Source organism: Notechis scutatus, chromosome 9 (genome assembly GCF_049901735.1).
Source record: "Notechis scutatus isolate UNSWTSFEM ecotype Mainland chromosome 9, rNotScu1.2, whole genome shotgun sequence".
NCBI classification, from domain to species: Eukaryota; Metazoa; Chordata; class Lepidosauria; order Squamata; family Elapidae; genus Notechis; species Notechis scutatus.
Genome location: NC_142017.1, coordinates 465363 through 723894, shown reverse-complemented (window position 1 = coordinate 723894; position 258532 = coordinate 465363). Strand labels below are relative to the sequence as shown.

The following is a 258532-nucleotide window of genomic DNA, read 5'->3' as shown; positions in this document are numbered from 1 at the left end:
CCCAGCGCTACCACCACTTCCTCTGAATTTTGCAACTGCTGTTTAAGCACAATGACATGAGCCACTCCGTGTTGGCAAGCAGTGATGTATATACATTGACTTAAAACACACGATGGCTGTGCTCTTAGGGGGGAAACAAACGGCAAGATCCTTCAGCCCTTCCACCTACCGGTGCCAGCCATGAAATCATGAAGGAAGCCTTCGAAGGAGGATGGTTCAGGGAAGAACTTGGCCATTCTCTGGAAATGGTAGTAGGACACCACAACATCTTTTGGGTTCCTGACCACATAGATCACCTGCAGCAGCAAAGAATGGACAAGTTGACCCCCCCCCCCATAGGCCTTCCTGTTTTGACCACCTGCCATCCCAACCTTGGGTCTCCTCTTGCTGCAGGTTCCTTGACTAGCTTCACAAGAGGCACCATGACATGCTAAGCTGAATATGACACATTATGTCCCTCTGAAAGCCCCCTGAGGGGCCCAGGGTAGCCCCACCTGAAGATGTTGCCATCATTCTTGTGAACGCTGGCTCTCAAATGGACCCCCGGAGACGCACCTTGGGCTTAGCTTTCTTCAGGGCAGGTGCCAGTACTGGCTGAGGCAGGTGGGTGGTGAGGAGGCGAGGACACCGGATGTGCTGAAGTTGCTCTCGGAAATAGATGTGCTCTAACCAGGGGGCTCGAGCCCAGTTGGGAAGAGTCTTTACGGGCTCGAGGTTGCCATTGCTGCGGATCAAGGTCAAGATTTCTTGCATCCAAGTGGTGCCTGAAGGGCGGGAGGGGAAGACTGGCATGATCACGAAGACCTGTGGAACTGCAGACTATTTGACTGCAAGAACTACACAGATTCTCCTTGGGGAAAAAGGGCACCTGTGCAGAAGAGAAAGTGGTGTGGCACCTGCATCCACTCATTCAGAAGACTATCCAGAGAACAGGAGCAGAAATGCGCCCTTGGGGTTCAATGGACAGGTGACCGAGCGTCTCTACTGACCTGGGCAACTTAAAAGGTACTTGGAGCAAAGGTGCACCCCAACATTTCCCCAAGCCCACTCTGCCACAAGTAAGGAAATGGAGGTGCTGTTTTCCCTGCCAGCTGACACCAGTGGGAGAGAAAACCAAGCAGACAGAGAGAGCTCTACCAACCTTTCAGCTACCTTCAGTACAGCACTCAGTTGATGGTCTGATTTACTGATAGTCCACTGAACACAAACAATGGATAGAAATGCATGCAGATTAGAGCTCACCTCTTGGGCAGAACCAGTTGTGCCAGCATATTTGTCTGCTGACTCACATTCATGCAACTACAAGACAGACCCCTGCATGAAGACAAACCTTCTCTCCTTCCCCCCTCCAGAATTACCAACAAAGGAGACAAGGGCGCTCAGTCCAGCTCGGCTGGGCTGCGTTTTCTCTTTGCCCACCTCCTCTTTCTTCACAATGCCCCAAAGGCCTCCAGCCTGGGACCAAAAAGGGGTTGGGTGGGATTCAGGGATTCTATGGTATAAACTACCTGGAAGGACAGAGGGGGCCTCACACAGATTCTCTGGGTTGGTGGGGCGGGGATGTAGGCCAAGATCTGGTTGATGAGTCAGGGCCCTTGGCAGCTTCTTGGGAAGGGTCTTGCTGGGAGGAGAGGGCTGAAACTGGGCAGTAGTTCAGGGGTCAGTCAGTGATTAACTCTCCCACTACCTCTGAATATTTCAAAGACCATCATTTCCCTTTGAGTCAAGACTGAACACTTATTGTTTCAGAGGCCAAATAAGATAATCCTACCATTCTCTGTCTTTATTGTTCCCCTTTCAAGCTGCAGCCCACTATCTTATCAAAACAGTTGATGGGTTTCCACACTCAAACTGCTCAGGCAGCCACAAAGTTCTTGTTCAGGGTTACTTGAAATGCCACGTCGCCTGTTGCAAGACTGGTGTGCTGTGCACAAATATGAAAAGGCCGTGAAACGGAGGAAAGGCTGGTGAAGATGACAGAAGTAGCAGAGTTGGCAACATTAACTTGCTTGGTTAGAGAAGGATCACTGACCAGCGACTACAAACCCTGATGGATCTTTTGCTGACAAAAGAGACCATGGTCAAGAAGATTCGAAACTGATTCTCTGTCAACTTTCTTTTCCTTTTCTATTTTTTTTCCTGTTTTCTTTCTTCCCTATTTATTATTTTTATTTGTTTTCTTCTCCAGTTATTACTTTGTTAAAAAATTATAATAAAGCTCAGGAAAGAAATGCCACTGTAACTAGAATGCCTTGGTTCAAAGGTGCTTTGCCTTAGCCGCAGCCTTTCAATTCTTTTAAGAGAAGTTTGCGTTTCCTCCGAAGGCACCAAATAATAAGCCCTCGGAGCAACAACAAAGACAGCAGCTTCTGTAGAGAGGAGGAGAGGAGGGGAGCCGTTTCTTTCATGAATGAGCTATTCCACGCCTCCCCCAAGAGGAAAAACATCTCTCCAGACCCACCAAGGGAGGAATAAGAGCCCAGCTGGAGAGGCCTGGAGCAGAAGGAACTGTCCGGTCTGAGCCATCCCAGGCTTCCAATATCTTTAGAAGAGGCTCCCTTTTGTACTCTGAGTAAACACTCGCTGCTACTTAATCTCACAACTGGGTTTGGTTTTGCACAGAGTTTGCCTGGCAAACAGAGAACTTCTTCCATCCTCCTCTCCCAGCACGGGTCCACCACACCCTTTACCTGACTTGGGGTAAGTGACGAGGAGGACATCTGTGTCCTGGAACTCAAAGTTGCTGGCAAAGTGGAGGGAGCTCTGGGTGTGGAGGTGTCCCGGCAGGCGTATGTTGGCAAAAACCTCGGTCACGTTCAGCCGAGCCATAGCGCTGAGGCCTCTCTGCTCTCCGGCAGCCAAAGAACCTCCCTCCCCGCCTGCTCAGCCCAGTGGTGGGAGGTATCCTCCCAAAACCTCTAAGCTTCTCTAACCAAAACCCTCATTGGCCGCAGGTGGATCAGCTTTCTTTATCTCTGGAAACAGAAGAGATTCTTCCCTACTGATGGAAATAAAATCAGGACAAATTAATCAATGATTTCATAACGCTGGTTGGGTCTTTCCAACTGTTCTTGATCTTTCAGCCAAACTGGATGATTTGCAATATGTTGTCCTTCTGTTTTCCTGGCTAATTGTTTTATTTCAAATCCTTTTTATTATTTTTTAAAATCTAAATGGCAGGACAAAGAATAGAATAGGAGATGCCAGCAATTTGACAGAGCAATTATGCACATCTGGTCTGTTTTTATGAATGTGAATACAAGTAGCAAATCTTAACCTTAATTTTAAAAATAAATCAAAGTGTGTACAACACTATTGACTTGTGAGCAGAGAAACTGGGCCAGAAAAAAAAAAGGGGGTTGCACATTATAGTCACAACCATACTTGGGGGAGAAAGCACAACACAATGGTATAATGTGTGGGTTCTGCTTTGTTTTTCTGAGCTACTTTGTTATTGATGCCAGAATGGAAAAACCTGATTGGTTTGTTGACCTGCTTAAGAAGTTGTTAGGAACATATAAAGAGAGAGAATAATTGAACGTGTGACTATGTGCAAGGTAACTTAAAAAGCACAACGGAATTAGGAGAATGTGATATCCCTGTCCTTTTCTATCTGGTGTTGAAGTCCGTCCTTCAGGAACTCTGCACGCTCCCAAGTGCCAACGTGTGTCTTCTTCATTTCCAGATTAGCCATCAGAGTCTGCCTGGAGAGGAACAACAAGGCTCATGTTTATGCAGCCACAACTTCAAGTTTCACAAATAAGCGGGGGGGGGCAGGAAAAAATGCACCGAAGTAAGCCAAGGCTCCCTTCCTTTCAAGGTAGGTTCCTTTTATGCGGTTCTTACAAAGCACATCCCCACTTAGGTAAGTTTTGCATGGAAATCAACTTAAAAGCAAACAAAGTCATAATTTATTAGGTCACTAATCATAGTTAGATGGACATACTGCCCCCACCTCGCCTAACAGGAGCTTAGAAAGCCCTTATAATTAACTTGATCCCTGCTTATCTCTTTCCTAAGCCTCTTGTCTGTTGGTTTCTAATTATCTTACTCAGTAACAGGAAGAATTGATCAGGGACCTGTCACGGCTGTCTCTACGCCCTCAAATTCCAGCTACACACGGAACAGCATCGCCTTCCCATGGAGGCTGGATCACATCGCCATAACTCCACACCACGAGGCCTCTCCTTACCCTCGCTCTCCCCGCAATGAGTTGGGCTGAGCTGCTGAATCAAATCTGGGGCATAGCAGGGCTGAAGCCCAGCGAGACCCCTTGTGCCCACCAGTGCCAAAGGGGGGAGGAGAATCTCCTTCCAGCATTGGGGGAGGGGGCGCTCACCCTTGCAAGGCTTCCAAAGGAAACACAGCTCAGGCCCAGCAGCCCCGTGGTTGGAACAGCTGCAATTTCCCCATGTGTGACTGACAACCTTGGCACGACCAGGTGGAGCTCCGTAGACCTGGTGATGCCATGAACCACGACCAGTCCTGAACCAAAGGACCACCCTTTCCCCCTGACTGAGAGCAAGGTTGGATAAAAGCAGAACTGGATCTAGAGAGACCCAGTCTCTGCACGAGGCTGATTTTCACCCTGGGATCTGCTGCTCCTTTGCTTATGTGAAAGCAAAGAAGAAAGTGGCCCAGCGAGGACTGGGCTCTTTCCATCACAAATGAACCCCCGCAGCCCCTGGTTTTCATGTTCAGCCCGAAAGAGGGGGCTCCCGGAAGAACCCCCTGGCCTACTTGGTCCCCACCCAGAGGCTGCCTCGTTTGGATGTTCCCAAGGGATCCCTTCCAAGGGAGGAGGCTCCCCAGAACTGAGCCTGGAGGAGAAAGAGAGTTCCGGGGCAGAAGGTCTCTTGGACAGGAGACCTGCTCTGCGCTGCAGGGGAGGCCTTTCCCCTGGGGCCAAAGGGGCCTGGGGGCTCCAGGAAAGGAAGTGGAAGGGAGTGGCAGCTGCCCAGACCCTCCGCAGGTTGTCCCTCCCAGAGGGACCCTCCTTGGGTCTCCCTTGCTCAGCTCCAAGGGGCAGGATGAGCTCAGCTGCCTGAAGGCCTCCCTGGCTCCTCCCAAGCCCTACTCACCCTCAGGAGTTGCCACATGATGGGTGGATCCCACTCAGCCACTCCTTACAGCTCCATTTGCCTCTGAGGATCCCTTGGAGGAAACGCTTCAGGAGGTCTCAACTGCCGGCCCAGCTTCGCCCCAGGATGCCGCTGCTGGTGCCTTACCTCGTGCTTGCTTGGTTCTCCACCTGCTTGGCAGATGTCCATCAGCTGGAGGCAGACAAAATAATGAATGCCACACCTGTGGTGGACGGGTAAGAGGACAGCCTTCCTTTCCCTGCGGTGGGTTGGTGGAGCAAAGCCCTGTCTTGCAAGAGGTGGGGATCGTCCTTGGTCCTCCAGGGCCTCCTGCTGGCACCCAGCTTTCCACTGGGCTGGCTTGTTGGCACAAGGCCACATGACTTGAGACGCCTTTAAAATGTACGTGCGACACGACTGGGCTGCTTTGTTCCAGGGGACAAAATCTGCAGGGCAGGCTAGGAGGAAGTTTCCCATCAAGGCTTCCTGAGAAAAAACCCCTTTAGGAGCTGATGAATGATGATGGGCTGCAGTGGAGAAAGCGATGGAGGACCCCTTGCAGGGAGGGCTAAAACAAAAGCTGGCGATGAAGAATTGCACAAGAGTCTCCACAAAGCAGGGAACAAACATTTAAATGTCATTCTCTGGAAATAAAACAATGGATTTGGGAGCAAAACCCCCGATGTAGTATAAACAGATGGCCAACAGGGAGGGAGAACCTGAGGCTGAGATCTGTCCTTGGCCAGGTGGGTGGCGAATGTGTCACCTGTAAGAAGGCAGGTTTTTTTGTAAGGTTCGTGTGCAGCAGAACCAGAGAGAAAAGTCCCGCTGTCATAGTGTGCAAGGTGTGACCTTCCTGAAGCAGCTTCAGAAGGGATTCGTGGAGGAGGACGTGGCAGGAGAGGCAGCCAAATTGTGCTGGGCCAGCATCGTGGGAAGGGAGTTTCCATGCTAAGGGCTATTCGGAGTAAGGGAAAAGGAGCTGCGTAAGTGTGCATTCCGTTAAGCCAAGGGTGCAGAAAGCCTGTGAGAGTTTTCTTTCCCAGAACTCAAGAAGGATTCAGAGCAATGCAGGGGAAGAGGCTACAGCCCCCCCCACCCCCCTGGCCTTGATCAAGGAGCTGTTTGCTCAGTGAATAATCAACTACCAGGTGATTGCCCTCAGGGTTGGCCAAACTTGACACCTCTCCCTGGAGGGTTCTGGAGTTGAGGTGGAAGTACAATGGTCAGATGGCCTTGGAGGTGCTGGGAAATCCAGAGGTGGAGAAACATACAGGCTCTTTCTTACAAACCAGCCTGACTTCCAGTAGAAGATAGAAGCAGGTCCCTCTTTGGGCACCAGGAAGCCTGGGATTCCTCCTGAATGTGGAAACAGCTGGGGGTGGAGAGGCACATTTGAGGCAATCTTGGGAACTCCAGGTGGATTCCAGCTGTTTTGTGTCAACAAATATAGCTGAGCAGTGGCTGGAAGTTCTGGGAATTAGGAAGGAACATCAGTTTAAATTCAGTACACAATAACATTCAAGATCAAAGCAACTTTTAAATAATAACAGACCCGGTCCTATCTCCTTTTTTAAAGAGAATTTGCTTTGATCTTGAATGCTATTTGTTTATTTATAGCTGAACTTATTTCCTACAGATAGTGGGAAAAGAGGCACTTTGTGGATTGGTTGCTCTGCCATTTCCAGCTAAATGCAAGTGAATAACTGAATTTCTTAGTTAGAAGGCAAGCCATTAATGGACAAAGTAGGCTTTCATCACCTGTCAAGTATAGTTGTCAGGAGCGCAGGATCTTCTGCAAATCCAGCAAGGCTGCTGGCTGTTAGTTATTAACCGTGACAGGGAGTGTAACCAGGGAGAAAGCTGGGTGTGGTTGGCATCTTAATCCCCTTCCCCCAGCCTTTTAAGTTTTAACTTGTTTTATTCTTTTTTACACCTGGCTCTTTTATTGGTTTATTGTATAGTTTTTATGTTTTAATTCTACACCATCCAGAGCCACAAGTGAGATTTTGACAAATAAATAATAAATGTATGGATTTTTGTTGTTCTATGAATTGCTTTCTCTGATCAAAGCAAGCCAGAGTCTTCTTCGTGTTATGAATAATCCATAATTTACAACAGTTCAGCCCATCCTTTAATCTGATGTAAGGAAGATTGTTATCATCTCAACCTTTGACCTCCAAGGGCAATTGCTGTATCCTTTCATCTGCTTCAATCAGCCTCTTGAATCATAACCCAGCATCTACTCAAGATGATAAGATGTTGTCTTTTGCCTTTGTAGTCACAACGATCTGCCCTGGCAGCTGCTGACAAAATTCAACAACCAGCTGTCTTTGAAGGAAGCCAATTTGCACGAGCTGCAAGACACTCATACCAATATCCAGAAGCTGCATCTCGGACATGTAGGAGCCCAGGTAAGAGATGAGCAGAGGACTCCCTGGCAATAAAATAAGAGAGATTAATTTAACATCTGATCATCCAGATTTTTGCGAATTGCAAAACCTTATAAGTTTGCTTACTTTCAGGTAAAGATTTTCAGCCCAGCTTATTTGTTAGGCCTTTCGGTTGTGTTCCCAATCTATGTGTGTTTTAAGAACCCTTCAATGGGTCCAACCTCTGCTGCCTGCCCACTTCCTTCCTGTCCTTTCCACTTGCACCCCAACCTTAGCTCATCTAAGGTTAGATGATAAAGCTCACACAGGAAGCGGGAACAAAGCAGCTTGAATACACATTTGCCTTCCTTCCTTCCTTCCTTCTGCAGTTCTGGGCAGCCTATGTGCCCTGCGACACCCAAAACAAAGACGCAGTGAGGCGAACTCTGGAGCAGATCGATGTTGTCCATCGGATGTGCCACCGATATCCAGATGTCTTTAAGTGTGTTACTGACAGTGCAGGTAAGCGCAGAGATGGGGCCTCCGACTGTTGCTTCCTGGCTGGCCAAGGAGGGGCCCAACTGTTGAGGTAATTCCACGTTAGGAGAATGAGCGCATACAGGGAGACGTAGTGAGAGTAATGTTGAATAATACACACACAGCACACAGATACACTGTACAGTAAATGTAGGTTTTTACTTCCCATAAGCGTTTAAGCACAGTCCAAGATAAGCAGTCCAAGTCATTCACAGGTAAATCAGTCAGTGTTCAGTTCAGGGATAATCCAAATATCAAAGTCCAGTATCAAAAACAGTTCAGTAACAGACTTACATCAACGATCAGCAACAGTCATTAGAAGGAACAGCAATACTCTCCAACAGAAGGAAACAGAGACTCACTCACACTCTCTTCTGAGACTAAACAACCCAGGTTTCTGGCTCCATCCTATGGCTGTTTGAGAAAACACACCCAATTACAGTTTAGCATTCTCTTAAAGACATAGTATTAAAATGTCTATCCTAGTTTATATATTTCCAACCCAAATAACTGTTAGGTGACTTACATTCCTAACACCAACCACGTGACCCTTAGCACAGGGCACACGACAAGTCAGGAGGGCACCAGGTGAGGTGGGGGGGCTGTTCCAGGTGATGGAATCCAGCAAGTGGCCCTTGGTGATAAGCTGCTTCCAGGGAAAAGCAGGAGGACTTCTTGGCTCTGTCCGTTAGCAACAGCTCAGGAATCAGGGCCAAAACCCAGTGCAAGTTTTAGCCTTGTCCACTTTTCCACCCAAAATCTTAAGTCCCTGATGTGGCAGGAGAAACTGTCTGGAGCTGGGTTTACATCTAGTGGATGCAACCATTTTTTAAAACTACGATTCATTGACTAAACCAGAAAATATGACATGTAACCCAAGGATTACAAAGCATCATGCCTGGGTTCACACAATGACAACATCATCCTGGCTTGCCACACTGAGTGAACTCAGGTGACTGCAGTTTATTCAACAAGCTGACAGACGAGCAAGCCACAGCTTAGTTGATGTGTGAACCAGGCCAACATTCTTTGAGTATTGAAACAAATCCTTAGCTGGTTTATTGCAACACACAAACTCAGTTTCTGCCAGAATTCTCCATTATTCGATGCAGAAAAGAGCATGGATCAGGTGGGGGGAGGGTAAGCTAGCCTTAATTGTGAAAATCTGGTGGAGGCTTCAAACCCCCTCATAGTCCCAGCTGGCCACCCTGTACAATGAGCACCTGGCCCTGGAAACCGGATGGAGTTCCTTTTCTTGCAGGTATCCAGAAGGCTTTTGACACTCACCACGTGGCCAGCCTAATCGGTGTGGAGGGCGGCCATTCCATTGACAGCAGCTTGGCTGTCCTGCGCACCTTCTACCTGCTGGGCGTGCGCTACATGACTCTCACCCACAGTTGCAACACTCCCTGGTGAGCGGGGAGGCCCTGAAGCCTGCTTTCGAATGTGGGCATGGCAACCGAGGTGCCCTTGAGTGGGGCAGAGTGACAGCGCAGGGCTGTTGTGTAGCCTTGCAGGCCTTTGTGTAGGGAAGGGCTGAAGAGGGTCACGGGGCAATTCATTCCAACAGCAGAGTTCCATTCTGGGGGGGGAGGTCTGCCTAAAGGGGAGGTTGGAGAGAAGGAAGGGTCAGGATTCTATGCTCCTTCATCTGGTGTCCACTTTCCTTGGCAGGGCTGACAACTGGCTGGTAGATACAGCTGAAGAGAAGCCTGTTCACAATGGCTTGACGGAATTTGGGAAGGTCAGCAAAGGCCCTGCGGACGGATTTGAAGGGGGGGAGGGAGCTGTAGGCAGCTACCCAAGCTGCGCATCTCATCCGCCAAAGGGAGAAGAGGCTTTGTCATTGGCCCGAAGCAGAGCAGGTTAACAGGAGCTCCCATTGCAACGGGGGTTGCAAAAGTCACCACCACGAAGGAGCAAAGCTTGCAGCTCAATAGGAAGGCCTCAGTGGGGGCAACTGATGTGAGATGACAGCTTGTGCAACGGGGTTTGGGGAAGGCCCCAATGCTTTCGGGGCTTTTCCTCTCGAACCCAGAGTCTCCTGAGCATCTTCTCTCACCTTCACAAGGCCAAGGTGGAACCAGAAGCTCTCCTGTCTCTCCAGGCCAAACGATCCCCCGTTTCTTTGCTCCACAGCGTGTGGTCCTGGAGATGAACCGGTTGGGCATGATGGTGGATTTGTCCCATGTCTCTGTGGAGACGATGAAGGCTGCCCTCAAGGTCTCCAGGGCCCCCGTGATATTCAGCCACTCCTCGGCCTATGCCGTTTGCCCAAGCAGGCGGAATGTACCAGACGAGGTGCTCCGCCAAGTGGTGAGCAGGGCTGGGCTGGTGTGGGGGTGAATGCCACGGCACAGGCTTCCAAGAGCATCGATTCAGGTTGGGCAGGGAGCTTTTCCTTGGTGTTCTTCCTTGGCTCCTCAGGTGACTGACTGGCCCACCGCCTACCAGGCACACACGTGGTTGGGTGCCGCAGGGTCAAGGGGTGGTGGAGAAACGGAGGCGCTTCCTGTTTCTGGGTAGCCCCTTTGATGATGCCCTCTTCTCCCCTTGCAGAATGAGACACGCAGCCTTGTCATGGTCAACTTCTACAATGACTACATCTCCTGCAGCAGCCATGCCACTCTGGCCCAGGTAGCAGGTAATCCCAGCAGAGCAGGAACAGCACATAAGGAGACACGGGAGGGGGAACTGAGGCACACAGGAAGGGCTCAACCTCTCATCCTTCTCACCTGCAGATCACATGGACTACATAAAGCGCGTTGCTGGAGCAAAGGCTGTTGGCATTGGAGGAGACTATGACGGGGTGCCCAGGTATCAGCAGGAGAGGCAGGGGGGTGAGGGTAGGCTTGAAAGAAGCCCAGCCTGCAGTGGGACAAACGTAAGCCCCAAGGCTAGAGTGGCCCATTGCTCGAAGATTGTAGGCATCTGCCAAGAATGCTACTGGCAGTTTAGTGCAGGGCTGCAGGAACCATGTCCCAGCTCTGGCCTGTATGTGTGGTGGCCTTGAGTGAACAGGCACCCTGAGAGGGAAGGCGCTCCTGGCCCTTAGACCTCTTGCCCTCTGACCAAGACATGGCCAATTAAGGAGCAGGGGGGTGCAGATGGGCTCCTGGAGGGGGTGCAGCACCAGACCTCAGCCCTGGCATGAGAAGAGAGCATGCAAGGATGGGGGCGAGAGACGTGGAACCCTGCACTAAATTCCTTGCAATTTCCCTGGTCTTTTTTTGGCTCTCAGAGTCCCTCAAGGCTTAGAGGATGTCTCCAAATACCCAGACTTAATTGCTGAACTGCTGAGGAGGAAATGGACAGAAGAGGAAGTGAAGGATGCCCTGGCCAACAATCTGTTGCGGGTCCTACGGGAAGTAGAGCAGGTAAGACCCCTCAGACCAGAAGAGGAGCTGGAGGTGGCTGGTAGAGACTTGGGCATGGGAGAACCTCAGCTCTATCAACTGGCAACGTCTAAGCCCTCAGCAGCTCTCGTCTTCATCTTGGGCTCGTTTTCCTGTTCTATTTGAACTGCCTGCCTTTGAAGAACCTCTTCCCACCCAAGAGAACCATTGGGACTCAAAAAATCTAGATGGAAGTGTATTATTATTAAGTGCCTTAAAGGTTAAGGTGTTAAATCAGGACCATGAAGATCTAGAATCTGGCTCACTTCCACCCATGGAAGCTCAGTGGGCATCTTGGAACCCCCGTTTTCTTCCCCAGTCCAGTCTACCTGAGAGGACTGCTGTGGGGAAGGGAGGAATGTAACCCAATCTAAATCTAATGAACTAATCTGAGCAAGCTCTTCTCCTTCCTTAGGTGCGGAACAGGATGAGTTCCAATGGAGTTGCTCCCGACGACACACCCATTGCCTTCCAGGACCTGGGAAGAGGATGTCGAACACACTATGGGTACTCCAACCAAGGGCACCACCCGAGAGCTTTGCCTGCTGTGCTCCTAGCACTATTATTGCTCTCCACGTTGATGCAATAGAAGCCCCGGGATCTCCTTCCTCGTAGACTATGAGGATCCTGCGAGGTTAGGAAAGAAGCAGCACTTCTACGTCCAATTCCTATCACTTCAAATTCTGTCCAAATCTTGGACTATTCTCTTATTACCTCCATTAACTTATATGGCAGTTATCACAATACCATTTGTGCGTCTGTCACGGCTCCTCTTTCCCTAATGGGAGGAGCAAGCCAAATTCTGCTTTGAACTTTCCGAAGTATTTGCTAGTCGCCTTCTTTGCTCTGCATAATGCCAGACCTGCAGGGTGGGGAGTACAGGGAGCGACACCTTAGGTCCTTCTGGGCTCTTTTTCCCCACCTTGTGAAGGACAGAGATTGTAACGGAAGGGATGACAAGAGAGTAAGCAGGTATACAATGGGGAATGCAAATCAAAAGCAATGCCCTGAATGTATTCCCCATCGCCTGTTTACTTCCTTGTAATTCTCCCCTCCAGTGAATGTAAATACCAGCATTATTTCCTCTCTCGTGAATCACGCAGCTGGGGTGGAGTGCTTAGGGGGTGAACAAAGCGAAGGAGTGAAACCGATTAGTCTTGTATTGGTTTTGAACAGACTGTGCCAGCGCTGGGGGCAGGTGGGTGGTGTGTGTGTGAGCATTCAAAGGGCGGGGAGTGGCAAAAAAAGGGTGCAGTTGGGTTCTCATCATTTCCTGCTTAGCAATTGCTTTCCTTAATTATAACGAGTTGCTGATCCCAACTGTGGTCGCTAAATGAGGACTACCTGCATCACATTGTAACAATAATGAGAAACAAGGGGTTGGCCTAGAACCAAGGGAGACGGTGAGTTCTAGTCCCACTGTTGGCTAACTGGGTGACTTTGGGCCCGTCCCTCTCAGCCTAACCCGCCACACATAATTATCCTTGGAAAAGGAGAAGGAATATTAGGGATGCTTGCCACTGTGAGTTGTACATGGACAAAGATATTGGGATACAAATCTTTTTAAAAAACCCCACCTTGACAGAAATATGCAGGATCCATTGTCTAGGTAAGGAGGGCTGGTGTTTTTTTAAGCCCCGAGAAAAGAAGATCAGATCCAGAAAGGGCCCCTTCCGGACTGACTGGGGTATCGGGAAACGCCAAGCAACCAGACTGGCAGGAGTCTCTGACTAAAGCCAACACCAATAAAAAGTCATCTTTATCCAACTTCCTGTAGAGTTGATTTCCTGAGCTGGCCCACCGTGCTACCTACGTGCGCCCCAGAACAGCTGTCCACAGCAGCTCCTCTTCCCCAGGAAGCAATCCCTGTGAAGATGGAGCCGGACCCTCTTCCGCAGGAAAGCCCCCCCCCCCCGGTCCCCCCTCCCCCGTGGCGACTGCATTCCCTATCCCTCTCCCCGTCTCCCCACCCCACCCCGAGAAAGCCAGCCTGGGCTCCCTTTTGGCCTCTCAAACAACTGAGCTGCTTTGGTGAACCGTTTGAGAGTCCCAGGCGACACAAACTACCACCCAGCTTTGCAAATCTTGACGCAGCTCCTGCTTCCCAGAGAGAGTTTATTTAAGCCAGCATTAAAACAACTGACAACATTCACTTTTCATTTACAAAAAGAAAAAGGCAAAGACAATATTTCCTAGTGTTGGAGAATTCACTGCTGTGTAAAAAATAAAGGTTCCAGGGAAGAGGATTACAATCTCCCGCCCTCCCCAGCCCAGAGGAGCAGGGCAGCCGAAGGACCCCAAGGGATGGAGGAGCGGGGAGAGGGACTGAAATGCTTGCTTGCCACCCCAGGGAAACTGAATTCTCCAGGGGGGGGGGGAGGAGGAGGGGGGGGGGCCTTGGCTCCCATTTACTCCCGCCCTGTCTACACAAGGACGCCCCCAATGGGGGGAGCTCAAACACCAGGTCGGCAAAAGGCCCCTCTCTGCCCAGGAGGGTCCTCTCCTGAAGCCGGTCCTCTCCAGACCCAGGAAGGCGTTCCCCTCCCCCCTATGGGACAGGCAGTGGGGAGGGGAGGGGAGGGTGAGGCACATGCATGAAGGCCGAGGGCCAGCAGGGCCGCTTCTCTCAAAGGTCACTTTGTGGTCTGTGAATCCAAGGCCGGTTCCAGAGCTGCCAGAAAAAGGGGCGTCTCCGTCTTCCTGGCAGCGTCTTCCCAACTTCCAGGTGGCCAGCTCCCCACGTACACGGAACAAGGAAGAGGGAGCAGGGCAGGAACCGGCATCAGGAGGAGCCGTCAGCAGGCCGGAATCTATGCCTGCAGCCCCAGGCTTGTCCCTGGCCCTCTTAGGAGCCCTCACCCCCGCAAGGGCCCTGCTCCGAGAGGCAAGCACTGCATGCTCAGGTTCCTCTCATCAGGCCGGAGGGGAGGGAGGGGGAAGCGCAGGCTGGGAGGAGAAGCTCTCGGGGAGGCAGGGCATCCATTGCAGGAGAGCCCCTGGCCAAGGACCAGGCACGCCCACACAGAGTCTTGCGGTCACCACAGCTTCTTTAGGCAGGAGCTATGCATTGCTGGAGGAGGAGGAGGAGGAGGTCCACGCTGGGCAGGGCAGGCCCGCAGAGGTGGACAGGGCTGTCTTCTCCCTGCCCCTTGAGGAGAATGGCCAGAGGGCTGGAAGGCCAGGGCTCCAGGCAGAAAACCCCACAAATCACAGGGGGACAAGGCAGGAGCAACTGTCTGCGAGGGGGCGGGAGAATTAATTCCGCAGGGCAGCCAACCTGAAATTGCGAGAGGAAGATCGTTAATGCAGGGAAATCACATCTCAGCCGAGCTATTCAGGTCTCAGCCCTGCCAGATTTTCCGGCTATGGCATTTCTAAATGTCGAATTGTATCCACACACAGAGCCTCCCATGGCGTTGAGCTCTTCCCCCCTTTCAACTTCAGCCTTTTCTCCACATAAAGGTTCCCAACACTTCTGATCTGCCTCCCTCTTGTGAACACACAATGTAATTTCAGCTAATTAAGGAGGAACTCAAATTCAGGCTGTGGATGTGCGTAACGCTCAACCAGAGATTTCTTTCAACTCTGGTTTCCCGGCCAAGTCACAATGGCCGGGTTCACATCTAACGCAAACCACAATGGACCAGTTCCCAAAGCCCTTTTTCTAGAAGGCCCCACTAGCAAGTCAGCCCACGACTGGCGTCACTGAGCGAGGCAGGATGAACCCTGGCAAGAAGCAGGGAAGCTGACCACACAGCCCCAGAGCAGCAACAGACCTGGGGGGAGGAGAGAGAGGCAGGAGCCCCCAGCAGCCCAGCTTTCCTTCTTCAGTGCGATTCTTTCGTGCAATGTGGGCTACGCACGTTAAACCACCCTCCGCTTTCCTTTCTGGAAAGCTCCACCTGCCCAGCGGGCTGGCTCTAGATTGACGGGCTGACGAGAGCTTCTGGCCAGAGTGCAGCCCTGTGGGCAGGCGGAGGGAAGCAGACCAACCTCCGTGACAGCTGATCCTCCTGCGAACGCGTCGAGCTCTCTCCCATGGCCGAGGCCCCTTCGGGCAGCTGGTTCAGCTGGTCCATGACCTCCAGGCCGTTCTCCTCCGCAATCTGCACGATCAGACTGTCCACTTGCTCCTGGGGCGTCGTCAAAGTGGTGGCTGAGCTCATGGAGTCCTCCATCACCTGCAGGGACCCCAGGCAGAAGTGTTGTGACAAAGGCAAGGAGCAGCAGCAGCCAAGGTGGGGACAACAGACAGACACCCTGAACAAACCGCATCCCAGGGAGTCAAGCCATCCACCCGCCTCTTGCTAGGGACACCCGACCTCTTACTAAGCTAAACCACCATCCCACCATCTTCCTTCAGCTTCGCTCTAAGAAATCAAGCATGATCGTCTCCAGCTACTTTGTTCAAGCAACTTGGGAGTGGAAAATGAGGGGGCCTCTTCTTGCTCAACATCTGGCACAAGGCAGAATATGGAGCTGCGTGATCCACTGACCTGAAATGCGACAGGGGCTGGCAGTGACAAAGCAAAGCATGAGCCAGCAGATTCAGTGCTGGACTCCTTTCAGCCCCGTTTCAAAGCCTGCTTGATCACAATCTGTTTGATTTGGAGTAGACTAAATGGGGAATTCCCACAGATACCCAAACACTTTCACAAGCACGCAGAGAAGGCAGCAGAAGCTAGAGAAGAACGGGAGTAGGAGACTGTGAAAGCTCAGCATCCCTGCAGCACTTACTGAAGTGTGGACATCCAAATTCTGGACCTGCTGTTCAAACTTGTCCATCACAGCCGAAACCTTCTGAAGATCCATGGAGCCGAGAGCTTTGTCCAAGGCCTTGGTCACCTGGGCCATATTCTTGGTTACCTGCAAGAGTCAGGAATCGTATTCACTTGGAGGAACCACACCAAGCCAGGGCCAATCCTGAAGAGGGGGTTTCTCATGTGGCGCTGGAAACAGCAGCCCAGATCAAGACCAGCAGAAAAGCGTGCAGTGGCCAGTCAGTGCGGATTTTTCGAGGCGTCCTATCCACACGGTGTTGCCCTCTTTTAGTCGTGGAAGCCCTGAGGCAGGAAGAGACTCGTGGCCTCCAAGTGAGGTTCAGGCTGAATCTGGGATGCTGGAATCTCGTGAGCTGCTGGTGGATAAAGGCTGAGTGGCAAAGGGGGAAGGGAGCAAGAGGAAGCCAAGTGGCCTAATAGGAAATGTCCAGTGGGTAATTTCTACATATCAACGTAGTATCACACCCCCACCCCCCAAGTAGTTTAGTTGGCTGGGAATGACGGAAACTGTCCGGACCTAGAAAGCGCCAGTTTAGTGTAGATCAGGGGTCCCCAACCACCGGTCCGCGGACCGGTACCGTCCGATGGAACAAGTCCTACCGGGCCTGGTTTGCTGGCGCCGCCATCTTTTTGATGAAAAAGTGCTTCTGGTGAGCTTTTCCGGGTAGAAAGCTCACCGGAAGCACTTCTTCATCAAAAAGATGGCGGCGCCCAGCTATGCCGTACCGGGCCGCGCCATAAAAAAGGTTGGGGATACCGGGCCGCGGCATAAGAAAGGTTGGGGATCACTGGTGTAGATGATCTTTTGTAGCCTCAGAGAGAGACAACTTCAACCTGTTCAAAGGGAGCAAGGAAGGTCACGTAGTATTGAAATAAAGTTCCTTACTCCCTTCATGGTCACAGCTGTCTGGACCTTGGAGGCCACAGCATCTACACGGGAAGCCATCCGCAGCCAGTTCAGACCTTCGTTCTTCTTCCGGATGGCGTTCTCTGCGTAAACCCGAGCACATTCCACATTCTTCTGCTGAAGGGCCTGGAATTCAAGACGAGGAGCTTCCCTCAGCATCATAGTTGCTCCAAACAAAATCAAGAGTGGAAGGAAAGGGATCAGATCCCAAGAGGCTGAAGGGAAGACATTCCAGAAGTTCATCTGCTTCACAAATGAGGAAGAGATGTGGGGGGTGGAAGGGAAAGAAAGAGGAAAGCTCCTCCAGCTGAGAAAGGCATGGGAGATGCAGGGCAGGACCAGAAGGGCAGAAACGCTCAAGCTAAGGAGAGAGAGGAAAGGCCTGCAGACAGCCTTTAATGCCACAAGGACTCAAAAGATTGGAAGCTCGGCGGGTAACAAAAGAGGGGCAGACCAAAGGCTTGAAGGCAGCAGAGGTGGAAGCCCAGCCTTCCCGACTCATTTCTCAAGAGTTATCCCCGCCCATTACTCCTAGCCTTGGCATTCAGGCCCCTCACCTTCTTGACTTTGGCTTGTTCTGTTTTGGAGTCCTTTTCTGCCTTCTTGGCAAGCTTCTCCAGCTGCTTGGCTGTAAACTAGAGAGAGGCAGATGTTCAACAGGCCTGTAGGCAAGAGCAGGCACCCACCCCAGTCCTTGCTTCCTCTGGATAGAGTAGAGGAAGATCACAGTCCCATAGAAGGACAACCAAGTTTTAAAAGTCAGAGATGGAGGGATATGTATTGAAGGAACGATGGACAGAGTGGAGGCCGTTTACTATCTCAGCTAAACCTGCCTCAGCTCCAAGTGGCATCAGAGGAGCAGCCATTCCTGGATTTCTTGACAAAAGTGGACTAGGAATTGTTCTGCTACAAAAACAGACATTCACTGTCCAAGGAGAAGAGTGATTCCAAATCAGAGTGTTTATTGTGAAAAGGGTTAATTGTCGGTTCATTTTGCTACAAGAATTTTGATTCTTAAGCCCTAAGGAAAGCACTTTTCATAGCACTCACCTTTAACTGAAAGAGTGTATCTGTGAAAAGAAAAATGAGAGCAGTTGGAAGGTTTAAGGATAAAAGGAATCTTCAGTAGGAAGGGCAGCTTTTTGGATTCACAGCATTCCTTCTGCCCAAATTAGTGCATTCCACAAAATGTTTCCATAGATTTGAAAAATCCAGACACAAAACTTATTAGAGGCTAAGAAATTAAATAATTAGTTCCTCGTGTTTTTTATGTCTGTTACCATTTCTCAGTTCTGCACCCCCTTGGGGCTGATCCCTTTGGCCGCTTAGGAGTCCTGAGGACGGTTCCAGACTAAACACTCGGGCTTCCACTTAGAATATGACAAGGTGAATCCGGGGGCCCCGAGGAGCCCCTCCTGCCCAATTCCAACCTTGTTTTCCGTCTCTGCCTGCTTGCTCCCTTTTCTCCCGGGGCTCCAGGTGGGCCGCCCCTCCTCTGCCTGCCAGCGCTGGGTCCTCCCAGGGGCTTCCGGAGCGGAGTCTCCCCGGTGCCAGCCCCGACCACCGGGCCCCCCGCCCGCCCTCTTTCTCCTCCTCCCCCGGCCACTTCCTGGCTTCTCCTTGGCGGGACGAAGGAGGGAACGCCGCGCCTGGAGCCTCCCGGAGAGGACCCCCTCCCGCCCTCCTTGGGAGGCCCCCCCGCCCACCTCCCACGGCTCCCGAAGGGCCGGACTCGACTCCAGCCAGCCGCAGCTGAGATGATGGGACCCGGCGTCCCCAACCCGACTCCCCTGCTCCAGCCCCTCACCGTCCATCCCGGCTGAAGTCCCCGCTCGCCTTTTCCTGCCAGGACTTCCGGGTTCCGGAGACGCTCACTTCCGGCTTCCTTCCGCTCTGGAGGCGGGGCCTCGGGAGGCGCATGCGTCATCCTGCCTAGACGGAGACGGAAACAAAAGGCTCACGTGCCTCTTCACAAGGCGGCCACGGTTGCCGCGGCAACAAAGAGCCCGGATGTTGCTGCGCTCAGAGCCCACCTTCATCCCGATTTTATTTTATTAATTATTAATTAAAGAGGCGCTCCTTTAAATTCTCGGGCCGTAAAAAATATTAATTAAGCATCTTCCCCTGGGATTAAGGCTGCAACTATACAATGCCCAGGCAGCGCTATTGGCTGATTGGAGATGATGGGTTTTGCAGTCCGGTCCTCTCAGACTGGTTGCCACACCTGCTTTCCGCACCCCAATGCGAGTATCTACACTCCCCAGACACGCATCTGGGGTCTCGTCTGAGCGCATGGCTCAGGGCAACAATGGTGCCTTGCGGGCATCCAGGGCCTCAGCAACGATGGTTGCTTTGCATCTGCAAAGGGAGTGGAGGAGCTGTATGGAATTTAAAAACTGCCTTTAAAATCGGCCTGTAACTTTGGAGGAGAGAAACAAAGATCCTAATCCGATACTGTGCCTTTCGCATTTGGCTGAAATGAGAGGCCTCCATCCAATGGTGAATTTTATGCAGTTATTAAAGTCTCTGCTGATAAAGAAGATAACATAATATTTCCCCTAACTATAATAATTATTTCCTGCTTTCTTGTGGTTATAAAAACATATTTCTCTCACACCAAGGGCTAAAAAATGTATATAAACCTTGCTGATGTGCCAGTCTGTCGTCAGCTGTCCTAGAAACAAGGTTTGTACAATTCAGACCCAAATAAAATAGAGAAACTTCTTCCCAAGCAGCTGTTTGCATTTTCTTTCCTTGGAACCCAGGAAATTCTCCCACAGAATGTGAGGTGTCCATGCAGCTTTTAGCACCTCCCTCTTAAGGTTAGGGTTATCGGAAGAGCAAAGGCCAGTCAATGCTGCCCACTGTGCTTGGCATGAGAGAGTCGGTCGGGAGACTGGCAGCTGGATCCTGCCCGCCCCTATAACCACTTTCATGGCCACACTTGGAGGTGGGGGAAGAGAAGGAGGAATGGCAACGCAGAGGTAAATGAGGGAGCTGTAACATCTCTTCCAAATAAATGTGTTCGTTAAATGACTGAGTCAATAACAGATCTGTACTTGCACAGATAAATCAACGTTGGCAATATAATTTCCGTGCAGTCCTACTTGTAGTATTTCTTCACTTCCTAAAGGGAGTAAGGGGCTTCTTAGCGTTCCCACCCGAGGGCTGCGCTGGGACGGGGGAATGAACTGGGATCAAGAGGTGGTCCCTGCTGCTGAGGAGAGAAGGGACAGGCCCACTGCCTTGGGGTGGGGGGTGGGGATGCCTGCCTCTGAAAGAGAAGCCATCTCCGCCCATCTGCCCAGGCTAAGGGGCTGCCCAGGTGCCAACCAATCGCCCCTTTTGGGAGAAGAAGGGGGAGTCTCAGCGGCAGGGAACGGAGCGACCCCTCCAGGCGGGGCCGGGCAAGGGCGACCCAGCAGCCTTTCTCGGCCCGCCCCTTCCAGCTGGCCTGTGCGGAAGCGGGGGGGAGGCGGCAGAGAGAAGAGCATGGCGGAGCAAGAGCCCGAGCCTCTGCGCCTGAAGCGGCTGCACGGCGGCTTCTTCGCGGTGCCGGCTGCACACCGGGTGAGCGGAGTCTCACTGCCAGGGCGCCCTTCGCGCTCCCCGGCTCAGCCCTCCTGCCCAGCGCCCGCCCGGGCTGCGCTACGTAGTCCGCGCTCACCTGCCGGGCGGCCGCTTGGTCGGTGCTGCAGCTGGGCTGGAGCGCCCCCCCTCCCGCCCCGGGGCAGCGAAAGAGGCTTCTCACCAGCTCTCCTTTCAGCTGGGAAGATGCCGGAGCGTCAAGGAGTTTGAGAAGCTCAACCGGATCGGAGAAGGCACCTATGGCATCGTGTGTGAGTCCCGCCTGGGGAATCTGCCCGCCGGGCTGGGTAGTGTTTGGGGAGGGCCCGCCCTGGGTGACCCGGCTGAGCCTGGACAGGCTTCAGAATCCACCCCCCCAAATGCCTCCAGCTCTTCCGGGCTTGGGATGTTACCTGGGAGCCCAAATCTCTGTGAAGGAGGGCAACTCCAAGTGGCAACACAACCGAGGGATGAGGCAGACAGAGCCACCTAAATAATAGGCAGCTTCAGGGGGGAGGGTGTGTGCGTGTGTGTGTGTTACAGTCGTTCCTTTGTGAAATTGCCTGGTGGGACCAGGAGGAGAGAGAGGGTTGCGGCTTTGGTTGCTCTGCTGTTTCAGATCGTGCCCGAGATACGCAGACAGGTGAGATTGTGGCTCTGAAGAAAGTACGGATGGACAAAGAAAAAGACGGTGAGAAGAGCGGGCTCCTTGCAGGCCCGGCTTGGGGAGCAGCCCGGCGGCACCCCTCTTAGCTGGGTCCTCTCCCCCCCAGGAATCCCCATCAGCAGCCTGCGAGAAATCACCCTGCTGCTGAAGCTCCAGCACCCTAACATCGTGGAGCTGAAGGAGGTGGTGGTGGGCAACCACCTGGAGAGGTAATTCCCTGGGCAGGTGGACAAGAGCCTGCCCTCTTAGCCTAGCCAGGAGAAAGCGCGCTCTGCCCTGAGCTGGGAGGGCAGCAGGTGAGGGGGGGAAAGCATTAGCAGAAAGTGGGGTGTGAAAGGGTGGGGATTCTCCTTCCCTCTCTGGGCAGAAGAAACAGAAGTGTTCAGGATTCCTTTCCTGGCTGCAGCAAGAACCAGGCCTGCCTCCGATTCCCCCCCACAGCATTTTCCTGGTGATGGGCTACTGCGAGCAGGACCTGGCCAGCCTCCTGGAGAACATGCAGGCTCCCTTCTCCGAAGCCCAGGTGTGTCTGCAGGGCAGGTACAGCGGTTGCGCTTTGCTTGTGGTGGTCTCCATGCCACCCTGGAGGAGAGGCCAGAGGGTCTGGGGGAAGAACTTTCACCCCAAATAACTATCCCAAAACCGGGGCTAAAGGGCAAGGAGGTGTGTGCTCCAGCATAAGCAAGGTACACTGGCAAGGGCCTGAGCTTTCAAAGGGGAGATAAAATACAAAAACAATTGGATCTGAAAAGCCCTTTTTAAAAATTCACTTGATGCCCCAAGGACTACAATGCAGGGCAGCCTCTGGGGAGGGAGGGGGGTTAAGGCCCAGCCTGGTACATTGACATGGGACTTGCTTTGTCCGAATGGGCCTAACTTGTTCACACATTCCAAAACATGGTTTGCTTTGTGCTGGACAGGGTGACTGGCACAATGTGTGTGATGTGTACACAGTTTTAAACGAAGGAACCATCATTTTAGCATCTCCTTCTGGATCTTGAGTCCAGAATTGCATCCAGCACAGGACAGGGAGGTGGGAGGCCCTCTAGTGATGCTCCCGTTTGCCCGCCTCCCTGCAGGTGAAGTGCATCGTTCTCCAGGTTCTCCATGGTCTTCAATACCTGCACAACAACTTCATCATCCATAGGTGAGAAGGGCAGGGATGGGTCAAGCAGGAGTGGGCACTGGCACTGCCCAGCCCCCCAGCCTTCTACATACCTGTTTTGTCAACTACAGGGACCTCAAGGTGTCCAACTTGCTCATGACTGACAAAGGTTGCGTGAAGACAGGTGAGTCTTTGGCTATAGCATCTCAGGTGCCACGTGCTCAACTCAGCTACTGGAGATTTAAAACAGCAAGTCACCTGACCTCTCTGGGCATCTTCTCTTGCAGCGGACTTTGGGCTGGCTCGTGCCTACAGGGTCCCCCTGAATCCCATGACTCCAAAAGTGGTGACGCTGTGGTGAGTTGGCTGGAAACGCCCCCTCCCTGGAGAGCACTGCTGACCCCCTTCCGATACAAGCCGGCTGGGCGTTGTCGGGTGACCCTGAGCACCGTCACTCTTTCCTTCCCCTTTCAGGTACCGGGCCCCCGAGCTCCTCCTAGGCACAACCACGCAGACCACGGCCATCGACATGTGGTGAGGAGAAAGGGACTCCAACCTCGAGCGCTGGGTGGGCTCCAGCTTGTGGGGTGGGGAGGTGGGCAAAGGCTTTTCTGCGGGGCTGCATTGCAAGAATCTGAAGGAGCAAAGCAGTGTGTGCCCGTGTGTGTGTTGCTGGCTGGTGGTCTCACCACTAACTCTGCGTCTGCCCTGCAGGGCGGTGGGCTGCATCTTGGCGGAATTGCTGGCCCATAAGCCTCTGCTGCCTGGGAGCTCTGAGATACAACAGGTTGACCTGATTGTGCAGCTGCTGGGCACTCCAAACGAGACCATCTGGCCCGTGAGTCCTTTCCGTCCACTGCTCCTCATCCCTTTGCTCCGCTGTGCACAATGAAAACCACAATTCCCACCTCGGCGGGTTTGGCTTTGCTTTAGCATGCTGGCTGGGGAATTCTGGGAGTGAAGCTGCAGGAGGCAGCCAAATATTTGCTTCCCCCTTTTCCAGGGTTTCTCCAAGCTGCCCCTGGTGAGCCAATACACCCTCCGCAAGCAGCCCTACAACAACCTGAAGCACAAGTTCGCCTGGCTGTCCGAGGCCGGCCTTCGCCTCCTGAACTTGCTCTTCATGTACGATCCGAATAAAAGGTAGGCGGCCTTCACCTGCCCCGGATCCTTCTGGGGGGCGCAACTCTGCCTCCTCCCTCCCAGCCCTCAGCTTCTTTCACAGGAGCAGCTGCCCCACAGGGAAGTCCTGGCTGGCTTCTCAGAACGGGGCTGCGGCTTAGGCTTGGCAAGGGGACGACAAGAAGGGACGGCTCCTTCACTGCCACGTCTCCTCCACAGAGCAACGGCCGGAGACTGCTTGGAGAGCTCTTACTTCAAGGAAAAGCCATGGCGTAAGTGCCCCCCGGGCCCCTTTCCTGCAGGCGGGACCACCTCCCCCTCCTCCTCCTCCTGGGCCTGATCCCTTTTCCCTCCTTCCTTCCAGCCTGCGAACCGGAGCTGATGCCAACTTTCCCCCATCATCGCAACAAGAGGGCCGCCCCGAGCACGGGAGGAGAGTGCCTGGGCAAACGTAGCCGGCCCTGAGGTGGCAGCTTCTCAGGGCACCCCAAAGGTAGGGCAGGCTCATGAAAAACGGGCGCCTGGCAGGTTTCTGCACCCGTGATATTTTCAGGGATATTTGCGCCAACACAGACAGCAAAAGTAGGTCAAATCAGGTTGGTTGTTCCATTAAAAAAGCCCTAGATGAAAAAGTGCCTTTTTGTAAGCTGTTCTGTGGGTTAAATCTGCATATAATTCTGCATTTCCTTCAACGGCTCATTCTGTTTCCTCGCTTTTCAAAAGACCAAATGTGGAATGTCTTTTTGAAGAAGGGGGGGGGGAATATGTGTCATCTCCCCCACCACAACCAGTCCTCCCTTTTCCTGTCTCTGCCTCCTTTCACCCCTGCCAGCTTTCTGCCAAGTGCTTCTCCTGAGGCGGCGCAGGGGCTGGAGGGAAACGGCTGCATGTCCAGGACCCTCTTGCTCCCCAGGGAGACTCACGTGGGGAGCAAAGCACCACCCGCCTCCGCCTCCTCTCTGCACTGGAGAGGATCCTCGGTCCTTGCCTGGACCTCCCAGAACCAGCCCGCCCGGATTCTGCTGCCAGCCTGGGCTTTTCCGCTCTCCTCAGCTCTGTCCAAAGCAAGCAGGTGCTCCGGATGCTGGAAGAACAAGCAGAGCTTTCCTGCTGGAGCAGCCAAGAAAGGAGCAAACTTCAGGGCCTGCAACACTTTCAAAACAGCCGCAACTTAAAGGCAGGTGGGAAGCACCCGCCGCCCCCCGTCCCCCGGCAGAGGCCTCTGAGGCTTGGAGCCTTCCAAGGAGCTGCTTCTCCCCCGGCTGTTATGTGGCACGAGCTGGGCAGCTGACCGCTTTGGAAGGAGGGGCTGGGTTTCAATAAAGACTTTTCTTCCAGCCTGAGGATTGCTGGGCACCTTGTCAGTAGTGGGATAAGCGATGCCCAGGCCCCAAGTGGCACCTGTGGGAGATGGGGGCGTTTGATGCTGCTTTGCCCTCACCACCCTCTGTACTCCCGCTGCGTAGGGTGCAGCTCCAGCTGCCTGTCTGCTCCTAGGCTGTAAATACATTATTTGGGGGTGGAAGAGATTCCCTGTTCCAGCTATGCTCCTCCTGCGCAAAGACACATGTACATGCACCACCCACTGCCTCAAGGCCTTTCTGCTTCCGAGGATGAAACTCTGGCAGCTGCGCGACTTACAAGCGGAAGCCCCCACCTCCCATGCCCACAGGTAGGAGCAAGGAGCTCTCCCTCCCTGAGCCCGTCTGCCAGAGGGCATTGCTTGCCACGGCCACCAAAAGTGGCACCCGAGCTCATTCTGGAAACGGGAGGTGACCCTGCAGCTGCCACCAGAGAACCTGGGCAGCCGTTCCTGCTCTAGGCAGCTCCAAGTGAGCCTCCTTCAGCCCTTTAATGGGAGGTGCTGAGAGCCAAGAAGGGCAGACAGTGGGAGGGTGTCCAGAGACCCAGAAAACCAGGTAGCTTTCAGGTATGTTTATTACAACTGCATCTTTCATGAGAAACATCAGCAAAGTGACTGCTATCACGGGGTCCCTTCCGGCTTTGTAAATGCTGCCCGCGGTTCCTCCCCGACTGGTGGCTTGAGCAGGAGGCTCTTCTCTGGCCCTGCTAGAGCAGCCTCGGGACAGGCAAAGGAGGCCTTCCCTGACGAGACGGGCACCCAGAAACCCACAATCCCAACCCTAGAAATCAGGGTTCCTGGCAGGTCTGCTCCCCACCTGCCACCCCCAGACTTCACGGGCGTTGGACTCGGCCCTTCATTGAAGCCGGGCAAAGCCACCCCCATCTCCTTCCCTCCAGTCCTCTGTCCAGCTCCGTTCTGTTAGAAGGGGGTGGGGGGCTTGGCCGCTTTGGACTCTGCCCCCCCCCGGCCAGAGGGGGAAGCAGGTTTGGTGACCTCGCAGGGCGTCCCATCCTATTGCCAGGGCCCTCCCCCCTCCTGCAGCAGCCTGTCCACCTCTGTTCGTTGCAGCCACAGGCGCTGCTGCTTCTCGCTCTGCAGCTCTTCCACGAGGTGGTGGCGGTTCCGGCAGACTTGGGCCCCATCGCAGCTGCTGACATGCAGCAGCCGGCAGGTGTTGCAGCAGGAGCCGGGCAGGGCCCCCGGGAGCAGGCAGGAGTGCATCTGGTAGTGGGCTGGCTCGGGGCTCAGTCCCTGAGTGCTGCTGTGCAGGCTGGCCGGGCTGAGGTGGAGGCTCCTGGGGTGCCTGGACAGAGGAGAGGCCGGGCTGCTCGTCGCCTGCGAGGGGGGGTCGGAACTCTCATAGCCCCCCAGACCAGAGAAGAGGAACGGACTCCCCAGCTGAGCAGGAAAGTCCGTCTCAGAAGTCCTGCTGAGCTCCCGCCTCAAGGAGATGAAGGAGAAGGAGGTGGCCAGGTCGGGCGCGTCTGAGCCCAGGAGTCCATTGCCACAGGAAGACTCCCGGCTCCAGGGGGGCTCGCTCCGGCACTCTGCCAGTGGCTGGGGGCTCCGCCTTAGGAGCCGGGGGCTGCCGCACTCGCTGAGGGAGGAGGTTTCCTGGCCCCAGAGCCGACTGCCCGCAGGCTCCCTGTAGAAGCCGTGCCCCTCGGTGCTCTCCCGGTAGAGATCGAGCCCGCCGGCCAGGTCTGAGCGAACCTCGCGGCTCCGTGGCCACCGTGTCAGGCTCTGCAGCTTGGCCACGCACCGCTCCAGGCTGCCCCTGGCCTCCTTCCGGGCCCTCAGCAGCTCATCGGGCGGCACCACCCGTGGCTCCAATTCCTCCACAATTTTCGCCAGGATCTGGCACTCCACCCTGGCCGCAAAGAAGCAGCAGGCTGCACAGAGCAGGTTGGCGCTCGGCGGCAGTCGAGAATTCACCAGGTGGAGGCGGTCTTGCTGTACGTAGCCCAGTCGGCGGAAACTCCGGGCAAGGTCGGCCTCTGGCAGGACCCCCTGAAGGACGTGGACGTAGACCCCGGAGAAGGTCTGCAAAGAAAGCCGCCCGTCAGCTCCCGAGGCTTCCCGGGCCCCCCTTCCCCCCCCAGCCTCAACCAGGGCTCACCTTGATGGTGGCAAACTCTTTGCGCCAGGGGAAGAAGTACAGGTTGACGGCCGCCAGCTCCAGCACTTCGAAGGCCCTGGCCAGGTCTCGCAGGGCCCCTTTGGCGTCCAGGTGTCCCCGCAGGGCGGTGGCCAGCGTGCCCAGGGTGTCCTCCCCGTCCAGGCGGCAGTGCAGCTCCGGGTCCTCCAGCAGGTGATGCCACAGCAGCTCCTTCAGGGAGGCGTCGCTGCAGGGCCCCACGTGGCCCCTGCGGAAGTCCCTCTCCAGGCACCGGCGGTACTCCTCCTGCAGGCCCGGCCCGGCCTCCATCCTGCCGCCGGGAAGAGGCAGCCGCTGCAACTCCAGGCCGGGAGACCCGCCGGGCGCCCAAGGGGCCGGAGCCGGGGGAGCGCCGCTGTCCCGGCAGCCGCCGCCGCCTCGTCCCCGCTCGGCCTCGCTGGGGGCGCCGGGGAGCCTGGGCCGGGCCGGGGGCCGTCGGGCGCAACTGGGCCGCTTCGGGCGCGGAGGGGCCGCCGAGCAGGCCAGAGGCGAAGCAGCCCCCGCAACAAAGGGGGTTGCCGGGGCCGCTGCCAGGCGCCGACGGGCGGTGGGACCCGGCGGCTCGTTGGAGGGCAGCCCCCGCCCGGCACGAGACCCCGCCAGCCCCGCCGCGACCCCGAGGCGGCCTGGAGCCCTGCGGGAGGGGCGGGGCTCGGGTTGGGGGAAGCGCCGCCGCGGCGGGTCCGCCGGTTGGGATTCGAACTCGCGCCCCGCCGCTCACCTGCCGGCGCCCTCGGCGCTCCGCCGCTCCCGCTCCGGCGCCCCGCCGCTTCCGGCCCCGCCCACGCGGGAGGGGCGTCACAGGGAGGGGCGGGGACTCCGCTGCTGCCGGGGCGGGGCTGGCGGCGCGAGCGCCTCGGGGTGGCTTCGCTCGGAGACCCCCCCGCCCCGCCGGCCGAGGAGCAACAGCGGAGGGTCCCTAAGCGGCGAAAGGGGCCTCCCGTCGGAAGTGAGGGCCCCCCACCTTTCGGAAGACGCGTGTCGGCTCCTTCACACGCTGCCGCCGAGCTCCTCTCCCTGCCGGGGTCGCCCTGCGTCGTGGTCCGCCCGGAGCCTCGTGCCTGGTTGCAAAGGGGGCACCGCTTCTCCTCCGCCCCCGAACGCCGCCCCCCCTTCAGCCCTCGTCTCTGCGGGAGCCTGCGAGCTTCCGGGCGGCCTCCACATCCAGAAGAGCCCCGCAGGGAAGCCTCCTCCAGGGCTGGCTGGGCTACTGGCGCAGTGGGGGGCCCAGCCGTCCAAACGACCCCCCCGCCCCTCCCAAAGTAACCCTGGCTGGCTGCATGCGACCCCCCCGACCCCCCAAATAAGCACAACCGGCTGAGCGGGCAGAAGGAGCTTTATTCCAAAGAGCTGCCAGGAGGGAAGCTGGAAGTCCGTGGAAGGTCAGGCAGGGACGCGAAGGGGCCCCACCCAGGAGGAGACGGACGCTGGGGGGCCTGAATTTCAAGGGAGTCCCTACTTCCTATGACGCCTCCCAGGACCCCCAGAAGCCCACCCCCACCCCCACCCGCCCAGCTGCCCAGCTGCCCTCTTCCTTTGCCCCACAGCTCAAGAGGCTTGTGCAGATTCTGCCAACCCCTCCCTCCCTCCTCTGCATCAATAGAGGATGCGCACAATCCGGCTTCCCCTTCCTGAAGACCCAACTAATGCAAGGAAGAACCAGCCAGGCCCACCCCTCTCCTCCCCTTTACCCAATGAAAGCCCCGGCGGAGGCAAGGGCACCATGGCCCCAGGGTGGGCCACAGCCACAGGTTGAGCAGCGGCTGCCAGAGAGGAGGGGGCCATGCAGGGCAGGGGGAGAGCGCATGGCGGGCCAGCAGGCTCCCATCCCTGCCTCTGGCCACCCCGGCCAAGGAAGAGGCTGCCAGGGTCCAGGATGGCTGGCTTGTCTTGCAGCTGAGAGAAGGGGGTGGGGGGGCTACTGCAACTCTTAGTGTTAATGTTCCCTCTTTTTCCATGCTCAAGGCAGAGAAGCAAAGCCAGGCTCAGCCATTAGGATGTGGGGACAGCTAGACACCTTGCAACACACCAGGACAGAAGCCAGAGGGCCAGAAGGCCTTCAGGGCGGGGGGGGGGGCAGAGGCTGGTCAATGCTGGGTTAACACCAAAGTTTGCCTGCACACACACACACACACACCACACACACGCCAAGTATTGTGCAATAGTAGCCCTGGGAGGGGCGCCTGGTGCGGCTGCTCGGTTTCCCTTTGGCAGTCCTCCAGAAAGCATCCCTGGGGAGCAGCCAGCCGGGAGGGATCCTAAGTGAGGCGGGGGGGGGGTCAGCCCCCCCCCAGCAGCTCTGCTACTTCCGGAACACGGGGGCCCCCTGCAGGCTCTGGACGTAGGAGAGGGCGCTCTGCAGGGAGGTCAGGCAGTAGCCCTCTTCCCCAATCAGGGACCTGGGAGAAAGGAGGGATCCGGTCAGCCCGAAGGGAGGGAAGCAATGTTGCCCCTCCCCTCCCCTGGAAAGCCCCTCCCACCCCATCCTCTCTCGCATGCAGAGGAGCAGCAACAACAACGGCCACTTGGGGGCGGAGTCGGGTGCCTGGCAAGGGGGCAGCCCCACTGAAATGCGAGCAGGCGGAGGGCACAGCCAGCGCACACACACACACCCCCGCCGCCCTGGGGACTGAGCGCTTGCCATGCCTACCCTTCATGGATGAACTCTTCCAGGGCGGCACACTCGGAGACCAGCTGAGGCGAGCGGCTCTGGAGGACCACGAAGGACAGGATGGGCAAGAGGTCGTCGGCCCCGCTGCAAGGGGAGGGGAGGGGGAGCGGGTCAAGCCTGGCTCCTCAGCTCAGCAGCCGGCAGTGCTGGGAGAGGCCGGAGCCTTCGGGCAGGGCCTGCCCGGAGCGCCCCAGGAAGTGGCAGAGGGGGCTTCAGAGCCAGGCATCCCGTCGGGATAGGCGCTGTGGTCAAGTACTCACATAGCGGCGGATGCCGGTTGGAGTCGGCTCCCACAGTATTCCTCCGCACATTCACAGATGACGCGCAAGGTCCTCACTGGGGGAGGGGGAAGACAGGCACTCAGGGCCACAAATTCCAGGGCCCTTGCAACCCCCGCTAAGCTGGGACCTCTGGCCCCTCCCTCCCTCCCAATCAGGAGGAAGTCGAGGGATCCCTCCCCCAAGCGCTGCCCGGAGCCAAGTGTGGCGTTTCTAAAGCTCCCCCCTGCCCTCCCAGTGCGGCCTCCTTGGGCTGCAGCTGCCAGCCAGGCCTCACCGATGCACTCCAGCTTCTTCTGCGGGCAGCTGCTGAGAGGGAGGAGGAGCAGCTCCTGCACGGCCGCGGCGTAGGGGGCAGCCCCTCCTGCCTTGGGCAGCAGCTTGGAAGGGATGCCCATCTCCGTGGGAGAGGCCTTCTGGCGCAGCTCCATGCTCCTGGACAGAGCCTCTTCCTGGGCCCGGTAGACAGTCCTGGAGGGAAGGCAGGCAGGCAGGCGAGGGGGCTCAGCAGGCTCCCCCCCTTCCCACAGCCCCCTCCCATCCAGAGGGCAGGGATCGCCTGTGTGTGTCCCCAGTCTCACCTGTAGACCGTCAAGAGGGGCCCCCAGAGTGGGCCAAAGAAGGCTTCCTCCAGCTGCGCCAGGCACTGATCCTTGGCAGCCACCGTGTTGAGGCCTTCGAAAGCCAGCAGCGCCAGGGACAGCAGTCGGTCTGCGGAAGGGAAGCAGCCCAGCTCCATCAACGCAAAAGCCTAGGGAGGAGAAGCGCGGCCCTCCCCCACTCCCACGGATTGGCCTGCAGCAGCCACAAGCCCGATTCCTGCCCCCTGCCCGCCCGCCAGCAGGGCAGCCCCGGTGGGAGCCCACCGATGGCGTTGTGGATGTCCTTCACGACTGCCTTGAGGGCCTCCTGCCGGGAGCCCTTCTTCCCAGCCAGGGGGCTTCGCAGGGGCCCTTCTGGCCAGGCCTCAGCAGCTGACAGAAACTGCTCCAGGTCCTCGAAGGAGCTCTCCCGGTCAGCCAGCGGGAGGGACCCACATCCTTCTGGGGGGGGAGGCGACAGGCTCTGGTCCTCGATGAAGGGAGTGCCAGAGATGCTGTGACGGAGGTTCAGCTTATTGTGTTCCTGGACAGAAAACATGGAGTGCAGGCTTTGGGACGAGCGCAGCCTCCGTCCCTCGGGGGCTGATGGCAGGAAGGCCTCGGCGTCCAGCGAGGAGGAGAGGGACCAACCGCGCGAGGCGCCTGTCCTGCTTTGGCTGAGGAGAGGATAAAGGCGGTTGTAGGCCGAGCACTGCAGCTTCTTCAGCAACTGACAGATGGGGTGATCCGCAAAGCTGGAATCAAGGAAGGGGCCGTCACCGAACCTGCCTGGGCTCCGCTCCCACGGGAAACTGGGCAGCAGGAACCCCCCCAGCCCTCCCCCCGCCTCCCGGCTCCCTCTGCAGGGACTGGTCCGCCCCTCCAGGCCAACTCAAGTCCGCTAAGGGAGAAGGGACCCCCTGGGGTTCTTGACCTGATGGCTGCCCCCACCCCGGTTTCATCCCCACTGGGCGACTGCGCCTTTTGCCTGAAGGCCCCTTGCAGATGAAAGCAAAGCCCTCCACACTCCCCACCTCCCTACCTGAGCAGGTGCGAGAGAAGCTTTGGCACCAAGGACAGATCGCCAGGGTGCTCTTTCAGCTGGGCCTTCCACAACCTGGGCCAGTCCTAGCGGAGGGGAGAGCAGAGAATACTGAGCTACAGTGTGTCCCCCCCTCCTTCGTCTCTCTCATTCCCTCCCTGCCTGCTTCTTGGGGACTTTTGCACGCTCCATCTTTGACGTGGTCAAGCCCGGAGCCTGCTTACATACGTGGTCCTGCTCATACTCCAGGATGGCCGCGTAGATGGCGCGCTGCTCCTGCTCTTCCGGGGTCAGCACCGCATTGCTGGAGAACCTCCTAGGAGGTGGAGGAACACGGGCTCAGAGGAGCCGCTGGGCCCCCTCCCTCCCCACCCATGGATGGAGAAAAGCGGGGCGGCAAAGCATCCCAGACCCAGCTGACTTGCCTGTTGGCAGCTTCCTGCAGCCGCAGCCGATGCTCCTCCATCTTTCTCTGGAGCTGGAGGGGGCCAGAGTCAAGGTCCCCCCCAGCAAGGCTTCAAATTCCCCCAGACAGCCCCCACCCTGGCTCCTCTGGCCAGACAGCAAAGAAACAGGGGCCGAAGTGACAAAGGACCAGCTGGCTGCAGGGACAGCCAAAGAGAAATTGGGGGTGGAGTCCCGCCCCCCCCCAGGGTGAAGCAGGATGGGGATCTGGGACGGGAGACCACCAGGGAATCCCAGGACTGAACTCCTGTGGGTTTGCCAGCAGAAGAGCCAGAAAGGATACGGCCTCTTCCCGGGCTTTTGCAATCACCAAATTCTCCATCATCTGACGCTGCAGAGAAAGTGTCTGTGGAGGCAAAATTAGCAGTAAAGCCCAGTAAACCCCAGGACTGGACGGAGGACGAGGGAAAGGGCCACCCACCCACCCACCCACCCAATCTTTCTTTGAAAGGGGAAGCACAGCTTCACCTCAGCTCTTGGGCAAAGAGGGCTCCCGTCCCTCGTCCCCTCAAATGTGTGGGCCATATTGCCTGGCTCACGTGGGAGCCCAGGGGCCCGTCCTCTTCCCAGTCAGCCCCACTTGCCAGAGAGGTCTTCTGCACCGCCTGGCTGGGGTTCAGCCGGGCCAGCCGGGCCTCGTAGGTAGCTCTCAGCTTCTGGTTTTGCAGGGACGCCTCTTCCAGGGGGCTCAGCTCTCTGCTGCAGAAGAAGAAGCAGAAGCAGCAGCAGCTCCTTGGAGGGCTGTGTCACCTGGACCAGCTCCAGGCAGCAGGCTCGGGGGTCCAGCCCCCCAGCGCCCAAAGGCCCCCTGCAGCTCCCTCTTACTTCCTGGGGCTCTGCACTTGGGTGATCTGCAGCTTTTGGAACATCTCAGGAGGCAGGAAAGGGGACAGCTTCCTGCCTTCATCGGAGGAGACTCTGCGGTGCCGAGAAACCGGAGCAGGGCCCACCTTCTTCCCCACCAGCTTGGCCTTGGCCTTGGCCTTTCCTGGAATTGCGGGACGAAGAACAACACAGACGAAGCCCCGTTACAGTCAAAGCGAACATCTCCAGACTCACAGAGAGGCAAAACGGGCCAAAGTTGTGGGCCAGAGAGCAGAGTCCAAGGACGAGGACTGTGAACCAGGCAGCCAGGAAGACAAACATCACGGCCAGTGGCCAAACCGAGCTCCCAACCTTGGCGTGAAAGCCCAGAGCACATTCCACTGATGAGGCAGCACATGGGCTTCAGCCTCACACGCATCAGGCACCTGCCTATCAACGCTGGGTGCCTTCCAAGCCAGTTGGGGCCAGTCTTGGGAAGCTGAGTAGGGTCAGACCTGGTTAGCAATTAGACAGGAGATCAAGAGGACACTCAAAGGACATAAGGCTAGTCTGGAAAATGGAAAAACCTCCCTGGAGGAAAGCAATCAAACACCATTGCCAAGAAAATGACAGGAAGGGCTCAGGGGAGGCACCAGGAGGGCATATGGTGACTTAAAGCAACGGTCTCCAAACTTGGCAAATTTCAGACGTGGAAACTTCAATTCCAGAATTCCACATCTTAAAGTTGCCAGGTTTGGAGACCCCTGACCTAACAGAAAGTTCAGTCTAAAATCACCACTTAGAGAGGAAGCCCCTTCTAAGCTGTGAGGCCAATGGTCACTTTTCTGCCTGGACTCAACTTTTGACGGGGTCCCATTGAAACGAGGAAGACCTCCTCCTTTTATTCTGCTTGGTGAAGGGGGTGGGGGTGGGGGCGCCGCTTATAAAAACAGTCCTCACCTATTTTAGAAACGCTGCTCTTGGCTCTCTCCAGGCACTGTTCTGCTACCTTGAGCATCTTGGGAGTGTCGGGCGCCAGGTCATTTTCATCCCCTTCAGGACAAGGAATGTGTGATTGTGTCTGTCCAATTACAAGGGGATGCAAAGCCCACCTCAAAAAGACTTCCACGAGAGCTCGGTGCCAACCACTTTTCCCCTCCATCTGTCAGGATTTAGCCCCTCTAGGTCCCTTCCCCCGGTGGGATCACCCAGCTCCAGGAAAAGCGGTTTTTGCCCATCATTCCTTCCCCAAGAACAGCAGACGCAGCATTTCTCAACTTGAAGGACTTTAAGACATGTAGACTTCATCTGCCAGGATTCCCCGCTCTGGATGGACGGGGAATTCTGGGAATTGAAGTCCAATATCTTTAAGCTGCCAAGGGTGAGAAAGACAGGGTCTAATGGGCTGTCCTGTCATCCTGACCTGCACAACATCCTTTCTTGGAGCAGCTTCATCGCCTAGGAGAGCGTGGGTGGGTGGGTGTGGGTGGGTGTCAGAGAGAGAGAGAGAGAGACTTGAGAAGGGACGGGCCAGGCACTGCAGCTCCAAAGGAAATGATTTGGGCATTATTTCACCTCGTCAGAACGCCCCACTCAGAAGGGCGGTTTACATGCCTTTGTTGTATTACTCCAAAGACACCAAAGCTTCTCTTCCCCAAAGGAAACTCTGCTGCAAAGGAGCCCGTCTCTTCCTGGGCAGGGGGGGGGGGGGGGAATCAGGGGTTACCAGTCGTGGCTGCCGCCTCTTCCAGCAGAACCTGGGCGATGTGGCTGATGCTCCTCAGGTATTCCACGTAGGCTTCCTGCCAAGAGACCAGTTCAGCCAGGTGAAAAGGCAGCGCCTCCTTCGGACCAGGCCAGCTCCTGGCTGCAGGAGGCTCGCTCCGGTGCCCTCCCCCCAACCCGGACCGGCCAGCGCAGGGAACCGGGCCCTTCCTGGGAGGGCAGCCCAAGCCAGCAGGCTCTGCGGGCAAGGGGGGTTGCCCGGCTCTTCGGCTGTCCCGCGACCTTCCAGATCGGATGCACCCGGGAAGCGGGGCGGGGGCTTCGGAATCTCAATGCGGACCTGCCGGCTCTCCAGGCAACGCGGCCAAAACACCGGCGGCACCTGAGATGGCCGGGGGAGGGCAGCGGCAGAGGGGCTGGAAGACCCCCTGGCCTCCCCGCCGCCTCCCGGGAAAGGAGGGGAGCGGGAGTCGCCCCACGGGCCCCAGCGCAGACCAGCCCGCTCCGGCGCGCGTCCCCGCGGCGCTCCCAGAAGGAAGGGCGGGGCCCTCGGCGCCCCTCACCCGCGGCCGGTCTCCGGCGTCCAGCTCCAGGGCGGCCTTGGCCAGCTTCATGGCGCCCTGCAGCGGCTTCGCCGGCGGCTCTGCGGCGGCGGAGGGCGCGGCCGCCATGGCTGGGCCGGAACTTCGCCGCCGAGAAGCGGCGGCCGCTCGGACGGGGCCGGACGGACCGGCGCAGGTGAGGTCAGAAGGGGCGCGGCTCCCGCCGGTCCGGCTCCGTCATTGCTCCGCAAGCGCCCGGAGGCAGGCCGCCCGGGGAGGAGCCCCCTCGCTCGTGACCGGCCGCGGCTCGGCGGCCCCGTCTCTGAGCGGGGCGGGGTCGCTCCGCGCATGGCAGGAAAGGCCGCCTGGGCTCCGCGGCGCCCCCAGCTCGGCGCCTGCAGAGGGTGGCGCCCCGAGGCCCGGCCCCGCGACCCCCGCCCCGCCCTCCAGCTCGGCCGTTTGTGCGCACTGACCGGCCGGCTGGTCCCCAAACCCCGCCTGCCCAAACACGCGGGATGGGCTCCGGCCAGGAGTCCCAGGTCCAGCAGCCCGGAGGCCCCCGGGACACCCACCCAGGCTTCCCCACTTGGGGCGGGGAGGGGCAGCCGGGCGGGGAGCCCAGTCTCCGGGCCCGCGGGGGCCGCTCTAGGACGGGAGGAGTCGGAGCGGGCCGCTCTTCCAGGCACCGCCTTGGGGGAGCGGCCGGACTGCCCGGCGGGGCTCGGGGACGCGGCTCAGGGTGGAGGCCGCGGGCGGCGCCGTTGCTGGCGCGGGCGGGCGGCCGGGCTCCTCCGTCCGCCAGGGGCGCTGCGGGCCGGGCCAGCCACGGGGGAGGGGGACCGGCGCCGGAGCTCCGAGCAGCGGCCGGTGCGGCCTCCGTCTGCGCGGCCATGAAGCGGGATCGGCGGGGCCGGTTCTTGCCCGCAGCGTTGGCGGCCAGGATCGGGTCGGAGTCGCCGCCGCCGCCGCCGGCCGAGATCAGCAGGCCAGTCTCGGCGAGCCGGACGCGCCGCGGACGCGCCGCCGCCGCCGCCCGGGAGGAGAAGAGCGCGCCGGAGCCCAAGAGCTGGGCCTCGCCGCCCTCGGAAGCCGCAGCCGCGCCGGGTGAGCAGAGCCCGGGCCTTCGCCTGCGGAAGGCGGCCCCGAGCAGCGCCGGGGCTGGGGAGGCCACCGGGGAGACCCGCCTGCTTCCGGCTTCGGCGGCGGGGCGGCGGGCGCTGGAAGGGCGCTGTCCTCGGCCGGTCACTCCCGAGCGCCGTCCCGAAGCCTCCCTGCCTGCCGCTCGGTTGGGGGCGGACGGTGCCCGGCAGGCCCGGGCGCGGCGGGCGGAGCGCCTCGGCGGCGCGCTGGAGTTACGAACCGGCCGGGGATTTGGGCGGCCTTTCCGTGGCCGGGATGCCTGCAGGATCCCTAAGGCGCTTCTGGACGCGGGGCCCGCGGGTGGGTGCCGCCCGCTTCCCCCGCCGAGCTGGGCAAGGCCGAGAGGCCGCTGCTGCTCGGATGAAAGTCCGGAAATGAAAGGCGGCGGGCCCGGTTCTGCCCCAGAGGCCGCGGGGGCGCTTTGGGATCGGGCGAGCTCCGATTTCGGCTTCTGGCCAAACCGGTTCCCGCTTGGGGTGGCGGCAGGGCGAGCGGTGGGGAAACGGCCGTCCGGGGACTCAAGCCGGCAACTCCTCCTTCCCTTCGCCCGCTGAGCGCCGGACCTTTGTTCCCCGCGAAAGGGGCCTTTTGCGTGCGGGAAATGGGGGGAGGGGGTCGGCAACGTGGAAAGGCCCGGGCGGAGGGGAGGTCCCCGGTGCAGGGAGCCCAGACCAACTCCTCCTCGCAACCCCCTGCAGGACTGCCCCGGGGCTTGAGCACGGGCTTCTGCCGGCTGTGCCACGGGAAGTTCTCCTCGCGGAGCCTGCGAAACGCCTTCGCGAAGGTGCCCGTGCTGAGCGAGGACGCGGAGAAGCAGCGGCGCTTGGACCAAGTCTTCTTCACAGACTTCCAGCGGCTGGTGGGGGTGGCCGTCCAGCAAGACCCGTCTCTTCCCCCGTTTGTTTGCAAGAAGTGCCACGCCCAGTTCTACAAGTGCCGCAGCATCCTGAAGGCCTTCATCCAGAAGGTGAACGTCTCGCCCGCAGGACACCCCAAGCCGCGAGGAAAGTAGGTTGAGCTGCCTTCCCTTCCCTTCCGGGTCTCCGTGTTGCCCGGCTCTGCCTGAGGAGGGCACCTTTGATCCAGCGCTTCCTGCTCTGATGTGTCTCTTCTCTGTGCAGGAACAGTCTTGCCCAGCCTTCACTGCCCGTGGCTTCAGCTGGAGAAGGAGAGGCGCCTTGCCTGGGTAGGTGAGAGGCTGAATTCCTGTGGATGCTTTTGCCTGCTGCTTCTCCTTGGCAGGCCCTTGTGGCTGGATGGTCAGCAGCACCGGCCTTGTGCCCCAGGCGGACGCCAACGCTGAATCTGCATGGCCGTCCTTTGTCTAGCGAGGACACCCTTCTGATCGGAGGATCTTTTCTCCACAATTCGAGCCTTAAGGCAGCTAATAACCCCCCTGGGGATTTTCCTTGGTGGGCTACCTTACAGGCATCTGCACTGGCCTTTAGGATTTCCCAAATGACGCCTTTTGGACCGGCTTTCAAAGATGTTGTTCATAGGAGACATTTTGAAGGGACTGAGGAGGAAAGTCAGAAATGGAACTCATCATAAATTCTTACCTGGCGCCCTTCACGTCAGATGTGGCTAACTCTAGAAAACGCCCCTTCCATTAAAAGGAGGCACAAGGGGCATGAATGACAGTGCAGGGATTTCAGCCCCCCTGCCTGCCCCAAGGCGGATTCTTGCAGGACTCTAACCATCAGACTGCAAACTTCCACCCCCTGGTCTGATGCAGCCTTCTGCCTCTTTTAAATTAAAGGTGAGCCTCCCACCACACCTGCGAAATATGCAGGTGTGAAATAGACCGTGCTCAGCTGCTTCCTCCTGGAAAACCCACAGGCGCCATTTTCGGTGTTATTTGAGCAGAAGTGTGGCTGAGAGTTCTGGAAGAGATCCAGCGCCTTCCTAGCAGGGACTGCACATCCCTGGGGAGGAAGCGGTTGGCCGGTCCTCCGGCTGCAGCAGTCCCAGTCCAAACATGGCAGGTTATCCTTAAGCTTAGATGGGAAGCCGGACCACCCCATGAGCTCTTGCAGCCGTAACTGGAACGGGCTGGTCTTGACCGGAGGCTGTTTTTCTCCCTGCAGACCTGATCACCTCCAGCCCACAGTGCCTTCACCAGCTGGTAAGGTGGAGCCATGGCCACGCAGGGAACTGCCCGATGGCACCAAGTCTGCAGAGTGTCTTGTCCTCCAAGTACTGTGGGATCATCAGAGCCGTGTGGGGCTGCACAGAGGGCCACAATTACATCATGAGCACTGACTCGGACTGCAGCACCTTGCTGGTAGACAGTGCCCTGGCTGTCCAGTGCGAACTGAAGGACGCCCCCCAGCATGTCATTGGCAACGGGGTGGCATCCGACAACTCCGGGACGGCCATTCCGTCGCTGCAGCCCCAGCACAGCACCGCTAGAGCAGTGGCCAGCCAGCAGCCTGCAGACAGCGGGACCGCTTTGCCGGCATCCAGTGCAGAAAACCTGGTTCCTGAGAGCCAAGGTTTGCCTTCCTTGCAAGACCCCTTGCAGGAGCACCTGCTCCAAGCGACCTGTCCCCAGTCGGGTAGCCCAGGTAAGAGGGTCGCTCCTGGCAGCGATGGAGTCTCCCACCTGGGGTGCCGGTGCTGAGGCTGCCTCTCTGGGGCTCTTGTCCTTTCTGGGTTCCCCTGCTGGCAACGGATTCTTCTGAGTCTGGTGGGGAGGAGGCGGTAGCCGTTTAAACCCTAGGAGACAAATGCTGCCGTCTCCGCTTTATGGAGCACTCTCCTTGCGTGCTTTTGTTTCGCATTGTTTTTAATTTCTGCCCTGTTAATTGGTTCTCCACCCCTTTTGGTCCAGAGACCCCCCTCCCTTCTCAGAAGGAAGCAGGTTGTGGGCAGAGAAGGCTCAGGCCTTGATGGCTGAGGACCTCTGCATGGGTCTCTCCTCCACCCTTCTGGGTAACCCATGTCTTTTCTGTTCCTTCCCTAGGGCGGCCGAGTGAGAAGCTGGCTCTCTCTGCAGCATCAGATGAGCGGGTAAAAGACGCGTTCAGTGACCTTTCTGAGGGGTGAGAGAAGAGGGGCTTTGAAACGTCATCTTTGTGCGCATGAAAGCGATGGTGTTGCAGGGAGACATTTGTCATGCCCCACTGAAAGGATTTGGTTGCTGGAGGCTGTTTGCAGGGAGGGAAGGTGGCAATTGGCAGTGACCAAAGAACAGCGTTGGTTATAAGCTTCTGTTGCCTTCTTTGGATAGTTTGACACCCTCAACACACTTTGAGCAAGTTCCACCTTAAATCCGGCCTATTGTTTATAGGAGTGAGAAAAGACAGCTTCCTTTTGGAGGAGGAGTTTCCAAGCCCAAGTTGAAGCTTTAAAAAAACTACCTCGGGGGCTGAGCCCTCACTGAAGTCCCACATCTGACCACGTTGGTTGGCTGCTGGACGCTGTTGCGTCTGAGATCCTAGAAAATTTTTGGGAGTTGCTGAGACCGGGATTCTGCATGTTGCTCCTGAATCTTCCTTGGCTCAATGGGGGTGAGCCTCCCCATTCCCCAGGGTCCTTTTCAGGAGAGCCTGCAGCCCCACCAGCCTTTAAAAGTCACCCTTTGTTCAGCTCCCATCTTCTGGACAGAGTTGCCTCCAGTTCCGGAGCACTGATGATCCCAGAGAAGTCAGGATGGAATTGGGTGACTTACTACAAACTCTATTACGTGGGGATCCCTTGGTGAATACTCCACTCAAGCCAGGTGCTGTCATGGGCATAATCGCTGTTCTTCAAAGAGCAGCTGCTCCTTCTGTGGCTTTCAGAAAAGCCTCGTCTGGGAGTGCAGAACAAAATGGTTGAGCAACTGGCTTACAAGGCCCGGTTTGGCAATCGACTCTCAGCTCTCCAGCTCAGAAGGACCGGCCAGCTGGGGATGGGGAAGTTAGAGCTGCTAAGCCTGGGATAAGTGGCTGGCCGGTGGTTGCATTCGAAGCTGGGAAGCCCCTAAGAATACTTAGAGGTTGGGGGGAGTTAATCGATTATAGATTGGGACAAAACTGAGCAACCATTGCTGGTGGCTCTACCCATGAAAGTGTCGTCTTGAGATACAGCTAATTGCAGGAAGTGACTGGCATCTAGAAGCCTTTCTTCTCGGTCCCAGAATTCTCTCAGGAACGCCTCCAGGCATTTAGAAGGCTGAATCCTTTCCTTTCCATGAAAGTTCTGGATGCCAGCATCTGGCTACACGAGAGACCAAGTTCTCGCAGCTGCTTTTGGGCAGCTGTTTTTCTTCCTTGCTCTTTGGTGGCCTGGTGGCCTTTGCAGCAGCCCTTCATCAACCGGTTCTAAGCCACCTCCTTTCAGAGACATGAGATTTGTTGATTGGGAGCTGCTGGCTAAGGAAAGGTCACTTGGCTACCAGAAGTATGGAGATTCCCCGTCATCCAGGTGCTTTTTTCAAGAGGCCATTGGACTTTCTGTTTTTTCTTTGAAGATGTTTCGCTTCTAACCCAAGGAGCTGATTCTTCAGCTCTGACTGGATGGTGGGGAATGGATTTATATTCCTTGCAGACAGCTGGTCATTTGCATCCTTTCAGAGGGTCATTGAGGCCACTTGGAGGTTTGTCTGTGTTGTCTGGGTCACCTGAGTAGTGCCAATGGGTCTGGAGCCTTCTTGGAACGGCTGAAAGGACAGTGTTGTGGACTGGAGATAGTTGATGTTGTATCCCTCCTCCTCCTCTGCTAAGAAAGGGTTCTGTTTTGACATAGATGGTCTCTGTTTTGGCTACCAAATTGTATTTTTATTTTATGTGTTAAATTTTTGTTTTGCGTGTTCACTGGCAACTGTCTGAAGTACATTGCAATTAAGTAGTGTTCCGTTCTATTTTAACCCGCGAAATGTTTAAAAGCTTCTCTCCTTTCTCAGAGAGTCTTCAAATGAGGATGAGAACCACAAGGCAGCCCAGTCTTCGGATGACTCCTTTGAGCCTTATCCAGAGAAGAGGTAGGTCTCCGCTCCAGACCGCTGCACCTCCTGGGGGGTGGAGACGCCTCCACGAACCTCTCCCTTCTCCCTACTCCCAAATCCAGAAGGGCAGCAGGTCTGGCGGCCCTGGGAGCCTCCCTGGTAAGAGGACGCCAGCCACCTTCTCCTGCTTTCCTCCTCTCCTCCCAGGGTGTCCAACAACAGAAAAGCTGAAAGCAAAGACACAAACGTGGAGGAGCAGAAAACAAGGAAGAAGCCAGGACCCAAACCTGGCTGGAAGAAGAAGATCAAGTGCGAAAGGTACTGGAGGCTGCCCTGGTTAAGGGCCTCGAGGGGAGCCGGCCGGAGCTCTGACCCAGCTGCCCTCCTTTGCTTCTCCAGGGAGGAGCTGCCAAACATTTACAAGTGTCCTTATCAGGGCTGCACAGCCGTGTACAGAGGGGCGGATGGCATGAAGGTAAGCCAGGTCACCCTGCAAGAGAAGCCAGGTCACGGCCCGGGTGTGTGTGTGTGTGTGTGTGTGTGTGTCCCGGGAGAGGACAGAGTGTGTGTGTGTGGGGGGGGAATTCCTTCCAGTGGCCTTTGCCAGGGCAAGAAGAGATCTAGAGCAAGAAACCCAGTTCCTGCGGGGGGTTGCGGTCTCGTCGTTAGCTATGCTGGGGAGGGGGAGCCCTTTTCAGGCCCTGGAGAGAGAAACCTCTGGCCGTATGATCAAAGCAGCGCATTCTGCACAGCCCGGGTTTGGCTGCACGCTGGACTGAGAGCAGGGAGCTGGTGGGTCAGAAGGCACGATGGCTCCTGCCCACTCAAAAGGCCACGGCATTGAAAGGGGGGGGGTGATGCTGGCAGTGAAGTGGGCCAGAGGAGAGCCCACCCAAAGCCCCCTCTCCGCTTGGGTCTAGAAGCACATCAAAGAGCATCACGAAGAAGTCCGGGAGAGGCCCTGTCCCCACCCAGGCTGCAACAAGGTCTTCATGATCGACCGCTACCTTCAGCGCCACGTGAAGCTCATTCATACCGGTAGGCCTGGGACGTCAGCCATCGCTTGGCAGGCCACTCTGGCCACCCTGGGTGGGGGGGGGTCCACGGTTGGGGTTTAGCCTGGCAAAGCTTCAAAGGGAGGCAGCCTCGTTGCCCCCCTCCCCACGCAGGGCCAAGGACTGTCCTTTCCCTGCAAGGATCCCTGTAAGATGAGCAGAGAAGAGACCACCACTCCTAAGGAGGCAGCCCCCCTCCCCTCCTCTGGCTCCTCATCTCACAAGTCTCAATAGATCGGGACCTCCCTAACCAAGCTCCCCCCCCGCCCCCGCCCCCCGGTTTACCTGGTCTCACAGGTGAGGGCACCTGCCCGCAGCCAGTTCTAGAATACAGCCCAGAAAATATGGAGAGTTCACATACAAGGCTCAGAGACGGAATAACGGTTTGCTTTCTTCTCCAACCAGAGGTACGCAACTATATCTGTGATGAATGTGGCCAGACATTCAAGCAGCGCAAACACCTGTCTGTCCACCAGATGCGCCACTCCGGAGCAAAGCCACTTCAGTAAGTGCTGGTGCTGGTCCAGGAGTCTGCCTGTGGCTGCGTTTGGGGGCTTTCAGGCACAGGGCGACCTTTGGCTGCGCGCACCCTGTCAGACGAGAGCTCTCCCTCCCTCTCCCGCTCCTCCTCTCTCTCAGCCCTAAGAAGATTGTTCTCATGCTTTGCACGTCCCCTAGTAGGAATATGCTGCTTCTAGGGATGAGGTTTCCAACTAACTTGGCCAGAAGGGCCTCCTGTCTGCCAAAGAAAAGCAGCTGCCAGGTTTCCCTTAGCGCAAGTAGGACTGTCCCACAGGTGATCTCTGCCCCCAAAGGAGCTTTTTGAATGTTTGATATGGCTCCATTTATGGCTCCAAGACCAGCTAGAATGTAAAGATCTGAGGCCATTTCTGCTCACCTCTGCAAAGCTGCCTAAAAGCCGCCCCGCCCCGTCCTTCCGCTCTGCTTCCCTTCTCCAGGTGTGAGATCTGTGGCTTCCAGTGCCGACAGCGAGCCTCCCTCAAGTACCACATGACCAAACACAAAGCAGAGGCGGAGCTGGAGTTTGCCTGTGACCAATGTGGGAAGCGCTTCGAGAAGGCCCACAACCTCAATGTCCACATGTCCATGGTGCACCCCCTGACCCAGACGCAGGAGAAAGCCAAGGGGGCGGAGCCGGAGCCCAGGGCGCTGCTGGACACCGTGGAAGGCCAGCCTATCAAGGTAGAGCGGAGTGCGCAGCAGGAACCCACCTGAAAACGCCCCGACATGGCTTGGCCTCAGTCACGCAGGGCAGGAGGTGGTGTCTGTTTTGGCGGGTCCTTCTCAGAAAAGGCCCTGGGAAATAACGCCTGCTTGCTTGCGAAGAGCTTCCCCTTGCGGTGACCGTCACTCTTTCTGTGCTTATGCCAACGACGGCTGCGGCATCCTACGGAGAAGCCCCTCCCTGGCCAAAAGGCAGGTCCACCCGGCCCCTCCCGCTGACGAAGATGAAAGGGCATCACGGTGCCTGTTGTGAAGGTGCGCATCGCTCACAAGACACCCACAAATTCCCTGTGACGGATCTCGAGAATGATGGAGACTTGAATCCAGATGTTTTACCTTCAATTCCAAAGCCAAGCTCAAAACGAAGAACAGGACATTTGTAAGCTGATTTTTATTGTTCAGAGTCACAATTATGCTTGTAATAAATTATTTACACAGTACGCTGGAGAGGTATCCAGATTCCAAGCACATCCTTCATTTGTCCATCTTTGGCTGGGGTGGGGTGGGGGTGGGGGCGTTGGAGAAACTCGCCTGGGGGGTGGGGGCTTCGGCCTTCAGCAAAGCAGGAGTCCTTCCTCTAGCGAATCCCCGCCCCCCGTGCTGCTGAGGGCTGCCTGGAGCTCTGGGTCCAGGTCCCCACAGAGGTCCAGCACCTGGGAAGGGAAAGAGGCACTGAGGGTGCGCCAGAATGGCAAAACGGACCATCTTCCCCCAGTGGGGCGGATGAAAAGCCCGGGGAAAAGAAGCTACAGGTCCAGCTAGCCCTTAGGGTCCCTCCTGACGGACGGGCGGGCGGGCGGCAGCTCTGCAACCGGCTTCCTTCTAACTAGAGAAGGCCAAGAGTAAACTGAGACCGCCACATGCAGAGTGGAAGCTGCGCCCTCCCTCAACCGACGCCTCTCCCCCCCCCCCCACCCCCCCACCCCCCCGAGAGGATGAGCAGAGCGAGGGAGGAAGAGGCGAGAGGTCAGCAGGACGTGCAAAAGAGGTGGGGGGGCGTTCAGGTGGGATTCCCGTCTCCTGGGTTGGAAAGAGCTGAGAGGACGGGAAGTCCTTCCTGGTCCTTCGGTGTGCTGGAGCCGACTGAGGCCTGCTGTCTCCTCCATGTTTCAGTGAAGGCCGGTTTGAAATCCGTGCAGCCCCAGGGAAACGTAGGAGGAGAACCCTGTAAATGTGTGTGGTCAAGTCGGAGGTGCTGCGCTTTGCACTCAGAAAGGCTGAGCGGAACCAGGAGCAGCTTCTAGGCCGCTGTGTGTTTCGGGTGTTTGGAGCAGGCACTCACCTCTCGGAGGCTGGAGAAGCTCCCTGGAGGGCACCGGGGGATGGCCCCGAGGAGGAGTTGCCGCGCTTGCTGGATCAGCATTAATGAATCTCCCTGGAGAAGACAAACCAAGTTCAAACCAGCTTTGTAAGAGATTCAGGGTAAGAACTGGAGGGGGTGGCAGCTGGGTAATGGGTTCCTTCCCTGGCCTCTCGAGTCCCTCCCTCAGGGAGGGGGAGCAATTGCATCCCAGGTTTAAAGGGACCGGATGATATTATTCTTGTTCAGGGCATCACTTTGGCTGGCTTCCTGCAGTTGCTTTTTTCATCCGCCTGCGTGTTTGCACTGCCCTCCCCAGAATTCTCAGCCTGTGGCCACACCGGATAGGAATTCTGGGAGTAGCAATTCCAGCCCATCCTTCCCGTGAGGGAGGGGTGCTTTCTACGTTTTACACTTTCTATGTTTTAGTTAACACAGAAATGCAACATTATTTGCAGCCGCTGCATTCCCTTGGGACGCAGCAGCCCCCTCTCCTCTCGTGATGTGTGCAAATGCGCAGCAGCACCACTCAAGCCCAGTTTGGGCTGCTGCCTGGGTGAGCCAGGTGCTTCCCAGTTAGCGGATCATGGCAACCCACCCGTGCAACAGACCAGCCACGGGTGCCAAGGAAAAGGAAGGGCCTGGGGTGGGGGGATGCTGGAGGGCAGACCCAGCCACTCAAAGAACCGGTGTGCTCACGAGGTTGCAGGTGTGCAGGCTTTGCTCGCTCCGGCTTGGTCCAACCACCGTGGCCCCTTCCGTGAAGAGCTGGAGCAGCTGTGCGTACATGTTGACAGCCACAGGCAGGAAGGTCGGCTCTCTGGTAAGCTCTTCCACATCGAAGGCGAAGAGCAGGCTGGGGGGATATAGTGGCAGACACTGAGCAGGCAGAGAAAAGATGCGGGCAGAGATCCAGCTGGCCTGGGGACGATGGAACCCTTGGGAGGAGCAAAAGAGCCCCCCCCCCCGGGGCCCAGAATCTTGGGGGAACATTTGAGCCGCTGCCGTAGCACCTCAGCCAAGGGAAGCTGGCTAGTCCCAAAGGTTAAGTTGCTGTCAAAGGAAAAGTGAGCGAGGCAAAGGCTTCAGCCGCCCCCAGAAAGCCCCCCTCTGCCAGCCTCAGGGAGGCAATCCCCCCCCCCCGGTCAGAGGGAGGGGCGCTTTTGTGAGCGAGGCCCATGGTTTTGAAGCAAATCGCCTTGCCCGGCTCCTCCTGCCCCACTGTCCCCCGAAGTTCGCCTTCCTGTATGCAAAGAGCCCTCCTGGGGTTTACCTGTAGAAGGCAACCGGCAGCATCTTCAAGTGCTGATCGGACACGGCCCCACGCAGGGTCTCGTAAAGCTCGCGGCCTGCAAACCAAACGGGACAGGAGCGCCAGGGCTCGTTCTTCAGAGCAACCTTATCAGTCCCGCTCTGACGCTGCAGCGGAGGACGGTTTCCGCACCTTTTCCTGCCGGACAGAAGACAGCCAGCCAGCCAGGCCCTTCTTCCATCAAGCGCTGAAGCACGCGGGAACTCCATTCCAGAACTCTGGGGGCATCTGTTCCTTCCTGGGGGGGAAAGGGGACGTCGTTTCTATTTCTTGCCAGAGTTTCCCCACCTACAAAAACCCTCTTCACAAGTGACCCCCTGCACTCTGCGGCCCCCTCCCACGAGTGGCCTCCAGGCAGTGTTCACAGATGCTGCCTGTTGAAAGGGGTCTGTGCGGGGCCTGAGATGCAAGTCCAGGGGAGCCTTCGGAGCATGAACCTGCAGCCCTTAAAGGCAGGTCAGCCGATGTCACCGGCTTCCCTGTCCCTTGGCCCGCCTTCATTTCCCCATGTGTGGAAACAGAACTCGCCTGTGGTGCCACTTTTGCCGAGATGAAATCCATGATGGAAAAGAAGAGGACGTACACCAGCAACTGCCAGTTTGAGAACCGCAAATAAAAACAGCCACAACAGTTACCGACCAGACACAAAGTCATGGCTCCCCTTCTCCCTCCCACGGGCAGCACTTGGATCACTTCTGCATCTGGCCAGAACTCTCCCATGCCTCCTGGAAGTGGAAGCGGAAGGAACTCACCCGCTCTGCTTTGGGCCCCAACCTTCTCAGCACTTCTCCCTTTTCTTCACGCTCCGCTTGCCGCTGGACGGTGAAGTGGAGGAAAGCAGCAGGGAGCCAGGCGGTGTTGGAGGGCAGGGAGGTTGCTTCCGACGCGAGGCAGCTAGGAGGCGAAGGCAGAGAGTCAGTGGGGGATTCTGCAGGGTTTCTGCTCTCCAAATGCCACAGGAAGGAACCTCTCGGGGGGCACCTGGGAGAGAAAGCATCCTGGCCACCAGAGCAGGCAGGGAGGAGAAGGCCACTGCTGGAACAATCGCTTGCTTCTGCTGCTGCTGCAGCCCTGACACCTGCACCCCCACCAAAGGGGAGCCCCTTGAGGAGGCCCATTGGAATAAGGGCCTGTGGGAGGCCAGGGCCCCACGAGGGCAGGGGGGGCTCATTGGATCAAGGGAAGAGCCAACAGGAGCCGGAATATAACACACACGTGCACACACACCCCGCATCTACTCTGCGCTGCAATCTCCCCAGGTCTTTGCTGGGACAGCCGACTGAGCCGCTCAGAGAAGCCCCCCCGCTGCACCGACACGGCTCCTTGGACTCACCTCTGCAGAGAAGACTGTAAATCCTTGAGGCTTTGCAGCCCCTGAGCCAAAGGAGCACCGAAGAGTCTCTTCCACTGTGAGCAGAGGACACACTCCAGCCTCGGCCACCATCGCTGGAGGAAGGCAAACGGCAGGCAGTCACCGAATACAGAAACGCGCCACTTCGTGCTGGAGCTTCCTGGAGGCCCCCTGTCCAGGGACTCAACGGATCCTCACCCTCCCTCTCCTCACGATGCAGGGCAACCGTGGCCCCCCCCTCTCCCAGCCTCACAACCAGCCCCTTTTCAAGCCTTCTGGGGCAGCCGCTGTTCGTGCAGCCAAAGGGGAGGCTGGGAAAGAAAGCCAAACATTGCTGGAGTGTTTTATGTGCCTGTTTATTAAAACAGGCTCTGCATCAATGAAGCATCTTTGAGAAAAAATAGAACAATGCATTCATCGTTCTCTTCAAGCAACAGAGAAGGTGAGTATTGGGGTTCGTCCCCCCAGGGCTGCCCCTTCTTTTTCTGAAAAGTCGCCCTCCAAATCCACAAACGGAGCCTGGCTTACGAATTCCTCTGAAGGGGAAAGGCCTCTTACCGCAGCAGAGCAGAGGAGGAGGGGACACCTGGCCTGGCAGGAGGAGAGCACGGCTGTCACCGCTTGGGCAGGACGGCTGCACTCCAAACTGGTGCTCAGGAGGCCCTGGAGAACAGCAGAGCCCTCAGCAGGCAGGGACCCCACGGAGCCCCCTGACACGAAGGGGCCCCAGGGAAGCATCCTCACCCCCACCATCTCAAAGAAGTCGCTGCCCGACTCCCAAGGACTTTAAAGCACATCCAACCCACAGGCCAGCCCCCAGCCCCCCCCCCCTTGCTGGAGCCACGGGGAAAGGGAGCAGGGGAGCCAGGCGGCCTTGGGAGCGGCCTCCAGCCCCTTCCCTTCCTTCGGGCGGTTTCCCATTCGGACAGGTCCAGGAGAGCCTCAGCCCCCACCGCTCACTTCCGGCGACTCCTCTTCCATCACCTCATGGCAAGTTTCCACAGAGCAGGACAACAAGGCTCAACTTTCTTTTCTTTTCTTTTTTTTTTGGGGGGGGGGAGGGTTGCAGGCCAAGGACCCCTCCATGGCTGGGCAGTCCCTCTCACGGACCCCCATGGGGTGAAATATCCAGCCCTCTTTGGTCTCCTTTACCCTGAAGAAGTGTGCGGTGATGTCGTAAGGCAGAGCGCATCCTCCGGAGCAGCCGTTCCTCTGTAACAGCACCAGGTGGAGGCAATGAGGGGTGAGGAAAGCATCCCCAAGAAAGCGACTTCCTACCTGGGCCGGTATAAAGGGGCCCTCAGCCAGTCAAAGTCACGATGGACAAAGTCACCTGTGACTTGTCCTCAAAGTTGGCTGCCACACAGACCCCCTGCGGTCATGGGATCGCATCTCCAGCACCTGGCAACCGCCAAAGCTCTGGGCACAAGTTGAAGAGCCCTTCAGCTGCCTCTGCTCCTTAATGAAGGAGGGAGCAGTTGATGGGCCAGCCTGCGCTGCATTTTGCTCCTCCAGACAAAGCGAGCCAGAAGAGAAATCCCTAATAACGCCCCCCCCGCCAGGCCTGCAGTGCCAGTTTGTCCCCCTTTTTAGCAGGCGCCGTGTGTCCGGAGGGAGCAGCCCAGGGGGCCTGAAACTCCCTCCCAGACTGCCTGGGGCACCGCCAAGAACCCTGCTGGGGCCCAGGAAGCGATACCCACCAGCTCCGTGTTTACAAAGGAGAAAAAGCCCTCACAGGCCACCACGGTTTCCCCTCCTTCCTTCTGCGTCACCACAAGCACAGACGGAGGCAGGCTCAAGAGGATCCTGAGGGGGGGACAGCAGGGTGCCGTGAGGCGGAGCCAGCCCAACTCCCCGCCCCCATCCGCCCCCGGAGAGAGTTGCGGGGTGGGGGGCGGCAGGTGTGTCCTCCTCCTCCCCCCTCTGTGTTCACCTGGTTTGGGAGAGCAGCTCCTGCTGCCGGAGCAGCCGGTCCCCCAAAGCAGCCCCGGTCCCCAGAGCCCCCAGCCTCTCCCGGAACACCTGGAAGAGGAAGGGCTCTTTCGTGCCGCAGCCGCCCGGCAGGCCTCTCCTGCGCTCCAGCTCCAGCTCCAGCACCAGCTCCTGAAACCAAGGCCAGCCTCTGAAGCCAGTCCCTGCCCACAGCACATCCAGGCGCCTCCTGGACCAGCCTAGTGGGCTGAAGGACCATCACCCAGAAAACAAGGCCGGGAAAAGAAGAACACCCTGACAGCCACTGCTATGCAGGGGGCTCTGCTCCCTCTGGAAGAGGAACAGGTGGGTAGAGGAGGAGGAGGAGGAGGAGGAGGAGGAGGAGGAAGGAGGCCTGTGGAGCCGCTTGGCAGCCAGATGGGAGTCCCAGCATTGGGCCAGCCTGACGGGAGTTGGACATCCCCACGTCTGGAGGGCCCTGCCTGGAAGAGGCTGTTCCAGTCAGTCAGCCCCGCCGTGGAGTGTTTCTTCACCCTTCCAACGTTATTCCATGGGACAGGTGTTGCCCTCCCATCGCCCAGCCGCTGCCCGTTTCAATGCAGTGGCGCACCTGGGCATCTTTCTCATGCACTCTTAGCAAAACGGTGGCCACAGCCAGGTCGGACGAGCAGCCACGGCCCACCTGCCACGTAACTGGGCCACGATGCTTGTGTGCTAGGAAGCCCCTCGGCCACAGCATTTGCTGAGGAGACCCACCCAAAGCTCATGGAAAACAACCGCAGGGAAAGGACATGAGACGAAAGGTAGCAATCACAGCTACCCCACCTGAAATCTGCAGTAGAGCTCAGGGTTTCCCCTCGCAGGGCTCAGGGCAGAGTTCCTCTGGAGACTGCAGGCCTCCGAGTCAGTCCTAAAAGTCAGAGCAATAGAAAGACAACTGGAAATGCATAAGACAAATCAGAACATTTCCTAGAAAAAAAAGTAAAGAATGGGGTGTATACATTTTAATATGCATTGGGCTGGATCTAGATAAAGTCAGACAACGATGCCTTCCTTCCGGACCACTCACTGAATCCAATCCAGGAAAAATGTATTAGTAATGAACTAAACCACTGGAGTTGAGTAAAAGATCAACCAGAAAGAAGATTTGCATCAGATCTGGCTTAGATACGGCATCATTTTTGTCTCAGAGAACTAATCGTAGGCGGTTGCAGAAGGAGCCCTTATGTCAGAAGCCCCCCCCTGCCCGAGCAAGCAGGTGCCGCAGAAAAGCCGCTCACCTGGGAAGGAAGTCCAGCACGGCGTGGGTAAAAAGAGCCCCCATCTCTCTCAGGTTCCCACCGCAGCCTCCAGCTGCCACAGACCTCGGCAGGTAGTGCTGATGCAAAGACCAGGAGTGGAACTCCTGCCTGCCGAGAGACCAAAAGCCCAGTTGGGGGGGGGGAGAGCGGGGGCACGGAGTGAAAGAAACCAAGGGAGGAGATCAGGAGAACAGAAGCGCGACCACGTTTGCTGCTCTCTCCAGCCATAGCAGAGGCTACACTGAGACCAGAGTAGCGACTCTTAAGCTGTTTGGCACAAAGAAGCCGGCCTTGAGTAAGGTCACCATGTTCCCCTCCCCAAATAAAACACACACTGTTCTTTCACACAGCCGTCTCAGGGGTGGCAAACTAGGCCCCTGACTCACAAACCAGCACTGATGAATGGCCCAAATTATCTCCTTGGTGCATTAAGGCTGCTTGTTCTCACCTCTCGCTGGCAGAAAGCAGGTCTTGGTCAGGGAGGACCTGCAGCTCCATCTTCAGCCACTCGCGGAGGGTCAGCTGGGAGAAGGACAGAAATACTCAGGGCCCCCTTCCAAGGGCAGCAGGGAGGGGGCATCAGACTCAGCCCAAGAGCCCTGCAAAGCCGCCCCCCGCCCCCAGTTGACGCTCAAGGCTGCGGTGCCCTTTACCTGGAAGGCTTCCTCCCGCAGGAGGCCCTGGAAACGGGCCTGCTTCCACAGGCTGAGGGCCGCCTTCTGGTGGCAGACGGGGGGGCAGGACAACTCTTCCCAAGGAAACGCAGCCGACTCCCCTTCGTGGCCAGTTTCTCGCGCTTCCAAGCAAAGCCGTGGCACGACATACTGGAGCTGCGAAGCAGAAGAGGTCGCTCGCGGTGTTGCCCGGACATTCCACAGGGCTGAGTTAAAATGAAGACGCCTCCCTGAATTCTGCCGCCTTGAAGGGTGTTGCTGAGAAAACCCTCAGGCACAAATGGAACTGGATGCTGCCACCTCCAGGACCCTCCCCCGCCACACACAGAGCCATAGGCTTCCTTTGCCCCCAGTTTCTCTTCTCCAGCCAGTCAGGCTGGTACAGAAACCGCCTTGGTTACCTATTCATGCCTCGCTTAGTTATTAGGCCAGACAAGCACCTGTGAGACGCTGGGATACAAAAACTCCTTGAATGAGGAACAAGCAGCGCGACTTCGGGGAGGCTGAGCTAATAAGGCTGCAGCCACCACCAAATTCTGAGCTGTTGTCAGTCAGGCAGAACTGTGGACAATCCGGGCAGGTCCCTGCCCAGGAATCTCAGCAGGGGGAAATGGAGATGGGCGGGACTGAATTTAGGATGGGGGAGAGTTACCTTTTTCACGAACCCTGGGTGAAGTACAGAACAAAGGCGCTCGTGGGAAAGGGAAGGGAACTTGCACAGAAAGTATGAAACTGCTGCAGTGCAGAACCTGCAGAAAAAGGGGTGGGGGAAGAACCGCTTGTGGGAGCAGCTTTTCAGACGTTCACCCCCCTCTTCATTTGAGGAACAATATTTAGGCAGCTAGATTTGATCCAGCGATGCTGAGAAAGAGGCCAGCTCAAGAAACGCACCAGGGAGAGTCCGCTATTCCATTCGGGCCCTCCATTTTCATAACATGCACTTGAGCCTCTCTGACGGCCGGCCAGGGGCTTGGCCCCAAAGGGTGGCACCATCTCCCGCTATGAAAGGGAAGATTTGTGGCCCAGAGGGAGAGAGGGCCTTACTTACCGCAAGCAGAAGAGGGCCGAGTCTCCAGACCTGGGTGCCAAGAAATAGTCCCACAGTCCAGCAAGGGGAAGGTCCGTGTGAAGAGCCACACGAGGAACTGAGGGGAAGCAGAGGTCCACGGGGGGAAGCAAGGACTCGGCCTCCGTGAAATGGACCACGAAGGCAGCCAGGCCCAGGACGTGAGCGTCACTCAGAGACGGTCCCTGCAGTCAGCAAAGGGGGAGACGGCCAGGTCAAGGCCTGCAAGCACACCAGGTCGAGTGCAACGGCGCCAAGAAACCTCTGGAGAGGGGAAGGCCGCGAGATCTTCTCTGATCCACCAACCTGGTGGTAGAGGAGTTGACAGAGCCGGCTCAGCAAGGAGGACAAGAGCGAGCGGTGCCCACAGACCATTTTCACGAAGAGGGAAGGCCAGGGCCCTTGCCTGCGGGGGACAGAAAGAGCGCCCTGTGGCGTCACTGTGAGGATGAAGGTGGGGGTGCTGCATAAACGTTTCAGCGTAGGCGCTGCAAATAAGCCAGAATCTGTCTCACCTATCAGGAGGCAGGAAGAAAGAGGCAGCCAGGACATCCTGACAGAAGGACGCCAGCAGAAGGTCAACAGCCTGGAACAGAGACCCAGCCGGCTCACTTCCACCCCTTCCGGCTGATGGACTTCCGGGCCCAGCTAAGCTACAGCTCCGAAGGAGAGAGAGGGAGCAGCCCTTCCGGCCCCCCAGCTCCCCTGCCCACCCCAGCCACGCGCTCCCCTCCGCACCCCTTGATCCGCTGCACCAACTTCAGGAGCCGAAAGGTCCAGCCTGACCCTCAAGGTCAGGGAAGCTGCTTCATCGTCATCTGTCAGGGGTCCCAAAACCTCCAGCAGCCTCCCAGAGACGAGTGCCACCTGGGCTGGAATGGCTGCAACACACGGGGGTGTCCTGTGAGCCACCCAGGAGCAGCAGGAGAAAAGGCTGTTTCTGCTGAGCTGCTGAGCTCCTTCCGTGACCAACACGGCCTCCTGTCGGGGAGCAGCAGCCACAGGCTTTGGACGGGCGGGGCTCAAGGGACGCCTTCCGAAACCCAAGTGCTGCTTGAGGGGCCTCAATGGATCTGGGCTAGACCTCCCTTCAATCAATATACCAGAAATGGAGCAGAGGTTTCCGCTGAGACCAGCCGAGCTGCCCCAGGGGATTTCTGAGAGCCGCGTCTCGCAGGGTCCTCCAAGGACGCTCAGGGACCTTAGAGCCACTTCAAGATGGCCGGACTTCAGCCCTCAGAATTCCCCAGCCAGCCTGAGAGGCTGCCCTTGTCCTTTCCCAGGGATCCAGCCCCCTTGACCTACCACCGTGCTTGTTGGCGTCTGGGACGAGCAGCCTCAGCGCTTCGAGTTCAGCCTTCAGTCGCTCCAGGGGTCCCTTAGGGCTCCCCGCCTCTCGTTCAGCTGATCCCCCTGAGGGGCAGAGAAAGAAGCCCCTCAGACATGGGCAGGGGAGGGGGAGGGAGGGAGGTTGGAAGAAGCTGGCAGCCATGGCCACCTGAAGCCGCCTCGTGCAGAAAGGAAGGGGCCTCACACCCCGTCCTGGAAGTTCAAGGCTCACAATCGGAGGTTTCCGTCGTTGGACCAAGTAACCTCAATCCAGCCAAGGCTACTATGGGGTGCTGGACTGACCTATGGGACCTGTTGCTGCCTGTCAGTCTCTCTCTCCCTGGCTACGGCTGCTCATCCTAAATACCTGCTAATCACAGTTTGTGTGCCTGACAATCGCATCCCTTGTCAGGTAACCAAACTGAAGTATTTCAGTTCCTTGCAAATTGCCTGAAGAATTCAAGGGTTCCGGGCTTTAATCCTACCTGGCAACTACAGTGCCAGCAGCTGTTGGAGTTTAACTGGCAATGCCATTCTATCTGCATCAATCTGGTAGGGTGAAGGGACACAAGGCAGCCAAACTGGCTGGTCCAGTGGTACCTCCAGAAGCCAGGAGATGCCTCCTGCAGCCACTAGAGGTCGCCTCCCACCAAACCAGCTTCCAGAGATCTCCAGCCATGGTTGAGCCCCTGCAAATCTTTCCTGGACCAATTCCTGACTGACTGCAGCATCTCAGCTTCTGCAACTCTTAAGAATGGCATCTCCTTGTGCTGCATTTGTCCCAGTAACTGCAGAGAAGCTCTGCAGCTCACCCAACTCACAGCCCCAGAATTCTCCCTGCCCTGAAGGTCTTTGGTGACTCAGTGCCAGATGCCCAATGAGGCTACGGATTCCCCTGGCAGGCCTTGCCCTGCTTTTCTGCAAAAAAAAAAAAAAAAATGCATGCCAGGGCCTCAACTCCCCCAACTATTCCCCTTTCTTGTCACCGAAGCAGGCCAGCCTGCGCAGCAGAACAAAAAGGGGTTTTCATGCACACAGAACCGAGGAACCGCGTTCGGGAGGCTCACCTCGCAAGGGCTCCCTTTTAGCAGCTTCGCATTCTTCCAAGTAAGTGGCGAATGCGTTCGGAGGGATTTTTTCAGCCCTAGTTTAGGAGACACAATTGTTTTTCTTCGGTGAGCCCCCACCCCAAAAGCTTTTAATTAGCATTAGAAAGGGCTCCTCTTGAAAGAAATTTACTCCTATGATGCTGGGTTATATGGCCAAGGGAAAGGAAAATTGCTAACTAATGTATTGCTAAAAGAAAGTAGTAATCTCTTTTTAGCTATTTTGTGAAAAAGCAACGCCCACGGTTTTTCTAACTAGGGAAGTAACAAAATCACAATAACCACGGGCAGAATATTTATATCATATGCTCTATTAGCAGAACCCCTTGCTGACTGCAATGAATGGCAGTCGCTCTAAGTAAAAATCAGACTGAAATCCAGAATAATATTACTAGAATTGATTAGACATCCGTATGCACTTCACAAAGCAGAACAGATCACAGTACAAGCAAGCCAAAGTTAGGTCCAATGACACAATGCTCCCCATTAAAGAGCTGGGGGAAGCGGCCTTTTATCTCAAATGTTGCCTTCCTACCTCTTGAGGGCTTCTATCAAAACCATGCGGGTGTCAGGGGTTTCAGGAAGCTACAGAGGTAATCATAAAAGAAGTCAGCATGAATCTCCCATTGCAAAGTTAACATGTAGGCATTTCTATCCTGCAGATTATTTGAGAGAGTTTTCTGTTAACAGAGCATCATTCTGAACAAAAGATCAAAACCAAAATATTTAAAGATTCCACTGGACACGAACAATGGAAAAAAGAAAACTCACCACTCGTGGTACAAGCAAAGCAGGAAGAAAACGGGAGACGTAATAGGACCGCCTGAAAATACTGAGACAGAAGCAGGCAGATGAACCACAGAAAGCCGCCCCGTCACCCATGATTAAGAACAAACACATTTAGAAGTAAAATGCAAATGATAAGTGTAAACATGACACTCTGAGTTCCTTCGATTAAACAGGGTCTTCCAGCAGGACCCTGTAAGTGAGCCTCCCCTGTAAAAGAGCTTGCCCCCTGGGTTGAGATGCCCCCACCCCAAGATCTGCCGCTCCCCACCCTGCAGCTGGGAAGACCTGGCCCTTCTAGAAGGAGACCCCCCTTTTTTTCATTCCACCCAGCCGGTTGCGCTGGCCATGTTTTCAAATCTTTATTCATTTGGTTGTAATTTGATTGTTGTCAGTCACTCAGAGGAGTTGGGCAGCATAGGAGCTTAATAAATTATTATCTATAAATATGCGAAGTGGAAATTGTTGGCCTTGCAAATTTGCTCTTGAAAGTATATCTTTTTACGTGAGAACCTGACATTTTTGTATTTGGGTTTTTCCCCCCCTCCCTTGAGGTCTCTCTGCAAACAGCTGCCCCTCCCTTTGCAGTGGTCTTTTCTCCCACCCTCAAAAGGGGAGACCCTACCTGGCTTCCATCACGCTTGCTGGGATCTTGCCAGTATTCCGGAATATCTGGACAGCCTTTTCAACATCCTGAAGAGCTTGACAGCATGCCTACATCACACACACACACGCACACACAAAGAAGAAGAACATCTGTTGCGCACCACTGTCCAGGCCAAGGAAGACTGTCTCACGATGGCAGAGAAGAGTTTGGGTGCAGGGCAAGCGAGGACACCAAAACCACAGAAGAGACTAAGACGGCCAAAGCACCAAGGAGAGGAGACGCTGCTAAGCACGAAGGGAAACCAGGCGGCTTCTGGCCTCCAGGCTCCAGCAGAGTTTCGGGGAGGGCAACTGGAGTGCTCAGAATGGCCATGAGCTGCCCTCACATGCCACAGCTCGGAAGACAAGAAGCGTCTCTCATCAGACGGCCCTTCAACGGCCAGCTGCACATTCCAAGATTGGAAGCTTTGGGGAAGAGCTGGAACCACAAATCCTCCAGCTGTTCTAAGCCCCAAGCCTCACTCAGGGCGCACGTCATCTCAGCCGCCTGCATTATCTGAGCACATCACAGCTGGCTAAACAGTTTGCGGTGGAATTCATAACCTCCCATGGGCGGTTTGGAGGTAGGGAGGCGAAATCTACCATTACAAGTGGCAGCGTTTATTGAGCCGGGATCGGAGCCCGTACCTGGGAGGCTTCCTTGCTGGAAGAGAGGTTCTCATAGAGGCCCATGTCTTCTAGCGACGCCTGGGGAGACAGGCAGAAAGAGCTGGAGGGGCAGCACAGGCGGCCATGGGCACACGGAAGGGGGCCCCTTCTACCACCCTCCTCCATTTGTCCCCCAGCGAGCGGGGGTACCTTGAGATCTGCCAGGCGAGTTTTGGCCAGCGTGATGTATTCCAGCAGGAGGGTCCGGTACTTGCTGGGCACAAATGGGGGGTGCAGGAGGTGGACCTGGAGAGTTGCCAACAAGGTGAGGCACAAAGCAGAAATGCTCCCCCCCCCCTCACAATTCCAGGTGCATCGTTGAAGGAGCAGGTCTCTGAGCTGCGCATCCGAGACTCCAGGGAAATTGGTGGGGGGTCATTTCTTTCCCCCCACCCCACCCCCCCAGGGGCCAGGAGTCGCTGAGGATGGGAAGTGAGGCCGCACACTCAATATACTCTTTTGCACCCTCACCCTCTGCAAAGCCTCTTGGACAGAAATGGGTTTGCGTTGCTTCGACAGCACCCTCCAAGGTAGCCCCTGCTTGGTTTCAATTCCCATAATCCCCAGCCAGCCTGAGCTCTGGGCAACAGTGCGATATGCCGGGAGGTAGCCAGCCCTAGCGAACCTCGAAGCCCACCCACCCAGGAGCAAAGGCAGCACCCACCTTCAGGTACTGGGGAGCTTCGAAGGGCACCAGCTGCGACAGGAACTTAAAGAGGAAGAGGAGGGCCTTCTTGCTGCTGCCCTGGAGGCTGGTGCTGCTGCTCCCGAAAGTGAGCTGGAAGCAGAGAGCGTTGCCTGGAGCCCTCTTGGCCAGCACCCCACCCTCCCTGGCCCTGATGTCCGGCACAGCCCCGTGACCCAAGCAGCCTTGATCAGCTGGGTACGTGGCACGTGGCCTTTCCACCCACCTCCCACCGGGTGTACCTGGGCCGAGGCCTCAGGGTGCCTGGAGGCAGGCAGGGCCACGAGGCTGCAGCTCAGCTCCCCTTGGGCAGCCTTCTTCCGCTTGCCTCCTCCAAAGCCTGCAGGCCAGGACACTCCTCCCCAGGAATCCCCCGCCCCCGTCCTTGGAAGGGACTCCCCTCGCGGCTCTCACCTTAAACCACTCCGCGTAAGGGGGGAAGAAGGCAGGGCCTTCCAAGGCTGCTTGGCGGACGAGTAAGAACGCTGTGATCAAGCTCTCCAAGTCGTAATTCGCAAAGGCCTTTCTCAAGAGGCCATCCAGGAGGCCTAGGGGAGACACAGGACAGTCTCGAACTCGCTCCCCAGCTGCCGTTAGAGGCCCGGAGTTCGAGGCCAAATCACCCCCCCAGCAGAGTCTTCGGGGTCTCCCAATTCCCAGCCGCTGCCGGTACCTTTAATCAGCCGCTCTGCTTGGGAGTGACAGACTAGAAGGGTCGAGACGCACGAGAGGACGTGACGCCAGTTCACTTCGCTCGTCTCCAGGACCTGCTGCAAGCGCCCGGTCAGCTCCTCTGGTTGGAACACCACGAAGACCTGGCACGGGGTGGAAGGGCTTTTGGAACCGTGGGAGCCGCTTTCCGAATGCTGAGCCCTTCTGCTCAGGGGTCCAGCAGTCAGGGGCTCTTGAGACCACGGATATCGGCCGTCTTTCATATTCCCCAAGGGAAACTCCGGCTCTTCCTCCCTCCCTGCCCTGCCTCGAATTGAAGAGAGGAAACACCCTTCCTGTCCCTTCCCCCTTCCACTGTGGAGAGCCTCCATCTGCTCTGCCAGCTCCCTGGCACTTCCTGGCTTTCCTGCCCTTCTGGGCCAGAGAACCAGTTCCATAATAACTGAGTGTGCCAGTGCTGCCTGGGTCACGTGGCGGCCACCGTAAAATGAAAACTGGTAAAGCACAGCCTGACTTATTAAGCAGCGTTCACTGGAAAGGAGCACCTACTTTGCGGTACAAGGTAGCAAGCAGCGAGCTGGTCCTGGCAAAGCTCCATTCCCTCTGCAGATGGATGGCATCCGAGACTGCTCAGAGAGAGGGAGGGAGGGAGGGAGGGAGGGAGGGGAGGAAATGCTGGTTTCGCAGAACAATAAGAGCCAGACTGCAGGAGGAGCCTCTTCACGGGCTTGGGCCTGGCAAAATAGGCAGGCCGTCCTTCCTTCCTTCCTTCCGAGGCTCTTCCGAACAGCCACCCCACATCCCTTGTCCTTCCCTCCCTCCTCCCACTGATCCCTGCAGAAGCCAGAACCCCACAGACTGAGAGCAGCCAGAAGAGCAAAATGCCGGAGCAATGGAAAAGGAGATCTCGGATCAGATCTACCCATTCTTTAAGTTTTCAGTTGGTTGCTCGAGTCCCATCACCAAATTCCAGGGGAGCCTGGAGTCGTATCCTGCCCTGCCTCACTCCACCCCAATAGCTGCTGAATGGAGAGACATTTCCATAGCTGGAGAGTCGCATGAACTATGAACCACTCAGGAGAAAAACGTGCATTCTGGCTTTGTCCTCGAAGAATTTATTTGACCAAGCACTGAATTTATCCCTCAAAATAAATGGCAGTTAAAAGGAGAAACGAGAGTCCGCAGGCAGCCGTGTTCAAACCACACAGTTGGATCCTGTCGACTCACCAGCTCAGCCTTCAAAGGCACCCCAGGCAGAGGTGCTGGCAGCAGCCTGGGGTCTTATGGGGAGCTGGTCCAGAGCCTGCTGGGCGATTTCCAGGAGTGGCAGAGGGCCCTGCAGAAGACCTCCCTCGTCCCTCCCTCCGCAGTTCTGAGCACACCTGGCCCCCTTCTAGGGATCCTACCTGTCAGATGGGGATTGTAGGTAAGCACACGGGTGAAGATGTGCCCAAAGAGCAGCTGCGGAGTCTCGGGGGGAGCCGTGCCTTGGAAAACCATCAAGCTGTATACATGGAGCCTGTGCACAAAAGGGGGAAATGTCTCAATAGACAAGAACAATGAGTCAGCAGGCTTGAGAATTACTGCTAATTGCTCCCATTTTTTCAGTAAGTGGGCATTTACTAGGAGGCCTGTAAATAAATGATAAATATTTATTTTCTGATTATTGCCCAAGTGCTTGGCAAAAAACACAAAAGCATGCTATTATTAGTAAATAAAACAAGACAATTCAGTGGGCCAAACTTTGGCCCGACAGAGAAGTGCCGCTGGAAAGGGGGGTTTCCATTTTAAGCAGAGAGCACCCCTGCTGTGTATTCAGGGAAGGAAGCCCCTTGGGAAACACACAACAAGGGATCCCTTGCAGGGCTCAGAAACGCTGCTCCCCCAGTCGGCGGCTCTCCCAGCCCCAACCTCGGGGAGAAGTCGATCCTTACCAGCACCTCACCGCCTTCCCTGTGGGGGAGGCTCTGCCCTGCTTCTCCATAACTACAGCATCCAGCACCCCTAAAGGAAAGACAAGGGAGAGCCTTCACTAGGGGAAGCAAGCAGAGGGCAGAACTAGCAGAGAGCCACGTCCGGAGAAGAGGGCAAGGGAAGAGCCACGAGGAACGGATCTCTCAAGGGAGGAACCTCGGGCTTAATCATGACAGAGGCCTGGGAGGGTTTTCCCTTCTTTCTGAAAACTTGTCCTGTCATTGCAACATATCTACTACACACGTGTCCCTGGAGGGAACAAGAGCATAGATGGGAATGAAAAAGAAACAAATCTGAAGGAACAAAAAATCTGTATTTTGGAACAAAGCGATCTGGAGACCAAAGATCTTCAAAGCCCAAGTTGGGATTGCCGTCCTTCCCTGGGAGAATTAACCCCCAACGTTCTCAGTGATGCAGTGCAAAGTGTGTGTGGGGGGAGGGGGGATGCACAATTCACAGCTGGACAGTCTGAACATTTCAGGGTGGTTTGACACGCACACCTAAAAAGATGCCCGAAGAGTTCAAGCTATTTGTGTGGTAGCAATGTCCTGTTGAGTGATTCTCAAAAGCCTCCCTCTAAAGTGGGATGACACTCCTGATCCCATGTGATCCACTCCTACAGCCATCACTTACATGCCAACATTCTCTCCAGCACAGCACAACAAATCTGCAAAAAAAAAAAAGTGGGGGGGGGGCAAAGTCAACAACTTTTCTGGAGACATTTTTAGCCATTGTATTTCATTTATGTTTTCCCTCCTCTGAGATTTCAAAGCAGCAGACAAGAGCTTTTCCTCCCCTGGATTTTCTTTTTAATTGACACACACACACACACACACAAGCTGGAGAGGAAGTCAGAATGAACTTCCATGGCTGAGGAGATCCGAATTTGGACTGCACTCATCTTAACCTCCCCCTCAACATCCCACAGGCTTCTCCCAACAACCAAGGGGGCCTTGGCTGCTCCAGCCGGCTGCATGAGCTCAGCCCAACCACGGCCCATTAAGGGGGGCTGCTGCAAGGCACAAACCCAGTTGCTCAGGGACAGGAGAGAAAGAACCACCCAGGATGTTAGGCGCGGGGGTGGTGGTGGTGGAGTTTCCCAGCCCCAACCCCCCCAAGATGGTGGTGAATGGAACGCTAGGGAGCAAGTCTGCTCCAGCCTTACTTCGCACACTTTCTTCCTTTCCAGCTTCTTTTCGGACTCAGATGTTTTTGGAAATCCATTTTGAAGGAGCACCAGAGCCAAGTCTAGGGAGGGAGAAGGTCAGGGTCAAGGATCTCCTACGCCAGCTGAACGAGGCCAAAAAAGACGCAGAAAATACGGAAAAGGGACTCTAGCAAAAACCGGTGAAATACTCTTTGGAGGGGCCCCCTTTGCCCTTCATAAGTCTTAACCGGTGAAGCCCAATGAAAGGGCGCAGCAGCCACAGACACGAAAACTCCCGCCTGTCTTCTTCAGCAATTGAACATTTCTCATCTTTTCCTGCCCTGGTTTGTACTTGGCTTTTGCTATCATTATTCTAAACATAAAGCATTCTATTTTATTTGTATCCTTTTAATTAAGAAAAAAGAGAGAAAAGGAGCAAAACACAAATAGGGGACTCGGTTTATACAGAATCTAGTAGGCTAAAAAAGTTGTATAAATGTATTAGAAATGAAAGATACATTTGAATATTTGCGTTAGATAAGTAAACATACAACTGTAACTGTATTGTTACAATATTTCATGTTTGTTTTTCCTTTGCCATATTTCTCTCATCCTTTTGCTAGAACACTTTTCATGTGTGTGCTTTTTTCCCCTTTTCTTTGAAAACTCTTACGTCTTTTCAGCATATTCTAAAGTCTGCCAGAAGCCAAAATATGTGAAAACTGCACGGCGTAATGGTTGTGTGTCTGGCTGTTTGTTAAACAAGATTAAGTCACCCCCGTATTTAATAGTACAAACTGAGGTAACATGAAACCAGGCCTCATGTTACAGAAGAGGCCTTCAGGTCAACTAGCCGCCTCCTCCTTCGAGGGGACAGAGAGAGCAGGGCCAGAGCCAACAATTCACAGGCCTGGACCTTTTCCTAGCCACCCGCCCCCACATCCCAGGCTTTGGCCCTGCCTTGCCTGTGAGAATGTTCTGGCCAACCTCAGTGTCCATTTCTTCCACCTGGTGACACAGGAGGCAAAGGCTACCGGACAACCAATCCACAACTGCAGGTACCTCCGGATTCCTGAGAAGAGAGAAGAGCCGGCATCATTTACCTTTTACAAAGAGAGTTTCTCCCCTCCAAACCGTCCACTAAAACAGGAGTCTCCAACCTGTGGACTTCAGCTCCCAGAAAGCCTCAGCCAGCACACATCTTCAGTTCTGGCAGTTGAAGTCCACAGGTCTTAAAGTTGCCAAATTTGGAGAGCCCTGCACTAAAAGGACAACATGCCCCATTTACTCCCAAGTTTGAAATAGTTAACTTCAGAACAGAGAAAGTTACTTTGCATCAGGCCTCCACTTGGCTTAGGGTGGCCTGTCAACGCAGCTATGGTCTGCACCAGGATGTGGAAGCTCATCTAAACCAACTGGCAGCTGTTCCCCACAAACCAACACAAATCTTGCTCAGTGCACATCTCTCCTCAAGGGGAGGATCCGGGCTTCCACAAACAAGTCTAAATGCCGACAGAGCCAAAGCCACAGGCAAACGTTCACGCTCTACCTACTTCTCCAGTAATCCTTCCAGACGAACAATGTTCTCTCTGTGCAAGTGCCATGCGACTTCCAAAATAGGGGGGCGCTGGGGGAAATAGCGCTAAGGTCAGGTCATTTGGAACGCAGAGATGCCAGCAGCCCAACAACTTGCCTCCACCCAAAAACCACCCCCAAGTAACTGACTCTGAAACTAGGAGCAGGTTTCTAAGGCTGCCTTTCCCTTCCATCCATGGGGGAACACTCCCTCCTTCCTCATCCTTAAGAGGAGAGCAACTCAAACTGTAAGGCCCCCAGAATGGCCTTAGGGCAGCAGTCATTTAAGCATGCAGATTCACTGCTTCCATCTCCCCCTCAGCTCCAATGACCTTACCTGCATTTTCCACATCTCTTGAGCAAAAACAGAATGACAGAAAGCATTATAAGTTAATAATTCCTTCAAGGACTGGAACAAACAAAACAACTTCTCCTGCAAATAGAAAAAATAAAATACAATGGAGTGACTTGAACAGATTTTTAATCAGTTGCCGACCACAATAAACCTGTCTATAGGTAAGTCTTAGTAACATTTTTTAAATTTGTTGAACAAGACATAGGGGTCTACTTTACAGTGTAGGCAATGTATATGGCTTGGCATTATTTTTGAACAACTAATGAGCCAATTTTTTGTATATTCTTCAAATCCTGAATGACAATGCTATTTTGGAAAATTAACTATCCTTTTAAAACAGGTACTTAAAATACTTTTTAGGTTGCCTTTCTGTAAAACTATTTTCATCATATAAATCAACCTTCTTTTAATAGCCTGCAATTCTCAGAATTCCCTGTGGGTGTTTCAGGACCATTAACCATTTCCTCTTTAGCAAGGCCTGAACAACTTGAACATGCTTCCTGCCATACATGAAACAGGCATATCTCTCCTTACTCTGTGTTCTGCATTCAGTAGTGTAGTCTGATCAGATTCCATAGAGATCTTCTCAATGAGGTTGGCTGCCATTCTGGCTGATAAGATTCCTGCTGGCATGCCCAGCAATGAGGCCTCATCCTTCAAGGCTGTGACTACAACAGAAGAGAAGAAACTCCACCCGGACCTTAAATATACCACCCCAAATTGCAATTGGAAATAGCACAACATGATGGGGCTGAAAAGGTAACGAAGAAAAACCCAATTGTTGGTAAACACATGGAAAAGGCTCAGTCGCAGGCAAGGAATGGTAAATCCCGGAAAGCTACACCTGCCAATAACTACTGACAATCCTGAATCAGACAGCCTCAATATTCTTATTTTACTGAACATTTAGTCACTCCCTCCAGCAAAATAAATTCTATTTCACCCACCTATAAATTGTTCTGGAATTGACATTTTACTTCCACCACTGCCCAAGTTACTGGAAAGTATGGACTTGCCACGTTCTGAACTTCCATTCTGTTAAAAGAAAGAAAGAGAAAAGGGCAACTGTCTTGACTGTAGGGAGTATCAAATCCTTTGGTCTTTAATGGCCTTTTCCAGACACAACACTCATTAGTAACTCATCAAATATGTCACAGTCCCTCAAGGAACCCAGCATTTTCTGAAATGGAGACAGCCTCCCAGTATGCTTAAAAGGAACAGGGCGATATCTCATAGACAGAAAATACACATTTTTTAAAATGTGCAGCCATGTATATTAGCATTCTGCAGCTTCATAAATAAGATCACCACGAAAGCTAAAGATGGCTAAAATATCTGGTGGTCAGTCTAGATTTCTTCCTTGCCAAAGGACCTCTTCAGCAGAATAATCATTTAAAAATCACAAAGCACTATTAATCCACTATGAAATCAAGGTTACCATCCTAAAAAGAGCAGTAAGCACTACTGAAATGTAACCCAATATTGTCTTGGCTACATTTTTATCCAAACCCTGCAGCGTTGTATTTTTAACTGTTTTACAGTTTCAAATATTCTACCCAGCGTTGTCCTTATTATCAATACCACCGCTGCTAAAAAGCTTCAAATGACGGCCAGTTACTGCCCCCACCCCACTTTTTTAACCATGAACAAGCCCATCTCAGTCTCAGAGCCTCTTGGACCGGGGTCTCCCACCTTGGCAACTTTGAGGCTTGTGGACCTTAAAGCTTTGCTGGCTGAGGAACTCTGGGAGCGGAAGCCCACCAGTCTTGAAAGTTGCCAAGCTTGGAGGCCCCTGTTTCAGACGCCGGGCTTCCACTCCCGGAGCTGCCAATCCACACGGCTGGCTGGGGAACCCCGGGAGAGGGAGAAAACGCGCCAGGCGCTGCTGCTCACCTCCAGCAAGAGCTGGTCCAGCCTCTGGTGCCGACTCCAGATGTGCAGGGCCGCTTCCCGCAGCTCCTGCTGGGTTTTGGGTTCCCGCTTTTGCTCCTGGCATCTTCCCGCTGAGGACACAGAGAGGGTCCGTTAGAATTCTCCCCCCCCACCTTCTTCTTTTGTGTTTCCAATTGAGGGAGCCCTGCCTGGAGACGCCCAGAGAGCAGCAGTTCCCTCCCTATTTCATAACCCTCACAGCGATGCTGGCCCCTTGAGCATATGCAGAGTGCAATTCCCACCCTCGGGGCAGCCCAAGGCTATCGCGGAGAGTCTCTGGGCATGTACAGAGCGCTTGTCGCTCCCCCCGCCCCCCGTACCCAGAAGGGCGGAAAGTGCTCGACCGGCCATTCTCCCAGAGCGGCGCCTCCCACCAGCCAACTAGCGCGCCTAAAGTTCTGATTGGCCGCCGTTTGAACGCCTCCTCCAATAGGAAGGTGACAAAAGAGTTTTTCTATTTGCTAATGCGGCCATTTGAGGAGTGGAGGGAGGGGGGAAGGGAGGGAGCCGAGCGCCATTTTTGGTGTGGCGAGAAAATCGGCGCTCGTGTGTATTTCTGGGAATCTAGTTCGGGGAGATCATTGCACAGACGGGCTACTTTCCCGGCTAATTGGCAACCATTCGCCCGCGCAATAAGCTGGCGAGCGGAATCTCCGGCTTCCCTTCCAGCCGTTGCCTCCAACCCGAGATTGGCGGGGAGCAGAAAGAGGCTGCTTTGCCCACCGGAAAATACTGCACGAATCTTCAAATAATCCAAGCAAAGCAAGCGGCATTTTTAAAGGCGGGATTGGTCTGTTCATAGGCACAGAAACAAATGGCGTGTCTGTTTGGTATATATGTGTGATGCTCAGCAAGTGATGGAAACATAAAAGACGTCGATTACATGTGAAACTTGAAGAAAAGGAAACGCTGATTCTGAACCACGTTCCGCAAGTGGCAAATGTATGCGTTGCATGGTCTTTCCCAGTTGGGTGTGTACGTATCTTGAAGGCTGCAAGCCCTATTCAAGGACATTCAGAATGCAGTATTCCTGAATAGTGCTGAGAAGACAAGTTCTCATATTTTAAGAGAACTTGTTAAAAGTGCTAATATCACCTTTTAAATGCTACTGATGAAGCTTAAAATGAAGTCTGACTGCCACATGTATGTGCAGGGTGGAACTTCTGCCTTTTTGTACATTATAGGGTGCTATCTAGGGCAGGTGGTTGGGGCGGGTTGCTAATGGGGCAAATCTGTTTCTTGCCATCTCAGGTTAACAGCGAGAGGAGCAAAAACAAAAAAGGAAATGGCCTTGCAAGGGAGTGCCCCTTGGTTGCTACAGCAATACTATCAAGAGGAGGAGATAAGGATATTTGGCTACTGTAAATAATGATGGAGCAGGGAAAGAATACCTCAGCTGGGCAAATAATAGGCCAGGAGACAAGGCTGCCTCACTAGGGGAAGGTAAGCTGGACTAGGTTAGGTTGACCCAATTCACACAAAGGAGGAAAGAGCTGCTCCAGGTAATCCCCATTCTCTCTCTCTCTCTCTCTCTCTCACACACACACACACTTCTGGCCACAGGATTTGGCTCATAACAAGAGGCCCTGGCAGTGTGAGAAGTGAGCATCCTGCAGCCAAGGGGTCATTGCTCTGACTTGGCCTACAGGATACGTCCAAGCCTGGTCTATAGCAGAAACCTTGACCTGGGGTGGGAACAGGGTGGCTGCCTGCAGGAGGAGAGGACTCGTAAGGAAAACTAGCAATAGTGCATTGGTCTTCTGAGAGAGATTTGGGGAATTTATTCAGACGTATCAAGCCATTATTCCTTTAACCATAATTTATTTAATAAACTGCAATTGGCTGGCTTCCCAGAACACCTTACAAGGAAGGAAAACACACAATGGCTTGGCATTACTCAAACTCATTCTTACCCAGGGAACTCAGCCATTTCTACACTTACTCTGAGATAAGGCAGTGAAGCCCACAACCCATCTGCTGACTTTAACAGACCGTCCTGGGAACATCTCTGCTCCCCAAGCAGCAGCTGGTAACCACCCTTAACTGGTAACCACCAGGAATTGCTGGCTCTAGCTTGGAAGACTGTGTGAGGCCAGCAGAACACATCAAAGTCTGTGCTAAAAATAATCCCTTAGTGGATTTGCTGTGATACCACCTTGGAGACCCAGGCCTACATGTGGCACTTGCTGCTTGTTTTAATTGTCAAAAAGCCTAAGCATTCTGTTTCTCCAGATGCTGATAAAAACACCAAAGCATTACTTCCCCCTCCAGTGCTGTGGTTAAAGGCAGAATAAACACAGACCTCAAAAGATGTTTTCCTCTTGTGCATTTTTAGAAAATATGGCACTAACAGGTCATTCAATTATTGCAGTTCTCAGTTTTCTGCCAATCTAAGACTCCAAGCTGCTTACAACAACATCCAAACCCCCCTCCTGTAAAATACAAAACAGGATGGCAACATTAAAACATCTAAATATATTCTATGTGTGCAGTATGCAACATTTAATATTGTAAGCCACCCAGAGTTATGGATAGCCAATGCATTTAATAAATTAAAGAAATAGATAAATTATTCAAGCTTTCTCTATCCTAGAAGCCTTTCTTTTCTGGGAGCAATGCATTTGTAGCTCAACAATTGTGGGGTGTCCCATTGCTACCAGTAACAGAGGCAAAGAACTGGGGGGGGGGGGTGAGTCCTCCATGGACCACCTGATTTTGCCTCTATACCAACTGACGGAGGGGCTCCCAGGATAACTAAGGATGAAGGCTGAGTGTTCCTACTTCCCCTCCTCCCATGCAGCCGACATCACTTGCCTGTTTCTTTAACGTTGTGATTACGCCCCCATTTTCCACCTCTCCCACTAATCCATAGGAGGACTTTGTTTATTAACATCCTCCTCCTCCTCACTTAAGAAAAACTCTTAGTAAAAGCAGCTGAGGACCCTTGGGTTGGCCTTTGTGGGAAAGACTTGATGGAACCATGTTTAGGTATGTGGTGTTGAGAGTTTGGTTCTGGGATCTTGAAAACCAGCCTTTTTTTAAAGTTTGCACTGAAAAAGATGTCTGTAATTTTCAAATATCTTGAGCACATAACTAGAAGAAGTGTGTAGTAGAGAAGCTGGGGGGATTTGAAAGGCTACCTCAATTCTTCTGGCCTTGAGTTTAAAAATAATCTCTTAACTGGTGTGGCTGCTGTGTTTGTGTGTACACACTACCGTTGCTGTTAACAGACGTTGCACCTTCCTAGCAACAAAATGTAAATTTTGGAAAAGCAAGAGAGTGAAAATGGGAGGGGACAACTCTGAACAAATTATTTGTTTTTTTATAAGGGGGACAAACTCATTTATGACTCCTCTTCTTGTTATTACTGGGAGCAGCCAGGCGGGAGTTGAGTTTCTGAAGTGTTAGTCCATTTCCTTGCGGGTGTAGAAAAGGTGGTTTAAAGTGAGTTTTTCCTGGAATGTGTTTTAAGGGATTAATTGGATTGGTCCAAGATAGCTGCTCCTTCCCTCCCTGGACTCTGTATGAAAACAGCCCCCCTCCAATTATTTGAGAAGGAAGGGGGGGCAGGTCTTGGTTGCTGGGGAAAACAGGGGCCCAAGGCAGTAAATCCCTGGGCCTCCCTGCAGGCTTTCAAATATTGTGTCTACCTTCCCTCCAGGCTCCCAGGTGGAGTTTGAAATCTAACCTGATGAGCCCCACCCTGGAAGAAGAGTTCTTCTCCCTCCTAGTCTGAGCTGGAAGGCACCGCGGTTTGGCCCCAGAACCTGTTTTACAAGCAGGCTGGGGCTGCGGAGCGCATACAGACCGCTTTCCCCCTTCTAACCTTTCCAGGCCAACATGTTTTATTAAAAGGCTTCGCCTTTCGTGAACTGGAGCTGCACTTCACAAAAATTTCTTCCTTTTAATAGAACGTGACAGTCTGCAAAGGTGGCACCAGAGATTAAAGCAGCTCCCTCTTTCTACTAAGCCCCGGTAGCTTGTTCAGTTTTGGTTTAGGGTCCAGTGCAAATCCTTCCAAGGGGAACTGTGTGTGAATCTGGCCAGTTGTCTCCTAGTGGGTAAAAGGGTGGAAGCAAAGGGGCAACTCAGCTGCAGCCAGCCATGGCCCCCCAAGACCAAGAGTTAGACTTCCCTCCCCTCCCCCCTTAGATATTGCTGTGCTGTTGGGGGTGTGGCAATGCTGGTGATTTCACTCCCCGGGCTATGAATGCTTTCCAGTTGCTTCCCACTCCAAAACCAGGCTTACTCAGGAGCAGGTGCTTACCCATGATGCTTACTCCAGAGTAAGTCCGGATGGGAGTGCCAGGGGCAGGCTGCTTGGTGAGCGGCTAGCAGGGGCAGCGCCGCTTCTGTCCCGGAGGCTCTACCCGGCAGGGACCGCCCAGTTTCTTTCGCCATCCGCCCGGGGTGCGGGGCCGTCCGGAAACGGCCGGCGCGCTCCCCGAGGCCGGGTCTCGCTCCCTCCGGCGGGCGGTGCGAGAGGCGGCTGGCTCAGCCCTCCTCTCCTCCCCTCCCCAGGTCGTCCGCCGACGACGGCAGCAGGAGCAGCGAGGCCGCCGCCGCCGCCACCGCCGCGATGGAGCCCGGCGCCGGGAGCCGCTGATGGAGCCGGGGCCATGGCGCGCGCCGGAGCAGCAGGGACCGGGCCGGGGGCCGCGGCGGGCGGGGGCGGGGGCGGCGCGGCGGGGGAGCTGTCCCTGGAGGAGGTGCTGAAGGCCTACGAGCAGCCCGTCAACGAGGAGCAGGCGTGGGCCGTCTGCTTCCAGTGCTGCCGCGGGCTGCTCCAGCCCGACCCGCCGGCCGCCGAGGAAGGGCGGCGGCGCGGCTGGGGACCGGCCGGACGCCTCCGCGACACCGCCGATCTCCGCCTGCACAAGGACGGCGCCGTCTCCGCCCGCGGCGAGTTCGGCGAGGCCGGTGAGTGGGGAGGGGGCGCGCGGGCAAGGGGGCCCGGCATCGAGAGAGAGCCCGGGGAGCCGGCGGTCGGGGAAAGTCCGGCCTCGTCCGCGGAAGGACGCCGACGGGGCCGGCGCCGGGGCATCGCTCCTTGGGCTGAGCGGGTTCAGCCCCTCCCCCAGCGGGGTCCCCCACGCGGCCCCAAGCCAGAGGGTGGCCTGAATGCAGGGACCCCGAAATCCTGCTCCGACCGCAGGATGGTCTGGAGCACCTACGACGCTTTGCTCCTCTTTAGTGCTCCCCCACCCGCAGAATTCTCAACACGGGGCAGGAAATCGTCCCGGTCCGGGTCCTTCAGGCGCTCCAAAGCAATTCCAGGAGCAACTGCAGGGAGGCCGAAAGTCCCCAGCTAGGAAAGGACTACCAGGGGGGCTGATAGTTTCCCAGCAGGCGGGAAGCAGCCCGCGGATCTCTGGGTGGTGTGACATCCCAGCGGTGCAGATCAAGGAGCCCTTCCTTAATCCGTGTCTCGGATCTCTCGGGGAGCTTCCGGTTTTCCGGAAAGCCACCTTTTTCTTTCTCCTCAGCAATAGGTACATTTATCTGCCCCTTTGCCCCACTAAAGTGGGTGGGGTTTAGTTTGCCGTGAGTCATTTATATATTGTGTGAGAGCACAGAGGTCAGAAGAGGCTCTTTCATCTCCTTGCCACGTGTGTCTGATGTGTGTAATTACACCAACTGCCCGTGCCAAAGCAGAAGGTTCTTGGTGGCTGTCTGGGGGGCTGAAGCACCTGCAGTCTAGTAGGGCCTCAACCCTGAGGGCTTGCAAGAGACAAGAGGGGCCTTGAGGGGGGGGGTCTGCTCCAGAGGAGTAAAGCGCTATAATCCCAGAGGAAGAAGTGTGGACAGGTGGCAAGCCTGGGTCTTGGGTGGCATCCCAGAGGAGGAGGTGACCAAGCTTGGATACCCACAGCTGCATGGTCGGGCAGACAGTAGGTGAGGAGAGCCTGTGCCAAAGCCACATCCATGGTGGGGTCTTCCCAGCCTCCCTGAAAGGCAGCAGGGAAGCATCCTCAACAGCCATGGTCGTGCCTGGGGATCACCATCTTCTCTTAGGGCTTGGGACAGGAAGGAAGAACTGCTGAGAACATCCCACGGTGATTGATGAGGCCATAACATTACAGAGTGTTTTAATTGCAAAACTGTTCGGAGCACTTTTTAGAGGGGCAGGGGAGGGAGAAAAGCTGTACAGAAATGTGAAATGCCCAGGCAATCTACTTCGAGAAAGGGCCACCCGAGGGGTTGTGCCATCAATCAGCAGGACCCCTGCAGGCAGGCCGCCACATTCCATTGTCAGAAGAACAAGCACAGGTGGACATATGTCCTCCTCTTGATGGCATCAACTCAATGGGAGAGTTATGACTCTTGCCTGAACAGGCCTGGCTTTTCATAGAAGAGACTTCTGGGGCTGGAAGGGACCGTGGCGGCCTTCTAGTCCAACTCCCACCTCAGGCAGGAGGAGTCCAGAGTTTTCCGTTCATGCAGTCAAGGAACAAGTGTCTCTTCCTTCACTCGTGTATCCTCTTTCCTCTTCCACGACTGCTACCTGCTTTTCTTCCTGTCACTGAATTGGGTTTTGCTGCTTGCTTGCCTCCCTGATTCCTTCCTCTGGGGCTTAGTCCTAGTTTAGCCAGTCTAGTCCTGCCTCTGCCTCTCAGGGCCTCCCTGCTTTCATTCCCTGATTTCATTTCAGTTGAAGTTAAAAAGCAGCGAGATCCAGGAGAGTTCATGGCGGCTTGTCCCTGTTCTAAATTGCTTATGAACAGCTCAGAGTCAAAGGGAGTTGCAGGGACAGGCCCACAGCTGGGGTGGCAGAGAGGCCAGCAGCCTTGCTCCTTGGGCAGCTCTTCGCTTCTGCCCTGGCCCTGGCAGCTTTTGTTGTTGGGGAAGCTGCAGCTGCTTCTGATAATATTGACTTAGAAGCGCAGCCCGGCCTGCCATCAGAACTGGTCCGGCCAGTTCTCCACTCTACCAAAGCCCAGCTGATGAGTTATGGCCATGGCTGGTGTTGAGGGTCACTGACCTGGTGGCTTCCTGGCTGCACATTTGACTCATCCCAGCCCAGAACTCCCTGCCTGCAGGCAGCCTGGAGGGGAGGAGCCCAACGGCCTCAGTCTGAGGTTCCCCCAGCAGCAGCGAGGGGGGATTTTTGGCCTGTTCCAGGCAAGGCTGCTCCTGGATCCCCAGCCCGATATCAGGTGTATTCACGGATCAAAACACAGACGGCACATCAGCAGCGGTGGGCAAAGGCACTCAAGGGTTTTGCAAATACTGCTTCGTTGCTTGAGGCTTTTTTCTTAAATCTGCACAAAAATGTATCAATTTTCTCCAAAGATGTGTGCTTCTCTTTCAGTTTTGCTTAATGCATCCTTTTTGAAAAGCAAATTCTCCCAATTTAAGGCACATGTGCAGTTTGCACAGCTTTCCTCTTCAGATACTTTTTAGGTAAAGTGAATGGTAAGATTCCAGGAACCAGCCATGAAGAGGAAGTCCAGGGTGCAAAAGCCCCCTCCTGTCCCTGTGAAGGGCATTTCTCCCGGGTTCTCCCGAGCTGTGCAAGATCTTGCTGATGCCAGCTGCTTCCCATCTGAGGGCTGGGGAAACAAACCGAAAGGGGACTGCGCTGGAAGTGCCAAGTGTGCCACAACAGTTCAGCAGAGTCACCTTCCAGCGTGGGCAGCTTTAGGGTAGGGAGTCCCACTGCTTCCCATTGGCCTCCATGGCAGGAAGGAAGGAACCAGGACAGAGGCTGCCGCAGAAGAGTGGCCCACAAAGCTGCAAGAACTGCACTGCCCCCCCGCAGCCTTGGCTCTGTGTGATGCCAGGCAGTGGAAGGGGAGGTCTTGGCTCTGCTTACGGTGCTGCTGCATTAAGTGGTTCTCTGCTTTCTCCTAATGGCCTAATTCTCATTTTTCCTTTTCTTTCTTTTGCCAAACTTCATTTTATTGATCCCAGTTCGTGTAATTCTCTCTGGAGAAGGGTGACCCCTAGAATCTTCTTCCGTCTCCCAGCCCCAGAAACGAGACAGCAGTTAGAGAGAAGAGCTGGCTGGTTTCTTTGGAGAGAGAGGCGGCAAGAGAGGCCTCCATAGGCACAAACACATCTGTCCATTTTGCACTTTTGTGTCCCCAAAGAGAAAGCACAGCTGTGCAATGGGGCCATTGGGCGTCTTGTCATCTCCCTAGAGACGTTTGGGACTTTAAATGGATGATTGATTGGGAAATGGCAGGAAATGGGGGTTCGCACTGGCCGTGTGTACATGCGTGTCCTAAGATGGCTTCCAGGCTCGCCTTAAATGCGCCAGGAAAGTTGCTTTTACAAGTTCTGTTTTTAGAAATCCTTTAAGACAAGGAGATTTTCTTTTTTAGTATTTGCCACAATCTGACTGTTCTTTTCTTCTTCCATTTGTAAATTCTGGCCGTCTGCATTTTTCCATTCCGCTCTGAGCTCCCATCGCCCCCACCCCCAATATTTTACACTTGTGGACAAACCACCCAAAGTAGACTCTACCCACTTGGCATCTCTGCCCTCTTGTCAAAAGAAGAGACATCAGTGTGGAACCTGCTTGGTTCTGGCTGGGCTCTCAGGTATAGGATGGGCTCAGACGTGTAGGTGGGTACATAAATCTGCCCGGAGTTGGCAGAGCCTGGAGCTCTCGGTCTCTCTGGGACTGGCATCTTCTAACAGTGTCACCTTCCCTTTGCAGAGCTTCCACTGACCTTGGCCCCTGCAGCAGAAGCCCAGGTAGGTGGCCGATGGAAAGCTCACCTTCTCTTCTTGCAGGCGTTGGGAACTGGGCAAATCTGCTCACTGCTCAACAGTCTCTTAAAAAGCTAATTATTGAACCTTCCTCGTGTCACTTTCACTAGCAAAGCATTGGCAAGTATGGGAAACTTCAGCTTGCGCAGGTCAGGTGGCCTATTTTGCCACCTTCCCAAAGCTGCCAAGGTCTGAGCACCCTGGCACCTCCTGGCTTCAGCGCAGCTACTTGGCATTGCTGGTGTGCCCACCCATCCTCCGAAGACACCACACTGGCAGTTCCTCCCTGGCACTGATCTCTGGGAAGAGGGTCTAAGTTTGCCCTGGGCAGATGTAGATGGGAGAGTTGTTTCATCAGCACGCAAAAAACAAAAACACCAGGGTATCAACCAAGCCGTGTCTTTCACTCTTCTGCCACTCTGCCGCTTCTCTTTCCTCCCCTGCAGATGGTGCAGTCCCTGGGCTTTGTCATCTACCGAGCCCTCGACTGGGGCCTGGAGGAGAACGAGGAACGTGAGCTCAGCCCTGAACTGGAGCGGCTGATCGACCTGATGACCAACGGCGACTCTGAGGACGGCGGCAATGGCGGCAGCAGCACCGCAGACGAAGGCTACAGTGGGCAGGAGGAAGAGGAGGAGGCGGTGGCCAAGGGGACCCTGAGCGCCGTCCGCACGTTCAGCCAAGTGATGCGGCTCTGTGCTGCCCGCCTCTCCCAGCCACAGGAGGCTCACGCCCACTACCAGGCGGTGTGCCGGGCACTGTTCCTCGAGACGGTGGAGCTGAAGGCTTTTCTGGCCAAGATCCGAGACACCAAGGAAGTGAGTGGGGCTTCCTGGGTTGTGAGCCTTCTGCAGATGCCAATCCTGAAATGCTGCCCTCGGGGGGGGTGGGCAAGTGGGCATTAGGATCCCTGAGCCTCTGTTGGCGGCTGCCTCCCAGGCCATCTGGGAAGACGCCCTTTGGAGGCGGGGAGGATGGTCCAACCTTGCGTCTCTCGGTGGCTGCCCAGAAGCTACCCAATTCCCCTGGAAAGGGAGACCCTCGGCACCCCTACAGCAGCTGCCCAGCTGTCAGAAAGGCTCTTTTGTGTCCCAGATAGTTGCTTGGGTGAGGCCCATGTGCCAGGCTACTCGGCTTCTGGAGATAACTGCAAATTGGAGTCATCTTATTTAGCGGCACTTACTTAGCCCTCCCGGTCCCACAGGACTCTGGACGGAGTAGCCAGGAAGGGATATAAAATAACCCAGAGGGCTAAAAGAGTTGGCCGAGGACTGGGGGGAGGAATGCTGTCTTTCGCTGGGTACCAACGAGCAGAGGGAAGAGGCTGCCCATGCCTCTTGGGGGACAGCATTTCAGAAAAAGGGGGTGTCACAGAGGAGGCCCATCTCGGCTCCTTCCTCTTGCTGGGAAGAATTCTCCATCACACACACACACACACACACACACACACACGGAATTAGATCCAGATGGGCAGATCCAGTCCCTTGGATTCTTTGGCCTGGGGGGTCTGCTGCCAGCGCCAGGGAGGTGGGCAGCTCTTGACCTGCCTTCTCTGCTGGCTGCTGCCCAGCTGAGCCATGGCAATGTGCCATTCAGGATCTGTGGGTGCTGCAGGAACTCCACCTTCCTGTGGCAACTGAGCAGCAACATGCCCCGTCCTGGTGAGCCCCCGGCCCTCTTGTTCCTGCCCTCTCACCTGTAACGCAGCTGGGGAGGGGTTTGCTGTCTCCCTGCAGTTCTCGCCTCTAGAACCGTGCCCCCCCCCATCAGGGTCCTCCCCTGCACAGCTGGTGCAACTAAGAGCCAGGAGTGGGGAGGGGAGGCACCAGCCCATTTCTTTGCCAGGATGTCTCCGTGGCTCAGAGGAGGCTCAGAGGAGGCCCTTCCTATTCTTTCAGAGAGAGACCTCTTGGGATGGAGGTGGGCTGGGCTGCGCCTGAGGAAGCTGCCCCCTTGGTGGGCTTGGGCTTTGCATCTCTTGGGAGGAACCCTGAGTAGCTAATGAGAGCTGATAATTAGGGACTCTCCAGCCCAGCCCTCTCCAGGGGAAAGCGCTGTTTTCCTGTGGAAAAGAGTTCAAGGAGAAGTCATTTCCACACACACCCCTCCTGAAACAGTCACTCGGGGAACAAATTCTACCCCAAAACCTCGTCGTGGAAGTGAGAAAGGCTGAGGGACAGAGAGGGAGGCAGAAATTAGAGACGGGGTGTAGCACAGGCGCCCTCAGCTTCACTTCTCTTTGCAAGGAGACCCTGAAGGGAGCTCCAGAAGGGCGTCAGCCAGACACGTCCTGGTGAGGAATGGAATCCATCCACACAGACCTTTCCTGGCTTGAACTGGAAGACCAGCAGGCAGGGATTCAAGGGTGCAGCTACACTAAGCAACTAGAAGCTGTTCAGGGAGGGAAGATGAGGGTCGGTCCACCTGCCCCCACCTTCTCGGGGCATCCTGGGGGCTGAGAGCCACACGTGTTTTGATGGCTGTGGGTGGTTCTTCAAAGAAGCTGCTCTGCTTCTCATCCCTGGGATGGAGTATTACAACTCCCAGTCAGGCTCCCACTTGGGAGGAGTTGTGCCCCGCCTCCCCCAACCGTGCCAAAGTTGGCTCTTGTCCCAGTCCCTTGTTTGCCCAGAAGATCCAGCGGCCCAGAGTAGCCTTTGGGTGCCCCGTCCCTGGCCTTGGGGGGCTGCCCTTTCAAGTCCCTCCCAGACCAATCGATAACTTAGATGACAGGCTAACCTGTCTCTGGCTCTTGGGATGTGCAGATGCTGGTCAAGCTGAAGGACGAGGAGCTGAGGGACCGATCGGCAGCAGAGCTGGACAACCTGAAGAACACGGACTGGGTACGGAGCGGGCTGGGAAAAGGAGACTTTGATGAAGTTCCCCGGAATCTCTCTGGGTGGGGCTGAGTATAAATATTCTGGATAGAGGACTACTTCCCCTCAAGAAGCAAGGAGAATGGAGGGGAATCCTCTCCCCTCGCTGCTCGAGGCGCGCCTGACGTGAACTTTACGCTCAATAACTGTATTTTCCCCCCTCAAATACACGCATGCAGTCCCAGGTTCTCCCCACACACCCGTTTGCCAAAAAGGGCCAGGCGAGGTTGAGTAATGCCACGCCCTCGTGGCTGCGGTTTGGCCTTGAAAACAGTCTCCCCGGGCCGCCCATAGCCCGACCTTCCCAGCAGGTGGGAGAAACCGTCCGCTTTGTCCCAGGGCCGAGGCACTGCTTGCCCCGGAGGAAGCTCGGAAGGGGGCTTGGCTTCTCAGAGCAGGAGCCCCCAGCACCTCTCCTGGCTCAAGCCGTTTGGGGGAAACGGGTCCCGGTGGCATTGTTGGTTTGTGGCTTGCAGGCTCGGCTCTGGGTCCAGCTCATGCGAGAACTGCGGAACGGCGTGAAGCTGAAGAAGGTCCAGCAGAAACAGTTTGACCCTTTGCCCACCGAATATCAGCTGACGCCCTTTGAGATGCTGATGCAGGACATCCGAGCCCGCAACTATAAGCTCCGCAAGGTCATGGTGAGAGGAACAGAGGCTGCCCCCTCCTGCTCTGGGGCCACCAGGCAACCTCTGTGCAGCTCGGCCACCCTCTGGGGTCGTCCTGCTTGCGTGGGCCTGGGGCCTGGGGCAGAGAGGGAGGTTTCACTGAAAGGGGGGCGCCTAGCAACTCTTCCCCCTGAACCTTATAGAAGTCGCCCCAAAGGCAGACAAGATGGACAGCAGCAGACCTTGCCCCCTGGAGGCTCCTGGAGAACAGGAGCAGCTGTGGCTAATTCTTCTGTATGGCTCCCCGCCAGGTGGACGGAGACATCCTGCCCAGGGTGAAGAAGGACGCCCACGAACTCATTTTGGATTTCATAAGATCCCGTCCGCCTCTGAGACAGGTCAGCCCAGGTTCTGCTTTGCTGGGGTGGGGGCGGAAAGGGCCTTCAGTCTCGGACTTTGGGGGCTGCACCAACAATCGCCTTCATTGCTTTTGCCACTTCTAATATTCCATCGTTGATTTGAGATGGTCACTTGCCCAATAGGAAATTATTTTGGGAGGGGAAGCTGCCGGGGCTGCTTCCTGGATTGGACGAGGGCTGTTCTAGCCAGGCAGAGCAGCGGCATTTGCAACCTCAAGGGCGGCAGCCGGCCAGGGTGCTTTGCTCTGCTTCCCAACAAGTGAACGGGATGAATGGCGCAGTCCAGTATACCTGCTGGCTTGGTTTGCCGTCGCTCGGCAACCTCTTGGAAGCGGCAGATTAGGGACCGATTTTGGAGGCCTTGAGGTGCCCTTTCAGCCCCGGAGTTGGAAGAGCAGCCGCCAGTGGAACGTGGCTCTCTGGCTTCCCCACCCTACTGCAGGCCTCAGAGCGCAGGCTGCGCCCCCCGCCCCAGCAGCTGAGGAGCCTCCATGAGAAGATCTTGGAGGAGATCAAGCAGGAACGGAGCTCCGGCCGGTGGAATTGCAGCACCAGGACCAGAGAGGTGGGTCTGTCCTTAAAAAGAAAAAAGAAAAGAAGAAGGGGGGGGGCGGGAGGTCCTGGAAGAAGATCCCTCTTCTCCCTGCTGGGATGAGGCAGCCAAGGCAGGAGGGAACCCGCTGGGTCTCGGGGGAAACGCCCCAATCTCGGTCTAGTCCCGCAGGCACCTCAAGACGCTCCAGACGGAGGGTAGAGCTGGGACTCTTGCCTATCATTCCCCCTCAGCAATGGAAAGAGGGGGAGCCTGGAGCGACTCGGGGCTCTCTTGGAGGGAAGGCAGTTCGGGTGTCCCGACCTTCAGCCCTGCAGCTTTCACCCGCGTTGACATTTGGATGGGCGCCATGAAGTCCGGTGCCAGGCTGGGGGAAGCTGGCCTATGCTAAAGGCCACTTGTTAGAAGGGAGGCCAGGCTGGCATTTCCCCCGGGCCCAGCCCAGAAGAGAGCTGCTGCCACACCGTGCCCTCTCCTCTTGTCCTGCCAGGGTTTGGTTCCTTGCCCTGCCTGGTGAATGCCTGCTCCGGCGACATGAAATCGACCTCTTGCATCAACCTCTCCGTTTCAGAGTCCGGTGCCCCACCTCCGCGCCAGAGGCCCAGGGTCCTGCTGAAGGCACCCACGCTGGCAGAGATGGAGGAGATGTTTGTTTCGGAAGTAAGAGCCGGCCCTCAGAGCTCCTCGGCCTGCAGAAATGGGCACAGGCCACAAACGGACCTGGCAGCCCAGTCCCGCGGGCCTCCTCCCCTTCTCCTTCCTTTGCCCCAAACCTCCTGCTCTGGCAACCTCTGCCACCCACTAGGGCCACTGGCACCATGCTGCGCAAGGCCCCCTGCGTGTGCGTGCCCCAGCTCCAGTGCTCCTTCTCCTGCTGTGCCTGGGGGAGCGGGGTGGGCAGTGCCGGCATTTCCGCAGCCAGGCTGAGGGTTCCCTTTCCTGCAGGAAGACGACTCTCCCTGCTCGGAGGTGGCTCAGCAGCCGGGCCCCCTGATGCCCCTGAAGCGGGACCGCTCTTTCTCCGAACAAGACTTGGCCCATTTTCGGGATGAAAGGGAGAGCAGCGAGCCTCACCTGGAGTACTTACGGTCCAACCTGTCGGACTCGAGGCCTCGCTCAGGTACCGTGCCCTCTGCAGGGGCCAGCATGGAAAACATGGGCCAAGGGAAGCCCTTTTAGGACCTAGCCCCACTTTGGGACTCCATTCGCTGTGCCTGCCCCGCTTTCCCAGCCTTGCAGCCCAACTGTCTGAGGACCACTGCGGATCCAGTGAGAAAGAGCTTCGGAAGATGGAGCAAGACGGGGGGGCAGACTTTTGACTAGCTCAGCCTGGGGGTGAGTGGGTTCCTCTCCTGCACACAGCAGCTGGGAGGGCCTCGGGGGCTGCTGGAGCTTCCGTTGGTGAACCCTGGCTGGGTGTGGCTGCTATTGATTTTCTGGTTTGCCTCTTGCTTCAGCTACACACCCCTTGCGTTTTCATGGGAAGCAGGAGGGCCTGTTCTCCCTGCTGGGCGGATACTGACTTGCCTGTTCCCTTCTGTCCTCCTTCAGGTTCGGTTCCGGCTCGCTACCACCCTCGGGTCGGTTCCTGCCCCCGTAAACAAGACATCCTCGGTTCTGTGGAGGAGAATTTGGAGGCTAGCTCTGTTCCGATCACAGACGCCAGTTTGAAGTATTTGTGGCTGGTAAGCATCTTCGGGGGTGGGGTCTTTCACACACGCTCTGCGGCACGACCTCCGGTGCGTGAGGCTGCCCCAAGTCAAGTCCTTGTCCCAGGAAGGAAGGAAGGGAGTCAGGAAATGGCCTCAACACGGAAGAACTTCAGTGGGAGGATGGCAAGGCCAATGGCTCCAACTTCACCGTCTTTCGTGTGGAACGTCTTCCTTGGGGCAATTGGACGTTTTACTATTGGGGGCCAATTCTGCGTGGCTCTCTGTGCTTTGTTTCTCCCCCAAACGGGAGCCAGCCTTTCTCCGCATCTCATGAGGTAGGGAATAGCCAGCCTTCCCTGGCAGTTGAAACCCGACCACCTAAGGAGGAGGGGGGTGTCTTGGTAAGGGCTGGTGGTTTCTCCTGGAGTCCTAACTGCAGTAGACCCTGGACTGCCCACCCTGCCTGGGCAGCTGGCCTGGCTGAGGGCCGTTCTGATTCCCACACCCTGCCCCCCACAGCAGGAGTTCAGCCACCCCGTAGAAAGCCTGGCGCTGACGGTGGAGGAAATGATCAACGTGCGCCGAGTGCTGGTGAAGGCAGAGATGGAGAAGTTTCTTCAGAGCAAGGAGCTCTACGCCAGCCTGAAGAAAGGGAAGGTGAGGCCGAGGGGCTCCGGGGGCTGCAGCGGGGAGGGGGTGCTCCCCGGGTGAGCCGTTGTTGATGGCCTCTCCTCTGGCTCAGAGCTGCTGCTGCTGCCGAACCAAGTTTGCGCTCTTCTCCTGGCCCCCAACCTGCCTCTTCTGCAAGAGGTGAGTAAGCAAGCGCCCGGCTGGGGGGGAGGCCGTGGGAGGAATGGGGCTCCCGGCTGAGCCTTTGCCTTCCTCTGTTGCTTTTAGGTCTGTCTGCGGTTCCTGCAGCCTGAAGGTAAGCGCTTTCCGAGGCCAAGTCCCTGGGGAAGCCTTCTGGGGAGCTGGGTGGAGCAGCCCAGCCCTCCGCTGAGTCCCTCCTGCTTGGCCCTTCTAGATCAAGATGCCCTCGAAGAAGCTCGCCCACATCCCTGTCTACGCCCTGGGCTTCGAGACGCTGCACGGCTCTCTGGGGGCCAAGGCCCCCCCAGCCCGCCGGCAGGAGACTTTCCAGTAGGTCCTTTGCCTTCTTCCTGTCTCCTCCTCCGCTGTTTAGGGTGTGCAGATCAGAGCAAGAGAGTCCCACAGCTGAGATTGGCAGATTGGGGCTTTTTCTGCTCCAGACAGGATGAGAGGTCAGCTAGCAGAATGTCAAACCAATCAAGTCGACTGAAGGGGAATTCTGGGGGCTGCAGTCCCAGCACAGGGTTACGGGAGGCGCTTGCAGGCACAGGGGCTCAACTCTCGGCAGTCTGAACCCCAGCCAGATAGGTCCGCAAACTACAATCCTTGCATTTGCCCAGACATATCAAGACGCTAACCAACGATAGTTTTAATGTGGCCTCAGCTGAAGATCTGCCCCCATTCTCCTTTTCATTCACGGATAAGAGATTATTTGGCTTGAGAGATGGAAGGGATCCAAAGTCCATGAACGGCCACCTGGCTCATGGGTGTAGCGCTTGCAACCCCTTCAAGTCGCTGAAGGATTGAGAGGGCCAGGGATGGTAGCTTAACAACTGTGCGACGCGTAACCCTGATCTCCTTCAAGATTCAGACCTAACAGTAAGGCAGGACATTCTAAAGCATGGCTTAAGGCTATCCCCTCATGCAAGCTATGTATCTCAGGGTGCTTGTCAGCAGGTTACCCAAGGTGCTTCCTGATACTGGAGCCACAGACCTTTGAACCAAGCCAAGCCTGTCAGCTGAGGTTGCTCTGGCCCTGGGGGCCCCAGTCAAGAACACCCCGTGTTTGCCTTCCAGCTCCCTGCAGGGCACCCACTGGCGCAGCGTGGAGGAAGAGTTCCCCTGCATCTATGCCCACGGGTCGGTGCTCAAGGACGTTTGCCGCGACTGCTCTGGCTTCGTCACAGATGTTGTCAGCTCCAGCCGCAAAAGCATGGACATTCTCAACACCAAGCCGGGCAGGAGCCGCAAAACCCAGTCCCTGTACATCTCGTCCAGCTAGAGGTGCCTGAGACGTCCCCTCAACGCTCCCCCCTCTCCAGCTCCGGCATCCAACCTTCGAAGGCCAGGCAGCCACGACTCTCTGGCAGAGGAAATGCAACCCTGGAGGGTCTGCTGGCTCCCACCTTCCTTATCCAGCCCAACCCATTTTCCAAGGACATCTGCCTGCTGCTTATGTACACACACACACACACACACACACACGCACGGCCTTGTAGATACTCTCTATTTATACAGCAGAGAAGTTGCTTTAGCTGGCCAGCATGGCAACCGCCTTCGTTGGCAAACGAGAACTTTGCTGAAACCACCCTAGCCTGCAGGTCAGCAAGAGGGAGCCTGGGCACCAGGGGTCCAGCTGCGCCGGTGGGCAGTAGGGCCGCCTGCCAGGCAAGGCCAGCTTCTTCCCTGCTGCTTTCCCCACAGGGCCTCCTTGGGAGACGCTCTGCACCCCTCGCTGATGCCGCTGAAGGAAAGGTCCGTCCAGCCTTGGGCTTTCTTGCCAAGTGGGCTCTCTCACAGCCAGGTGTGCCTGCTGCTGAACGCACCTTCCGGAGCTGCCGGCTGCTCCCTCTCTTTTCTGTGGCTCTGGCTTGCCGTCTTTCTCTAGGAACGAGGCGGGGCTCCTGCTGAGACTATGAAAAAGGGCGATATTTTCCTCTCCTCCTCCCTCTACAGATTCAGGAGTGTGACTTATTTGTACAGCCAATAATAAAATACCTAATTTTGCAATAATTTAGAGAGAGAGAGAGAGCACCTGTTCCCGGCTGCATAGGGAGGGAGGACAGCCGACTGCATGGAGGGTGCCAGGATCTTTGTGGAGGTGGCGTGGACTGTCCGGGTGTCTGTATAGGAAGAAGTCCTGGTTCCTGCATAAATGGGGCCATATTTACACATTGCACTAAGCTGTGTAAACTCTGTAAACCGCAAACTAAACTGGCCACTTGGGTAGCGGCTTAGCATGTGGTGGATACTTTACAGCTTATTTAACACCCCAACGTGGTTGTCCAGCATGAACTTGCCGAGAAGGTTGGTTTCTGCCCTCTTTCCACTGACTTGAAATAAAGACTAGAAGCCTGGAGGGGGCCCCTCTGTCAAAGACCCCTCCCCCTGGGAGTGGAGCCAGTTCCAGTTGGAGCCACCACCTCTGCCAGGCCAAATCCCAGCATCTTGGGGAAGGCTGGGCCCATGCCAGGGAGTGGGGGGTTCTGCAGCGGCTGGAGAAGGAGCAGCCACACTTAGGGCAGCTGCAGGCGGGCCTGCTTAACCTGACTTAGTGGCTCTTTCTGGAAACCTGCCAGAAGAATTTAAAGATTGGTAAGGATCCCAAACGCTGTACTGGCATGATGCAAGGGCGGGCGGGGGGAGGCATAATCCACCATTAGGGAAAAGACCCACCCTCTTCCCTCCAGGTATTTATTCCACCTCCCTCTGAATCCCTCTCTCCTGCCTCATGTGCTGCCCACTTTATCCAACCCTGCCTTCAGTATTCACGGAAGCTCACTTTGGTCCGAGAGGACAAGCGAGACTCCGCAACCTCCATCCCTCCTTTTTGCGCTTCCCAGCTGCACAAGAGTAAGATCCGAGTCCTGCTCTTCCTTCGGTGACTTATGCAATCCTGACAGGGCCTTTGCTGCAGGAAAGCCTATGCCACGGCCCCTCGGCCATGGATGGTCTTGGAGCACAACAAAGAGCGCCTCAATGTCACTCTGTTCAGGCCTTAGGCTCTTCTGCTTATTTTCTCAAAGGAGAGAGACTCGGCAGTGCCCTTTGGGTTTTGCCAGGAGCCTACAAACCTGTTTCTGCATGCCACCGTCCCCTCCCTTGCTCCCCGGTCACCTGTTTTGGAAGAAGTCTCCATCTTGTGCCCGTTTTGTGCCTAGCATCACAGGCCTCAACTAAGTTGAGAGCCACTCTGGTCTCGTTAAGGTGCTGATCTAGAATCCGGGATCTGAGTTCTTCATGCCTTAGTCATGGAAGTCAGCCCAACCCACCTCACAGGGTTGTGATGAAAAGGGGAGGTAGGAGTATTAAGTTCTGTTCGCTGCCTTGCGTTATATATAAAAAAGATGGACTAGAAATCTAGCAATTCAGCATGCCAAACTTTGCAAACCACACATGCCTATGGCTACCATGGCATGGGGTACTTCATGCCAGAAATGCACACCTGCGCACAGCTGGTGCACAAATAACTTGCATATAACCTATCAGTGGCTATATGCAGTGTACATAGACGATACTCCAGAAGTTGGTCAGAATTAAGAACGTGGTTAGAAAGCAAAGTTCAAATGTGGAAGGGAGGTTTTGGAAGAAGTTTGTAGATCAGACGTTTGTAGACCGAGAGGGAGGTTTCAAGAACAGAAGAGGAAGGTCAGGACTTTGCTGGCGTTTTAGGGGTCCCCTCTCCTCTTGTTCTCTGGGCCAATCTGCTTGCTTGACATTCATGGCCGCATTGATCCACTCACTCTTCTTTGCAGTAATTACTTGCTGTGTCAAAGCGGGCTTCCCCTCCCCTCATCAGTCCTGCGTGCACTCGTCCTCCTCTGCCAATGTTTTATATGAAGCGTGTACTTTAAAAGAAATGTAAATAAAATTTAAAGTGAAGCAGACCTAGTAATGTTCTTCTGTAAATCCTGCTCCTCCTGAGGCAGTAACAATTTCTCTGGGGAATTTGAGGCTGATGAAAATGCTTCCTAAAACTCCAAATGGAAGAGCTTGTCGGTATCTGTTTAGGGAAGAGCTCCAGTTTTTGCCCTCTGCCCACTTTTTTTACTCTCCCAGCACAGATACGATGTAGGCGGTTAATCCAAAGAGATGGTTAAAGGAGCTTTGGAAGGTGTGCTTGCTTATTCCAGGGCTCCCCAGTTTGGCATTCCAGAGATCAGGAATCACACAGAGCCTTTGATCTGTGACAGCTCTTATTCTCTTTCCAGAAGAACAATGGGCAGAAGTTTCTCAACTTGAATAGATCCACAAGGATTGTTTAATAGGACTGCAACAAAATTATTTCCTAAATTCTACTGTTATAAAGAAGGGTTGGAGATGTTTGGGAGTATTGAAGTTCTGGTTTATTAAGTTCTTAGTGGAGAGTTACACAGCAGCCTGAAATCTGCCAACTCGACTCTTGAATATAAGATTATGTAGAATATTATTTAATTCAGCCTTATTTATTCCAGTTCCACCCATCTCACATATAAGAGGCTTACCAAAAGCTACATATAACACCTAAAAATGCAATTTAAAAACAAATAAATAATATAAAACCATCATGAGAGGCCTAAAAGCCACGGCTGAGATAACCACACCCACCAAAATAGAACAGCCACTTAACGGGTCCTCCTACCGCGCGCCTGGGATCCTCAAGCCCACCGGCAAAAGCCAGCCGAGTCAGGACCGAGCTGATCCCCAGGAGGATGTTCCACGGTGGGGCTGGCCGGGCCCACTGCACGACCCCACCGCCGCCTAAGGCCTGGTGGGCGGGATCCAAGTGCTTAGGCACGAAAGCCGGCTGGGCGACTCTGGTGGGTCCCCCTCTTGCAGCCAGACCCACCTCACAGGGTTGTTGTTGGGGGCACCTTCCTCGCCTGTTAACCGACGGAGTCACTGAGAGCAGCCGGGGCGGGACCCGCTCTTCAAGGGGGGAAGAGCTGCCTTCAGGCTTACGGTCAAAGGGAAGGAAGCGCCTGCCCGCAGCCATCCCCTTCGCCCGCTCCGGACGGCCAGGCGCGGCTCCGGCGGCGACACCCTCGCTCCACGAGCCACAGCCGGCCGGGCACGACGAGCCGCGCATGCGTGAGCAGCGCAGCGGAAGTGCGACGGGCCGGTGCCTAGACGGGCCCCAGCTCTCCTTCGGGTTGTCCCAACAGCTTCCGGACCGACGGCGTTCCCGGAGCGGCTGCTGCGGGGGCGATGTCTCACCGGGCTCTGCGGCGGCTGCGGGGCGAGTGGCGCGGCCAGGGGCTGCTAGGCGAGGAGCCGGAGGCGCGAGGCAGCGACGAGGACGAGGACGAGGAGGTCGCGGGGGACCAGCTGCCGCCCCTGTGCGGCGGCGGGAGGCGGCGGCGGCGGCGGGGCCCGCGGAGGGAGCCCTTGGAGCGGGTGGCGAACCCCTTTGAGCTGGTGAGGCACTGCCCCGGCCGGAGACCCTCAGCAGCCGGGCGGCGTCCCCCCGGTCTTCCCAGCAGGGCTTATACGATCCGAAGGGCGAGAACCGCCCCCGGAGAGGCTGGCTTGGCCCCGGAATCGCGCCTGTCCCCAGGCCGGGGGGGCTCTGTAGAGTGTTTGAAGCCTCCCGGTGCCTTTCAAGGGGTTGGGTAGCAGCTTCAGCCCATTGCGGGTGTCTCCCCACCTGCTGGTGGAAAAGAAACGGCGCTCTTGTGTGCTCTCTGATCCTGCTACTGGCCTCCCTTCTTAAGGGGTTCTTCTTTGTAACGTTAAGAGAGAGAAAGCAAAACCAAATGATGGTTATGCCATATACTTGCTTGTGGACTGGGAAACTTTTAACCTGTGCAGATAAACACCGAAGGACTGGATGAGGACCTGGTATCTAAAGAGGAGACTGATGACTCCCGATTGCAGGAAGGAGGCAACCCTACAACTGAAGAGGCTGAACCTGAACTGCCGGAGAGTGACAAGAGGGGGGAGGGGGGAGAGGTGGAACAGCTGGACCAAATGGCAAGTATAATGTAGAAAACAATGGTGCCCATTTTTGTTTAAAACTAATTTTATATCATCAACAAAAAACAAAGCAACGTAGAACAGGTTATGAAAACCAACTTTGGAAAACAACAGCTTCATGACAATAAAAGTAACAAACTGCAATCAGTAATTTGGCAAATGTAACACCTTTGCTTTGGGGGCCAGATTGGTAGCCAGGTGCAATTCAAGATGCTGTTTGTCACCATTAAAGTCCTTTGTGGTTTGGTTATCTGAAGGATTGTCTATTCCCAGTTGTTTATACCCATCTGGTCCAGTCTGGCAGGATGGGTAAACTCCTGGTCCTGCCGGCTAAGGAATGGTGGGGAGCAGGAGGCCTGCCTTTTCTTCCATAGTGCCTCCTGAGTTTACAATAGCCCCAACCCCAATAGCCTTTCAAAGGGTCTTGCTGTGCCCCTGGGTCTGGGGTCCTGGGTGTGTGAAGGGCTCTATTTCTGCTGTGTTGACCCTGATGGATTATAATATTGTTTGGCTACTATTTGTATTTTTATCTGCTGGCACATCTTTTGTGAGTATAGCTCCTAAAAGAAACTTAGACATTTTCTTGGGTTAGATAACTTGTTTGAGATTCATACTTTTCATGTCATGCTTCATTATATTCATCTTTCAACCTTTTATTTTTATTTTTAAAAGTCTACTGCAAACAACAAATCACGAAAGAAAAAGAAGAAAAGAAAGAATAAGAAGAATCCTTCAGGCGAGGCTCTGGTAAATCGAATTAGATTTGGGGATTAAGCACTTGTATGGAAGTGCTGAATGAATTAAACCAGTTGAGGCATGTGAAAAAAGTCATGGTTATTTCCTTTGCTGCCAGGAATTTGAGACTTCATGTGGGATTAAAACATTAAAATATGATGCTTCCCTTACAAAATTGTAACTACAGCTCTACAGAATCTTGACTAGTCACTAGAAAGAGCTTGCAGTTCAAGGAACAAAGATGGCTAAAAGCTGTGCAAGACCAGAATCCAAGGGATGAAAGGGGCCCTGGAGGCCTTCGACCCCCCTCTGGGGCAGATTCTCAGACAATCCTGGAGAAATAAATGGCCGTCCTATGTTCAGTGATGGGGCCTCTATGATTGCAGAAGGTGTTGATTGTATTAAAGGACCACTATGAGGCTGCCTGCGAGAGAGCATTAAGACTTCCCATTACATGGATTTTATCTGAGAAGGGAGAAGCCCTTTTGCTCATGTTGTTGCTTTTCAACAGTTCCTTGGAGATGATGACCAGGTGGAAAATATTGAAAGCATTTTGCTGAGCATTGAGAGTTCCAGTGGGCCCCCATGCCAGAGCCAGAGCAGGCTGGCGACCGATAATCGGCCTCTCCTTTACATCGAACACAGGTAAGAGACCAAATGTCCGTCAGTGGTGGGAGAGCCCTGTAGATAAACGATCGATTTTAGGTTATACATCAGTGCTGAGGCTCTAGACAGCTTAAATTAAGGGAGAGTTCAAGAGGAACAGCTGATAGATGATATTTTCTTATATTTGCTATCAAACCTATGAGATGCCCCTTGCACATAGGAACTTCTTAAAGTGGCTCTGTGAGAAAACATTTAAAGGAAGCTGAATTGAGCCTGAGTGGTGATAAGGAAAAGAATCAGTCCGGAATCTGTGGCCTGGTAAACTAAATTTCCTCTATTCTCCGGCTATATCTCAGAGACAGTATGGCTGGCACGCTGACCTACCAGGAAGAATGAATACTAATGCGATCCAGGCGGCTTTATCTTAACATATTCCAACATCGGGCTGTAATTTCTGCTGTGTTTACCTTTTTCCTCTGCCTTGTCTTTGCAATGTAGGGGGCCAAGGGGGTAGAAGCTCTGGTTCTGCTTTTGCTCATGGCCGTCCAGCACAGGACAAAACTTGGCTGAGAAGCCAGTAAACAATTGTTGCTTACATGCAAATAAAAGCACATTGTATCTCGATGGCTTTAAGTGAGAAAGATTTTGGACGCCACAGTGTGTTCTCTGCATCAGATAGGATGTAGGCATTAAATGACAGGCAAGATTTGTGTTCCCAACTTTCCAGGAGCCTGAATCCAGAGATGGAGCTGAAGAGATACTTCGGAGCCCGGGCGGTTCTGGGAGATCAGAGGTGAGATCCAGTGTTGTGAGATAGAAACCTCCGGTTTGTGTGGGAAAGCAAAACACCTGGCCACACCAGTCACAATCTGGGGAAACATTGTGGTGAGAAGGCCTTTCCTAGACTCTGCCTGGGGCTAGGATTCCCCCACCCTGCCTGGGAGTCTTTGCGGGCGGAAGGAAGGGAAATGGTAGATTCTAGGTCCATAAGCCTCCTCCAGGGACGGATCAGTTTGGGACCTCTCTGAGCCCTCCCAGGACCATGGTCCTTCTGGGTGGAGAGTTTTGACTGGCCCTCCAGGAGGGGCTTTGATCCATTCTTGGGCCACCCTTTACCACTGCAGGCGGCTGACTGCTTGTCCCGAGGAAGGGCCGGCACACAGCCCTGCCCCAGGAGGCAGGCGCCCCGCTATGGGTTCCCCGGGGTTTTGCTGGGGAGAAGTCAGTTGGTCCCAGTTCCTTTGATGGACCCAGACAGAGACTTGAATCTGCCTTTCTCACAGGCGTTGCGTGCATGTGAGGACAAGCACATGCCTTGACGTTAGATGTGGTTATTCCCTCTTCTGCTGCGTCTGTTTAATCTTTGCGCTCATCGGGAGGTGGGGTTGTAACGATGCTCACTTCACCACTGGAGAACAGAGGCAGTTGCATTTTCCCAGTAAGGAAGCCCACATTCTCTCATTCCGAAACAAGGCCCTGCTTATTTTAACGACCGATGATCGCCTGGAGGGGGTGGAGAGGGCAGGATACATCAATAGGGCTTTGAACACAACCGTACCACCCATGTGGGCTTTGTTGCAGCTGCTTGGCAACCAGAACATAGACAGAGGCTCCGATGTATGAATTCACGCCTTAAAGTGTGCTCCTCCTTTCCAGGCCAAGGCAGAGGCAGCGCCAGTATGTACGCAGCACATGGTTGACAGCACCCAAGGACACCTGGCCCCGTCATAGCAAAACAGGTGAGAGGCCTCCCCAAAGCCTCTCCCCCCAGAGACGCCTCGGCTGACTTTGGGACGGGGAAAAGGCTCCTGTCTATTCTGATGGCATGTTGGGCACTGAGTGGCGGAGCTGAGCAGCAGGCAAATATATTGTGGCTGCGTTACAAGCCATCAACTTCTCTTCCGATGCCAGTGAAAGGAGAGGCCTGGTAGGGCACCAGTTGTTGTCTCACAACTTCCTTACCTGCCCGCCTTCTGGGCTCTTCATACTGATCTTCTCCAACTTTGCACAGGAGAATTCCAGATTTGTTTTAAGGCTGAAGAAAGGAAGAGGGCTTGCTTTACCCTGAAACAATAGGTGGAAACGTTCACATCACCGCCCAGATTCCTCTAGCTTGGAGGTGTCCATGCCTTGCGTGATGAGAACTCCCAGGCTTGGGAACCTGGGTAAGGGCTGCAGTGGAACTTCCGGCCTGGAACTTTGTGCATTTGGAGTGAGGGGAATCAAGGCCATCCAACTCGAAGCGGGGTGAAAAAAATCCAAGCTTAGCAGAGTTTAGCTTCCCTCCAAACGATAGGCCAGCGTTTCTCAGCCGTGGCCACTTTAAGACATGTAGAGTGTCTTCTCCGTTCTGGCTGGAGAATCCTGGGACTTGAAGTCCACGTACCTTAAAGTAGCCAAGGTTGAGAAACTGAGACAGACGCTTCACTAGCTTCTGGATTATCATTCCACTGAGGCTGACCCCCCATAAATCTCTCCAGGTATATCCATGGTGCTTTTAGAAACAAGGCATGGGGAGCAACACTTTGCCTTTGAGCACAACCGGGAGTACCAGCTGGTGCAGTTCAAATTCTTGGATGCCGTGGAGTCGATGGACCCAAACAATCTTGTGGTAAGTTTTCCATCAGGGCCGCCCAAAGTCACGAATTCAGCTGCAGGAATTTGTTCCATCCCAGCTTTGACTTCTGGACTTGCCCAGGATTTTGTATTGTCCAGCCATGCCCAGCTGATGCCCCCTCCAAAGGTCCATTCCCCTTGGGCCGCCCCTCTAGGCTGTAGGTATCGACTGACCCCCTTGGGCCGCAGCTGCGTCCAGCCCACTCTGCATGGAGACCACCCGCAGAGTGCCAAAGCCCCTCAGCCACACAAAGGTCCCTTGATTCTGATTTCGAGGAGAGGCAAGAGCCAGAACGCTCTGAGCTGCGTCCTCTGAGAGAGCGTTATACTTAAGAGGGATGTGGCCTTCTGGCTAAACCTTCCTCCCGGGGCGTGCCTGTGCCTGTGATTCTAACCAGTGTGGAGTTATGTTGTGTCCTTATAAAAGGATCTTGAAGCCTGGTTCTGCCTGCTATGGTGGTTCTTTTTTTTATTGTGGGGGCTTTGGATGCCGAAACGGTTTTCCTCCTGCTGTTCCTGTCGCTTCCGAGCGCCATCTCCCCATTCGGGGCATCCCTGTGCACCCCTGTGACGGGCACCTGGCCCCTCCCTCTGAAAAGGCCGGACCTCTGCTGATGCCCAGAGCAGAGCAGAGTCACCGCTTGCGTAGGGCAGAGAAGAGGCTCCCCTGGTCCTCATGCATTTGCAGCCTCCCCCCACCCCTCCTGCCTGGGCTTCCAAGCACCGAAGAGAGACAAAGGCTGCAGACGGGGCTGAAGGGAGTCCAGCGCAGCGAGAGCTAAGCCAACACTTGGGCTATATTTAAACCTTGCCATCTTTGAGGAAAGGAGCGTCTCTCGTTGCCCCAGGGCCTCAGAGAACAGGCTCTGCTTTGAGACTTCTATGGAACCGGTCCAGCTGGGTTAACTGGTGAACAGTTTGATGGTAAATACAAAGTGTGGAAAGGCCAAACTTGTTCTTAGCCTAATATTAGCCAGATAATCAAGACATTGAGTTTGGAGTGCTCCCCGCTTCCTTCCTTCCTCCCAGCCAGGATAAATATGTCTCTTTGAAATTGGAGGGCTGGGGAGATAAAAGGCCTTTTGTCCAGGAATGACTCCTGACTCTTCCCCCCGCTTCACTTGCTCCCCAAGGGGGAATTCAAGGGGGAATTCAGCACAGTTGAGGAACCTTTGGGTTCTCTGACAAACAGGAATGTAAGTTCTTGGAAAACGGGAAGGAGCGTGGCTGCCTTTATACAACAGCTGCTTTTCAGCCACAGTCCGTTGAGGCAATGAGCTGGCTTTTCCTGGATCAACGATAGGTGACGCACAGGAAGCTGTACACAGGGTGCTTTGCATAACTGATGGCAGCAGCGAAAAACACCATCTCAGTGGCAAGTGGACACGAGGTGCCACTGAAAATCAGTCCCGTGTCTGAATGGTGAATATTTGACTTCTGAAGAATGGTTCCTATTTCATTAAATTTACTGAATGTGGACGTCGTAAATCTGAGCCTGGAGCGGAGGTTGCAGCAAGAGAAGGGAAGAGGAAGAGAGGGAAGGTGGCTCTGAAGCCCAAGGGAATAGCCCAGGTGGCCTGATGGGGGGGGGGGCAGGTAGGGGCCAGGGATGCAGGCAAGCAACCGGTTTCCCCTCCTTCTGGAGCCTGTTGAATTTGGGAGCCCTCCCCAGTGCTGCTTTGGGCTCGGTGGGTGGTGCGACGGGGCCCGTTTTTCCCCATTCCCTCCCAGCAACCCCCCCCCCGGTTAGCTTCTTTGCCCTTCTCTGCTCTTCGGCTTTGTTCTCAGCTGCTGCTCCAGATGAATCCTTACCACGTGGACTCACTCCTGCAGCTCAGCGACGTGTGCCGGATGCAGGAAGACCACGAGATGGCCAGAGACCTGATTGGTGAGAACCGGGCAAGGGTGGCCCATGGAAAGAGAGGGTTTGGGGTGCGGGGTCGGGAGGAACGGCCCTGGGCCACCGTGCCTCTTTTGCAGAGAGAGCCCTCTACACCCTGGAGTGCGCCTTCCACCCCGTCTTCAGCCTCACCAGCGGCACCTGCAGGCTGGACTACCGCCACCCGGAGAACAGGTGGGTGCCCACCCTGGGGACTTGGAGGGAGGCGTCTGCTTCTTGACCGGTGACCGCTGGGTGCCAGGGCCCCCTTGAGGCCCTGCTGGATCCCCCCTCCTGTGCCTGGAATCACGCCCCTTCCCTTCCGCCTTCCGTCGCAGAGCCTTCCAGCTGGCCCTCTTCAAGCACCTGCTCTTCCTGGAGAGGAGGGGCTGTCCCCGGACTGCCCTGGAGGTCTGCAAACTCCTCTTGAGGTGAGGGCTGCCGGGGGGGGGGGGCCCTCTTCCGGTTCCCCCAAACCAGGTGGAGAAGGGCTAGTGGCCTGCGGGGGAGGGGTTGCTGTTCCCAGGGATGCCAGCTGGTCCTCCCTCTGCCAAAGGCCAGCGAAGCTTCCCTTGGGACAGCGGACCTGAAAGTCGTGTTCCCTTTATCTGCCCCCCTCCCCCGGAAAGCCTCGATCCGGAGAATGACCCGCTCTGCATGCTGCTCCTGGTGGATTTGCTGTCGCTGCGAGCAAGGGAGTACACCTTCCTCACACGCCTGTTCCAGGAATGGGAGGTGAGCAGAGCCCTCAAAGGAGTGGGGCAGTGCCCCCCCTTGCCCCCCCTTGATCCCCTTTCGGCCATCTGATGCCCTCGGGCGCCCCTCTCTTCTTCTGCCCTGCTTCCTGTCAGTTGTCCCTTTAATTAGAGAGCTTCAAAACAATGAAGCCAGAAAAGGCTGGAACAGCTCCGGTGCCTCTCCGGTTTCTAACCCTGCCAGGTCACTTTAACGCCAGCCTGCCCTCTTTGGAAATGTTCCGGGGGGGGGAGGCAAGAAGCTCCAGCCACGTGGGGGCTCCCAGGTCTGCCTGGACAGGATCCGAGCTGCTCCCCCAGCAGCGGTGGCCCCCCTGCAGAGTCCCTGGGAGATGGGAACTGCTGCTGTCCTCCTGCTGCCCCTTCAAGACAGCCGCTGCTGCCCTCCTTCTGGGGGTTCGCCAGGCAGGCGCTTGGAGGCTTCCCCGGTGTTTGGGGGGGCTTTCCTGAAGACCCACGTCCTGCTTCCAGCCCCCCACCCACCCACCCACTTCTTCTCCGTCTCTCTTCTACAACGCTGGAGTTGCCTCTGCAAACAGGTCACACCTGTGTCTCCTCTTCCCCACCTCCCCCCCAATCTTAGGGTCATCGGAATCTGAGCCAGCTCCCCAATTTTGCCTTCTCCGTCCCTCTGGCTTATTTCCTTCTGAGCCAGCAGGACGAGCTCTCAGAAGCAGAGCAAAGCCGAGCCCGGGAGCAAGCGGACGGCCTCATCCAGCAGGCCCTGATCATGTTCCCCAGTGGTGAGTGAGACCCCGAGGCCCGGCCAGCCCAGCTCACGGGCAGTGGAGAGGAAGAGGGGCCCCTGGGGGGGGGAGGGGAGACAAGGGGGGGAGTTGCAATTAGGGAAAGCTGCCAAATGTCACATCTTAGACATGAGCAAAGGTCAATCCCTCTTTACACACAAACACACACACACCCTGAACCAAGGGACTGGGGCAGCCTCTTCCTCCCCCCAACCTTGGAGAAGGAGGCCTGAGCTCTTTTGCCCTCCAAGGAAGGCCCTGACTCTCCCCTCCCCCCCACTTCCAGCCCTGATGCCCCTCCTGGACCGGTGCAGCGTGCAGCCTGACCCCGTGGTGGCCTCCCATCCCTTCTTTGGACTGGAAGCCCAGCTGAGGTAAAGGGGAGGGTGGCCCTTTGCAGGACCACAGGGGTGTCTGTGTCGGGGGGCGATGGGGGGCAGGAGCTCCCGAGTGGGGGTGGCCACAAAGCCATTTAAGCCAGAGGTGGAGAAGGAGAGGGGGATCAATGAAATCTTGCCGGTGGGGCAGGCGGAAAGCAAAAGCGGCTCCTAATATCTGCAGCAAATTTAGGCAACTTCCTTGACGGTCGCTGAGGATGACGGTGGTGAGGTTGGGGGTTCAAGACGGTGGAACCTCCTCCTCCCAGGGGAGGGATTCAAATTTTGTAACAACCGGTTCTGTGGGCGTGGCCAGATGGGTGTGGGCGTGGCTTCTCTTTTTGCAGCAAGCCCCCCTCGTATTTTTGGGCCTCCTGGGCCTCAGGGAAGCCTCCTTGGGGGGGCGTTTTTGCTCCCAGAAGGCTTCCGTGGGGCCCTGGAAGGAAAAAAATGGAGCCTGGAGCAGACGCACGGAGCCCCCGCCTCCCCCCTTGGCCTCGAGAGGAATCTGCAAGGGAATCGCCTGAAAAGCAGAGTGGAAAGGTTCCAGGAACGGCTGCCCCAAAGCATCTCATCCCCCAGACCCCAGGATGCGACTGGCGGCTTCCTTAAAGGCCCCCTCCCCCCGCCCCAGTGTGCCTGCAGCGCTCAGCCAGCTGGTCTCCCTCTACCTGGGGAGGAGCCACGCCCTCTGGAAGGATCCCGCCGTCATGGCCTGGCTGGAGACCAACGTCCACCAGGTGCTGCGGGTGGTGGATGCCAAGGAGCCCGTCCTGGAGGAGGCAGAACAAAAGTGAGTTGGGCGATGGCCGCTGCCTCCCCCGCCCCCTGCTCAGTGCGTGCAGCGCTGCCCCTTCCCCCGCCCTCGGCTGCGTTCGTGACCCACGGCCGGCGCAGAAAAAGGGTGGAGAACTCCGGGGTGTTTTGCTTCTGTGTCCCTGGGAGAGCAAGCGGTGGGTGAGAGGAAGCCGTTGGCATCCTCCCTCCCTCCCTCTCTCTCTCTTCCGCTCTCTGTCTCTGTAGGCGAAAGGCAAGATACCAAAACGCGCCCCGGAACGTCTACCGCCACGTGATCCTCTCGGAGATCAGGGAAGCCACGGCCGCCTTGCCTCCGGTGAGGGACCCAGGGCTGCAACTGCTCCTCCTCTGGCCTGTCTCTCTCTCTTCCCTGGAAGCCGGCCACCCCGTCCGCGTGGCTGGCGTGGCTGGCTCCCCTTTGGTCTTCCCCTTCGCACCGTAAGCCCAAAGTCTCCCTCGGGGGCGGAAGAGATGCTTCATTCAGCCACTCAGCAGCCGAGGGCTGGACAATGGTGGCCACGTTGACCGCTGACCTCTTCTCTTCCTCTCTCAAGGAAGTGACCGCCCAGCCCATCATGGGGTTCGACCCTCTGCCACCCCTGGACTCGATGGCTTCCTACTCGAGGCCCGAAAGGTATTTCCCCACTCTCGGCCGTGTGGTGCGTGTGGCCGTCCCAGCCAGCCTGAGCTGAAGCCGAGAGGCTCCCCGAGGCCCCCAGGGAAGAGCCCCCCTCCTCCCCCCCCCCCAGCCACTCAGGCACCTGCACCCTCTTGTCTTCCCAGGGCGGCTCATCCAGCCAACGAAAGCACTTTATCCCTCTTCTTTCGCTCCCTGCTGCCAAACTTCAACCTGCAGGTAAGGGGCCCTGTTTGAGGCGGCGGCAGGTGTGTCCAGAGCATGGCTGCGGGGGGCGGGGGGGGGCAGGGTGTGGGGTGAAGGGCAGCAAAGGCGGGGAGGTCGGGATGGGTCTAGAGCAGCTGCGGTGCTCTGGCCGGGTATTTGGGCCAGGGGTTGGGTGAGCCATGCCGCCTGGGGGTTCCTTTCTGGGCCCAGATGGTCTGCTCTGGTTCTGCTTCTGGTCCCCCGTGGGATGAGCGGCCACGGAAGCCACTTGGATAAGCCCAAGGCAGCCATCGGGGGCGGGGAGAGGGGCTTCCGGAGGACTGACCTGCCTGGGTGTCTCCCTCTCCTCTGCCCCATCCCAGGGGGACATTCGCGCCGGAGGAGAAGCCGAGCCGGGTGCCGGGCAGAACCTCAACCAGGGAGTGAACCGGCTGATGGCGGCCATGCGGGACATGCTGGCCAACATCCAGTTCCAAGAACCCCCCCAAGATGACAACCCCGAGGGCGATGGGGGAGACTGGGACTGAATCCTGGCGCCCCTCCCTCCCCCCCCCACACACACAATAAGCAGGTAGAAGCACCTGGAGCAGCCTCTGTTCTTCACCTCTGCACGCACCTCTCCGTCTTCCCCATCAGGAAGGGGGCACTAGCACGGGACAGCATTTTGGAAGGGAAACTTCACTTTTTAATTAATAAAAGTTAGGAAAATGTTTTTTTTTTTTTAAAATACTCTTGACGCAACTATGGTTGAACCTCTCAGTCTTGATATTTGGCAGAGACCCTTTGCGAGAGGGAGGGAGGGAGGGCTGGGCTCCTCGGCATGCTGTGGTTCTGCACTGGGGGGGGGGGTGTCCTGGAAGAGCCCCTCCCCCTTTTTTTCAAATGCTTGAGATCTGTTCAGCCTCCAGTGTGGCCCCACAATATGTACGCAGGCATGTTTCCATCCTTCACACACACACACACACACACACACACACACGCATACATCAGGCGCCCATCTGCAGCGTTGTTTATAAACCGGGCAGCCCAGACAGCCTGCGACGCGGGGAAGGCAGCTGCCAGGATAGGAAGGTGGCAGCTGCTCCTGAGCTGGGCACAGGCCCATTTCCTGGAGCTCCCGGGCCAGCGCAACCCACGGACCCCGGGGGCTCTGCTTAACTTGCCTGCCCCTCTGACGGCCAAGCCAGGCCCTGTTCTGCCGCAGAGCCAGAGAAATGGAGCAGGCCAGGGAGGACGAGGCGGCCTCTGGTTGTGCTCGGAAGCCAATTTTTTGTTTTTGTTTTTTTTAAAAAAACATTTATTTAAAAAGTGGGGGGGGGGGAGCCAAATTGCCACTTCCACTGTAAAGTGACGGAGGGTTTTTCCTCTTCAGTTGCTCCAGGAAGGGTTGCCTTTGGCCCAAACGCAGCGCTTCAGAGCTCTTTTGGTGCCTTCCCTTTCGAAGGCCAGCTGCCCACTGCTGAGCTCAGGCCAAAGACCACTACCTGGAGCAACTGACCTTTAGCCTGCTGCTCCTTCCCTGCTCCGCCTGTCATATGTTAAGTGCAAGGAAGGCCACGCGTGCTCCTTGGTCCATCCATGAATCTCTCCCCGACTTTCCGTAGCCCCGGCCCAGGGATGCGGTTTTTGTGATTCTGCCGCTTCCGGATTGTGTTTCTTGGTCTCAATGAAGAGGGTGGTCTTGTTAAGCCTGACCCCTCCCCCTCCCTTCCCCCAGTGGGCTAGGCAGTCTGCCCCTGTGCAGGTGTCCCCACCAGAGGCCTCCCTTTGGACCGATCGGGGCCCTAGGGATCCAGGCCAGCTGGCATGATCTGAGATGATGGTGCCTATGTCCATGTGGGCAGTCAGAAAGATGGTCCCGATGCGTCTCTGCAGACCCCACCTCAGAAAAACATGAGCTGCCAATAGAGGGACTTGTCATAATAATAAGCTCAGCAACTTGGGCCTGGAAGTAGATTGCAGAAGAGTATGGCCGTTATTTCGGAGGGCAGAGAGCCTTGGCCACAACCACGGGAAGCTTTTAACAAAGGCCAAGCTCTCGACAGACGGTGTGTTATGTAGACAGCGCAAGAAGTTCTGCAGGAGAAGATGCTGAAGTGGTGGAGGAGGAGGAGGAGGAGGGCGCAGTCTGCTACTTAAGGGTATCCTGGCCGTAACGGGAACCTCGCTGAAAGAAATCTAGCTGAGGGTCATTCAAAGAACAGCAGGTCAGATATGGCTGGCCCTGATGCCGTAGCAGTCTGGCCAAGCTGCCCCTCTCTGCGGCCATCTGTGACCCAGGCTCCTCCGCTCCCCCTTGCAAGCCCAGGGGACCACCCTCTCCTTCCTGGTTTTCTGGAGCTTCCCCTTCGAGAACGGCTGCCCCTCATCGGTGTTTATGAAGGCCGCGGTTCATCCGGACCGTTTCATAATATCTCCCTACCGCTCAAAGGGCTCGCCCGCCTGACTTGTTATCATGTGGGTCACCCCCCACCCCCACCCTTCTGCTAAAGGAGGAGCCGTGTCTGTTCCTCTAAAAGGAGGGAAAGAAAGAGTTCTTTCTTTGCCCTTAAGTTTTGCTAATCAATTTTGGAGGCAGGGACAAATTCAGCCATTATAGCATTAGGAAGGGAAGCAGGGGGACTTTGACATGCACACAACACTTCCCAAGAAAGAAGCTGGAGGGATCCTGAGCTGCGCAGGCTGAACAACAAAGGCGACCTGCAGAAGCCAACGAGAAGAACCGCCAAGAGGCCGGTGCTTTGGGATCCCTGGAATCCAGTCGCAGCCGAGTCCTCCTGGGAGCTGGGGGAGCCTTGCTGCCTTTGCCATCTCCGCTGCTTTGTGGGAGAGCTGATCGCGCAGAGCCAAGACTTTCTGGAAGGGAAGCTGCTGACGGAGGAACCTGCGGCCACAGGTGAGTGTTTGGGGCAACCAAAGATACTGGCACTCACCCGAAAGCGCTTCTGAAGAAGAAAAGCTCTTCCAAAATTGGTGCTCCCTCCTATTTTTCACAAGCGGCCCTCCAAGCGCCCAGGATGCCTGAGGCGTCCCCCATGAGGGTGCCCCTGGATTTCCCCAACGGCACCACTGATCCTCTGGTCAACTGGACCAACGAGACCTTCTGTGCCAGCGAGCAGCAAGTGGTGATCCCCAGTGAACTCTTCCTGACTCTGGGAGCGATGAGCTTTGTGGAGAACCTGCTGGTGGTGGCTGCCATTGTCAAAAACCGGAACCTCCATTCCCCCATGTATTACTTCATCTGCTGCCTGGCCGTTTCCGACATGCTGGTGAGTGTCAGCAACCTGGTGGAGACCCTCTTCATGCTGTTGATAGAGCACGGGATGCTGGTCATCGAGGCCAGCCTGGTCAAGCAGGTGGACAACGTCATGGACATGCTGATCTGCAGCTCCTTGATGTCCTCGCTCTCCTTCCTGGGGGTCATCGCCATGGACCGCTACATCACCATCTTCTACGCCTTGCGCTACCACAGCATCATGACCATCCAGCGGGCCGCCATCCTTATGGTGGCTGTCTGGCTGGTCAGCATCGTCTCCAGCATCCTCTTCATCGCTTACGACAGCACAGCCGTCCTCATGTGCCTGGTGGCCTTCTTCCTCTCGGTGCTGACCCTCATTGCAGGGCTGTACATCCACATGTTCGTGCTGGCGCACCGGCACGCCAGGCAGATTTCGACCATGTATGGCAAGCAGCATGCGCCCCAATTTACCAGCATGAAGGGGGCCATCACCCTCACCATCTTGCTGGGGGTCTTCTTGATTTGTTGGGGACCCTTCTTCCTCCACCTCATCCTTCTCCTCATCTGCCCCAGCCGTCCTGCCTGCAAGTGCTACTTCCGCTACTTTAGCCTCTACCTCATCCTCATCATCTGCAATTCTGTGGTGGACCCCATAATTTACGCTTTCCGGAGCCAGGAGCTCAGGAAAACATTGAAAGAGGTGGCCCTGTGTCTCTGGTGACAGAGAAGGAGAGGCTGGCTCCCTAGGACCCGGTGCAAGGCAGTCACCCTCACCCCAAAGAGGGGCTCGGTGCGCTGTTGAGGGCCAGCAGGCGACTCTTCGTGACTCAGCAGCGGAAATTGTGGAGAAGAGGTTTCTGGCCGTTGGAAAAGCCCAGCACCCTGCCTCTTCTCTCCGCCTTGTAGCCAGCTGGGCACTTATTGGATGGCCACAGGCTGGAGTTGGAAAGAGTCACATTGCCGAAATCTGCCCTAAGGGGCGTCTTGTGTCAGCAGCTGCCTCCTATCGTTGTTCCCAGCAAACACTCTCTTGCGATTCCCACTGGTTCTGTTTAGTCCCAACTGGCAGAGGACAAAGGGCTACACCCCGCCCCCCATCTCCCGCTCAAATCCTGCTGTAAAACTGGTGGCTCAGAACCAGGGCTGGGGGCCAGAGAAGGCAGTCCCAGACATTTCTCACCCTGGACTGTGGGATCGTTTGCTGGAGAGCCGGATTCATGCCTGCGTCTCTTCTGCAATGTGAGGTGAGCAAGGCTGCAATAGACAACTTGGAGAACAAGAAAATTATCCAGCAGCTAAATAATTATCCAGCAGCCACTCAGTTCCACTTTTCTCTTGGGCAGAATTTATGCTTTACACTAGCAGTTTGAATGCAAACACCATTTTGTACAGGATAGTTGTTGCTTTGTACTAAAAACTAAAGTTTGACATTTTTTGACCGATCAGTGCGCTTCCTTCCTTCGGGTTTTGCAGGCGCCTCTCCTTCCTCATCTGCGGCAGCTGCCCACCCTTTAAGGATGAAAGGGGTCTGAATTAAATTGGGTGGCATGAAGGGTGTCGGGGGAGGGGAGGCCAATGCCAATGAGGCATGACGGTCACAGGAGTTTGGGATCAAAGGGAGAATTGGGACTTCTGATCTGCATCACTCTTTGCAATATTAGCCCATTTGTGCCAGTTGAGCGGGATTTCAGTGTGAGTTCCTTGCAAGCCCCTTATAGAGGTACCCATCTTCTTTTACATGATGTTTCCAAAGGTCGTATTTAAAATCCTACTTCGATCATTGACAAGGCTGGTCTTAGGGACGACGTGAATCCACTCCGGAAATTAGCTTGATAGGTCACCTGGGACTGAAGTCCCTCCTTGTGAAGGGGGGGCAAGCAGGCTGCTCTCCAAGGGACAACCAAAGAAGCAGCTGGCCTGCCTGTGGCATGCCATGGATGGACTCAACCACTGGATCCCGGCTGAAGGGGGGGAAGGAATCTAAGGGGTGGGTTTCATCTGCCATTCTGTAGAAGGAACAAGGCCATTGGCTTGGCTGGGTGGGTCAGATGGACGGATGGATCCAGGGAATGAGGTCCATCTTCTACGCGCCCATCGGGTTCTATTTCTCCTACCTGAAATATAATCCTTGCAGGTTGTTCCTGTGTAGACATAGGAGATAAAAGGGCTTGCAATTGTTGACTTAAGGGTTTTGGGTGGGATGGAATCTGCCTCCAGCCTGGGTCCAAGAAAGGGCTGCCTTGCGGTTGCATGGAGGGTTTAGGAGGAACTGGGTGGTTGCTCCAGCGGAAGACATCTGCATCAGGAGGGTGACAATAAAGAAGAACATCAAATGGCTCCACCCAGCATGGTGACAAAAATCAAGAAGGCGGCCACAAGAGAATGGCACACCTAAAGAGGCTGGAGTCCCAATGACTCCGCTGAGTCTTGACTTTTAAAACATGCCCCCTGGACACCCATTCCTTGCCATCTGATGCCAGTGGGTGTGTGCCACTCGCACTTCCAACTTTGTTCAGCATTCCCTTCTTCCAGTCCTTTCCACTCTTCTTTCTTTTCCTTCCTTCCTTCCTTTCTCTCCCCTGGGCCACCACCTTCTAAGTCACCTCTGCCTCCCATCTTACTAGGAAGCGGGGGAGGGGGAGAACGGGGGGGGGCGGGGGGACTGAAGGGGAGAGGAGATCCCACCCGCGTTTCTCCGCCAGCCAGCGAGCGCGTCCTTGTCCGGCTGGGCGGCCAGGCTGGCTCGGGAGCAGGTACAGAGCGAGCCTCGGCCCCTCCTCGCTGCCGGTCAGAGCTAATCAAGGTGCCGAGGAGGGAACCGCGGGGTTCACGCCGGGCCTCGGCGCTTGAGCGGCGGAGCTCGCCGGCGAGAGGCGTGAGAGGAGCAGCGCGGAAAGGCCGGCCTTCCCGACGCCTCCGGCTGGAATCGCGCCCGTTAGCAGCCGCGCCAGGACCGGCCGCCGGGGCAAAGGAGGGCAAGGGCGGCTCCCCCGGCCTCGCCGATCCTCCGCAGCGGCAAGGAGGAGGGGAGCGCAGCTCGCGCGGACCGCCTTCGCCCCTCCGGCCCAGCCCAAGCGCCGGCTCGGCCGCCTCCTGCGCCGGGGCCAGAGTCGGCACGCGCGGCTTTGTTCCCCTCCCGCAGGGGAGCCGCGGCGCAGACACAAAGGCGAGGGGGGACGTGTCCCCTCCCTCTGCCCCCTCCGGAAAAGCGGGCGGGGCCCGGGCTTCCTTGGGGATGCGGGCGCCGGAACAAAGGGCCTGCGAGCCGCCCAAGGTGGGCTGCGGCAGCTCGCTTCTCCTGTCCCCCCGCCTTACAGGCAAGCGGGCCTTTGTCCCCCGCCTCTCCGGACCTGCCCGCGGCGCTCCGCCTCCTCCCCTTTTAAAGGCTGCTGCTCTTAGGCCCAAAGCCCCCGTCGCCCAATCCTCCCTGGCCCGGGGCTGGGAAATGGTCGGCCGCGGCCCAAACGCGCCGCCGGGAGGCAGCCTGTCGGCTCGCGTGCAGCTCACAAAAAGTGCGTAACAAGAGCGAGTTGAGAACGAAAGAAAGCGACCCTCCCAGCCACAGGACGGGACCGACGAGCAGGACCGAAGTTCCCTTGCAATCCCGGCTTGTTCTGGCACCGGGGAGGGGGAGGGGCGGGCCGGAGAGGAGGAAGCCCTCCGCACACGCTCAGAGGCACTCTTCTCCAGCAGAGCGCCAGAGTCGGAGCCTGGAGCGAGCCTCGCTGCGTAACGCATGCAGGAGGCGATGCGCCCGATCCCAAGGGGCCAAACCCAGCGCCGCCTTCTCGCCTCGTGCAAGGGCGCCTGGTCCTGATGCTGCAGCCGGTGCAGTATTTTGCAGCGGCGCCTCCGGATTGGCCGAGCCGTCCGCCGTGACGTCAGCGCCCAGCCCGGGTGCAGCAGGCGCCCCCGATAAAACCCGCCGGCAGAGCCCGGCCGCCTCCTCCAATCGCTCCGCGCCCACCGCTCCTGCCGCTGCCTGCCGCCCTCCAGCCCTATCCGCCGCCGTCGCAGCATGAGAGAGATCGTGCACATCCAGGCGGGCCAGTGCGGCAACCAGATCGGAGCCAAGGTAAAGGGAGCGGGACGCGGGGGGGATGCTCAGCTGCGCAAGAGGCGCCTGCACCGCTCTCTGGCCCGGACCCGTTTGTGCGTGAGGGCGGCGGGTAGCCGGCTTGGCAAGACGCGGGTGCTTGTGGCCTGGCTTCCTGGGGGCGATGCCCGGGGGGGGGGCTGAAGGGTGGCCGAAGCGGGACTCCCCCTCCCCCTGCCTCTCTAAGACAAAGCGGGGAGTGGTCTCCTTCGGCAGCTGAAAGACCCCCGGATCTCCAGAACAAAGACCGTGCTGGACACCGTGACCTTGGTAAGGCCAGAAGCTGAGGGGCACCTTGGTCCATTGGCTCCCGTCTCCCTGCCATCAATTTTCCAGCAGCCTCTCTCTCTCTCTCTCTCTCTCTCTCTCTCTCTTTCGCCCCTCCGATCTTCCTCTTCGTGGAGGGGCGTCTCCCTTTCTCTCCTTCGCCAGAATGAAGGCTGTTGGCCGCTTTGTTTTGCGTCTCAGTCCCCGGAGCTGCAAAATGGGGAAGGAGGGTCCTTAAAGGATGTTCCCAGCTTGGCAGGCAGCGCTAATTGGAGGCAGGGGCTCTCTGTCCCCTGAAGCCCCTTCCCACTCCCAAGACCTCAGGGCAGCAGGTGTCTGGACGGCAGACAAAGAGCTGGGCAGACCAATGAGAACCTCCTGCTTGAAAGGACAGACTTGGGGGAGTAGGGTGGGCTGGTGGGAGGAAGGGGCTTCTTCCTCCAAGCAGAGAGTGAATGGATCCCAAGAAGGCTGTGGCAGGAAGGAGAGACTCCAGCTGCCTCCGTGACTCAGTGCCACAAAGCTGGCTAATCATCCCTCCAGTCCCCTTCTCCCGCCCCACCCCACCCGTGCCTGCTCTGAATAAAAAGGAGGCCAACTCCCTGCAGTGAGCCCTGCTCTGCCGACCCCATCCCCGGGGGTGGAGGAGCCCAGCAGCCTCCGGAGCACTTTGGCAGCTGAGCCTGGGGTCCGCCCTCCCTCCTCTGGGAAGGACAGCCTGCCTTTCTCCTGGTGGGCCCGCCCCACACAGCCCACAGCCCCCCCCCAATGAATAATGAGCTCCCCCTCCCCCCCTAGGTTTGGTTTCTGACAAAGCAGTTCAGCCCTCCAACGGGCTGTTCTGGGATATGGGGTCTTTGTCCAGGAAATGTTGCTCCACAACAAAGGAACTTTTCTTCAAAGAAGCGTTATGATACTTATGTACACCTTATTATTATTTCATATCACCAGTGAAAGAGAAATAGCTCTTGGAATACCAGCCTTCAATCTTACTGAATTCTGAATTAAGCTTCACTGCAAACAAATCACGAGGGACGCCCTTGGTTGCATAACCTTTATACCCCCCCCCCCCCGAGATGCACCAGGGAGACAACTAGCCTGCCATGAAAAGTAACACTGGGGGAGGCAGGTTTCCTCCCCACGGGCTATATAAGCAGCCTTATGCGTATGCTAGTTATGAGGAACAATCCATGGGAACCCACGGACCCTGTAACTGGATCCATGCCCAACTGAGGTTGGCCTTTCCGTGTCCGCAGTCCCCAGGGAGGAGATTTAAGAGGAGTTTTTGAGGGTCAGTTTTGGCCAGAGTCCCACATCAGTGCAGTCCCAGGTCAGGCGTTTTGTTGCATGACACAGAAGAGGATTTGATTTCCTCAACTATTTCCTTCCTATCATGCGACTGGCTCTTCATTTAACATACCTTACAACTCTGTGAACGCCACCCAGGTACGCCAGGTTGAGGTTGCCTACGAAGCTGCCATCCGTTGGCCATCTCGGCCTACGTCCTCGCTTGGGCCTCCCTCTGGGATATCTCAGCCTGTGATCCACTGGGCTGAGCCGGGTGTTCAGCTGGGCTTCCTCGGCCCAGATCAGGCCTAGGGCAGCAGGCCGGTTCCCCAAAAGACTGGTCCCCAAATCTAGCTGAAGTGCTCAGCTCCCTGGCTAAAGGCTAAAGACCGTTTAGAGTCAGTTCTGTCCCTTTTAAAAACCCCGCCAGACTCTTTGTGGACCTCCAGTCTCCCGTTCGTGTACAACACTAGGCAGGCCTGTCGTGTGGCCGCTCCCTGCACTCTGGACCTCGCCGGTGAGGAAGGGCCCTTTCACGGTGGCAGCTCCATCTGCTAGGGATGCCTTGTGTCCCTGACCTGCAAACCACTGGAAGACGGTGCCGCCGCCTCCACTTCCACCGTCCTCATTCCATGAGGAAAGAGCAGAATCTTTAAACCCATGAAAATCCCATCCAAGGAAGCTGCGCTGTCCCCTGTGGGAACGCTGCTGCTGCTGCTGCTGCGTAGTAGTAGTAGCCCTTGTTTACGAGACTGAGCGTTTGCTCCAAGCGCTAGAAAACCATATCTTGATGAGCTGTTGCCCTTCAAGGCTCTCTGGGGAGCGTGTGAGGCTCTTGCTGCAGTCCGCATCTGACTATTGATCCCAGTGCATTTGCACCCCTGCCCAGAAGTCGGGTGCTTTATCTCCCAATGGGATTAGTCTACAGAAATGGATCTGCTCTCCTGGATCAGATTTCAAGGGCAAAATGTCTTGTTCCTTTTTTGGCTTGTTCTTGTAGCCTAATTGGCTTTCGGAGTGGGGCCAGATGTGCCTTTACAGCTAAGCACACTGGGAGCTAAGAGAAGCCCTATGGAAATTAAGCTTCCTTCCCTGGGAAGGTGGCTGCAATGTGACAACAACCCTCCCCCCCCCCCCACGTATGCCATGAGCTGGGAATGCCTTCAAGGGAGGAGAAGGGGTGGTTTCAGCACCATGGTCAGGTCCCTTGACTAGCATACCTGTGGTCTCCTAGGGAAGAGGTCATTGACTTGGCTGACTGGCAAAATCTGAGGGTTTTTTTTGGGGGGGGGGGTTGTGGAGGAAAGATAGCCAGTTGAGTTTTTTGGCAAAAGGAGGGCAGAACAGAAGCAACTCGGAATTGTTTTTTTCAAAGTATAACAACAGAATAAATCTTCTAGTACTGCTCTGATTCCAATTCTTATTTGTTGAAGATATCCGAACCATGTGTCTCATTTTTTTCTAATCTCTTGTTCTTTTCTCAGTTCTGGGAGGTGATCAGTGATGAGCATGGGATAGATCCCAGTGGAAACTATGTCGGGGACTCTGATCTGCAGCTGGAAAGGATCAGTGTGTACTACAATGAAGCCTCCTGTAAGCTCTGCTCCCTACCTAACCAGTGTCTTCTGACACCAAGAATTTCCCTCCGGCCCTTTCCTGGAAATTACACAGGCCGACCATCCCATTTGACCTACAGGTCTTTCCCTCAGGCACTTTCAATGCTTCCAGTGCTACCAGGGAGAAAATGAAGTCTACACAAAGATGGCCTCACACTAATTTTTACCCAGCAGCCCACCTGGTGCTGGCATTGAGAACAAGGATGGGGCTCCTGGGTTCCCAAAGCCAGGAGGGAGGTCATTTGGCCATGCACCTTTTGAGCATAGCACTGCCAGTAGAAGGAAGCATAAAGGGGTGGTAAGGAGCATGAGATGCTTTGAGCCCTCATGTGCAGGTTTTTTGGTGTAACTCTTGGCAAAGGAACTCATGCTGGTTGTCTTCCAGCAGGAAGCACATGTGGAGGGACCAAGCTCTGTATTTTATAGATCACTCAAGGAGTGGAGGGAAGAACCGTGTTGAATAAATGCAAGGGCCCGTTTGGTCGATGAACCATCCAGGTTTGTCCATTCAAGGGGAAAACCTTCTTTGTCTTTCCAGCTCACAAATATGTCCCCAGAGCCATCCTGGTGGACCTGGAACCTGGCACCATGGACAGTGTTCGCTCAGGTGCTTTTGGACACCTCTTCAGGCCAGACAACTTCATCTTTGGTATTGTCCCTCTTTGTGCTCCTCTTGCCCAGGTCTCCCTCCCTCCCTCCCTCCCTCCCTCCCTCCCTCCCTCCTCAATGTAGCACCCAGTTCTACACCTGGAGATGGCACTGCTTCTCCTTCGGATTGGTGGAATTGCATCTGTGGGTTGGGAGGGATGGAAAGGCCCTGGTGGGGTTGGTCATTCTGACGGGGGGAACCAGCTAGGCCAAAGGCAACGAGGGGCACAGAAGCTCCTTCCAGGCCAGGATTGTTTTTCAAGGCCTTCTTGGCTTCTGAGGCAGAATCAGGTGTTTTTAGGCAAGGAAAAATGCAGGCTGGTTTACCCATCAAACAGGTGTCTCAATTCTTCCCGCACAGGTCAAAGTGGTGCAGGGAACAACTGGGCTAAGGGGCACTACACAGAAGGGGCCGAGTTGGTGGATTCTGTCCTGGACGTGGTGAGAAAGGAATGTGAAAACTGCGACTGCCTGCAAGGCTTCCAGCTCACTCACTCCCTCGGTGGGGGCACAGGATCTGGCATGGGGACCCTCCTTATTAGCAAAGTCCGTGAAGAATACCCAGACCGGATCATGAACACTTTCAGCGTGGTGCCTTCCCCCAAAGTATCTGACACTGTGGTAGAGCCTTACAACGCCACCCTCTCCATCCACCAGCTGGTGGAAAACACAGATGAGACCTACTGTATCGACAATGAAGCCCTCTACGACATCTGCTTCCGGACCCTCAAGTTGGCCACCCCGACTTATGGAGACCTCAACCACCTGGTTTCTGCCACCATGAGTGGGGTGACCACCTCTCTGAGATTCCCAGGGCAGCTCAATGCGGATCTGCGCAAACTGGCGGTCAACATGGTTCCCTTCCCTCGCCTCCACTTCTTCATGCCCGGCTTTGCTCCCCTGACAGCCCGCGGGAGCCAACAGTACCGAGCCCTAACTGTGCCTGAGCTCACACAACAGATGTTTGATGCCAAGAACATGATGGCTGCCTGCGATCCCCGCCACGGCCGCTACCTCACAGTGGCCACAGTCTTCAGGGGACGCATGTCCATGAAGGAGGTGGACGAGCAGATGCTGGCCATCCAGAGCAAGAACAGCAGCTACTTTGTGGAGTGGATTCCCAACAACGTCAAGGTGGCCGTCTGTGACATCCCGCCCCGTGGCCTGAAGATGTCTTCCACCTTCATTGGCAACAGCACCGCCATCCAGGAGCTCTTCAAGCGCATCTCAGAGCAGTTCACGGCCATGTTCCGGCGCAAAGCCTTCCTCCACTGGTACACAGGGGAGGGCATGGATGAGATGGAGTTCACAGAGGCCGAGAGCAACATGAACGACCTGGTCTCCGAGTATCAGCAGTACCAGGATGCCACTGCTGAAGAGGAAGGGGAGATGTACGAAGATGACGAGGAAGAGTCTGAAGCCCAGGGTGCCAAGTGAGGACCTGGCTGGGAGCCACACGCCGCCCTCCTCCCTGGGAAGAAGCCGCCCTTAGCACCACCCCGTGGCTCACCTTCATCTGCCAGCTCTCCCAGCTGATGAGCTCTAGACAACCAGCTTCTAGTTACTTCTGATCCAAGCGTTCCAAAACTTAAAAATTCAGTATTTGACCATCTTTTCTTCCAGCTCCCCAATCTCCATTTTTTTTTTTTTTTTTTTGAGTTAGTGCAAATCCCTCTGTTAGTCACTTTGATAAATTCAAGGATTCTGTTCTTTACTTTTTACTGGTCTGTGTCTGTTTTTATGTTTTGGAATACTTAATAAATTTATTGCTGTCCAGCTTGTGAGCTGCCTGCTTTCTGCCACTTGGAGGTTGGGTGGCTGAGTCGGCCAAGGTGGAAGTATGTGGTGCCCATTCCTCTGGTGCCCCCTTGGGAGGCCTTTCCTTGTGGCCACGAGCAAGAAGGGGCAGGACTGTTGCAGGCCATTCCCTGCAGGGCCACCCTGGGTTTGCTGGTGGAGCTGTGACAGATCCTGGAGTCAAGCCAGAGGAATCAGGTGGCCACGGCCAGATGGATCTGCGTGAAGGGCAAAGGGATGAGAGTCTGCCTCTGCTGGGCCGGCCAAAGCACAATGGCGGGGGGGGGGGGTCAGAAGGGTCAGAAGGCAGCATCCTTGGCTGAGAGGCGTGCATGGGTGCCCCCCTCCCAGCCCCTCTTCGGAGCCTCCTTCGGGTTTGCTGCCAGGGAGAAGGCAGCTCCTCCCGGGCTCAGCTGGAGGGGGCCAAAAGCCATTCTCTGCCTCCCCTGGCCGCAGCCTGTGAGCTTGCTGGGCGCCTGCGCTGGCCCTTCCCCCCTTCCACTCTCAGAGGCAGGAGGAGGTGCCTTTCCCTGGTCCACTAAGCCCAGGAAGGTTGGCAGCCAACCAGCAGCAGCTCTTCACAGGAGCCACTCCCAGAAAGGATAAAGAGCCCCTTCTGCTCTGGCCGCAGAGGAACTATTCCTCAGGGCTGTCCTTAAAGAAAACACGGAGGCGCTTTCCGCCTTGGGCCGTGGGAGTCTCAAGACAACACGGAGAAGTTTCTGGGTTCAAGTCTTTCCTTCTGGCCTCCCTTAATTTAGGGAGGCAGGAAGGGGGCGAGTGAGCATCAGAACACCTCCGAGTGAGCACCACCGGGGCTCTGGCAAAGTGCCCAGCAGGCCCCTCCCTCCGTCCCTCTGGCCAGGTCGAGCTGATGGCCCACTTCTTCCCAGGGGACCCTAAGGCACCCCGCTAACAATGGCATCCAGCTATTTTCCTTGTGGTTCGGCCTGGTTTGGGGTGGGGGGTGGGGGCACAACTGCAGCATGAGTTCCTTGGAGTGGGGTCACAAGGGTGAAGATGGCACTTGCAAGTGATGCACATATGTAAAAAAAAGAGGTGGGGCTTAAGTTGTGTGGTCATAACTACCATCATCATTGGCCTGAATGAAAACAAAGGGAAAGTCATTTAGCTATATCAGAGGGACTCCTTGCTGAAGCCCTAACCGTAACACTGCCACACCTCCTCCCTCCCCTGGCTGGATGAGCCAACTCAGCGTTTGAACCGATAGCAAAGGGTGTGTGTGTGTGTGTGTGTGTGTGTGTGTGTGTGCGCAGAGGAGGCCCTTGTTTCTTGGCACTTGCAATGCCCACTCATGCCTGTTCTCAAAGAGGCAGCTGTACCCACCTCAAGGGTACAGGAATTACCAGGAACCATATTATATTATATGCATATTAACCAGGAACCAAGGAAATGCTTGGAAAGTCCCCGCCAAGAAGGCGATTCCACCTCATTTCGTCTTTGAGCTGCACCCCCCTAGGAGGAAGATGGTTCTCACAGTTGTGATGAAATGAACGGATGGATGATGGTCGTGCTTTAACTGGGACATTTTCCTGAGAAAACAAACTCATGGCTGCCTAAATGGAGCTTTTCCTTCATTCCAGACCACAGACTAAGCAGGGGTGGGCCGAGGAGGCTGTCAGTCCCTGGGGGACCCAACCTCATGGCAAGCAAGCACTGAAGTCTTGGCGGAGGAGTGAAAGGCGGCCACCTGCTTGGCCACCAGGACACCACAGCTACGAGATCCACACCTCAGGCGCAGCCATTGTTGGCTTACTGGGTCTGGTGTGCCATTCAGGGCCATTGCGGCACCTGGCACCTCTGGTGCAGGGAAAGTGGTGGGGTTCCCCTTCATCGGGGGTGGGGGGTCCCTTGGGGCCCTGCCTCTCTCTCAGCTGTGGGACCTGGATAAGGAACCAGGGTGGGGATTCCCTCCCAGCCCCTCCCACCAGTGAGGCATTAGAGGCCGCTGGGCTGCTGCCCACCCTCTCGAAGGGGCCCGGAGGGCGGCCAAAGCGGGCAGCAGCCGTGTATTTCCAGTAACCGTGAAGCAGACTAAACACCTGCTTCGGGCTCCAGGCCCAAAGGCGGCACCACAAAAGCTTGTCTAAGCCTGGCTTCGTTTGTACAGTGTGGACAAGGGGGGGGGACCAAGATTTGCCCGCGCTGAGGGCACCGGTGGGGGCGGGGAGGGCGGGGGCAGCGCGCTCTTCGGGGGCTCTGCCGCCCGGCTTCTCCCGTTGTTCGAAGCCGCCTCGGGCGTTCTAATAACCAGAAAGGCGGCCGGAGATGAAGCCGAGCGGGGAAGCAGAGGCGGCCGCGCTCCTCCGGCCGCGCGGGGGCAGCATCGGGCGGCGCGGGCGCTCCGGGCGCGCTGGGCTGAGCGGGCGGCGGGCTACAATGTAGCGAGCGGAGGAAGCGGCGCGTCCGGGCCAGCCGACCGGGCCGGGCCGGGCCCTCCCCTCCCTCCATGGGCGCGCAGGTAAGGGCAGCCCCGACCCTCCCCTCTGCGCGGGGCGGCGCGGGCACGGAGGCGGCGCGGGCGGCGGCGGCCCGTCCCCCGCCCGTGGCCGGCAAGGGCTGCCTTCGCGCCGGGCGGCCTCCGGGCGGGCCCAGCTCGGCGCCCCGCCGGACAACCGCCGGCCTCCGGTTGGGCGCAGTCGCTCTGGCCGCTCGGCTGCCTCCGCTCCGGCGGCTGCTCCGAGGCAGCTTCGCCCGGCGGCCTGTGGCTCGGCGGGCCCGTCCAAGTGGCGAAGCCGCCGCAAGCAACGAGGAGCGAAGCGATCCGGTGAAATGCAGGCGGGCATCGGGCGCTTCCCCGCCCTCCGTGGCCGTGCAAAGCCCCCTCGGTCCCCTTGACTCGGGCTCCCCGGCCCGTTGCCTGCTTGCGCTGCCCTCCGTGGGGTCTGGGAGCGGCCTCTTTGGGGGAGCAGAATCGGGGTCCCTTTGGGCCGTTCGGGCTGTAGCGGGAGGAGGCTGACTTATTGCCCCCCCCGGTCCACAGGCCGGGACGAGGCGGGGCTTCTCCCGGGGCGGGGCACAGACCCCCTGGCCCTGCGCTGAGCTGTGGCTGGCCGAGGTCCAACAGGTGAGCCTTTCGAGGGTCTGCTTGGCTTTGCCTTTGTGTGATCGGCGAACCCAGCGGTGGGCTTCTGGCTTATCCTGATGGCCCCTGAGACCACCAGCCACGGCTCAAAGATCCGCATTTATTCAGGAGCGATTCAGGCTTAGCCTGGTTATCTTTACTGGGTTTAAGTCCAGGGCTCCCCAAGTGGTGATTTGATACCAAATTCAAGTTTCAGCAAAACATTTTTCCATGTTTAATTCTACTTCTTCTTTATGGCCTTCTTGGAACTCAGGTTCTTGCTTCTCTGAAAAGTTATTCCACAGACACTCAGTGGAAACAGCAGGGCCTTCGGAGTGAGTGTGTGTGTGTGTGTGTGTGTGTGTGTGTGTTTCTGCCAGAGGATCCACCCAGCTGATAGGCTCAGCAAAGCAGGGATGGTGTCATTTTAAAACTTCCTTGAGGAAATGAGGCAGAACGAAAGAGTCACACACTGAGAATTAGGAAATGCGTGGTGGGCTTGGAGTCCTTTCTCAGCCCCCCTCCCCCAAGAGAGAGTGATGGGGTGAGCGCCTCAGGAGCACCGTGCCTCCCCCCTTTTCCCCTAACTCTTGTGCTGTTTAGGGATGCCAAGCGGGGGGGGGGCTTCGTGCTGCCTTGGCTTCAGGCTCATTCAGCTCCCCTCCCTTTATTGGCTGCTCTCGGCCTGGAGCTGCCTAAATCCTCCCTCAGAATTCTTTGCCTGGAGGGAGGCTGTGACTTTGCGCCGCCAGAGTTCCCAAAGTCGAAGGTCACCGCACCCTGAAACTGGGATTCGGAGACCCTGTACCCCAAACTGCCAATAGCTCTGAGCTGCAGAAGTGATCCTGGTAAATCAGGATGTGGGGGGGAGGATTTGGCAGTGTGGAGTCCTTGGGACTCTCCGCGCTTGGTGGTTTTCTGGCGGGGTTTCTTTCTGGAAGTCCTGGGTCATGACTGGCAGCAACCGTGTTGCTCCATAAAGTGCCCTCAGCTGTCCCTCCAGATGTGTCCGTGACTCTGAACAGCACACGGGGACCGTCTGAGCTGGCAGAACCGGCTTTTCTGCCTCCCAGGATGTCAACAAGGTTTGAGAGGCTGGGAGGAGCTTGAAGTTGAAACTGTGTGGGAGGCACTCCGGTAGCTTCTGGCAGGCTGGGACCCTGACCCCCGGGCGAGGCGTGCTTTGAGGGGGGCTCAGGCTCTTCCCCCTGACCTCGGCTTCCAGCAGGTTGGACGGCTATGGAATATGATGAGAAGTTGGCCCGTTTCCGGCAGGGCCACCTCAACCCGTTTGACCAGGCCCCGCGGCAGAGTCGCCAGGAGCAGAAGACAGCCGGGGCCGGAGAGGGCTTCCCCCAGAAAGGTGAGCTGTCCCCCTCCTCGCCTCCTCCCTGCGAAGGCCTCGGCAGCACTGGATCCAGACTGGATCTAGGAGGATTGTCCGTCCTTCTCCCTAAGGCTGGATCGATACCCTTTGGGAACCTGAGGGCAGGATTTCCCTGGCCAAGGGCTCCCCATCAACATCAGCCTTGGGGGTGGCTCCCGTCCCTATCCAGCTGCTGGGATGGGAGAGCGGCTCTGCCTGAAAATCCCAAAGCTGCTGTGGCAGCCTCAATTTCTGAAGCGGAGCCCCAGGTGGCTGCTCTCCTGCTTGCTCGCCGGGCGAGGCCTTGGCCGCGGGCTGAGTAGAGAAACGGGCCCTGCTGTTTCCCAACATGGCCCCTGTGGCCTCTTCTTGCCCTGGAATTGGTTCTGTCCATTGGGACTGGCCTTGGGATGGGGGAGCCGGTCAGAAGTAGATGCCGCTGGTTTTGCCAAGGCTGCGGGGCTTCAGGCTACCGAAAGAAGGAAGCGGTGACCTTCGGCTCTGGCAGACCAGGCACACGGAGATTGCGGGGCTTTCCGTTCTTCCGCCTCGTCCGAGGCAGAGTGGGCTTGTCTGATGGCGAGGCTGCTCTTCTCCCCCTCCCCCCATGTAGATGTGAATCTGGGATTGTCTCCGGAGGAGCCGGGGTTCCCTTGTTCAGAGCGCGCCATGGACCTAGGCTTGGCCGAGGACCACTTCTCGCGCCCAGTGGTAAGAAGGCAGCCTTTGGGGGTGGCAGGATATAACGGGAAACATCTGCAGGCCCGGAGCTCTAAGCTGGGCGCTGGCTCTCCTCCTGCAGGGCCTCTTCCTGGCCTCGGACGTGGAGCAGCTGCGGCAGGCCATCGAAGAGTGGAAGCAGCGGATCCTGGAGCTGCCAGAGAACTCCGAGAAGCAGAAGGATGCCGTGGTGCGGCTCATCCACCTGCGGCTGCGGCTCCAGGAGCTGAAGGTGTGGAACAGGCCGGAGAGGGTGGTCCATTGCTCCATTGGAGCTTCCGGAACACCTGGATTCTCGGGAGGCCTTGCAGCCCTCCAAGGGGAGGGGAGGGCATCCTCTCCCTCAGCTGAAGGCACCCTGCCACCATTCCGGGGGTTGGGGCGGGGGCTTTGGGCTCAGAGGGCAAAGGATTGTAAACCCCCTGCCCCCCCATGCAGGACCCCAGTGAGGATGAGCCCAATATCCGGGTGATCCTGGAGCATCGCTTCTACAAGGAGAAGAGCAAGGGAGTAAAGCAGACCTGCGACAAGTGCAGCACCATCATCTGGGGGCTGCTCCAGACCTGGTACACCTGCACAGGTGAGTTTTTTCCCCTCCCGCCTGCCCCCCCCACTACAGAGCCTGGTTCTGGCAAGGACGCGAGCCCCGGTCTTTCTGCCCACGGATGGGGCTCGGGGCTCGGGTCAGCCTGCTGCTTCCTCCTCCCTCCTCCCAGGCTGCTCCTATCGCTGCCACAGCAAGTGCCTGGACCTCATCACCAAGCCATGCGTGCGCTCCAAGGTCAGCCACCAGGCCGAGTACGAGCTGAGCATTTGCCCGGAGACGGGCCTGGACAGCCAGGACTACCGTTGTGCCGAGTGCCGGGCACCCATCTCCCTCCGTAAGCTCCAGCAGGGAGGAGCGGGGACTGAATCGGAGGCTGCCCTGGGTGCAGCTCCTCCTGCTTTCCTTGCCCGGAGGCCTCGCTTCAATCCAGGCGCTTCTGCGGCAGAAGGCAAAAGGGAAGGGCCGTTTCCGGCCATTGAGGTCTTGCCAGCGGATGTGACTTTTGGGCTCCCCTCTCTCGCTCCAGCCATCCGGAGGGCACTCATGGGGGGGGGGGGGAGAAGACCCCATAAGAAGATGGCCCTTCGTTGTCCCAGCGACTGGGACCTGGGTCTCCCTGCCTCACTGCTCTCCTGACTTCTGCTCTTCCTGCCACAGGTGGGATCCCAGGGGAGGCTCGGCAGTGTGACTACACAGGCCTCTATTACTGCAGCAGCTGCCACTGGAACGACCAAGCTGTCATCCCCGCCAGGGTCATCCACAACTGGGACTTCGAGCCACGCAAGGTCAGTGGAGCTTTTGGAGGAGGCAAGGAGAGCAGTCGCTCCCTTTAGGAAGGATCAAAGAGCTGAAGTTGAGGAGCCCTTCCACACAGCCTGGTTGCGGGAAGGAAATGTGCCCGTGCCATGGCTGTGGGCCACAAAAGAACCAGTCTGAAGGACACACTGCTGGCCTGGAGGGCACCTGGTTGGAGAAAGCGAGCTGCCTAACTGGATGCAGGAGTGATGGGACGGCTTCCTTGGACTGGAGGCTTACCCCCTGCCTCGCTGTGTCTCTATGGGGCCCCATTATCCAGGGGAGGCAGAGAGGAAGCACCTTGCCCAGATCACATCCCCCCGAGCTCTCTGTTCATCCTGGAGTGGGGCAGGGCGGATCCCTCTGATGCCCTGCGGGGCTATTTGGTCGCAGGCCTTCCCTGCAGTCGGGGCTACTCTGTGCTTCAGGAGGCCAATGCGATTTTCAGGTCTCTCGGTGTAGCATGCGCTACTTGGTGCTGATGGTGTCCCGGCCAGTCCTCAAATTGCGGGAGACCAACCCTCTTCTCTTCAATTACGTTGAGGAGCTGGTGGAGATCCGGGTGAGTGTTTGAAGGGCGGGAAGTGGCCCTAGAAGGCCTCCGTGGAGCCCAAAGCCCGGTGTGCTGACCTGGAGCCCGAGCGTGGGTCCAGCAACCCCTTCTCGGTCGGGTTCTCCCCCTTCAGAAGCTGCGTCAGGACATCCTGCTCATGAAGCCCTACTTCATCACCTGCAAGGAGGCTATGGAAGCCCGGCTGCTGCTCCAGGTCAGAGAAGGCGGCTGTCCGGCCGGGGCCGACGCACCTCTTCAGAGCAGGGGGTGGGCAGGCGGTTGGAGTGGGGGTGCTTTACGTTCCTAGGTGGGGGAGGGTGTGAAGAGACCGCCTGGCCAAGGCTGTGAACCCCTCCCCCTCCCCACCTCTTGTGCCTCCCTCCAGCTGCAGGACCGGCAGCACTTTGTGGAGAACGATGAAATGTACTCCCTGCAAGACCTGATGGATATCAACGCCGGGCGGCTCAGCTGCTCCCTGACGGAGATTCACACGCTCTTTGCCAAGCACATCAAACTGGACTGCGAGGTAAGGCTGGCTGGCTGGGGAACAGCAGCCCAAGCAGAGGCTTTGGCAGAGAGGGGCAAGGAGGCCCTTGGGGGCCTTGTCTTCGCTGCCAGGTGCTGCAGGGGTAGAGTAGAAATAAGGACAAGCCGGTCTAGAAAGGTGATCAGCAGATCTTGCCTAGCAAAAGGGTTCAAAACGTGTTTTTAAGTCTCGAACTGTAAGGTAACACCGAGAAGAAGCTCAGCTGGAGCCTCCCAGATCCAGTAGCACATAAGAAGAGGAGGTGCCATACAAAGACACTTGCAAGATTGTGGCCTTGCTGGTTTTTGGTTTTCAAGAAACGCTTAAAAATATCTCTGTCATGTTGAACTCTTACTATTTTTTTCTTTTTCCTTTTCTCTAAAATACGTTGTACTGTAAAATTCTCCCCCCACCCCACTTCTATGTCTGCCCATATGAAGGTTGCAGGTATTTGTAGCACAAGGTTGGTAATCGTGTGAAGGGCACATCCATGGAGGGGCTTGGATTGGCACAGTGGCTCACCAGCTTCCCTTTTTCCTTCTCACAGCGGTGCCAAGCAAAGGGCTTTGTGTGTGAGCTCTGCAAGGAGGGAGATGTACTCTTCCCCTTTGACAGCCACACCTCAATGTGCACGGACTGTTCAGCCGTCTTCCACAGGTGAGTGCAGGCCTTTGCAACCACCTGCTTCTTGCCACTTCTAGTGCCAAACAACAGAAGCCTGTGGAAGCCAGCTGGCTGGTGGCTCTTCCAGGAGAAGGAAGCTCACAGGCCCTTTGTCTTTCCTCTCCCAGGGACTGCTTCTACGACAACTCCACAACATGCCCCAAATGCGCTCGACTCAGTCTCAGAAAAGAGTCCTTGCTCAGGGAGCACAATATGGAGCTGCAAGCCTAAGTGTGGCTTCTCTGAAATGGAGGGGACCAGAGCAAAACCATGGAGTTCCCAGCTTGCCTGTGATTTCCTTGTCCTTCTTGAAGGGAAGCAGCTCAGACTGGTGAGGAAAGAAGCCTGCCAGAGGAGGGTGAGATGGGAATACCATGCCCAAGCTGGAGAAGGATGCTGCCCCTCCACCTATGGACGGTTGTTGAGGTTCTCCTTGAGTTTCTGAGTCTGAGGCTCTCCCTGAGGGAGTTTCATCCTGTCTGCAACTGGCGGAGCTGGAGAAGTGGCTGCCAGAGGAGTTGATGGAAAATGGTGGCCACCTCTCCTCAGTTACTGGGTAATATCAACCCTGCTTGGCTGGCACAGAGTCCAGCTATTCTGGCTTCCTTACAGACTATGATAGTTCAGCAAAGACAATGGTTGCAGCTGGGCAGGCATTTGAAAAGTTGTTCCTTTGACCTGGAGGCATTTGTCTTGGAGATGGAGAGAAGGAGGCTTGGTCTTCTTTTCCTATCCCCTTAGCCAAGATAATGACAATTGCCAGGACTGGATGAATTATATAATAGTCTCTGCCAGCCATGAAAAGAGACTATGGGACTCTTTATACCACAGTAATTTATCACAAGCACTAAAATCACTTTAAATAAAGCTAAGCATAAATATTGAAGTCTGATGTGGTTGAAGACAGTTTTTGATGTTGTTTCTCTGCTCTCCAAAAATATTTTTATATTTCATCCTCTAAAAGTAGTTAACTGGAAAAAAATCCAGTTTTGGGTACAGTCCCAACTCTTGTGTCATATAGTTACCAAGTTGACAGTCAGAAGGGAGGATGGCAGCATCTTCCATTGAAGTCTCCTGGTCTGTATGTATCCTTGGTTGTGTGCCTTCTCACTGAGGGTCTACTCCTTCAAGAAAGACATGGCTGGTGGCTGTCATGGTGTGAAGCACCTCTTCCCTTGCATAATTTGGATCGTTTGGGGTTCTGACATTGACAAGTTATAGGAAGTCATCCTGATTCAGGGCTGCATTTAGCCGTCCAGGTTTTGAAGACATTCCTGGAGACACTGGGAGGTTCAGAAGAAAGAGGAAATTTGTAGACACTTGGTCCATGATGTCTCCTGGAAAAAAAAAGAATGTATCTTGGAGACAATACGTATATTCCACTAAAAAAGAAGAAAGGTGGAGGAACAAGCTTGTCTTGATTTTGCACCCTCACCCCCAAGGAAAACGGCCCCTGGAAAAGAATGAAGCCTATGATCCTCTTTCATCCTCTCAGCAGCTGGGAGAATTCAGGGAAAGGGGAGCAGAGTTAGGTGGGGAGCAGTTGCTTAGCCGGTTAAAAGCATTTTTAAACTTGGAAAATTGAATAGTTTATTTTTTAAAATGAAATAAATAAAAGCTAACGCTCACGAAGGGCGCCAGGTTGGAGCCGCTCCAGTGCGGGAGGAAATTTAGAGGGGGAACCGAAGGCCACGAGCTCGGCTGACCCGCCGGGCTGCTTTTCCAGTGACACGGAGGCGGCTAACCTCGGTCGGGGAAGGGCTGCTCCGACGCCTGCGCGGTTCGTCCCCTCGCGGGCCGCATATCACGGCTTGGCCGCCGGCGGACGAACTGCTGTCCCGGCCGTTGCCCCGCAGGAGGACCGGCCGCAGCCGGGAGGGTGGCGGATGCTCTCAGCTGGCCGTGCCGGGCAGAATGGCGGGGGGCCGCGGGGGCCCTTTGGAGGCCGGAGCGGGTCGGTCGGTGGGATGAGGAGCGAGAGGCCGGGCGAGGGTCCCCATCAAGACCCCCTGAAGCTGAAGTGCCCCCCCGGGAGAGCCGGGGTTGCGGCCTCGGTTTCCACCTGCGTCCCTCCCTCCCTCCCCCGGGTCTCCTGCGGAGGGGCCCCTCTCTGAAACGCGGGAGGGGGCAAGACATTCCCCCCGCCCGGCAGCTGGACGTTGTGGAGGGGCGGGTGGCATCGCAAGGACTCTGGGCCCGAGGCCGCAACAGCCAGCCGGCTGGCTTCCTTCTTGCGGCTTCTCTGCGTCCTTTCCAGGCGGCCTCGGTTTTGCTCTGGCCAAACTCCAGTGTATAGCTGGCCGTTTCTATTCAGGCTCCAGATACCCCGCAGGGCTCCCCTCAGCCGGTCCCATGCAGACGTGGTACCTTGGGCCCAAACGGGGCAGCTTGTCCCCTGCCTTTTCTGTGCTGCTGCCACCTTATCACCACCCCCACCTCCCTGCTGCAGAAGGCAAGGTCTGCCTCTGCCTTCCAGTCTCTGGGAGTTCTCTTTTCAACATGCCTTGAACTGACTGTGATCTAGCCGGACTGACAAACTTTAAGCTTCCACCCCCCCCTCCGCCATGTTTTCCCACCAGGTCTGCCTGGAAAATGCAGGGATTCCCCAGCCCTGAAGCTTTCTGCCTGCAATGCCTGGGTGGGTCCGAGCTTGGAATAAAAGCAGCTGCCTTAAACCAGGATCATTTTCCTGGCTCTGTCTACTTAGAAACTAGCAGAGGTCGCATTGATCAGTAGCAGAAATTGCTTCCCTGCTATGGCTTTCTTGGTGTACGCACTGACCCACTGCCTGAAAAGAATCGGGAGGAGCAGAAACCCTACAGAGACCATTTGCAACAACTTTAATCACCAGAACATTGGAGGTAGCAGAGGGGCGCTGTACAAGTACAGACAGAATTTAATCCAAAGATGGGAGGGGAGGGTTAAAATAGGAATGCAGAGCACAGAAGGAACACAAAAAAGACGGAGGTTCCAAGTTCTGAGGACACCAGACTGGTTGGGTGGAGTATTGTGGAGATCCCAGGTGGACCTTGCTTTGCAAAAAGCAGGAGTTGTGAAGGTCTTGCGTTCTCCTGGGAGGTTAGCCAGTGTTTCCTTGATGCTGGGACACAAGAAAGTGCTCCTCGGTGCTTAGGATGCAAATAGGCACCCCTTGTGCGCTTGGGCTTGCTTCCTTGGCGCCCTACCATCAGACCAACATCAAATCTGTCTTCCATGGCACAGCTGTACGCAATCGGGAGAGGGTAGCCGTATCATCTTGTAAGGGGCTCACTGCATTGCCCCACAGGATGCCAACGCTGCCTGGTTGAGGAAAAGCCAACAACGGATAACCTCTGGGCTTGACCCCAACATGCAGCCTGGAATGTCGAGAAGACGGGTGCCCAGCCCCAGCGCAGGATGTGGCCAGGATTCAGCAGAGCCTGCAAGGCCAACCCGGAGGGGGAGGGGCGTGTTGTGCTGCTCCTCGAGGGGGGGGGGCTCCACACAGGATGCCCTTCTGGGCCATGGGGCTTCAAGGGCTGCTGATCAGACCTTGGCCGTCCCTCCGCAGATCAGCCTCTCTCCAGCAGCTGTGCCCAGAGGCCGGAGAGCAAGCAGGGAATGGGGGCTCGGGATCTCCTGTTGCCCCTCACAAAAGGAGCAGCTTGGCCCTTTTGTGCCAGGGGGATCCCTGCCTGGATGCCTATCAGGAGTCCACATAAAATCATTCCTGGGGGGGGCACCGCCCCACCCCCCTTGTGGCGTTGGCATTGAAAAAGTTCGCTTCAGTCCCTCTGGGTAGTCCTGACGGAGGTGGAGAGCTGAAGGCCACTCTTGCTAGCAGCCAGGGAGAATTTTATTTTTCTGGTTTGGAACCCCCACCCCCCCACCCCCGAACAAGTCTGAGCAGACTTCCTGGGATTTTGTCTCCATGTTGGAAATAACACAGGTGGCCTCGGGAGATGTGAGCCAGGTGGGTCCCGCCAAGCCCAAGTAACCGTGAGCCTCTCCCCTTTCTTGGCCCTGGACAGCAAGCCTTGCAGACACCTTGGCTGCCCACACCGAGGACGTCTCTTGTCTGGCAGCTTCGGATGGCCGCCTGTCCCTTGTGGCATCGAGAAGGAAGCCAGCCTGGCTCTGCTGCTTTACTCGGGGTGCCTTCTCCTGGGCTGTTATGCTGAAGAAGAGACCGTGGACCGTCTGAACGAACAAGGACTGGTCCGACAGTTGGGGGGAAGGTTGGGAGGGGGCAGCAGAGCAGCGCTGTCCACCAGCCAGGCCCCTTGCTGATGGCCCCAGGACAGTCGCCACCTCCTAACGCTGAGATCCCTGGCAGGTGGAGTTTAATAGCAGCCAAGATCAGATTGTATGGTGTTTTCTTAAAAGGTTGAAGTAAATTACGACTTGAGTTGGCAATGCAAACTGTGACACAGGTGGGCATCGGCTCCAGGGAGGGTCCCTGAGCCTGGCTGAAGTTGGGCCAGCTGCGTTGGTGCTGAGGAGCGGTGGGTGAGCGTTAAGGCCATTGGACAGGATGTGTGTGCTTCAGAGCGGAGAAAATTCCAGAATTCACGCTGTTTCAGTGCCCCAGAAATGGTGCCACGTCTACCCCTCGGTTCCTTTGGCATAATGGGCAGCTTGTCTTGGCCGAGGAGCTCCCTGGCTCAGCCCAGCAGCACTCAAGGCACACGGCTGGAGAGGGCGCCCCCCCCCGTCCTTCAGGCTTCGGCAGCCCCCCACCCCCATGAGGTTGGGGGAGCACCTGTCACTCCGTCTGCCTTCTCCAACCCAAGAGAGCATGGAAGGTTCAAAGTGCCTGCAGGAAATAGGCAGCCCAGCCGGGGGGGGGCTGGGGCCTGAAAGGAGGTTGGCAAATTAAATGGTGGGCAAGGAGGAGGGGGGCTCTTGGCACAAGGCGCAGTTTGCCAACGTCCCGTAGGAGGAATTCCAAATGACAGTGCAAGAGTGAAGGTTGGCTCCTGGGAGGGGCTCCTGCCCCCCCGCCTACTCCTCCTTTGGCTTTTCTACAGCCAGGAAAGGGTCTGCTTGGAGCTCAGGATCGCTGAGGTGCTTCTTCTCATGCCCCGGTTCAGCTTTTGTCCTCGTCCAGGAGGGCGAGCGGAGGTAGCCAGCTCTGGGGGTCGAGTGGGGATGCAGTCCTGTGCAGGAATAGGAGAGGGGGGGTCCCCTTTAGCTCTTTTCCTCTGTGGGCCAGACCCCAGCAGCTCCAGCTCCCCATTCAGCCCCGTCTTCAGAGAGAGGCTCCTGTGGGGGCTGCAGAGCTCCCCAGTTCTACTTTTGTGCTCACCGCATTTCTGAGTGTCTTCTCCACAGGAAGCTCCTCCCCCCCCCTCAAGCTTCTCCATCCTCCCTCCCTTGCTGGCTGATTCCAACTAGGGAGCTCTTCCTTACTGCTTGGCCTCTTCCCACCTCAAGGGAGGGAGACTCCCATCTCTGGCCCTGGGAAGTGGCGGCAGCAGCTGCCACCCCCCACCCCCCCCCCCACCTCCAACCCAGCATATTAGCTGCAGCATCAGCAGCACATTGCACTGCCTTGGGGGAGGTGGCAGAAGAGACAGTAAGGTGGGGCGCAGGGCCATCGAGGCAGCTGCTGAGCTCCCGCCTGCTGGCCCTGGCCCAGTCCAGTTGTTCCTTGGTCTCTTGTGGCCTGAATCAGGGGCCCCCTTGGCAAGCTGGAGTTAACGATGCAACTTGCGTGCCTGGCTGTGTCTGTGTAAGAGACACAATGTGCGCATAGCTGTGCACGCTGGATTAAGCAGGTTTCATGCAGCACTGGCTGCCATGCACACCTTGCTACCACCCCATGGCCAGGTGGCCTCTCTGAGCCAGCATCCAACCGAAGTGTGTGGAGCCTGTTGGATTATGCCCACCTGGACAGGGGAGGGTGCTCCAGATGAGCCGTGGCCGTGGCCCACTGGTGGGCCATGAGAAAATTTTGGTGGGCCGCAGAGAAATCTCACCCCCAGAGCACCCCCACAAAGCAATTAATCCAAGCTGCACAAAAACACAAGGCTGCACTGCCCACATGGCCCGCAGGAACCCTCCCTGCCCTCTCACTCCTTACCTGGCAAACATGCCTGCTAAATTGCTATTTTTCCTTTTTCCGACCATCATCTGTTCTGCTGTGCCGGGAGATTTAGATTAGCTAGGAAGCAGGAAATGGTTGAATTTCTTGCTTTCTAGCCAGTCTTTAGATCTTCGGCTCAGCACAGCCGAACCTCCCTTAGGACTGAAGGTTTGCTTGCAAGCAAATTCAGTGCAGACTCACGGCAAGCAAATTTGAGAGACTGAGCTAGCCGATGGCAGATAAATCACTGAATGATTCTGTGAGCAACTCAATCAGCCTGCTTTGCCTGATTTTGGGTAAAAGTTGCTCTTTTTAATAAAAAAATTCAATATTTACATGCATGGTGTGTTGTGAGTTAATTTTATGAGTTTGCTTGCAAGCAAATTTTATGCGACAGACTGAGCTAGCCAATGGCAGATAGATAGATTTCTAAATGAATCTGTGATTCTGTGAGCAACTCAAATCTGCCTGCTTTGCCTGATTTTGGGTAAAAGTTGCTCTTTTTAATAAAAAATTCAATATTTATATAAATACTTATATTTACATACACGCCATGTCCAGCCAGTCACATGACCACAAGCCACACCCACAAATTAGGCCAGGCCCACAGAACCGGTTAGTGGTCCCTGGGATCTAAAATTACGAGTTTGGTGGTCCCTGAGGTCCAAAAGGTTGGCGACCTCTGCTCCAGATCATGGGGCTCACCCAGCTGCCTAAACTGAGGAGAATTGCATTGGTTGCCATCTTTCAGAGGCCCTGCTTAGCTCCCCCCCAGCTGCATTCAGTGGTATGTGGGGCCCCTTGTCAGTGGTCGAAGGAAAGAGTCCTTCCAGTTTCCCCCTTTGATCCCTGGAGGATCAAGTGGGTCAGGCAGAGCCAAAGGCAGCAGGGGGCAGCCCCCCAAAGCAAGCACGGAAACCTCGGTGCCAGCAGAGCCTCAGCTGTCACTCACAGCAGAGGATGTGCTTGTCACTGAATGCCTCCTAATCAAAACACACACGCACACACACACAGAGTGGGAGGGGCGACTTACCAGCAGTGGGTTCTCTGGCTACATTCTCCTCATCGGAATCGGCAAAGACCTCTGCCAGCTCTTGGTCAGACATGTCTGTCAGCTCCGTGAGGTCCAGCAGGTCGAAATGCACCTCGAGAGACGAAACGCTGCTCAGGGGTTCTGAGAAGAGATGGGGGGGAGCTCAAGACCTTTCTCTGGAGCTTCCCTTTTGGGAGCCTCCCTCCCCCACGGCTAGCCCTCTACTTACGCCGGCGCTCGGCAACCTGCAGCAGCCCTGAGGTGGGGATTGGGGTCCCTCCTTCCTCCTCCACCGGACAGCTTTGGGGCTCTTCTGCCAGCCCATGCATGGAGAGGGTGATGGGGGTCTGCCCCTCCAGTTTGGGGGCTTCCTGGGTCAGCTCTGAAATGACAAAACGGGGCATGAGGACAGAGAGGCCCGGCCTGCTCAGCCTCGCGGCTGCCTCCTCGTTCACCAAGGAAGGATGAGACTTTGCCGGTTTCAGCCTTGGCCTCTTGCCTCTCTAGGGGGCCCACCGGGAGGGGGCTCCTGGGGTCTCCTTTGGGGGAAAGGCCCCTCCCCTCCCCGGCCTCATCAGGGCCTTCCTGATGGGCGTGGGTTGCCGAGGGGCTGCCCTCCCACTGTTCTGTTGGGCGGTTCCTGCCTGCTGGCTGCGTGTGCAGCCACAGCCCCCACCTCAGAGAGACCCCTCCAGTCCAGACGGCGTGTGCAGAGCTGATGAGCAGCAGCTGTTGGGTACCAGGAACCAAGACTCCGCTCGGGCACCCAGCCTCGCGCCTGCAGAGACAGAAGGCCGCCTTCTTTTGGAGCAGGTGGCAAGAGGACAAAGGCTGATCTGTCCTGGGGGGTGGGGAGAGGCAAATGGGGCCCGCAGAGCTGGCTGTGTGCCAGGCATGCCTCAGTTACCCTCTGCCTCTCTGCGGGGAGGGGGCAGGCTCTCCCCCCTGGAGGCGCCTGGGAACGCTGCAGCAAGCTGACTGCCCGGAGGGCGGGGGGGGGCTCTCAGCAGCCGCCTTGCCCGCCCTTGAATTTCCAGCAGGGCCTGCTCCGGTGAGCCAGCCGTGGGGCAGGAGGGAAGAAACTTAGCCAGGGGGCCGTGGTTCATGCGTCTCAGAGAAGGAAGGTCTCTGCAAGCCTGGCTCTCTTTGGGCACCCTCTTCCCTGGTGCCTGCCAGGCGGGTGAGCCAGGTTGCCCTTTTCCACCACTCTTGCCAGCTCTCAGGGAGGGGGAGGGGCAGCATCAAGGGGGAAGCAGAAAATGGGTGCCGGGAGCAGCGCCTGCTCATGTCTGAATGTGAAGGGGTGGGGTTGCCTGCACAAGCATGCGCCCCCAGCGGAAGTTCTGACCCACAGCCTGCCCCTCTCTCTGCAGGACCCCACGGCTGCTCCTGGCCCGGGTGCCCCATTAGTTTTCCTGCAGAAGCCTGAGACTGTCCCCCCAAATTGCCTGGATCTATTGTTCCCCAGAAGGTCTGGGGGGCCCGTTTGAGGGCAGCTGCGCCCTAGAAGGGGGTCAGCCAAGAGGACGGGCACCAGAGGTGGGCTGGCCTTGGGTTTCCCCTCTCACCCTCCTGTGGCTGAGGACAAGGAAGGAATCCCGGCACCTGAAGGGGCCCAGATCACAGGAGGCCGGGCTGAACACCTGCGGAAACATGTTCAGGGGGAGAATTCAAATATGGAGCCTGAGTGGAGCCACAGGCCCCGGCCAAAACCTCCCTGCCGCTCCTCGCCTTTTATAGCAGCACAGGAGACAACCAGCTCTTGCAACCCACAGCCTGACTTGGCCTCTAGGCCTAGCTGGGTGCTGGCAAAGGAGAGGATGCTAACTCCAGATTCCTGGGGAACATCGCAGCTTTATATATGGGGAGTGGGGAGCCCAGCTGAAGGGAGAAAAACAGCATTCAGCCCTCAAAGCCCTGAATTATTCATGGCCAGGTTTTTAACAAGCTGAGTGTGGGAAAATGGCAAAGGAGGCGTGAATATAACAGGACACTTCCAGCTCTCAGTAGGCTGAGGCCAGCAGGCGAAGAGAGTTGAACTTGGAAGCACCCCCCTTACGGAAGGGGCTCTTCGTCTGGCCTTCCTGCTTGCGGGGTTGAGAGCCTGTCGTCCACCTGGCTGCTTCTGGGAAGAGCCCCAGAGGGTCTCAGAGGTCGGCCAGAAGCCCCTTCCCATAAGTCGTGTGTCCACCCCCCACCCCCATGGAAAGGAGTGCTTTCAGCAGCAGCCCTGAGGTGTGGCTGGCCAGAGGGCCCCCGTAAGTGCCCTCCTTTCCCAGGGCTGCCTCTCCGCTCATCCACCTCCAGCATTTGGCCAGACACATTCAGGCAGAGCATATGGCTGCCGCCCATCCTCCCTCCCTCCCTCCCTCCCTCCCACCCAGCACAGTCTGCCATGCTGGTGTGGCTATTCCTGTTCTGCATTTCATGCACAGGACTTCTTGCTTTTTTTAAATAATATTTTTATTATGCATTTTCCTTTATAATACATCATATTTTCAATTATACATCAACAATCCATCTCTTTCCGCCTCTTTCCTTCTCCGTCTCTCTTTCCTTTCCCTCTCTTCCCCTCTACTCCCCTCTCCTTCCCTCTCTCCTTCTCCTCTCCCCTCTCTACTTCCCTCTCCTCTCTTTTCCTTTCCTCCTCTCCCTTTCTATTTTACATCCATATTATGTGTGAATAATGTTGATTCCCAGCCTCCTTATCCACTATATCTTCCCTTGCACAGGAAGGCTGTACCCGCAGAGGGTTGGGGAATCCCCCTCTGGTAAGCCCACATTCTGCTCAGCTCTTCCAGTGGGGATCACACCCATCTCTTGGGCACTCTGGGGGCAACATACTGCCTTTGGGGAGGGATGGAGCTGGGCTCAGGGGTCCTGTGGGGCAGAGGAGGCAGCTCAAGCCCTGCCATCTCCAGCAGGCCAAGCCCCCTTCTTTGCCCGTTCCAGCAGAGAGGGCTGGGTCCTCATTCCAACTGGCCCCCTAATGGATCACAGCTCTTGTTCCAACTGGCTCCCCTCAAGGACTGGACTGCCAGATTCCTCCTTGTGGATTAATTTTGTTTTTCTGTTCTGAATCTCTGGCTGGGGCTTTTCTCTAATTCCACTGATCCATTTTCACGCTTGCCCGGCTCCCTTTTCTAGCCAGAGTGTCTCTGCCTTCAGCAAGCAGTTAAGCCTGCAGGAAGAGCCAGCCACCCTTGCTTCCCATCCTAAAGGAGCAACCCTCTGCTCAGAGGGGCCACTTCTTACTGGGATGGCTGGAAAGAGTTCCCAGAATAAGGAGACGCTGAACCGACTTTCTTTGATCTCACCTGTTTCTTATGGGGGGATGTGCAGAATGGAAAGCAGAAAGGTCAGCTCTGTGGCCCGGAGAAGCCGCAGCTGCTGCCACCGACCGGAGCCCCCAAAGGATGCAGTCCAGACCTGGGTGGGAGAGCTTCTCTGGCTGGAGAGCTGCTTGCCAGAAGCCCTTTCCAATCCTCTCGGGTCCCCTTTAAGCTTCCACCTGCCTCCAGCAGCCCCCTCCCCAGACGCAGAGCAGGCTGTTCCTTTCACTCCGCCCGGCGGTGGCTGCTGGCTGCCTTCCCCCTCCACTGGGTTCCCACCCTCCCCGCCTTGCTCTGGTCCGGCAGCCGCCCTGCGGTCGAAAGGGGGCTCGGAAGAGTCGTCGGGCGCACCACTCTCACCGCTGCTGCTGACTCACGTTACAGGACCCGAGCCCAGCCTGGCTCGCGGCTGCAGGTTAGCACAGCCAGGGAAGCGGGGGGCGGACCCGCTGAGCTGCAGACCACCCCAAACGGGCAGCCCTTCCCCACAACCATCAATGGGGGGAGCGGGCACCGAAGTCTGGGGAGGGATCTTGTACATGATGGCTCCGATGCAGAAACTCCGGGAGCTCTTCCACCCCGTCAAGTCACTCCCTGCCCGCGCTGGAATTTGGAAGTTCCCAGAATGGTAAAAAAGAAGCGGCCCGCCTGGGTCAGGGCAGCCGGACATGAAGCTCTTGAAACCGAGGCTGAACCCACCCAAAGCTCCGGCAGCTTTGATGAGTGGTAGCAGTACCGACCCCAAAGGCCCGCTTTCTTCCTCGCGCGCGTTCACACGTGCTTCTTAGCCACAGGAGTCGGAGAGCATTCCAGTCACACCCCACTGCGTCCTCCAGGCCACTCACAGGAGGCCGCGGCTTGCCTTGCCTGCCGTCCCTCGGGCAACTCGCTTCCCTTTCGGCTTAAGCGGGGCCCTGAGCTCCGCCGCGTCCCCAGCGCCTCAAGACGGCAGAGCGACGGGGAGGCGAGGCGGGGCGGGGAGACTTATTTGCCGGAGCCGCTTAGCTGTCAGCGCTCCAGCCCTGCGAGGGGAAAAGTGGGAAGGGGCGAGCAAAGTTGACAGGCGGCGCCTTTCTGGAGAGAAGGCCGCTTTTCTGGTCGGGCCCGCTCCGTCCTTCCCGCTCACGGCTCCTTCCCCGAGAGCAGAAAGCCTTTGGGCCACCACACGGGCAACCCCGCAAGCGCCCGGCCCCGCCAGGCCTCCCCACCTCGCTGGCCACCAGCTGCTCCTCCGCGCCGCCAGCCGCATCCCGGAGCGCCTCGCCTGCCGCGCCGACCGAGTCACTCACCCGGGGGCGGCCCCTCCTGCCGTCTCCATCCGTCCCGGCTGCACCAGATGCCCGCTGCGCCGCTGCCGCCTCCCTCCGCGCCGCCGCGACCACTGCAGCAGCAGCAGCAGCAGCAGCAGCAGCCGCCGCCCGAGCGCACATCGCCGGCGGGGAGGAGCGGGCCCGGCGCGGGGGAGGGCGCAGGGTGGGGGCCGAGCGCGAGCGCCGTCCAGCCGCCGCCGCCGCCGCTGCATCAGAGCCCGGAGGAGGCAGGGGGCCGCCGAGCAGCGCAGGGCAAGGGGAGGAGGCGCCGGGCGGGGCCAGTGGCTTCAGCGGCCCGTGGCGAGGCGGGCATCGGAGCCGAGCAGAACCGCCTCGGGAGGGCGCTCTGAGCACAAGCGAAGCGCCTCGCTTCAGGCTGTCACCTGCGGGCGGAGGGGCGGGATGCTCGCCCGGCCTCCGGCAGGCAGCGAAACGGCCGGAGCCGGTCCTGGAGGGCGAGGTTGCTTGGCCGGGCCTGGCGCCCGCCTTCCCCTCGGTGGACGGACCCGCCGGGTGCTCTGCAGGGGCCGCGGGCGGGCCTTCGGGAGGCCGCCCGGGAGCCAGCCTGGCCCGGTTTCCCCGGCGATCCCCGCGGCTGCGCTGCAGCGGCCCGTGACTGAGTCCAGGCTCCGGAGACACCCGGCGCCTCTCGCCTGCCCGCGCAGGAGCCGCCGCCGCTGCTCACAGGGGCCCCCGAGGCTTGGCCGTTCCGCAGCCGGGTGGCCCGGGGCTCCGGGCGAGAGGGGGCGCCGGCGTTGCAGACCGGGTGGCCCTCTGTCCATGCGCAGGCGCGCCCTCTTCTGGTCAAGCGCAGTGGCGGCCGCTTCCCCTGCGCCCAACGCCCCTCCCGCCGGCCTCCGCCTCCGCCCCCTCCCAGCCCGCCAGCGACGGCGGCCCCGCCCCGTCGCCAGGGCGGTCGTCAGGGCGGCTGCGCGGCCCGCCCCTCTCGCGAGACTTGGAGGCCGGTTGCCTGGAGACGCGGCGGCCGAGCGTCTCTCTCCCGCGGCGTCATGGTGAGGCTGGCTCCGCCGGCGGGGCGCCTCGGCCGGGGACTGCGGCGGGATGCCGGGCCGCGGGGCTCCGGGCGGGGGGCTGCCGCCGTGCAGGGGGACCCACCGCGGCTCTCCTCGCCCCTCCCGTAGGCGCCCAAGAAGAAGGCGGAGAAGAAGGGCGGCGGCGGCGGCGGCGGCGGCGGCAAGAAGGGCAAAGGCGCCAAAGGGCCGGCGGTGGTGGACGCGCTGCCCCCCGACGGCATGTCCAAGGAGCAGGTGGGGCCGCCGGGGCCGGGCTGGGGGTCTTCCCGCGGGGGCCGGCGCGGCCGGGGTCCCTGCTGGGCTGAGCCTGCCGGGCCTCTTGCAGCTGGAGGAGCACATGGGCCGCATCCGGGAGGAGCTGGACCGCGAGCGGGAGGAGCGCAACTACTTCCAGCTGGAGCGCGACAAGATCCACACCTTCTGGGAAATCACCCGGCGGCAGCTGGACGAGAAGAAGGCCGAGCTGCGCAACAAGGACCGGGAGATGGAGGAGGCGGAGGAGCGGCACCAAGTGGAGATCAAGGTCGGGGTCGCCCTCCCCCCCAAACCTGGGCCTTCCCTGCGGGGTTCCTGTCCCCCGAACGTTCCCGCTGCTCCTCCCCCAGGTGTACAAGCAGAAGGTGAAGCACCTGCTCTACGAGCACCAGAACAACCTGACGGAGCTGAAGGCGGAGGGCACGGTGGCCATGAAGCTGGCGCAGAAGGACCACCGGTCTCAGGAGACGGAGCTGCGCAAAGACATGCGCACCCTGAAGGTGGAGCTGAAGGAGCAGGAGCTGGCCAACGAGATGGTGGTGAAGAACCTCCGCCTGGTAAGACCTGCTTGGCCCAAAGCCCCCACCCCACCCCCACCCCAGCAAGCAAGCCAGCCTCGCCTCAGCTGAGCAGCAGCACTGCTGTCTTAACAGAAACAGCAGGAAGACCTGACACACCTGCGGAACGACTTTGAGAGGCAAGTGAAAGGTCAGTCTCGGGACTCGGCAGGGCCGTGGCTTGGTCTCTCAGGCAAGCCTAGAAGTCCGTAAGCGCTGCTTCCTAGCAGGCAGCGGGAATGCTTGCGGCTGCAGAGTCTGGCTTTCTCCTGCGTCTCCAAAGCCAGAAAGCAGGGGCCCCTCACCCGCAGCAGTCTGCAAGGGACTTGCGTGCAGGAAAGTTACAGAGACCGCATGCTGCTTTATGGGGGGGTGAGGTTGTCCAGGGCCTTTGGGGATCTCCAGGCTCAGGGGGCACCTGCCCCCTTTCCTCTGCAGCCATCAGCTGAGGATAGACAGGATGACAGTGGAGCCTTCAGCCCAGCCTGGTTGGTGGTGCTTCTGCAGAGATTGAGGCTAAGTACGAGAAGAAGATGCGGGTGCTGCGTGACGAGCTTGACCTGCGCAGGAAGACGGAAATCCACGAGATCGAGGAGAGGAAAAACGGCCAGATCAACACGCTGATGAAGAATCACGAGAAGGCCTTCAGCGACATCAAGAACTACTACAATGATGTCACCCTCAACAACTTGGCCTTGATCAATACCCTCAAGGTAAACGGCAGAGCAGCCTTCTCTGCTGACATCGGCGGAGCCCCTGGACCCCCGTGTGGGCATGGCTTGGCTGCTCTGACTAGAGGATTCACAGGGGATGGCCCCTTGGTGGGCCAGCCCCTGCTGTAATTGGAAGCTTTGCATTCCTTTATTGGCATGGGGCAGGTGATCCTATGTTTGGAGCTGTTTTTAGAAGTTTATTGGGTATCAGTTGTGTGAAAAATAAAAGTAAGTATTGGTTCAAGAAGAAAAAATAAAAATCCACAGTAGGGCTCCATTGGGAAATGGACCAAAGAACATGCAAGAACTTCGTGTTGTCCTATCACGGTCTTTGTGTGTTCGTGTGGGATCTGAATGGAGCAGGAGCCATTGGAGGGGAAGCAGCAGCCGCTGGCCTTGAAGGTCTGAGATGCTCCCCCTCCTCCAACCCCCTGGAACACAGGAGCAGATGGAGGAGATGAAGAAGAAAGAGGATCACCTGGAGAAGGAAATGGCGGAAGTGCTGTTGCAGAACAAGAGGTTGGCGGATCCGCTGCAGCGAGCCCGGGAGGAGGTCTCCGAGCTGCAGCGGAAGCTGGCGCACTACGAGAAAGACAAGGCCATATTGGCAGTAAGTGCAGGGCCCTTGGCCTTGGGACAGGCATCCAGGCAGCTCGTAGGGCGGCGGGTCGCCGAGGGGACCTAATCATGCCAGCAACCGGAGCTGCTGTGGGCCCTCTTGAAAGTGTCTTAGGGAGAAACAAAGGAAGGGGGGCTGCTTCCTCCTCCTGCTGCTGCTGCTGCTGCTGTTTTCCTGCAGACCACCTGAATGCAGCTCCTGGGCTGTGAGCAGTCGATCGGCCCCTTGAGCTCTTCAGAGTTGGGGCTCTTCAGCGGCATGGCCCAGCAGACGTTGCTATTCACAGGATGACAGTTGAGGGGTGTAAAAAGCCCCGGAGGCCCCCTTTGCGTTCTTACCCTCCTTTTGCGTGGTCTTCATTCCCACAACCCGCAAAGGTCTGAGAGTTCTTCTAAGCCCCCTTTCCCCCCTGCCCCCCCAGAGTATTCGGGCCCGGCTGAAGGTCACAGAGAAAGACCTGAAGGATCTCCAGTGGGAGCATGAAGTGCTGCAGCAAAGATTCAGCAAGGTGAGGGCTGAGGGCCAGCCTCTTCTGCGTGGGGGTGGATCCTGGCATGGGCGGGAGGGAGGGAAAAGCCAGCCTGCTTCCATAAAGAGCCGCAGGAACTCCCCCTCCCACCCCCCACTGCGTGCTGGCACGCTTGGCATAGGTTGAGAACTGCTTGGAGGTAGGTCAACCCTCTGCATTCTCCCGCTCAGCCCCACTTGCCTTCAGGCTCGCGCTTTAGATGCTGAGGACGTTTCCTGCCGTTCTTCCTTCCGCTGATATTTCCCTACCTGCCTTCTGTCTGGGCGCTGGGCCTCCTTAATAACAGGCACACAACCTGATGCTGGAAATCGCTTAGTGCTCTCTGCTGTTGACTTCAGAGGGATGTTGCCTTGCTGACTTGTCTCCACAGGTTCAGGACGAGCGTGATGACCTGTACCAGAAGTTCACCAAAGCCATTAATGAGGTACAGCAGAAAACTGGCTTCAAGAACCTGCTGCTGGAGCGGAAGCTGATTGGCCTCGCCAGCCTCCTGGAGAAGAAGGAAGTGCAGCTGAACGAGGTGTTGGCTGCCTCCAATCTGGATCCCAGCGCTCTCACGGTGGTCACCCACAAGCTGGAGGTACGGGACCCACCCAACCTCTGGAAATCAGATGCAGCTGCCTGAAACGGTACTGCTGGCCAATTTCCAGCCTGGCCAGAAGGTGGAAATCGGTATCTCAGCCACCTGACCCTGTTTAGTGAGCCTCTTAGGCGCTCCAGGCACCGTTGTCGGCGCCAGTAACGGGAGGTGCATCCTAGCAGACCCCTCCCTGGGACCTGCCCTCCCTCCCTCCAGCAGCTGCTTTTGTGGTCAAGCCCTCTGCCTTCTTGTGCTCAGCTGCTGCTCGGCTGCTACTTTCCGGATGCCCGGACTGGATCCGGCGCTGAGCCGCTCAGACCTGCTCTGGGTTGCAGAGCTTTCCTTCCCCCATTTCTTGGGGGCAAGTCAGCCTCACTCTGGCTTCCAAAGCGGAGGGCGCAAGGTGGGGGAAGGGCACGGGAAGGAAAGGTTAGGGACACACACACACACACACACACCGGTCAGCAGCACCACAAAAGCTGCCTTGGAGCTGGTGTCCTGAGTGCGGTTTTAACAGGCCTGTGTTTCTCCTTCGCAGGACGTGCTGGATTCCAAGAACAACGCGATCAAAGACCTCCAGTACGAGCTGGCCAGAGTCTGCAAGGTAAGAGGCGCAAGTGGGAGGAGCCTCGCTGAGGGGCTTGGGGGAGGCCACCCCAGACACTCCCTGCTGCAGCACCAGAGCCAGGGGGCATCCGGAGGTCCTTGGCTGGGGAAGCCGCTTCTGCTTGTCGCATCCATTGAGCCCTGCGGTATTCGGGGTCCTGCTGCCAGGGCGTCTCCCTCTAGACCTGTTGGACTGCAGCCTTTCCAGTTTGGCGGGGAGGGGGAGACAGTGGCCCATGCTTGCAGAGCTGCCTCCTGGGGAAGCCTGGCCGGAGGGCCCCCCCAGCCCAGGCCTGCAGTTGAGAGCACGGGCTGTGCAAGGCAGGCTCCCAAGGGGGGCCCCCAGCTCCTCCTCTGGCCTCTCCCCTCGCAGGCACACAACGACTTGCTGCAAACGTACGAGGCGAAGCTCACCTCCTTCGGGATCCCCTTGGACAACCTGGGCTTCAAACCCCTGGAGACCTCCATGCTGGGACACACCCTTGGGCAGGGCCCTGCAGGATTCGTCTCCACCCCCACCTAGCAGAGCTCTTCAGAAGACGAGACGAGTCAAGCCAATGCTCCTGCAGCTTGGGGGGTCAATGGAGGAAGCCCCCCCCCCCCCAGAAAAGAGACTGGGCTCACCTGCCTGCCTTTTGTATTAAAGTCTGAAGGGCCCTTTTTGTAAATGTCAGACAAACGGCTGAAGCGCAGCAATCTTTGATTTACCCTCGTGACACCCCTTCAAGGTAGATCTTTTATTAGGCACACCCTGAGTAGCGTCACAGCTGGCCTCGGGGGCAGCCCCGTCTGGACGGCCCAGGATCCCACAGCAGCCCCGCCCTGAGGGAAGCCGCAGCTCTGGCACTAGCTCCCCCGGTAGGTTACGTAGGAGTAGGGGCTGAGCAGCAGCGGGACGTGCACCTTCCGTTCGGCCTTTGTGATGGTGAAGACAACCTGCAAAAAGAAAGGTGAAGAATTGCTGGACCTCTGGGGCTCAGCAGGGGGACCTTCCCAGCTGCGGAAGAAAGGCCCCAGGCTGGCAGGGAGGGAGAGGCTGGCCCTTTCCGTTGTTGGTCAGTGGGGGGGGGGGGAGGACAACAGGAGGACCTCCTCCTCCCTCCCTCCCTCCTCCCTCCCTCCTCCCTCCCTCTTGTGCAGCTGAAGCGAAAACTGACCTCCACGTAAGGGTAGAAGCTGCTGAGGCCCTGCTGCTGCCAGTACTCCCCCGTGGCAAAGCGCAGCTTGTAGGTGCCACTCTCCAGCTGCACGGAGGCCAGCGGGCTCTTGTCCATGCGCCCATCCGTGCTGGTCGCGCTGCAATCAGAAGGCAGCCGGGTGAGGCTGTGGGGCGCCCAGCTGGCCAAGGGAGGCGGGGGCTCCCCCATCTCCCCACCTTGTCATGAGCTCCATCCAGGCCTGATTGGAGTCTCGGAGCTGAGAGAGGTGCACGGCCAGGCCAGTGGCAGGGAGGCCAGTGAGCACATTCAGCGCATGGACGCTCAGGGAAGTGTGATGGCCCTCGCCGGAGTTGGCAACCTGGATCCAAGCAGAGAGCCCCCGCGTGAGCTCCTCCCTCCCCGGCAGAGCTTGTTCTCAACCCTCGCGGCCCCCTCCCTGCCTGGGAGGAGGCTGCTGCGGGCCTGCCGAGAGGGGCTGGGGGAATGAAGACTGGGGGTTCATTTTTATCGCTCACATTGACGGTGACGGTGGCCGTGGACGCCGAGAGAATGACCGAGAAGTCAACCTCATTTACTACGGTCACTTGGAGAATATACTGCCTTTGGGTCTCATAATCCAGTTCCTGGAAGGACAGAAGGAGGTAGAAAAGGAGGGTTGACTTGGCCTAAGTGGAACTGCCGGACACTCCAGTGGGATATGGGGCTGGGGACACGCAGGATTCTAGCCCCACACAAGAGGGGCCCACCGCTCACCTTGGCCGTGGTCAAAAGACCATTGTTGGTGTCCGGGTCTGTAGTGATCGCAAAGTTCGCCTCCTCGTCCCTTTCACGATGCTGTACTTGGCTTTCCAAGCTAAGCTATTCTCCTCATCTTTATCACTGACCTTCAGGGTGGCCACCAGGGCCCCCACCTCATTCTCTGGCACAACCGCATTGTACTGAAAGGAGACAGAGCCGTCAGAGGGGAGCAAGGGCCAGTCTCCACCGGGTGGGGGGAGGTCCGACTCAGGGAACGGAGAGCCACAAATCCCGCCCAGCGCCTCTGCAGAGGAAGTGCAGGACACGGCTGGGTGCTTCTGCATGACAGGGAGATGGCCTTCAGGCCCCAGGGCAACCCCAGCATGGCCAAGGGTGGGAGGGGCAGGCTCCCACATTACCATTAAAGGATCGAAGATTGGCGGGTTGTCATTTGCGTCGGTGATGGTGATCACAGCCTTCGCGGTGGTGCTCAAGCCTTCTCCCAGCAGGTCAGTCGCTTGCAGAACTAGCGTGTACTGGGGGATCCTCTGCAAAGAACCAAACACTGCAATTGTCTGTGCGGGTGGGTAGCCCTCACACAGTTCTGCTTCTGCCTGGGCTGCCTTGGAGAGCTAACAATCTCTCCCTTCAGGGCCAAACAAGGATTCTTCCCTGGCTCACTTGGGATTGAAGCAGTAGAAAATGGACGACAGAGATGCAGCCCACCTCCCGATTAATTCCCATCTTAGAAAAGGTTTGCTTGGGCCCCCCCCCAACCTGTCCCAACACCCGGCATTCACCTCTCGGTCCAGACCGGACACAACCACGCTGATCAGGCCTGTTTCGTTACTGATGGTGAACATCTGTTTTTCCGGCTCCGGTTCCTGGCTGAGGATGGAGTAAGTGATGACGCCATTATAGGAGTCTATGGCGTTGTCTGCATCCGTGGCCGTCACTGTCATCACCGACGTCCCTGGGGAAGGAGGGCTGCTTAAAGGGGCTCCCTTGAAACAAGCGCCGGAGTCGAGCATGAGCCCAGCTCCCTCCGCGCCTCCCGGCTGTCACAGAGACTGTCTGCTTAATCCCACAGGGGCATGGCTGGGCGGGCATTGGCCTGAGGGGGCGGTCTGGAGGGCTTCGACAGGACTGTCCTTCCCTGTCCTGGAGGGATTGTGCCTGTGGCACAGAGGGCAGCCACGCAACAGGATCCAGGGTCTTGTGTCCTCACCCAGACTCCCTACCTGGTTTAGCTCCCTCTTCCACGGACCCTTCGAAGACGCTCTGGGTGAACACTGGACGGTTGTCATTCTGGTCGCCAACATTGATGATGATCTCCATGGGGTCCTCTGCTGTCTGGCCATTGGCTAACACCGCGTGGCAAAACATCTGCAGGGGAGAAAGGCCGTTATTCACCAGGGGTGAGAAGAGAAGCCAGAGATGCAGCCAGGCAGCCTCTTTCACAGAGCTCAACAGTCCTTGGCACCCAGCGCTGCCAGCTCTGCAGAGGCTGCCCCGAAGGACAAGGGATGCCCTCGGAAGGCCTGGGACGGGGGTCCCGGGAGCCCCTCAGGCCCCTTGGGGCCACCACGACAGGAGACGGGAACTTTTCTTGGACAGGAATAAACAGAGTCGCCTGCTTCTAAACGGGGTTCCTTCGCGGGCTTTCTGGTAGGGACGAAACCCCTCTGCCACCCAAAAGGGACCCAGCTGTCCTGGCATCCTGGAGGACGCAATGACCTTTGCCCTCCCACCCAATCCCCATGGCCGATTTCCAGGCGCTCTTCCGCCACCCAGTGCAGCCACCCAAAATTGAAAGCAACATGTATAACCACAGCAGGCCATGTGGACTCACCACGTAGCGGGGAATCCTCTCCCTGTCCAGTGGGCGGGTCACCTTCAGCATGCCGGTTTCTCTCTCGATGATGAAGGTGCCGACCGGAGGGATGTCGGCCCCCTGCCCAGTGATGCTGTAGTAGACGGTGCTTTCTTTGTCTTTGCTGGACTTGATCTGATTGGGGTGGAGATCGGGTCAGGGACCGGGGTGGGCCTGCAGCCCTCCCCACCCTCTGGGGCAGCTGCGTTGCCTGGCCCGGGGCAGAAATGCAGGCCCCGAGCTCCGGCTGAAGTGAGAGCCAAGGGGTTTAGGGCAAATGTGCACCCAGCGCTGCCACAAGCTGCAATGTTTGGGGCCCTGCATTTGTGGGTCATTTGCTGCCTAACTTTAAAAGGTGCAAGAGAATCCCAGCAGAAGCAAAGTCCTTACCTGCCCCAGGTTCTTGGGGAAAGGGCCCCTCTCATTCTCAGAGCAAAGAATCGGAGGGATGACCCAGTCTCTCTTCTGCCGCCTCAGGCCAGGCCCAGATCCTTGGAAGAGCAGCACCTCCCCCTGAGCAGACGGACCCTCCTGCGAAGAAAGACGGGGCTCTCTGGTTCCCTCTTGAGTAAGGGAAAGCAGAGGAAGAGGCTGCCCCCTGGAAATGCCTGTGCCCAAGCCAGCGGAGAGACTCTGCCCCAAGGCTTCCTGCTCTGGGGCTACAGCTAAAATGGGGAGCAGCCTAAACTCCCCCCAGGCTGTCCTATGCCAACCTCCCCTCTCCTGTCCCCACAACCTTTGGGGGCCCTTTTTCTTCTTTGAAGCAGCACCGCGAAATAGAGAAACCTCCGAGGGGTGGAATGAACGGGGGCTTTCCACAAAGCGTTGGCTTCTTGCGGTCCTGCAGGGATTCCTCCAGCTGGAATTGCCCATCTGACCTCTGGGTCTCTGCCCTTCAAGTGCTGCCACAAACAGCCCTTATTCTCTTCCACTTGTGTTTACAAAGAATTGTTGCTTCTAAGCTTTAATTTCATAAAGCAAGTCATTCAGTTAATTGGGACTTTTTCCTAGGTAAGTCCGAAAAGAGCAGCATGGACTTGATTGGGGGAGGGGGGAGGCTTCCTTCTGAGAGGCAGAATGAGTAAAAGAGGAGGTGGGATTATGGAGTCCAGACTTCACCTAAGAAAGGCTCCCCTTCCCCGGGCCCGTTAAGAGGAATGGACCCTTTTGTAGCAAGGGTCACGCTTGACTCGTGGGCAACCTTTTGGCCTCAGGACTGCATCCCTGTTTCTCTCTGTTCACTCCAACGCACCACACGGCCTGCTTTCACATCAGAGAGAAGCTGTGACAAAGCTTTGTGTAACCCAAGAGTGCCCTCTAAAGCATCTGACAAATTACTAAGGGAATTCAGGCTATTTTGCCCCAGAAAGCTGCCTATTTAATTTAAGCCTATTTATATACGTAGTGGCACAATAATGAAAATTAGCTGTCATCTTTATCAGCCACTGAAAGCTTTTGGGAATGCGGGATGGTCCACTTGTGAGCTGGCTCCAGAATATCCGTGTTCCTTCTCTGGTCTTCCCAAGGATGCTGGCGATCACTCGGCCTCTCTGGTCTGTGAAACTGAATAGCCCACAGGAAAAAAGTGCAGCGTGCACTTACCTAAACAGAAGTCCGAGATAACTATTTCCAACCACCACCCCTGCAGTGAATTCTGAACTGGGCTAAAAGCAAGACCATCTTTCAGCAGATAATAATACAAAGATAACTGGCTTGGTTAGGCTGACTTGGAAGTCTGTATAGATGATTGTCGTCTTCCTCATTTTTCCTCTGTTTGTCTTTCCCAATGTAGAACTTTTTATGTTTAGAGATTTGGTTCTCTTAAAGGGGATGTGTGTGTGTGACTGTGATTGTGGAGGTAATCTTTGTGATTCAGGTTTATTGGTTTCCACCTTCCTGGACTTTGAGCAAGAAAGCAGTTTCTGTTCTTCTTTCCTGGTGGAAGGTCAAAGACACCCCAGGAAAGAGAGATCAGGAAGTTCTGCTTGACTGGGGACAATCTATCGCATGTTTTTTTCTTGCAGAAAGAACTCCTCTCCCAGCTGAAAATTACCCCCCCCCCCCATGCATAGATGAAACATCTCAGCAGGGACACACGATCCATGGATGGAGGGGGAGGAAAGCATTTCCCACCGTTGCATATCCTTCCTCTTGATTTCATTGTAGCTCTTGAAGTAGCTAGGCCAGACCACTCTTCGCACCTGAAAAGTGGAGGGACCCTGTTCCAACCCTGGTCTGGGCCACTTAACAGGTCTGTAGTGGTTTCTTCCCTGAGGCTGTGTGTTTGCAGTGCATGGAAAATATCTCCTGTGTAAAGTTTAAAGTTTCCTGCCCCTGCTTCACCCTTAGGAAACCCTCTGTTTGTTTTAAAGGAGAGAAACACATCAGGCTATGGGTGCATATTTTCAGTCCACGCCTGGCCCTGCAGTTGATGGGGCACTGGGCTGTGGGCCTTCAGGGAGGAAGGTTGAAGAATAATTCGCTTGGCAAACACAGCAGCTTAGCCCCCTCCCCCGAACCTTCTGCTGTTGCCTCGGAGGTTGCCCTGTGGAGTCCTGGCTTTCTTTCTTGGGAAGGGGGACCAGCGTTGGTCCTGCCAGCCCTTCTGGAATGATTCCGTGAAAGCTTTCTTGGTGGCGAGGCTGCTGCCCAGCAATGACCCTATGCTAGAGTTTGAATCTTAGTGCCCGGAGCTCCTCTCAAGGTTTTGTAATGAAGGAACGGGTGGTCTTTGCAGGCAGGGTCTCGATTAAACCCACCGCGTGGCTGGCCTTTTCTTTCCAAGCAGCAGAACATCAACCTCTGGGCTCCCCGGAGTTGGCGCTTGGAACCTGCTGCCTGGAGATGCAGGTCTTCCCCATCCTTATGGAGTCTCTCCTGCTCCATTTCTTTCCCCAGAGAGCCAGGTGGGGAAGATGGTGGATCTGGCCTGCTCTGCCACTACTACAGGTGAGCCAGTCTGCTGACTTTACAGCCAGACTTCCCCAAACTCTGTTGCTGGTGAGGGGGCAGTTTGGGGTGAACGGAACCGCAACTCCATGTTAGCTCATTGATGTCCCCTTCTCCAGCCCCAGCATCTTCCCTCAGTAGGGCTTCTCAGAGAGTTCCAAAGCCCATTTCTGCTTCTGATGCTCTCCTGCTGCCGCCTGTGCTGGCTGGGAGGGACCGGTGGAAACTGAAGTCCAAGATCGCCAGAGGGACGGTCAGTCCAGGAGCAAAACCCATTTCTGCACTCGGACATTCCCCAGTAGCTGCGCCATCTGTCTCCCTGCTCCCTGCCGGCATCCCACCCACCACAGCAAGCCTACCTGAAGGAGGAAGGTGAGGCCAAGCAGCAGCATGATCCCCAGGCAGCCCATCGTCCTCTTCCTCTGCCCTCGTTGTGGCCAAGTGGCTCGCAGGTGGGTATTAATTGCAGGGCAAAGTCCCTGCTTGCATGAGCAGTTTCGCTGAGAAGATAAGCCAGGGCCGAGTGCCAGTCCGCATCCTTTGGATGGGAGGAAGAGACACCCAGAGAACGCCTCTTGCCCAGGGGGGCTGTGGCCGACCTTGGGCAGAGGTTCTGGAGTGCCCTGCCGGTGGGAGGCCGCCTCCCAGGGTCAGGTGGTGGCGCTTGGACGTTAACGAAGGCAGGCGCCCCATTGCCAGTTTCAAAGGCAGGCTGCTGTGGGATCCTGTCAGGTGGTCTCTTTCCGCTTCTCCCAAAGGCGCTTTTTCTAGAAGGCAACCGGAGTTTCTTGGGGTTTTTTTTCCCTTTGAAAACATTTCGCTTCTAGTCCAAGAAGCTTCTTCCATTCCGTTCATTTTTTATTTTTTATTTTTTTGGAAAAAGCACCTCTGGGACAACCATGCCTGGATGAAGGAGACTTTCTGACCCCTTGTTTGCCTGCTCTAGAGATAGAGAGGCCTCCCCCTCCCCCTCCCCTCCCTTGTTGGGCCGGCAGAATAGAAATCTGGGCCTGGTGGAACAGCAGCTACAAATAAGGGAGATGCCACCAGAGGGCGCTCTCAGAGCATCCTGCCTGCTTCCCCTCCGGAAGGCCCACTTGAGGTTTTTAATTGAAGGAAACCCCAAAATGAGGGGTTTCTACTCCCACCGAGAGGAAGGTTGGATAGCAGCCAAAGAAGGAGAACTATTGACATACCTGCTAACTTGGGGGATTCAAAGGCACAAGACCTAGGGCCTACAAGTGTGTGTGTGTGTGTGTGTGTAGCATGCAGGACAATTGCCTTTTAGCTGATTGGCTTTTAAGAGCAGCTTTACTCCTGATCAATACATGGACTAAGTCAAGGTCAGGAGGCTGCTGACTGCAGATCTCCCAGAGGCCCAGAGGCCATGCGCGGGCGGGGGGGGCGCTTTCTGTTCTGGCGTCCCTCTGGGCCTTGACCGGGTCCCCTTCTGTGTTGCTAAGGCAGCAGGCGAGAGGCCCAGTGGGGGAGGAAGGCTCTGAGACAGAAGTTGCAGAAGGCTGTTGTTGCAGCATGTCAGAGTGTGTGTACACCCAGTGCCTCATCAAAGGAGAGAGGGGACAAGCCTGGATCTGCTAGCTTACTTTGGGAAGGCTTTGGGAGTGCTGCACCTCAGCACCCCCCCCACCCCATGGAGGCTCTCCTCACGGTCTCTGCCTGGCTGAATAAGACTGTGTGTGTGTGTGTGTGTGTGTGTGTGGCTTGTGGGATCCTGCCAGCTCAGAGCTCGCTGAGCCAGAATTTGCCCGAGGAAGCCTGCAGACTTTTTTCCTTGGAAGGGCTGCAGCTTCTATTGCCCAAACTTTCCTTTCCTTTAGACTTAGTGACCCTGCCCCGCCCCCCATCCCACCTGACTGGCCTTTGCGAATGTAATCTGGATCCTCTTCGCTCCTTTCCAGGGCCTCTAGGGAGCCGCAGCTTTGCACACACCATTATGCAATTCAGGCCTCTTTCCCACAACAGCCCCCTTCCCCAAGTGCCTCTGAAGAGTCAGGCTCCACCCTGAGGGGATTTCAAGCAGCACCTGAGAAAATGCCTTGTGGTAGGTCCCTGGGAAGTCCGATTTGGGGCTCCCAGAGAAGCTTGGGGGTGCTGGGCTGAGGGAGGAGTGGGGGGGGGGACGACCCAGAAGGGCAAGGGGAAGACTTGCTTGTGTCTGTGCACCCACAAGCACACTTTTTTTTTGGTCCGGACTGTAAATCCTTTTGTACAAACAAGGCAGGCAGGATATACATTCACTCATAGACTTCAAATGCATTGCAAATAACATAAAACAGTGTTTTTCACTCTCCAGGATTGTTTTAGCTCCGTGACTGAAAAGTTTAATATGTTTTATACATTAATATATCAAAATGGCATTTAACATATCTCTGACGTTCCCATTTTTAAAATACTAATTGTAGTTTTTAGTTGTTTAGGTCCTGCCTCCTGCCCATTACCTAATGGGGTGCAAAAAAGTCACACCTTCACCCCCACCAGATTCCCTGAAAGAACCTCAGCTGCCCCCACACCTGCCCCGCTTGATGGGGCAGCGGCTCCTGTTTCAGGGTTGGTGGAAACCCACCAAGGGAGCCACTTCGGCACAAGGGGCAGAAGTGGGCGCCGCCCGCTTCCTTGGTGGCCAGAACCGGACTGGTTGTGGGGGAACCAGCTGGGCAGGCTGTGAAATGGGGAGGACCTTCGGCAAGGCATGCGACGCTCCGCGGCTCCCCGCCTCTCGGGGGTCTCGCCGTTGCCCTGCCTGCTGCCCCCTCCGCTCCCTGCCCTTCGTCTCCTCGCCGCGCCGCCGAGGTTGCGGGAAGAGGCCGGCTGGGGGCCAAAAGGCGGAGCGGCCCTGGGGTGCCGAAAAGGGGACCCCACCCGATCTACGACCACAGCTGCGGGCTTGGCCGCTCTTGCCTCCTTTCGGTCGGGGACCGGCTTTGCCGCGAGCGGCTGATGGGCCCCGAGACCGCGGGAATCGCCTCCGTCGGGCTCGACCAAAGGAGCGGAGGGGCTCTCGGAGCTCAGCTTCAGCGGGCGGACCCCTCCGGCGAGCGCTTCGCCTGGCAGGCCCGGCCGATCCCTGCGCCCTGGCGGAAGGGGAGAGGGGAGGGGGCGGCGGCGGGGGGCGGGCCAGCTGGAGCCCCGCCCGCAGAGCCTCACCTGGCGCGGCGCCTTTAAAGGCCTGGCAGGGCAGGCGGAGCCCATTCCGCGAGCGGGGGCGCGAGAGGGGCTGCTGCTGCTGCTGCCCCCGGGCGTCCCTCTCCTCGACGGCGGCGATGGGCTGGCGGCGGGCTGCGCGCCTCCTGCCCCTGGCCTTCCTCGTCCTCCTCCAGGTGAGCGCCTCCCCGGACCCTCCTTCCCGCCGCCGCCGCCTTGTCGGTTCGACGCCGCCCGGCTCTCGCGGGGCTCAGTGGCACCCGGGGAGGAGGGGGCGCAGGCCTGAGGCCGCCCATTCTCTCCCGCGCAGGTGGACCGCCGCCTGGCCGCCTGGTTGCCCCCGTGTCGCTCCGGCTTCGTCTCGCAGCGCTCCGGCTTCGCGGTGCCCGACGGGCGGCTGACGGCGGGCCAGGTCTTGAGCGAAGGTAAGCCCGAGGCGCATCCTCTTCGTCCTGGCTGCCCCTCCCCGGGAGCCGAGCCCCTCCGGAGGCCCCTTCGTCCCACCTTCGGCTCCTTCTCTCCCGCGGGGCCTCGGCTGGCTTGAGGCGGGAAGCGCTGCCGCTCTCGTGGGCCAGGTACGTGACCCGGGCGGGCAGCGGTTGGGCGGGAGTCCCTGGGGGCTTTTCCTCCCCCTCCCGCCTTCGCCCGCTGCTCTCCCCTTCCTTCGCTGGACGCCCGTCGAGCGGGGAGGCGGCCCGAGTTCAATTCCAGGCCGAGCCTGCCCTTGGAGGGGTTGTGGCTGCGGCTCCTTTTCCGAACTTTTCATCCACTTTGCGCCCAAAGCTCCGCCGCGAATCGAGCCGTCTCGAGGGGTCGCAGGAGATCCCGAATCCTTCAGGGCTAAACGCCGATGAACTTCGAGAGTGAAGGATTTACATTCGGGATCCCTCGGGATCTCTCAATCCATCGGTTGCTCGATCGCGATTGTTCCATGGAAAGTTCTCCCGGGATCTAGCGTGGGGGGAGGGGGGAGGGGGCTGGCGCAGAGGGAGGGGCCTCCTCCGCTTTGCCTTTTGCTGGTCCTAACTTGTTTAAGTCACACAGCGCCCCCCCCCCTTGAAGGGGGTGCAGTTAAAAGCAAGAGACATAATTGCTCCTGCTGCAACAATAAGGGAGACAGCAGGGATGGAAGCGCGGCTCCCACCCCCATTTGAATCGGCGGCCTGTGAGTGGGGAGAAGCTGGGGGCTTGCAGAACCGAGGCCTTTGCCCCAGCGTCAATCCCACCCAATGCCTCCTCAGCCCCTTTCCTCCTGGCCCAGGGGAGGGTATTGTCTGAGAGCCGCCCCCCCGCAGCTCCCGGAAGGGGCCGTTGTTGTGCAAAACGGGCCCATTGTGCCCCAAACAGAGGCTGGTCTGTCTCTGCTTCAGCACTGGGTCCTGCCAGGCATCCCGGAACTCCCTCTGCACCAGCCCCTTCCGTCCTGCAGCCCAGAGCCGCCCTGATCTCCCCAAGGCCTGGCAGGAGGACTTTGGTGGTGGGGGGGAGGGGGAACTTCTGCCTCACCCAAGATTTGGAAGCAGCCTGGGCTTCCCCCCACTCCCGCGTTGCCTGTGAAGCCCAGTGTGCCTGCTCCACAAAGCTAGTGGCTCCTTATGGTCAGATCCTGGCCCTTTGGAAGGGAAGGAGGAAGAGGTTCCTGCCCCCCAGTTATTCCCCCCGTAATTGCACTCTCCCCAGTGAGGGACTCTGGTTGTCCCTGCAGACTGAAGGCTCTCTCCCTCTCAGGCTGGGTGCTCTCCCGTTGCTGCCCACGCGGACGAGGACACGGCTCTGGGCATCCATGCCCCCCGCCCCTTGTTTCTGTTCTGCTCTCTGCTGCTTTGGGGAAGAAGAGACGGGTGCAATTCCCGGAGTTCTGCCCTCTTAGGCAGGCAGCTGCTTTCAACGCTGAGGCAAAACTGGGGGGGCTGGATTCAGAGGTCGGGGACTGGCATGGGGAGTGTGGTCTTTCTCCGCTGAGGATTAGCCCTGGGGGTGGCCCTCGCAGAGGGTGGGGGGCTCTTCCAGACGCTCCTTCCAGCAGTTGAGAGCGATTATGGGGCACCAAGTCCTCGTGAACTGTTGATGGCCACTAGATACCCAGGTAGTTCAGTCCCTGAGCCACCCTGAGTTGTGAGTGTGGTGCATTTTTTCACTGCGACTTTTGCTCCCAAATGTCCTTGCAGTCTGTCAAGGTGTTTGTGCTCTCTGTCGGGCCAGAGGTCAGTGGGCCATTCCTGCACCCCCTCCCCACTAAATAAGCCTGGTGTTTACTGAAACATTTAGAGACAATCCCCCCCCCAGTGGGTGTGTTTTCCTCACCTTTTGGGCAGCTTGGCCCTGTGAGGGAGGGGCCTTGAGATGCAATAAGAGCTGTTGCCTTGCAGGGACACTGCAGCCCCCCCCCCCGCCAAGCTTAGGGGGAGGGGGAGCGCACCGTTTCCCTCCACCCCCCACCAATAGGAGGTGTCCTTGGCCAGGAGGGGAGCAGCCGCCCTTTGATGGGGGAGGGAAGAGGCCGCTCTGAATGGCGACCAGGGCACGCCAGGGAAGTGAGTGGCCAGCCGGCTTCTCCTTGAGCTGGGAGCAGCCGGCAGTGAAGTGCGACCCTGGCTGTGTGCGCACACTCTGCAGGCCAAGAGGCCAGGCCTGGGCTGGTCTCTGCTCCTGGGAAGGAAGGCCTCCACTAATGGTCCTGGGACGCTGCTCATGGATGCCAAATGGGCCCGATCCCTCGAAGTGGGGAGGGGCGCTCTGAGCTCCTCCTGCTTCATGGGCCGAGGGCCAGTTCTCCCCAGTGGAGCCTGCTGGCCAGAGGGGCCTTCCTGCATGGCTGCAAACTGGAGTGGTGTGTGTGTGGGGGTGCTTCCGGTGTCCTGAGGGGGCCTTGGCTATTCAGGACCATCAGCCGCCTTGCGGATTGTCTCTTGGGGCAACCTCGCAACGTCCCAAGACAGGCAGAGGGTGTGCTGTGGCCTCACACGGGGTGGGGTGGGGGGTTGTTCCCTGGAGCCAGTCATGCTGGGGGGAGGGGGAGGTTTCCAAAGTCAGCTGTGCTCTCGGGACCTCGAATTGGAAGGTTTCCTTTAGATCTTGCTCTGGACAGGAGTCTGGAGAAATGGAGAGGATGGAGCCTCTCAGGGAGGCCTCCGTTGGAGGGAGACCCTCATTTCACTGGGGGGCGGGAGCAACGCAGCACCTGCTCAGCATCTTTTCTAAAGCCCCCGAAGGCCAGACAAGGAAGGATGGAGGGGAACCGGACAAGGAGGGATTCAACCTGGAACTAAGGAGAAACTTTCTGACAGGGAGAACAATCAACCCATGGAAGAGAAGTTGCCTTCAGAGGTGGTGGGGTTTCATCCCTTGAGACTTTCAAGAAGAGGCTGGACTGGCATCTGTCAGAAATGGTGTAGGGTCTCCTGCTTGGGGGGTTGGACTAGATGACCTACAAGGTCCCTTCCCACTCTGCCATCTTTGTGGCTGAGGCAAGCAGAGGGCGGCTTTCTCAGCATTTCACATACCATGGTGGGGGGTCTTCTTTCTTCAAGCCCCCCAGAGAAGCCCCCATTGCTGCTGCTGCTGCTCTCAACCCGCCAGCTGCTCACGGCGGGGGCCAGTCGGGGCTGCGTCTTTGGTGTGCTGGGCTCTGTTGCTGGTCGGGGGAGCTGCTTAAGGGTGGGGCGGCCTGGGTTGCTTGGACTGCTCTGCCCCGAGTCCTGAACGAGGCTGGGAGGGGGGTTCTGCTGAAGGCAGTGCTTCCTTTCTCTCTCTTGGACCCTGTGAAGTCTCTGGGGAAGGGCCCTGTAGCAGGCAAGGCTAGAAGTGCCTTTCTCCTGCCAGCTAAGGGGGCGGTAGCTTTCCTTGGGGGGGACGCTGAGGCCAGGCTGGAGCAAGCTGCTCCTGGGTGGTTTCCTTTTAGGGGGGAGCAAAACCCAGGAAACGACGGGTGCTGCTCTGGGGCAGCTGCCTCGCGGAGGGCTCACCCTGACAACGAGGCCCTGCGTGAGCCAAGCCTGGGCAGTTGAAGAGGAGAGGCCGGAGCCTCAAGGCCAGAGAAGGGCCTTATCTGGACCCCCTCCCCCTCCGCTCCGTCCCTCTGGGTAAGCAGTCCAAGGACTGGAAGTGCCAATCCATTAAAGGGCAAACAAGATCCCAGACCCAGATGGGGGGGGGGGCTGCCCCAGAAGGCTTCTCGACTCTCCCCCAACCCTCAGTTGGGCAACCACCTGCAGAGGGAGGGGAGGGGCTCCTGCTGGCCGGAGAGCCTCCCTCTGCTGGTGCCATTTACAGTGGGGAAGGGGATGTTTGGACAGGTTTTCCTAATCTGCTGGCTTTCCTCTCCCCTCCAGTCAGCTCCATCAGTTGCCCGGGAGGGGAGCCAGTTCTGGGCAGCCCCAACCTCCAAGTGCTGGCGGATGGAGAGTTGGTGGCGGTGCGGCAAGCGCGGGAGAGGCCTTTCAGGGTGCATGCCGGAGATTCCAGGGGGATCCCGTCATCGGCCTCCGTTGTCCTGCAGAACAAAGGCCCCCCTTCTTCGCAGGTGAGCCGCTTCTGCCCTCAGGGGAGCACAGGTGGCAGGGGCGCCATGGCAACCTCCCTGCCTCCCTGGCGGTTGCAGTGGAAACTCTGCTAATGGAGCACTGGGGCTCTGCGCAGGCAGGTGGAATGTGGGGAGGGGGGTGTCACTCCCCTGCAAGGAGGGAGGCTTTCACCCGACCTAGGGGAGAGGACTGCAGGTGCGCTGGGCCCAAGGAGTCGATCCAAATGGTACATCCGCATTGAAGCTTCCAGTATTGTGTAGCCCTCTGGCTGTTGTTGGACTACAATTCTCAGCATCCCCAGCCAGCAGAGCTAATTATAAGGCAGGCTGGTGTGGGGAGTGTGTGAATTCAGTAGCATCTGTAGGGCAACAGTAGCAACACTATTATAGCATGTGGATTTTGAGCAAAGTCACATGAAAGAAAAATCCTCCTAAGTTCCTGGACTTCATCCAAGGCTTCATTTCTCAAACGAATCACAACAATGGATGACCAAATAAATGTTCCTAAAGTGGAGGGATTGTTCAATGAAACTCTCTTTTTTGCATCTTCAACTGCAAAGAAATTCACATTTTTCACAGAATAACAATAATTGTTAGATTCATCCCGGCTTCCTGTCTCCGCTTTTTGAAAACCCCTTTAAAAAGGAAATGGTTCTAAATATGCTATTAAAATGGCTTTATATGCTGTCCCTCAGTCCAAGGTGAATTCTTAGCTTGAAGTCATTCTAAAAAGTGCACGGAAGGCGGGAATTCCCAGCTCAAGGAGAACGTTTAACGTTCATACTTTCATCCTTGGCTTTTGGCATTTTCTTGTCCACCCCCTTCTTCTGGTGTAGCTCAAGTTGGGGCGCCTGGCCAGCTGAGCTCAGAGAGGCCACGGGCTACCCGGTCAGCCTCTGCAAGCCACGGCTGGAGACCCATAGTCCTTGGGCAGAGGGGCGATGCTGGCCTTCTGGGCCAGGGGGCTTCTGGTTGGGTCTTGTCTGCTGCATCCTCAGAACGGCCCTCCCTCCCATGGGACACCCCCCCCCGCATAACCCGCCGGAGCTGTTCTTTCAGGAGGAACCGGCGCCGGCCAAGCCGGTGGGATGGCCGGAGTTCCCATCGACCCTGAAGAGGCGGAAGAGAGATTGGGTCATCCCCCCGATCAGAATGCCGGAGAACGAGAGAGGCCCCTTCCCCAAAAAGTTGGTCCAGGTGGGTGGAGTCCAGGAGGGAGGGTCTGGCCTGCCCACCAAGGGGGGATGGCTGGAGCTGGCTTTTCTGGGTCCAAAGCCCAGTTGCCCACATCTGCATCGCAGCCCAGCAGTTGAGACAGTGCCAGCTGGGCAGGGCCATTCTCGGGGGGTGTCACTGCCCTGAAGGAGGAAGCTCCCTTTTGGGGGGGGGGCAAGGAGCCTAAGATGCCCCTTCCTTTCCTTGCCCCAGATCAAATCCAACCGGGATAAGGAGACCAAGATCTTCTACAGCATTACTGGGCAGGGGGCCGACACCCCCAGAAGGCGTCTTCATCATCGAGAAGGAGACGGGGTGGATGAAGGTGACGCGGCCTCTGGACAGAGAGAGCATCGAAAAGTACCACGTAGGTGGTCCTGGCTGAAGCTGCGATGGCGGGGGGAATTGGGGCTTCCGGCATTCCAGGCGGTTTCCCTCTTTCTGCAGCTTTTGTCCCACGCGGTCTCTGAGAATGGCAAACCTGTGGAGGAACCCATGGACATCATCGTCACGGTCACCGATCAGAATGACCACAAGCCCGAGTTCACCCAGGAGGTTTTCCGGGGTCTGTCATAGAAGGCGCAACCCTGGTAAAGAGGGGGAGATCTTTTGGGGGGATGGAGGGATTTGGCCCCAGCAGCCGGGAGGGGGAGGGGCGTCCTTAGGATTGTGAAGGTGAATTCGGAAGGGAGTGCGCTGCGTTGCACAAAACGGGGGAGGGAGGGGAGTTATTCCCGGTTGAGCCTGGAGTTGCCTTAAGGGGTCCCGGACTCCCCTGGTCTTTTCTCCTCTACCCTTCAGCCTCCCCAGCCCAGAAGGAAGCCGGGGGAGCCTTTGGTGGGGCTCCTCCCTGTCCCAGGGGGCCGTCTCTGAGGGGAGGTGACTTCAAGCGCTGGGGCAGAGCCCAGGGGGGCATCCAGGCTGACCTCGGGCGGCTTCACCTGGGCGCCTGCCCCCCTTCCCCAGGGACGTCTGTGATGCAGGTGGCGGCCACTGATGCAGACGATGCCATCGAGACCTACAATGGGGTCGTTGCCTACTCCATCCTGAGCCAAGCGCCCCAGGAGCCCCATCCGCAGATGTTTGCCATCAACCGAGCCACGGGGACCATCAGCGTGATTGCCAGCGGCCTGGACCGAGAGGTAAGGGGGGCTGGGGAGGAGAGACCCACCTGCTGCTGCTCCCTGAACTCTTCTCGGGGGCAGCTGGTTGCGGAGGGTCCTTCCTGGGAGAAGGCTGGGCAGCCCAAGCACTAACCGGGGCCTTTCCTCTTCCCAGCGGGTGGGGGGATACACCCTGATCCTGCAGGCGGCAGACTTGGACGGGCTGGGCCTGGCCACCACGGCATCGGCAGTGATAGAAATTACAGATGCCAACGACAACATGCCGGAGTTCACCAAGTCCACGGTAGCTTATGCTGCAGAGGCCGGGAACGGGAGGGCCTTCCTGGGAGCAGAGCGGGGGGCACAGCACAGGCGCTCGGCTCCCTTCCGCTGGCTCACAGCACCAGCTGCAACTGGCAGTTGTGTGAAGCTGCAACTGTGGTCATGACCTGGGAGTGGAGGCCAAGCAAGCCAAGTCGTAGCTTCATATGAGGCTTGAATCTAGATTACGGTTTGCTGCGATAGGTGTGCAGACTTCATAGGGTGCCTGCATAGCTGAGGGGTTTCCACCTGCCCTTGACTGTCCCTCCCTCCCTGCCGACTTGGCTAGATTGAGGCTCTCCCTCTTACACAGCCGGGAGGGCCGATGGCTCCCATATGGGGTGGGTGGGTGGGCAGCAGCAGTGCCTCCCCTCAAGCCCCCTGAGCTGCCAAAGAACCAGGAGGGGGTCCATTATCCTTCAGGCTCTCAATTGGCTGCTTGCCCCTTCCTCAGTATTCAGCAGAGGTGGCGGAGAACAAGGAAGGTGTGGAGGTGGTGAGGCTGGCTGTGACCGACAAGGACGAGCGCCACTCCCCTGCCTGGCGCGCCGTGTACAGCATCGTTCAGGGCAACAGCGGGCAGCTCTTTTCCATCTCGACGGATCCAACGACCAACGAAGGAATCGTGAGAACAGCGAAAGTAGGCACAACCACCAGCTCCCCCCATGCCCAAGCTTGTGCATTTGTGTGTGTGTATGTGTGCGCCAAGAGACTGGAGGGGTGCTGGCTAGGGAATTCTGGGAGTTGAAGTCCATGCAACTCAAAGTTGCCACGGTTGAGAAAGGCCGCTTTCGCCATTGCTGAGGTGGCCGGGTGAGGCTCGTTCCCTCCCTCCCTCCCTCCCCCTCCGTCTGCTGGGCAGCTGTACCTTCTGACTCCTCGGTCTCCTCATGCAGGCTCTGGACTTTGAGGCGAGGAAGCAGTTTGCTCTGCAGGTGGCCGTGGCCAACGAGGTGCCCGTTGCGGTGAAGCTGCCCACCTCCACAGCCACGGTGACCATCAACGTGCAGGATGAGAACGAGGCCCCCGTCTTTGCCCCGCCGGTCCTGAAGGTGACGGTCTCGGAGGGCAGCCCCGTGGGGCAGGAAGTTGGCGCCTACACAGCGCACGACCCAGACACGATGCAGCCCCAGAAAATCAGGTGAGCTGCCTTGCCGAACAGCCGAGGAGGGTTCCCCGCACTGGCCTCAAGAGGAGATGCTTCTGAGGGCCCCTCAGGGCAGAGGGACCCACAGCACCTGCAGCTTCTGGGAAGAGGCTACCTGGGCAGGTGGTGGTGGTGCCATCCCCCAGCAGCACCTCTGGGGCACCAAGGCTCCCATTCGTGGAAAGGAAGGTTGGGGCAGGGAAGAGGAAGGGCCGAATGGAACCCCCCAGGGAAGGGGGGGCAGATTTGAAGAAGGGTCTGTACGGGGGAATTGAAGGAGGCAACAGCAGGCAAGTAGGTTCCTGACCCCCCTGAGGTTGGTCCACAGAAGAACCTCCAGGCTGTTTGCCTGAAGAAGGGCTGCTCCACTGCCCCTTTGCCTTCTCCAGCTCCGCCTTTCTCCCCTGGTCCCAAAAGCCCCACCTCAGAGCCGCCCCCCTTCCTCAGCCCCCATCTGCTTTCCCTTCAGGTACTTGCTGGGGGATGACCCTGCCCAGTGGCTGAATGTCCACCCGGAAACCGGCATCCTCACCGCCAAGGCGCCCCTGGACCGGGAGTCCCCCCTCGTCCAGAACAACACCTACGTGGCCATGGTGCTGGCGGTGGATGATGGTAAACACTGCTGGGAGGATGAGGGAGCCCCCCCCCCACTCATGGCTGGGGAATGAAGGGCTCCTTTGTGGAGCTGCGTGGCGGTGGCTGCTTGAGGGCTGCCCACGTGAGGGACACAGGGTGCCTGGCTGCGGAGGCTGCCTGGTCATGGGAACCAGCCTGCCGGAGGGCGGGGGCAGGTGGTCCCTGCTCCCCAAGAGCCGCTTCCACTGATTCAGACTAAGTTGTGATGCCCGACTGCGCCCCATTCCGTCTGCTGTTTGCCATGGCCAAGGTGGGGGGGGGGACTTGCTGGGCAGACAGAGCAGCCTCCGGAGCCACAGTGGACCGGATGCCTGCGGGAGCCTTGGGGGAGAAATGGGGCAAGACGTGGCAGAGATTGCAGGGTGGGAAGAGGGCAGAAGTGGGGCCTTTGTTCCCCTTCCTTGAGGAAGAGAAACAGCCCCTGTGCCTCTCCGTCATCCGGCTTTTGAGGCTGTTCTGTTTTAAACATGGCTCCCCCCAGGAATCCCCACAGCGACAGGGACAGGGACGCTGCTGCTGACCCTGCTGGACGTGAATGACCACGGCCCCGAGCCCGACCGGCGGAAGTTCACCGTGTGCAACTACGACCCAGCCCCACAACTGCTGCACATCTCGGACAAGGACCTCCCCCCCCATACCTCCCCTTTCCAGGCGGAGCTCCTCCACAACTCGGAGGAGAACTGGGCGGTTGAGATGGACAGCGAAGGTGGGCAGCCTCGGCGTCCTGGGAAATGGGCACTGACCCAACTTCCAGGAAGCTCGACCTCGGCACCCTCCAGCCCTCAGCCCCCCCGCAATCCGCTAGGCGGGTTGGCTGCCAGCAGGAGGGAGGAGAAGGCCTGGGCTGGCCTTGGGTCCCACCGTTTCCTGACTCCTCCAGGGGAGACGGCCGTCCTGAAGCTGCTGAAGCCCTTGAAGCAAGAGGTCTACGACGTCTACCTGCGGCTCCTGGACCAGCAGGGCAAGTCGCACCTGACCATCCTCAGGGCGACCATCTGCGAGTGCCAGGGAGAGGTGGATGCGTGTCCGGAGGGGCAGATGGCTATCGTTGGGGCACCCATCATCCTTGCCATCTTGGGGGCCGTTTTGGCCCTTCTGAGTGAGTGTGCAAAGGCTGCCCGTGGGGGGATGGGGATCCAGGGGTGGGTTCCCCCCAACTGCTAGAGCTGCACATCCACCTGGACGCTCTCTTGTGAGTGGCCACAGCTGGGAGGCAGGCAAGGCCAACAGGTGCAGAGCATGGCCTTCCCTGGCCATGGGAAGGAGCCTTTGGACGATCTTTTCATACCATCCGCATAATACTGAGGACTAGACCCATGGGTTCTTGGGAGAATGGTGGTCGGGTCTTGGGACGGTGGCCTTGTGGGGCCTCCCTGAGCTCTGCTCCCTCCCTCGGCTGCGCCTTCAGCGAGGCGCCCACTGACCTTGGCTGGCTCTGTGTTCCAGTCCTGCTGCTGCTGCTGTTGCTCTTTGCGAGGAGGAGGAAGGTGACGAAGGAGCCGCTGCTGTTGCCGGAGGACGACACCCGGGACAACATCTTCTACTATGGCGAAGAAGGAGGGGGCGAGGAGGACCAGGTGGACCCCCTGGGAAGGGCCGAGCTCCCCTTATGACTGGGCCTGGGGGTCTGCTTTGGGGGAAGGAGCGGGGGGAGCTTCTGGGTGCCCCCTCCGCCTTGGCCAACCGGCTCCTCCTTCCCTGCCTCGAAAGGACTATGACCTCAGCCAGCTGCACAGGGGCCTCGACCCCCGGCCAGAAGTCCTCCTGCGGAACGACGTGGTGCCGACCCCTCAGCCAGCCCCGCAGTATCGCTCCCGCCCTGCAAACCCCGATGAGATCGGCAACTTCATCTGTGAGGTAAGGGAGGCTGGGTGGGCACCTCCTGCCTTGCGGTTGCTGGTCCCTGGGTGGGTTGCCCAGCTGGATCTTCTGCCCCCTGTAAGCAGGCCGAGCCACCCCAGGCCCAGGGTCACCTCTGTGTGTGTGTGTGTGTGTTACGTTTAATAAAGTGAGGGGGACAAGGACTCTAGCATCATCGGCTGAGCCCTGTTTTAAGGCTGGTACTGTAGCTTCTGGGTTCCCAGTAGGGCCCGCCCCCTACGGCACCAAATTTGCAGTGGGGCTCGGGGCTGCCTTCGCCGCTGGCCGGCCCCGTCCAGGTCAGTCGGGATGAGAAGCACCTGAAGTTCCGTCTGTCCCACATGCTTCCTCCTTTCCCTCCCAGAACCTGAAGGCTGCTGACCTGGACCCCACCGCGCCCCCCTACGACTCCCTGCTGGTCTTTGACTACGAGGGTGGGGGCTCAGAGGGGGGCTCCCTCAGCTCCCTCAACTCCTCGGCCTCCGGACAGGACCAGGACTACGACTACCTGCACGAGTGGGGCAGCCGCTTCCAGAAGCTGGCAGACCTCTACGGGGGAGGCGTGGCCGACTAGAGGGCTTCGCCCTGCAGCCAAGCTGGGCTGGCGGGCGGTGCATGGTCACCCTGACCCGCAGGCCACGTGGGAAGCAGAAGGCGCTGCTGTGGACTCTGGGGGGCTCCAGGAGACGGACCTTCGGCCATCTTCACAGCAGGGCAGCTACGTCCTGGGCAGAGGTGTCTCCGGAGGGGCTCCGTCCTGCCAGAGGGGGCCTGGCTGCAGGTCGCGAACTCTCCGCCCTGCGCCTCCATCTGGGGCTGTCCTGCTGCAGGTGCTGCCCAAGATGGGCCTGGCGGGGGGGGGGGCCTGCCGGATGATGGACCCCTCAGCCTTTTTCACCTTCTCTGCTCTTTTGTATTGTAGCTCAGTTAGGGCCTGAGATTTCTTTTTATAGCATGTGGGAAACAACTTGATGACCTCTAGTGGGCTGGACAATCCGGGTGTAAAGTTTTAATAAAAGCTTTTTAAAAAAAATGCACCACCAACCTGCCTCATGTTTGTTGAGGGAACCAAGGCTGCCCTGGGCCTGAACAGCCGCTCCGTTTAGCTGTTGCCAGCCTTCCCAACACAACCCAGCAACCTGGGTGGGGCAGAGGCTTCCGGCTCCTCCGCTCCCCAAACACCACCTGCCTCCCTCACGTGTCTCCCATTCCCACCGGAAGGCTGCAGCCCTCCCAGCTTCCCCCCTTTCCCGCAGCCTCTCTGGGCTCTGGCCTCCGCATGTTCAGTCCTGCTCTGGGGAGGAAAAGAGGAGCCGGAGCTGCAGCTGTTCTGCCTGCCTGCAGCCAACCGTTCCACTCTCCCCTGGGCCGGGGTCTTTCGCCTGCATCCCAGGCAGCGACTCTTGGGCCTTCCGGGCGCCCTGGCACCCGGGCTCCCACCGCACAGCAGGTGGCAGGGCAGCGCCTGGAAGCTGGAAGCGGCCCTCGCCCTCCCCGGGCTCCTGCGGGCTCTGAGGGCCTTTGGCTGGCCGCCAGCTCCGCACTCGCCCGACCGGTTTTTCCTGCCGCTGCGAGAGGCCCGGGCCGCGGATGGGGCGGCAGCTGCCCGGGGCGAGAGGAGGCTGCAAAGGGGAGGGCAGCTGCCCCACCGCCCTGCCCGGGAATGGATGCCTCGCAACTCCAGACCAAAGAACCGGACAGCTCCGGGGTCGCCTGGGTCGGGCGCCACGCAGATCTGGCCGCTCGGAGGCCATTGCCGCGCAGCCCAGCAGAGGGCCGGGCGGTCAAGCGCTCCCCCGACGGCCCCGGCGCCGCTGCCCCTCGCCCCCCCCCCCTTCCCCGGGCGGCAGCGCAGCTCATCCCAGGCAACCCTCGCCCGGGAGCCCCGGAAGGCGCCCCCTCCCCGAGCGCTCCGGCTCCCCAAGGGCGCCCCTCGAGCCGGCGGCTTCTGCCCCGGGACGCGGGCCAGGCGGCGGGCGCTGAAGCCGCAGGTGGCGCAGCCTTTGTGGGCCAAGCGCTCGGCCGGGACCGGCAGGTAGACGGCTCGCTCGCGAGGGCTGCTCCGGCCCGCCCCGTCCGGCCGCACCTGCCGATCCCGCGGCGCAAGAGCGGGGAGGGCGAGGCCGCCGGGCGCCGCCCCCTCTTCCCTGGGGCGGGGCTTCCAGCGCGGGCGGAGCCTCACCTGCCACAACCGGAGCGGCAGCCTGGCCGAGGCAAAGTTTGCGGGCTTGGCAACCGCGCGCACCTCCTCTCGCTGCGATGGGGACCCAGGCGGGGCTCGGCCTGCTGCTGCTGCTGCTGCTGCTCCAGGTAAGACGGGGCCCCCGGGCGCTGGAGCCCCTCTCTCCTTCGGGTTAGCCGTGCTGGGAGCCCTCCGAGGCAGCGGCTGGTGGGTCTCTTTCCCGCCTTGAGTTCCGGGAGCCCCTCGGCTCCTCTTCCCCGCCCACCCAGTGCTGGGGCCCGAGGGCGCCTCTCTCCCCCTTCCAGGGAGGCTCCCCCTCGGACTTTGGGACCCCAGTGGGGGCTCCGGGGCTTGGCAGGGGGCTTCCTCCGGATGAGCGGGTCATGGGAACTCCGCTATTGGGTTGGGCACCCCCCCCCCAACTCCCCTCACTCCTGTCTTTGGCTTCCAGGGTGAAAAGGGGCTCAGCCAGGATGGGGCAGCGGCCTCTTGCCGGCCAGGATTCAGCTTGGAGGCCTACCTGTTCCGGGTGCCCAGGCGAGACTTGGAGAGGGGCCGGATGTTGGGCAGAGGTGAGAGAGCCCCTGAGTGCTGCTGGCTGCCCAGTCTTGGGTGGGGGCCTGAGGGGGCTGAGGGAGAGAGTGAATGGTGCTGCCCCCTTCCAGGTGGAGGAAGGAGAGGAGATTCGGGTTGCATTCAGATCCCTTCTCCATTTCCTGCTTTCTGAAAGGGAAAGTGGTAGCTCTTTGGGGAATCTGTAAAATGGGTGTGTCAACCTTCCGCCTCTCTTAAGAGGGAGAACCACTCAGGCAAGCATTAAAAGGGGGAGTTTCTGTCCAGAAGGATGAATTTCAGTCCTCAAAAAGCTCCTTCGGCTCCATTAGGCCGAGCACTTCACGCATGAGGGTTGACTATACTGCTTACTAATTTATTTGTTTTAGTTTTTATTGATTTTTCTGGTAACGTTTTTCAATGATGTTGCCATCCATCCAGAATTCAGTGCATTGGGGCAGCTTGGAAGTATTTCCAAGAATAATTTCCACCCGCAGAGTCGCTGTCTTTTTATTAGTGGCTTCAATACATCGGTTCTGGTTTAGACCTTGTAGGCTGCCCAGATTTCTTGGAAACTTAGAAATGTACATGGCAAATAAATAAAAATATAGTAACGCTAAGAAGTTCCGAGAGAGAGAGAGAGAGAGAGAGAGAGAGAGAGAGAGAGAGAGAGAGACTCAGGTACTTTCCACCTGGCCTTTTCCTCCTTTGGCAAAGCAAGGTGGAGCTTGGCAGGAGGGGGAGGCCTGCTTCTCCTTGCAGCTGTGCAGGGTTGGGCCTGCACAGGCTCTGTGTGTGTCTGTGTGCGCGCGCACACACACAGGCACACAAGCAGTGTTTGAACGGTGATGGTTGCTTCTGGCTTCCTGCTGGCACTTCAGCCGTTGGGGTGAGCCTGAGAGGAGGTGGCTGCTGCCCCTTGAGTTGTGTCAACAGCCTCTGGTGAATCATTTACTTGGCTGAGCCGCTCTGCAGGCCTGATTTCTCAGCCCTGCTTCAAAAAGTCCCTCCGAGCTGACCTTGCCTCCCAGCGCAAACTGAGCAGGGATCCAAGCTGCTTTCTCGACCCCTGGCCTGGCCCTCCCCCTGAAACACTGGGCTGGCCCTGGTTTTGTGATCTGGGCACTTCCACTGTTCACATCCGGTGCTCGAGGCAGCAGCCAAACCAGGGTGCTCTTTTGCAAAACTGGGGAGTTAACTCCAGCCCCAGCCTCTCCGGGGCTCTCAGTGCATCACGTTAGGATGATTTCATTCCGTGTGTTCTCGTGTATTTCCGTGTACTTATGCCAGCTTCTTTAACTTCAGCTCCCAGAAAAGTTTTTCTGTGTGTGCTTTGCTAGTTAGGAAGACCAGAGTGTGGCTGGTGTGGGAGGATCAGTTCAGGAGGACCTCCAGGTGGCTACTGATAAGTGTGACAGGAAGAGCCTGCCCCAAAGAGGGACCGGCAGGGTTTTCGGTCTCGGTGGTGGAGACAGGTGGAGGATGCAGAAGGCTGCGCAGGTGCCGCAAAAGGAAAGGAACCCAGAGTTTCTACTCTTTGTGGGTCTGAGAGGAGGGAACCCCTCCAGCAAAAAGTGAATATTGTTTCATTACAGCACCTGTGTCTCAGTTTTAAAATGTTACAGCTTCTTTACACACAAGAAGCACCCAAACCCCTTCTGCATAAAATAAGACTACCAAAGCATCACATACTTTGGTAGGTTGTCCTTCGTTCATTTCTTTCTGGGAAGCTTTGGTTATTCAGTGGCTTCCGTGAAACAAAATGAGAGGCCAAACCAAGTTAAACTACCACGGATTGTCCACGAAAGCTCCTTACACTCCCACTTGGGTGCCGACAAATGTCCTCTCTGTGCCTAGGAATTTTAAATATTTTCTTGGCTGCCTACAGAGCAAAAAAAGCATGAAACATTTTCCAGCGTTCTAAGGTTTCCATGGATAATTCTGGGGGCCTTGAAGCCCTTGGGATCATCTGCAGAAGCAGGATTGTCAAAGCCCCCCAGTAGAGCAAAACTCGTCTAGTGGGTTTGCCTGGTTCACCCGATGTTCTACCAGCTCCTCTACCCAGGTGCCCTCCAGAAGGATATATCCTCTTCCCAGAAGGGCTGGGAAGCCAGGGGAACCAAGTGGGGAAGAGGCTGATCTGAAATGGGGCATCTCCCCATCTTCAAGCCTTGTGTTTGTGAGAGGACGTCTCTCTCGGCTGGCATCGTGTTGGCCTGCGAGCTCTGGCCTGTGCAGTGCTTGGGAGCTTCCTTAGAACCGGGCCTTGGGGCGCTTGGGACTCCCCTGAATGAGTCTTTGAGGTCACTTGCATCCACAGGGCCTTTATTGGGATAAATCGCCCGTTCCATAGTCACCTTGCTTCCTTTTCCAGTCTGAACTGGAGCTGACACTGATTGCTGCTGTGACTAATAAAAGGACTTGAACCTTTATTCTTCGTAGTTTTTTAAGGTGTGGCATCAAACTTTCAAACTTTGAAAGGCGGCTAAAGGAGGCCACCGCCCTGAACTGAGTTCTTTGTCATGTGATGGCTCTTCCGAATCCCCTGGAGCCAGGAAAGAAAAGAAAAGGGGCCGCTCTGGGTGTCCCTGGTCTGCTTCCGGAGGGGTCTCTCCTTCCTGGGATTGTGGGTCACCTTTGCCTCAGTTTCCTCTGCGATTTTCCAGGTCCAGCTAGCGTGGTCTGCGTGCGAAAGAGGCTCCCCTTTGCCAGATGGGGCTAGTTGGGGACTAGGTGGCCATTGGTGGGGCATGTTTGAGGTTCAGTCCTTGTGTTGGGCTGAGACTAGGAGTTGATGACCTCAAGGGCCCCTTCGAATTGAGTGTTTCGTGACATAGCATGTGAATGTGTATGACACACATGCAATACTTTATTATTCGCACATTGCAACATTTGAAGGAAGCTGAGTCAAGTTCCAGTGCATCTCTGGCGTGACTCCTTCTCCTTCCTGTGGTTTTTCCTGAGATTTTGGTGCCGTCGGCTCCGGTTGTTTTGCAAGAGGTTCGGTCAGATGAGGCAGAGCCTTGATTCACGCCTCTGCCCTGGATGGACTTGGTGGCCTTAAATCCACCAGACCCTAAAATCGGCCTCCTTTGTCCAGAGGTCTGCCCTCTTGGGGGACTCATGTTCTGCTCGGCCTCTGGAGGCTGCTGATGAGATGGTTTGTTTCAAAATCTTGGCTTAGAGATTCTCGGCATATCTCAGAAATCATACATACATCCACAAGAAGCTACCTAAGACAATCCGAGCTGCACTGAGGGCGTTGCGTGAGAGATGGAGCACCTGGTCTTCCCCTGGCCTGATTACGCACCTTATGCAAATGAGGCCCGAGGGTGGATGGTCAAGAGACGCCCGTCTGGCACTCGGAGCCCAGGGGCCACATCTCTGCCAATGAAAGAGGAAAGCCAGCCGGCTCCAGGCTGGCACACCCGGCGGTTTGGGAATGGGTATAATCAGGCAGCCGGTGGGCCCCAAGGGGGGGGGGGCACCCCTAGCCAGTGCTCAGGCCGCCCTCAGGCCTGGCAGGGAGTGGGCCTGGGTCCCACTTGAAAGGTCCCGCTGCCCCTCAGAGCCCTGCAGGGCCCTGCAGGGCCCAGGGTTTCAAGCCCAACTACGGCAGCTCGCCTCGCTGGTTCCATGGCTCAGCCTAGTTGGCGATGCCAGCTGGGTCTCCCTGAGCCTTGCGCTCAAGGTGGGCCTAAGGAAGGAGGTGCCATTTCAGGGAGGCAGGTTGTGGGCAGACAGAAGCTGCCGCTTCGCACGGGCAGCCCTTGGGGGCTCCTCATGCAGGCAAGGCTTCCTCCTGGAGCCCCAGAGGGGTCTTCCTCGGTCCTTTGCTGCACCTCCAGGATTTGCCTGCCCCTCCCCCACAAGTGACCCGGTTCACCCGATTAAGGGAGACTTTTCAGGGCCGGGAAACTCCCGCCAGGCGGGCCAAGGCTTCCGTCCTCTGAATCAGCTTTCAGGTGAAACTCTTGTTCTGCCACTTGGAAAGTCATGGCGAAACTCCAGGATGAGGTCACTGCTCGAGAGTCTGGCTCCTGCCCCGGGAGGGGGGGGAATTGTCCCCCTCTGACACATCCAAGGCACCGGCTGACCTTCCCTCTCGGGCTGTGGGAGTGACGTCATGGCCCTTGGTGGCCTTTGGCTCCCTGGACTCCCTTCCTGGCTCTGCTCCTTGTGCCTGGATCTGGCTTCCTTTCATGGCCAGCCGGGCATCGGGCAGCCCAGAGCCTTGAAGCACCACTGGAAGCAGCGATTCCGCTGCTAGGCAGGCAAGTGAGTCGTCCGACTTTACGGCCTTCTTTGCCGCCTGTTATTAAGCGAGTCACTGAAGCTGTTAAGTGAACCAAGTGGTCATTTAGCGAATCCAGCTTCCCCCATTGGCTGGGAAGGTTGCAAATGGTGATCATGTGACCCCAGGCCCTGCAGCTGTCCCAAAAACATGGCCGTAGCCAAGTACCCAAATTGTGACGGTCGTAAGTAGCAGGAGGGCCGCCTGTCAGCTGGTTTCTTCAGAGCTAGACAAGGACTCCCTGGAGCTCTGGAGCAGCAGCAGCAGCAGCAGAGGGGGGCGGCTCTTCTTCCTCCTGGCCAGAATTGGACGGGAGAGACTTTCGCATGCTCTGCTTTCTTGAAGGTGCCTTGAGTTCCGCAGGTCCTTGGAGTGTGCTGCTGTCCGTCGGGACTTTCCCTTTGGGAAGGGGCTCCTCCTGACCTTCGGGGGAGGGGAGAGCCTGTGTCCCCCCGTGTGATTCTTTTCTGCTTATCCCGGCTGGATGAGGAAGTGGGGCCTTTTTTGTGGTTTTGATGTGCCCCTCCCTGAGCTGGAATGTGGGAAGATGACGAGGGTTGTTTGCTTCCCCTGATAAAGGCTCCGAGGAAGCTCTGCCCATATTTGGCCTTGCATGGAGGGACTGAAATGGGGAAGGGGGAGATCCCCGCCAGCCCTTGTTCACCTCTGTTCCCAGGCAGTGCCCTTCGTCTCTGCTTTTTCCCCTTGGAGGGCCAGGGAACTTCGCTCCTCCTCCTGAGTGGAGAGAAGAGCCTGCTTTGAGGGGCAGGGGCCCTTCGGCCCAGTGGCCCCTTGCCAGGATCTCCTCACAGGGAAGGCGGCCTCTGGGCTCAGAGCCGGTTCTCACGGCTTCCCCCTTGGACTGCAAAGGATTGGGGCCCCTCCCAGGCGCCCTGGAGGGTTTGGGTCTCGCAGAGGAGCCCAGAGTTGCGGTCAGTCCTGTGGCTGCAGAGACCTGGCTGGACGTTGCTGTGTCCAGGCGCTGCTCTTCTCTGAAACACAGAAAAGGGGCTTTTGAGCCCACCTTCCCAGGACTGGAGACCTTTTAAAGAAGAAAAGCGAGGTCCCACGATGGCTGTGACACCAATAAAATCACAAGATTTACTACATTAAAAACAACAACAGCCAACCGCTTTTCTTTTTTGAGGAATCCAGGGAATTAAGGTCTGGGCTGGAATGAAAACGTGGCCATACATTGCAAGGCCGAAAAACACCCCAAAAGCCTTCAGCGTGCAGGGGTTTCATAGGTTTACCCAAAACTCTTCTCGTCTGCCTGGAAAGACAGAGGCTTCTGCAGGTTAAATGCCTTTCTGGGCAAGTCTGGGGCCAAGGAGGACCATTGTTTGCTCCCTTCACCCAACCCCCCCCCCCAGAAGGGAAGGAGACACCAGAGGTTGCCAGCCTCTCCCCCCCCCACACACACTCAGGTCTGCACTGCTGCAGGAGAGATGGGAGATGGGGGGGAGGGGTCATGCCCTGAAGCGAGGCTTTCCACCCCCACCCCTGCACCTTCTGGAGGGGACATTCCTATGCAGGAGAGCTTGGGATTGGGGTCCAGTGGGAGGGGATTTCCCCTGGGGCCCCCCTTTCCCACCCTTGGCCTCTTCCAGTGGTGGGGGTGTGGCCTGCGATGAGAACACACACACACACACACACACACACACACACACACACACACACGCCAGTGGACCCTCCCCTGCGGAGCCTGCCTGGACTTGCACAGATGGGGGGAGGGGACAGGCGCTCCTCCCAGGGCAAGACAAACCCTCTCCTGCCCCGGCACAGGAATTGAGCGCCGCTCCTCCCAAAGTAGGCTGGCTGGAGGAACCAGCTTGAGTCCCTCCACGCCCTCTGCCTTCCCTGCCCCCCGCCCCAGCCCAGGCATGCTGGCAGGACTGCTGTGTGCCCAGGTGGCTTCTGGGCCTCAGAGTCCAGGGCTGAGCCTCCCTGGGGCCCCAGGGCCAGAGGAGGGAGGGGGCAGTCCAGCCTCTCACTCAGGTGGCCCCTCCCAGCCGCTTCTTGTGGAAAGAGAATGGGCCCCGGAGCGGATGAGAGAGAGAAGGAGGACTCCCAAAAGTGAGGTTGCCTCTGGAGAAACCAAGAGGGGCTGGGAGAGCTTGCGGGGGGAGGGAGATCTTTGGAAAGGTGCTTCCCTGCCCCACGTCTGCAGGGAAAGACCCCCCTCATGTTCTCTGAAGGAGCCCTGGGGATTCCCAGCACAAGACCGGTCCTGAGCCTGCCTTTCCAGCTTCTCCCCTTCTCAGCAAGGAGGTTGGGGGAACAGGCCAACCACTGACCCTCCTGGACCTGGACATCCTCCCGCACGCTGGCCGCATCAGCCTGTCCGGTGGGACTTTGGGAGCCAAAAGCTTGGAGGGGAGTTCCCTGGACCGAAGGGCCTCTCTCTGGCCAGGCTGCAGCCTTCGTCCGGAGGGGGGAGAGGAGGCCGCCTTTTCCTGAGGAGAAGTCAAAGGGCAGCACCTGGTCTGGTTTCCTTAAAGAGACCCAGAGCTTCAAGCGTATTTCCCACCAGCCAGCGGCTCACTTCTGCTTGGGGTTTTGCACCAGCAACCTCCTTTTTGTGTTTGGTCTCACAGCTGTATTAATCCCAACCTCCCTGGGTATCCCTCAGTCTGGGGGAGGGGGGTCTTGCCCTTGGTGGGTATTCCTGGGCGGGGCTGCCCCTGCCCCACATTGCAATAGCACTTAGATTTCTATACCGCTTTCCAGCCCTCTCTAAGCAGTTGGCAGAGTCAGCCTCTTGCCCCCAACAATCTGGGTCCTCATTTGACCCACCTCGGAAGGATGGAAGGATGAGTCAACCTGGAGCCTGGTGACATTCGAACTGCTAAATTGCAGGCAGACGGCAGTCTTCAGAAGTAGCCTGCAGTACTGCACTCTGACCACTGTGCCACATGGCACATTGATTCAGCTCCAGCAGCTCCGCCGAGTCAGTCTCCCTTTCATGAAATTGACCTTCTGGGGACCCCAGTCAGTGTCCATTGACTTGGTCGGGGTGTGTGTGTGTGTGTGTGTCTGTGGAGTCTCTCCCTTGTCCAACACTCCCTGCTCTTTGGACTCCGGCTTCTGCCGGCCATCCCAGAGAGGGAGGCTCTTCTCTGGGCTGGGCTGGGAAAGCAGATGTTCCCCGGAGGGGTCACCTAGCAAGTCTCACACACCCGATTCAGCCTCCCGGGCAGCAACCGGCTTGGCAGAGATCCTTAAGCTGCACAGTCAGCATGATAAACCTCCATCGTTTGTGGTGGCCATAGAAACCAGGCGCCTTTGGGTCCAATGTGCTGTGGGAGCCCAGCCTGGCTGGTCACTTTGGAGTTTGACCGGTGGGGAGTGAATGGCATGAACCATGTTTGCCATCCAGGGGCTGCGTATTTTGAAGCATCAGGTCCCGGGAAGTGGGGAGCAGCCATTGGCAGAATCTGCCTGGTTAGGGGCTTGGATCTCTTTCTCTGGAGCGGGGTCTGCTCATCCTCCTTGGGGGGAGGGAGGCCTTGGAGAGAAGCCCTCACCCTCATCACCAGGGCATGAAGAGAACGAGCCCGGTGGCGACTGGCACATCCCCTTGGGCTCAACATCCCGCCAGGCTTAGCAGGCCTCAGGCTGGGAGGGAGGCAGTGCCTATGGCAGGCCACGAAGTCCGTTTTTCTCCTGCAGCGATGCGGGAGGTGAGCTGAGGTGGCTGGAGAGAAGCAGCCCCTGTGCCAGGATGCCCTGCGGCTGCCTCCTCCCCTCCCGCCTGGTGAGTCTTGCAGGCTCCCAGCCAGGCTGAGCTGGAGGCTGGGAGGGGCGGCCAAACCACTGTGTTTGTGTTTGAAAAGCGGCCTCTGCTTGTAGCGGTGCCACACTGGCGCCCCCTGGTGAGCAGAGTTGGCCAAGGCAGCTTGGCAAGAGCAGGCTGGTGATCCTTATTTTTGTATTTGTTTGATGAACATGTATTAGGTAACAAATATAAGTATAAACATGATTATTGGACAGGGATGATAGGCACGTTGGTGCGCTTATGCACACCCCTTACAGATCTCTTAGGAAAAGGGTGAGGTCAACAGTAGGTTGAAGTTTTGGGGGCTTGGGGAAGAAACCACAGAGTCAGGTGGAGTATTCCAGGCATCGAGCACTCTGTTCCTGCCTGCCTGGGCTCCTGGGTCACGGTCTCCGGCTGTCTTTCTCGCCCTTCCAGTGGACTTTGAGGGTTGCGCAGGGAGGAGCCCAGGAGCCTTCCTTTCCCAGGACACGCGCTTCAAGTTGCATCCAGATGGCACAGTTGTGGTGAAACGGGCCCTGCACCTCCACAACCAGGAACTGAGCTTCCTTGTCCACACGTGGGACCTGGAAGGCAGGAAACATTCGGCCAGAGTGACCCTGCAGCTCCAGCACCAAGGCCATCACCGGCTGCTTCCTCATGGGGTATGCACCCCCTTTCCCTGCTTCCTTGGGGGGAGAAGTTGCTGGTCTTTGGAGCCTGCTCTTTCCTTGCTTGCTTGCAGAACCAGAGAGCCCTGTCTTTCTTCACAGGAGACCGGTCCGTCTGCTCACGGGGAGGTGCTGTATTTTCCAAAGTCTTCATCTGGCCTGAGGCGGCAGAAGAGAGACTGGGTCATCCCTCCGATTCTTTGCTCTGAGAATGAGAGGGGCCCTTTCCCCAAAAAACTGGTGCAGGTAAGGACTTTGCTTCTGCTGGGATTCTCTTGCACCTTTTAAAGTTAGGCAGCAAATGACCCACAAATGCAGGGCCCCAAACATTGCAGCTTGTGGCAGCGCTGGGTGCACATTTGCCCTAAACCCCTTGGCTCTCACTTCAGCCGAGCTCGGGGCCTGCATTTCTGCCCCGGGCCAGGCAACGCAGCTGCCCCAGAGGGTGGGGAGGGCTGCAGGCCCACCCCGGTCCCTGACCCGATCTCCACCCCAATCAGATCAAGTCCAGCAAAGACAAAGAAAGCATCGTCTACTACAGCATCACTGGGCAGGGGGCCGACATCCCTCCGGTCGGCACCTTCATCATCGAGAGAGAAACCGGCACGCTGAAGGTGACCCGCCCACTGGACAGGGAGAAGATTCCCCGCTACGTGGTGAGTCCACATGGCCTGCTGTGGTTATACATGTTGCTTTCAATTTTGGGTGGCTGCACTGGGTGGCGGAAGAGCGCCTGGAAATCGGCCATGGGGATTGGGTGGGAGGGCAAAGGTCATTGCGTCCTCCAGGATGCCAGGACAGCTGGGTCCCTTTTGGGTGGCAGAGGGGTTTCGTCCCTACCAGAAAGCCCACGAAGGAACCCCGTTTAGAAGCAGGCGACTCTGGAGGGAAGCCACCACTTTCCTAAAGTGCCTGTTTATTCCTGTCCAAAATGCTGGAAATGTAAAAGCATAGAAGGAACCTTTTTTCACATGTGGTGGTCTTGCAAGGAAACCCAGAAATATTGGCAAAAAATCAGAAAATGGTTGGAGGAGATAACCAAAGAACAAATCGAATACAAACCAGAGTTCTTCCTACTAGGGATCTCTGACAAACATTTATCCAAAAAGATGAAATATGTAACAATTCATATTTTAACTGCGGCCAGATTAGCGTTTGTTCAGTGTTGGAAATCACCTTATACACCTACAGAACAAATGGTTATCCAGAAAATATGTGATTGTGCAGAAATGGACAAATTAACTATAGCACTTAAAAATAAAGAGCCTTTCAACATTTTACGATAATTGGAACTCTTGGTATAATTGGTTAATCCAGAGATAAACTGCTTAAAAGACAATGGGTAATTTAAGCATAGAAATCGATAAGATGTGCGTATTCAAATTAAGTTAGGAGAATTGGATCTTGCAGACTGTCAAAAAGGATATTGTCTGTTTTTAAATGTATTCTTTTCATTTCTTTTTCTCTTTCTTTGTTTCTTCCTTTCTTTTATATCTCTCCTTCTCTTATCTTTCCGGTTCGTAAGGCCGAGTTTTTCCCCCCTTTTTTGTGTATGTAATGTCGATATGTTTTTAATTGTAAGTTTAATAAAATTTATTTTTTAAAAAAAGAAGAAGCAGGCGACTCTGGAGGGAAGCCACCACTTTCCTAAAGTGCCTGTTTATTCCTGTCCAAGAAAAGTTCCCGTCTCCTGTCGTGGTGGCCCCAAGGGGCCTGAGGGGCTCCCGGGACCCCCGTCCCAGGCCTTCCGAGGGCATCCCTTGTCCTTCGGGGCAGCCTCTGCAGAGCTGGCAGCGCTGGGTGCCAAGGACTGTTGAGCTCTGTGAAAGAGGCTGCCTGGCTGCATCTCTGGCTTCTCTTCTCACCCCTGGTGAATAACGGCCTTTCTCCCCTGCAGATGCTTTGCCACGCGGTGTTAGCCAATGGCCAGACAGCAGAGGACCCCATGGAGATCATCATCAATGTTGGCGACCAGAATGACAACCGTCCAGTGTTCACCCAGAGCGTCTTCGAAGGGTCCGTGGAAGAGGGAGCTAAACCAGGTAGGGGAGTCTGGGTGAGGACACAAGACCCTGGATCCTGTTGCGTGGCTGCCCTCTGTGCCACAGGCACAATCCCTCCAGGACAGGGAAGGACAGTCCTGTCGAAGCCCTCCAGACCGCCCCCTCAGGCCAATGCCCGCCCAGCCATGCCCCTGTGGGATTAAGCAGACAGTCTCTGTGACAGCTGGGAGGCGCGGAGGGAGCTGGGCTCATGCTCGACTCCGGCGCTTGTTTCAAGGGAGCCCCTTTAAGCAGCCCTCCTTCCCCAGGAACGTCGGTGATGACAGTGACGGCCACGGATGCAGACGACGCCATAGACTCCTATAATGGCGTCATCACTTACTCCATCCTCAGCCAGGAACCGGAGCCGGAAAAACAGATGTTCACCATCAGTAACGAAACAGGCCTGATCAGCGTGGTTGTGTCCGGTCTGGACCGAGAGGTGAATGCCGGGTGTTGGGACAGGTTGGGGGGGGGAGGGGCCCAAGCAAACCTTTTCTAAGATGGGAATTAATCGGGGAGGTGGGCTGCATCTCTGTCGTCCATTTTCTACTGCTTCAATCCCAAGTGAGCCAGGGAAGAATCCTTGTTTGGCCCTGAAGGGAGAGATTGTTAGCTCTCCAAGGCAGCCCAGGCAGAAGCAGAACTGTGTGAGGGCTACCCACCCGCACAGACAATTGCAGTGTTTGGTTCTTTGCAGAGGATCCCCCAGTACACGCTAGTTCTGCAAGCGACTGACCTGCTGGGAGAAGGCTTGAGCACCACCGCGAAGGCTGTGATCACCATCACCGACGCAAATGACAACCCGCCAATCTTCGATCCTTTAATGGTAATGTGGGAGCCTGCCCCCTCCCACCCTTGGCCATGCTGGGGTTGCCCTGGGGCCTGAAGGCCATCTCCCTGTCACGCAGAAGCACCCAGCCGTGTCCTGCACTTCCTCTGCAGAGGCGCTGGGCGGGATTTGTGGCTCTCCGTTCCCTGGAGTCGGACCTCCCCCCACCCCGGTGGAGACTGGCCCTTGCTCCCCTCTGACGGCTCTGTCTCCTTTCAGTACAATGTGGTTGTGCCAGAGAATGAGGTGGGGGCCCTGGTGGCCACCCTGAAGGTCAGTGATAAAGATGAGGAGAATAGCTTAGCTTGGAAAGCCAAGTACAGCATCGTGAAAGGGGACGAGGAGGCGAACTTTGCGATCACTACAGACCCGGACACCAACAATGGTCTTTTGACCACGGCCAAGGTGAGCGGTGGGCCCCTCTTTGTGGGGGCTAGAATCCTGCGTGTCCCCAGCCCCATATCCCACTGGAGTGTCCGGCAGTTCCACTTAGGCCAAGTCAACCCTCCTTTTCTACCTCCTTCTGTCCTTCCAGGAACTGGATTATGAGACCCAAAGGCAGTATATTCTCCAAGTGACCGTAGTAAATGAGGTTGACTTCTCGGTCATTCTCTCGACGTCCACGGCCACCGTCACCGTCAATGTGAGCGATAAAAATGAACCCCCAGTCTTCATTCCCCCCGAACTGAAGGTGTCAAAGCCCGAAGATCTTTCTGTTGGCGAAACCGTAGCTCAGTACACAGCCCAGGACCCTGACAGGTTCCTGCAGCAGACACTCAGGTAGGGGGCTGTGTGGAGATGCTTGTGGCAAGGTCCATCATTTGAACGGGGAAACCCGGAAGGTCTGCAGGCCGCTTGTCCCAAAGACGCTGGCTGAGCCCGGGGCCCTTTCCCTTGCAGATACTCAGTGAGGAGTGACCCTGCTGGCTGGCTGAAAATTGACCCCGAAACTGGCATGATTAAGTCAAAAGCCCCCCTAGACCGAGAGTCAGCTTTTGTGAAGGATGATATCTACAAAGCCATCATTGTGGCAAGCGACAATGGTAAGCTTCCCCCTCCCCCAAACTCTGCATTTTGTCTTGCACCCAAACCCCAAAAAACCCCTGGGGAACTGGGAAGGGGGGGGGAATTGAGCAATGGTGCCACCCAAGTATACGCATTTGTGGAACTGACCCGCCCTCCCCTCTCTGTCCAGCGAACAAGCCGGCCACCGGCACAGGGACTCTCCTTTTGCATCTGGAGGACGTGAACGACAACTGGCCAGAACCGGATCCCCGAATGTTTGACATCTGCAGCCGCAGTCCAGAGCCCCAGGTGTTAAGCATTGTGGACAAGGATATGCCACCCAACACCAGCCCCTTCCTCGCCATGCTGGAATTTGACTCTGGTGCCAATTGGACAGTCAAGACCAACCAAGGTAGGCAGAGGCAGTAGCTGCGCTCCACAAAACAAGGGAAGCGCCTGGACACACGGCATCAAAACTTCCTGCTTTCCTCTGAATTCTTTCCTCCTTCTCCTCTCCAAAATGTGCATTCAAGTATTAGAGGGAGACTCATTAATGACTTCATTAGGTTTTTTAATTAGTGTTTTAGAGCACGGCTCTATGCAGCTCTGACTCACATTCCGAGTGTGTGTCCTTTGCAGATAGTCTGACCCTTAACCTGGTCAAGCAGCTGGAGCCTGGGGAATACAACATCGCCCTCAAGCTGACCGATGGCCAGGGGCTCTCTCACGTCACCACGGTCAAAGCCATGGTCTGCAACTGTGAGGGGTCTGCCAAAACCTGCGACCGAAAGGCGTTTCTGCCAGCGGCAATAGAGACCTCTGCCATTCTGGGCATCCTCGGGGGCATCCTCGCCCTTCTGAGTGAGTACGGCACTTCCTTTCTCCCCGTCCCCCCTGGGGAAGCTGGGCGGCTCCTCTTATGGCCCCCACTTCGGCCGGACGAGGGCTCCCTGCTTGTGGCTGACAGGGCCTCCCGAACTGCCTTGCAGTCCTGCTGCTGCTGCTGCTGCTGTTCGTGAGGAGGAGAAGGCAGGTGAAGGAGCCGCTGCTCCTCCCCGAGGACGACACGAGGGACAATGTCTACTACTACGACGAAGAAGGCGGAGGGGAAGAGGACCAGGTGGGCCTCTGGCTTTGGGCTCCTCGGTACCCCCCCACCCCGGTCCCTGGGCCTGAGCTGGGCTCCTGCTCCCCATGGCCTTTTCTTCCTGCTCCTGCAGCAGCTGGGAGGGCCGGTCACCCAGCATGGTGGTCCCACTTGACACCCACACACCCACACCCAGGGCTGGCATGGAGCTTCTGAGAGGGCCGGGCATTTGCTTGGTTTACCTCGGCCATCCCGCTTGCACATTCCTCCGCAGCTCTGATAAAAACGACTTATCTAAGCTGCGTTTTAGAAAGGGATCCCTGGAAAGTGAGGGCTACGGTGGAAGGAAGAGTGACCAAACAAAACCATTTTGTTCTTCCAAGGGAAGGAAGAAAGGTCCTCTGTTCACTGTCTGTGCTGGAGGAAGGGTGTCTTCCTGCCTGTCTGCCAGAATCACCCCTGATTCTGCTCAGCTCAGTCCTGGAGTTTCCTTCCTCTGCTCAAGAGCCTGAGGCCGTCTTCTCCTCCTAGGATTTCGATCTGAGCCAGTTGCATCGAGGCCTGGATGCCCGCCCTGAAATCACCCGGAATGACGTTGTTCCAACCCTCATGCCGGCCCCGCAGTACCGTCCACGCCCTGCCAATCCCGACGAGATAGGAAATTTCATCGACGAGGTGAGTGGCACCGGGAGCCCAGTTCCCAGGCATTTCAGGGGCGCAAGCCTTCCGTGAGAAGCAGAACGTGGGCACGGAAGCTAAATCCTAGTGGCTGAATAGATGCAGCCTGCATAGAGACGCCCTGCTCTCTTGAGCTTCTCCAAAGATTTGGTGAGCCCTTTGTCGTTGTTCCTCAACTTGAGCAGCTTTAAGACATGCGGCTGGGGAACTCTGGGAGTTGAAGTACACGTGTCTTAAAGTTGTCCCGGTTGAGAAAGTCTGTTGTAGAGAGATGCTTATGCGCTCATCAGCTCCCTCCGCTGTTCAACCAATGGAAGTTTTGTCCGTTTCCCTTCCTGCAGAACCTGAAGGCGGCGGACATGGACCCCACGGCTCCCCCTTATGACTCTCTGCTGGTGTTTGATTATGAAGGCAATGGCTCCGAGGCCACCTCGCTCAGTTCCCTCAACTCCTCCCATGGAGACCAGGACCAAGATTATGATTACTTGAATGACTGGGGAAACCGCTTCAAGAAGCTGGCTGACATGTATGGGGGGGGCGAGGAAGAGGACTAGGGGTGACTGGAGAGGGGCCTAGGTGTGGGGGCAGAAGGCTAGAAGGGAGAGAGAATAGAGCTGACTCTTGGTAACTCTTGCCAACTTTTCCACAATTTACCAAAACGTACACAAGAGATTCCCCCTTGAAGAAGATTCCGACAATCTCGCCTGTGTGGGATAATTATAATCAGGGTGGCCTTACTGAGGCTGATTCAATGCAATACGGAGTTTCTTTCTCAAAGGCTGGACACCCTCGGGGGGAAAAGGCCTCCCCAGGAAAGAGAAAAGTGTCTGAAATCTGTAAAGGGCAGATTTCGGTCTTGTATTCAAAAAGTTTCACCCGAGTGTCTCTACTGTCTTAATCTATCCTCTTGTTTACTTAAGAAGAGCATTGGGCTTCTTGGGGCAAAATTGTAATGCATCTTGGAGAATATGAGGAAAAATATGCAAGGAAACTATTTTTGTGAGGGAGAGGATAAAACACAGCAGCTAACATTATGGTCACGGAACAGAACAGAGGTTCCTATTAATGGCCCCATTGAGGGGTGAGAGCTTCTGCCTGCACAGATTGAAATCCCACAGTCTGGTTACGGTGGCTAATCATTGGAGCTTCCTCCAGGAAGAGCCCTCCAAGCATGCTGTTTCCAGAGCCCTAACCAAAAACACTTCTGGGGATTCTGCTCCTAAGTAACCTTTGGTTTCCAACCCTTGGACCTTTACTATTCAAAGGCAGCCTTGTGGGAGTGATGGGGCGTGTCTCGGAAGAGAGGCAGGATTTCTGATTTTTTTGCCACTGTTAACCAACATGGCTCTCCTCCTGGACGAATCCCCTTAGGATCCCTGAATCAACTTGTCCCAAGTGCCTTTGCTTTCAGATATTGCTTCTGCCAGACCTTTGCCTCTCCGAGGCCCGGAGTCCAATCTCTGTCGGGGGAGGCATCTGAAAAACCATCCGGCGTGATCCCTCTTACTGTGGCTTGGAAGTCAGGGTCTGTGCACTGCCTTTGAGAGCTTAATTAGTAAACCCGGTTTTAGCAGAGATGTTACTCGCCCCCCACGGTGCCTTCTCATAAAGTGCCTGAAAGGTGGGAGCAGTCCCCTTCCCTGGCCAACTCCTCCCGGCCCCTTTCGGCTTTAGGCTACCCCTTGGGCCAGAGGGGCCAGAGAGGAGCTCAGCGGTGGCTCAAAGACTGGCCCGAGTTCTTCCGCCTTGGGCCTTTGTCTGGGGACCAGGCCACACACACTCCTCTGCGGGGTCCTATAAAATACAGCTGGACAAGACGGTGTTTGTCCTCCAAGTAATCTATTTTAATTCGAACCGTTTCTTCTGCCAAGATGCCACTCGTTTCCTGTGATGTGTTTCCTACTCCTCAGCCCTGATGGTATAATTATTGCCCAATTGATGGGCGCCATTTGGAAAATAGCTTTCTAATTTTAGATCCGTATGTTAAGCTATCCTTTTGAATATATATTGTGGAAAGAATACAGAGATGCACATTTTTTAAAGTTATTTTATTGCACAGATGCTTTTAAAAAATAATAAACTATTGTTTAAAAAGTACTTCTTTTCTTGAATCTCTGTGATATTTCTTAGTCATTCTCCTGAGATGGCATGCTTTTTCTAACCTAAATGTTCTACTGACTTCAGACAGTTTTATTTTCAAAAGTCGTGGGGATGAATAACCAGATATATCCAGGGTAAAAGTACATCTTCTTTCCCAACTTGCTGTCGAATTTGTACTGTGATTTCCAACCATTCCAAAAAGCCATGCTCATTTCTAGACTTTTAACTGCAGTGGGTGTGCATGCGTGTACAATTCCGAAAGTCTTCACACAGTCAGCAAAGGACACTTGTTAGTATGAATCACAGGATCATAGTTGGAAGTGAACATAAAGGCTGCCGCGTTTGAAGGCCTTGCTCGCCTAGAGCACTTGGCTGCCTTGTTGCCCTTGAGGGTAGAAATGCAGATCTGAAGCCGGCAGCTGTCCAAGGGAGGGAAGGCGGAGGCAGCCAAGGGATTCAAGCCCTACAGATGCATCTTTGGGGCCGATAGCTCTGCTCCGCTCAAAGCATTTCCTTTTCACAGCAGAATTCTCTCTATTCCCAAGCCCTCTTCGCCTTCTGCTTCATTCCTCCACTTAGCACGAGGAACAAAAGCCTTTAAACCGGTTTTTAGCTTCGGAATGCCCTATTTTGGAACGGACTTATTACTGAAGTTCTTTCCATTTGGCAGTTTGCTTTAAGGTCCCGCAGCTAATTTTGAATAGTTTGGCCTCAGATTTACGGAAATAGTTTGATACTTTTAATGAACAAAGCCTGTTTTGCCCCTTTTGTAAGGGAGGCCCCGCACCGAGCCTGTCAACCATCATCACCCACCCAAGTTCCAAGGCTTCATCTCAAGTGAATTCAACACGCTGAGCTGCGCATGCGCCAGAAGGTCTTGCGCCGAGGACTCCCAGAATCCCTCCGGGCTGCTTCCCTTCGCCTTTCCCCGCCCCTCTCGACCTTCCCCAATGGGCAGCCGGCGGGAACTTCCGCCCTCCTCCTTCCGCCCCTCCCAAGGTGGCGGCGTCGCCGTCGCGCAGGCCCACCGGACCTTCCCAAGATGGCTGCGCCCAGGAGCGCCGAGGGCCGGGACGAGGAGGAGGAGGACGGGGCGGCGGGGCTGCAGCGGGCGGTGGGCGGCCTGCAGCTCTTGCTGGGCCGGAGCGCAGGCACCGGTGAGAGGGGCGGCGGGCTGCTTCTCTCGCCTCCCGCGCCGCAGGTCCGGGGCGCCGCGCGTGCCCTGCCCGCCGCTCCGACCGGCGCTTCCCTTCTCCCCGCAGGCCCGTCGCCGGAGTCGCTGCGCCTCGGGCTGACCGCGCTGGAGGAGAGGCTGGCCCGGGACCCCCAGTGGGCTTCCCTGCGCTGGGCGAGGACCGAGGTGGCCCAACGGGCCCCGGGGCTGAGTCCCGGCCCCGACCCGCCCTGGGCCGCGGCCTGCCAGGCGCTTCTGCTGCTGCTCTGCCTCAAGCGCTGCCTGGTCCGCCTGGCAACCGCGACCCCCGCAGCCAGCCCGGGCGAGGCCGGGGTCCCGCCTCCGCTGCGCCCGGACGCCCTGAGCATCGCCCAGGAGGGGACCGTGCAGGCGGCAGCGCAGCTGGCGGTGGCCTTGGGCCTCCGCCCTTACCTGCTGCCCGGGGTGGCGCCCCCGCCGCGGGACAAGGCCGGCCTGCTCGCCGCCCAGCCCGAAGCCCCGCGGAGGCTCCTCGCCGCCTGCAGTGCCCTGGTGGAAGTGGCCGAGCACCCTGAGCTGGGCAGGCTAATCCTGGTGCGCCACCTGGGCGACCTGCTGGCTGGGCTGGCCCAGCTAGGCTTCTGCCCCGCAAGGAAGGCCCGGGTAGGTGCCGAGATGCAGGTGAGGGTGAAGGAGCAGCCCTGGGGGTCCTGCGCGGCCGTGCCCCGTTCCCTGCCAGAAGCAGCCCGGCCGGGCTTTCCCATGAAGTGAAGCAAGTGCCTCCCTGTTTCCTCTGGGCGGTATGGAATGGGAGCGGGGACTAGCAAGCCACCCTTGGGCCCTACAGGTGAAAAGTTCTGCCGGGCAGGGAGGTGCCCGTGGGGCCCTTGCCACTGCCTTAGTTGGTTGAGCCTCTAGTTAGGGCTACTGAAGGGATATTTGGAATGAGTGCCTCTTTGCATTTCCGAGGATTCCTTCGCGTGTTTTATTTTTCTAACTCTCTGGGATTTTTTTCCAGGACCTGACCGAAGGGGAACGGAGCAGCTGCAAAGAAGCCTTGCAAGGCCTTTTGGACAAAGTGTACCAGCCCCTGGTGGTCCGGGAACTGCTGCTGCTTCAAGGGGGGGCTAAGCTGGTATGACTGTGAGCCATGGAGAAACTAGATTTGCATCCTTCCAGCTCAGCGCTGCCTCTGTGTTAGTTTAGCCGTGGCTCTGCAGAACGGGTCTTTCTCGGTCCTGCTCCTTGACGGCTTGTCCCTAGAGATCCTGTCACAGAAGTTCAACTTGGGCCTTCCTGCCTTCCTAGCACGTGGAGAGTAAACAGCCCCCAGGTCTAAATTGGGATGCGATACAATTGGACTGAGCTCCAGGGCCAACCCAGTCTTGTTAGGTGCCATCCTGGGAATCTGCTGCTAGGTGAATGGTCAGTTAACTTGAGTCCATTCTGTCTGGGGAAGGGCAAGGGATGCCCCTGTTGCCTGGTGTCAAGGCCCATCGGGGCAAGGCAGAAGAAGGGCTGCTGCACAGCAGGGCTGATCATGGTCCAGCATGCACATGTTTCTTTTTCAGGCCTCCTGTCCCAGCCAGCAGAAGAAGGAGCCTTGTATGGCATCAGCACCAGCCTGGCTTCAGCGCCTTTGTGGGCATCTGCTATCCGGGAGGCTGTTAAGACCTGGTGGAGTTCAGGCTGTGATCCGTGGCATCCTGGAGGGAGCCGGAGGTGAATGAGGCTGGACAAATCAGCCATGCAAAGGCTGGGACAACAGATAAGAGTCCTTTGTTCCAGTGTTTCTAAACTTGGCCCAGCCAAGTTTACTTATAATAGTTCCTGTCTTAATAAATAAGGATCTGCAGGAAACAGAAATATTTTGAAACTGGACAAATAACTCTGTGCCAGTGTTTTCTGGATCAGTCCAGTTTGCCAGAACCAAACCTGGACTTCTACATGGGGCAAATAAGGCAACCTGGTGCATGATCCTCCCAGGCCTTCCCCACTCACTCCAGTCAGCTGCTGCTGGCCCCTCTTCTCTGCACGGCATTCCCCACGAGCCAGCTCTTCTAGGCAGAGAGCAATTAAGTCCCCCTCTTAAAAACCAGCAAGAGCAGACAGGTTGAGGAAGATCCAAGGTGACCTGGCAAGATACTGAGCAAGGCGGTTACTGCCGTGGCCTGGGTGAAGCTCCTCCTCCTCCTCCTCGTGGAGGGAATTGCAAGTCTCTCTGGCCACAGGATGGGCGGCTCTCTGTGTGCTCGTCTAACGGAGAGCCTCCTGCTTTCCAGCTGGGGCTGTAGCGGGCAGCAGTGCAGAAGCGGCAGCAGCCGACTGGCAGAAGTGCGAGGCTGTAGCCAAGATCCTGTGCTCGTGTCCTCAGCAGTCTCTGTCCCTGGAGGATTATTGTCAACAGATTTGCCCACAGGTACATCTTCTGCCCCTTCCCTTTACCCAGCGACTGGCGTTCTGGTGCAACTCGGGTGGCACAAGGACCATTTGTGAGTCAGAGCTCCCAGAGTGGCTCCTGCTCGGTGGATGCAGAGTTTCCCCTCCATCTAGTCCTTGCAAATCGACTCTTCCTGGGTTGGCCCTCAGGGCCTGCAGTTTCTGCTGAGTCTTGGAGGCCTGTGGCCCTGTTCCCCCTCTCCTCCTCCTGGCAATTTGTGATAGTGTGGGCTATAAAACGTAATTTTAGAAATAGTGCTGGTGTGCATGACAAACTTTGAGCATAAACTCTGCTTTTATCTTTTTCTTTTAAAGATTCTGCAGCTGTTTCTCATCCAGGATAAGCTGATGATGCACCAGTTCCATCGAGTGGCAACCACAACTGTCCTCGCCATGGCCAGGCAACATCCACAGCAGGCAGAGAAGCACCTGCTGCGTCCCCTGCTGGAGCCTCTCTTGCGCTGCCTGGGGGAGCCAGGTAATGGCCTCCCGCCCCCCTGAACGCTTGGCCAGGCTGGGGAGCCGGAAGATGCCTTAGCTTTTTCCTGTTTTTAGAATTCTGGAATTGTAAGCCTCCTAGAGTCACTTGGTTGAATTGGCCAGCTGTGGAGGTTGGTTAGTGGGTTGAATGACCAAACAAAGAAATTTCTGTCACCTTGGAAGGTGGGAACCTCCTTGTTTTTTCAGGGGCTTCTGTACCCAGAATTGGTGCACCTGGGATTCTTAGGCTTGGGTCTGCAGGACTGAAATGTATCCTTCCTATCCTTAGTTCTCCCATGAACTCTGGCAGCTCACCACAGTCCAGTATTAGCCGTTGAAACAGTGCTGGGCAAGACGAGCTTGGTAGTAGGCTAAGATACACTCATTGGAATCCAAGTGAGGAGGTTGGGCTGAGCAAGGGCCTGGCCCAGAGCTCCCCATCCCGTAGTTTCTAGCCTGGCCGCTGGGTGGCTGGAATTGATGGGCTGTTTTCTTCCCATTGGCCACTCATATCATGGAATATCCTTAGCTGCTCCCACATTCACGGTCCTTTTTTTGTCTTCAGAAGGTTCCCTGGGAGACATGCCAGCTGGGGCGGTGCTGGTGGGAGAGGAGTTGCTCTCGGGGTGCGTGGAAACGGTGCATAAGGTGCGGCGCCAGCACACGTGTCGGTATGCAGCGTTGGGAGGGAGCGGAAGCCACGGAAGGACCTGCAGCTGCTTTCAGACCAAACATTCCCGTGACAGAGTCGGGTTGCGTCGTCTTCCGCAGCTGTGTCCTCCCTCCTCCCTGGGCTGAAATAGGCAAAATGGTCTTCCCTGCAATGCCAGGCGGAGCCGCCGCTCCCACATGGCTTTCATGCTCAGCTCGATCCGCCTTTGCTAGCCCAGCGCTGTGGTCAGCTTGCTCTCAGTCAGCTGCCGGGCGCCAGAAATCAGCACTGCCCGGCAGCACAGCCAGCCCACCTCTGCTGAAGACGCAGGCCCTCCGAGGGTCAGCCTGATCCCAGAAGGAATAGATCCCGCTACAAACGGGGGCGGGGGGCTGAGCCATTAGCAGGCTCGGGGGTCTCGGGAGGCCTGTGCAAGGTTGGGGGGCTGTAAATTGAAGGGCTGGTCTTTGGCAGACACCTCGATAGCTTCAGCATTTAAGCACTGTTTACGCTCGAGAGCATCTCGGGCACTAATGAGCTGTTTCGGACAGCTGGCACACAGAAAGGGGTCCAGAAGGCCCTAAAATAGCCAGAGGTTCTTCTGCCTTTGGAATGTATATTTGCAACGTGCAGGGATCCTGGGCTGTGTGCGTGCTTGGGCAGAGTCTTCCTCCTCTCTCCCTCACAGGTCTGTGTGGTCGGGAATGAGCCCTCGCCTTGCCTCCTGGGTGCCCTGCAGCCTGCGCTGGGGGCCGTCTTCTCCCTCTGGTGCTTCACCAAGCAGAACGTGTCCTTCCTCCGGTGAGGCCCCTGGTCTGGTGGGGGAATATTCCTCCAGAGCTCTTCCGTGGCCTTGGGGGGGACAAACCTCCCTGGATGGAGGCATCTCTGGTTCCTGCCAACAGAGACCCCACCCCGCTGAAGGCCAGGCTCGTGTGCCCAGGAGCCGTGGGCAGTGCTGGCCTTGGCGTTTCTGCCGGGGGGATTGGCAGCTCTTCCGAAAAGAAGACCCTGATCCAAAGATCGCAACAAAGGGAAAGAGGAGAGTGGCTGGGTACGGAAGGGCAGCCAGGGGCCCGCCGGCTTTTGGGTTCCCATCGCCCAGGAGACAGACCTCCACCTCGAGCCTCTCTTCTGGGGGAGGCAGCTTGGCTTGCGGGCGTCCTGGGCTGCCTCTCCCCAAAGCCACCTTGCCCTGGACTGGGCTTAATGCCCCCCGGTTGTTTTCAGCACCCCTGCCAGGAGATCTTGCTATGGTTCCTGGAGAAGAGCGAGCGACGGGCCTCTCTGGCGGCCCTGGAAGGCCTGGCAGAGCTCAGAGGGAGCCCCGCCTGCCCCACCCCCACTGCCACTTCCGGGTGGGTGGAGGAGGGGCGTGGTGGCCACCCTCCAGGAGGCTGTGAGGTGAGAGCCTGCTGGGCCTTTAAGGGGGGGCGACTCTGACCCAGGTGGTTGCGGGGGGGTTGGGCTGCCAGGAAACCTGCCCCAGCCTCTCCTGCCTCAGGAGGGGGCAGAGGGTCTCTGCGTGGTCAGTCGTGGGCAAAGGACTCTCCCTGCTCCAAGAAGGCTGGGAGAGACGGTCCAGCCCAGAGCCTCCGGGCCCCTCCCCTTCTGGGTCCCCTGGTGGAGGAAAGTTTGCTCTTTCCCTGCACAGGGACGAAGACGAGGCCCTCTACCGGAAGCTTTCGTCAGAGCAGTGGCAGCTGGAGCAGCTGGTGGACTTGCTGTCTCGCTGCCGGAGGGGCAGCCTAGCGGGAGACTTCTTCCTGGGCTGCTTAAAGGTAGGCCGGGAGCATCTCCGGGGGTCTCAGTGCAGGGTGTGTGCGCACGCGCCTTCCACAAGAGGAGGCCAGCCGTTGCCCTTCAAGGCCTCCCCCCTTCAGCCGCCAAGGGCTAATCCAGGCAGGGGAACCGCCGTTCTCTGGCCTTGGATGGGGCTGTGATTGGAGGAGGGCTCGGGTGGGTCTCATCTGGATTCCTGCTGACCTGGGTGTGTGTCGGTGTCGGTGTGTGTATCCAGTGAACCACCATTCTTCCCATCTGTGTTTTTCTGCCGTGGAGCAGGATCATATCCTGCCGGTTGTTTAGCCTCTCTCCTTCCAATGTGTGCCCCTCCCCCTTGGTGGCAGGAGCTGACCCAGGTGGCCTCTGAGGAGGACCCTGCGCCCCCTTCGCCAGCCTCCCCGCTGGATCTGGAGCAGCTCTGCCACCCAACCCTCCCCCAGCAGATGAGGCAGCTGCAGGTGCTTCGGGTGGTGGCCCTGCTGACCGAGGCCCTTTCGGACTCTTTGCTCGCAGATGTCAGGCAGGTCCGTCCCCTCCAGCCACCTGGGGTGGCCTGGCTGCTGGGCCTGAGGTTGGGCTGGGCAGGCTGCACCCGTCCTGGGGGCTGTTGAGAAATCACACTCTCCCTCCTTACCGGGGGTTGGCCTTCATTTCATCCTGAGGCCCCTGGTCGGCTGCAGAAGCGAACTGTTTTGGGGGTGTTCCTTCCACAGGTGGTGGACTTCGTGGCAGCCACTCTGCAGCGGGCCTGTGCAGGTCTCTCCAGGGGCTCAGTGGGCCCCGTGGAGTCCCAGACGCTCAGCATGGCCATGGGGCTGGGGGCGGCCATGCTGGGGGGGGTCCTGGAGGTGAGTAGCCGGAGGGCCATCGGCTCAGGCATTGGGGCCTTCGTAGTTCCGGCAGGTGTTTCCCTTCCTGATTCTGAGCCTCTGGGCTCTGCTCATCCGCCCTTCCCCCTCCTGTCCCATTCTGGTCCCTAAGGCAAAGACCCCCCCCCACAATACCTGCAGGGTCTTTGCTGGGGGAGGGCCATGGCGGGGGGGAGGCAGGCGAGGGGCTGCCAGGTCAAGCTGGCTCCCGCTGACCTGCAGGGAAGCCTCTGCCCAGCTCAGGAACGGGGTGGGGGGGCCTTTCGGTTTCCCTGGGTGGGGAGGTTGGAGGGAGGAGGCGCCTTGGTCTCTGACCAGCGTTGAGGCAGGAAGCGGGGAGGGGGGATCTTGCTGAGACAGGCTGAAGCTTGGAAGCTTCCTTCGTCAAGCCCAGGCTTGCTGGGCCACGGGGGCCGGTCCCAGGCATGGTGCCTCCCTCCCCCTCCTCAGTCCCAGCTTTCAGGCCGGAGCTTGTTCCTCCTTCGCTGAAGCCGGCTGTGGTTGTGTTTCTGGTGGGTGCCAGGCGGGGAAACGCATCCCTCCCCACCCCAGGCGAGACCTCTTGAGAAATGAGGGGGAGGAGGGTTCTTGGCCATGCCCAGCAGCCCAGTAGGAATAGTGAGGGAGGGGCGAGGCCTCGGGGGTGCATCCTGGACCCTCTGCTGCCTGCCGGAGGGGGGTTCCTAGCCGGCACCCGCAAAGCTGGAGGCCTCCAGCAGCCTCAGAGGCATCCACCAAGTACCTGTGACGGGGGGTCCTTGCCTTTTCCTGGCTCCCCCACCCGGGCTGAGCTGGAGTGCTGGCTGGGCCTTTCCTGCTGCTGGGGAAAGCGCGGTAGCTCCCTTCCCACCCCGTTGCCTGGGTGCACCTGCCAGCTTGGGGCCTGATTTTATCTGCCCTGCCAGAACCTGTGCGCACGCCCATAACGGTAACCACAGCAAAGGCTCTGGGTGCAGTGCCCCCTCCTGGCGCTCCCTGCCGGCAGCCCAGGGCCCAGTTCTCGGGATTGGCCCTGGTTCCTCCCTTGGGCAGCAGCCGGCTGACGGGCTCCCCGCTGTCTCCCCAGCTGCAGTCCGAGGACTTTGCCAGCCTGAAGCGGCTGGTGCCCCTGCTGGAGGAACTCTCCCGCCTCCACCCGGAGCCCGGCATCCAGGAGCTGGCGGCCGACTTGAGCATCTCCATCTGCACCCACCGCGCCTTTTCCAGCGAGGCCCTCTGCACCGCTGCTGGCAGGGCCCTGGGCAGGAGGGAGGGTGGGCCGGCCGGCCAAGGGAGTGCAGCTGCCAGCACAGGTGCCCCGGATGGGACCCCCAGAGCCGGGCCAGCCCTGCCCCAGGAGCCGCCCAGGAGCCGCCCAGGGGAGCCTCCGGGGATGGACAAGGACCCCCAGGACCCCCTGCAGGAGCTTCTCTCGGGGGCTTACAGCCCTGACATCCCCACGCGAGCTGCTGCCCTGCGCTGCCTCTCCCGGATGATCGAGCAGAGGGATCCCACGGCCCTGAAGACTCGGGAGAGGTTGCTGAAGGTGGGCGGCCGGAGCCCTTGGTGGGGGAATCCCTCTTTGGCCTGCCTGGGGGGGGGGGCCTTCCTGCAGAGAAGGTGGAGGGTGTCCCCTGACCTTCGTCCGGTGAAGATCCAACCGGTGCCGGTGTTTTTATCCAGCCATAATAGGTTTGAGGCAGATAGAATTAGGTTTTCAGCCACCAGGTTTCTGTTTCCTGGTGTCTCCCCCTCCCTCCCCCCACTTCAGGCCTCTTGCCACCCTGCTGAGCCCCCAACCTTGAGTGAAGAGGAAGAGTTAATTCTGCTTCCAAGCAGCCAGAATGTTGTGCCCCTGGGGGAGAGCAGCTGCCCTGGTTCCCAGGCCCGCCCAGGGCTGCTGGAGCCCAGCTGCAGAGACCCCTTCCGGTCCCCCATTTAGAAACTAGGGGCTTCTCATTCCTGAGCAGAGCCACAACGGTGCTTCCGGGGGCAACTCCGTGCCTGGACGGAAGGCTGCAGGCAACCTTACGCCCTGCCAAGGCGGCCTCCGCCACGAGAGGCCCAGTCGGCTGCAGCTGGGCAGGCAAAGAGATTCTTGGTTTTAATTTTCAGGTTTTTGTGGAAAACTTGGAACACGAAGACTCCTTTGTTTACCTTTCTGCTATCCAAGGTAAGCAGACCCAATCTTGCTCCTTCCTGTCCGGACCCCTCTTGGTGAATGGGGGCGGGGGGCAAATACTCCAGGAAGGAGCCCAGGCCAGGGGCAGGAAGCCCTTGGGGCAGGTGTGCAAGTGGGCTTGGGGAATGGGAGAAAACGCGGAGCCTCCCCCGTCCCCCATCTCCGCTCCTCCTCCTCCTCTCTGCTGCTCTCCAAAGAGACCTGTTCACACACACACACACACACACACACACACACACACACACCGGTTTGCTCATGACGCAAGCTGGACTTCAGCAAACAGCCCTCCTGCTTCTCCGTGGCCCCCAGCCTGGGCAGGAGACTTTCCTAGGAGAGGGGGGGGCCCTAAGGACGGGCGAGGTCCGTGGATGCCACCCCCCTGGCCGGGCTGCTGTCTTTCAGCGGGTCGACTGAACCTGTTCCAGCCGGCCCCTTCCTTGCACCTGCCTTCCTGTCTCCAGGCAGCGTCGCCTTTCTGGAGAAGCCGCCAACTCAAGGAAGCCATATCTCCCCGGCTTCCTTGGGAGGAAATGGAGGCGTTTCACAAGATCACCGGGGGTGGGGTGGCTGTGCAGGTGCCGCCCTTGCAGCCGGGCCCTTGGTGTCGACTCTGGGAGCGGCCAGGAGCGCCCTTCCTCCTCCTCTGGACTGCGCTGTGTGTCAGTAGAGCGGGGGCTCTTTGGGAGGCTCTGGGCCTGGCCAGCCCTTGGCATCCCCCCCCCTCGCCCCAACACACACAGGGTTCAGAACAGGCCCCGGAAGGCTGGTGGCACAACTTCTAGCCTTCTGGCCCTCTCCAGACGCCTCTGGGCCTGGGAGGGAAATCAGACCTGTTGGGAAGAGGCTGACAGGGAGGCGACAGGTGGCTCAGCTCCACACGCTGCTGCTCCAAGGCTCAGCACTCTGAGCGTTGCTGCTGCTGCTGCAGCCCTTCTTGAGGATCTCTTGGGGTCCCGTTTCTGTCGGGAGGGGGGGAGAAGGGCCTCCAGCCTCTGCCTGAAGCCCTAGACCAGGCCAGGTGAGCCTCCCCCACCTTCTTCCTTGCTGAGCTTCAGCAGGTGAAGGCTCCTGCCTGTGTGACTCTGGCGCTGCCAGCCTGGGGCACAAGAGCGGCTCCTTCCGCGTTGAGCAACGTGGCGGCCTTGCAACAGCCGATGAATATCCGTTGACTCAAGAGTGTTGGGAAGGGCCTCTGGGGATGGGCGGGGGGCTAAGGTGGGAGCAGGGTCTGGTCCGGTGGGCACCCAGAAGCAGCGGCTGAGGGGAATGTCAGTCCCGCTGGGGCCGCCCTGCCGCTTGCTTGCCCCCCCAGCCCCCCACTCGTGTCGATCATTCCACTGCCTCAAAGGCCGGGAAGAGTCAGAGGCAGTGGGGGGCTTCTGCTGGCCTGGGCTTATTCTCGGGGGCCCCTGGGAGCGGAGACCTCGGGCGTCATCCCAGGCGCTCTTGCGGGGGGCTTCAGGGGAGGCGTGGAAAAGCTGCCCAGGGGACGGGCCCCCTTCCGCTCTGCCCCCTCGGCTCAGCCTGGGCTCCTGCTTCTGGCCCCTTCCAGGTGTGTCCCAGCTGTCGGAGGCCTCCCCACGAGGCGCCCTGCCCTTCCTGCTGGCCCAGTACGCGGGCGCCCCACGGCGGAGAGCAGGATGAAGGTGGGGAGGCGCTGATGCGCACGACGAGAGCCCTGGGTGAGCCGGCCTGCGGGGCTGGGGGCGAGGGGCTCCTGGGGGCCTGGTAGCCAGCGCAGGAGGGGGCTTTTGTCCTACGGTCTCTGGCCTCGTGGCCTCCAGTAGCACCCTCTGCATTTTGAGGGAAGGCTAGGGAGCGTTTGGAGGACCTTTGGAGTGCCTGAGGGAGGCGAGGTTTCTCCTCCTGCCAGAGCAGCTGCCCACCTTGGTCCTTGGCCTGGGGACGGTGCCTGTGCCCAAGTGCGTCTCCCAGCTTTCTGCCTGGCGATGGGGGGAGATGGGGGCAAGAGCTCTCGGCAGCCCCGTAAGGGAGACGGCTGCCTCCTTGGGTCCCGGGAGCGGATCTGGCATCCAGCTTTGCCAGAGAAACATTAGGTGCATTTGGCCAAAGCACCACAGAAATCCAGAGCTGAGAGGGCTCTGTGAGGCCATAGAGTCTGACCCTCCCGCCATGCTCAGCCTAAGCGTCTCCATTAGCGCCTCATCCCGGTCTCTGGTCTCATGGGTGAGTCACTTCCTTTCTCGGCTTTGGGGCCTTTGATTTCCCGATCAGGGAGAGCCGGGAATTCCCTGCCTGCTTCCTGGGTGTTGCCCTCGGCCGCCTTTCCCGCGTGGCTGCTTCCTCCGAGACTGAAGCTGAGGGCCTGGCCTGGCCTTGAGCCCCCTCCTCCCCTTCCGTGACCGGCTGCCCCCAGGCCCAGCAGGGCTGCTCTCCAGCTGGCACCGCCTGGGTGGGTCCCCTCCTGCCCCTCCCGCCGCCAGAGCCTGTGGGGCCCAGGCCCCTCTCACCGCTGCCCCTCCCTCCCTCCCCTCCCTCGCCCAGCCTGGTTACCTTCTGTTGAGCCTAACCCTCATTAAGCTCCCATCTGGCCCAGATGTTTCCCCACCTGCCCCTCCCCCCCCCACCTGCCTGCTCTACTGGTGGCCCCGGGAGCAGGCTGGGCTCCTTGCAGGGGCCCAGCAGCAGCAGCAGCAGCAGTGGGTGGCTGGGTGTCTCCTGGCTCTGGGGCTGCTTGTCTGAGGGGAGGGGTGCACCCCTTAGAGACCCCCTTCACCTAGGAAACGCCCAGTGCATCCCGTGGGCCTTTCCCTCTCTCGACCCCCCGCAGCCCCCCGAGGAGGCTCCCTTGGTGGGTGCTGCTCTTTGGGTCCCAGGGCTGCATTGTGGCTCTCCCTGCTCCTGGCCATTGGCAGCCTTTGGAAGCAGCAGGGGGCTCTTGGCCTCCCCTCCCCTTCGGCCTCCCTTCCTCGTCCCAAAATGTCTTGTTTCCATCCCTGGAGACAGGAGGGCAACTAATGGCCTACGTGTGTACACCCCCCTCTGCACGCAGGGAGCCAGGGCCTTGCCCTTTCCTTCCTTCCTTCCTTCCTTCCTTCCTTCCTTCCTTCCTTCCTTCCCTTCCTTTCCTTCCTTCCTTCCTTCCTTCCTTCCTTCCTTCCTTCCTTCCTTCCTTCCTTCCTTCCTTCCTTCCTTCCTTCCTTCCTTCCTTCCTTCCTTCCTTCCCTTTCCTTCCTTCCCTTACCTTCCTTCCCTTTCCTTCCTTCCTTCCCTTTCCTTCCTTCCCTTTCCTTCCTTCCTTCCTTCCTTCCTTCCTTCCTTCCTTCCTTCCTTCCGCAGAGGAGCCAGGACTTATGGCGAGGCAGAGCAGCTGCTGGGCGCCCATGGGACCCTGTTCCTGGTGCCTTTTCTGCCCCTTGCAAGGGAGCTGCCAAGGCCTCCGTGGGCCAGATGCCTCTGGCACATTTGCGCTGATGGTGCAAAGATAGCAAGAAGACTCTAAAAGTTGCTCCTGCCGACCTCGGCCCTGCCACCCGCGGGGGTGGGGGGTGGGGGGCTTCTCGCTGCTGCTCCTTTGCAGCCCAGGGCAGCTGAAGGGCGAGGCGCTCCCTCGGAGTGGGAGGTTTGCCCGTTAAGCCTCCCTGTTTGGGGACGCCCGGCTCTGGGTTCCGGGGAGGCCAGAGCCATAATTCCTGGTGCCTGCCTGCCAGCACGGAGAGGAGCCTGGCGCCTGGCCTCGCTTAGGGCTGTCCTGGGGGTGGGGTGGGGGGTTTGTGTGTGTGCAGGATTTTGCTCCGCTTAGGAGGGGGCCTTGAGCCGCTTTGAGCCTCCCTGCCGCTTGGATGGTTTCTTCATGCCAGCCCTTTTCCTGCCCTGCTGGCTCAGGGGTGGGGTCCCCGTGAGCAGCTCCTCCATCACCGTTTTCCTGCCCCCACTGAGGATTGAGGGCCCCCCTGCATAAGGGGGCGGAGGCCAGAGAGGAGGGAGGAGAGCCTCGCCTTTGCCTGCCAGCCCAGGGAAGGGTGAGCCCCATGGGAGGTGGGCAGGGCTGCTGCTCGCGGGCGACAGGCTGGCTCCCTCCTGGCTCACCTCCTGTCGTCGCTCCCGGTGGTCCCTCCGGCCAGGCCCACTGTTGCCCCTCCAAGCAGCAGCTGCAGACCTTCCCAGGCCCCACCTGGCAGCCGAGAGCCAGGGCTTCTCCCTCCCCTCAGCTGGCCTTCCTTTCTCCCCCTCTGGCAGGAGACCGGGTCTTCCCGCACACACACTCCCTGATCCATGCCTTCCTGCGAGGAGCCCGAGATCCTGACTGCTCCCTCAGAGCCAGCAGCCTGTCCAACCTGGGAGAGTTGTGCCAGATCCTCGGGTTTCAGCTGGGGTCGGTGGTCCACGAGGTACCTGCCCCCGTCCCCCTCCCACTGGGGCTGCTGCTCCTGCTGGAGCCCCCTTGCTGGAAAGGACCCCTCCGAGGTCCTCCGCTGCCTGTTGAGGAGCCAGCAAAGGTTCAGAATCACCCGTCTAAGCTATAAGCCAAAAGGGGAATAGGGGAGAGCTGCGCGTTACACATGGGTGTGGGTGTGCGAGCCAGCCCTGGCCGTGGTGCTCCACTTTCCCCAAAGCCACTCTGATATTGGGGTGGGGGCCGCCACCCTTGGGCAGAGACCCCCTCCTGGGGTTCCCACGGCTCTGGCTGCTGCAAGAGAAGGGCTGTGGGGGGAGGGGGAGTTGACATGCACAGCTGGACTCCTTCAAGTGCAGCTGGTGGGCGATGTGGCAGCCTGGGTGCTGCGGGGGTAGCCAAGCCATGCAGGGGCGTGGTGGTGCAGCTGGGCCTTTTGCCAAGGTTGCCCTGGGCCTCCAGTACGTGGACAGGAGGCGCAACGGTGCAGTCACGTCTGTGCGGCTGAGAGCCGTTTCTGGCGCTGCAGCAGGCCAAGTGCCAGCTGACTCAGCGGAAGCTGCTGCTGCTGCTGCTGCTGCTGCTGCTGCAGGGCGTGGAGGAGGCAGGCTGTCCTTGAGCCCAGGAAAAGAAAGATGCAGCTGGGGCTGCGTGGGAGCCAGGCCCTGGCTCCCTGCGTGCAGATCTAGCCCTGGGACTGAAGCCCCTGGGCCCAGGAGGGGCGTGGGGTCAGCAAAAGTCTTCTGCAGGTGCTGGGACCCAGAGGGGGGATGTGGGGGCGCAGGGTCCCGGTCTCTGCTGGGGGAGTAAGTCAGCCTCGGGGCTGTCAAGGGGCCCAGAGGTCAATGCCTGCGTCCTTGGCGCAAAGGGAGACCTGCTTTCATCTCTGCCCTGGCCTGCTCTGAGGGGCCCTGCCTTTCTCCCTGGCAGCTGGCGTCCTGCTTGGCAGCCGTGGTCAAAACCGACCGGGAAGCTGAGGTCCGTAGAGCTGCGGTCCACGTGGTGGTGCTTCTCCTGCGGGGGCTGAGCACGAAGGCGGTGGAGGTGAGTCTCTCCTGCTGCCCCACCAGCTGCTTCCTTGCCGGGGCTTCTGTGTGGAGGGAGAGGAGGAGGCTGGGCACGTCCTCTTGTGGCCAGGCTGGCAGGAAAGGAGGCCCCGCTGGACCTGCCCGAATGCCTGCAGGAAAGGCGAGTGGAGAGCCTGCCTTTCCACACCAGGTGAAGGAGTGTGGAGAGCTGCTCAGTTCAAAGGAGTCTCAGGAGAGCTGCTCAGTTCAAAGCGGCCTCCTCAAAGGGCCCTGCTCCCTTGCGCCGCCTTGCCTCCATGCCTGCCACCAGGAAATGCCACAGAAGAGGTGGGTTCGCCCAGCCTGGCATTTACGGGCAAGAGATCATCCCTGCTTTCTTGGAACTGGCCCAGGGTAGTTTGTCTATACCTTTCCTCCAGAAAGGTGTGTAAGATTAATTAGTGCAATAATTAAATGCTGGCCTTGGAAAATTCAGGAGAAGGTGAGTTCTGGTCCCGCCTTAGGCGTGAAAGCCGGCTGAGCGACTTTGGGCTAGTCGCCCTTTCAACCCAACCCCCTCCCAGAGTTGCTGTTGTGGGGGAAACTGGAGGAGGAATAAAGTAATTTCACCTCTATATATTTTAGAAAGGGAATAAAAATGGGGGCTGCCAAGCAGTGACCCCAGAAGTCCTGAGCTCCCCTGGAGGGTGTCAGGAAAAGGTGGGGCCGCCACTGGTCCGGCACGGCATAAGGTCCCCTGTTTAAACAGCGGGTTGGATGAAAGGCGGTTTTTCTGAAAGTCCTGTAACTTCGGCTCCCCTTTCCAGGTTCTCCGCGATGTCCTGCTGGATCTTTACCGCCTGCTGAAGTTCGTGGGGCGCTGCGAGCACGATGAGGTGACGGTGCTGCATGCTCATCTGGCCTTGGAAGAGCTGGACAGCCTCCTCAGGCCGCTCCTCTTCCCCCCACAGACGCTGGAGAAGAAGATGGAGATCCTGCCCTACTAGGCTGCTGCTCCGGAGGGCCACGGAGCCCTGTCCCTGCAGAGCCCTCGGGCGTGGCCTCCCTGGCAGCTTCTGTGGGAACTCGGCCCTGTGGCGCAGACTCTGGACAGACTTAGCTTGGTTGTGTGGGGCTCCATCCCCACTGAGAAGCATTGGGCGGGGCGGGACAGGTCATCCCAGGAGTGGCGTATTTGGAAAGGAGGCTGCCGGGGGGCGCTGCCAGGGTCAAATTGGAAGAGGGTTGATGAGGCACCGTGGCTCTGAGGGGCCTTGTGTGGCCCCCAGCACTCCTGGCTCAGCCCATCCCAGTGGCTTTTCCGGTGCTGCGTGGCCAACGAGGCCAGAGTTCCCCCTGGGAGGGGTGTGGCCCAGAGTGGGAGTTGGGGCCCCAGAATCCCCGTCCCAGGGAGGAACCCCGGTTTCCCCTGCTGGGTCTCTTCCGCCCCCCTTGGCTTTGCAGGTGTGTGTGTGTGTGCCGCCTGATGCCGCAGCCCCTCAGTGGAAAGAGCGGCTGGGGGGAAACCTCGTCCCCCAAGAACATCGGGAGGATCTGCCCCCCACCCCCACCCCATAAGGCAGACCCCTCCACCGGCCTTGCGTCTTTGGGAAACCTCGAAGGGGGGCAGCAAAGAGGTGGGGGTGGAAGCTGGGAGCTCTGGGGACACCACCACCAGCCTGGCAGCTTTTGCGCCCGTTGTCTTTCAAACCAGCCTCCTCGCAGGGTTGTAATTGGGAACAATGGCAGCGGGGGAGGCGAGGGTTGCCTTGCAGTGGCCGGCAGGTGGAAGGAGTGGGCATCCCTGCGGGATGCTTGGAGGGGCCTAGCAGCCCCGCCCCTCCCCCGAAAAACCAGGACGGCAGAGGGAGCGGCGCAGGAGCTGATGCTGCCGGCAGAGAGCTGTCGTTGTGTGGCTGGGGACGGCCTGCCTGCCGGCCGGTCCGCTCACACCCGGGAAAGGAGGCGGTGCCTGGCCCCGCGGCGGAGGGTCCCCGCCGGGGCTGGCGGCATAGCGGACACTTCCCTCCTTTCCCGCTGGCGGGGCTCGAGAGGGGGCAGCCGCTCCGGCCGGGCCTCTGCGGAGGGAGCGTCCCCCTTTCCCGGCCGGGCGCGGAGCCTCTGGAGTGTGGAAGGTAAGGCGCGCCGGCTGCACAATGGAGCCGCGGGGGAAGCGGCACCTGCCGCCCTTCCCGCCCGCCTTCCAGAGCGAAGGGGGGAAGCTCTAAAGTGGCGCTGGCCTTGACGGGTTGGGCGAGACCGCGGCCGGCTGCCCTCGCCCAGCCCGCCAAAGCCCAAGCGGAGGCGCTCTTTCCATGCAGCCCGGCGGGCGGGGGGCAGATGTCTGGGTCCTGCGCGGCTTCGCAGCCGAAGAGCGCGCGCCAGGAAAGCCCCGGACTTGCACGGAGCGCTCGTTGCACTCCAGAGGTTGGAATTAGTCCGGGTTTGGGGAGGGGGAGAGCGGAGAAAGGTGAGGCTGGGCTGCTCCAGGAGGAGAAGGCGGAAGGCGCCCTGCAGCTGCAGTCGCCCCGGAACGCCCCAATAAGCGTGAATCGGGCTGGTTTAGTTTGGCTTCGCGCCTGAGATGAACTTGGCCGTTGGGTTGCAACTCTGGTTTAGGGTTTCGTGAATTTGTGAGCCCAGCCAGTGATGTCATTGGTAAACCGTGGTCTGGAGGAGGGAGCTGGTCGCATGGAAGGGGGAGACTGGGAAAGTAACAGGTGGAGTTGAGAAAGTGCCCCGGAAAGGGGGGGGGGGTGAGGAGCAGAGACACGGGAGATAGTGCCGTTGACACCCGTGTCACTCCTGTCTGCGTGCCTTGTGCCTTTGATTTCACGGGCTTCCTATTTTGCCCACTAATGCGCGTTTCTCTTCAGTTCGGGGGGGAGGGGAGGGGGGGCATAAGCGGCCTGTGTCCACAGAGGTGAAGGGCGGAAAGTGAGACCGTGAAGGACACGCTCGTGTTTCGAGCCCCGGGTATCTTTCCGCTAGCAGCAGCTCTTGCGTGCATCGGAGTGACCCCACGGTCCTCCATGAATGGAGAAGAGGCTTTAAAGAAAAATCTCTGGAGGTCCAATCGCCCAGGTAGAGCAGCCTCACTTCCTGATCTCACCTGTCTGCAGCCCACTCCTGCCCCCTCCCCCCGCAAGCGGAGGAGGGCTTGGGTGCTGTGCCAGCTGAGCAAGTCTCCCCCCACCCCCTCTGCCAAGGAGGCTCAGCAGGTGGCAGGTGGCCTGTTGGGGGAGGGGGAAGGATGGGTGGGTTGTGCGCCTTTAACTGGAGCAGAGTGTGAGAATGTATTTCAAACACTTGGATTGTAAAAAGATAACATTAACTTTCTGGAGCCATTGTAGAAAACGAAAATAGACTTGGGATGAAGCAGGCTTGAATCAGATAATTCATGGAATTAAAAAATGTATACTCTGGTGATTTGTAGGGTGGGGAAAGAGTCTTCTTGTAGGAAAGTGACGTTGAGCAGTGGGGACAATGGGGAATCCAGAAGGGCCTTTTTGAAGCAGGTTGGAGCCCTGTCCCCACCAGGGACTGGGCGAGAGAGAAGAAGAAGCCCTGCCCCATGGCCTGGCTTTGAACACCGTCCAGGGCTTGTCTGGCAGAACAGAGCTGGAATCTTATTTATGCTCACCCTAAATTACTTCAACTGTGGTTTATGGAACAAACCATACGAGGCAGGTTTCCCCAACACACAAACTCCAAACCAAGAATTGGAATTGCATCCATACCAGGAAATGTGAATCGGGCCTCAGAGTCTTTTGGCAACAAGAGGGGGAGGCTCCGAATTTCTGAGGTGTGATTGTTAGGAAAGGGAGAGAAGTTCCAGCACACACACACACACACACCTTGTGCAAGGCCCAGAAGTACTGGAGGCTCTGTTGGGAAGAACATTGAGCTCATCAACTTAATTCCAGTAATTATCTGCAGGGTTCTTATGCTTAAGAAAGGAAGGGCATTAAATCTCCAGATTCTGTGGGAAACATTGTGGGTTCTTCATCTCACATTCTGTTGTCTGAGGCCCCTCAAGGCTGGACGGTGCCTCTTCTCTCCATAAACGTGCATCTAAAAAGGGACTTATAACCAATAAGGAGCAGCCATCGCCTAGTGAGACCTAATTCCGGCTATTGGTGCCAAACCAAGTAACCAACCCCTCCTCTGCATTCTTGTACTGTTTCCTTCAGGGTTAAACTTTCTGCATTTCCTCCTCTGGCATCAATCTGCTTGTTTCTCTTCTTTGCTGGCACCTCATTAAACGCAGCAGCGCCTTGCAGCTGAGGGGTGTCAGGGTTTCTCCAGTTTGTTTGGTCTCAGAAGGAGACCCTGCCACCTTATTGGAAGGCTGCTCTGCTGTGCAGGCAAGAGATGCTCTCTGGCCCAAGGGAAGCCAAGGGGGACCAGCCAAACTGAATCTGGGCAAACCGTTCTCTTCCTTACAAGGAATCTCATTCTGCAAGAGGAGCAATTTGTGCACGGTTTGTGTGAGATTAGGACACAGGAGGAATTTGAACCCAGGGCTTGATTATAAAGTGAGCAGGACTTGACCTCCCCCCACCACCACTTACCTTCCAGGTGTGCAAGCTTACCATTTGGGGAGAAAGAAGGATGTCTAAAAGAGCCCCAGGTTGGAGGATCTGGTAAATCCTCTCAGGAGAAGCTTATCTACCTCGGCCAAGGAGTCTTTGGGCCAATTCTTTGCCTTGAGCAGATCAAAGCAAGGAATTGGCTTAAATTCATTTTTGTGCAAAGAGCAAAAGGAAGACAGGGAGAAGGAAACACAATATAACAATAAATTTGCCCGACTGGATTTTGAACTCTATTCTTGATGCAGATCTTTCAACGGTAATTTTACGGGCATTGTGATTTCCTGGGAAACTTCTGCAGTTGGTAGACCTTTGTGCTAAATTTATCATATGAAATTAATCTCCACGGTTATTTCTGCTACATCTGAAGGCAAGGGGTGTGAACGGGATGTGTGTGTTTGTGCGTGCAGGTGACAGGCAAGCAAGAACAAGATCCAGTTAAGAAACAGCCTTGTGTGCAATTAACTGTTCCTGCTTTGTGGGATAAATGCTGCTTTGTCCAAAAGTGCTTCTTTTAACCCAGCAGGGCCCATCTGAGCCCAAAGCCTCAGGAACGAGGCTGCATGGACTGCAGGTCCCACTCAAAAAGCAGCACCTTGAAGAGGAATCGCCCAATTGGGAACGGGCCTCTTGGCATCTTCCTGGACTTTAGCTCTGTCCCAGCCCTGGTGGAAAGCTGTGGGGGGAGGGGCGGAGAGAAAGAGATGTATGCGGTCTGTGGAGTTTGGTGTGAACCCGTAAGGGCAGCTGGTTGGTCTAAGTCTGAAGGGGCCAAATATGGCCAGCGGTGCCAAGTGCACCTTCAAACCAGCACAGCAGGACCACCCGAGAGATTCGGCAGCCTTGGGTCCCCACCCCCTGCCATCACTGGAAACCGAGTGCCGGTCACGGCTTTCTCGCCCTTTGCTGGAGAATTGCGCGTCCTTGGTGGCGCCTCTCATCCGTATCTCGAGCGGGGGTCTCTCTGGGTCAACAGATCGCTCAGTTGGGATTTGCCCAAGAGCCGCTCTAAGTCTGGCGGGGAGAGGCCTTCGGAGCCGATCTGCGGGGACCGGTTTCTTCCCCCTGCCCAGTGCTCTCCTTCTCGGGCAGCGCCGGCGGCAATTCCGCTGCCACCGCCGCTGCCACCGCCCTTCCTTAGTCCTGGCTGCCGGGACCGTCCTCTCGCCCCGCATCTCCGCAGTTGCGTCCCTCTTGCGCTGCCCAAATCTTTTTCCCACGGAAAGCGCGCCCGTGGCAGCCCCTGCTGGACCCGCGGGAGGGGCGGGACGGTGGGCGAGAGCACCTGCAGAGAGAGGCAGGTCACGCTGTCGCCCCTCCCCTTGGCCTGGGAGGGGGCTTCCCCCCGGGCGGGGCGGGGCGGGGCGGGGCTCGAGCCTCCCAGGTCGGGCGCTTTAAAACGCTGCGTTGCTCGGAGTCCGAGAGAGAACGCCACGGCACGGTGGGTCGCCCGACCAGAAGGGCGGGGGGATCCCCAGCCCGGACCCTGCTTGCACTTTGGGCGGGAGGGGGGAGCGCGCGCTCTGCACATGCTCCACGGTGGCCTGCTGCTCCTTGGCACGTCGGACGGCGACGCATCTCTTTCCTCGAGCGATTCCGGGCAAGGTTTAGGAAGAGGCGACTGGCACCGTATCCGGGCTGCATGGCGGGATAGGCGACGAGGAAAGACCTGTCGCTGCTGCTGGAGGCGGCGGCGGCGGGAGGGAAGGGCAGCGCGGACCGGAGAAAAGCGAGCGGGCAGACGTGTTGAAACCGCCCGGCCGTCCCCATTTGCACCGGGTCGCCTCAGCGGCTGCTCCGTCGGGCTCCCTGGGAGCGGAGTAGAGTAGGAAAGGGCAGTGGCCGCCGCCCTGCCTCCTTGCCCTGTCCGGGCCTGAGGCAGCTCGGAGCGGGCAGCGCTGACTTGTCCTGCTCTCCTCCCCGTCTCTGGGCTGAACGGGTTTGTGCGCGGCGCCGCTGCTCCAGGTGTCCGGGGCCCCGACGGGTCTCGGGAGCAGCACTGGGCAGGCGCCCCTCTCTCCCCCTGCCCGCCACCCAGAGGAAGGGCCAGTCTGGGAGGAAGGCAAAACCAGCTCCAGGCCTCCTGGGGGGCTGGGAAGGAGCAGCGGTGCCGGTGCGCGTTCTTGCCTGAAGCGAGGTGCGCGGGTGGGGCTTGGGCTAGAGGTACTACCAGCTCTGTAAGCGGGCCTCTCCCCCTCCTTCCGCAGATGCCCGTGAGCCTCCCCACAGCCCTGCGTGTTTCAGGGACCACCCTCTTCGCTGTGACGGTGCTCGGGGGCATCCTGGCTGCTTATGTCACAGGCTACCAGTTCATCCACACGGAGCAGCACTATCTGTCCTTCGGGCTCTACGGGGCCATCCTGGGCCTCCACCTCTTCATGCAGAGTTTCTTTGCCTTCCTGGAGCACCGGCAGATGCGCCTGGAGGGGCGACCCCTGAAGCTGCAAGCCTCGGTGGCCCTCTGCATCGCTGCCTACCAGGAGGACCCCGACTACCTGCGCCAATGCCTGCACTCCATCCAGCGCATCTCCTTCCCTGGCCTCAAGGTGGTGATGGTGGTGGATGGCAATGGAGAGGAGGACACCTACATGCTGGACATCTTCCAGGAGGTGATGGGCTCGGAGCAGACCAGTTGCTACGTCTGGAGCAGCAACTTCCACGCTCAAGCGCTGGATGAGACGGAGGGGGCCCATCGGAAGGCTGCGCAGCACGTCCAGAGCCTGGTCCGCAGCCACACCCACTCCTGTATCATGCAGAAGTGGGGTGGAAAGCGGGAGGTCATGTACACCGCCTTCCGGGCCCTGGGGGACTCGGTGGACTACGTGCAGGTGGGTGCCAGCATGCAAGGCCTCCCTGTTCTTTCTCTTCCCTGTCCTTCTGCCACCCTGGCACCTAACCATTGAGGAAGAAGCCAGGGCTCTTGTGAATGTGGTTATAAAGCGAAGTCTCCTTGGCCCCATTGGAGCTGGCCAAGGGGCACTTTCCCCATTTCTCAGGTGGAAGGGACTCCTTGCCAGGGACTGCCAGCAGGGGGCGCCCTTCCTGCCCCTATGGGGCTGGGCTCATATCTAGGAAGGGGCATTTCTTTTCCACTCACATGTCCTGCCCCAGGTGAGGCGGATTTGCCAGTCGAACCATGCTCCCTTCTTCTATGGGACAGGCACCATCCATGCCTTTTGCTGCCTCTCCTTGCTGCACTGTCTCCTGGGGGCTTTTCGAGCCTTGCTAAAGGGGAAGAGTTCCTTGGGTGTCAATCTTCTCTTGGGCCATGGTGGCTATTTCTCCTGGGCAGGTGTGTGACTCGGACACCGTTCTGGATCCTGCCTGCACGGTGGAGATGCTCCGGATCCTGGAGGAGGACTCCCATGTTGGTGGTGTTGGTGGAGATGTCCAGGTAGGACAGGAGAGCTCAGGGAGCACAAGGGGGGGCGGGGGGGGGTGTTCCCAGGAGAGGAAGCTGCTCTTTCTGCCCAGCCCTGATTTCTGGGTTGTTTTAGAATCTGGCCCTTCCATTTAATCCTGGACATTTTGCAACTCTGCAACAGGTTTATTCATGCTTTACTCTGCCATTGCAAACTAAAGTTGTGGCTTGGTGCTATGAGCAACTCTATCTAATTTCTGTAATAAACAATTATTAAACAAACTAGGAATAAGTGCAAAGTTTGAGTGGTCATCTCATGGAAAACTGAGTTTGGAGAAAGGACGGGGCAGAGCAGGGCAGCCCCAACCCGTCTCCTTCTGTCCTAGATCCTGAACAAGTACGATTCGTGGATCTCCTTCCTAAGCAGCGTGCGGTACTGGATGGCGTTCAATGTGGAGCGGGCCTGCCAGTCCTACTTTGGGTGCGTGCAGTGCATCAGTGGGCCGCTGGGGATGTACCGCAACTCCCTGCTGCAGCAGTTCCTGGAAGAGTGGTACAATCAGACCTTCCTGGGAAGCAAGTGCAGCTTTGGGGACGACCGGCACCTCACCAACCGTGTCCTCAGCCTGGGCTACCACACAAAGTACACGGCGCGCTCCAAGTGCCTGACGGAAACCCCCACTCGCTACCTGCGCTGGCTCAACCAGCAAACCCGCTGGAGCAAGTCCTACTTCCGGGAGTGGCTCTACAACGCGCTCTGGTTCCACAAGCACCACCTCTGGATGACCTACGAGTCGGTGGTGACCGGTTTCTTCCCGTTCTTTCTGATTGCCACCGTCATCCAGCTGTTCTACCGCGGCCGTGTCTGGAATATCCTCCTTTTCCTCCTGACGGTGCAGCTGGTGGGCATCGTCAAGGCCATCTACGCCTGCTTCCTGCGGGGCAATGCAGAGATGATCTTCATGTCCCTCTACTCCTTGCTCTACATGTCCAGCCTCTTGCCAGCCAAGATGTTTGCCATCGCCACCATCAACAAGTCCAGCTGGGGCACCTCTGGCAGGAAGAGGATTGTGGTCAACTTCATGGGTCTCATCCCGGTCTCGGTCTGGGTGGCAGTGCTGCTGGGCGGGCTGGCGTACACAGCCTACCGGCAGGACCTCTTCACAGACACTGAGCTGGTCTTCCTCATCTCAGGGGCCATCTTGTACGCCTGCTATTGGGTGGCCCTGCTCACCCTCTACCTGGCCATCGTGGCCAGGCGCTGCAGCAAGCCGCAGGAGCAGTACAGCCTGGCCTTCGCAGAGGTGTGATGCTGCCGGAAGACAACGGAGGGAGCTGGAGCAAGAAGCTCCATGGAGCAGCCCTTTCCCTGTGTGGCTGAGGCATGGGAAGGGCTGGCCCCACCCTGCTTGAGGCAGCATTTCATGGGGCTCCTCTGAAAGCAGCTGGCAAACTCAGCAAGCCAGAACACTTTGCTGGGGGGTGGGAGGCTCCAGAACCTCCCCAGGGCCTGGCGGAAAGACCCACCTGGACTCCCGCAGCAGCTCACCTGCCCTCCTATGCAAACAAGGCTTTCCAGAGTAGCTCAAGGTGACTTTCTCCTGAGTGGGTGAAGAGGGTGCCTCTCAGAGGCCATACTTTGGGGGAATCACCATCGGGAGACATTGCTGAGTCCTTTTTTTTGGGGGGGGGCTCTACCCAGATCCTCTTTGGCGATTCTGTCTGTAGGGAAAGTGACACGGTGTCTTCCGGTTGTTTAATTGCAGGAATAAAGGGAGGGGCTTGGGGGGGGGTGTGTGAAGGCAAGAAAGCTCCTTTTGGGGAAAGTGCTGCTCACCGGAAAGGGAGCTTTCCCAGCCTCCCAGAATGCAGAAAGGGAGAGGCCTCAGCTGGAGGAGCCGGTTGCCTTAAAGCCACTCCTGGTTTTCCACCAACATTTACATGCTATCAAGCACATGGATGGCGCCTAATTGAAGGAAGTTTAGCTGGGCCAGGGTTGGTTCCTGCCTGCAACCGTGTGGTTGTAATATTGTGGGTACTCCTAGGACGTTCTACCTCTGTCCACGCCTCTCGTCCTCCTCGTAAGTCTTCAGGTTCCCCCACGGTGCTACTTCCAACCGGGAGAACAAGGGGGATGCAGGGGGGGTGGGGCAGCAGTGGTGCTTCACGGGCTCCCATCCTGGTCTCTGCTTAAAGCACTCCGCCCCTTAGTACCCCTTGCCTCCCTCCTCCAGCAAGAAGGGGCTCACGGGGCTTCTAGTTCTGGAGCAGGTGGGAGCTCTTACTGCAAACTGTCATTCCACTGAGAGGGGACATGATGCCTCCCCCTCCCCACTTTGCCAACCCTAACCTGTGGGCACAGGTTTGAATCTGAACCTGTGGACACAGGTTTGCTCAGGCGCTCCCTTGCACAGATCCTGCCTGCCCCCTGCTGGAGTTTAGAGGAAAGGCAGCTTTTCCCAGTTTCAGTCCTGAAGTGAAGAGGATTCCTGAAACTGAGAATTCTTGCATGTTTACACCTTTTTTTGGAAAAGCAAGTTTCTACATTTCGAGCAATATTTTAAACCATCTCAGAAAAATTTGGAGACTTTTCTGGGTTTCCCACCTTGTACATCTGTTGCCAGATTGTGCTCCGCTTTTTACCTCCCCCAACCCCCAGCCTGCCTTCAGAGGTTGTGGGTGCTTGTCACGGGAAGCTTTTAAGAGACCAAACAGCCATTAGGGTCTCCTGCTTGGGTTGGCCTAGAAGACCTCCAAGGTCCCTTCCAACTCTGACAATGTTTTGTTCTAAACTTTTAGCTTATCAGAAATATGGATAAGCTGTAAATAAGGCCTGCACATTTAAAAGAATGCAAGTTAAGTTTCATGTCCTGAGAAAACGTGTTATAATGACAAAATGTTTTGTCATTTTGGTGTTGAATGCACTAATATGACTTTTACTGATCTGCTGCCATTTAGATGTATGGACTGGGTTCTGTGCATCTTCCTTGCTAATGGGATTCCTGATCCCAGCCAATATCCAGACCCCTCAGCCCCCTTCACATGGGGGTGGGGGGCAGGTGCTCCACAGGACTCTTGTGCTTCTGCCCCATTATATGGCTCATCCTCACAACTCTTTCTCAGAGGCAGCTGAGACTGGTGAGCGGGTATCACAGCAGCTCTCATATAGTCTACTACGGGCATTAATTTCTGAACCAAAAAAGTATTTATATACACCCTTCTCCAATTAGGTATATTCCTGCCTTGTAAAGAACATTTTATGTTGAGAAAATCATTCTGTAACCAGCGGTTACTATCCTGTAACTAGATACTTTTCAAAACAGGTTTGATTTGCATATTTTGCTTCTGATATATAATTTGAGGGTTTTGCACGAAACAAGCAAACAGCCTTTTTTTGTGTGTGTGGTTGGCTTGAAATACTGAAGTTGCCAGGCCAGGTCCTTCCTTGGTACAAATCCCAAGAGCCTTTGGGATCTCACGGGGTTTTTCTGTCATTCCACAAAGCAACAGCTCTGCAGCCAAGTTGAGCTTGTCTTTGCCCAGGCCATTCCTTGCTTTGCCAGTGTGCCGACCGGTAATTTTGGGAATGGAAGGGCAGAGGAAGGGCAGTCACTGGTCCCCAAAGGTGGCCAGGGAGTTTCTTCGGATGCTGCCTTTTTGCACAGGCCTCAAGGCCACAGTGGGAGGAAAAGCTAGGCCCAGAGGCTGCTACCCTCTCTCCCCAAGCTGGCTAAGGGCAAAGCATGTTGGGGCGGACCTCTTTTGGCTGGGCTTCCTTCTTCTGGACTGGCTGCCTCTTCTCCTTGCTTCTCCACGCTCCTCCATGGTGGCTCAGTGATTAGAAGGCAGTTCCGCAGGCTAAGTCACTGCCCACTGCCAGAAGTTTGTCCTGACGGTTCAAGGTTGATTTGGCCCAAAGGGGGACCCAGATTGTATGGGGGGAGGGGGGAGGCTGACCCTGTAAACTGCTTGGAGGGCTGTAAAGTGGTATATAAATCTAAGCATTATTGCTATTCTCCAGTCCTGCTGAGCTTCAGCTGCCTCCCTTTTGCAGGCGGATTCTTTTGGGTTCCTGAGGAGTTTCAGAAGTTTTTGTACTTTTGTTAATAACACCAGATGAACACTTAACCGTTATTTGTAAACTTATTTATTTTTACTTACATTTTCATTTTTTTAAAAAACAGGTTTGCATTTTTTATTACATTTGTTATTTGTAACTATAATAAAGCTTTGTAAACGGAGAAGCCCGTTCCGTTCTTTCCCGCTAAGGAAACGGGGGCCCCAACAAGAGCGAGGAAGCTCCGGAGGGAGGCAGGCAGGCAGGGAGGCCGAAGAGCAGCGCGGCGCGGCCCTCAGGCCTTCTTGGGCGCGCTGGGGACGATGGGCTTGGGGCGCGTCTTGAAGAGCAGCTTGGTGCGGACCAGCGCGGCGACCTCGTAGGCGGCGGGGCCGCGGGGATCCTCGGCGGCGGCGGCGGCGGCGGCTCCCCTGCGCAGGACGGCCACGGCCTTCTCCAGCCGCACCGCCTTCCCGTAGAGCACGTGGTGGCCCACGACCAGCACCGGCGCTCCCTGAGGGGCGGAGAGCGGGACGGCCGGGGGTCAGCGGACGACCCCCGGGCCCCCTCCCCGCCGACCCCCTCCCCGCGGGCCCCGCGCTGACCTCCTGGGTGAAGTGCAGGTCGCCCAGCAGCCGCCCGGCCAGGCCGCCTCCGCCGCGCGCCTCCAGCTGCCCCTGCAGCTCCAGCAGCAGCCACTCCGCCTCCCCTCCGGCCGCCCTGCAAGACGGAGCCGGTCAGGACGGGGCGCCGCCCCCCCCCCCGGCCGTCCCCCGCCGTCCCCGGGACTCACCGGCGCACGGCCAGCTGCACCATCGCCCCGCCCACAGCGCCCCGCCCCGCCCCCTCTCCGCGGCTTCCGCTTCCGGGGCAGCGCCGCACGTGGAGCCCGGCCGGCCATGGGCGAGTTCCAGGTGCACCGAGCGCGGCTCTTCGCCTTCGTGCCGTCCGGCGTCCGCTGCCTGGCCGTCCCCGGCGCCCGCCCGTCCCACCGCCGCCTGGCCGCCGCCCGCCTCGACGGCGCCGTGGAGCTCTACGACCTGCAGGCCAACGGCGCCCAGGAGAAGGTAGGCGGGCGGGCGGAGGGAGGGAGGGGGCGCGGGGGCGCTGCCCGGCCGGCCCCCTGACGCGGCCGGTGTCTCCCGCAGGTGATCCCGGGCCACGAGGCGCGCGCCCCGGAGGCGCTGTGCTGGGCGGCGGGCGAGCGGCTCTTCGGCGCCGGGCTCGACGGGGCGGTGCTGGAGTACGACCTGCAGAGGCTGCGCGTGAAGGGCTCGCTCGACGCCTTCGGGGGCCCCTCTGGAGCATGGCGGCCGACCCCTCCGGCGCCCGGCTGGCGGTGCGTGAGTCGGGGGCTCTCGGGGCGGGGGAGGCGCGCGGGGGCCCCACGAGGGCCCCGACTGACGCTCGGCTGGTCTCGGCAGGTGGGCTGCGAGGACGGCTCCGTCAAGCTCTTCCGAGTCGGGGCGGATGGAATCCAATTTGAAAGGCAGCTGGACCGGCAGAAAGGTTGGGGGTCGCGGGGCCAGAAGGGGCGGGCGGGGGCCTTTGGGGACCCCCTTAGGGGCGGGGTTGGGGTGGGGTGGGCTTTGCTTTCAGTGCAAGGAGCTGAAGGTAGAGAGCTGCCCTTTTTAGTTTCTGCGTTTTTAGTTTCAACCTCTAGGTTGACAGTTAACAGAGTTGAAATAGGCTCTGTGTTGCTTTAATTCTGTAACACTTTGCCTAACGTTGTGGTTAGATTCCGAAAGTCAAAAATCGACCTGTTTCCACCGTGCAGAGCGGGAAGTTGGATTCCGTTTGGGGGTCGGGTAGCAGCATTGCCTGGATGGTTCCAGCCCCTGGGGCTGAAACCCTCCCCCCCTCTCTCACAGAGCGCATCCTCTCTCTATCCTGGCATCCTTCTGGGACCAAGATCGCAGCTGGCTCCATCGACTGCATTTACATCTTTGACCTCGAATCTGGTAAGTTGTGCAGCTGGTCTGGACCAAGAGCAAAAAAACAGCATCTGAGAGGGACCTGCCTGGGCTGCCAAAGGACTCTTTGAGCCACTCTGGCGGTGAGGGCTGGTGCTCCTGATTGCTTCATTACACCCGGCAGAGGCAGTGGCAGTGCCTTAGTCATTGGAGCCTGTTCTGGTCTCGGGGTGCAAAAGGCCCTGGGTTCAATTTCTATAGGTGTTCTAAAAGAAGATGACGGAGTCCGTCAGGGACCCCAGGTAAGCAAAGAGGCTAGTATGGTAGAGGAGTTTTCTGTGGCTTTCTTTGAGCAACGGTTTCTCCCCACCGCACTTGAACACCCCACGTGCACGTTTCTTAGGGCACACCAGCCAGCGGATCCTGGTAGAAAGGCGTCTGCAAGGCCCCTCCAGCCAGAAATGCCTGGTGTGGGGCCTGGCCTTCCTTTCTGATGGCACCGTGGTCAGCGTGGATTCGGCTGGAAAAGTGCAGTTCTGGGATTCGGCGATGGGCACTCTGCTCTCCAAGCACCCCGTCAGCAAAGCTGCGGTGCTTTCTGTGGCCGTGGCTGAGGTGGGTGAGAGTTGCAAGAGGTGGGCAGTTTTGTAAATCCTGTTAAAAAGGATTGGAAGGAGCATTTTTATCAGAGACTTGAATATTTATCCACATTCTTTCCTTATGCAGTTGGCCAAACCAGCTGCCAAAACCCAGATTCCTCAAGCCTCACTGTGTGGAGCTGGCGGGGTCAGCTTCCCACCCAACCAGACTAGCGCTCCCTGTGGGTCGCTCCTTTCTGGGAAGGAATTCATGGGCATTTCGTGTACAAGGAGCAGGAGGAATCCAAGGGCTAGCTGGGGTTGAGCCACCGCCTCCTTCAGCAGGAGGCATCTGACGGGGGGAATAAGAGGGAACAGAGCCTCACGGCATCCGGTTCTCACCCCCTGGTATTGATCGGTTTTCTCCAGGCAGAAGACAGTATGGTGGTTGGCACGTCAGAGGGGACGGTGTATCAGTTCCAACTGCTACCAGTGAAGCTGGGCAGCTCTGAGTGCGAGTGGGTGCGGACCAGACCCTTTCGGCATCACACTCACGATGTGCGGACGGTGGCTCACACCGCCACAGCCTTCATCTCTGGAGGTACAGTAGGGCGCCCAACTTCTAGGTTGTAACTCATCAGAAGATAGGCACGGGTATGCTCCCCCCCTCCCCCCCCGATCCCCAAGGGAGACAGCCAGGTAGGTGAGACCCGTTGCGTTCCTGGCTCTTTCCCCTGGTCCGGTGGCATTTGGGCGGCTGGGAGGACTTTGCCCATTGCACTGAGCCGTGATTTGTTCAAGAAGCCTGCGCATCTTGGCTGAGATAATGATAAGCCAGAGGCCAGAAAGTGCTTTGGGGAAATGCCCTCGCTAGCCAGGTTGCATGAGCCAGGTGCCGTCCTCCTCTGGCAGGGCTGGATGGGCAACTTGTGATCCGACCCCTGATGGAGAAGGTGGACTCCAAGTCCTATGATGCTGCCCTCCGAACAATCACCTTCCCCCACGTGAGTATAGGGGCTGCTCCCTCCGGCTGGGCCGGGCTGCTCCTGAAGAGGACGGAGGGATCCTGCAGTGGTGTGGCCAGCTGTCTCTCTCACTGGTGCTTCAGGTGGCTTTTCTCTTCCCGCAGAGGCGCCTCGTCTCCTGTGCCAGGACAGCCCGGCTCCTCCTCTTCCAGTACCCCCAGCACCTGGAGCTCTGGCGACTTGGCACCACCAACGTCTTCGGTGAGGATGCGCACGGCTTCAACGTGCAGAGGATGGGCAGGGCAATAGCGCAGCCTGCCTTCCCAGCTGCCCTCTTTGGCAGTCGCAGCAGGTCTGCGTTGCCATGTCACCTTGTTTCTTGTTGCAGGAAGGCCTGGTGAGGTCCTGCCAGTGTCCTGCCCCCCCCAGAACCTGCTCCAGCTGAAGGCCAAGGTGAGAAGCCGTGACTTCCTACCCCTGCGACTGGGGCAGATCTGTCCAGCCCCCGCTTGGCATTTCCATCCTTCTCCGCTGAGAGAAAGAAGGGGAACGGGTGCCTTAGAAATGGCCCTTGACAGACCTGTGTGGCACCTTGACTTGGCTGGGTCTGGAGAATCCCACCCGTTGCTGAGTCAGCTGCACTATGATTGGTCCTCTTGCTTCATTGAAGGGCCCCGAGCACATCCGCTCCAGCTGCCTCTCCCCGTGTGGCGGCTGGATTGCCTACTCCACAACTAGCAGGTTCTTCCTGCATCGGGTTCAGCTCGCCGGTGACCACGTTTCCATCAACCGAGTGAGTGAGATCTCCATGGCGTGAAATGTTCCGGGCTCTCTGGAGCGCCCAGCCGGTTGCATCAATCCTGGTTTGCTTTCCCCAAGGTTCGCAAGACCCCCAGGCTGAACGGCTCAGCCCACAGCCTCCTTTTTTCTGGCGACGCCACCAGGCTCTTCCTGGCATCGGATCGGGGCTGCGTGCATGTGCTTTCGCTCTCGCAGTCAGGGATCTGCAGGCATCTATACACGCTTCGTCCAAATTCAGGTAACAGCGGTTTGCTTTAGATTAGGCATATTGAAAATCCTTGCAGGAATCACCAAATGTTTTCTGCAAATGCTCCCAGATTAGAAAGGCAGGCAGCGGTTAGCTGGCCTCTGCAGCTGGAGGACATCTGAAAAACTGCTCCGCGTCTGTGTCTTCCTGCAGAGAGGTTGGAAGCAGTGCATCAGCTGGCAGTGAGTGCGGATGGCAGGTGGTTGTGTGCAGCAGGTGGAGACCGGGAAATCTGCATCTATAACTTGGAAAACACCAAGGTGAGCCCAGCTGCGAACGTGGCAGCCAGAGATCAGAGCTGCTGCTTCCTCCATCTCTTTCCTGGTCTGGTTCTTGCGGCCAGCGGTGGGCACTTGGTTTGCTCTGCCAAAGTCCTCGGGTTGGCTTTGCGGGGCAGAGAATTGGCTCAGCCCCCGATGAGTCCAGGAGCCTCTGATGGAGAAGCCAGTTCTACAAGCGGGGAAGGCCGAGGCAGGCTCACTCTCTTATGCCGCTGCAACTTCCTCCCCCAGCTTCACTGCTCTGTGCCAGCCTACGAGTGCCCAGTGACCGCAATGGCAATCCATCCGCTGACCAATAACCTCATCGTGGCGCATTCGGATCAGCAGGTAAGGGCTGCCCTTCCCTAGATTGGCAAAGCAGAGTTGCCACGCACAAAGGTCTGCCTCCAAGAACTGCCCCAGGCCTGGCCAGTTGAGGACGGTCTTGGCTTTGCACACCCGTCCTTCGTGCAGACTTCGGCTGTAACTGCTGCTCTTGGAGCCAGGAAGGAGGGGGGGGGGTCCCTTGGGGAGTCAGCAGGCCAGTCACCATCATCGATCCTAGTTAGAGACGAACGCCTTGTTCCCGCTGGAATTAGCTGCCGTTATGAGACCTGCCCTGCAAACCGCCTCTTTTGCCAGAGGAAATTCGGTTGCCGTGATTGCAGCACCAGGGAGGGAGGCGGTTTTCGTGCTGGGATGGGAGCGATCTGGCTTCAGAACGGGAGGGGGGTCGGTCACGCCCACCCTGCTGGCTTTCCTGCTTCCAGCTGTTTGAGTTCAGCATCCAGGAGGGAGGCTACACGCCCTGGAGCCGGAAGCTGCAACAGCTGGGCCTGCACAAGGATTGGCTGGAGCGAGACACACCCATCACCCACATTACCTTCCGCCCCGGGCACTCCTCGCATGTCTTGCTGCACGACACGTACATGTTCTGCATCCTGGACATGTCGCTGGTGAGTGGACGGAGGGAGGGATCACAAGTGGCCCACACCACTTGCCCTCCCCCCACCGGCTGGGTCAGGTGGGAAAGCACCGCTTGTGCCCAGTCCTCCTGCCTCCTGGGCTGCTGGTCCCTGTCCAGGCCAGCTGGGTGTGGGGGGCACCTGGCAGTTCAGCCAGGCCAGTCTGGTTAGGGCTCAGCACAAAGGGTGAACCAGGCCACTGAGACCCATCCAGCAAAACCTGCCTTTAGCTCGGACAGTGACAGCCCCTCCTGATGGCTGCATTTGCTCCTCCAGCCACTGCATGAGGATGCTGCGGCCTCAAAGAAGCTGGAGCCACACGTGAAAACGATCCAGCGTGGTCGTGGCCGTGCCTTCAAGGTCTGCAAGAAGTTCCAGGTGGGTCTTGGGGCAATGAGCTCTCTTAAGGCAGGAAGGAAGGCCTTTCATGTGGGGCTGGGCAAGCAGCCCCTGCTGGGCAGGAGTTGGGCCCTTGGATTAACCAAGATCGGTGGGTCCAGTAAGTGTTTGCAAGAAATTGGTTTGCCAAAGAGGCTCCAGGGACAGCAACGGTTTAGGAGTATTTTGGACAGTCTGGGCGAGGGGCGTTATGCCAACTGCTGAAGCCCCAGCTGAGGAGCCCTTGGCCCATTAGTCGAGCAGGAGGGAGGCTGCCCTCCTGTGCCTGAGCCAAGGAGTCACGTCTTATGGAAAAGCCTGAACATAGCAGAGTTTCCTTCAGCAGTAGACCAGGCCGCTGCAAGGGACGGGGCCTGTGTCACACGGAGGTGTTCTGGTAACTCAAGTGGGGAGGGACCCATAATTCCCCTCCCGCCCTGGCCTGAGAGGGGGAAGCAAAGGGCCGCTGCTCTTGGGCAGCTGCAGGCTGGATGGTGAGCTTTTCTTTGGCTTGGCTCCCGTGGGAAGCAGAGAGCTGGTGGCTCCTGGGTTGCTGTGCGTGCGTGTCCCAAGGTGGCACGGTGCTCTGAAATGGGAGCAAGTACCCTTGTGGCTGCCACCCCGGGGAATTCAACACGGTAGCATTCTTGTCCCTACCAGGCTTGCATGGTAAAGGGCCAAGTTAGGTGCCCTTCAGGAAGTCACCTGTGCCAGCAAAGCCCCTACTAACTTGACTGCTTGTTTCTCTCCCCTGCCCTCTCCCCCCCCCCCAAAACAGCCTCTGCTCTTTGTGGATTTCCTGGATGACAACTCTTTGGTGGTGATGGAGCGGCCGCTGATGGACATCAAAGCCCAGTTGCCACCACCCGTCTATCAGAAGAAGTTTGGGACCTAACGTGCTGCCCTGCAGGGACCTCCGAGGATCTTTGCAGAGGCCGTGCTTCATTGAGGGGCTCCCGGTGCCCCTCCCGTCAGAAGCTGGGAAAGAGAGGCACCCCTCGTAGTAGTTAACCTCTTGTGCCTGGGAGCCAGGACCGCCATGGGCCTCCTCACTCGGGACTTGGTCCAGCCTTGGCTGCTGCTTTTCTCTGAACCTTCCTGGTGAAGAATTGCAAAGAGTTACTTCCTGTTTTCTGCACGGTGTGTCGGGGCTCATCCCTTGGCCAGAAAGGAGCAGCCGCATCGTCTCTGGGAGAAGCCTGTGGCCGGCAGCCAAGGGGCCAGCAGACTTCCTTCAGGGCCGCCCTGGGACCCCTTGGCTCTGCCTGCCCAGGCAGGCAGACCAGGAACCCTGATTTCCGCCCCATCAAACCAGAAGAGCAAAGTCAGCAGCTGCCTTGACCTGCTTTGTTTTGTGTTTCTCCAGGAAGACTTTGTGTGTGTGTGTGTGTCCCTGCATTTGCAGAGGGAGAGAAGGAAGTGAACAGCCTGTTCGCTGTTGCTGTTCAGTGGAGCCTGAAGGTCGTGTGTCCCTCTTGGCCTGCTGGCCAGTGTTGGCAGCCCCTCCCTCCCGGTCTCCTCCCTCCCGCAGGCCCATGTTGGGCGGGCAAAGCACAGGGTGGCTCCCGCTTTGGGTAGGAAAGGCTGCTGTGCCCAGTGCAGCCAAAGGAAACTCCCTCTCTGGGGCAGGAAAGGTTTGCTCATGTTTCAATAAAGACCCTTCCAGCAGCTCAAGGCTCGCTTGCGCACTTAATCGAGGGGGTCCTTTTGGGGGTTAACAGCTGGAATCCTGGTATGTTTGCAAAACGTTTCCAAGTTGCTGGTGCGCCTGAGGGGGGGGCGGCGGCGGGCCCACGTGACACGCTGCCCTCGGCACGAACCGGCGGGCGGGGCCAGCCCCCTCTTCCTCCCCCCGCGCCTGCAAGAGGCCCCGCCCGGCCGCCCACTGGCGGCGTCTGGGCGGCGGGCATGGCGGTGTGGACGCGCGCCCGCAAGGCCGGGCTGGTGGAGGTGCTGCTGCGGGAGCGCTGGGTGCGGGCGCTGGCCGAGCTGAGCGGGGAGGCGCTGGCGCTGAGCTCCGAGCCGGAGCCGCGCAACGGGCTGCCCAACGGCGCCGCCTCGCCCGCCGCCTCCCCGAGCGGGCCGCCGGAGCCCCCTCGCCGCCCTCCCCGCCGCGGGGCTCGGCGCCGGGCCCCCCGGCCGGGGTGCGGCGCGTGCGGGTGGTGAAGGCGGAGGCGGGCGGGCTGGGCATCAGCATCAAGGGCGGGCGCGAGAACCGCATGCCGGTGCTCATCTCGCGCATCTTCCCGGGCCTGGCGGCCGAGCGCTGCGGGGCGCTGCACCTGGGCGACGCCATCCTGGCCGTCAACGGCCTGGACCTCCGCGACGCCACCCACGACCAGGCCGTGCAGGCGCTCAAGCGGGCCGGCCGGGAGGTCCTGCTGGAAGGTAAGCGCGGTTGGGCGGCGGCGGCGGCGGCGGCTCCTCCGGCGACGCCCCCCGGGAGCAGCCGGGGGGGTCTTGGGGGAGCCGGCGGGGGCAGCGCCTCCCGAGCGCCTCTGGCCGGCCTTCCGGCCCCCGAAGAAACCCGAGGAGCTCGCCCGGCCGGGGCTGCGGAGCCGGGGACCTGATGAAGGTCAGCGGGCGCATCGGGCAGCCCTGGCCCGGGGGCTCGGCTCCGGCGGGGCAGGAGGCAGCCAGGGGGCCCCGCTGCTTTGTCCGGTGGGGAGGGCGGCCGAGGGCGGGGGGCTGGCGGGTCACCTGGGCACGGGGTTGGTGGGGCTGCTGCCCGGCACACCTGCCGCTTCCCGGCTCTTCTTCGTTCTTTGGCCGGGGGAGGCAATGCTGGCGCGGGGCCTCGCTCTCCTCTTGGCCTCGATGGGCCTTTTGTGGGCCCCGTGAGCGGAGCTGCAGGGGAGGCTGGGCTTCCTGCTGTAACTCGCAACCCAGGACCAGGCAAAGGCAAGCTTGGGTGTCCAGGGGGACCCTGGTCGGAAGTGACCCCAGCAGCGTTTCCCTGGGCTGCTGCTCCTCCTGTTGGAACCCAGCCTGCCTTTCCCCCCCTCCTTTGCATAAGAAGTGCCCCCCCCCCGCCCCCATCAGGGCAGCAGAGAAAGGAAAGGGAGGCTGATCTTGGGGGCCCGATGCCAATCGCCCCTTGCAGTGGTTGTAGTTGAGGGGACCTTAAAGGGCAGCCCCAACTCTTGAGGGGGACTGACCTTCACTGCCCTGACCGGAGGTAGAAGGCTGCCCTTTGCTGACCTTTGAGGGGGCCCTCCTGCACACTGGCCCCTCAGTTGGCCAGGCTTCCCCAAGTCTCCCCACTTGGTGCACTCACGGCTGGGGGACTCTGCTCAGGATGCCCCCAAGGGCCACTTTGGCTCACCTTTTTGTTCTCCTAGTTCTTATGCACTGTAAATGTCTCTGGGTAGGAAAACGTATGGAAACGCGGCACCCCCTTAAGGGAGGGTGGTGAGAAGAGCGATGGGGGGGGGGCCTTGTGGTGGCTGCTCCTGCCTCCCTCCCTCCCTCCGGCTTCCCTCCTTTGCCCTCTGGGGGCTGCAGGGTCTCCTGCCCTGGTGCTCTTTGCAGCTGAAAGGCAGCTGTGGACTGGGAGCAGGGCGTGTTTCTTCAGGTGGGGGGGGCACTGTGCATTTCCTCTCCTCCCCTATGCAAAATGCAAAGGGTTGTGAAAACTTCCCTTTCTCTGAGCAGCGGCTCTTCCTCGGCTGCAGCCCCTCTGGAGAATAATGGGGGCTGCGGCCAGCTGGGCTCAGTCTTCATGGGGCGAATAGAGTGACCTCTTGAGGCCGCCTTGGCCTCTTGCAGAAGCGTTCCTGTTGTATCAAGTGAAGGTCTTTCTCAAAAGTCCAACACTTTGGGTGGCATTCGGAGGCTTTGCAGCTGAAAAGGTTACTGTAAGGGCGGTGAAGCTGCCCGAGGCCCCCAGACCACCCTCTGGGCCTTTTCCAATGGCGTCTCTGTCCGGTTGAGCTTGCCTTGGCTCCTCGTGGGCAGCCAACCTGGCCCCCACATGAGATTTCTTGAGAGGCCTAAACGTTTCCGTTCTTCCACAGGATTCTTTCAGCCCCTCCTGACTCCTTTGCCTTTCAGCCCAAGGTGGTTGTTTTTTGGTGGGGGACGGGTGCTGAATAAAACACTTTTGCACTTGGCAAAGGCGGCCACCGGCTCCGATTTATTCTTCCCAGCACTTGAGTCCTCGGCTGGCTGCTGCTCCTTGGAGCTGGCTGGAGAGGAGCGAAGGCTGTTGGGCATAGGAGGGTAGGGGAGCTTTATGGGCGGGGATACTGGAGAGTGCACATCTGGTAGCCAGCTGTGGAGCTCTTTCTACTGAGCCAGCCTCCTAGGAGGGGCCTTTTCCACTGGTCGCCGCAGAAGGAATGCTGCTCCCTTTGCCCCCCTTCCCCCTGGGCCCTCTTGGAGCCCCGGGGTCTGCAGAGAGGCTGGACTGAGTCTGACCCGGGAAGGCGGTGCTCTTCCCTCCCCAAAGGGCCCAGCTGCTTGGCTGGAAGGCTCCCTCTGGACCACTGAGGCAGCTGTGTGTGAAGCTCTGACCCCCCCAGCCCCGCTCTGCACAGGCCAGGAGCCCCACTGGACAGGCTGGGCGCGAGGCCAGCAAGGATGCGCAGGTGGCCCCCCTCTGCCACCGGCCCTGTTAAGGGTGCGCCCTGCGGACCAGGCTCAGGCAGCTAATAGCCTGCTGCCATTCCTGCAGCTGTCCCGGTTGGGAAACAGCTGTAAACACCTGCCCTGTTCTTGCCTCATTGGTGACTTGGGGGGGGGCGGTCTTAATGTAGGGTGAGCCTTTTGGTCCTTCCAGAGAGAAACAGGCTCCTATATTTTCTATGTTCCCTTCTCTTTGGAACCTGCCACTGCCTCAGAGCCCCCTCTGAGGCCCCTGTGCCTGGCAGGGCTGCTCAGGAGAGTTAAGGTTGGCTCCCTGCCTTTTAGGGCTGCACTATGTCTGGGTATCGACTGCCAGCCCAGGACGGCAAGCGGATCCGAGGAATGGAGCCAGGGATTTGCATGGGGAAACGGAGACGGCATTTCCCCTGGCCCTGCTTCAACCGGAGGTGCCTGAGAAAGCAAGTGGCTGGCACCGGATGCCCTTTCCTGGTGCCCCCATGCCAGCTGCTTCCTCTCTGCTGCACATAACTTGGCTCGGTGCTCATCAGGAGACCCCAAGGAGCGTTCTGGGAAGAGCAGCCCAGCAGAAGAAGGATTTGCTTAGGTCAGTCATTAAGACTTTATTTTCTGCTGAAAAGTGGAGCTGGCTCGTGTTTGTCTAGCAGTTACTTCTTCTTCACCACTCTAGGACTGCCGTTCCCCCAGCTGATCTTCCTAAAGGCTGGAAGATTGGTGGGATTTTGAGAGTTTTCTTCAGGCTTTTAGCACGTGCCGGAGGTTTTTGTGACTGCCAGGCAGGCTTCTCCTTCGCAAGCAGGGGCTCACGATTATCAACTGTCGACAGATCATTGATCCAGATTTGCCCTCTCCTTTTGCCCTTGTCTCTTTGCATGGCTTCTGACCAAGAGCTCATTGACACAAGCAAGCAGACATAACGAGGGCTAACCAGATTGTGAGCCATTTGCAACCAGAGCAAAGGCTGCCTCTAGTGCTGGCGGTGACTGGCCCAGAAACGGCCTCTAAGCCCCGGGGACAGGTAGAACTTCCCTGCAGCTTTTCCTTGCTGGAGCCAAGGTCTCCGGCTGCCAACGGTCCCTAGTGGAGCTGGATTAGAGGCCTGGCTGCACTAATCCTCTCAGAGCTGATCCCTGAACCAGCACCTTGGGCGGGGCTGCTCTCCTTGCCAGGCAGGTAGGGGGCTGCCCCACACCGCTTTGCTGCTGCTGCCGCCGCCGCCACTGCCTGGCTGGGTGGGCAGCATTGAGCAGCTCAGAAATGGAGAGCTGGGCTCTTGGGCAGAGCTGTGGGAGACCCTTCCTCTGCTTTTCAGGGGGACACCCGGAAGTCTCGCCCACTCCCAGTTGCTTTTGCGCTGAGCATCGTGACGGGTCCCCATCGGGATTGTGGTGGTGAAATGGCCGCTCGGCCTGGGAGTAGCTGCAGGGAGAGAGCAGAGGATTGCCTGGGGGGGGGGAGAGCAGCATTAAGCAGAAAGCCAAGCGGAATCCGCCTTGCAAGAGTCCATCTTGCTCCGAGCCTGCCCTTCCTTTGGCAGGCGGCTCCCTGGGGGGCGGAGGAGGGTTTGGGGTCTTTAAGGCGAGTCCGGGGGTGCCATGGGGCTGCTTTCTGCCCAACCGACCTCCCCGGGTTCAGCCCATCGAGGGGAGCCACTCCATGGGGCTCTTGGGAAACGCTCAGCCCCCCCCTTCTCCGCCTGCTCTTAGTGAAGTACGTGCGGGAGGCCACTCCGTACATCAAGAAGCCGTCACTGGTGTCCGACCTGCCGTGGGACGGGGCGTTTCCACAGTCGCCCAGCCTCAGCCTCAGCCTCAGCGAGGAGTCGTGCTCCCCCAAGCGCCAGAGCCACCCCCAGGACCGCAAAGTCATCCCCTTGAAGATGTGCTACGCTGCCAGGAACCTGAGCATGCCGGACCTGGAGAACAGGTGAGGGGGAGGGGGGCAAGCAGGAGACGTGGCCGGGCAGCAGTGGTCACCTTGCATGAGGACACCCTGGGCTGACTTCCAGGCTGCAGCTAGGAAGCCCCCCGGTCCCTTCAAGGTTGCAGCCCTGCAGTCTCTCTCGGGGGAGGGCCAGGGGACCAAAATCCGATGTCTTTCTGCCCCCCACCCCCCCATCCAGAAGACGTTTTGTGGCTCTGGAATGGAGGGTCTGGCTTTGCAGAGGCAGCACACGCTCCAGACACGGGCCCAGGTGTGTTGTGCCACCTGCACCCAGGCCTGCCGCTTGCACGGAAAGGCCCTGGCCAACCCTGGCAGCTGTGGCATTGCCTCGGGGGAGTCCTCCTGCTAAGCAACCCTTGTGCCAAAGGCTGTTTTGGGTGGCAGAGGGCAGGAGTGGCTGATGCCCACTCAGCTCAAGGGGGCAGGGCTGGGGAATGGGGCAGAATTGCGATGGGGAGCCCCCTGTCAGCCCCCAAAGCAGCCCAGCCCTCTCTTGGGTCAGCGGGGCCCTTCTAAGCCGCCTTTGGCCAGGCCCTGAAGGAGAGATGTGTGTCCTTCTGTACAGGTGGTACTTCTGCCATTGAGGGAGGGGGCCACACTCGTCTCCTGAGAAGAGCTGGGGGGCCAAAGGGGACCCAGAGCATCAGAGGTGGAGCCCCCCCCCCCTCAGCAGCTCTGCCTTCTCTCTGTAGGCTGATTGAACTTCACTCGCCCGACAGCCGGAACACCCTGGTTCTTCGCTGCAAAGACACGGCCACGGCGCATTCGTGGTTCATGGCCATCCACACCAACATCATGGCCCTCCTCCCACAGGTCCTGGCTGAGCTCAATGCCATGCTGGGGGCCAGTCCTGCACCAGGCGGCAGCAAGGAGGTCAAGCAGATCGCCTGGCTGGCTGAGCAGGTGAGCCCCTCACCCAGTTCCCCCGCAGGGCTCGCTTTTCTCTGGCTGGTGGCCAGAGGGAGGGGAGGGAAGTGATCCGGCTGGGAGGCTTCCTTTGGCCAGAAAGTCATAGTCGTCGTCGTCCCCCCAAAAGCACCTTTCATGTGCTGGGGGAGCATCTCTGACCACTGGTAACTGAAAGGGGGGTGTGAATGTGTGTGTGGGAGTCCCCCTCTGAATTAGCGCCTGATCCTTGTCTGTAAGCCGCTTTCCCACAGGGGAGGCCCTCCTGCCTTGGGCCCCTTTAGGTGGACCCTTGCTAGCCCTGCCCCCCCTCAGCCCCCCCCTTCGTCTCTCTTGGCTTCCTGCAGGCCAGACTCGATGGCGGGAGGCAGAATTGGCGGCCGGTCCTCTTGGCCGTGACGGAGAAAGACCTGCTGCTCTTCGACTCCGTGCCCTGGACGAGGGACGCCTGGGCCTCCCCCTGCCACAGCTACCCACTGGTGGCCACCAGGTGGGGGAACCCGCAGAAGAGCTCAGCCCCCATCCTGAAGGGGAGGGGGTGAGCCCCTCCCATGAGTGCTGGGGGTTGGCGGCCATCAGCCTCTGGGCAGGGGAGTGGGGGCTGCCTGCCTGACTCTGGCTGCACCTTCTGGGAAGTTTCTCCCCGTGTTCATTTTGGAACTTTTGTTCCGGAGGCAGGAAAGTCCCAAGTGGCCTCCTGCAACCAGAAAAGCCGCTGGCACCTCTTCCCTCTGTGCCGGGCGTCAGGCGAAGCAGGGCTGCTGGGGGGCTACAATGGGCTGCCAATTCAGCCAGAAAAGTTTTGTTAGGTATCCTTGCCTGCTTCCCCCCCCCCCTCCCGCTCCCCCCCCAAGAGAGAAGAGGGCTGTGTTTGCTCCTCCCTTTGGTTTGGCTTCAGCCTTTGTACTTGGCCTGAGCAAGAGGGAACTGGCACTTTCCCCTGTGCAGGGGGGGCGGGGGGCTCCGCCACAGGTGTCTGCTGCAGGGGATTAGCAGGGGGCTCCAAGGGAGGGGGGGCTGGCAGAGACTCAGTGGGACTCCCCCAGGTTGCCTCCCTCGAGTCCAAAGTCCGCCCAAAGTAATTTGCCTGCTGGGGGGCTGCTGCTGCTCTGTGGCCTGCCCACCCTCCCAGCTGGGGTTCTTTCCTGATTTTTTGGGGGGGACGGTGCGGTGGGGGTGTGTGCAGGCGTCTGTGCAAGAGGGAAAGGAGCCCCCAAGCGTTTCTGCAGTCCCTCTGGGGTGGGGGGCTTAATTGTTCAAAGCAAGCCACCCCCAGCTTGCAACTGCTGCTCCTTCGCCCCCCACCCCACCCCAGGCTGGTGCATTCGGGCTGCAGGTCGCCCTGCCTGGGATCAGACCTTAGCTTTGCCACACGGTCGGGCTCTCGCCAGGGCATCGAGGTGCACGTTTTCCGCGTGGAGACCCATCGTGACCTCTCCACCTGGACCAGGACGCTGGTGCAAGGCTGCCACGCCGCTGCAGAGCTCGTCAAGGAGGTCTCCGTAGGTATGGCCTGGCTGCCCAGCCTCGAAGACGGTAGGGCCTCCTCTCCTGAACCCCCGCCCGGAGGGAGCCCAGGGGCCCGTCTAGCCAACGGGATGGGGAGATGATGCCCACCAGCCACAGCTTTGGCGCCCTTGTCAGCAGGAACGATGGGCGCAGACAGTGGGGTGGGTGAGCGAGTCCCGGCCTCCCAGTGTCCTCGGAGGGAAAACCTGCCCTTCCAGGTGGCCGTGTCCCCCGGCTGAGCAGCCTGGCTCTCCAGCAGACCAGGCATCGCCTGTTGAAGTAACCAGCCCCCCGGACTTGAGGGGCAGAAGATGGGAAGGTCCAGCCCTGGACAAGAAGAGCCAAGCTGGAGACGGGCAAAGCGAGCCTGGGTCTGGTTGTCCCGCAGGGTGGCCCTCCCCTCCCCTCCTCCTGACCACGGAGGCTCCGCTTTGTGTCTTTCGCCTAGGCTGCATCTGGAACAGCCAGGATGTCCGGCTCACGGTCCACTATGAAAACGGCTTCACCGTGTCCAGCAAGGGAGCTGGTTCTGCCGGCATCCTCCTCCGGTACCCTTTCGAGAAGCTGAAGATGTCTGCTGACGATGGGGTGCGACACCTGTACTTGGACTTTGGCGGGCCAGAGGGGGAACTGGTGAGTGGTGGGGGGAGACCCTTCGGCTGCCTCAAGGGGGGGCTGCGGATTTAGGCAAGTCCCTGCAATTCCGCTGGAGAATAAAGGCGGGAGGCCTTTTGCTCCCACCCCTGAGGGAGGAGGAGATGGCCACAGAAATGGTGCATTAAAAACGGCCGCCACCCATGACCAGAAAGCCACTTGAGCTTAGAGGTTTGGCCACACCTGGGCCACTTCAGTCTTGTGTGGAACGAGAGGGTGGATGCTGGCCTTTGAGACGGCAGGGGGTGACCCTCCCTCCCGCCTTCTCCTCCACAGGCCCTGGAGCTGCACTCTTGCCCCAAGCCCCTGGTCTTCGTCCTGCACACCTTCCTCTCGGCCAAAGTGACCCGCCTGGGCCTCCTGGCCTAGCCACAGCCGCCGCCGCTGCAGCCGCCCCGCCTGGTTCCTGGCCTTGGGGAAGGCCCCACCTGCCAGCCTCAGTGCCTTGCCTGGACTTGGAACGGCCCCGCCTCTCCCCTCCCGAAGGGCTCTGGGGAGGCTGCGGCCTTAAGCCCTCTGCCTGGTCAGGGCAGGGCAGGCGGGAGCCGTAGAAGGAGACATTCTCTGGTTGGGCCGTGTGAAGCCATCGTTCTGTTCCACTTGCCAGATGTGCCTTTCAGGGGTGGCCGGGAAGAGAAAGGAAGCTTCCTCCCTTGGGTGCCCGGCTTGCCACAGAGTCCGAGTCGTGCCCTGTTGCTGCTGCTGTTGCTATGGGAGGGGGGTCTGGGAGAGTCTGGGGGCTGATGCTGCCTGCCGGGTTCCAAATCAGAAGGGCCCCCAAAGTCTGGAGAGAGGCCCTCTCGCTCTGTTCCCCCCTCCAATTCAAGTCTTCGTCTGAGAACCTGAACGAAGCAGCCTCGGCTGCAGAGACTCCTTGCAGTGTTAGAGAAACCAGGGCAGGGAAGCCGAGTAGCTTTCTTGGTGCGTCTCCAGCTGGCCATGCAGAGCCCCCCCGCCTTCCTACAAAGGGAGATGCTCTTTGAAGCAGGTTGACCGGCTTCCTTCCCCATTTTGACACTGACCGTTAACACTAGAGTAGCCAAGCCCGGATCACAATTTGCATTACTCATCTTCCTCTGCAGAACCTCCTCCAGCTTGAGTGAATGTATCCGCAATTCCTAAGGGGCATTTCAAAAAACACTCAGCACCTGCCAATGCAGACTGTGGCTAGTGGCAGTAAGGAGGCTGCCACTAGCCACAAAATAGGCCCTCCCTTCCCCCCAGGCCCAGAAAGAACAGGGATCTTGCCATGGGGGCCCAGGAGTAGAGCCAGAGGTCGCAGCCTCCTTTGCTGCTGGTGCCTGTGGTCTGGAATGGGCCTTGGCATCAGTTGGGAAGGGAACGGCCCTCTCCTCTGACCTTTGAGCCTCCATCCTTTTAGGTCCCTGGGCAAGTCAGAGACCCTCTTGGCCCAGGGGAAGGAAGGAGGGGGCCAAAGGCTTCCCGATTCCTCCTGTGAAGGATTTGGGCCCTCTAAGCACAAGGGGAAGGCTGGCCCTTGGGCCCTTGTCCTGGGTGTCTGGCTGCTCTGTTAGGGCCAGAATTAGGACTTCAGAGAAACCTCAAGGCGATCAGGGATCGCTCCTGGCCCTTTTCTGCATCAAAAGCCAATGTTTAATGGTGCTGGAGTCACTTTCTGGAGAGAATGCCTTTTCCTAGTCACCTTCAGTTGGGCGTAAGCAGCTTCCCTTCAAGCCTCCAGCTGCCTTTGGGATAGAGGGCCGAAGGAGTTGCAGTGGATCATTTGCTGCTCGTGTCCACCGGCCAGGCTCCCATTCAAGGTTGCTGCCAGGGACCCTCCTGCGTGCTTCAGAAAAGGGTCCTGGGGCATTTGCTGCTGGGGCTGGTATGAATGAATGACATTGAGGGAGGAAATCTGGCTGGCTTTAGCAGGTTTTCAATAGTGCTTTTATATCACAGTGATGAACTTTATTACCAAATTGAGGCAAACATTTAAAAATACAGGTTTGGAAGTGCAGCTTGACCGTCCCGTCCTCACCCTTTTCTACATAGCACTTTTCCTAGCAACGCCGGTTCCAGTTTTTCAGCCCAAGGATGTTGCAAGCGGAGGCAGGAGCCGGTTGCACTGAGAGCTTTGACCCTGAATTGATGAGGAGCGTAAAGCTGGAGTTGGGGACGCAGAATTGGAGGTGGAAGGCAAGAACAGATTTCAGGGTTTTCTTCTTGCCAGTGTTTGGCCAGGGAAAGACTTTAATTCATTAATTACTGAACCAGGGTGGCGCCTCTCGCCAAGTGGACACCTTTGTTCCATGACACAACAGTGATTGGCTGTGGTTTCCCACCTTCTGTCAGATGTCGGGAGTTTACAGATAGGGCAAACACAACTGTTCTAGGCCCAAAGTGCCAAAGAGGTCTTGAAATTTTGCACAGAAATCACTACAATCAAGTGTCTGTGTTAATGCTGTGCAAAGCTGTATGTTGGCATGCTGTTGGTTATAACCTAATGTGGAGCGTTGCAACAGAGAGATGCCGCCACAATCAAATCTTAAATGTACAACCAGCTTTATTTTTTAAATTCTTCTTACGTGGTATTTATACAATGACTTGCTTTTCCAATGATTTTAAATGCAACTTGGGGGGGGTCTCCGGGTTCCCATCCAAAGTCTCTGCAGAAAGCCTGGCTGCTCCGGCCCGAGTTGCCCCTCTTCACTCTGTCGCCTTGTACATGACAATGAGAGGCGCGAAGGGCAGGTGTATAATAAAGTGCTGTTCCTTTTAGCCTCGGCTGCTGCTGCTTTGCGTCTTTGGGGGAAGCGGGACCTGAATTGGGAGCGGGGCGAGGGGGCCTTGGAGGCGCAGAACTGGGGTGGAGGGGCGGTTGGGACGAGGCCGGGTCGCTGCGGGCATGGAAGGAGAGGCCCCGGGGAGGCGCCTTGCCGTGCAGGGGCGCTGCTGGAAGGCCGGGCCGGACGGACGGCGCAGGGGGAGCAGCGGCGCTTGGGCGGCGGACTACAAGTCCCATCGGCCCGCGCGCCAGCGAAGAGGCGTGTCGGCCCACCCTGCGCGTTGCTGTTCCCGCGCCGGCCCTGCAGGGGCGCTCTGCGGACCGAGGCCGCCGCCGCCCCGGAGCCCCCGCGACGACGCCCCGGAGCCCCCGCGACGACGACGACGACGACGAGGACGCGGGCAGGGATGCGATGACCACGTCCGCCCTGCAGGTAGGGCCGCCGCCCGGCACGCGCGCCACTCCCGGCTCCAGGCCTGCCGAGCCGCCCGGCCTTCGGCTCCGGGCAGGCGGGGGGGCGGCAGCCGCGGCCTCTGCCTGCTCACTTCGCGCGGACCAGCTGGGAGGGCCTGAATTGCGCCGGCCCGGGGCCTGAACGCCCCCGCCCCCTTTCGGGCAGCAGCCCCGGCGAGCCCCTCCGCGGACGCTCCCGCAGCCCCCGCGGCCCGTGCAAGGCGCCGGATCTCTCGGGACGCCCGTCCCCTCCCGAAGCGGCTCCTCCGGGGGCGAGAGCGGAACAGGCCCGATCCTGAGCCTCCCGGAGCCCCGAAAGGGGCCTCGGTGTCCGAGCGGCGCTGCGGGGAAGGAAGGGCCGCTGGGGGGGGCGTCTCCTCTCCTGCCCCTCGCAGCGCTGGGGCTTCCCGGCTGCCCTCTAGGCCGCTGAGCCTGCCTGTCTTTCCAGAAAGCCATTGACTTGGTCACCAAAGCCACCGAGGAGGACAAAGCGGGCAGCTACGAGGAAGCGCTGCGCCTGTACCAGCATGCGGTGGAGTACTTCTTGCACGCCATCAAGTGTGAGTCCCCGAGGGGCCGGTAGGAAGGGCAGGCCCAGGGGGTGGCCGGGAAGGGAAGGAGCCCCAGGTTCCAGCGCCCCGTCCGTCCGGTCTGTCCCGCAGATGATGCGCACAGTGACAAGGCCAAAGAGAGCATCCGGGCAAAGTGTGCCCAGTACCTGGACCGGGCGGAGAAGCTGAAGGACTATTTGCGGAACAAGAGCAAACAGAGCAAGAAGCCAGTCAAGGAGGCCCAGAATGACAGCAAAGGGTAAGGGCCGGAGGGGCCTCCCCCAGGAAGGCTACGGGCGGGCCACCTGGGGGCAACCTGCGCTGCCTTGCCACAGCCAACGGGAGAGGGGCGCTTGCCCTGCTCATGGCCTCTGGATGTCTTCCCCTGCAGCAGCGACAGCGACAGTGAGGGTGAGAACCCAGAGAAGAAGAAGCTGCAAGAGCAGCTGATGGGTAAGCCTGCCCCACTCACGCTCGCTCTGCCCTGCCTGTGAGGGAGGGCGTGAGTACTCAGCTCAGCCCTCTGGGGCAAACCCCTTGGCTGCAGGTGCCATCGTGATGGAGAAGCCCAACGTGCGATGGAGTGACGTAGCTGGCCTGGAGGGGGCCAAGGAGGCCCTGAAGGAAGCTGTCATCCTGCCCATCAAATTCCCTCACCTGTTTACAGGTGAGTCCAAGGGCCCCTCTCCGCATTCTCGGAGATGTTTTGGGATGAATGAAGCCATCTCCTCTCCTCTCCTTGGCCAGGCAAGCGCACACCCTGGCGTGGAATCCTCCTCTTCGGCCCCCCAGGAACTGGGAAGTCCTTCCTGGCCAAAGCAGTGGCCACCGAGGCCAGCAACTCCACCTTCTTCTCCATCTCATCTTCAGACCTGATGTCCAAGTGGCTGGGGGAGAGTGAAAAGTAGGTGGGGTGGGCAGGGCTTTATCTGTGGGGTATTGGTCCTTGGAGAAGTGGGACAGGGGTGAAATGAGGCAGCATGGTGGGTCTCCGAGAGGAGTTTGCTTCCGCTGTTTGGGCCACCTGCATACGGGCCGTCCTGGCCCTGTCCTCACTCTGCCTGGCTTCCTCTTTAGGCTAGTGAAGAACCTCTTTGAGTTGGCCAGGCAGCACAAGCCGTCCATCATTTTCATCGATGAGGTGGACTCTCTGTGTGGCTCCCGCAATGAGAACGAGAGCGAAGCTGCTCGCAGGATCAAAACAGAATTCCTGGTGCAAATGCAGGGTAGGTGATGGGCACCAGGGCAGCAGTCCAGAGCGCCCGCTGCTCTCGGGCCAGTGGCCAGAGCTGAGCAGTCAGAGCCAGGAGTGTGGGGGGGGCTGCTCTCCAGTAAGAGTGACATGAGGCACTTCTTGTTTTTTTCTCAGGTGTTGGGAATAATAACGATGGCACTTTGGTCTTGGGCGCCACCAATATTCCCTGGGTGCTGGATGCTGCCATTCGGAGAAGGTGGGTGATAGCAGTGTGTGCATCGGTGAGTTTAGCCTGGCAGAAACCAATTTTGTGTAAGTAGAAATAGCCGAAATTCAGGTCCACAGATTGTAGTTCTCTGGATAAAAAACTGTTAAACAGGAAAAAGTCTTCCTGCTTACTTCATAAGGCAGTTCCTCAACCTCACACTGTAGGCATATTGTGTGGCTTTCAAAGTCACTGTTAGATGATGGGTGATTTCTGCCCTGCGTAGGTCTGGCTGTAGTGCTGTGCTGTGCTGTGTGCACCGCACCAGGTGCAGCACATAGCTAGCTTCAGCTGGCTTGAAAAATCCTCAGGTGGGAGGGCTGCTGGCAGTGCCCAGGGTGGGGCTTGGAATAAGCATCCTCCTCAGAGACAAGTGTCATCCACGGAGCCCTGAAGGGAGCAGGAGCGGAGGTCTGTTTTATTTACTGATACAAAGAGGCACAAGAAGAAACTGAACCGAGTGGACGTTGGACTGAAGGCGAACCTTCTTACCTCTTGGCCAAAGGCTGAAACTGCCCCAGAGGAGTGGGGTTACTGTCAGCATTCCCTCAAGGGCTTATAGCAGAGGGCAAGCGGGGTGGGGTGCGCACGGAGGCACAGCCATGCCATGCAACCCAGCTTTGGAGAATGACCCGTGCATTCCCTCCCTTGTGCATAGGTTTGAGAAGCGCATTTACATCCCGCTTCCAGAGGAGATGGCTCGTGCCCAGATGTTTAAGCTACACCTGGGCAACACCCCCCACAGCCTGACTGAAGCTGACATTCACGAGCTGGCCCGAAAGACTGATGGCTACTCGGGGGCTGACATCAGCGTCATTGTGCGGGATGCCCTGATGCAGCCTGTCCGCAAAGTGCAGTCAGCCACGCACTTTAAAAAGGTGAGACTGGCAGAGCGCGGTGTGTGTGCGTCTCTGTGTGTAACTGTACGATACCCTGATGACTTCTGGTACAAAGCGGAGCGTTTTAGCAGTGAAAGGGATGAGCTCTGCCCACCTTCCTTCATGCAGCAAGCTTACCCACTGGGCACCTGGTTGTTTTACAGCTGTTTCTTTCTGTGGGGAGGATCACTGAACCCGGCAGGCCTTGCTCCCATCGTTCAGTGGCAGCAATGGCCACAGCCTACAAGGAAGGCCTCTGTGGTCTGGCAGGAGAGTCCCAAGACCGGCTTGCTCCCTTTTAGTCTTTGCCACCATCTTGGACCTCTTGTTATTGGAGAGCAGAGCTGACGGTGGGGGGCTCGTCTGCCGGCCTGTTCCCTTTTCCCACACCTGTGAATTGGACAACCCTCCTGATCTGCCTACTGCTTGTATCCTTACTGCAGGTTCATGGACCTTCTCGCGCCAATCCTGGTGTGCTGGTAGATGACCTGCTGACTCCGTGTTCACCAGGGGATCCTGGGGCCCTTGAGATGACCTGGACGGAGGTGCCTGGAGATAAACTTCTGGAGCCGCTGGTCTGCATGGTGAGCGGTTGTGACAAAACCCATTTCCTCCCCTCCTCCTGGCTTAGGCAAAACATCTGCAACAGTACACCTGGTGCTTCTGTGTGGAATGTGGGTCCGCAAAGCAGGACTGAGCACACGGCTGAGGGTGTAAAGCATGAAGAGATCCTGCGGAGGTGCTGGAGGCTGGGGGGTTCTGAACGTTCTCTCTCTTTGCAGTCAGATATGTTGCGCTCGCTGGCCACCACCCGCCCCACGGTCAATGCGGAAGACCTCCTGAAGGTGAAGAAGTTCACAGAAGACTTTGGCCAAGAGGGTTAATGCTGTACCTGTGGGGGCGCCCCATTGTTAGATGGGAGCAGCCAAGGGCCCATTTTCCTGGCCATGCACGGAAGCGACCAGGAGCTGCTGGAGGACTCTGCTATGCAGAAGCTTTGTTCTCCATCAGCCTGCGCTGGAGCATCTCTGGTTGGGGATGGAAAGGGATCCACTGGGGGTACCAAGGGACAAGAGCAAGCCTGACTTGGTCTGCCTTGTTTTTCTCCCCATCAAATACCCCATCTTTTATTTCCCATGCTTAGTTTCTGTTATCAAAAATAAAAGCAGCCCAACTCCCTTCTGCTCCCAGCCATTTCCTCAGCCCTCCCTGCCACCCAGTGAGTCCACTTCTGCTCCTCCAAGGAGGACCAGGGGTTCTCCCAGAGCAGCCTTTCCTTCTCCGTCTCTCACCTCACGTTCACTCGTGCTGTTTTGTTGGATTCTGGCATGTTTTGCCGACGTTCAGTTTCAGTCCTCTCCAAACCCCTTTTGCTCTCAGAACAATTTCCCCTTCTAGCCTTTGGTGAAGGTCATCAGCCTTTGCTTTGCTCCTGGGTGCATGCTTGCTGTTGGGTGGGGAGGGGGGGGGTTAGCAGCTGTAACTTCAGACTGCAGGACTCCTTTGCAGCCCTTGCAGTTGCACCTGCCTCCCGTATTACTTTGCAAAGGAGAGAGTAATGGTGGCTTGGCTCCCACTGACGGGACACGGGTGGGATTCCCTGTAAGGCTCGGGCAAGTCCCACCTCTGGCCAAGTAGAGTTGCCTTCTAGCCCAGCTGAGCAGGCAGAGGTAGAATGATATGAGCGCACGCACCCACACCCCCCTGCCCGGGGCCAGGCCCATTGTTTTTTTCCTGGGTGAATTTGTGCCACAGGGAGAGGCGTGTGCCCCCCCACCATTGTTGATGTAAGCTTTAGGCCTGCCTTGTACTTAAGAGGGCTGAAGGACTGCTTTCCCACAGCCCAGCCCACGTGTAGATACGTTTTAAAGTGACAGGTTGTACGGAGAGAGATGGCTTGTGCTTTGAAGAATAAAGTGCTGGAAATGAAGCCTTATAACATTCTTTTTTTCCACCGGAGTTTACACAGAAATTACTAGTAACTACTAGCAAGGCAGCAAAGGCTGGGCAGGTGCCTTTGGCAAGCGGCCCCCCACCCGGCTTGAAAGGAGCTGCTCATCGGTTGACCTTGGCCCAATGCAAGCAGGCGAAACTCCCGCTCTCCATCTTGTCCACGTAGAGGATCCCTTTTAGGTGGTCCATCTCGTGCTGAACGATGCGGGCGGCGAAGCCTCTGGCTTGCCACGCGACCTGCTCTCCAGCCTCGTTTAGTCCTGGAGGGGGTGGAGGGAAGAGAGAGGAAGCCCCCGGCGGGGCCTGCTTTGGGGTCCCGGGGGCGAGCAGGGCACCTCTTCCCCAGCGGCCGCCTGGCCTCGCCCCCGCCTCACCTGAGACCTCCACGCCCATGTGCCGGGCCACCACGGCCGAGAAGCCGGGCAGGCTGGCGCAGCCCTCAGTGAAGTGGCTGGTCCGGCTGTCCAGCACCCGCACGGCCGGGTTGACGAAGACGCGCAGCGGGAAGGGGGCGACCTCTAGGGCGCGCAGCCCCTCCGGCAGCTCTTCTGGCAGCGGCGGCCCGCGGAACTCGGCCACGAAGACCTGCAGCGGGACACCCAGCTGGGGCGCGCTCAGCCCCACGCAGCCCTCCCGCCGCATCACCGCCACCAGCCGCGCGATCAGCCGCTGCACCTCCGCGCTGCCCACCCGCTCCGGCTCCACCGGCGCCGCCACGCCGCGCAGCGCCGGGTCGCCAACCAGACAGACGCGCTGGAAGGGCGGCTCGCACGGGCCCAGCAGCCGTCGCCGCAGCCAGGCGCCGGGCTCCGCCCAGGGCCGCCCCGAGAAGGCGAGGCCGCGCGGCCGGCACGGACCGGCCCGGCCCGGAGGACGCCCCGCAGCCCGCGACTGCAGCTCCGCGCCGCCATCAGCCAGCTCAGAGGGAGGCGCCCCCGCGGCAGGAGGCCTCCCCTCCTTCTGGCCCGGAAGGGCTCCTTCCACGAAGCAGGAAAGGGGTTGAGGGAGCACACCGGATCGCGCAAGCGCAGAGGTGCTCGCACGGAGGCGCTGAAGCCCCTCCCCCTGGAAGCCTCGCCTCCCGCCCACAATGAAAATACCACGGGGGACAAAGCAAACCAGGCACTTTATTCTCCCGGTTCTTCTCTTGCATCTGCACCCCCCCCACCTTTCCCTTCCTGCTTGGCAAAGGAGGCCGCCAGAAACAGCACCCAGGCCCTTACCTGGCCTGGGGAGAGCGGGGTGGGGGCTAAGGCTCCATTAGCAGATGAGCCCCCAAACCTCCACCAGCTATGCTGTGGCAGAGACGCCACTGGGCGGCCGAGCGTCCTCAGGAAGGGGGCTCTTCTCTGCAGCTGAAGAAACAGAGACGGCCTGGCTAGGATCTGCTTCCTCCTGCTCTGAGCCAGAGAGTCCCAAGTCCAGGGGAAGTTGTAGGGGCAGCCCCTTCTCTGTCAGGGGGAGAGCGGTCTCTTTCTTGGGAAGGACTGAGCCCAGGAGCTCCTGGATCGCCTCCTCATCTACACAGGCGAGACCTCCATATTTATGGACCCGAGCAGCAGGAACACCTAGCAGGACAGGAAACAAACACAAAATTGGGAAACTAGACTCTTCCGTCAATCCTAAATCCCAGAGAAGGTTCCTGTCTATGCTTTCCAAGTCTGTGATCCCTCCCTCCCTCCCAGGCACCTGGCAGGCCCATTTTCCCAGAGCTGCTTTTTCTTAAAGGCAATTAGACATTCTTGATGCTCAAAGAAAACACAAAGCAAGTCCAGTGGCCTTTCATGAAAAGCACCTTTGGGACAAACGTGGCCTGGATGATTGACAATCTCAACAGACAAGGGGCCAGGCCTAGCTCCAAAGAGCAATAAAGTTGGCTCCACTTCTACCCGCTTCCTCCTGCAAGGAAGTAAAGGTAACTACCCAGAATCTGTGCGATCTGGCCTAGAGGAAAGAGGAGCTGGAGACAGCGGTTGAGGTAGGGCACCAAGTCTTCCAGGAAGGCTGTGCAGAACTGAACAAACAGCTCTTGCTCTTGACTGCTGAATGCTGCCGCCTCCGCTCGATGAAAAGCCAGAATGATCTTTACACCCTGGTGAGAGAAGAGACTCATTAGAAGCCTTTGGTTTATAAATTCAGAGCAACTGGATGAAAATTAGCCACTAAAAAATCTTATGAATTATCCAACCAGGCAGATATAATATCACTCCCCACAGGCAGCTCATGACACAATTAGACAGAATCCACCAGCCACCAAGAGCCTATGAGAGATTCTAAGAAGCTCAGCTTAAAATGGGAAGAATGCACTCAAGTTTCTGGAATAGCCATTCAAAGAATTGATCTCATCACTGAGAAACACAGAATACTTTAGAGAGCAGTACCTGGCTGAGTACGTTCTCCAGGAGAGCTGCCACAACTGGGGCCAGAGCGACAGGACAGCAGAGACGCAAATCATTGAAGGCCATCAGGATGTTGTTGAGTAAATGGGCAAGGGGGGAAAAGTCTAGTAGCACCAGAGGGGGCTGCAAGGTGCCTGGCTGGGCAGAAGGCATTGGCACAGAGATGGCACTGCCCAGGAGAGCTGGCGCAGAGATCAATGTGTAGGAATTCATCTCTTCTCGGAATTGGTCTGCGGCCTCCTGCATAGCTTTCTTGAAGGCAAGGAGTACCACATGCTGAAAAATGGGAACAAGCTGGCCCCGGAAGTCTGCCCCTACCCGGCTGAAGGACAGGCCAAAATACATGCACTGGCCCAGCAAAGAGTCAAGGCGATTGCCCACGCCATGCTGTAAGTCTCGCTCAAGAACCAGCAGAAACTGGGATACTTTCTGCAGCACCCACCCGTGGAAGATGGCACTCTCATTGAAGGTGTCCTTCCCCAAGGGCAGAACCAGCGGCTCTTCATCTGCAAATATGGCACGATACTGTGTGACAATGTCAAAGAGATGCACACGGCAGGCCTCTATTGTTTTTGTGATGTGCACATAGGGGTCCTCATCAGAAACAGCGGCAAGGATGGAGCGCAGCCAGAAGTCTCTTGCTTGCAAGAATGTGATGCGCAGTTCAGCCTCTGTAAACACATCCATGCAGCGCAGGTAGCCAATGACACGCAAGCAAGCAGGCAGCTGGATGTTGGTACGTAACTGCTGGATCAGTTGAGTAAGCATGAGCTGTGTGGACTGACGCACCTCGGCCACTATGCCCTGGGAAGGAGAGAAAAGCTGTTCTTAGTGGGGCAGAAAATAGGCTCTGAAAATAGATTCCCAAGACTATGCAAGAGGCATACCCCAGTTCTAATTCTGGACCCCACATGGCCCTTTGGGCACAGTGCAGTAATACTGCCATAGACGTGCTCTGGCAACATTAGTGCCAGCCAGCCTGAAATGTCTATGCTGAGATAGGGTTGATTATGGGATGCTTGAGCAACTGCATATACACAGCAGTCATGTAACAAAAGGCCCTTGGTCCTGAATCACTCCAAATTTCTGAATATAAAAGTAACCAGCATTTTACAAATCAAAAGAAAAGCTGTGGAAGAACTTTTGCTTTGCCTTTTTGCTCCTTCCTCCCAGTTGGAGTTCTGCTTCACCACTAAGGCCTCTCCTGCTGAAGAGGAGAACGAAGCCTTCGCCCCAAAGCCCTCGGGTCAAGTTCACAGCGAGCAGAGCCTGGAAGTTCAAAGCATTTCCCGGTCATGATCGCACCTGGACAACGGGGATGCCGGCGTGCTTCTTCTCGAGGCGGCGGACGTAGGAGACGAGCTCCAGCGCCTCCTCGTAGTAGCTGTTGCGGACACAGGTGTCCATCAGCTGCGGGATCTCCAGCACCTCCAGGATCTCCGTGTGGCGGTTCAGCGTCACGTTGTTCATCCGGCGGTTCTGCGCGATCTGCTCCGCGTGGCGCATGAAGCCCCTGCGGAGAAGGCGCCGAGTCAGCGGGCGGGCCTGGCCGGCGCCCCCCCTCCCGCCTCCCTCCGGCCGGGACAGGGCGGCTCACCGGCAGGCCTCGGCGAAGGGCGGCAGGCGGTCCAGCAGGCGGCCCAGGCCTTGCTCGATGCCGCCGAAGCCGCGGCGGGTCTCGGCGGTGCACTCGGCCGAGCGGATGAAGGTCTTGTAGTGCGCGAAGGCCAAGGCCCGCGTCTGCGCCCCCAGCTGCGCCCGCTCCTCCGCCAGCCGCCCGGGCTCCCGCCGCAGCGCCTCCAGCCCCAGCCCCGACAGCGCCGCCAGGTAGGCCGGCAGCTCCGCGTCCCCCGCTGGCACCGCTGAGGGTGCCGCGCGGAACAGCCAGGCCAGCAGGCTCGCCTCCTCCACGTCCGCTGCGCTGCCCGAGGCCACCGCTTCCGAGGCCGCCATCGCGGAGTCTACGTGGACCAGGAAGTGATCGCTATGGCAACCGGGGCCCTTCCGTCGGCGCTTCTGCTTTCTGTCCTGGCCGCTCTATCCCGACGTTCTCTGGCACTCTGTAGTCGATGAAGCAAGGGCGGATTGGCTGTTCCTGCAGTGAAGCAACTTCCGGCTCCGGGACCCGCTGCCGGGACCCGTCTTGCGGACCACGCGGTGCTCGGAGGGGCGATGCGGCCGCTGACGGAGGAGGAGACCCGCGTCCTCTTCGAGAAGCTTGCCCGATAGTACGTGCCGGTGCCGGTGCCCGCGGAAGGCGGAGCCAGCGGCTGGGCTGGGGGGAGGCCGGGCGGGGAGGGCTTGGCAGAGGCTCCGAGGGGGGTGCGGGGGGCTGCTTCGGCCGACCCTGTCTCTTCCCTTCGCAGCGTCGGCGAGAACATCCAGCTGCTGGTGGACCGGCCGGACGGCACCTACTGCTTCCGCCTGCACAAGGACCGCGTCTTCTACCTCAGGTCGGCGGGGCCCGCGAGGCAAAGGAGGGGAGGGGAGGGGAGGGAGGGCGGCTCCGCCTTGTATGTCACCGCCGACAACCCGGGTTGGAAGTGAAGGCTTTGGGGCAACGATTTCAGCGGTTCCTCCAGCATGGAAAGGTTGAGGAGCTGATGTCCATCTAGCCCGGTCCAGCTTTACAGAGGGCCCAAAGGAATAGTGGCTGGCCGGCCCTCCACTTGCCCCACCGGTTTTGAGATTGGCCCACTGAAACCTGGTCCTGGCTCCCCGGTGACTCTCCTCCGTTTTGATTTCCAGCGAGAGACTGCTGAAACTAGCTACAAATATTCCACGGGACAACCTGGTGTCGCTGGGCTCCTGTTTTGGAAAATTCACCAAGACCCAGAAATTCCGGCTCCATATCACTGCTCTGGATTACCTCGCCCCTTATGCCAAGGTAAAGGTGGGCTGATGCTAATTTTATTTCAGAAGCATTTTCTCTGAGAGAGCATTTTTGTCGTGCTCCAAAATGAAAAAGGGAAAGGGCCAAAATGTCAACTGGCTTGCCTTGGGACAGTAACATTTTTACTGCAACGGTCAGTCTAAGAGCAGCGAGGCCTGGAAATGAACCAGCGATAACTGTTGAATTCAGTGCAGGAGGCTTGAAGAGGTCATTTTATCATGCAAGGAACCACTTCTTGAGGCTTTAGAGTTCAGTGGGTCATTCTGTTTCTCTCCTGCAGTACAAAGTCTGGGTGAAGCCTGGGGCAGAGCAGTCTTTCCTTTATGGGAACCACCTCTTGAAATCTGGTCTGGGGCGCATCACTGAGAGCACTGCTCAGTACCAAGGAGTGGTGGTGTATTCTATGGCTGATGTTCCTCTGGTGAGTTGTGCAGGTTTTTGGATTTGGGTGGGTCCTGATACAGAGAAGAGTGGCACTGTTCACGTCACTGGTTTTGTTTCCTGCAGGGATTTGGGGTGGCAGCCAAAACCACCCAGGAGTGTCGAAAAGTGGATCCCATGGCAATTGTAGTATTTCATCAAGCAGATATAGGCGAGTACATACGACACGAGGAGACGCTGACTTAATAAACAGGGCTGAATTCCTCCCACCCTCTCTGGCAGCCTGAAACCTTAAAAACCGCTGTGGTTTGGATTATTTGAGCCCCTTTTTGTGTAACCTGGAAGGACATGTGACCAGTACCAGAGCTTGCTAGTTGGACATCTTGTAAAATTTTGGGATGAAGCTACAATTCCTAGTTTTATTATTTGTTATTCGCAATGTTGTGCTCATGTTGAGCTCTGGGAGCTGATAAAGATGCCATTTCTGTTACTTTTAGCAGAGTGAATGCACTCATTTCCTTTTACATTATTAGTTGGGCAGTTACAGGCATTTCCTAGAAGGTTGCATCTCAAGGCAAAGAAAATTGTGCATATACTCATAAAAGATGTCCCTGTTCTATTTGGATTATATAAGTTGTCTCAACTGTCTTGTAGCATAGTATATTTTTAAATTTCAGTTAATATTTATTTTAATGTAGGCTGATTTTGTTCCTAGTCAATCAGTTCACCTAAAGAGAATTTCTTGGATTTATTATCCTATTAACAAATTTCAGCCTTGAAAATGCTACAAATTACTCACTCCTTGGCTTTATAGCCAGAGGTGGGGCCCAGCTGCTTTGGGGCTTTGCGTTGCATCCTACTGAAGCTTCAGCATTTGGGCTTGTTGCTGGGCTGCATAGCAAAGAGGCTCTTGAGGAAACAGAGCTGAAAGATGCCAGAGAGCACAATGGCAACACTCTGAGCTGCTGACCACCAGTTCATGTAGGTATAGTTGGACTGGAGAAGGTTGAAGTCTGTCCTTGACCTCATTCGAGCAAAGTTGTAGTAATACCGCATGTGGAAGACATTGGCCATCAGCTTGGTAGTACTCTTCTATTTTGGATAAGAAGAAAAAAGGTTCAGATTCAGTTCCTGGCACAAATCATCTTTAGAGGAAAAGGACATCTCCCCTTTTCCCAGTGTTGTGCTATCTCTTCTAAGCTGATGTACAAAGGAAGCTCTGACCCAAACACACCAGAAACCCAGATGCCTGAGAAAAAGTTTGGAATGCCCCATAATGGATTTTCTAGATAGCTAATGAAGATTATTACCTGCTACTTTTATTTCAGGCACTTAAACTAGTTACCTCAATTGCTTCCAGAGTGCCATTGAGTTCCGTCCTCTGGCGCTCAGTTTCTAGATCAAAGCCTTCATAGAAGACCCCGAAGTTGAGATACACTTGCACAGTTCCAAAATGGTTGTATCGATTACTCAGGCACAGCTGGTAGAAGCCTGTAAGGGAGAATTAATCAAGCCTCAAGGACATTTCTTGTGATGCTGCCTGCCCTCAGCTGTGTTGGGTAGGTGATGTATAATAAATGGAGTACCTACAAGGACAGAAGGAAAGCTGTATCCATGGTTAATTCTGCTTTCCCTTTCAAACAGAAGGCTGTCAATCTTTACTAGCAATTTTCTAGTTTCAAGCACAAAAATACTGAAAAATTGGGTGGAGGGGTGAATTGGAATTGGATTTGGTGTTCACCTCTCAGAATTGAGAAAAGGTTATATGAACTAGGATTTCTGCATTTAAAAAACTATAGGGTGGACCCAAATGAGGCTCAAATAGTATGTTGGAGCCATCAAGTGGAGGATAGTTTAAGGGGAGAATCTGCAATAGGAGCTCCAGATAGGTCTTTTTGGAAGAGGTCTGGCAGATGCCATTCCACCAGCCTCTGCTTCTGGCATTCTAGAAACGGGCTTCAATGTACTTGGGGGTGTGGGGGGGGGAGGTGAATTAGGCTCCCTAAACCATGACTAATGAGCCCAAATGTCTTCATAGAAGGTGTCATGCTGCAACAAGCACAGGGTGGCCTGTCTGTGCCACGTGGCACCACAAAAAAGTGACTCATTTAAGAAGCCACCTAGAGGGAGCTTTGCAGAGCCAACAGTGGGGCACCTGTCTCCTGAACCGGGAAGTTGATCTGTCCCCGCACATCCTGGGAAGTGCCGAGGTGGAAGCCACTGGGATCATTCACAGTTGCCAGGATGTGCCTGTCGTGGCCAAGGCCTAAAGTCTTCTGCACCTGGAAGCGAGAGAGACCCAAGTAAAACCATGAAGGACAAACTGGGGCAATGACCCTGTTATGCCCAGATGCCGGCGTCTTCCGGTTGCCTTGCATTGATTCTTAGATCACAGTTCCCCTGCAGGCCCTCTTGCCTGCACAAAGATCCCGGGGGGGAAGGCACAACTTGTATGGCAGGGGAAGAGCACCCCCCCCACAGGCACACTTTCCAAGCAGCATGGAAGCTCAGGGGTGCTGGGAACAGGCGAAGGGATTCCTTGTGTGGGCAGTTTGGGCTGGGTGGTGGAGACATCCACCCCACCCCTTGAGCTCCTGCAGCACAAGAGGCATTGTTGAGATCCAGGCGCTCTGAACCTACAACTCCCTGGCTTCTCCTTTGGCAGGTCTGCTCCACCTGCTTCCAGGCATATGTTGACAAGGATCTCTACAGGATTCCCTGCCCCCTCCCTCTGCTTTGCCTGGAGAAGTCGGGTGTACAAGGGACCCTCCCCCCAGGGTGGCTAGGTCTGTGGGATCCACTAGGGGGGAGAGAGGCTGGGCAGAATCCTGTTGGAATAATTGAGCTTTTCTGCTGTTCACAATGGAGGATTCTTCCTGCTCCACCCAACTCATAGGTCAATGATCGGTGGGCTTCCCCTTTGCCTCCCTCCCCACTGTCACCCACCTCATAGCTGAAGAAGAAGGAGCCATTTCGGTATGCAAACTGCCAGAGGCATTCGATACCACCTGCAGCGATGACAATGGCAAAGTCATACTGGTCCCTCTTGGGGGGGAGAAGCTGCTTGTGGGGCCCCCCTGGCTGCTTCCACTCTTGGCAGTGGGCGAGATTAAGCCCCTGAAGCAAACCCAGGAGCCCCACCATCTGGGACAGGGCAAGCATGTTGGCAAATGGATGCCAGCTGGCCGTGGAGGAACTCAACCTCGCAGCTGGCTGAGCTAATCATTAACTGAGCTGCTCCTGCCCAACACTTGGCTGCCCTGTGCCTGCTAGCTCAGGCGAGCAACCCGGGGCGGGGCGAAAGGGCCCCCTTGGGAAGCTGTGCAGCTGCCAGAGTGAAAAGGCCTTCCTTCTAAGGGTGCCATGTCCAGAGTGGAGAGGCACCATTGGCTCCAGTCCTGGGCCGAGTCTCCCTTTCGTAACATTTTGTGTTGGTGCCGTTATTTGTAGATGCTGGCATATTCTATATAATGTTTTGATTTTTATTCTCTTGCTTTGATTATGTTGGTCTGCAGTTGTTTCTTTTATGATGCTTAATTTGCTGTTGACTGATGTCCTGATTGCTGTAAAACAAGCTGCCCTTATACTGCAAATTACACTATTTTATTACTTATTTTACATAACATATTAAAGGTACAGCAACAGCTAACTCAATACCATTCAAGGCACAGTCTGCCCTCAAATTCAGTTTAGTCCCAGTTTCTTCATTGTTCTCCAGCGGTCCTTGATCATCACAGATGTTCGATCCTTAAAAGGGTAATTTTGAGAAATAGTTTTCCAGTTGCCCTCCCCAAATTTCTCCACGCCTTCCTTGATCCATGCAGACTCCTCTAAAGTCCACTGCAAAAGAAACAATGGAAACCCTCATGAATAAGCAAGGTTGGCAAACCTCATTTGCAGCTTAATTCTGCTGAAGAAAAATTAATAAAAATATTGAAAATGAAAAAAAAAGATTCCCGGGGAACTCTATGTACCCATAACAGTTTTAATTTTACATTAGCCGAAACAAAATCTGTCTATGAGGAGAAGATACAAGCTTTGCCAATTCTGCGAGAGGCTGAAAAAGCTTGAAACTGCAGCAGCCAAAGCAGAGAAGTCCCTCAGCAGCCATTTCCCACACTCCTGCCCTATTAGTGGCAATAATTATCTAAATTTTCCAATTACTTTTAGAGAGAAGAAATGAGCAATTGGTTTTGTTCAGAAGTCTCTGCTTGGGTTAGGTTACATTTACCTTCTTCTTAGTCCCAGAAATGTCGGTGCCAACTGACCACTCTGATTCTGAAAGGAAAAAGGAGGGGGGAAAGCACACACACAGGTTGGCAAGCATAAGTATTGCAAAGAATTTTTCCCCTTTTCAACATATGCAGCCAGTGTTTCTGCCTTGTGTTGTGCCAGGACAACACAACATTGCACCAGAAACACAAGCGGAGAGGATAAACATTCCCTTCAGGTTTAATGGCAGCGTTTAGAGCAATGATGCACTCACGCTGGTCCATGAAGATCTCGTCCTCATCGCTCCAGGATTCCTTCTCTTGCAGAACAGAAAAAGGAGCTTGCTTGGCCTTCCTAAAGCAGAAGACAGCCCCGTTACAGGTGAGCCCCTCCTGGGTTCTGACAGCAGCAGACACATTCAGCCACAGAAGTGCACACCAGCAAACACCAAAGAAGAATGGTTACTCAGTGCAAATACTTCCAAGGCTGCAGCTCTGCACCCTCTCCTAACAGAGACCCAAACGGAGTCGTCAACCCATACCTGGAACCTGGGGGCAATATACTTGGGGGGATCTCTTCGCACTCTGATGACTGGACCTCCAAAGTCACAAGTGGCTTTGCAATCAACTTCCTGGCAGAGGAATGCATGCAATCCAGCATGTTGCTTATAGAGGGATGGTATCTGATCTTCTCTAGGCTGACGTCAGCTTGGATCATGATGTTTCCCATCTTCTGGCGCTTGGCTCTGGGGGAGCCAGAAGGCAAGAGTGGCCCGGAGTAAGTCCAGTCAGTCTTGTCCAGTTGCAAGAATGTCTCCTCGGGGTCTGGGGCATCAGAAAGAATCTTGAAGGCTTCTCTCAGCACAGAAAGCACGTAGAAAGCCGGCTTCAGGCTTGAGGCCCTACAAAACACAGCAACCTCAGAAGCGTATCTGGAAGCTCTGCCAATTTCTATCCAGCTCACGGTCAAGGAGGCCTCTCTAGAGGAGGTCACTGCTGTGCCTCCTTCACCGGGGGAAAATTAAAACGCCCAGGACAGAGAGCAAAGACAACGATCCAATCAAGGAAACGTCTACTTGTGGAGTCACACAATCCTCTCTGGGAAAAGCTGCTTGTCAGCCAGAGTAACTCCCCAAGTGCCATTTCATGCAGCCTGGAAGACCAACAGCTCCCAGATGACAGCACCACAGTGACCCAAAGCGGAGTAACAGTAACAGAAGGACCACAGTCACATTCATCCCCACACTGTTGCATCTCCTGGTATGTTGCACTGCAATATCCTTCAACTCCCAACCAACGGATGAGAGCCCCAAACACAGGCAGGCAGAGACTAAAAGGTAAAGGAATCCGTGCAGAGAGGGAGGAAAGCCCAATGCAGGTTGGCAGTGTTCATTTAGATCCTGCGCTTAAGGAAACGGCCTTTTATATGCCACATAATTCTCTCCCCTCTGTTGCAGGAGACAAGGCCCAGCTGTTCAATTGTAAAGACTTGATGCATTGCTCTAAAGTTACTTTGAATATAGTTTAAATCATCCCCCAAATTAAAAGACCTCCCCAATTTAAATGTTCGCTTATATTTATAGAGTTCCATGAACAAATAGGGTTGCTCTAATGTCCTTTTGCCCAATATTTGCTGTCTGCAGCCCTTGCTACGCGGACTCTCACGCCAGGGAGGACTTACTGGGTAGAGTCGTTGGAAGCCACAGACACGGGGGGCATGGCAGCAGGCTCTGCTGTCCCTGTCGCTCCATCCACCTGTGGGGATGCTTGGGTAGGCTCACCGGCTGCCTCCACGCTGTCCAAAACGTCACCTTCGTCCAGTGCTGGCAAAGATTTTGCTACTGTCTCTCCGGTTCCTGCTCCAGGCTCCGGCCTTCCTCCCGCCTCTGGGGCCTCGTTGAGTTTTCCACTTGCTGCCCCAGAGGTCTCAGGGGCCTCTTCTCCAGCCCCCAAGACAGCCCTTTTCTCCTTGCTAGCTGCTCCTGCTGGGCTCTTCAGACATTCATCACAATGCTTTTTTGCCATCTTAAATAAAAAGCACAAGAGTCACCACGGGGGTTTAATATGGTACAGAATCCAGACATAGTTGCTTTTCCCACAAAAAACTACTACTGTGGGAAAAAAATGGAACTCCCATCTATCTTAATCTCTTGCCATTGGTATAACTTTAAATTATTATTGTTCCTAAATCTCTATCACCAAGTTCAATTTCTACTACTGTTATTTCTAGCATTATGTGACCATTGCAGAAACAATCAAATGAAACTCATTAAGACCGAACTGACCTCAAAAGCAACACTCACCACTAAGAGAAATGGCTCAGAATTGTCCATGTAAGGTTCAAAGAAGAGAAGAATCCGCTGCTGGAATGCTTTGTAGGAGAACTGACAAATGGCTGGATGAGAAGAGTTTTTCTCTTGGATGACGTAATGGAAAGTAGTCTTAATTTGCTAGCCAAGGGAAAGCAGCAGAGATCCACATATTTGCAAAGGCCTATAAGGGACAGCTGACTACCAATCCGCAAGGCTTACCAATAGCCATGAATGGCAGTCTAATGCCTGCTCTCTTCTACCCCTTGAGAGAAGACAGGGATCCGGAAAGCCACTGGCTTTGTGAGGAAAGGAAGGATGCGTCACTGGGACGTATCCAAAATGTTCACCTTGAAGTTTGGGTCCTGTGACATGTGTTCTCTTAAGATTTTGCTGGCATGTTCATATTCTTTGTTCTTAACACAGGTGATAACAGCCTAAAGGGGAAAAGTTGGTCTTTTAGTGGGGTACTATATTACTTCTAGAGCAAATTCCCCAGTGTGCGCCCCTCCTGCTTAAACAGTGACCACTATCTCTACTGAAATTAGTGTCAACAGGAGATGAAAGAGTCATCCTTACAGCCTCTTTTATTCTTCTCTTTAATTCCTCTATTGTTTCCCCACTGATGTGGCATTCCTCTGCGAGCTTCTCCAGAAGGACAAGCACGTTTTCAAGAGGTGTGAGCTCAGTTTCTGAGTCAATGGCCCAATCTAAAGAGAAAAAAAAGACCTGTTACTTTTAAACTATGAGATCTTGGTGCAGATTCATATGCCCGCCCACGGGAAGGTTTGGATAAATGGAATATACATTTAGAAGTACAGATAACACACCCACAAAGGCTTGTCCTCGCTATTTACTATACCACTCTTCTACTCAGCTACGATAGCCCCTGTTCCTCCACTACTACTTCTCTTTACGAGTCCCATTTTTGGAGAAGAGTAGCAGTAGGTTGTCCTTTGGCTGCCTGCCTCCGTGGCTTCTCTCTCAGCAAACGCCGACACTCCCACCTTCCGCTGCCTCTGCTGAGCTTTGGGCGGGAGCGGCTGCTGGGCCGGCTCGAAGGGAGCAGGTGGCGACCCTCCTGCAGGCAGTCCGCCCAGCCTGACGGACAGCCCGATTGAGGCCGTTAGGCTGAGATCGGAGCGGCAAAGGCCACCCCGCCCCAGCGGCCCCGGGACCGAGCAAAGAGGGGCTGCGCCCCCGCTCACCTTCCTCCAGCCTGGACAGGATCTGGATAATCCGCAGCTGGATCCGGAGCGGCTCCTCCAGGGCCAACGGGCGCGCCAGGACGGCTGGGGAACAAGGCAAAGGCGGTCAAGCGCTCCCGCAGGAAGGCCCCGGAGCCCGCCCGGATGTCTGTGCGGGAGCCCCGCGGCTGACCCCTCGCCGCCGGCCTCCCCCGCGATGGGCCTCCCGGGGCGATGGGCCTACCGGTGAGGACGTCGCGCAGCTCCCGAAAGTCCCGGCTGTTCCCGGCCCGGAAAGCCCGCAAGGCCTGGTGGGCGTAGAAGAGGACGGCCCAGCGGTTCGCCTCCGCCTCCAGCTCCATCCTGCGCGCCTCGGCCGCCGCGGCCATCGCGGCCATTCCCGCCCAAGTGAGGCCACCCGCGCGCCGGAAGGCCGGCCGGAAGCTTTCCTCCTCCCGCCTCGGGAGCGCCTTTCCCAGAGTGCTTCGCGGGGCCTCTGGCGCGCAAGCGCACTGAGCGCCTGACGCCGCCTCGGACCCCCCCCTCCCCCAGGGGCGCCAGGCGGAAGGCCCGCCCACACTCAGCCCAGGGATTGGAACCATCCCCAAAGGCGGCCGCCTGGCCTGGCCGCGCGTGGACCTCAGCCCGGAAGGCGCCCTCCTCGAGTCCTGGCGGAGACCCGGGCAGCGGCAGCGAGGACCATTCACCAAGCGGTGTCCCATTGCTGCAGGGCCTGGGAAATGCCACTCAGCCCCGTGTATCCCGGGAGGAAGAAAACAACATGCCGCCCATCTTGATGGGCTCCGGCTTGAACCCCTTTTCCATAGTGGACGATACACCCGCAGCCTCCCACCAGATAAGATCCAGCCAGCAAGGGGGGGGGGCTGCCCCATGCCACTCCAGGGACGCCTCCCCTCCGAGCCCTCAAGCCTCTTGCGGGAAGGTGAAGCACATCAACCAGGGCTCAGCCGGCCCTCTCGCATCACACAAACCTTTTGCTGGAAGGCCCAGTTTTATGTTGGTTTCATAATCGCTGCCATATTCTATATGAGGTTTTGACATTTATTCTCTTGCTTTGATTATGTTGGTCTGCAGTTGTTTTATGATGCTTAATTTGCTGTTGACTAATGCCCTGATTGCTGTAAAACAAGCTGTCCTTATACTGCAAATTACTCAATACAAAATGTTTTATTCTTTAATTTACATAACATATTAAAGGCATGGCAACAGTCAATTCAACACATCTACAGCACAACAACCCAACACATTTAAGGCAGAGTCTGCCCTCACATTCACTTCAATTCCAACTTTTTCATTGTTCTCCAGCGGTCCTTGATCATCACAGGGGTGCGATCCTTAAAAGGATAATTTTGAGAAATAACTTTCCAGCTTCCTTCCCCAAATTTCTCTACACCTTTCTTGATCCACATAGTCTCTTTTGAGGACCACTGCAAAAGAAACAATGGAAACCCTCATGAATAAGCAAGATTGGCAAACCTCATTTGCAGCTTAATTCTGCTGAAGAAAAATTAATAAAAATATAGAAAAAGAAAAAGATTCCCAGGGAACTCTATGTACCCATAACAGTTTTAACTTTATATTGGCCAAAACAAAACCTTAGTCTATGTGGAGATGATACTAGCTTTGCCAATTCTGCGGGAGGCTGAAAAAGCTTGAAACTGCAGCGGCCACAGCAGAGAAGTCCCTCAGCAGCCATTTCCCACATTCCTGCCCTATCAGTAGCAATAATTATCTAGATCAGGGGTCGCCAACCTTTTGACCTCGGGGACCACCAAACTCGTAATTTTAAATCCCGAGGACCACTAATACATTTTTTTTAAAAAAGACAATATATTTAATATAAATTTTTATTTTTTTATATGAAATATACATTTAATATTAAAAAAATAATTTTTATTTTGTACACACACACACACACACAAATGCTTATTTAATTATAACAAAATTGTAAAGGCTTAATCATAACTGGGGCAGAGCAAAGGGAAATGGGGGCCTCTCTCATCCTGGGGGTGGGGGTGGGGGAGGATTTAAGAAGCCACGGCTCCCCCTCAAAGGAAGAAAAGCAGCGCCATCTCATATCTCCCCCAAGTCAGAAGAAACCTCTCCCTCCTTTGCCAGGTGTGGCTGCCTGGAATTGGGGGAGGGAAGGAGGGCCGGGCTCCTAATAACCAGGCAACCCCCCCCCCCACTTCAGCCTCCATATAAGAAGAGGACTCCCCGAGGCTAAGCTCCAGGTTTCTCCCGCTGCTTCCAAGCAGAGAAGGATCCCTCCCTGTGTGGAGGATGAAGGGAGGGGGGGTGTCAAGTCCAGAAAAGCTGGCCTGCACAAACAGCCCGTCTTCCTCAGCGCTCTTTTGGTCTGGGCATTTGGGCTCCCCCCAATCCAATGCCAAAGGAAAGCCAGCCGGGCTTCTCCTTCCCTCCTACCCTTCCCCCCACTCAGTCTTACTTTGGGACAGAGCAGAGCGCACTGGAAACGTGTTGGCTTTTCCAACACACCTTTCCCCGGCACTCGCTCGCAATTCTTCGCATTCCTCCAGGCCTGGCTTGCTGGGGGGGAACAGCAGCCCTGACATCTCTGCTGCCCCCCGCCCATGGAAAAGAAAGCAAGCAGAAACAGCACTCGCTGGGGTGAAAGAGCAGAGATCGGAAGGCACAGGCAACAGAAAGGAGCACTTTTCAAAGGCGGCAGCTTCCATCTTCTCTTGCCTGTGCCTTCCTCGATCTCAGCTCTTCAGCCCCAGCAAGAGCTATGCTTCTGCTTGCTTTTCTTGTGCTTTCCCTGGACAGCGATGGCAGTCCCTACAGCCCGCGGCCATCGAGGAAGAGTCCAGGCCAGGAGAGGCTAACTGGAAGGTGCGGGAGTGCCGCACAAATGCAAATAGTGCAGCGTTCCTGCACCTTCCAGCCATCTCCATTGCCGCTTCAGCCCACCTGTGCCGCCAGCCCCCTCTTGCTGCAATAGCACTATTACCTCGTCCTGCCCGGCAAGGGGTGCGCTGCTTTTTGCAGCTTTGCACTCAAACGCAGGGTGGGAGCCAGTGGGTGGGCAGGCTTTTTGGGGGGGGGTCTTTGGGGGGACATTTCTCTGCGGCCCACCAAAATTTTCTCACGGCCCACCGGTTGGTGACCACTGATCTAGATTGTCCAATTATTTTTAGAAAGATGAAATGAGCAATGAGCAATTTGTCTTGTTTAAAAAAGTCTCTGCTTGGGTTAGGTTACATTTACCTTCTTCTTAGCCCCAGAAGTGCTGGTACCAACTGACAACTCTGATTCTGAAAAGAATGAAAAAGAAATTAGCACCTTTGCAGAGGTTGAAAGGCACAACTATTACCTGGGGGATTATTTCTGCTATACACAGCCCCAGTGCTTCTGCCTTCCTGACTCAGATTTCAGGTGGTTTTGCCAGGAAAACATTACACCAGAAACGCAAGATAGATGGGTATTGCCTTCCAGGTGCAGAGAGGCTGCCCCACTCCTTTGAAGGACTCCCCTTCTGCCTCTCTAAGGCTTTAGCTGTCCCCCTTTGGCAACCTCCATTCCCCCACACTCTCCCCAATAAGCAGGCGGCGCCTGGCCAAGGTGGCCTTTCTGCTGGCTTAGAAGAAATAAGGCTGAGGCTCTAAACTTGAGACCCACAAGGCCCAGCTTTTCCCAGAAGCCTCCACTCACGCTGGTCCATGAAGATCTCGTCCTCATCGCTCCAGGATTCCTTCTCTTCCTGCAGAGCAGAAAGAGCTGCTTGCTTGGCCTTCCTGAAGCAGAAAAGAAATCCCCGTTACAGGTGAGCCCCTCCTGGGCTCTGAGAGCATCAAAACGCTTTCAGCCACAGAGGTGCAAACATCCAGGGGAAGTTGTTCTTATCCCAAATCACAACAGGAGTTCAAAAATAAGTTCCTTCAATCATCCTGATCCTCACCCAAAGTGGAATAACTCTGCTTGGGCACATCCCTCCCCCTTTAGGGAAATGACTATGGCCACACCCTGCAAATTCCCCAGATCTGCAAGAACAGGCACTCAGTGCCAGCATTTCCAAGACTGCAGCTTTGCCACCACTCCTAAAAGAGACCCAAACGGAGTCCTCCATACCTGGAACATGGGCGCAAGGCATTTGGAAGGATCTCTTCACACTCTGATGACTGGACCTCCAAAGTCATAAGTGGCTTCATGGCCAAATGCCTGGCAGGGGAATGCTTGAAATGCTTCTCTTTTCCAACCTGCATGTCACCTATAGAGGACGGGGAACCGTTCGCCTTCGGGTTGACATCACATTGGACAGCAACATTATGTATCTTCTGGCGCTTGGCTCTGGGGGAGCCAGAAGGCAAGAGTGGCCCGGAGTAAGTCCAGTCAGTCTTGTCCAGTTGCAAGAATGTCTCCTCGGGGTCTGGGGCATCAGAAAGAATCTTGAAGGCTTCTCTCAGCACAGAAAGCACGTAGAAAGCCGGCTTCAGGCTTGAGGCCCTACAAAACACAGCAACCTCAGAAGCGTATCTGGAAGCTCTGCCAATTTCTATCCAGCTCACGGTCAAGGAGGCCTCTCTAGAGGAGGTCACTGCTGTGCCTCCTTCACCGGGGGAAAATTAAAACGCCCAGGACAGAGAGCAAAGACAACGATCCAATCAAGGAAACGTCTACTTGTGGAGTCACACAATCCTCTCTGGGAAAAGCTGCTTGTCAGCCAGAGTAACTCCCCAAGTGCCATTTCATGCAGCCTGGAAGACCAACAGCTCCCAGATGACAGCACCACAGTGACCCAAAGCGGAGTAACAGTAACAGAAGGACCACAGTCACATTCATCCCCACACTGTTGCATCTCCTGGTATGTTGCACTGCAAGATCCTTCAACTCCCAACCAACGGATGAGAGCCCCAAACACAGGCAGGCAGAGACTAAAAGGTAAAGGAATCCGTGCAGAGAGGGAGGAAAGCCCAATGCAGGTTGGCAGTGTTCATTTAGATCCTGCGCTTAAGGAAACGGCCTTTTATATGCCACATAATTCTCTCCCCTCTGTTGCAGGAGACAAGGCCCAGCTGTTCAATTGTAAAGACTTGATGCATTGCTCTAAAGTTACTTTGAATATAGTTTAAATCATCCCCCAAATTAAAAGACCTCCCCAATTTAAATGTTCGCTTATATTTATAGAGTTCCATGAACAAATAGGGTTGCTCTAATGTCCTTTTGCCCAATATTTGCTGTCTGCAGCCCTTGCTACGCGGACTCTCACGCCAGGGAGGACTTACTGGGTAGAGTCGTTGGAAGCCACAGACACGGGGGGCATGGCAGCAGGCTCTGCTGTCCCTGTCGCTCCATCCACCTGTGGGGATGCTTGGGTAGGCTCACCGGCTGCCTCCACGCTGTCCAAAACGTCACCTTCGTCCAGTGCTGGCAAAGATTTTGCTACTGTCTCTCCGGTTCCTGCTCCAGGCTCCGGCCTTCCTCCCGCCTCTGGGGCCTCGTTGAGTTTTCCACTTGCTGCCCCAGAGGTCTCAGGGGCCTCTTCTGCAGCCCCCAAGACAGCCCTTTTCTCCTTGCTAGCTGCTCCTGCTGGGCTCTTCAGACGTTCATCACAATGCTTTTTTGCCATCTTAAATAAAAAGCACAAGAGTCACCACGGGGGTTTTAATATGGTACAGAATCCAGACATAGTTGCTTTTCCCACAAAAAACTACTACTGTGGGAAAAAAATGGAACTCCCATCTATCTTAATCTCTTGCCATTGGTATAACTTTAAATTATTATTGTTCCTAAATCTCTATCACCAAGTTCAATTTCTACTACTGTTATTTGTAGTACTCTATTTTGTTATTGTATTTCTTTCCTTTTTAAACCTTTCCATTTCCTTCAAGACTTTAACCAATCTCAATCCATATATATGTTTTTGTGTTAACTATTAGATGTTGGACATGTATCTATGATCACATTAGTTAGATTGAAGTGCTGCAATGGCCATTGCAGAAATAATCAAATTAAACTCATTAAGACCAAACTGGCGTGAAAAGCAACACTCACCACTAAGAGAAATGGCTCAGAATCGTCCAAGTAAGATTTAAAGACGAGAAAAATCCGTTGCTGGAAAACTTTGCAGGACAAATTAGAGATGGCTGGATGAGATGGGTTTTTCTTTCGGATGATGTGATTCAAAATTACAGACATTTGCTAAGCCAGGAAAAGAAGCAAAAATCAGGATCTCTGAAACGGGCTAGAAGGGGGAGCTGACTGCGAATCAGATGCAATCCGCAATGCTCAGAAACAACCAGAGACACATATGGCAGCCAAGTGTCTGATCTCCCTTGCCCCTTCACTGGAGATAGGGGAACCTTTCCCAGGCACCCTAGAAAGCCACTGGCTTTGTGAGGAAAGGATGCGTCACCGGGACATATCCAAAAATTTCACCTTGCAGTTTGGATCCTGTGACATGTGTTCCCTTAAGATTTTGCTGGCATGTTCATATTCTTTGTTCTTAACACAGGTGATAACAGCCTGAAGCAAAAAATAAAAATAAAAATGCAAGCACACCTTTTGCTACTTTCTAAATAAAGTGTTTGCTGGAAAGGTTTTACATGACCGCCAGCTAAACCTTTCTCCAATTCCAAACCCCATGATGGAAACTAAGTGGAGATTGGGCCCATGGTAGCTGCCCTGCTTCCATTTTAGGAGTCTTGCTCTGAACATCCAAGGCCGACTCTCTTGTGTTTTCACAACTTGATTTTCATCATCTGAGAGCATCCGGCCTTCCTATTCTTTTCTCAAAGTGACAAGAGTTTTGTGGCTATTAAATCCATACAACGCAAGTGAGTGACATTTGTAAATATAGTTAACAGTTTTGAACTGGGAAAAAGAGAAAGGGAAAATTGTTTTTTTTAGCAGGGAACTATATTACTTCTAGAAGAAATCCCCAAGTGTGCCCCCTCCTTCTGCTTAAAAAGAGTGACCACTATCTCCACTGAAATTAGTGTCAACAGGAGATGAAAGAGTCATCCTTACAGCCTCTTTTATTCTTCTCTTTAATTCCTCTATTATTTCCCCACTGATGCGGCATTCCTCTCCGAGCTTCTCCAGAAGGACAAGCACGTTTTCAAGAGGTGTGAGCTCAGTTTCTGAGTCAATGGGCCAATCTAAAGTTAAAAAAAAAAAAAAAAAAAAAGCTTGTTACTTTTAAACTATGATAGCTCAGTGCACATTCATATACCCGCCCATACGCTTGGATTAAAGGGAATTTTCCTTTAGAAGTACAGATGCATTCTTCAATTACTGCATGAATATTGGTAGAATAACCATTTTTAAAGCAGTACAACATATGATCCTGCAATTGAAAGGGATCACTGAATCCACCACAATTTATCTCCAGCTCAATGCAGAAAGTCATGAGAAGGGGCTGTCCAGTCTCAGCTGGGCATGGCTTGCATATAGGAAGGAACTCACTAGCTCCTTCAGACACCGGTTCTAATGTTAAGCAATTCTTATTATTACAGAGACTTTGTTTAAAATGTTTACATAGCTCGACAGCTCCAATCAAAAATCAGATTTTCCCTGCCCCTCATCAATGTAAGAAATAAGTAAATTCAAAAATAAAATGGTATATAAGATGCTTAAAGGTTTCACAAATGGGGGTTGGACGAGATGACCCTTCCAATTCTGTTAATCTGTTATCAAATGAAATATATTTCCCTGTATCTACATGCTTTGCTTTTATACTTTTGACATGCTCCATTGTAAAGCTTTTTTATATTTTTATGTTATGTATAATATGCCTTTTATATTATGTTTTTTTTTGGGGGGGGGGGGTTGTTATAAAATAGTAGTATAAGATGAAACTGTAAAATTGTATCTTCAGAAGTTAGAAAGAGGCCCTGATGAGGGATGCTACATTCCTTAATGCTAAGGAAAGATGCCATGTAGGCAGGCAGCCAAATTAAGAGGTATGGATGCATCCTGGAAGGAGATAATTCTCCCTGGAGACATCCTAGGATTAGCTACAACACCTGAGAGCATATCCAATGAGTCTGAACTTGGGAGGGAATGAGTGTCAAGAAGGAGGGAACTTGGGTGAGGAGATGAAACTGTATAGTATGTTTTGGAATTCAAAGGTGTGGCTTTTGATTTGAACCTGTTTGTTGAGGTTCTGAAGACCTCACTGTCACTTTGCAAACCTGTTATTTCTTTTTAATAAATCCTCTTTGTTTTTAACGATCCAAATTTTTTTTTGTTGGCTTTTAGTTATTTCCAACACCAAAACCAATTTGCCCCCTTTTTGAGGGATCCTTGGTGTCCTCTGAGCTTGGTTGTTGCAGACATTAAATTCCCAAACTAGGTAATATCATAAGAGCTATTAATTAGCACTGAAAAAAAACCAAGCTGGGAGAGCACCAAGGGCCCCTGATTTCTACCCTCACCCAAACACATTCTCCTTTATCTGAGACCTCTTTAACATTAGGGTGAAATCTAATTTTCTGTCCACTTAATAAAATTATTCCATGTCTTGGATTCTAGATCTTTACTCTCCCATCTACTCATCTTGGACAAAACAATGACAGGTTTTTCAGCCTCTCTTCGTAAGGATACGTTTCTAGTCCCTGCTTCGACCCCTTTTTAAAAGAAAACGCGCCTCCGCCGGGCGCACAGCCACCCCGGCCCAGCGGCCCCGGGCAAAGAGGGGCTGCGCCCCCGCTCACCTTCCTCCAGCCTGGACAGGATCTGGATAATCCGCAGCTGGATCCGGAGCGGCTCCTCCAGGGCCACCGGCCGCGCCAGGACGGCTGGGGAACAAGGCAGAGGCGGTCAAGCGCTCCCGCAGGAAGGCCCCGGAGCCCGCCCGGATGTCTGTGCGGGAGCCCCGCGGCTGACCCCTCGCCGCGGGGCCTCCCCCGCGACGGGCCTCCCGGGGCGATGGGCCTACCGGTGAGGACGTCGCGCAGCTCCCGAAAGTCCCGGCTGTTCCCGGCCCGGAAAGCCCGCAAGGCCTGGTGGGCGTAGAAGAGGACGGCCCAGCGGTTCGCCTCCGCCTCCAGCTCCATCCTGCGCGCCTCCGCCGCCTCCTCGGCCGCCGCGGCCATTCCCGCCCAAGTGAGGCCACCCGCGCGCCGGAAGGCCGGCCGGAAGCTTTCTTCCTCCCGCCTCGGGAGCGCCTCTCCCAGAGTGCTTCGCGGGGGCTCTGGGGCGCAAGCGCACTGAGCGCCTGAGGCCGCCCCGCCCGGGCTAGACCCCTCGAGGGCGCCGGGACTTTGATGGGGCGGCCGCTTCCCTGCGCCCGGTTCCCCTCCCGGGTCAGGGCAGGGCCAGGGTGCTGCCGCGAGTAGCCGGGCTCGCCCTGCCCGGGAAGCCGGGGGACGCTGCCTAAGGACCGGCTGGCCTGAGCGCGAGGCCTCTCTGGGCCGGGCTTCGGCCTGGGCCCCTTCGGCAACCGAGCGGGACTCAGCGGGGTTGTGTGGCCTCTTTGGGGGTGGCTGGCGATTCGCGGCGCCTCCCGGGACTCTGGATTGGGGGAGCGAGTGGCTCCCGCGGGCCCTCGCTCCACTCGGGGCAAGCAGCGAGATTCAGGGTCAAGGGGGCCGCGGTTTGCGCCGTTGGGGGTCTCTGGGGTGCTGGGGGCGGGCCCGGCTGTTGCCGCTGGGCGGAGCTTTGCCTGCGCCCCCACTTGGCCTTCCGCCTCAGAGGGGCTGCATCGCCCGGAGGGCGTCCGAGAGCTACTGGCAGCGAGCCTTGGCAGGGCGCAGCGCCCGGGCCCTCCCCGGGCCTGGCATGAGGGTCAGCCAAGCGTTCTTTTCTCCGTTCGCCTTGCCAGGAGGCAGGAACAAAATTACGGCCGTTCCGGCTGCACAGGATCCGTGGTTCCAAAAGATCGTGCAGGCTGGCAACATTCCCCACTGATGCTCCTTCCACAGCTGGGAAAGCATTCGACCCTCACTCTTGTTACCAACTTCTGATGGGACCAGCATTGCTGCTGTGCTCTTGGAGGGGATGTGGAAGCAAAAGGAAAGTTAAAAATGGTTCTTCCAAGTGGCAACTAGTTGGGCTCGGGAAAGCTGGGTCCCTGCTGGTTGGCCACTTGGGATGCCATGCCAGGGAGCCTTTCAGGCCTGTGTCCTGCCAGGACTGCCATTTGGTGTTTATGTCTTCCGCTTTACCACATTTGGGAGCAGAATATGCACAGGGAAGGAGCTTGGGATGCCCCAGGTCAAGGCAAGGCTTTTGGGACCCCAGGAGAGGAAGCAATCCTCTGCAACTGGATGTGCCACAGGAACCATCAAATGGGCTGAAACAAATGGGTGCTGCTCTGTTCTAAAAGGAGATACGGGGGTCAACCTCTGGTGTGTTCCTGCCGCTCACCTGGGGCCCACCTCACCTGCAGCAGGGACTGCTTCCTGGTCTATACAGGGTGGAGGGGGGGCAGAGGTTTTTTCACACAAACATAACTGAGTAGAAGCAGATCCCAGAGGAGGAGGGCAGCAGCCCTGGTTTTTGTGCTCTGTACTGGACAGAGTCTACTCAGTTATGTTCAGCCCCCCCCATAGCTACAGACCTGACCACAGCATGGGTAACTTTTGTGGTGCACTAATAAAAGCATTTGCTGTTCTTCCTACAAAATCTGCCTATATGTGGCTATCAGGGAAACATCTCCTCAGAGCAAGGGACTCTGTGTTCCCCTTCCCCCAAAGGGATGTTCTGCGGTTAGAGCACAAGTCATGTCCATGTGATAAAACTAGTTTCACAAACCTGTTCCTGTGCCCAAGGTGAACCAGTTGTGTTTGTGAAGGATTTCACCATTTTAAAATGGAAACGAAATGCTGCCAATGCCCTTTCAATTATCTGTAATGCTAAATCATTGGGAGCTAATGGATGATTGTGATGGTTTTCCTTTTGGCAGCAGATTCTTTTCCAGATAAGGGCTGCACAGACAGAGGGGTAGTTTTCTTTCATGTTATAGTCTTGGGAATATTGATAGTATCAGGATGGTAAGCAAGTAAAATCATAATGATACACCCCACCCGCAGAAAGCTTGCCCATCTTATTCTGATCTGATACATACAAATCACACAAGACTTTTAGAAAGACTTCAAGACCAGGTTTAATCTGCTTTTCTTCCCCTCCCTCCTTCCCACTCTCTGGAAATGCTTCTCTCAGTGGCCAAAGGCTAAGAGGGGCAGGATGTGGCTCATCTCGTCGAATTCAGCCTTCGACTTGGGTCCTGCTTCCCGATTCACCCTCTCCTTCCTGGCCACCACATTCTGCTGCTATCCCAGCTTGCCCTTGCCGATACTGACAGGACTGACTTCAGGCTTAGCTCCGAGTCAACCTGTGGATCCTCCATGGGATGCCCAACCCTTTTTTTATCCTGGGCTTATCTGGTGGGGGGCTGGATGCTCGCTGTACTGTCAGCTTAGTTCCCCTTGTCGTCTTGCCTATTTCAGGCTGGGATTTGCCAGCAACAGTCCCAGGCCAAGCACAGCAAAATTTTGGAAAGATCTCCAAGGACTCCACCTTCCTAAAACTCCACCTCTCATGTTGGGCATCCTTCGCTATTGTTAGCTCTTCGATGTAGGCCAGATGAAGAAGCAGACCTGCTGGGGATTCTCCATAGAATAATACAGTCCAATAATTGGTAGATAATTGAAAATCGCATTTGTGTTTTTAAACTTTATTAAAACTTCAAGATATTGAACTGAAGGAGGACAACTAGGGGGCAAGCCCCTATCAGATGTCAGTATTCCTCCATTGTTTACACTTTCAGCAGAACTAACATTGCTTGGTAGGGGCTGTGTTTCTCCTGCACACATCCACCACCACCTTTGTATCCAGTGGCTATTCAGGGAAAGGAAGTGGGAGTTAATTTGTTCAGTGTCTCCTGGGCATTAAGGAAACTCCCTCAGTCATTCACTGCAGGAGGAGGAGGAGGAAATGCCAGGAAACCATTCAGAGGAGGGCAAGCGGAAAATTAAGGGAAAGTGAGCAAAGGCACTTTCATGCCATTTAGGAAAAAGGATAGCATTTAAAAAGAGGAAGTTGATTTTTCACCTTCCACCTATAAGTACCAGATGCTGAGTTTACATTGTGGGGATTATTGCAGGCAACTCAACTCTGGTCAAAGTTAATATTTCCATTAAATGTATGTAGCTTATGAGTAATTTTTAACAGGATGATAAATTGTTTATGACAGTTTTAACAGTACTGTAGAACTTGCATTTTAAAGGGAAGAATGTAGAAAAGATGCATGATTTTATGATCACAGTGACAACTTCCCTTGTGTTTGAGAAAAACGTTCTCCATATTACAATATAAAGACCTCACTGCCTGTCAGCCTTCAAGTAGTTTTCTTGACATCTTTTGTTGCTTGATTCTTGTTGGCTGCCATAGAAATGAGGGCAACCTTTCCCTCCCAAATTTGGCATTTGGAAGGGAAAGGTTGCTGGAGTGCGAAGACATTACTGTCTGAACTAATAAGGAGGGGATGCTTTCCTGCTTACTGCGCAACTGCATAGACTTCTCTCTATAAGGCAAGGTCAACCATCTTTGGCATACCAGATGAGTGAGAAACCACCTGAAGATGTACCCATGACATTATACACACCTCAGATTGGATGACCAGTCTGGACTCCTGGGGGAGTGAAATTGGTATAACTTTATGTAATTTCCATGCCTATTTATTTTATTTATTTATTTATTTATTTGATTTGCCAATTGTTTACAAGATAATAAGTATAAATGTATACATAGTTGTGAATACATGAAATGGTTACATATAAGAAAAATAAAAGAATAAGAGAAACAATAGGACAGGGACGGTAGGCACGTTGGTGCGCTTATGCACGCCCCCTTGCGCTTATGCACGCCCCCTTGCGCTTATGCACGCCCCCTGCGCTTATGCACGCCCCAGATCTTGCTTTTCTTTTGTTGCTATCACTTCAAACTCAGTAAAAGTATTTTTCTCTATTTTAATGGAGTGGAAGGATTTCTTTCTTGGGTTTTGAATCAGCTGACACTGCCATTGATGCAGCCTCCCTTCCTATTTTCCCTCCCTCTGGACCTGAGCTGCCATTCATACAAGGCCCCCCTCAAAGAAGATGAGGGGATACATGAAAATAATGTAGGTGGGTTAAAAGTATGTAGGGGGTTCTTATTAAAGTTCTATCTATCCTACCAGAGTGAGTACATGACTGTGTGCCTCCTGCTGAGTGTGCTGTCCAGAGGAAGCGAACAGGAAGGTCAGGAACACCAAGACCACCTTCGCATACATGACAACCCCTCAGAAGCGAATTGTTCTCTGGACACAACAGTGCAAGATGTTCTGACCCCACTAGGGAGCACTGTTTCTAAGCTCTTGCTCTGTGTGCTTGTGTGTGAGATTAAGTATGTACATAAAGACATGTAGATAAACAGACAAATAGTTGAATTGTCTGAACTTGCTTCCCAACCTCAACATTTTGTGGGCAAGCAATGCCTAAAAACATGGGTTGTTCTCAAGAACCAAAAGCCCATGTGCATTCTGTTCATCAGCCTTCGAGGATCTCTTGGCATGCCTTGAAGGAGAAGAAAGGAAGTGGGGAGAGTCACCAGCTAACATTTCCTCATCCACAGTTCCCCCCATGGTGTCATTAGTGGGAAAGTCTCTAGTTTCCGTGTGCCAAAAACAACATGGGCCAGGAAGAAGCAAATTATGCTTGTTTGGCTTTTTGTCTTGACTGCCTGATTTATGAGCCTCAGTGCAATGATTAGAGATGAAAGAAAACATTCCAGGAGAAAGATCTACACATTACAAAAATCTCCTGTGCCTGGCCTTCTGCATATGTTACTGTAAAAGTGGATGGAAGCCACACACACACAAAAAATCAGGAAAATTACAAACCCCCTCCCCACACTTTCATTAGCAAATGCAGAAATACCACAGCCAGGTCTTGTTTAGGCACTGACCTGGCTGAAGCTGGGACGCGAGAGGCAAAGGCAGCACTGCAACCAGCTCAAGGAGCAAGCAGCACCTGTCCAGGCATTACAGTAAAAACAACTGACACCATCGTACACTTGCCAGAAAAGTCCAACAGCATCACAGAAGCCTGTGAACCTCAGCCATGCTTTTCATGCTTCCTATTATGGTCCCTGGTTCTTGGTGATTACACGCGTTGATCCATGCATTGGAGAAGGGGATTGCCAGCACTCTCAGGTTGCTTCCTAGTCTAGGCTGAAAACAGAGAGATCACTTTGGTCCCTGAAGGAGGACTAGAATTCAGGTCTTGCTGTTTCTAGTCCAGCACCTTTGACAGTGAATACTGACTGGTTCTTACTGTGCTTACTTTCCAGTAAATCTCAACACAAATAAATGTTTGGCCAGAAACCATCAGCCACAGTTCTCTGATATAAGGTCATAATTGGACTTAGCAGCTGAAATGTAGTGGCACATCATAGTTCATTATGACACTGAGTGTGTTGGTTCCTATAGTGTAGGAAAAAGACGCTGTGACAACCTTTTTTTGCACCCTTGCTCTAAGAGATATTCTGAAATGCTGCTCTGGAATCCAGAAACCATTGCAGATGTCAGGGAAGGAGGGAAGTGTATTCACACACAATTGAAATACATATCTGAAGGGTTTATGCATTGAACTAGCATTTTGTTTGAAAGTCCAAAGGGGAAATAAATTACTCTGATTCCCCCAAATTCCATCAGTGTATAACGAGCTTTCCAGAAGCTCAAGGTACCGCTTGTGTCACCTTTCAACAAACGAAGGGAGTGACCAATCTACCCTACCTACATTTCTTGTTTTTATTACCTCAGATAAGATGGAGCCACCACGCAGATAGGTCTGCATTGTGATTGTGTATCTCTGGCCTATCGTTATCTCCACCCCGTTCCAACTCTCTGTAACTTGATGGTAAATAAATGAAGAAGCTGCTGGGCTAGCCTCCAGCTCATGTGGCCAAACTCGCTTGACTGGAAAATAAAAAGCACACATTTCCTGTGAAAATGACGGCTTTCCACACAGGCTGTCCCCACCCGAAAATATTTCCCGTGACTGACTAAACAAAGAACAGGAAGGTAAGACTGTCCCTGGGGAAAATCAGATCATTTTTTACAATTGAATATACTGCATGGTTCATAGACGTCTCATATGTGAGCCCACTGGGCCTCTCTTCTTTCCTCTCCATTGTGCTTAACAAAGAGCGGGCACGTGCAGAACCTGAAGCCCAGGCTTTTAGGTCAGCAGCACATTTTCAAAACTAAGGATCATTTGGAAGCTAATTCGTATTTCCTGCTGTCCAACTGGAGAGCCGGTTTGGTGAAATTGCTGGCCTACAAACACAGGAGACTTCTCTTTGACCATGCAAGCGGCCCGCGCACGCGCACACACAAATATGTCCTAAAAACCCTCGGAACGGCTCCCTCCAGCCAGGCGGTTTGTTGACGGCCGCCCTCCACAAAACATGGCGCGTTACCAGACAGCTCGGACCCCCCCTCCCCCTCCCCCTCCCCACGCTTGACAGAAGCGGCCATCCAGCACATGTCACTTCCTTCCGGAAGGCCCGTACCTCGGCGCCTGATTGGCTGCCTCGGGGAGCGCGCGGGGCTGCTATTGGCCGAGCCAGAAGGGCAGGCGGCGGCCTGCGGGGCCGAAAGCGGTGAGGCGGGAGGCGCGGATGGGGACGGCCGGAGAGTGTGGCGGCGCAAGGCCGGAGGCCGGTCCCTTCTTCACCTTGGCCGAAGTGGCGAAGCACAGCAGCGACCGGGAGGCCTGGCTGGTCATCCACGACCGCGTCTATGACGTCACACGCTTCCTCGACGAGGTGGGGGGCGCGACGGCGGCCAGAGGCAAACGAGGCGCCCCGGCCGCATCTCCCGCCGGTGGGGCTGCCGGCTTGGCGAGTGAGGGCCCCCCGCTCCTGAGACGCGGAGCGACGCCGGCGCTGCCGTCTTGGAGCCGGGCGGCCGCTGTGCCGGGAGATCCGTTTCTTTGGCCCCCGCAGCGGCCTGGCTGGCCGAACCGCCCTTCCACAAGCAGGGGCAAGCCTGGCGTTTGGGGGGGGGGGGCGATTTCTTCTATTTAGACTCCTATTGTTGAATCTCAGCAGCAAAGTCCGTATAGCGGAAGATTCAGCCCTGGGCTGGCAGCGCAGTCACCTGAAGGCAGGAGAGCAATAGAACCAAAATCCTAAGTGACACAAGAGCTCCTTGTTTTCTTTCTCTCTTTATAGGACTGCCTAACTGTCTTCTGGTTTGAATATATTACAGGCATGAAAACACAAGGTGAAACTATAATAAAATTACCAAAACAGTCCAGAGATTGCTCAAAACGGTAGAGCGACCCTAATCGGCATGCTTTACTTCAAGCCCTCTTCTTCACTTCCTCTTTTACTGATGTGTTGAGGGTTGTATTTAAAATACCTTAGCAAATAAGTAGTGTAAATACTGCTGAGGATAATATAAGGTTGCCGCCAGTCAGCTTTCGGTCAAGAGGGCATCATAGTTGTCCTCAGGAAGGTGCCCAGCTGCCTGTGATCCAAAGCGAGAGTTTGGAATATTTGCAGGGCAGAGGTCAGAGAAGGGAGAGGCTAACTGATCCTGTTGTCCTCTAGGTGCTGGCTCTGGAGCCTTGGCCACTCCTAAGTGGTTGTAAGACCCCAGAGCCAGGAGGGCAGAACTGAATTGCATTTGCTTGAAGTTTGGAAGCAAAGCTGAATGGACATGACAGACTCCCCACCTCAGCATGCTAGCAGAACATTATTACTCTGCCTGAAATATTGCTTGGCTCTTGATTAATCCAATTTCTCAATCTTTTTGTACATCCGATTATGCTTCTTGTTGAGCTGGATTATTTAAGGCGTCAGGAACCCTGTAAGGAGGTGCCAAGAATAGAAGTCCTTGTGACATCCTGGCCTCCTCCAATGAACTGGAAGTTAACTTAAGAAACTCAAGGTCCACTTATATTGTGAGCTGTCCAGAGTTTGGTAGCACCAAAATGGAATCATGTAAATGAATACATTAGTCTGAGAGTTTGTCATTGCCTAATCTGAGCCTGTGCTGTGCACAGGAGTCTGTTGACTGTCTTGGGATAAGCATCCTTCACTTTACAGGCCACAGAAGCAAAGGGAAGAAGTCAATTGCTAAAGGTGCAAATGGAGCCCTTATTGACTGCTGTCCATGTCTTCTTGCTTCCCGCTATGTCCACGCTACTTTCTGTATTACTCTGGGTAAAAATGTGAAATCTGCCACAGGGGGAAACTAATGACGTTAATCAGAGATTATTCCTTTAACCTCTGCTCCCCACCTTACCCTTGGAGGAGTTTTACCCTGGGAGCAAAATCCACCGCAGGGTTCCTTGCAGTGTGCTGAGGGTGTGTCTGGGCATGTTTTGCCCGCATTGCACTCACTGACCCGACAAGCTGTCTGGCTTCTGTGCTGCTGTCAGCTGATGGCATCTGCTCCCTGGGGGGGGAGGGGGGGAGAGCAGGAAGCCAAACATCAGTTGAAAATATCATATAATCTTTAGTAGCCTTCTCAGCATGCTAGGCCATTTGTCCTGCTGCCCTGCCATTATCAACCTCAGTGGGCAGCAGTTTAGCCAGAGGCAGGCCATTCTGCCATCTTCCTGAGGGAACCAGACAGGATTAATGCTGGACATTTGGCCAGCAGAGCCAGACTTTCTCTTGTACTCCTTGATGGTGGTACACAGCTGGCAGCCTGACAACCTGCTTGCCAAAGCCCCTGCCAGCATTCAGCATCTTGGGAAGTATGAAGAAACTTGAGTAGCTAAGCCCCAAACAGAATAAAGAACTGCTGCCACCCTCAAAATATTAGGACAAGAATAGGTCACAGAAGTCTTGCAAATTTCCTGAAACAAGAAATGTGTTCAACATACCAGCGTTAATCTGTCCAGAGATAAGAAAAACAAACTCCTTCCTGAGTACCCAACCAGAACTGCATAGGAAGGCATGTCTACATGGCTGAATTGCAGCTCTGGTCATATTTCTGTGGACAGATGAGTGGACAAATGCCTGGAGTATAGACCATAGGGTCTATATTTGCAACATTGACAGCATCTATCTAGGTGCTTGGCTGATGGAGGTTCCTTAAGCTAGTTCCCATCAACCAATGGAAACCCATCGTCCCTTGGTTGATGGGTTTCCTTTAAGCTAGTTACCAGGAAGGACATGACACCTACATGTTTATTTACCTCAGAGAGTTTTTGGGTAATTGAAAGGGCTAGGACTTCAATAAGGTTGCATTAATAGAATGCGGGCCTTTAAAAGTGTACTAGGAAATAGGTCCTGTTGCTTTCATCTAATGGGATTTACTTTATGGTAAAATATTCTTAGATCCTCAGAAAAATCTTGAATGCTTGTCAATTTTATACCATTAGCTAGAGGGATTCTTTTCCTGGTTGTTCCTCTTTCTCAGACTTTCTGTTCTTTTTTAGCATCCAGGTGGAGATAAGGTTCTGCTTGAACAAGCTGGTAGAGATGCCACAGAGAGCTTTGAAGATGTTGGCCACTCCATGGATGCTAAAGAAATGCTCAAGCAGTATCTCATAGGAGAGGTCCATCCGGTAAAGTCTGATTCATAAAATAAATTTGGGGTCCTTGTGATATTTGTGCTGAAAGGTTTTCTCCTTGGGGAGCAGCTCCTTTTGCTTCCACGGCCCTGGGAGCCCTTTGTCTTCCTTTGCTTGGCTTATCTGCGGATTCCTGTTTAACAGGCCAGGCTGTCTCCCTCGTGAGCTACGAGCAGGTTAGGCAAGAGAAGTCAGGCTTAGCCAGGAGAGATGGATGGTCTCACTCGCCGGGTTTGATGCCTTCCCCACATTTCTCCAGAGGGATCCTGAAACCAATGGCTAAACTGATAGGGATCAATCCAAATGGATATAAAAACGAATGGAAGATGCCTTTGGTTGTTTCCTCTCCTTTATCAAAAGACATTTCATTTTCTGGGTGGTATTTTTTCTTTAGGGCAGTGAATACCTTAACAGCGGTTATCACTCTAGGCCTAGATGAAAGAGGAGATGTGATTTCAATCCAATGCATTTTGTAGATTTTCTACGTAGAATTGATGCTTCTAAATGTATATAGATAAATTTATTCTATTCAGACTTAATATTGCATTCATTTCCTGCATTTTACTTTTAAAATCATTCAGTTATATGCAGCAGAACATTATTAGCTGCCACCAAGCTCCCTGCTGACTCATCTAGCAGCAGCCCGTACCCGTCTCCAGGGGTTACTGAGGAGGCCAGTCATTCTTTCAGAGGAGGCAGAAGGGGTGGTTTTCCTCAGATGTGTAACAAGAGCCTCTCCTCCTTTCCCCTTTTCTCAACAGGACGATCGCAAACCTGATACCTCCAAGGTGAGGCCCAATCCTGCTAGTGTGTTTCCCTTTTAATTCTAGCAGGGAAGCATCCCTCAATACCTAAACAAATGCTGTAAGGACAGAAACATGTTTTCAGATGAGTGAGATGTTGCATGCTGCGGAGGTGTGTGGAGATGGCGGGGGGGGGGAGAGAACTGGTCTTATTCTGCTGGTCAGAATGCTTTGGATCAAGACAGTGAGCAGGAGGCTGTGAGTTGTGAGTTGTCAGCCACCTATCTTTCCCACAGGCAGCATCTTTCTGTCTTGCAAGGGGTGCTGCCTGTCAGTCTTCTACCTTGGGAGGAAAACCGTTCAGGGACTTGGGGCCCTGCTGTGACTGGACCCATGTTCAGAGGCAGCAGAGTTCTGACTGCCAGCTCTTGGGGGCCTCCAAGAGGAAAGGGCTCTATCGTTTTACCTTAGTGGGCCTCCTGAGGAGATAGAATAGGAGAAAGTCCTCTGGGGCAGAGGTCCTTGGGTAAGGCACTAGGCATCTGCTGAAGGAGCTGGGACTTCCTGGTTCCTCTTGACTGCTCTGTCTTGCAGCAGAGGGAGTGTGAGGGGGCCTCATGGTAGGCTCCAGTACAGTCCCTGGCACTGTGGGGTAGCCCTCCTGTGGAGGTAGCTGAGGGACCTCTTCCCTTTGGGTAGAGTGCCATGTGGTGAGCAGAGTGCAGCCCTTTGCAGCAAGGGAATAGAAGTTTTCTGCAGTTTAGCTTACAGCCCAGTTTGTCATTGTCCTATTTTGCCTCTCCCTCCCTGTCTTGTGTCAACAAAGGCTTGGGATGAGCATGATGTCCCAGCTTGCGGCTCACTGAACTTGTCCCGAGAGAGTCATCCACTTTCCGCTGCCGTGGGTGGCCTTGATTTCTCCCAAGGGGCCCGAGGGGAGGCCAGAGCTGAAAACGGCCTTGTCCAAGAGCCCCTCCCCACGAGCGATATTGGAGGCTGTAAACCTTTCTGTCCTTTGTGATTCTGGGGGAGAAGCAGAGGCTTGGTGGCCTTGTTCCGGCAAGGGTAAAGTCTCCCAGGCTGGAAGTTTAATGGGAAGAGGGGCACCGAGGTAAATAGGCCTGCTTTGCTCTGGCTTGGCAGCCTGTGGG

At 56.8% G+C, this 258532-nt stretch overlaps 32 protein-coding genes and 1 long non-coding RNA gene across 50 annotated transcripts in view; 20 read left to right on the top strand and 13 right to left on the bottom strand.

The window, feature by feature from the left end:
- LOC113423441 (sulfotransferase 2B1-like) overlaps nt 1–2994 on the bottom strand; it is a 6378-nt gene extending 3384 nt beyond the window's left edge. Inside the window, exons 1-5 of one of the 4 annotated variants that reach the window (XM_087971366.1) lie at nt 2691–2866; nt 1359–1455; nt 1142–1197; nt 556–764; nt 170–296 (exon numbers count right to left, since the gene is read on the bottom strand). In XM_087971366.1, coding sequence (XP_087827492.1) covers nt 170–296; nt 556–753 — 325 coding nt within the window. In that variant the 5' untranslated portion in view covers nt 754–764; nt 1142–1197; nt 1359–1455; nt 2691–2866. Of the gene's footprint in view, nt 1–169; nt 297–555; nt 869–1141; nt 1198–1358; nt 1456–2690 lie in introns of all 4 variants that reach the window. The other 3 variants (XM_087971365.1, XM_026684842.2, XM_087971364.1) reach the window with 3 other exon arrangements.
- Nucleotides 2995–5182: 2188 nt separating this feature from the next.
- Nucleotides 5183–13152, top strand: DPEP1 (dipeptidase 1). 2 transcript variants are annotated; one of them, XM_087971361.1, is made up of 10 exons: nt 5183–5317; nt 7363–7495; nt 7843–7975; nt 9252–9402; nt 9665–9734; nt 10130–10306; nt 10550–10634; nt 10732–10807; nt 11232–11367; nt 11801–13152. In XM_087971361.1, exons 1-10 carry the CDS (start codon nt 5208–5210, stop codon nt 11972–11974), a joined length of 1245 nt encoding a protein of 414 aa, XP_087827487.1. In that variant the 5' UTR covers nt 5183–5207; the 3' UTR covers nt 11975–13152. The 2 variants fall into 2 exon arrangements, with proteins under 2 accessions (XP_087827487.1, XP_087827488.1); XM_087971362.1 differs by lacking the exon at nt 5183–5317 and adding an exon at nt 6273–6341.
- A 334-nt stretch (nt 13153–13486) lies between these two features.
- Nucleotides 13487–18929, bottom strand: CHMP1A (charged multivesicular body protein 1A). The gene is made up of 7 exons (XM_026684889.2): nt 18881–18929; nt 18124–18143; nt 17631–17708; nt 17053–17199; nt 16123–16251; nt 15379–15566; nt 13487–14662 (listed from the first exon to the last, which is right to left on the bottom strand). The coding sequence occupies exons 1-7, from the start codon at nt 18885–18887 to the stop codon at nt 14641–14643; spliced, it is 591 nt and encodes a 196-aa protein (XP_026540674.1). The 5' UTR covers nt 18888–18929; the 3' UTR covers nt 13487–14640.
- A 1584-nt stretch (nt 18930–20513) lies between these two features.
- On the top strand, nt 20514–24871 carry CDK10 (cyclin dependent kinase 10). Of its 2 annotated transcripts, XM_026684887.2 has the most exons (14): nt 20514–20643; nt 20840–20912; nt 21260–21331; nt 21414–21516; nt 21749–21830; nt 22387–22454; nt 22544–22596; nt 22700–22769; nt 22887–22946; nt 23127–23250; nt 23416–23555; nt 23754–23806; nt 23899–24027; nt 24367–24871. In XM_026684887.2, the coding sequence occupies exons 1-13, from the start codon at nt 20566–20568 to the stop codon at nt 23997–23999; spliced, it is 1077 nt and encodes a 358-aa protein (XP_026540672.1). In that variant the 5' UTR covers nt 20514–20565; the 3' UTR covers nt 24000–24027; nt 24367–24871. The 2 variants fall into 2 exon arrangements, with proteins under 2 accessions (XP_026540672.1, XP_087827489.1); XM_087971363.1 differs by lacking the exons at nt 23754–23806; nt 23899–24027; nt 24367–24871 and adding an exon at nt 23644–23744 and having other exon boundaries at nt 20517–20643.
- A 583-nt stretch (nt 24872–25454) lies between these two features.
- Nucleotides 25455–27774, bottom strand: SPATA2L (spermatogenesis associated 2 like). Its single transcript, XM_026684885.2, has 2 exons — nt 27020–27774; nt 25455–26943 (listed from the first exon to the last, which is right to left on the bottom strand). The coding sequence occupies exons 1-2, from the start codon at nt 27326–27328 to the stop codon at nt 25912–25914; spliced, it is 1341 nt and encodes a 446-aa protein (XP_026540670.1). The 5' UTR covers nt 27329–27774; the 3' UTR covers nt 25455–25911.
- Nucleotides 27775–28376: 602 nt separating this feature from the next.
- Nucleotides 28377–35490, bottom strand: VPS9D1 (VPS9 domain containing 1). 2 transcript variants are annotated; one of them, XM_026684871.2, is made up of 15 exons: nt 35188–35490; nt 34626–34701; nt 33860–33952; nt 32921–33083; nt 32680–32794; nt 32379–32441; nt 32056–32108; nt 31859–31946; nt 31631–31716; nt 30874–31343; nt 30589–30718; nt 30285–30478; nt 29990–30065; nt 29709–29813; nt 28377–29457 (listed from the first exon to the last, which is right to left on the bottom strand). In XM_026684871.2, exons 1-15 carry the CDS (start codon nt 35293–35295, stop codon nt 29361–29363), a joined length of 1917 nt encoding a protein of 638 aa, XP_026540656.1. In that variant the 5' UTR covers nt 35296–35490; the 3' UTR covers nt 28377–29360. The 2 variants fall into 2 exon arrangements, with proteins under 2 accessions (XP_026540656.1, XP_026540658.1); XM_026684873.2 differs by having other exon boundaries at nt 33860–33980; nt 35188–35449.
- A 15-nt stretch (nt 35491–35505) lies between these two features.
- Nucleotides 35506–43988, top strand: ZNF276 (zinc finger protein 276). The gene is made up of 11 exons (XM_026684877.2): nt 35506–36270; nt 37005–37314; nt 37428–37492; nt 38394–38873; nt 39272–39350; nt 41195–41272; nt 41444–41554; nt 41636–41711; nt 42157–42274; nt 42697–42796; nt 43251–43988. Exons 1-11 carry the CDS (start codon nt 35682–35684, stop codon nt 43525–43527), a joined length of 2283 nt encoding a protein of 760 aa, XP_026540662.2. The 5' UTR covers nt 35506–35681; the 3' UTR covers nt 43528–43988.
- FANCA (FA complementation group A) lies at nt 43946–65720 on the bottom strand. Its single transcript, XM_087971349.1, has 43 exons — nt 65668–65720; nt 65309–65418; nt 64363–64450; nt 63950–64083; nt 63398–63493; nt 63039–63112; nt 62451–62557; nt 61504–61586; nt 60972–61005; nt 60299–60368; nt 59771–59883; nt 58914–58990; nt 58366–58507; nt 58107–58240; nt 57672–57785; nt 57158–57253; nt 56987–57046; nt 56319–56407; nt 55679–55739; nt 55443–55492; nt 54869–54945; nt 53778–53885; nt 53211–53353; nt 52988–53058; nt 52779–52878; nt 52455–52657; nt 52059–52155; nt 51386–51562; nt 51181–51254; nt 50712–50840; nt 50257–50341; nt 49433–49602; nt 49200–49305; nt 48652–48711; nt 48058–48162; nt 47482–47594; nt 46901–47042; nt 46673–46739; nt 46281–46382; nt 46110–46185; nt 45536–45692; nt 44819–44911; nt 43946–44189 (listed from the first exon to the last, which is right to left on the bottom strand). Exons 1-43 carry the CDS (start codon nt 65696–65698, stop codon nt 44091–44093), a joined length of 4317 nt encoding a protein of 1438 aa, XP_087827475.1. The 5' UTR covers nt 65699–65720; the 3' UTR covers nt 43946–44090.
- Nucleotides 54821–55647, top strand: LOC148129791 (uncharacterized). The gene is made up of 2 exons (XR_015750596.1): nt 54821–54908; nt 55570–55647. It is a non-coding gene; the product is annotated as an uncharacterized LOC148129791 (long non-coding RNA).
- A 4132-nt stretch (nt 65721–69852) lies between the features above and the next one.
- Nucleotides 69853–84865, top strand: SPIRE2 (spire type actin nucleation factor 2). The gene is given in 16 exon segments (XM_026684879.2): nt 69853–70267; nt 74013–74050; nt 74512–74883; nt 76831–76908; nt 77418–77582; nt 77861–77947; nt 78411–78492; nt 78495–78533; nt 79012–79181; nt 79467–79641; nt 80073–80206; nt 80693–80830; nt 80916–80983; nt 81071–81098; nt 81198–81313; nt 82061–84865. Coding segments are annotated over 16 exon segments (2196 nt in total). The 5' UTR covers nt 69853–69966; the 3' UTR covers nt 82266–84865.
- Nucleotides 84866–85924: 1059 nt separating this feature from the next.
- Nucleotides 85925–97003, top strand: TCF25 (TCF25 ribosome quality control complex subunit). 4 transcript variants are annotated; one of them, XM_087971345.1, is made up of 18 exons: nt 85925–86380; nt 86774–86935; nt 87611–87685; nt 88185–88318; nt 89007–89072; nt 89936–90018; nt 90760–90890; nt 92684–92783; nt 92876–92969; nt 93113–93205; nt 93404–93509; nt 94113–94272; nt 94562–94649; nt 95287–95445; nt 95676–95766; nt 96005–96084; nt 96234–96306; nt 96657–97003. In XM_087971345.1, the coding sequence occupies exons 1-18, from the start codon at nt 86171–86173 to the stop codon at nt 96819–96821; spliced, it is 2070 nt and encodes a 689-aa protein (XP_087827471.1). In that variant the 5' UTR covers nt 85925–86170; the 3' UTR covers nt 96822–97003. The 4 variants fall into 4 exon arrangements, with proteins under 4 accessions (XP_087827471.1, XP_087827473.1, XP_087827472.1 ...); XM_087971347.1 differs by having other exon boundaries at nt 86060–86380; nt 96234–96307; nt 96676–97003; XM_087971346.1 differs by having other exon boundaries at nt 86060–86380; nt 96234–96318; nt 96687–97003.
- A 2176-nt stretch (nt 97004–99179) lies between these two features.
- On the top strand, nt 99180–100398 carry MC1R (melanocortin 1 receptor). Its single transcript, XM_026684888.2, has one exon. It carries the CDS (start codon nt 99312–99314, stop codon nt 100251–100253), a length of 942 nt encoding a protein of 313 aa, XP_026540673.1. The 5' UTR covers nt 99180–99311; the 3' UTR covers nt 100254–100398.
- A 3060-nt stretch (nt 100399–103458) lies between these two features.
- Nucleotides 103459–109222, top strand: TUBB3 (tubulin beta 3 class III). Its single transcript, XM_026684883.2, has 4 exons — nt 103459–103607; nt 106667–106775; nt 107337–107447; nt 107808–109222. Exons 1-4 carry the CDS (start codon nt 103551–103553, stop codon nt 108881–108883), a joined length of 1353 nt encoding a protein of 450 aa, XP_026540668.1. The 5' UTR covers nt 103459–103550; the 3' UTR covers nt 108884–109222.
- Nucleotides 109223–111610: 2388 nt separating this feature from the next.
- On the top strand, nt 111611–118384 carry DEF8 (differentially expressed in FDCP 8 homolog). 4 transcript variants are annotated; one of them, XR_015750593.1, is made up of 12 exons: nt 111611–111725; nt 113557–113691; nt 114308–114405; nt 114497–114646; nt 114853–114994; nt 115131–115295; nt 115619–115746; nt 116205–116318; nt 116443–116523; nt 116695–116835; nt 117276–117492; nt 117627–118384. XR_015750593.1 is itself a non-coding variant. In XM_026684882.2 (12 exons), exons 2-12 carry the CDS (start codon nt 113568–113570, stop codon nt 117727–117729), a joined length of 1356 nt encoding a protein of 451 aa, XP_026540667.1. In that variant the 5' UTR covers nt 111611–111725; nt 113557–113567; the 3' UTR covers nt 117730–118384. The 4 variants fall into 4 exon arrangements, 2 of the variants coding, with proteins under 2 accessions (XP_026540667.1, XP_026540666.1); XR_015750592.1 differs by having other exon boundaries at nt 113554–113691; XM_026684882.2 differs by having other exon boundaries at nt 117383–117492.
- A 2932-nt stretch (nt 118385–121316) lies between these two features.
- DBNDD1 (dysbindin domain containing 1) lies at nt 121317–129330 on the bottom strand. The gene is made up of 4 exons (XM_087971344.1): nt 129216–129330; nt 124828–124978; nt 124599–124739; nt 121317–122636 (listed from the first exon to the last, which is right to left on the bottom strand). Exons 2-4 carry the CDS (start codon nt 124925–124927, stop codon nt 122482–122484), a joined length of 396 nt encoding a protein of 131 aa, XP_087827470.1. The 5' UTR covers nt 124928–124978; nt 129216–129330; the 3' UTR covers nt 121317–122481.
- A 193-nt stretch (nt 129331–129523) lies between these two features.
- Nucleotides 129524–134812, top strand: DRC4 (dynein regulatory complex subunit 4). 3 transcript variants are annotated; one of them, XM_026684821.2, is made up of 11 exons: nt 129524–130253; nt 130383–130508; nt 130600–130797; nt 130880–131086; nt 131183–131237; nt 131594–131799; nt 132242–132409; nt 132840–132926; nt 133318–133527; nt 134066–134131; nt 134507–134812. In XM_026684821.2, exons 1-11 carry the CDS (start codon nt 130251–130253, stop codon nt 134654–134656), a joined length of 1476 nt encoding a protein of 491 aa, XP_026540606.1. In that variant the 5' UTR covers nt 129524–130250; the 3' UTR covers nt 134657–134812. The 3 variants fall into 3 exon arrangements, 2 of the variants coding, with proteins under 2 accessions (XP_026540606.1, XP_087827469.1); XR_015750595.1 differs by having other exon boundaries at nt 130160–130253; nt 133318–133609; XM_087971343.1 differs by lacking the exon at nt 132840–132926 and having other exon boundaries at nt 130160–130253.
- Nucleotides 134813–134855: 43 nt separating this feature from the next.
- LOC113423426 (cadherin-1-like) lies at nt 134856–141289 on the bottom strand. Its single transcript, XM_026684823.2, is given in 12 exon segments — nt 134856–135069; nt 135291–135429; nt 135509–135651; nt 135809–135916; nt 136047–136118; nt 136121–136231; nt 136451–136579; nt 136832–137004; nt 137273–137417; nt 137884–138039; nt 138295–138435; nt 141213–141289. Coding segments are annotated over 12 exon segments (1458 nt in total). The 5' UTR covers nt 141264–141289; the 3' UTR covers nt 134856–134979.
- Nucleotides 141290–144043: 2754 nt separating this feature from the next.
- Nucleotides 144044–155865, top strand: LOC113423419 (B-cadherin-like). 2 transcript variants are annotated; one of them, XM_087971342.1, is made up of 16 exons: nt 144044–144191; nt 144326–144440; nt 148347–148537; nt 149597–149734; nt 149966–150119; nt 150200–150319; nt 150694–150894; nt 151031–151159; nt 151631–151816; nt 152073–152317; nt 152793–152935; nt 153441–153665; nt 153840–154058; nt 154406–154536; nt 154670–154816; nt 155184–155865. In XM_087971342.1, exons 5-16 carry the CDS (start codon nt 150072–150074, stop codon nt 155391–155393), a joined length of 2004 nt encoding a protein of 667 aa, XP_087827468.1. In that variant the 5' UTR covers nt 144044–144191; nt 144326–144440; nt 148347–148537; nt 149597–149734; nt 149966–150071; the 3' UTR covers nt 155394–155865. The 2 variants fall into 2 exon arrangements, with proteins under 2 accessions (XP_087827468.1, XP_087827467.1); XM_087971341.1 differs by lacking the exons at nt 144044–144191; nt 144326–144440; nt 148347–148537; nt 149597–149734; nt 149966–150119.
- An 803-nt stretch (nt 155866–156668) lies between these two features.
- Nucleotides 156669–174016, top strand: LOC113423418 (B-cadherin). Its single transcript, XM_026684815.2, has 16 exons — nt 156669–157129; nt 157453–157573; nt 166043–166269; nt 166378–166521; nt 166776–166931; nt 168173–168317; nt 168587–168759; nt 169018–169146; nt 169369–169554; nt 169685–169929; nt 170050–170192; nt 170345–170566; nt 170794–171015; nt 171144–171274; nt 171773–171916; nt 172261–174016. Exons 1-16 carry the CDS (start codon nt 157079–157081, stop codon nt 172471–172473), a joined length of 2652 nt encoding a protein of 883 aa, XP_026540600.1. The 5' UTR covers nt 156669–157078; the 3' UTR covers nt 172474–174016.
- A 990-nt stretch (nt 174017–175006) lies between these two features.
- On the top strand, nt 175007–192344 carry TANGO6 (transport and golgi organization 6 homolog). The gene is given in 23 exon segments (XM_087971339.1): nt 175007–175176; nt 175282–175853; nt 176191–176307; nt 176744–176894; nt 177455–177591; nt 177927–178089; nt 178657–178739; nt 179432–179544; nt 179789; nt 179974–180067; nt 180070–180105; nt 180108–180147; nt 180398–180524; nt 180873–181052; nt 181242–181376; nt 182464–182922; nt 183492–183549; nt 185111–185179; nt 185182–185202; nt 185205–185240; nt 187759–187910; nt 188846–188959; nt 189750–192344. Coding segments are annotated over 23 exon segments (3153 nt in total). The 5' UTR covers nt 175007–175061; the 3' UTR covers nt 189930–192344.
- Nucleotides 192345–193948: 1604 nt separating this feature from the next.
- LOC148129790 (uncharacterized) lies at nt 193949–195442 on the top strand. The gene is made up of 2 exons (XM_087971337.1): nt 193949–194231; nt 194262–195442. The coding sequence occupies exons 1-2, from the start codon at nt 194078–194080 to the stop codon at nt 195341–195343; spliced, it is 1236 nt and encodes a 411-aa protein (XP_087827463.1). The 5' UTR covers nt 193949–194077; the 3' UTR covers nt 195344–195442.
- Nucleotides 195392–201156, top strand: HAS3 (hyaluronan synthase 3). Its single transcript, XM_026684819.2, has 3 exons — nt 195392–196342; nt 196807–196908; nt 197262–201156. The coding sequence occupies exons 1-3, from the start codon at nt 195722–195724 to the stop codon at nt 198183–198185; spliced, it is 1647 nt and encodes a 548-aa protein (XP_026540604.2). The 5' UTR covers nt 195392–195721; the 3' UTR covers nt 198186–201156.
- CHTF8 (chromosome transmission fidelity factor 8) lies at nt 201007–201817 on the bottom strand. Its single transcript, XM_026684837.2, has 3 exons — nt 201726–201817; nt 201538–201652; nt 201007–201446 (listed from the first exon to the last, which is right to left on the bottom strand). Exons 1-3 carry the CDS (start codon nt 201746–201748, stop codon nt 201228–201230), a joined length of 357 nt encoding a protein of 118 aa, XP_026540622.1. The 5' UTR covers nt 201749–201817; the 3' UTR covers nt 201007–201227.
- UTP4 (UTP4 small subunit processome component) lies at nt 201793–208713 on the top strand. Its single transcript, XM_026684817.2, is given in 17 exon segments — nt 201793–201999; nt 202081–202225; nt 202228–202271; nt 202357–202441; nt 202804–202893; nt 203249–203460; nt 203853–204024; nt 204336–204427; nt 204553–204649; nt 204777–204841; nt 205059–205181; nt 205268–205427; nt 205590–205696; nt 205949–206044; nt 206467–206652; nt 206938–207039; nt 207818–208713. Coding segments are annotated over 17 exon segments (2061 nt in total). The 5' UTR covers nt 201793–201831; the 3' UTR covers nt 207935–208713.
- Nucleotides 208714–208900: 187 nt separating this feature from the next.
- On the top strand, nt 208901–217820 carry SNTB2 (syntrophin beta 2). Its single transcript, XM_026684820.2, is given in 8 exon segments — nt 208901–209128; nt 209131–209427; nt 213351–213570; nt 214281–214491; nt 214842–214984; nt 215810–216000; nt 216452–216636; nt 216934–217820. Coding segments are annotated over 8 exon segments (1521 nt in total). The 5' UTR covers nt 208901–208947; the 3' UTR covers nt 217027–217820.
- A 1871-nt stretch (nt 217821–219691) lies between these two features.
- On the top strand, nt 219692–224675 carry VPS4A (vacuolar protein sorting 4 homolog A). Its single transcript, XM_026684825.2, has 11 exons — nt 219692–219836; nt 220305–220416; nt 220519–220666; nt 220799–220860; nt 220955–221074; nt 221155–221311; nt 221485–221633; nt 221777–221858; nt 222526–222745; nt 223189–223329; nt 223528–224675. Exons 1-11 carry the CDS (start codon nt 219816–219818, stop codon nt 223627–223629), a joined length of 1314 nt encoding a protein of 437 aa, XP_026540610.1. The 5' UTR covers nt 219692–219815; the 3' UTR covers nt 223630–224675.
- Nucleotides 224672–225958, bottom strand: PDF (peptide deformylase, mitochondrial; the record flags this gene model as incomplete). Its single annotated transcript, XM_026684832.2, has 2 exons — nt 224672–224958; nt 225073–225958. Coding segments are annotated over 2 exons (1044 nt in total), but the record flags the coding sequence as incomplete, so codon positions are not given.
- COG8 (component of oligomeric golgi complex 8) lies at nt 225806–229141 on the bottom strand. Its single transcript, XM_026684818.2, has 5 exons — nt 228695–229141; nt 228403–228610; nt 227080–227901; nt 226622–226790; nt 225806–226266 (listed from the first exon to the last, which is right to left on the bottom strand). The coding sequence occupies exons 1-5, from the start codon at nt 229048–229050 to the stop codon at nt 225989–225991; spliced, it is 1833 nt and encodes a 610-aa protein (XP_026540603.2). The 5' UTR covers nt 229051–229141; the 3' UTR covers nt 225806–225988.
- Nucleotides 229142–229147: 6 nt separating this feature from the next.
- On the top strand, nt 229148–230861 carry NIP7 (nucleolar pre-rRNA processing protein NIP7). The gene is made up of 5 exons (XM_026684833.2): nt 229148–229325; nt 229464–229550; nt 229846–229984; nt 230271–230411; nt 230498–230861. Exons 1-5 carry the CDS (start codon nt 229270–229272, stop codon nt 230615–230617), a joined length of 543 nt encoding a protein of 180 aa, XP_026540618.1. The 5' UTR covers nt 229148–229269; the 3' UTR covers nt 230618–230861.
- Nucleotides 230862–231034: 173 nt separating this feature from the next.
- Nucleotides 231035–233663, bottom strand: TMED6 (transmembrane p24 trafficking protein 6). Its single transcript, XM_026684831.2, has 4 exons — nt 233318–233663; nt 232527–232653; nt 231717–231862; nt 231035–231463 (listed from the first exon to the last, which is right to left on the bottom strand). The coding sequence occupies exons 1-4, from the start codon at nt 233531–233533 to the stop codon at nt 231239–231241; spliced, it is 714 nt and encodes a 237-aa protein (XP_026540616.1). The 5' UTR covers nt 233534–233663; the 3' UTR covers nt 231035–231238.
- A 295-nt stretch (nt 233664–233958) lies between these two features.
- On the bottom strand, nt 233959–238559 carry LOC113423435 (telomeric repeat-binding factor 2). Of its 2 annotated transcripts, none has more exons than XM_087971333.1 (10): nt 238323–238559; nt 238100–238183; nt 237471–237601; nt 237242–237328; nt 236886–237032; nt 236264–236607; nt 235125–235484; nt 234858–234937; nt 234603–234649; nt 233959–234211 (listed from the first exon to the last, which is right to left on the bottom strand). In XM_087971333.1, exons 1-10 carry the CDS (start codon nt 238474–238476, stop codon nt 234056–234058), a joined length of 1590 nt encoding a protein of 529 aa, XP_087827459.1. In that variant the 5' UTR covers nt 238477–238559; the 3' UTR covers nt 233959–234055. The 2 variants fall into 2 exon arrangements, 1 of the variants encoding a protein (XP_087827459.1); XR_015750594.1 differs by having other exon boundaries at nt 234107–234211; nt 234536–234649.
- Nucleotides 238560–239247: 688 nt separating this feature from the next.
- On the bottom strand, nt 239248–247680 carry LOC113431260 (telomeric repeat-binding factor 2-like). Of its 2 annotated transcripts, XM_087971331.1 has the most exons (10): nt 247002–247680; nt 246778–246861; nt 245090–245220; nt 244499–244585; nt 244115–244261; nt 243346–243689; nt 242192–242566; nt 241775–241857; nt 241331–241377; nt 239248–239526 (listed from the first exon to the last, which is right to left on the bottom strand). In XM_087971331.1, exons 1-10 carry the CDS (start codon nt 247156–247158, stop codon nt 239371–239373), a joined length of 1611 nt encoding a protein of 536 aa, XP_087827457.1. In that variant the 5' UTR covers nt 247159–247680; the 3' UTR covers nt 239248–239370. The 2 variants fall into 2 exon arrangements, with proteins under 2 accessions (XP_087827457.1, XP_087827458.1); XM_087971332.1 differs by lacking the exons at nt 244115–244261; nt 244499–244585 and having other exon boundaries at nt 247002–247226.
- A 5850-nt stretch (nt 247681–253530) lies between these two features.
- CYB5B (cytochrome b5 type B) overlaps nt 253531–258532 on the top strand; it is a 9484-nt gene continuing 4482 nt past the window's right edge. The window contains exons 1-3 of the mRNA XM_026684836.2: nt 253531–253873; nt 256504–256632; nt 257400–257426. Of these exons, the coding sequence (XP_026540621.1) occupies nt 253727–253873; nt 256504–256632; nt 257400–257426 (303 nt within the window). The 5' untranslated portion in view covers nt 253531–253726. The remainder of the gene's footprint in view (nt 253874–256503; nt 256633–257399; nt 257427–258532) is intronic.

What these genes read in the sequence shown, in the direction of transcription:
- DPEP1 (XM_087971361.1), top strand. Translation starts at nt 5,208, where the DNA reads ATGCCGCTGCTGGTGCCTTACCTCGTGCTTGCTTGGTTCTCCACCTGC. An exon ending in GCCACACCTGTGGTGGACGG is followed by an intron (nt 5,318 to 7,362) that starts GTAAGAGGACAG and finishes TTGCCTTTGTAG; the next exon opens with TCACAACGATCTGCCCTGGC. An exon ending in GCTTGACGGAATTTGGGAAG is followed by an intron (nt 9,735 to 10,129) that starts GTCAGCAAAGGC and finishes TTTGCTCCACAG; the next exon opens with CGTGTGGTCCTGGAGATGAA.
- CHMP1A (XM_026684889.2), bottom strand. An exon ending in CAGCTGTGACCATGAAGGGA is followed by an intron (nt 16,252 to 17,052) that starts GTAAGGAACTTT and finishes TGACTCTTGCAG; the next exon opens with GTAACCAAGAATATGGCCCA. An exon ending in GAGGATCAGCTGTCACGGAG is followed by an intron (nt 14,663 to 15,378) that starts GTTGGTCTGCTT and finishes TCGCAATTTCAG; the next exon opens with GTTGGCTGCCCTGCGGAATT.
- CDK10 (XM_026684887.2), top strand. Translation starts at nt 20,566, where the DNA reads ATGGCGGAGCAAGAGCCCGAGCCTCTGCGCCTGAAGCGGCTGCACGGC. An exon ending in GTGGGCAACCACCTGGAGAG is followed by an intron (nt 21,517 to 21,748) that starts GTAATTCCCTGG and finishes TCCCCCCCACAG; the next exon opens with CATTTTCCTGGTGATGGGCT. An exon ending in AACAACTTCATCATCCATAG is followed by an intron (nt 22,455 to 22,543) that starts GTGAGAAGGGCA and finishes TGTCAACTACAG; the next exon opens with GGACCTCAAGGTGTCCAACT.
- SPATA2L (XM_026684885.2), bottom strand. Translation starts at nt 27,328, where the DNA reads ATGGAGGCCGGGCCGGGCCTGCAGGAGGAGTACCGCCGGTGCCTGGAG. An exon ending in AAGAGTTTGCCACCATCAAG is followed by an intron (nt 26,944 to 27,019) that starts GTGAGCCCTGGT and finishes CTTTCTTTGCAG; the next exon opens with ACCTTCTCCGGGGTCTACGT.
- VPS9D1 (XM_026684871.2), bottom strand. Translation starts at nt 35,295, where the DNA reads ATGGCGGCCGCGCCCTCCGCCGCCGCAGAGCCGCCGGCGAAGCCGCTG. An exon ending in ACGCCGGAGACCGGCCGCGG is followed by an intron (nt 34,702 to 35,187) that starts GTGAGGGGCGCC and finishes GTCTCTTGGCAG; the next exon opens with GAAGCCTACGTGGAATACCT. An exon ending in CGGTGCAGAAGACCTCTCTG is followed by an intron (nt 32,442 to 32,679) that starts GCAAGTGGGGCT and finishes TTGCCTCCACAG; the next exon opens with ACACTTTCTCTGCAGCGTCA.
- ZNF276 (XM_026684877.2), top strand. Translation starts at nt 35,682, where the DNA reads ATGGGCTCCGGCCAGGAGTCCCAGGTCCAGCAGCCCGGAGGCCCCCGG. An exon ending in CACCCCAAGCCGCGAGGAAA is followed by an intron (nt 37,315 to 37,427) that starts GTAGGTTGAGCT and finishes TTCTCTGTGCAG; the next exon opens with GAACAGTCTTGCCCAGCCTT. An exon ending in GAGCCTTATCCAGAGAAGAG is followed by an intron (nt 41,273 to 41,443) that starts GTAGGTCTCCGC and finishes CTCTCCTCCCAG; the next exon opens with GGTGTCCAACAACAGAAAAG.
- FANCA (XM_087971349.1), bottom strand. Translation starts at nt 65,698, where the DNA reads ATGGCCGGTCGAGCACTTTCCGCCCTTCTGG. An exon ending in TGGACCAGCTCTTGCTGGAG is followed by an intron (nt 64,451 to 65,308) that starts GTGAGCAGCAGC and finishes TTCTTTTAACAG; the next exon opens with AATGGAAGTTCAGAACGTGG. An exon ending in CTGGAAGGATTACTGGAGAA is followed by an intron (nt 62,558 to 63,038) that starts GTAGGTAGAGCG and finishes CTCTCTTCTCAG; the next exon opens with GAATCCGGAGGTACCTGCAG.
- TCF25 (XM_087971345.1), top strand. Translation starts at nt 86,171, where the DNA reads ATGTCTCACCGGGCTCTGCGGCGGCTGCGGGGCGAGTGGCGCGGCCAG. An exon ending in ATCCTTCAGGCGAGGCTCTG is followed by an intron (nt 87,686 to 88,184) that starts GTAAATCGAATT and finishes GCTTTTCAACAG; the next exon opens with TTCCTTGGAGATGATGACCA. An exon ending in TCCTACTCGAGGCCCGAAAG is followed by an intron (nt 96,085 to 96,233) that starts GTATTTCCCCAC and finishes TTGTCTTCCCAG; the next exon opens with GGCGGCTCATCCAGCCAACG.
- MC1R (XM_026684888.2), top strand. Translation starts at nt 99,312, where the DNA reads ATGCCTGAGGCGTCCCCCATGAGGGTGCCCCTGGATTTCCCCAACGGC.
- TUBB3 (XM_026684883.2), top strand. Translation starts at nt 103,551, where the DNA reads ATGAGAGAGATCGTGCACATCCAGGCGGGCCAGTGCGGCAACCAGATC. An exon ending in GCAACCAGATCGGAGCCAAG is followed by an intron (nt 103,608 to 106,666) that starts GTAAAGGGAGCG and finishes TTCTTTTCTCAG; the next exon opens with TTCTGGGAGGTGATCAGTGA. An exon ending in GCCAGACAACTTCATCTTTG is followed by an intron (nt 107,448 to 107,807) that starts GTATTGTCCCTC and finishes CTTCCCGCACAG; the next exon opens with GTCAAAGTGGTGCAGGGAAC.
- DEF8 (XM_026684882.2), top strand. Translation starts at nt 113,568, where the DNA reads ATGGAATATGATGAGAAGTTGGCCCGTTTCCGGCAGGGCCACCTCAAC. An exon ending in CCGGGCACCCATCTCCCTCC is followed by an intron (nt 115,296 to 115,618) that starts GTAAGCTCCAGC and finishes TTCCTGCCACAG; the next exon opens with GTGGGATCCCAGGGGAGGCT. An exon ending in AGGAGCTGGTGGAGATCCGG is followed by an intron (nt 116,319 to 116,442) that starts GTGAGTGTTTGA and finishes CTCCCCCTTCAG; the next exon opens with AAGCTGCGTCAGGACATCCT.
- DBNDD1 (XM_087971344.1), bottom strand. Translation starts at nt 124,927, where the DNA reads ATGCATGGGCTGGCAGAAGAGCCCCAAAGCTGTCCGGTGGAGGAGGAA. An exon ending in GCAGGTTGCCGAGCGCCGGC is followed by an intron (nt 124,740 to 124,827) that starts GTAAGTAGAGGG and finishes ATCTCTTCTCAG; the next exon opens with AACCCCTGAGCAGCGTTTCG. An exon ending in AGCCAGAGAACCCACTGCTG is followed by an intron (nt 122,637 to 124,598) that starts GTAAGTCGCCCC and finishes ATTCCTGCACAG; the next exon opens with GACTGCATCCCCACTCGACC.
- DRC4 (XM_026684821.2), top strand. An exon ending in TGGTGAAGAACCTCCGCCTG is followed by an intron (nt 131,087 to 131,182) that starts GTAAGACCTGCT and finishes CTGTCTTAACAG; the next exon opens with AAACAGCAGGAAGACCTGAC. An exon ending in CCTTGATCAATACCCTCAAG is followed by an intron (nt 131,800 to 132,241) that starts GTAAACGGCAGA and finishes CCTGGAACACAG; the next exon opens with GAGCAGATGGAGGAGATGAA.
- LOC113423419 (XM_087971342.1), top strand. Translation starts at nt 150,072, where the DNA reads ATGAAGGTGACGCGGCCTCTGGACAGAGAGAGCATCGAAAAGTACCAC. An exon ending in GGTGCTGGCGGTGGATGATG is followed by an intron (nt 152,936 to 153,440) that starts GTAAACACTGCT and finishes GGCTCCCCCCAG; the next exon opens with GAATCCCCACAGCGACAGGG. An exon ending in GGCCGTTTTGGCCCTTCTGA is followed by an intron (nt 154,059 to 154,405) that starts GTGAGTGTGCAA and finishes TCTGTGTTCCAG; the next exon opens with TCCTGCTGCTGCTGCTGTTG.
- LOC113423418 (XM_026684815.2), top strand. Translation starts at nt 157,079, where the DNA reads ATGGGGACCCAGGCGGGGCTCGGCCTGCTGCTGCTGCTGCTGCTGCTC. An exon ending in ACCGGCTGCTTCCTCATGGG is followed by an intron (nt 166,270 to 166,377) that starts GTATGCACCCCC and finishes CTTTCTTCACAG; the next exon opens with GAGACCGGTCCGTCTGCTCA. An exon ending in GGAAGAGGGAGCTAAACCAG is followed by an intron (nt 168,318 to 168,586) that starts GTAGGGGAGTCT and finishes CTCCTTCCCCAG; the next exon opens with GAACGTCGGTGATGACAGTG.
- LOC148129790 (XM_087971337.1), top strand. Translation starts at nt 194,078, where the DNA reads ATGGACTGCAGGTCCCACTCAAAAAGCAGCACCTTGAAGAGGAATCGC. An exon ending in GAAAGAGATGTATGCGGTCT is followed by an intron (nt 194,232 to 194,261) that starts GTGGAGTTTGGT and finishes CCGTAAGGGCAG; the next exon opens with CTGGTTGGTCTAAGTCTGAA.
- HAS3 (XM_026684819.2), top strand. Translation starts at nt 195,722, where the DNA reads ATGCCCGTGAGCCTCCCCACAGCCCTGCGTGTTTCAGGGACCACCCTC. An exon ending in ACTCGGTGGACTACGTGCAG is followed by an intron (nt 196,343 to 196,806) that starts GTGGGTGCCAGC and finishes TCTCCTGGGCAG; the next exon opens with GTGTGTGACTCGGACACCGT. An exon ending in GTGTTGGTGGAGATGTCCAG is followed by an intron (nt 196,909 to 197,261) that starts GTAGGACAGGAG and finishes CTTCTGTCCTAG; the next exon opens with ATCCTGAACAAGTACGATTC.
- CHTF8 (XM_026684837.2), bottom strand. Translation starts at nt 201,748, where the DNA reads ATGGTGCAGCTGGCCGTGCGCCG. An exon ending in GTGCAGCTGGCCGTGCGCCG is followed by an intron (nt 201,653 to 201,725) that starts GTGAGTCCCGGG and finishes TCCGTCTTGCAG; the next exon opens with GGCGGCCGGAGGGGAGGCGG. An exon ending in ACCTGCACTTCACCCAGGAG is followed by an intron (nt 201,447 to 201,537) that starts GTCAGCGCGGGG and finishes TCCGCCCCTCAG; the next exon opens with GGAGCGCCGGTGCTGGTCGT.
- VPS4A (XM_026684825.2), top strand. Translation starts at nt 219,816, where the DNA reads ATGACCACGTCCGCCCTGCAG. An exon ending in TGACCACGTCCGCCCTGCAG is followed by an intron (nt 219,837 to 220,304) that starts GTAGGGCCGCCG and finishes CTGTCTTTCCAG; the next exon opens with AAAGCCATTGACTTGGTCAC. An exon ending in TGGAGCCGCTGGTCTGCATG is followed by an intron (nt 223,330 to 223,527) that starts GTGAGCGGTTGT and finishes CTCTCTTTGCAG; the next exon opens with TCAGATATGTTGCGCTCGCT.
- COG8 (XM_026684818.2), bottom strand. Translation starts at nt 229,050, where the DNA reads ATGGCGGCCTCGGAAGCGGTGGCCTCGGGCAGCGCAGCGGACGTGGAG. An exon ending in CCCTTCGCCGAGGCCTGCCG is followed by an intron (nt 228,611 to 228,694) that starts GTGAGCCGCCCT and finishes CCTTCTCCGCAG; the next exon opens with GGGCTTCATGCGCCACGCGG. An exon ending in TGGAGAACGTACTCAGCCAG is followed by an intron (nt 226,791 to 227,079) that starts GTACTGCTCTCT and finishes TTCTCTCACCAG; the next exon opens with GGTGTAAAGATCATTCTGGC.
- NIP7 (XM_026684833.2), top strand. Translation starts at nt 229,270, where the DNA reads ATGCGGCCGCTGACGGAGGAGGAGACCCGCGTCCTCTTCGAGAAGCTT. An exon ending in GACCGCGTCTTCTACCTCAG is followed by an intron (nt 229,551 to 229,845) that starts GTCGGCGGGGCC and finishes TTTGATTTCCAG; the next exon opens with CGAGAGACTGCTGAAACTAG. An exon ending in ACCTCGCCCCTTATGCCAAG is followed by an intron (nt 229,985 to 230,270) that starts GTAAAGGTGGGC and finishes TCTCTCCTGCAG; the next exon opens with TACAAAGTCTGGGTGAAGCC.
- TMED6 (XM_026684831.2), bottom strand. Translation starts at nt 233,533, where the DNA reads ATGCTTGCCCTGTCCCAGATGGTGGGGCTCCTGGGTTTGCTTCAGGGG. An exon ending in CCTTCTTCTTCAGCTATGAG is followed by an intron (nt 232,654 to 233,317) that starts GTGGGTGACAGT and finishes TCTCGCTTCCAG; the next exon opens with GTGCAGAAGACTTTAGGCCT. An exon ending in GCACTCTGGAAGCAATTGAG is followed by an intron (nt 231,464 to 231,716) that starts GTAACTAGTTTA and finishes TATCCAAAATAG; the next exon opens with AAGAGTACTACCAAGCTGAT.
- LOC113423435 (XM_087971333.1), bottom strand. Translation starts at nt 238,476, where the DNA reads ATGGCCGCGATGGCCGCGGCGGCCGAGGCGCGCAGGATGGAGCTGGAG. An exon ending in GCTTCCAACGACTCTACCCA is followed by an intron (nt 235,485 to 236,263) that starts GTAAGTCCTCCC and finishes TGTGTTTTGTAG; the next exon opens with GGCCTCAAGCCTGAAGCCGG. An exon ending in CGAGATCTTCATGGACCAGC is followed by an intron (nt 234,650 to 234,857) that starts GTGAGTGCATCA and finishes TTTTCCTTTCAG; the next exon opens with AATCAGAGTGGTCAGTTGGC.
- LOC113431260 (XM_087971331.1), bottom strand. Translation starts at nt 247,158, where the DNA reads ATGGCCGCGGCGGCCGAGGAGGCGGCGGAGGCGCGCAGGATGGAGCTG. An exon ending in AGAGAAGAATAAAAGAGGCT is followed by an intron (nt 244,586 to 245,089) that starts GTAAGGATGACT and finishes TTTTTGCTTCAG; the next exon opens with GCTGTTATCACCTGTGTTAA. An exon ending in GCCTTGCGCCCATGTTCCAG is followed by an intron (nt 241,858 to 242,191) that starts GTATGGAGGACT and finishes TTTCTGCTTCAG; the next exon opens with GAAGGCCAAGCAAGCAGCTC.